General features: G+C 59.9%; 26 protein-coding genes across 32 annotated transcripts in view; 13 read left to right on the top strand and 13 right to left on the bottom strand.

Annotated features, from left to right (window-relative positions):
* ABCA2 (ATP binding cassette subfamily A member 2) overlaps nucleotides 1-8,637 on the bottom strand; it is a gene marked incomplete at both ends in the record, with an annotated part of 17,581 nt that extends 8,944 nt beyond the window's left edge. Inside the window, 15 exons of the mRNA XM_080709275.1 lie at nucleotides 520-634; nucleotides 705-807; nucleotides 886-1,059; nucleotides 1,317-1,413; nucleotides 1,489-1,656; nucleotides 1,745-1,873; nucleotides 2,523-2,682; nucleotides 2,822-3,189; nucleotides 3,488-3,706; nucleotides 3,944-4,054; nucleotides 4,219-4,346; nucleotides 4,478-4,641; nucleotides 4,715-4,826; nucleotides 5,713-5,806; nucleotides 8,572-8,637. Of these exons, the coding sequence (XP_080565401.1) occupies nucleotides 520-634; nucleotides 705-807; nucleotides 886-1,059; nucleotides 1,317-1,413; nucleotides 1,489-1,656; nucleotides 1,745-1,873; nucleotides 2,523-2,682; nucleotides 2,822-3,189; nucleotides 3,488-3,706; nucleotides 3,944-4,054; nucleotides 4,219-4,346; nucleotides 4,478-4,641; nucleotides 4,715-4,826; nucleotides 5,713-5,806; nucleotides 8,572-8,637 (2,208 nt within the window). The remainder of the gene's footprint in view (nucleotides 1-519; nucleotides 635-704; nucleotides 808-885; nucleotides 1,060-1,316; nucleotides 1,414-1,488; nucleotides 1,657-1,744; nucleotides 1,874-2,522; nucleotides 2,683-2,821; nucleotides 3,190-3,487; nucleotides 3,707-3,943; nucleotides 4,055-4,218; nucleotides 4,347-4,477; nucleotides 4,642-4,714; nucleotides 4,827-5,712; nucleotides 5,807-8,571) is intronic.
* A 3,796-nt stretch (nucleotides 8,638-12,433) lies between these two features.
* Nucleotides 12,434-15,346, bottom strand: FUT7 (fucosyltransferase 7; the record flags this gene model as incomplete). The annotated part of the gene is made up of 5 exons (XM_080709462.1): nucleotides 12,434-13,449; nucleotides 13,550-13,572; nucleotides 13,889-13,940; nucleotides 14,112-14,300; nucleotides 15,292-15,346. 5 exons carry the CDS (start codon nucleotides 15,344-15,346, stop codon nucleotides 12,434-12,436), a joined length of 1,335 nt encoding a protein of 444 aa, XP_080565588.1.
* Nucleotides 15,347-21,492: 6,146 nt separating this feature from the next.
* Nucleotides 21,493-26,520, bottom strand: NPDC1 (neural proliferation, differentiation and control 1; the record flags this gene model as incomplete). The annotated part of the gene is made up of 9 exons (XM_080709613.1): nucleotides 21,493-21,585; nucleotides 21,704-21,800; nucleotides 21,984-22,063; nucleotides 22,191-22,275; nucleotides 22,353-22,419; nucleotides 22,491-22,661; nucleotides 22,732-22,866; nucleotides 23,844-23,990; nucleotides 26,409-26,520. 9 exons carry the CDS (start codon nucleotides 26,518-26,520, stop codon nucleotides 21,493-21,495), a joined length of 987 nt encoding a protein of 328 aa, XP_080565739.1.
* A 2,194-nt stretch (nucleotides 26,521-28,714) lies between these two features.
* ENTPD2 (ectonucleoside triphosphate diphosphohydrolase 2) lies at nucleotides 28,715-32,971 on the bottom strand (the record flags this gene model as incomplete). The annotated part of the gene is made up of 9 exons (XM_080709530.1): nucleotides 28,715-28,918; nucleotides 29,009-29,143; nucleotides 29,428-29,547; nucleotides 29,621-29,875; nucleotides 30,268-30,495; nucleotides 30,573-30,732; nucleotides 30,859-31,009; nucleotides 31,493-31,610; nucleotides 32,855-32,971. The coding sequence occupies 9 exons, from the start codon at nucleotides 32,969-32,971 to the stop codon at nucleotides 28,715-28,717; spliced, it is 1,488 nt and encodes a 495-aa protein (XP_080565656.1).
* A 16,383-nt stretch (nucleotides 32,972-49,354) lies between these two features.
* On the bottom strand, nucleotides 49,355-52,644 carry SAPCD2 (suppressor APC domain containing 2; the record flags this gene model as incomplete). Its single annotated transcript, XM_080708419.1, has 6 exons — nucleotides 49,355-49,483; nucleotides 49,553-49,669; nucleotides 49,751-49,858; nucleotides 49,974-50,120; nucleotides 50,464-50,576; nucleotides 52,113-52,644. 6 exons carry the CDS (start codon nucleotides 52,642-52,644, stop codon nucleotides 49,355-49,357), a joined length of 1,146 nt encoding a protein of 381 aa, XP_080564545.1.
* Nucleotides 52,645-60,654: 8,010 nt separating this feature from the next.
* On the top strand, nucleotides 60,655-65,310 carry UAP1L1 (UDP-N-acetylglucosamine pyrophosphorylase 1 like 1; the record flags this gene model as incomplete). The annotated part of the gene is made up of 9 exons (XM_080709040.1): nucleotides 60,655-60,943; nucleotides 61,100-61,304; nucleotides 61,519-61,694; nucleotides 61,911-62,083; nucleotides 62,158-62,351; nucleotides 63,002-63,142; nucleotides 63,477-63,662; nucleotides 64,143-64,209; nucleotides 65,218-65,310. 9 exons carry the CDS (start codon nucleotides 60,655-60,657, stop codon nucleotides 65,308-65,310), a joined length of 1,524 nt encoding a protein of 507 aa, XP_080565166.1.
* A 391-nt stretch (nucleotides 65,311-65,701) lies between these two features.
* On the top strand, nucleotides 65,702-74,943 carry DPP7 (dipeptidyl peptidase 7; the record flags this gene model as incomplete). Its single annotated transcript, XM_080709461.1, has 18 exons — nucleotides 65,702-65,707; nucleotides 65,793-65,936; nucleotides 65,990-66,177; nucleotides 66,861-66,960; nucleotides 67,044-67,094; nucleotides 71,375-71,492; nucleotides 71,581-71,694; nucleotides 71,768-71,907; nucleotides 71,998-72,161; nucleotides 72,804-72,939; nucleotides 73,010-73,091; nucleotides 73,173-73,339; nucleotides 73,529-73,589; nucleotides 73,679-73,797; nucleotides 73,870-74,026; nucleotides 74,139-74,203; nucleotides 74,568-74,638; nucleotides 74,754-74,943. The coding sequence occupies 18 exons, from the start codon at nucleotides 65,702-65,704 to the stop codon at nucleotides 74,941-74,943; spliced, it is 2,073 nt and encodes a 690-aa protein (XP_080565587.1).
* Nucleotides 74,944-77,116: 2,173 nt separating this feature from the next.
* On the bottom strand, nucleotides 77,117-92,685 carry MAN1B1 (mannosidase alpha class 1B member 1; the record flags this gene model as incomplete). The annotated part of the gene is made up of 13 exons (XM_080709460.1): nucleotides 77,117-77,320; nucleotides 77,817-77,948; nucleotides 78,019-78,216; nucleotides 79,078-79,198; nucleotides 79,405-79,595; nucleotides 83,557-83,745; nucleotides 84,059-84,207; nucleotides 84,650-84,835; nucleotides 85,748-85,848; nucleotides 86,334-86,470; nucleotides 89,976-90,097; nucleotides 92,081-92,189; nucleotides 92,575-92,685. The coding sequence occupies 13 exons, from the start codon at nucleotides 92,683-92,685 to the stop codon at nucleotides 77,117-77,119; spliced, it is 1,950 nt and encodes a 649-aa protein (XP_080565586.1).
* Nucleotides 92,686-109,832: 17,147 nt separating this feature from the next.
* Nucleotides 109,833-137,071, top strand: GRIN1 (glutamate ionotropic receptor NMDA type subunit 1; the record flags this gene model as incomplete). The annotated part of the gene is made up of 21 exons (XM_080709459.1): nucleotides 109,833-110,090; nucleotides 111,797-111,931; nucleotides 115,533-115,709; nucleotides 118,076-118,138; nucleotides 118,854-118,954; nucleotides 123,908-124,029; nucleotides 124,093-124,267; nucleotides 125,385-125,529; nucleotides 125,627-125,710; nucleotides 130,990-131,131; nucleotides 131,213-131,340; nucleotides 131,584-131,748; nucleotides 131,822-131,940; nucleotides 132,067-132,179; nucleotides 132,257-132,405; nucleotides 132,491-132,648; nucleotides 132,719-132,880; nucleotides 133,068-133,177; nucleotides 133,296-133,441; nucleotides 134,593-134,703; nucleotides 137,003-137,071. 21 exons carry the CDS (start codon nucleotides 109,833-109,835, stop codon nucleotides 137,069-137,071), a joined length of 2,832 nt encoding a protein of 943 aa, XP_080565585.1.
* A 2,734-nt stretch (nucleotides 137,072-139,805) lies between these two features.
* TMEM210 (transmembrane protein 210) lies at nucleotides 139,806-140,636 on the bottom strand (the record flags this gene model as incomplete). Its single annotated transcript, XM_080709458.1, has 4 exons — nucleotides 139,806-139,989; nucleotides 140,121-140,150; nucleotides 140,279-140,414; nucleotides 140,549-140,636. The coding sequence occupies 4 exons, from the start codon at nucleotides 140,634-140,636 to the stop codon at nucleotides 139,806-139,808; spliced, it is 438 nt and encodes a 145-aa protein (XP_080565584.1).
* A 2,204-nt stretch (nucleotides 140,637-142,840) lies between these two features.
* On the bottom strand, nucleotides 142,841-160,823 carry ANAPC2 (anaphase promoting complex subunit 2; the record flags this gene model as incomplete). The annotated part of the gene is made up of 14 exons (XM_080709457.1): nucleotides 142,841-143,053; nucleotides 143,124-143,359; nucleotides 143,603-143,732; nucleotides 150,321-150,524; nucleotides 150,599-150,674; nucleotides 150,843-150,984; nucleotides 151,819-152,000; nucleotides 152,395-152,512; nucleotides 152,858-152,977; nucleotides 153,362-153,536; nucleotides 155,800-155,932; nucleotides 159,636-160,258; nucleotides 160,510-160,738; nucleotides 160,780-160,823. 14 exons carry the CDS (start codon nucleotides 160,821-160,823, stop codon nucleotides 142,841-142,843), a joined length of 2,625 nt encoding a protein of 874 aa, XP_080565583.1.
* Nucleotides 160,822-161,469, top strand: SSNA1 (SS nuclear autoantigen 1; the record flags this gene model as incomplete). Its single annotated transcript, XM_080708430.1, has 3 exons — nucleotides 160,822-160,873; nucleotides 160,996-161,195; nucleotides 161,362-161,469. The coding sequence occupies 3 exons, from the start codon at nucleotides 160,822-160,824 to the stop codon at nucleotides 161,467-161,469; spliced, it is 360 nt and encodes a 119-aa protein (XP_080564556.1).
* Nucleotides 161,470-163,509: 2,040 nt separating this feature from the next.
* On the bottom strand, nucleotides 163,510-172,035 carry TPRN (taperin; the record flags this gene model as incomplete). Its single annotated transcript, XM_080708391.1, has 4 exons — nucleotides 170,239-172,035; nucleotides 164,026-164,257; nucleotides 163,668-163,774; nucleotides 163,510-163,572 (listed from the first exon to the last, which is right to left on the bottom strand). Exons 1-4 carry the CDS (start codon nucleotides 172,021-172,023, stop codon nucleotides 163,510-163,512), a joined length of 2,187 nt encoding a protein of 728 aa, XP_080564517.1. The 5' UTR covers nucleotides 172,024-172,035.
* A 5,702-nt stretch (nucleotides 172,036-177,737) lies between these two features.
* On the bottom strand, nucleotides 177,738-178,148 carry TMEM203 (transmembrane protein 203; the record flags this gene model as incomplete). Its single annotated transcript, XM_080708426.1, has 1 exon — nucleotides 177,738-178,148. One exon carries the CDS (start codon nucleotides 178,146-178,148, stop codon nucleotides 177,738-177,740), a length of 411 nt encoding a protein of 136 aa, XP_080564552.1.
* Nucleotides 178,149-178,371: 223 nt separating this feature from the next.
* NDOR1 (NADPH dependent diflavin oxidoreductase 1) lies at nucleotides 178,372-187,868 on the top strand (the record flags this gene model as incomplete). Of its 3 annotated transcripts, none has more annotated exons than XM_080708393.1 (14): nucleotides 178,372-178,506; nucleotides 178,743-178,820; nucleotides 184,026-184,123; nucleotides 185,234-185,332; nucleotides 185,398-185,499; nucleotides 185,599-185,808; nucleotides 186,044-186,165; nucleotides 186,264-186,484; nucleotides 186,607-186,714; nucleotides 186,906-186,999; nucleotides 187,135-187,281; nucleotides 187,362-187,480; nucleotides 187,546-187,640; nucleotides 187,724-187,868. In XM_080708393.1, 14 exons carry the CDS (start codon nucleotides 178,372-178,374, stop codon nucleotides 187,866-187,868), a joined length of 1,773 nt encoding a protein of 590 aa, XP_080564519.1. The 3 variants fall into 3 exon arrangements, with proteins under 3 accessions (XP_080564519.1, XP_080564518.1, XP_080564520.1); XM_080708392.1 differs by having other exon boundaries at nucleotides 186,885-186,999; XM_080708394.1 differs by lacking the exons at nucleotides 185,234-185,332; nucleotides 185,398-185,499 and having other exon boundaries at nucleotides 186,885-186,999.
* Nucleotides 187,869-188,405: 537 nt separating this feature from the next.
* On the top strand, nucleotides 188,406-189,573 carry LOC308272593 (ring finger protein-like; the record flags this gene model as incomplete). Its single annotated transcript, XM_080709456.1, has 3 exons — nucleotides 188,406-188,421; nucleotides 188,550-188,681; nucleotides 188,789-189,573. The coding sequence occupies 3 exons, from the start codon at nucleotides 188,406-188,408 to the stop codon at nucleotides 189,571-189,573; spliced, it is 933 nt and encodes a 310-aa protein (XP_080565582.1).
* Nucleotides 189,574-190,873: 1,300 nt separating this feature from the next.
* On the bottom strand, nucleotides 190,874-191,671 carry RNF208 (ring finger protein 208; the record flags this gene model as incomplete). The annotated part of the gene is made up of 1 exon (XM_080708424.1): nucleotides 190,874-191,671. One exon carries the CDS (start codon nucleotides 191,669-191,671, stop codon nucleotides 190,874-190,876), a length of 798 nt encoding a protein of 265 aa, XP_080564550.1.
* A 4,410-nt stretch (nucleotides 191,672-196,081) lies between these two features.
* CYSRT1 (cysteine rich tail 1) lies at nucleotides 196,082-196,516 on the top strand (the record flags this gene model as incomplete). Its single annotated transcript, XM_080708431.1, has 1 exon — nucleotides 196,082-196,516. The coding sequence occupies exon 1, from the start codon at nucleotides 196,088-196,090 to the stop codon at nucleotides 196,514-196,516; it is 429 nt and encodes a 142-aa protein (XP_080564557.1). The 5' UTR covers nucleotides 196,082-196,087.
* Nucleotides 196,517-201,402: 4,886 nt separating this feature from the next.
* RNF224 (ring finger protein 224) lies at nucleotides 201,403-201,879 on the top strand (the record flags this gene model as incomplete). Its single annotated transcript, XM_080709455.1, has 1 exon — nucleotides 201,403-201,879. One exon carries the CDS (start codon nucleotides 201,403-201,405, stop codon nucleotides 201,877-201,879), a length of 477 nt encoding a protein of 158 aa, XP_080565581.1.
* Nucleotides 201,880-204,132: 2,253 nt separating this feature from the next.
* On the top strand, nucleotides 204,133-208,097 carry SLC34A3 (solute carrier family 34 member 3; the record flags this gene model as incomplete). The annotated part of the gene is made up of 12 exons (XM_080708390.1): nucleotides 204,133-204,217; nucleotides 204,430-204,516; nucleotides 204,926-205,054; nucleotides 205,131-205,274; nucleotides 205,344-205,455; nucleotides 205,541-205,736; nucleotides 205,943-206,032; nucleotides 206,130-206,220; nucleotides 206,295-206,462; nucleotides 206,534-206,650; nucleotides 206,718-206,842; nucleotides 207,633-208,097. 12 exons carry the CDS (start codon nucleotides 204,133-204,135, stop codon nucleotides 208,095-208,097), a joined length of 1,809 nt encoding a protein of 602 aa, XP_080564516.1.
* A 5,417-nt stretch (nucleotides 208,098-213,514) lies between these two features.
* Nucleotides 213,515-215,673, top strand: TUBB4B (tubulin beta 4B class IVb; the record flags this gene model as incomplete). 4 transcript variants are annotated; one of them, XM_080708411.1, is made up of 4 exons in its annotated part: nucleotides 213,515-213,571; nucleotides 213,877-213,919; nucleotides 214,059-214,169; nucleotides 214,613-215,673. In XM_080708411.1, the coding sequence occupies 4 exons, from the start codon at nucleotides 213,515-213,517 to the stop codon at nucleotides 215,671-215,673; spliced, it is 1,272 nt and encodes a 423-aa protein (XP_080564537.1). The 4 variants fall into 4 exon arrangements, with proteins under 4 accessions (XP_080564537.1, XP_080564536.1, XP_080564539.1 ...); XM_080708410.1 differs by having other exon boundaries at nucleotides 213,877-213,985; XM_080708413.1 differs by lacking the exon at nucleotides 213,877-213,919 and having other exon boundaries at nucleotides 214,067-214,169.
* Nucleotides 215,674-215,809: 136 nt separating this feature from the next.
* On the bottom strand, nucleotides 215,810-220,189 carry CIMIP2A (ciliary microtubule inner protein 2A; the record flags this gene model as incomplete). Of its 2 annotated transcripts, none has more annotated exons than XM_080708421.1 (7): nucleotides 215,810-215,898; nucleotides 216,212-216,329; nucleotides 217,487-217,581; nucleotides 217,829-217,955; nucleotides 218,035-218,294; nucleotides 218,383-218,597; nucleotides 220,134-220,189. In XM_080708421.1, 7 exons carry the CDS (start codon nucleotides 220,187-220,189, stop codon nucleotides 215,810-215,812), a joined length of 960 nt encoding a protein of 319 aa, XP_080564547.1. The 2 variants fall into 2 exon arrangements, with proteins under 2 accessions (XP_080564547.1, XP_080564548.1); XM_080708422.1 differs by having other exon boundaries at nucleotides 217,829-217,910.
* A 3,690-nt stretch (nucleotides 220,190-223,879) lies between these two features.
* Nucleotides 223,880-225,300, top strand: STPG3 (sperm-tail PG-rich repeat containing 3; the record flags this gene model as incomplete). Its single annotated transcript, XM_080708423.1, has 6 exons — nucleotides 223,880-223,986; nucleotides 224,074-224,231; nucleotides 224,331-224,465; nucleotides 224,551-224,639; nucleotides 224,767-225,061; nucleotides 225,167-225,300. The coding sequence occupies 6 exons, from the start codon at nucleotides 223,880-223,882 to the stop codon at nucleotides 225,298-225,300; spliced, it is 918 nt and encodes a 305-aa protein (XP_080564549.1).
* A 2,341-nt stretch (nucleotides 225,301-227,641) lies between these two features.
* NELFB (negative elongation factor complex member B) lies at nucleotides 227,642-237,574 on the top strand (the record flags this gene model as incomplete). The annotated part of the gene is made up of 13 exons (XM_080708395.1): nucleotides 227,642-227,743; nucleotides 227,921-228,084; nucleotides 228,280-228,379; nucleotides 228,779-229,009; nucleotides 231,567-231,752; nucleotides 232,767-232,879; nucleotides 234,867-234,969; nucleotides 235,161-235,256; nucleotides 235,538-235,680; nucleotides 235,755-235,861; nucleotides 236,849-236,990; nucleotides 237,151-237,259; nucleotides 237,428-237,574. 13 exons carry the CDS (start codon nucleotides 227,642-227,644, stop codon nucleotides 237,572-237,574), a joined length of 1,743 nt encoding a protein of 580 aa, XP_080564521.1.
* A 3,742-nt stretch (nucleotides 237,575-241,316) lies between these two features.
* TOR4A (torsin family 4 member A) lies at nucleotides 241,317-242,468 on the top strand (the record flags this gene model as incomplete). Its single annotated transcript, XM_080709454.1, has 1 exon — nucleotides 241,317-242,468. The coding sequence occupies one exon, from the start codon at nucleotides 241,317-241,319 to the stop codon at nucleotides 242,466-242,468; it is 1,152 nt and encodes a 383-aa protein (XP_080565580.1).
* Nucleotides 242,469-257,145: 14,677 nt separating this feature from the next.
* Nucleotides 257,146-257,490, bottom strand: NRARP (NOTCH regulated ankyrin repeat protein; the record flags this gene model as incomplete). The annotated part of the gene is made up of 1 exon (XM_080708429.1): nucleotides 257,146-257,490. One exon carries the CDS (start codon nucleotides 257,488-257,490, stop codon nucleotides 257,146-257,148), a length of 345 nt encoding a protein of 114 aa, XP_080564555.1.
* Between the last annotated feature and the right edge of the window lie 13,640 nt (nucleotides 257,491-271,130).

Genomic DNA, 271,130 nt, shown 5'->3' with positions numbered 1-271,130 from the left:
CACCCGGCCAGCCCAATGGGGAGGATCACCCGGCCAGCCCACAGTGGAGGAGGATCACCCGGCCAGCCCAGAGGGGAGGAGGATCACTCGGCCAGCCCAATGGGGAGGACCGCCTGGCCAGCCCAGAGGGGGGCGGAGGGGGAGAGGACCACCCGGCCACCTCAGAGGGGAGGACCACCCAGCCAGCCCAGAGGGGGAGGACCACCCAGCCAGCCCAGAGGGGGAGGACCACCCGGCCAGCCCAGAGGGGAGGACTACCCGGCCAGCCCAGAGGGGGAGGATCACCCGGCCAGCCCAGAGGGGAGGAGGATCACCCGGCCAGCCCAGAGGGGAGGACTACCCGGCCAGCCCAGAGGGGGAGGATCACCTGGCCAGCCCAGCGGAGGACCACCCGGCCAGCCCAGCAGGGGGAGGGAGGGGAGAGGACCACCTGGCCAGCCCAGAGGGGAGGACCACTCGGCCAGCCCAGCAGGGGGTGGGGGGTAGAGGACCACCTGGCCAGCCCAGGGGCAGGCCCACCTCCTTGAGCCTGTGCTCTTTCTCCGCCACGATGTGCTGGATGGTCATGGCCACAGAGTAGACCCAGGAGATAACCATGCAGAGCGGCATCATGTGCTCGATGACGAAGAGGAAGCTGGGGGCAGGCAGGCGTGAGGCGCGCTCCGTGCGGCCCGCCCCGCCCAGGCCCGCAGGCCGGCACTCACTCGTCCCGGGTGTAGCACGGGTACGGGAACATCTGCACGTAGTTGCCAGGCTCCACCACGTCGTGGCCCACGAAGGTGTTGATGATGGCGCGCTCCATCATGTCTGCAGACGGGCGGGGCCGTCAGGGGCCGCGGATCCCTGTGTCCACGGCCTCCGCCCCGCCCAGGCAGCTCCCCTCACCCTGGATCCAGACGAAGCCGTAGAGGAAGTAGAAGCGGCCGCCCGTGTTGGGCCCCGGGCGCCAGTAGGCCCGGCGGATCTCGTTGGTCTTCTCGGTGAAGCTGGAATTCTGGCGGATCTTATAGTGCACGTGGGGCGGGAGTGAGCCATCCTTGCGCGTCTGGAAGATCACACCTGGAGGAGCAGCGGGGGGCGCTGTGCACCGGGGATGATGAGGTGCCGGGCACACAGGCCGGCAGGAGGCCAGCTGGGGAGAAGGCTGGGCCCCGTGGCCAGGGAAGGGGCAGCCCAAGCCTGTTACGGTTTGGGTGGGAGCGTGAAGGGGGCCGGTGGGGCGAGCTGGCGAGGAAGCAGGCCTGCGGGGCACGTGCGGCAGCGTAGGGGTGAGGCAGGTGGCAGGGACCGAGAACGCGCGATGGGCGGCCGCTCACTGGCGAACACCGTGACGTTGTCCTGGTAGGCCTGGTTGAGTGTGTAGTTGACTATGCTCTCCTCGTCTGGAAAGCCCTTGAAGATGTCCACGCTCACCTGGTGGGAGGGAGCCCACGCCGTTGGGGCCTGCTGCGCACAGGCGCGGGGGGGGGGGCACGGCACGCCACCCACCTTTGACATGAACTGGATCCAGCCGCAGGCCGCGTTGTCAATGGTGTCCAGCTGCTGCAGGAGGGCTGTGCCGTTGGGCAGCGAGAAGTTGTCCTGGCGCAGGGTGGGCGGCAGTTCCTCCAGCGACAGGTTCAGAGCCTCGGGGTGAAGCCGCAGCTCTGCCACGTACTGGGGGTGGAGGGCCGGCTCAGAGGGCGGCCCAGAGCGGGCGCTCCCGCGCCACCATGCGGGGCCGGCCCCCAGGACCCCAGGGCACCTGCTGTAGCCAGTGCAGGTGCTGCTGCAGCGCGCCCTGCTCCAGGAAGCTGCGGATCTCTGCAGAGATGTTGAGCCAGACCTGTGCGTAGCGAGTCACGTTGCCCACAAAGGCGAAGGTTTCATTGGCCTGCAAGACCATGAAAGGCAGGCATGGGGTCCCGGGAGGGAGCCAAGGCGGGGTCCTCTGTTCCTTCATCTCTCAAAGGGACTGGCTCATGGCCAACCACCAACCCTGCTCTGGCCAAACTTCCAGATGGAGGCCCCCACTCTCCCTTTCCGCAGCCCCCAGCTGAACCCCGTGCCTCGTGTCCGGGAGCAGGGTGGACTACCAGGTCCCCACGGTGCTCTCCAGCTGTGTGCTCCCAGCTCCCTCCTGGGAGCCCTTCTCACTCTGGCCCCTCGGGCGCCTGTGCTCATCTCTTCCCCTTTACCTGGGGCCCCTCCTGGCCTAGGCCCTGCCAGCCGATTCCCCAGCCCTGGCTGGCGCAAGCCGGCGGAGCCGGTCTCCACACACGCTCGTCTTCTACCAGCACCACTCTGCCCTGGCCAGGCGGCTGGAGGACCCTGGCCAGCCCAGCTCCCCCAGTGCGTTCCCCGAGTCCCAGAGGGAGCACAGCCGAGTGTCTCGGCACCTTAAACCCAGGGCCCCTCACCCGGAAAGTCATGAGGTCGCACCCTTCCCAAGGCGATCGCACCGCCCGGCACTGACTGGCCTCTGCACAGGGGCTCTCCACCCAGGCCTCGGGTCCCTCACCATGAAGAGGCAGGGCACGCACCTTGAGGATGACGCGGTCGGCCTCGGAGCCCGCGGGCGCGTACAGGATTTTGGGGTTGCTGGTCATGAGATGGACGAGAAGACCCAGGTTCCGCTGTTCCTTGCTTGTGAAGCCCAGCGAGCTCATGTTACCCCTGCGCAGTGCCTCGGGCTCGATGGTGCTGGCAAGGGACAGGGCATGGGGCAGGTGCTGGCATCAGGGTGGGGCTCAGACATGGGTGGGGGCCAGGAGAGGGGCTAGCCGTGGGCTCAGGCCCGCTCTGGTGTTCTCCTGACCCTGTCTCCCTGCCACGGACCTACCGATTGTTGCCGCACAGGATGGGCTGTAGGCCAGCCCAGAGCTGCACGAAGGCTGAGCACTGGCCCTGTAGTGCCTCTGGGGAGGCTGGGGCTGCCGCTGCCGGGGCGCCGTCCTCAGCTGTCACATTGGAGCCTGCGCCTGACCCTGTCCCTGAGCCATTGACCGCACCACCAGGGCCACTGGCCGGAGCCACCGGAGCCCGGCCAGTGCAGGCACCCTGGGGCAGCAGGAGGGCCAGGGCCGACAGGACGTCCACATCCTGCAGAACCTTCTGGGCGTCCAGCAGGTCCCCTAACAGTGTCTGCAGCCTCCGTGGGGACGGCGCCTGCTGCTGGGAGTCCGAGCTGTTGCGTGCTTCCAGGCCCAGCTGGGGGGAGGCAGGCATTGGAGTGAGGCAGGCCGGGGGGAAGCAAGCTTGGTGGGGAGAGATTGCAGGCAGGTGACAGAGGTCAGGGGTGGGATGGGGGTCCCAGCAGAGCAGAGCTGGGAGAGGCAGGCCGAGGGAGGGTCTGCAGCCTGGGGCAAGGAAGCCTGGGCCAGGGGCTGGAAATGCAGACACCCCCAAGTGCATCCTAGGACCAGGTGCCCTTCTCCCCTGGGTCCGAGAAGCCCCAGAACCTCCTGCAGCCTGGCCAGGGTAGGCCAGCTGGCACGCAGGGCCTCACCTGCTGGGAAATCTTGGCCAGGTCCAGCTGGTTCCGGAGCTCAGCAGCCAGCCCACTGAAGCGCTGGGCACGAGCTGCCGCCTGCCCACTGCAGACGGCGTCCCTGTAGCCCTGCAGGGCCGTCGGCTGCCCCTCAGGCATGGTGAGGATCTGGCCCAGCTCCTTGGAGTCCGGAGAACAGGTGAGCCGCTCCAGGAAGGCCGGGGCCAGCAGCAGCTCCTGCAGGCGAGGCACAGGGATACCACCCTCAACCAGGATGACCAGGCCCACCCCCACTGTGCCAGCTCTGAGGAGGCCTAGGCGCCGCAGCAAGGGAAACGCACCTCACTGTCCATGTCCCCATGCTGGCCACAACCCCCCAAAGGGGGCCCATGTGCTAAGAAGGCCCTGTCCTCACCCACTGGGCAGGGTCCCCAACCAGCACAGGGAGACGCCTCCCAGGGACGGGATCCTTACCTCCATCCGGATTAGGGGATTGCTCCCCAGGCGGCTCCAGGGCTCCTGACCCCTCGGCAAGCCCGACTCCCGGTCCAGGGCAGGCAAAGGGCCAAAGAGCAGGCGGTAGACCTGGGTTGTGAGGACAGGCCTCAGGTGGGGCTCCAGAGACCCGGGTGGCCCAGCTGCCCCTGCATCCGCTTCCTCGCAGGGATGCGAGGAGGGCAGAGGGCATGGCTGGGCTGGATGCTGGCCGTGGACGGCCATGCTCACGGCTAACGCGCGCCCCACCTCACCTCGGGCAGGTTCACCCGGGCAGCCAGGAGGGCCTGGGCTGTGCTGTTGGGCAGCGACAGGTTCTGCCTCAGGTAACGCCAGAGCTCCCGCGGGTCCTTGGCCACCGAGTCGAGGGAGAAGGAGGGCACTGGACAGGCAGGAGGGCAGGCTGAAGGGCCGGCTCTCACCCAGGCCCAGCAACTGTGGCGGGCCATGCCGAGCACACGCACGCGGACTCAGCACCATGCGGCTGGAGAGCTGAGCCCCCCCAGGGCACACCTGCAGGTCTGTCCAAGTGGCTCTCCCAGCTGCCCGGGCCTGCGCTGAGGGCCTCCAGGTCCTGGCGCAGGGCCTCGAGCTCCGAGCCCAGGCTGGGCCGTGCCGGGTCGAACAGGTTGCTCTCCTCCACCACGCGGTTGAGGCGCTCCAGCAGCTGGGTGACCCTGCACCACCTTGGCGTCAGCCGTGGGGAGGGGGAGGTGCGGGCCCGCTCCCGGGGACGGGGAGGGCACTCACGTGGAGTTGGCATACTGCAGGAAGCCGAACTCATCCCGCTGGCCATCGGGGCACAGCGACTGCATGACGGGCAGGATGCCGGCAGAGGTGAGCGGTGCGGCCGTGTAGAAGGCTGCGGAGATGGCGTGGGGTCAAGAAAGCGGAGGCACGGAGGGCAGGCGGCAAAGTCAGGGAGGAGGAACGGCTTCAGGTGGCAGGCCGGGGGTGGGGGGGCACAGAGCGCTTGGCCCCAGTGTGCAAAGGCCAAGAGCTCAGATGCAAAGGACTCTAGCAGGTCAGAGGTCAAAGAGCACCTGCCCCTCCCGTCCTTCCCAGAGCATCATGTCCCCTCAGCCAGCGCAGGGACAAAACCCTGGCACGTGCCCGGCTTGGCACTGCTCACAGAGCCCAGGGGAGCACGTGGGCGCCACTGGGCAGTGACCTCTGTCCTCTCAGGCCAGCTGGTTAGCAGAGTGAGTGCAGGAGCCCGCAAGAGCTTGGAAGAGAGTAGCCAGGCTCACCATCCCAGCCCAGGCTAGCCCAGACTCAGCCCAGGCTAGCCCAGGCACCCCACCCCTGCATGGCCAGGTGACCCCAGTGGCTTGGCCATTACTCCAGCTATGGCCCAGGTGGCCTGGCCTTTCAGTACCCACCACCCCAGGTGTGAGCCAGCTGTTCCTGACCAGGGCAGGACCCGGCCTGCTGGGGAGAGGGTTAATTCAAGCGGGAGGGTGCCGAAGCCGCACCAGGAGGCCCTGCCAGGCCGTCCCTGGCTGCTGCTCGGGCCAGGGAGGAGGAAGCAGCCCCTCACTTACAGACTGCATGCGGGCCGCCGAGGACAGAGACCATGCGGGGTGGGGCGGGGCAAAACAGAACAGAGGAGACAGTGAGTGCCCGGCCGCAACCTCCACAGCACAGAGGGAGACATGGGAGTCACGGAGGGGCACATGCGTGCCAACACGGTGCGTGCCGAGGGGCTGCCCGCCCTGCCCCCCAGGCTCAGCCTGCCTGTGCCTCACCTTCCTTCACAGAGATGGTGGGCTTCTTCTGCCGCAGCCCCAGGAGGATGAAGAACAGGACGAGCGGGATGAAGATCTCGAAGGCCAGGACCCACTGGAAGGGGCGGCCGAGTGAGGCCACCATGCGGGCAGCCGGCCTCCCACAACCACCTGCCCAGGCTGGCGCCATGCGTTCCAGGACCCATGCAGGTCAGCCCAGGCTCTCTAGGCCCAGCTGGGGCACCAAGAGAGGAAGCATTGCCTGGCACGCCCAATCAGGCCTCCTGCCCCCAGCCTAAGCTCTGCTGCCTACACCAGGGACCACCTGCTTTCTGTGGAGACAGCGGGGAGAGCTGTCAGCGCTCTGTCGGTCAGCCTGTGGTCCACTCTGCCCAGGCCATCTTCTCCCTCCCCGCCTGCTGTGCAGGACCTTGAAGGCCACTGGGAACACTCAGCATCTTCCTTCCATGTGCCCAGGACCCCGCTCCTGCCCGCTGCAGAAGGACCCCTGAGTGCCTGGCAAGACCAGGCCTGGAACAAGGGAGGCCCAGCCTAATTCCAGGGTCCTGAGTCTCAAGGAAGACAGGTTCATCCTCGGCCTCTTGCCTTGACAGCTTGGGCTGGGCTACAGAGTGAGCCCCGTGGTACCTGCCCCGGGGCCCCCAGGGCCCAGGCTTCTCTCTTTCCCAATTGAGAGCGGGGGAGGAGGACCCAGAGCTGGGGGTCAGGGGCCCCTGAGACAGCCCTGTTTCAGACCCACAAGATAGACGGCTCTAGGCCTCCCCACGACAGATCCTCCTTTATCCCCACGCCTGCCCTGAAACAGACCCGGGGCCCCAGCGACGCCATGTGGCCAGGCCCAAGCCCCCTCTCTGATGCTGTCTCTGGGCTCTGACAATAGCGCTCTGTCATCCAGAACACCATGCTGTGTGTCCACACCCCACGCCCGCCCCAGCCCGTGCCAGTCTCCGCCCTCTCTCCCAGCCAGGAGGGAGTCCAGGATGGCAGAGGAGGTGCTGTGGGCACCCTTGGGGCTGTGTGAAAGGCGCGAGGGGGGCTGGATGCAGAGGTCAGGGCCCCGGTGCCAGCCCTGCCCACACCCGCCCTGCCACCGAGCACCTCTGCCACTGTAGCTGCAGCAACAGGCCACCGCTGCCTCCCCCGTTGCTATGGCAACGGCCGCGCAGGAGCTGCTGGGAGGGAGAGCCCTGGCTGCTGGGCGGCGGGCAGCCACAGGGGCGTCTGGTTACAGGCAGGCAGCTCAGGTGTGGTCCCACCTGGTGCCCTACCTGGGCGTGTGGGGGCAGCCAAATCTCTGTCCCTCAAGGCCAGCCCGGATATGCAGCCCAGGCAGCCTGACTCCCTCCACGCCCTTCCTGAGCAGGTGACACCAAGGCGGTGGTGTGACCTTCCGCCCATACCCGGTGACACTGGTCCCCTCCCACCAGGGGCAGCCTGTGGCCCCAGGGCTACATCCAGCTAACTAAAAGGGGACTGTCTACCCACACGGATGGAGAAACTGAAGAATTGTGCCTGGGAGGAGGAAGCAGGCAAAGTAGAAGTCCTGGGTGCCTGCCCCCGGCCCCGAGCTTTGCACAGGTGCACCCCCGCCCCCAGCACAGCACCCAGCACGCAGGGCAAAGCCTCTACCCAGCCGGCCGGCCGGCCCAGCCCCTCTGCCAGGCCAGAAGTACTCAGCCCTCCTGGAGGAGACTGACGGGCCGCAGCAGCAGGCTGAGGAGCTGGAAGTGGCCTCTAGGTGCGCAGTGAGGGGCTGGAGAGGTGGTGGGGTCACCCCCAGGGAGAGGACAGTGCACCTCCCGTCTGCTTGCCAGGCAACCCACAAGCCTCGGTGCCCTTTGAGCCTCGGGGTCCCTGCTTTTGCAGGGCCACTTTGGGGGGTCCTTCCTGACCAGGTCCCCAGCCCTTCCTCCTCCCCTAACCCAACCTGCAGGCCCCATCCCCAGACCCAGGCTGGCCCGCCCAGGGCTCTGGGCAGGGAGTGTACCCAACCTGGGCCAGGTGCCCAGGGAACCCTGCCAGGTCCCGGTGATGCCAGCCACCCGCCTGCAGTCCCTGCCGTGCACCTGGAAGCCTTCTCCGGAGGAGCAGGGGCAGGGGGCGGAGGGCCCCGGGACCCCTCGGATTACACCGTGCCTTCTCCTTGGGGCGCCACTCTGGGCCCGCCACGGAAACCCCAAGGGCCTCCAGAAAGCCAAGCTGCCTGGGCCCCTGGCATGTACCGTCCCTGCCTGGGGCCAGAACAGGGAGGACCAGCAGGGGCCAACAGGGCAGCCATGCCCAGCCCTGTCCCCAACCAGGACTCCTGCTCTCAGCTCGTGTGTCCTGGCTGCCCTGGGCAGTGCTGAGGACTCTGATGGTCGCAGCTCCACGCAGCAGGACCCACCCTAGAGAGGCCGGAGGCCAGGACCAGAGAGGAGATGCCCAGAGGACAAGGGTGCCGGGGTGCGGGCTGAGGCTGGCACAAGGACATTCCTGGTGGTGAGCAGGCAGGAGGAGAGCTGGATGTGCCAGGAGGGGTGCGGAGGGAGGCCAGGGCGAGATGGGAGGGGAGGAGGGCACTGCCCGGGACCAGCCTGGGCCTCAGGCGCCTGCCAAGGGCAGAGAGGCGCTGGAGGGAGGGGAGGGACGGGTCCTGCGGGCTGCGGGGGCTGGGCGCAGGGCCTGGAGCCCGAGCCGCCGGCGGCGCTCTGCCCTGGGGCCGGGGTCCCGCGGGCCGAGCCGGGGCACCTGCCCGGCCCCGCAGCCCGCCGGCCGGTGACTCAGCCGGCGCCCGCGGGCGGGGCGCGCCGCTGGGACCCCAGGCCGAGGCCGGCCTCGCAGGGCCAGGGCCAGGGCCAGGGCCGGCGCGGGGCTCACCGGGCTCCGGCGCTTCAGCGTCACGTTCTTCCAGAGCAGCAGCTGCAGCTGGTGCAGGAAGCCCATGGCGGGGCCGGTGGCCGCTCCGCGCCGCGGCCCGCTCCTCCGCCGCCGCCGCGCCGCTCGGCATCGCCCGGGGGCGGGGCTCGGCGTCGGACGCGGCTGGCCCCGCCCCGCCCCGCGCCCGCCGCCCCGCCCTCCCCGCGCCCCTCCCCGCGCCCTCCCGGGCCGGCCACGGCGCGGGTCCCGCGGGGAGGCCACGGCCCAGCTCGCAGGTGGCCCGCGGGAAGCCTTTGGAATTGAGGGCTGGTCCCCAGGAGCCCCGTGGGGAGCGCGTTCGGCCGCCGACAGGGGGGCCAGGCGCCCTCTGCCCGAGGCCCCATGCGCACAGGCAGGCGCGACCCTCAAGGGCTCAAAAGCCAGGCCCCTCGACCAGCATGTCTGGACCTGAGCCCCCACCCCCGCTTTTTGCGGGCCTGGGGATGGAACCCAGGGGCACTCAACCTCCGAGCTACACCCCCTGTCCTGTTTTTTATCCTTTATTTTGAAGCAGGGTCTCCCTGAGTTGCAAAGGGCCTCACTAAGTAGCTGAGTCTGGCCGCGAACGGCGACCTCTGGTCCCGGCCCCCCCGGAATTCCGGGATTACAAACTGCGCCACGTGCCTGGCTTTGACCCGCGCCCTTTAACACAGGCCGAGCTGGCAGGCGTGGTGATGCGCGCCAGTAGCCCCAGTCCTTGGAAGGATGAGCCCCGGGGATCGCAGGTCCGAGGACACCCAGCAGGTCAACGGACCTTCAAGCAACCTAGCTAGGCTGTTTCGAATCAAAAGATAAAAGAGGCCGTTTGTGGTGGAGCACACCCGTAACCCCAGTGCTCAGGGGAGGGTGGCAGGTTTGAGGACAGCCTCAGCAAGTAGTGAGACTCCGCAGCCTAGTGAGACCCTGCTTCAGCATAAAAATTAAAACATAGGGCTGGGGATATAGCTCAGAGGGAGAAGGCCCCTGGGTTCCATCCCAGTACCAAAAGGTGGGGTCTGGTGAGAGGATGCAGTGGGCAGACACCCCGTGAGGGATCCGTGCCCCCCGTAAGTGGAAGTGACGGCCCTCGGGGGTTAGGAGCCGCACAGTAGACCGCGTCCCTTGAGGCGCACGCACACGGGTCAGGAGAACAGCGGGCAGGGCAGGGAGGGCCAGGGCATTGTGCAAGCAGGCTTCCCGCAGGCTTTGGTTTTTATTGTTTTTATTTATTTATTTAATTTTTTTGTGGGTCTGGGGATGGAACCGAGGGGGATTTGACCTCTGAGCTCCACCTCCTGCCCTGTGTTTTATTCTTTATTTTGAAGCAGGGTCTCACTAAGTTGCAGAGGGCCTCACTAAGTAGCTGAGGCTATCCGCGAACCGTGATCCTCGGGTCTCAGCCTCCCAAATGCTGGGTTTACAAGCATGCCCCACCACGCCCCACTCTGTTTTTATATTTGAATTTGGGGGTCTCACTCTGCTGTCCAGGATGGTCTCAAATTTCTGGGCTCATCCCATCCTGTCTCAGCCTCCGCTGCGACTGGGGTACGGGTGTGCGCCACTGTGCCCGGCTACCTAAAAGGAGTTTTACTTGGTGGACTCGAAGCACCAAGGCGCGAGTTCTGTGGGGTCAATGTGTCCCAGGGCTGGTCACCGTGGCACAGCTGCGCGGCCCGTGCAGGGTCTGCAAGGCTGCATCCGCCCGCCCTCCCCCGGGACAGTGGTCACCAGGCAGAGTGAACCGGACTGGCCACACGAGGGATGGGGGAGGGTCGAAACAGAAGTTCTCAAGGGTGACGGAGCCCTACTTCTGTCTGAAAAAGCTAAGCGTATTCAAGAGCGTCAGAGCACCATGACTTATGATGGGAATCTACTGTATCCACATGTCGACGGGCCTGGCGGCTGCGCCCACCTGTAACTCTAGGCTTAGAGGACAACACGGAGACCCCAGGAACTGTTCCCGCTGGTGGGGGCAGCAGGGGGCTTGGCAACAGACTCTTCTGCTGGTGGCTGGCGTGGCTCTCCATTGCAAGGCGAGTCTGCCTTCTGCACATGGGGCCTGGGGTGGTGCGCCCATGCAAGGAGGACAATGCTCTGGTGTGTGTTTGGGGTGCAGGGCTGAGTCTCACAAGCGGCCAGCAGAGGGCAGCCTGGGCCCTGTAGCTCTGTCTGGGGGAGAAGGGGACCCTATCTGTGACTGCGCTGGCTTTTTCTTTTTTTTACAGTACTGGGGATGGAGCCCAGGGGGAATTCTACCTCCGAGCTGCACCCCAGCCCTATTTTTTAGTATTTTATTTTATTAAAAAATTTTTTTGTGGGTCTGGGGATGGAACCCAGGGGCATTCGACCTCTGAGCTACACCCCCTGCTCTATTTTTTATTCTTTTTTTTTAATGGTACTGGGCTTCCTGGAAATCCTTCTACCTCCGAGCCACACTCACAGACACACACACACACACACATTTTTTTTTTCTGGTACTGGGGATGGAACACTTCTACCTCCAGGCTACACTCCCGGACCTATTTTATATTTTATTTGGAAACAGAGTCTCTTAAGCTAGCGAGGCTGGCTTCGAACCTGCGTGATCCTCCTGTCTCCGCCTCCCAAGCGCGGGGATTACAAGCATGAGCCACCACGCCCGGCTTATTTACTTTGAAACGGGTCTCACTAAGTTGCCAAGGGCCTCACTAAGTAGCTGAGGCTGTCGGTGCATTGCGATCCTCTGGTCTCCGCCTCCCGAATGCTGGGATGTCAAGCGTGCCCACCGCGCCCGGCCCTCTACTGGCTTCTTACCAGCCTGTTTCTCTACTTCTGCATGAGGGGCTGCGTGGTGTCCAGCCTGGGCTCCACAAAGAGGGTATCCCTAAAATGAGTGAAAGCGATGGGGGCTGAGGCTCCCCCTGCCTGGCACCCTGCAGGAGAGGCGACCCTGGGCAGGCACAAGCCCCACCCAGTCCGGGCCGCGGGACACCTACTTCTCCCAGTTAGCCAGGGGGCTGAGTCAGGACAGGAAGCCTGGCCCACACAGCCGTGGGGGAGGGGGCTTCCTGTGTGCCTCTGCCCAGGCCCCTACTCCGGGGCTTGGCCTGTCTGGGCTCTTGTGGGTACCATGCTCAGGCTCAGCACCCACCTCTCCTCTCCTCCCCACACGCAGCCCGCCACAGGGGCCTCCAGGCTGCAGCAGTGTCCTGGACACCCACCGCCTGGCTGTCCATGCTCCTACCGTAGGCACCGGGATTCCAAGTTCCCAGTCACGTCTGGGGGTTAATGGGCCCCATCTGACGGGCACCATTAACCCCCAGCTGGGTTTCTGACCTCGGCTGCCTGCTCTTCACCCACCTTCACCTTTTGGGGTCATAGAAGGCTCCCCGAGAACATGCCTCTGTGCAGAGGCTCCCAACGGAGGCCCTGAGCCCAGGCCGGCAGGGTCTCCTGGGTGCGGTGCATGTTTGTACAAGGGACTCCAAGAACAAGCAGGCTCGTGCACCTGCATCTTCCCAGGACATCTCGGTTTGCGGGGCCCAAGAAGTAAGGGCCCTGTCTCTTCCCTCTTCCAGCCAAGCCCTCCCCAAGATTTGTCCAAAGTGGGGAGGGGATCCTCAGCTACCTTTCCTTGCCGATCCAGCACTCACTCAGTCCCCCTCCAGTCAGCCTCCCCCTCCCACCAGCCTCCCCAGCCCCCGGCCCCCCAAGCCCATCAGTCTCCCCTCCCACTGGCCTCACTTCCTGGTTTCTGACCCCAGCCTCTAGTTGCCCGATGCAGCCCGGGACTGCCGGATGCCTGGTGGTTTGATTTCAACATCCAGCCTTCCGCCCACATGGGCTCCCCAGAGCCGGTGGCAGCTCAAGCCTGAAACCAGCCCTCGAGGTCCTCGTAGACCTGGCCCCGGGGCAGGTGGGGGTAGCGGGCACAGATGGCACAGAAACGCTCCTGCCAGTCGGCCAGCAGCCGCACTTGGAATCTGCTGCGCCAGGCGAAGAAGCCCCGGTAGCGGCTCTCGTTCATGCTGGTGAGGAAGGCCGCCAGCTCTCGGGCCGAGCCGAAGTCGTCCACGTGCACAAAGGCGTCTGGGGGCACGAAGGCCTCGTACGTAGTCCGAGGGGGCCCCAGCACCACGGGGACAGCCCCGGCCGCCAGCGCGTTGCGCCAGAACTTTTCAGTGATGTAGTCGCGGTGCTGAGAGTTTTCAAAGGACAGGTAGAAGCGGTACCGGGCCACCGTGGGCAGCAGACAGCTGGCACACAGTGGCCGCCCGTTGGCACGGCCGAACACGTCCACCCGCAGGTGGGGCACCAGCCGCCGGTACAGCCAGGCACGCCGCTGCCGCTCCTGGAAGTTGCTGACCACCCAGGCGGCCGTCCTGTCCTTGGCCGGCAGTGGGGGCGCCGGCCCCGAGCGGGGCTCCAGGCGGCCGTAGGGCACGAAAATGTCTGAGTCGCGCCGGTAGCTCAGTACCCAGTTGAAGATGCCACGGAGGCGGCCCAGGCCGTGGGTATTGCTGGGCGACTCCATAGAAGCCCAGACCCAGGGCTGTCCTTGTGGCCGCTGGGCCAGGGGCAGGCGGGACCGCCGGGTCTCCAGCTCGCGGTGGTGGAAGACCACGGCATCGGCGCTGGCCAGCAGGCTTCTGTTGGCACTCAGGTGGCAGTGAGACATGCCGTAGCGGGTGCAGGTATTACCTGGCAGCTCTGGAGGCTGCTTGGTGAAGGGCCAGTGCCAGACGAGGATGGTGACTGTGGGCCGGGGCAACGGCACACCCTCAGGCACTGATCCCAGCAGCCACAGGAGCCACAGGGCCCCGAGCAGGGTCCCCCCTGCCAGCGCCCCCCAGGCCCGCAGCCTCGGGGTAGGGCCCCACCCTGCAGGAGGACAAGGAAAGAGGACTGTCACCTGGACTAAGGACACCCACGGCTCCCCACTGCTCCCTTCCAGCCCGGCTCCCCAAGAGCAGGCACTCACCGGCATTGTTCATCCCCTGCCTCCTGGAATCAGTCACAGAGAAACCCGAGGTTCTCAAATCACAGCGCTGCTCCCGGAGGTACTCTCAAATCACTGCTGGCCCGCGTGCTCCCTGCCTGGAAGGGCCCTCCTTTGTTCATCTGCCCACCGTGGGGGTCGGGGGCCTTTCCACTCCTGCCCCACCTCTCCGCTGTGGCCTTTGGGGCCAGCCACACCCCCCCCCGCCCACCCCTCTACCCCTCCGCTAGGAGTAGGGTTGGCTCCAGGAAGAGGGACAGGCCAGTCACCGACTGCCCAGAGGGAGAGGAGGGGGACCGCCTGGCACCCTCACCCTCTCACCCTCCTGAGCCCCCCTCTGGGGAGAGAGCCAGCAGCACCCGCAGCGTGGGCTCTGCAGGGAGCAGGTGCAGTGCCCTAGAGGCCGCGGCCCCTCCCTGTGGTGGCACCCACTTCCCCCGCTCGCTGGCCGTGGTCTCCAGACCCTCCGTCAGCACAGACCTGCCCTGCTCAGCTCTTGACGGGAGGCTGAGGTTTCTAAGCCGGCCGCCCCTCCCCACCCCACTTCTGCCGCCTCTGGGAACTGCCTCGTTGCCAGAATCCGGGTGCCCAGAGAAGGGGTCCATCCTGGGCTCCTCGGGGGGCCTGCAGGGGCAGACCCCAGGCCGAGTGGCCCGGGAGGGTCCTGGGCCGGCTGCGGGGTGCTGCAGGTCACGCACTTCCTCCTCGCTGGCCCGGGAGGGGGCTTTCCAGGCTGGAAAAGGAAGGAGTCCTTGTGTCCCTGACGCTGACGGGCAGGGGCTGGCGCCCACTGCAAGAAAAAAAAAAGAGCTGGCTCCATCCTGAGGTTCAGGCACCCTCCTCCAGCTAGCCTTGGGGTGAGCCTGGAGTCTTGAAGCCGTCCTCACCCGCCCTGCCCCGACCCGGCTGGAGAAGCAGCAGGCCCAGCACAGGCCAGCCTTCACTCCGTGCTAGACCTCCCGCCCTGCTGTCTGCGCCGGGCCCCTGTCACCCCAGACGTGGTCTACAAGCCAGGCCTGGGCTCCAGGTCCTGGAGGTCCCAGACAGTCAGGTGCTTATAGGCCCAGGCTGGGAGTCGTAGAAAGAAAAGCAAGGAAGCCGGGCGTGGTGGCGCATGCTTGTAATCCCAGCATTCGGGAGGCTGAGACAGGAGGATCACGGTTCCTGGAGAGCCTCAGCTACTTAGTCAGGCCCTTTGAAACTCCGTGAGACCCTGTTTCAAAATAAAGAATAAGAAAAACAGGGCTGGGGTGTACCTCAGAGGTAGAATGCCCCTGGGTTCCATCCCCAGTACTGCAAAAAAAAAAAAAAAAAAAAAAAAAAGCAAGGAAGAACTGGTACGCGGCCTGCTGCCCCAGCGCCATCCTGGGCCCCACCTCCCACACCCAGCCCCATCCTGCACCATCGCTCCTGGGCCCCAGCTATGAAGACAAGGCTGCTGTTGGAACAGGAACCCAGCCCAGGAGACTGGCAGTTTGGCCCTCAGAGCTCCCCGTCCCCCGGCTGGGCTGCGGTGGGACTTGTGCAATGCCCGCAGAGGGAGGGGCGGGGGTGGGAACGTCAGGAGCCATCGGCCAGCCTGCCGTGCTGTGCTCCCAGCCGCTGGCCACGGCAGGTCGGCCAAGCGGCCTCCTCCCTTCCAAACCCCAGGGCTTGGGTATGGCCGTGTTGCCCCCTGGGCCACACGGGAGCCACACCCTGGCTTCAGGCTTCGGTTCACCCACTTCTCCTTGCGGTGGGCACCTGGCAGGCAGCGGGGGCCTGCAGGAAGGAGGCCATCCTGCCAACCTGGGGCCACCCGCTCTGCCCGCCAGAGCCTGCTACCCTTCCTGTTTGCACTGCCAGGGTGGTTGGGGCCCTGGCCACGGCCTCACCCATACCCGTGGCCCACTCCCTTCCTGGGTAGATTTGGAGGAGCCTCCCCCACCCCCACCCGGTTCTGCCAGGCTGCCCCCAACACCTGTGAGCACAGGTTGGCAGCTGTGGGGGCCCCATTGTAGGAACCTGCTGCCTGGCAGATAGGCTCCAAGTTTTGGCCCAGAAATGGGTCAGAACGAAAGAGGAAAAGGGGGGTGAGAGAGTATGAGTCAAAGGGAAAGTTGGGGGCCCCAGCCTGTCATTTCACCCCATCAGGCCGCCTGACTCACTGGGCCGCAGGGGCAGGGGGACGTGAACCATAGTGGCAGCCTGGAGCACGGAGATCAGGACCACGCGTGGAGCCCGGCGCCCTCCTGCCCATACATCCAGCCTCCCAGAGGGGAGGGTACCAGCTTAAGCCGCAGAAGCCGGGAGGACCTGGGAGGCACCTCAGTACCTGGGAGGCTGAGGCAGGAGGATCGCAGGTTCACGGCCAGCCTCAGCTACTTAGTGAACCCTCCACAACTTAGTGGACCCTGTTTCAATATAAAAAATAAAATAAGGCTGGGGGAGCCAGGTGTGGGAGCACCTGCTGTAATCCCAGTACTTGGGAGGCTGAGACAGGAGGATTGCACAGAGTCAAAGCCAGCCTCAACAACTTACTGAGGCCCTCAGCAACTTTGCGGAGCACTATTTCCAAATAAAAAATAAAATAGGTCTAGGGGTGTAGCCTGGAGGTAGAAGGCCTCTGGGATCCATCCCAGCCTCACCAAAGCAAGAAAAAGGTTGGGGTTGTAGCTCAGAGATAGAATGCCCCTGGGTTCAATTCCCGGTACCACAAAAAAATAAAAATAAAAAAATAAAATATAAAGAGGCCTTAACTTCAGTGCAGAGGACGAGGTACACACAGCCCCAGCCTGGGGGCACTTTGGGAGCAGGGCAGAGCTTGGCTGTTGTCCTGGTCACCGCCTTGGCCTGCGTAAAGAAGCAGGTCATGAGCGCCCCCTGGCGGCCATGCTCCAGAGCCACCCGTGCCAGCCACAGGGAGCCCTACACTCCACTCTCAGGAGAGGGCAGGGTCCAGGACTCCCCGACCGCTCTGGGCATGCCTTTGAGAAGGTGGGTGCTCGGGGAGACCTGCCCTTGGAAGCTGGCAGGTGGCTGAGGGGCCCCCAGGTGGAGGGGTCCCCAGGGCTGTGCTGGGAGTCGGGGTCCGGGGCGGCAGAACAGGCCTTGGGGACACCGGAGGGTATGGGAGTGGTGAGGTGCTTAGCCGACCCAACCCTCCCCTCTCTTTTCCCATCAAGCCCAGGGGTGCGGGCACCTCCTCTTCCTTGGCCAGGTGCAGCCTGTGCCGGCTCCAGGACCTGCGAGGAGCTAGTCCTCCGGGGACCCGTTCAGCACACCCCAAGCTTGCATGCTCTTTTCCATTCTGCAACAGATGCACTGCAACTGGGGTGCTCAGAATCGGGACCAGCCCCCCGGTGGGCAGGGGCGTGGGTCTCGAGTGCGAGGGGCCGAGGCTGAGGGGTCCTGTTTGCGAGGGTCTTGACGTAGCGACTGTCGCACCCCGACTCTGTGCCACGCATGGTCTTGCCCAGTCTTGCCCAGTTGGGCATCTCTGAGTGGGTGGGTGTTACCCCCAGGCCTATGCTGGGGGTGGGGTGCCACGCGGTGGCCTCTGTGCTCAGGAGGCCCCAGACAGGATGCGCTGAAGCTCTAAAGCAAGCGTAACGCGGGCTGGGGAGGAGGCGAGGCTCCTGGGGCCAGGTGTGCAGAGGGCCAGGGGCTTGGGGCCAGGCAGGGGTGGGGGCTGGAGCTGCTGAGACTGGCCTCTTGGTGCTGCTGGTTAAAACGCTCCTCAGCAGGGACCTGGGGCCAGGGTAGCCCAGTGGTCAGGGCTCCCAGACTGCTGGTGGCCAGGAAGAGGGTAGTGGGGTTCTGGGCAGGGCTGGGCCAGGCCCCTCGCCCAGGATTGGGACCTCCAGAGCCCTTGCAGACCCCAGTATACCCCATCTGCACCCTAGGGCCCATGGGAGGAAGGGTGACTAGTGAAAGCTGCGTGGCAGGAGTTCGGATTAGCTGTCTGGTTGGCCTGGACTGGTGGGGCTGGTGGGTGGGGTGCTGGGCTGCATGAGGGTCTGCCAGGTAAGGGGGCAGAGGGGCCCGTATGCGCCCCTCCTCAGCCCAGGCCTGCAGGCTTCGGTCCCATGTAGCTGCCCCCAGGAGGGGCCTCCCCCTTGCCAAGGCCACCAAGAGCGAGCGCAGGGACCCCGGGACCCTGACTGAAGGCCCTCAGAAGGTCAAGAATGAGACACAGAAAGCTGGGCGTGGTGGCGCACACTTGTAATCCCAGCATTTGGGAGCCTGAGACAGGAAGATCGTCCTTCGAGGACAGCCTCAGCTACTTAGTGAGGCCCTCTGTAACTCAGTGAGAGCCTGTATTATTATTAATATTATTATTATCATTATTATTTTTTTATTATTATTATTTGGTGGTACTGGGGTTCCTGGAAACCCTTCTACCTCCTCGCCAGGCGTGGTGGCGCACGCTTGTAATCCCCACGCTTGGGAGGCGGAGACAGGAGGATTGCACAGGTTCGAAGCCAGCCGTGCGCTGGCTTAGGAGACCCTGTTTCCAAAATGAAAATGTAAAAATAGGTCTGGGAGTGTAGCCCTGAGGTAGAAGGGCTTCCAGGAACCCCAGTACCACCAAAAAAAAAAAAAAAAAAAAAGAAACCCTTCTACCTCCAGGCTACACTCCCAGACCTATTTTATATATTTTTTAAAATTTGGAAACGGTCTTTTTTTTTTTTTTTTGGTGGTACTGGGGGTAGAACCCAGAGGCTTTCTACCTCCGGGCTATACTCCCAGACCTATTTTCTATTTTATTTGGAAACAGGGTCTCACTAAGTTGCTGAGAGCCTCACTAAGTAGCTAAGGCTGGCTTCGAACCTGTGCGATCCTCCTGTCTCAGCCTCCCAAGTGCGGGGATTACAAGCGTGCGCCACCACACCCGGCGGAAACAGGGTCTCTTAAGCCAGTGAGGCTGACTTCAAACCTGTGTGATCCTCCTGTCTCCGCTTCCCAAGCGTGGGGATTACAAGCGTGCGCCACCACGCCTGGCGAGAGCCTGTTTTAAAATAAAGAATAATAGCCAGCATTCGGGAGGCTGAGACCTGGAGGATCGCGGTTCGCGGACAGCCTCAGCTACTTAGTGAGGCCCTCTGCAACTCAGTGAGACCCGGTTTCAAAATAAAGAATAAAAAATAGGGCAGGGGGTGTAGCTCAGAGGTCAAATGCCCCTGAGTTCCATCCCCAGACCCGCAAAAAAAAAAAAAAAAAAAAAAAAAAAAGAATAATAGCCGAGCGTGGTGGTGCATGCTTGTAATCCCCGCGCTTGGGAGGCAGAGACAGGAGGATCGGCGCAGGTTCGAAGCCAGCCGCGCTGGCATAAGAAACCCTGTTTCCAAAAATAAAATAGGTCTGGGAGTGTAGCCCGGAGATAGAAGGGTTTCCAGGAACCCCAGTACCACCAACCACCAAATAATAATAATAATAATAATAATAATAATAATTAATAATGAAAGAAAGGAAGAAAGAAGGAATAAATCATAGGGAGCTGGGGGTGTAGCCAGGAGGTAGAATGCCCCTGGGTTCCATCCCCAGTACTGCAAAAAAAAAAAAAAAAAGAATGAGACACAACAAGTAGCTGCTTTTGCACCCCAGGCCAGCAGGGGAGGGAGTACGACCCCTAAGACTGACCCCGGAGCACCCCCAGCCCAGGGTCCGTGAGCCCCACCAGTGAGGCACTGGCTGAGCAGGGGCAGCCCTGCCTAGGTGAGGCCCTTGCCTCTGCCCCGGGCGCTCTGGCCGCCTCCCCTAAGGGCTCAGACAAACCACAGTGGACAAGTATGTCCCCGGCTCCCCCACCCCATACCACTGGCAGAAGACAACTGGGGCTTCCAGCTGAGGACCAGCCCTCACGGCAGAGTGCGGATGAGTCTGGAGGCTCTGGCCCCCAAAACATACTACTTTTATTTATTATTATTATTATTATTATTATTATTATTAATTATTACGGTACTTACTGGGGATGGGACCCAGGGCATTCTACCTCCAATTTACCCTAGCCCTAGTTTTTATTCTTTATTTTGAAACAGGTCTCACTGAGTTGCAAAGGGCCTCATTAAGTAGCTGAGGCTGTCCATGAACTGTAATCCTCGTCTCAGCCTCCGAAATGCTGGGATTGCAAGCCTACACCACCACACCTAGCTCTTTATTTATTTTTATTTATTGATTGATTGATTTTTGTGGTACTGGATATGGAACCCAGGGACAGTCTACCTTTGAACTACACCCCCAGCCCTACTTTTTATTCTTTTTTTTTTTTTTTGGTGGTACTGGGGGTGGAACCCAGGGGCTTTTCTACCTCTGGGCTATACTCCCAGACATATTTTATACTTTATTTGGAAACAGGGTCTCACTAAGTTGCTGAGAGCCTCACTAAGTAGTTGAGGCTGGCTTTGAACCTATGTGATTCTCCTGTCTCAGCCTCCCAAGCGCAGGGATTACAAGTGTGCGCCACCACGCCCGGCTTTATTCTTTGTTTTTTTGTTTTGTTTTGTTTTTTGGTGGTGCTGGGGACGAAACCCAGGGGCTTTCTACCTCCAGGCTATACTCCCAGACCTATTTTATATTTTTATTTGGAAACAGGGTCTCACTAGGTTGCTGAGAGCCTAAGTAGCTGAGGCTGGCTTCGAACCTGCGCCATCCTCCTGTCTCAGCCTCCCAAGCGCAGGGATTACAAACTTGCGCCACCACACCTGGCTTTATTCTTTATTTTGAAACAAGGTCTCACTGAGTTGCAAAGGGCCTCACTAAGTAATTGCGGCTGTCCAAACCACAATCCTCCTGTCTCAGCTTCCTGAATGCTGGGATTACAAGTGTGCATGCCACCATGCCCAGCTCAAAACATACTAAACAAACCAGGAGCTGGGGTATCGCTCCGTGGCAGGGCATTTGCCTCCTATGCACAAGGCTCTGGGTTCAATTTTTGGCATCATACAAACAAAAACAAAACAAAACCCCACAGCCCAAAGCAGAGGTGACCTCATCTCCTAGCTGCCCTCCCCCTCTTCAGGGCCCTGTTGGTCCCAAGCTCGCCTGGCCTTTCTCACGTCCGGGCAGCCTAGGAGCCTGGACGCCTGGCCCGCCGCCGCCAGGGGCCTGTGAACACAGTCCTCTTCAGCCTCAGCGCCGGCACCGCATGGCCTCACTCCTGCAGCTCTGTGCACGGTGCCCTCCACCCCACATCCCAGCTCTGGCGCTGAGGCCACTGCCGTAGACTCCGCACACAGCAGCCTTGGTCTACCTGGGGCTTGTCACCTGCGTCCCTCTGGCCCCTGTGGCCAGCACGCTCACACGCCGCACCCCCTATGTGCTGTGGGCCCCCCACCTGCCCGGCTAGGAATGGAGCGGGGGTCCCCACGCACAGGCGCCTGAACCACCTTGCTCCAGCCCTTTCGTCACACAGAATGGGGTTTCCAGGGAGACAGAGCCTATAGCCACACCGGGCCCTCTCTCCCACTGGGAAGAGGAGGGTGGGTAGGGCAGGGGTCCTGTGTCTGCCACACTCCTCCAGCCTCCACAGGAGGGTCTTCCCAAGCACCCACATCCTGCCCCCCCCATGTGTGCAGGAGGAGGCACCAGTCCCCCCACTCAGGGTCCACTCCAAGCCCACCAAGAGTCCAGTGCCTGAGGACTAACCGCGGTGCCCAACACACCCAGAGCCGCAGGTTCCAAATGTACTTTAATTGTTTTTGTCTCCAGAATCCCCCGTCCGTGCCTGGGTGCTCCCCGCTCCCTCCAGTTTGGGGTTCAGACTGAATGAGAGAGCAAAGGGGCCTCGAGGTCTCCAGCTGGGATCTCCCGGCTGGGGCCAGGAGGCCAGTGCCTGCCTGGCCAAGCAGGAGGAGGGTCAGAACGCATTCTCTTTAACAGGAAGCTCTGGGCCTGCCCTCCCCACTCGTGGGCCCGGGAGGGCCAGCAGCAGCTTGGCCTCCAGGTCACTGCAGCGGGGACGGAGAGCCGGAGTCCGCCGGGGGTGCTGACAGCGAGGAGTGGTCGAACAGCGGGTTGCGTACCTCCATCTCCCCGGTCTGCGAAGGCCATTCTGGGTCAGGCCCAGGAGGTGCAGGCAGCCTCCAAGCCTTGGAGAGGCCCCGCTGTGGAGGACCCCTGCAGCTGGCGAGCCCCCACTCAGCCCCAGGTACTCACTGGGGCCAGGCCGGGGCACTCGTACACGGTAAAGTCCCCATCTTCATTCTCCCCGTCTGAAGAGGCTGAGTCCAGCTCCTTAGTAGGCTCCTTATGCCTGGAGGGGGGAAGGCTGGGTCCTCTGCCACCCTCCAAGGTGCCACCCCACCTGGAGGGGCGCCGGACACATGGCTATCTGGGTTTGGGGTGGGGTGCCGGGTGCCGGCTGGGGCCAGCCAGGTGGAGCAGCAGGGCGCAGGGTGGGGCAGGGCGCTGGCTGGGTCCCGGGTGGGGCGCTCACCGCTCCAGGCACAGCATTTGCTGTCTCTGATGCTGGTAGTGGTACATCTCCGCACTGTGCGCCAGCCGCTGGTCCCCGGGCTGCGGGGGTTGGGGGAGAATCAAGCTGCGAGGGCGGGGTGGCAGGAGGCCGAGGCTCACCAGGCGGAGGCTGGAGTGGGTGTGGTGAGGTTGGAGGCCTGGGAGAGGCTGGAGTCTGGCCACTCACCGAGACACGGGGCGTTGCTGGCGAGCTGGGTGCCTTCGCCACTGCATAGTCGGCCTTCTGGGTCAGGCGGATCTCTCTCTGCAGCCTGCGGGGGGTGGAGCTGAGGCCTGGCTGGGTGCTGGCCCTGCCACCGCCCCCCACCTGTCCTGGGTACCCCCTCACCTGCACCAGCACAGGGCTGCCACGGCGAGGGCTGCGGCGCCAGCCACGCAGAACCCGGCGATCAGCACTGTGGGAGGGGTGCGGTGAGGGCTGGCCTCCAGCCGGACCCTGCCTCCCAGCCCCCACCAAGAGGCCTACCGAGGGCGAGACCGTCCCCGCGCTGGCCCCGGTGCTCCAGGGGCGACATGTGTACCGGGCCGGAGGACACAGGGGAAGCCAGAGAGGTGTGGGGCGTGGGCGAGGGGGCTCCTGGGCTGGAGGGGACGCCCACCTGGGCTCCCTGGCCCCTCGCTGACAACCCCAGGGGAGCTGCTAAGAGAAAGAGCAGGTCAGGTCAGCTGGAGCAGGCTGGGGCCGTGGGGAGGGGCAGGTGTCTCACCAGGCACCAGGAGCCGCTGTCCAGCCTCCGTCGGGGGCCAGGCTGTGAGCCTGGCCTGCCCAGCCTCCTTCAGGGCCAGCTCCTGGGCCAGGAAATCGATCTCATCTTCCAGTCTGGGATGGGGTGGGCCCTCTCCTGGGGGGGAAGGGGCCATCAGGTGGTGGGCCCCCAGCCTCTCGGCCAATACCAGCCACAGGTGGCCTCAGGAAATGGAGGGCCCATCCTGGCTGGCTCCAAGGAAAACTGGGTACCAACCCATCTTCTCCATCCCAGGTTGCATGGCGACAGCTGAGTCCACTTCCTGTGAACAGGGGAGGTTCCCAGGGAGAGTAGGGGCAGGGGCGGGGAGCAGAGGCGCTACAGGAATGTGCAGAGAGACCAGGCAGGAGGAGAAAGGAGCAGGGTCCCTTACCCTGGCTGCTGTCCACAAAGGGATGGGCAGAGCCAGTTCTTCCCCAAATACCTGCTCTGGCCGAGAGGGGACAGTGACTCCCCAAGGCGTGGGGAAAGGTCAAGGTCTCCACACCTCTGGGCTCACTTCCCCAGGTCCTCAGGAGAAGGAGGAGGGGCTGTGGGGGCAGGTGGGTGGCTGGACCCCCACTGGGTACTCACTATGGGCCCCACAGTCCAGACAGAACTCCCAGGCAGGTGCCACACACAGCCCCAAGAGAGCGGAGACAGAGGCACCCTCCGCAGCGGCCTGCTTGCCACACGCAGTGTGCCCTGGTGGCCCCCTCGGGAGGGCCCTGCTGGCCGCCTTTGTGAAGCCCCTCTTGGCTGTAGGCATTCAATGCAACTTTCCATGGGACAGGCTCAGGGTGATGGCTACCAGCCACGCAGGCTGTACAGGGAGAAGGGCAGGGGTGCCGGAGGAGGGGAGTGGGCACCGGAGGGGCTTTGGGCAGCCCGAGGGGCTGATACATTCTTAGCCCTCCTCTCCTGAGGTCACCCTCGTCCTAGGAGAGCCTAAAGCCCCAGGCCTCACACAGGGATACCCACGAAGTTCAGGGGGCCTGGTGGCCACTGTCACAGGGTTAGGGGGCTCTTCAGGGCTACAGGTAAACGTCTTAAGGAGGGAAGGGTCCATCTCTCCAGCCACCCCTCTTGTGTACCCGGAGGCCGGCGTATCCGGGGCACGCAGAGACCACGCTGGTCCTCCTGGAAGGGCTGCAAGCAGGGCCCACAGGCGTGTGCGCCCGGGGGGCATCTGGCCCTCCTCTTCAAGGCACAGTCCAGGCTCCCGGGGCAGGAGGGTGCATCTGGAAGGAAGCAGAGGCAAGGCTGGGCCCAGCCCCTCAGCCAGCCCCTGCGCCGCAGCTGCCCTGCCCAGCTGGCCTCCCCAGAGGCGCCAGGTCAAGCTCCGGCCATTGTTCTGGACAGGCCCTTCCTCCCTGCTGCCAGGACTCAGAACCAGGAAGCAAACAGTCCCAAGATTATGGGAACTATCCTGCTCCACCCGCTCCCCAGAGTCCGTTCTCCAGGCCTGAGCCAGCCCTCCGCTCAGAAACCCCCCCAGTCCAGCCAGCACTGAGCTCTCCCGGGTGGTCATGTGGCCCTCCAAGGCAGGCCTCTGAACCCTGCCCCAGCACTTCACCAGAGTGGGAGCTGCAGAGCGTGGGGCCCGGGCCTCTCTGGCCCAGCAGCAGCAAAAGATACTGGGCAGCACCTGCAAACACAGCAGGGCCCCAAAGCCCATCGCACCATCCATCCTGCAGCCTCCGAGAGTCAAGTCTGGAAGGCCACAGAACAAGCGCGGGGCTGCTACACACCGCTCTCCCCACGCGTGCACACGCCTAGCCTCTGCCTGTGCCACAGCACAGAAGCCGCTTGGCTGGGGAGACCCAAGATGGAGCTGGCCCTCGGGAGGCCTGGGTGGGCGGCGCCAGGGACCCCAGCCACGATTTCATCTCCCTGACTTAGGGCCAGACCAGGGAGCTGTTTATACATGGCCAATCAGTCCCAGCCTGATGCTGGAGGATGGGGCCAGTTTCCCCCGTGGGATGCAGTTGTTTCCAAGCTAAAGACTGTCCCAGTCCCAGCAAGCCAGGGAGAGCCCAGCAGGGCTGTCAACCCTGCTCCGTGGGTGTCTTTGGCGAGCTGGGTCCTTGCTGCCAGCTCAATCCCCCGAGCTGTACACACAGGGCCACAAGGATGTGGGAGACGCCCTTTCCCAGACCTCCACTGCCTGGCTGGGTCTCCTTGGTAACCTGACACTCCATGCCTCCAGGCTGTAAGCATCCTTGGGAGGAGGTTCTAGAAGCCTCAGTGGCAGGTAGGCCCAAACTCCCATGCCAAGCACCCCCAGCCCGCCCTCTGCAGGCTGGATCCACGGCTTCCAGGACTGGGCCTAGGCCTACACTAGTTAAACATTAAACTCACGCCAGGAGGTTCACCAGGACCCCACCCACCAGCTGGGCACCAAGGAGCCAGGCAGCCCCTGCCCCTGGTGCTGATAGCCCAGAGCCCCCCATGCCTGCCCACAACTGAGGCCAGTGGCACAAGGCCAGCTCTGGGCTCCAGGGGCCTCCCTGGCCCTCCAGCCCAGGAGGATGCGGCCGCCCCCTTTAGTCCTGGGCAGGGGTGGGGGAGGGGTCCCAGGAGCAAGGGCAGCTGGAGTGTCTGGAGCTCTGCCACATCTGGGCTACTGAAGCTCCGTCCCAAGCACAGGGCACTAGGCAGGGGAGGGGCGTGGGCAAGGAGGCCCCCCCTGGAGGGGAGAGCGGCCTCTGGTCCCCTGCCAGGCTCCCAGTGCAGCAGTCTGAAGCATCAGGGGCTGATGACCAGGCAGCCCTGCCCACACTCAGCACAGGCCGCGCAGCGCCAGTTGACCCTGGAGCATGGCTCTCAGCAATCGGCCTGCAGCACTCTGCCCAAACCTGCTTGGCCCCCTGGTCCCCTCCAGGTCACCCCAACCTCCCATGTGGGGCCGCCCGCCCTGCCCTGATCTCTTGGAGCCACGCAAGCAGAACATGCCTCGGGGCACAGCCCAGTTGTGCCCCTACTTCTCTGTGAGCCGGCCAAGGGCTTCCAGAGCTGAGTGAACGCAGGGCCGTGCTCCAGGCCAGCCCTGGGGTAAGGTGTGCTGTGGGTCCTGGGTTCCCACAGGCCTTTGCTACTGGAGCCTCAGGGCCCAGCTGTGTGTGGGTTCTCCCTGGGCGCCCCTCTCCTCCAGAGTCCACGCAGACCTCGGTCCACAACAGAACGCCAGGTGCTCTCCAGAGCAGGTGGACGCCTGCCTGCCTGTCCCCTCCCAGGGACACAGCGAGACCCCAGGCCCGGCAGCCAAAGCAGGCTGCGTGTCACACACCACCGGAGAGGCGCGGAGCCGGCACTGCCTCCAGACCCAGGCCAGGCAGGGCAGCAGGGCCGCAGGCACCGACGGGGCCAACCCCGGGCCTTGGGGCCCAGGACACAGCTGCTTGCACAGGCGGCCCGCAGCGGGCCACGGAGCCACGAGCTCCAGGGAGACCCCTGAGACGCAGACCGGACTAACTCACAGACCGACACAAAGACCAGGTGCGTGAACTTCAGGCGCGCCTGGAGACCCGGGAGGAGCGCAGCCCGCGGCGCCGCCGCCAGCCCTCCAGCCCGGCCGGCGAGCCCCTCGGGGAGGCGGGGGCTGGCCTGCGCGGCGAGGGCCCCGGCCAGGCCGCACAGCCCGACTCCAGCTCGCTCACCGGGGCGGCTGGCCACCGCACCGCTCAGCGCCGCGCCGAGGACCAGGCCGGAGAGCAGCAGCCGTAACAGCCGCAGGTGCCGCGGGGCAGGAGGAGGGACGGGCGTCGCCATCCTTCAGCGCCGCCGCCCCGGCAGCATGGCACCGCGGCCCCGGCTCGGGCTCGGTGCAGGCTCTGGGCGCCGCAACGGGAGAAGCCGGGAACGAGAGGGGCGGAGAAGGAAGAGCAGGAGGAGGAGGTGGTGGAGGAGGTGGAGGTGGAGGAGGAGGAGGAGGAGGAGGAGGAGGAGGAGGAGGAGGTGGTGGTGGAGGAGGAAGAGCAGGAGGAGGAGGTGGTGGAGGAGGAGGAGGAAGCGGCGGCGGCGGAGGAGGAGGCGGAGGCGGAGGCGGAGGAAGGGAAAAGAACTGGCGGCGGCGCTGACGCTGCGGCACAGGATCCGGGATGCAGGGGCGGCGGCGGGAGGCGCGCGGTAGAGGAGTGCGCCTGCGCGCTCCACCTGGGGGCGGGACGCCGCCTTCCGGCCGCGCCCCTCCCCCCAGTCTTGGTCCCCTCCCTCCAGGCCCCGGCGTGCCTCTGCCACTCCAGCCTGGCCTCTGCGAACTCCCCCGAATTCTAGCGTGGGGTTGACTGGGGTGGGCTTCCTCAGGGTGGGCTCCCTCCTCTTCCCTTCCCAGTCAGACTACCTAATGCTCACCCCCCCACACCCCACCCGGCTAGAACAGAGGACCTCCCTGGACGGGGGCGCAAGCACCCCGTCAGAGGGACGGCGGGCGCACGCAGATACACAGGTGCACAGGGATGCTCAGGTGTGCCCAAAGACGCCCTGAGGCGTCCTGGACGCGCAGAACTAGACCTGCCCAGGCCGCGCGGGCCAGCTCCCGAGAGAGGCCACCAGGGGGCAAGAGTGACCCAGAGCTGCCGCTGAAAGCCAGCTGGGAGCTGTCCAAGGTGGTCATGCCCCCGGGTGACCACCGTCAGCTCCCTAGGGCCCAGGACCTCAGTGCCAAGATGCCCTCCCCGACACCTCATCTGCTGTCTCCCGAGAGGGCTCCCCGGCCCACCTGGACCCCCCCGCCCCCCCCCCACTCAGTCAAGAGGACATGTTGAGCTTACCGCCCCATGGGTCCTCTCAATCCAATGGTCTGAGAAGCCAAAGCCTGGGCTTTGCCAAATAGCTCAAGAAACAGCTGAAGGGTATTCTTGGTGGGGGGGATAAATGGAACAAGGACCGCCCCCTCGCTCACAGGGTGCTGACCAGTTTCTGAGCTCACACACCTCCCTTCCCATTGGAGAGAAGAGTGATTGGGGTCAGGCTGTGGGCCTGCCAGGGCTGGAGGGGCTGCTGGATGTGGCCAAGGAGCTCCAGTGCCGGTCCACTGCGGGCTTGCTCCAGGGCCAAGGTCCGGGAGGGGCCCTCTGGCCTGGGCCCACCCATCTTCTCTGGACCCCATATCCGCCTGCACCAGCTCCCTAAGGCCAGTCTGCCCTATGGCCTACCCACACTGCGGCACCCCACTGCCTGCCCTCCCCACCTCCCTGCACCACACCCCCCCAGCCTGCTCCAGGAACCTCGGCCACCCACGTGGATGGGGGTTGTGGCAGCTCTGCAGACCAGAGAAGGCCCAGGGACACCGCTAGGAGCCAGAACCAAGGGCATTTCGTGCTGCTGCCCACGACCAGGCCGGAGAGGAAGGAAGCAGGCAGAGCCAGTGTCCACTCTTGGGACCTGGCCTGTGTGGCCAGCACAGCTGGAAGGAGAGAAGACACAACAAGAAGGAGGCCCCACCCCATGGACACTTCACTACTAGAAAAACCTTTTATTATAAAAATGTGTACAAGGAGCCTCTGGGCCGGCCCCTCGTCTGTGGTCTCTGGCCCTCCCCAAATGCTGCCCCAGACTCCACAGGGCAAGGGGGGGTCTGAGGGACGTGATGGTCAGGAATAAAGGCCTCGCCCCCGGACACGCGGTCGACTCTCGCACCCAGGAAGAGGAGAAGCAGGAGCACTGAGGGGAGCCTGGCTGGAGGGTCTGTAGGGCTCGGAGGGGGCCGGAGGGTCTTGGGACAGCTGTGGGCTTGGAAGGGGCTACAGAGGGGCTGGGGGTCTGGAGAGGGGTATAGGGCCTGAATGGAGCTGTGGGATTTGGAGGGGGCTGCTGGGGCCGCGAGAGGGGTTTGCAGAGGCTGGAGGGGCCCCCTCTGTGCACCCAGGCCCCGTGAGTGCGCGTGCCCGGTCTCTGTTCCTGGGCTGCGTCCGGGGCAGCACGGTTCCCGCGGGCTGGGGCGAGGGGCAGCGGCCGCCAGCCCCTAGATGGCGCCCAGTGACTTGGCGGAGCGCACCTGGCGCCCCAGCAGGACGAGCGCGGCCAGGAGAATGGCGGCGAAGAGCAGGAGGAGCACGACCCAGGAGCTGAAGTGAGTGCCCTTGCGCAGCCCCGGCGGGTCGGCGGGGATCAGGTTGGTGAGGTTCAGCATGTAGCCCAGCGCCCAGCCGACCGAGGTGTCCGCGGCCTGCGGGGGCGGGGCCTCAGCACCGGCCGGCCCCGCCCACCGCCAGGCCCCGCCCGCCCCGCCACTCACGCGGGCCCCGCCCGTCCCCACCTTCTTCTGGAAGGCCACGCTGCGAAAGGCGCGCTCGTCGAAGCCGTAGCCGCGGCTCAGCAGCTGCTGCACGAACGTGGCCCCCGCGCAGTAGTCGGCCAGGCGGGCCCGCTGTGTGGGCGCGCGGGCCTGCAGCTGGACGGAGGCGGGCGAGAGAGGGCTCGTGTGTCCAGCCAGGGCCACCGCTCTCTCCCGCCGTCTCGCACAGGAGGCCAGGGCCCAGACGGGCCCTGCATGCGCGCTGCGAGGCCGGTCCGAGGGGGCACCCAGGCAGGGCCAGCCGTGAGGGCAGGCCTCAAGCAAGCTGCGGAAACCCCGCTAGGCGCAGCCATGCCTTGGGCCGGGCAGTCGCCCCAGCCACGCAGCCTTCCGGGAGGCCTGGGCACTCTCGAGCCCAGGAGGCGTGCGGCAGGGCTCACCTCGGCCCACGTCTGGTTACAGAGCGTCTCCACGGCAGTGTCCAGCTGCTGCAGGGTCGTCACCGGCAGCCTCATCTCCGTCCTCAGGAAGTCCACGATGTAGTAGAAGGCAGAGAAGGCCTGCAGCGGCATGCAGTCACGCCAGGGCCCGCCGGCCGCAGGGCGCCTTCCCCCTCCCATCTGCCCCACTCACGATGAAGTGTGCAGGCACAGGAGGCTGGAAGACCCCGTTGAAGGAGCATCGGGAGAAGGGGCAGGAGGAGAAGTTGAAGAGCCCCAGGACGAGCGCCCGGCAGAGGGCGGGGTTGCTGGTCCCCCGCAGGGTGACGCTGCTGCTGCTGTTGACCGTCCGGGGCCGCTGCGCCTCCGTGCAGGGTGACTGGTACACATCTCGGAGCAGCACTTGGGTGGAGTAGTTCCTTGGCCAGCAGGGGTGGAAGTTGTGAGTCTGGGAATAACCGGAATGTGGGTGGCACCCCCACTCCACGTACCATCTGTCATCCCCACCCCAGAGGACCAGCCTGCAGAATGCCCACAAACCCCACCTGGCAACATCATTGGCTCCACACTGCCTGCTGGGCGAAACCCAGATCCCTTGACCAGGCAACCAGGGCCTTCTGAGATCTGTCCCTGGTACTCTGTCCTCCAGGTCCCAGCCCCTCCCCGGGACTTTGCTCATGCTGAGTGTTCCCCCCACCCCTAGCTGAGGAAGCCTAGCTAGAGACCCTCCTCCTCAGTGTGGCCACTGCCCACGCTCTGCTCCGGGGTCCTCGGCCCTACCCATGGTCACTGCCCCCTCCAGAAGCTGGTGTGGTGGGGTGGGCCGAGGTGGAGAGGCACCTGGAGGGCACTGGCCAGCAGCCTTTGGAGGACCTGGTCTCGGCCGTAGCAGAGGAAGCTATGCGTATAGACTCGGTAGCGCTGGCCGTAGAGCCGGAGCTGGACCTCGTTGGCTGGATCCTCAACTGGACTGGCTGTCTCAAAGGTGATCTGTGTGGAGGCACCCCCCAGGTCCAGGGCGCCCAGCGTCCCCTTCCTGGGCCGGAACCACCGGCCCACCCAGCCGTACTGTGGAGAGTGGGGACTGTCAGCCCCCGAGCAGGCTGGCGCCCGTGGCCCCTGCTCCCCAGGCCAGCCGCCGGCACCTTGATGAAGTTCTCCAGCAGGTAGTTGGCAGTCACCCAGCCAAACACTCCCTCATCCTGGCCAGAGAGGATGCGCGCTCCCCGGAAGTCAAAGGGGTACTTGGTCAGCGTCTGCGTCACGGCCTCCAGCACGCTGGCTGTGACCTCTGGGCTGGTCAGGCTGCAGAGCGGGAAGGACTCAGGGCTGGGTCCCACCGCAGCGCACCCAAGGCCTGCCCCCCGGGGAGTTGCCAGCCCACAGCTGCTCCGTGGGGGTGGGCCCGGCCAAGGTCGGGCAGACACTCACTTGAGCAAGCGCATGCCCGCTGTAGCTCCCAGGTACAGGGGCGTGCCCGCGTGGCTCTCTTTGGGCACATCCTGAAGCGCTTGTTCAAGGCATTCAACCAGACTCCGGCCAGCCCCGGGAGGATCGTCTGCGTAGCTGGAGATGCCCCCACCTGCAGGGGCAGAGAGAGGGGCCGGGCCTTGGGACTGTCCCCAGGTGGCTGTAGGCCAGTGCAGCTGGGTGTCGTGGGCTCCCAACCAGAGGGCAGCTTGGACACATCTTCCCAGCTCAAGCGCCCAAAGACACCCAGTCCAGAGACAAAGGGGCCTGGGTGCCACCCAGAGTCTCTGAGGCTGCCGCCCCTAGGCGGGTGTGGGCACAGGTGCCAGATCAAAGCCCTGGGCATTGTCAGCCCAGCCCAGCCTCCCGGGGAGCTGCCAGGATGTGTCCCGCCTGCCCACCTGGGGCATGGAGACCAGGTGAGGCCCAAGCTGTCCACCTGCAGCTCGGAGCTTCCCTTCTAGAACACAAACAGCCCCCAGCCCCTCCCAAGCCCGAAGGACCCAGCCCCCGTGGGGCTCTGGCCTGGAGTGAGCCCCACCCAGCATCAGCAGCACCCCCAGGGAGGGCCTCGGGGTGGGGCGCTCTGGCTCACCTTTGACATCACAGGAGCTGTGCTGGCCCACGATGCCCGTGTCATTCTCCTTGTCCGCTGGCCACTTGTACACAAACATGGACGTGTGTGACGAGCCGGCGTCCAGGACGATGCCGTACTGGGTGGCAGGGAGTCAGCCTGAGGGTCTGGGCAGCCTTGAGACCATGCCCTCTAGCGCCCCCTGCTGGCCACCCTGCCATGGAGCCAGCTTCACGCTGAAGCTCAGAGAAGACCATAGGCAGCTCAGTGCTGGGGCTGTGACTGAGGGATGTGGGACAGATGACCAGGCGCCCCAAGGTGGTCACTTTCCCTCTCACTGCCCGGGCCAGCAGGCCAGGCATCAGAAAGTAGCTTTCCTGGTAAGGGCGTCTGAGGGGTTGTGCCGGGGACAGAGGGTCCTTGGCAACATCTGGAATTGTGCTCTGGGGACACAGGACCTCAGGCCCAGGGAGAGGAAACCCAGCAGCAGGAGGAACCCTTAGGGGCCACTCTTCCTTCCTCCCGGCTCTGACCTCAGCCCAACCCGAGGACCCCAGAGGAAGAAGGCTGCCTGAGGCTGGGTGTGGGCCTCCCATCCCCAGCCCCTCCCTGGGCCTCCCTGAGCAAGGCCTGAGAGACTGACCCTGCAGGCCTGCGGACCGCAAGGCAGACCCAGTACCCAGCTTCTAAGTGCCCCCCTTTTAGCACCTGCCCCAAGGGCCTGGCTGGAGACCAGCACACAGCTGCCTGTCAACTCCAGCCAGAACGGGGCTGCTGCCGTCTCTCCCTCCAACTCCCCAGAGCCCGCGGAGGTCAGCAGGCCCAGCGTGCCCTCCCACTCACCCGCAGCCCTGCAGGGCGGGAGCTCCCCCTTCCACCCTGGGCTCTACTCCCTAGCCCAGCACAAGCCCAGCAAAGGGTTAAAGAAGCAGACAGTTGGATCTAGTGGTGGGAGTCGGTGGGGATCTGGCCAGGCTCAGCTCCTACAGACCAGCCGAGTGCTCCAGGGCCGGCACTTTCCGGGCACCGGGGTGGCGGGGAGGGTCCCGGGTCCCCAGCGCCTGTTGCTCCCCACCGGGGCGGAGCCCAGAGCCGGCGCGCGCCGGGGCGCAGAGCAGAGGGCGCCTGGGGGCCCGAGGGTCGCGCGGGCTGGGGGGGAAGGTCTGCCCACGCCCGGGTCAGGGGCGTCGGGGACCGCACCCGGAGAGGGGCAGCCACCTGGCCGCGCTGGCCGGCTCGCGGCGGCCAGGAGCTCCCGCGGCCCCCGGAAGCGCCGCCGCTGCCCCGGCGCAGGGACCCGCGCGCGCTGGGCCGCCCTGGCCGGCCACCGGGGCCAGCGCGGCCGGGCAGTGGGGCTGCCACCGCCCCGCCCGAGCCCCGCACCTTCAGGGAGGGTGGCTCCTGGACGTCGCGGGTGGGGACGCACAGCAGCAGGAGGCCGGCCAGGCCGGCCGCAGCCAGCAGCAGCGGCGGCAGCAGCGACAGCACCTTCCCGGCCATGAGCAGGCGCGCGGGAGACGCTGCGGGGACCCGGGGACCGCGAGCGACTGGGAGGCCTCGGCGGCGGCCGCGGACGGGATCGGGGCGGGGCGGGGCGAGCCAGGCCACGCCCGCTCGCACGGCCACGCCCACGGCCACGCCCAGCCGCCTGCCAGCCTGAGCGCAGGTGAGGGGTGAGGCTGGGCTGAGTCACCCTTCCGCCCCTTCCCGCGCCTAGGTCGCTGCCCGGTGCCCTGCGGCTATTGCCTACCTTCCTCCTTCCTGCCTGCTTATCTCGGAATCCTCGCCTGGCCGTGGGGGTGGACTGGGCTGGCTTATCTCAGGAATACTCAGCCTTGTCCTGGGGAGTAGTAGGGACAGGGTACCTGGCGTCCTGGGGTTGGGCTAGGCTGGCTAGTCGCTTGGAGGGTCCTGCGCCCAAGAGCCGCACTTTTCCCTGGCCTAGGGAAATGCCAGCTACAGGAACCACGTGGGTTCCAGGCTGGGCCCCAGCCAGGTGGACACCGCCCGGTACCGCTGGCTCCTGGAATACCCCTGTGGTGGGCCCAGCTGCCCCGCACAGGTCAGCTCCAAGGTCGCTGAGCCACCTGGTGGACCTGCTCCTGCATTCCTGGACACTGAGCTGAGCTAGGGCCGAAAGGCTTCAGAGCCTCGCAAAGAGGCCACCAGGCACATGCAATCACAGGAGCTTTATTTTGGGGAACCCAGCATGCTGGGGTCCATCAGTGCACGGAGCGGAGATGAGACCCCAGAATGGTGGCTCGCAGGCCTTTTAGCAGGGGCTAGGGGATTTCCTAAGTCCTGGGGCTGGGGTGCCTGAGCTTTTCGTTGATTGGGAAGTTTGGGGTCTGAGCATTAACCTACGGCTCTTCGTTCATTCACATGCCCTCCTGAGCCAGGCCACCTCTAGGCCTAGTCCTCCTCAAGTGAAATCTGAAGCCTGTCATGGGTCGGCGTGGATGGCATCCCCCTGGCTCTTCCTCCTTTGTTCTTTGTACCATCTCAGTTTCTTGAGATGCATCATAAGGCATCAGGGGGTCATAGAAATCAGTGGTCTGGTTAGGGCTGAGATGCAAGGAAGTCACACGTGGGGGTTAGATCAGCGACGTTTGAGGTGCCCATGGTGGTCCAAGGGCTCCCGCGGGTGTACATCTGGGATATTATCAGGAGCATCCTCTGGAGCTTGACAGCTTTAAGTCTGTGAGAAACAAGACTTACAATACGGTTTACCAGACATGGCCCAAAAAGTAGGAGCATGCCACCTGTAAGGAACCACATGGATTTTTAGGCAGCTGAGAGGAACTGGGATAGCCAAACTGACTGGTGTTGTGTCTCAGGACTGATTTATACATTCTGGAAGCACACATACAGCACTACAGTTACACATAGTAAGCTTTAAAAGTGAAATTTAGATAAACCATACAAAACAGAAACAGTAGAAAACACAGGGAATTATCTTACTAGAACCTCACTGTAAACCTTTGAATGATTTTAAACATAACCACCTTCAACACATATGCAAATATGTTTGACAACTTGCTTTAACCCTCTGATTTTTATCCTGGTCCTTTCTTTCCCATTGGGGACGATCTTAGGATAAACCTTACAAAATGCTTTCTTATTCCTACAAAATTTTCTTCCTTTGTATTTACCAAAAACTTTACACTCTTTTTACATCTGTCTCTTGTTCTTACATACAAGCTAAATGAAAAACAATACCATTTTACAATGTGGTTCTTATACCAACACTGTAAAAACCCATTTAAAAGACTCAAGTGTAAATGCATTAACTTCATAAGGACTAGAGACACTGACCGGGGGAGAATCCCATTTTAGGTTTTCAGAAAGGCAATCACTTGGTCACCCTTTTGCCACATAGGTTACTGGGGAGTGCACTTAACCAGGTCCCAAGGTATTTGGAGGAGGTAGTCTGTCTGTCTGTCTGTCTCTCTCTCTCTTTACCTCCTGAAGGCTCACTACTGCATAGCCTGATTTTTTTGAGCTTCCTCACTCATGGAGCTGTTTTTATTAGCAACCTATTTCACATTAGTGTTAGTTAGAGGCTGATCATCAGGATCAGGCCTGCTAGCATACAAGAGCAGACTGAACTACCTTTTTACAGGTTTAAGACGTTACAAATTTACTTGGCCTTGGGGTGCTGTCAACCCCAGATACAAAATAGGTCTCTTTAGAAAAGAACAGTAGGAGAGACAAAGCGAGCAGAGAACTAAGCCCTGTATCTGAAAAAAAAAAAATCAGTATTTTGCCTGTCACCTCAAGAGTCACCCAAGCTTCATTATTGCAATATCCAGCTGGTTAGAGGGCTGATCAGAGGGGGCCTTGCCGAGTCGCGGGCATCCTCAGTCTTCAGTCTTTGAGGGCAGTCACGATGGGAGCAGACACCCCATTTCCCTTCAGAGGTGAGGGCAACATGCTTTTTAATGTTTACTCTTTGCAGAGGTGACACAGCCCAGATGCAGGTGGACTCCACTCAGGACAGTCCTTGACACAACGCCCAGGCACTTTGCAATCATGGCGGGCACCAGGCCTCCAGCTCCTTCCCTCTCTCTAGAAGAAGCCTTTGGTACCTCTAAGGGGCAGGGACTTAGTGCCCAATGCAGGGCTGTTAAGTGGGCTTGTCCCTGTGTCTGCATCTGTCTCCTCTGGTGCTTAATTTTGTCTACCTCATCTCTGTTGTTGAGAAACCCCAAAGGCCAAACTTAAAAGCTGATTAATGGGAGCCTGAGTCCCAGAAACACAACAGGATATACGTCACATTTTTGTTAGATTAAACATAATAGCCAGGTTTTGAAATCCATTAATATATCCATCAGGGTTTTCTGCACACTGACCCATTTTTACACTGGCCTAGCTCTGGTGGTCCATTGACCCATTCTTACACTGGACTACACTGGTAACTATAACTGTCACTCTATGTAAGTTAGCAGTATTGACAAAAATCAGGTAGCTCTATGTTTTATAATTTTAGAGATCAGCATTAATAATTAAAAAATAAACTTGTTACTTGACAGACGATTGTATATTTTTTTTTTTGCAAAATAATAAGAAATTTACTCAGTCAGGAAAAACAGATGTTAACCAGGTCTTAACACTGACTTTTTGACTCTCAAACCCTCCTTCACAAAGTCCCATCTCCTGTGTTAGAAAGTTGAATCTATAACCTCGTACATGTAAAAACATGCGGGCAAACAACTTAAGAAGCAGAATGAATAATTTATATAATTTGAAAAGTTCTTTTTTTATAACTTTAAGGACATTTTCTAGTTGAAACTATTTAAAGTACTTTTTTTTTTTTTTTTTTTTGGTAGTACTGGAGGTGGAACCCAAAGGCTTTTCTACATCTGGGCTACACGCCCAGACCCATTTTTATATTTTCTTTGGAAACAGGGTCTCACTAAGTTGCTGAGAGCCTCACTAAGTAGCTGAGGCTGGCTTCGAACCTGTGCGATCCTCCTGCCTCAGCCTCCCAAGCGAGGGGGATTACAAGCGTGCGCCACCACATCGGCTTGGGAGTCCCTTTCTAAAGAGCGTCAGCCTGATAAGAGAGATTTTACAACACAGGCCTGATAGGTTTAATTTTCCTTTTACTCCTCTGAGTTATTTGGCCGAATGGTATAAGGTTAAAATGTCTCGAGAGACTCTCTCTCCTGTTTATCAACCTCTGGAGTTTTCTCTGTCTCTGAGATCTGGCTGGGAAGCATTCTCCTAGTAAGTGGAAATTTCGACCTCCCCAATCGAGTCAACTCACCAGACGAATCCCTCTGGAGAGTACCAGACCTTCTGCCAGCGTTGGACGGGCGAGGGAGGCAGGATGCCAAACGTTGAGGATGCCTCAAGTCCAGCACACTTCTTTTATTATGGGGATTTCTGGCCTGGCAAAAATCTTTCCTAACACTGGTACAGCCCACACATACACAAAGCAACACAAAAGCACGCACCGGAACTGATTCTGTCCATGCTTAAAAAACACAAAAACAAGAAGACACACGGATATAACACAGAGACCCACAACAGGGCGCTGACTGGCACAGCACATGAAAACAACTGAAAACGAGCTGACGGCAGGGCCTGAACCGGCCACCCGGGAGCTTCTGCCGGCGGAGAGACCTCCTAGGCGAGGTGTCCGTCAAAACACCATCCACTGGCGGCCTGTCCCTCAAGGGCTCCTGAGAAGCTGCAGTCTCACCCCGTGAGCTCCGCCTTCCGGCCGGCCTATCCCTCACATCGAGGGCTGGGACAGGTGAGAGTCTCCCAACTCCTCCCGGCAAGCACGACCGCCTGGTTCCCCCGGGCTTCTAGTTTGACAACACAAAATAAGGCAGAGCCAAAAGACAGGGGGCGCTCACTCGCCAATCCCATCAGTCCCCAGAGCTCAACACCAGGGGCGGCTCCATGCCGGGGACCTCGGTGGGAGCTCCAGATGAAAGGCTTCAGAGCCTCGCAAAGAGGCCACCAGGCACATGCAATCACAGGAGCTTTATTTTGGGGAACCCGGCATGCTGGGGTCCATCAGTGCACGGAGCGGAGATGAGACCCCAGAATGGTGGCTCGCCGGCCTTTTAGCAGGGGCTAGGGGATTTCCTAAGTCCTGGGGCTGGGGTGCCTGAGCTTTTCGTTGATTGGGAAGTTTGGGGTCTGAGCATTAACCTACGGCCCTTCGTTCATTCACATGCCCTCCTGAGCCAGGCCACCTCTAGGCCTAGTCCTCCTCAAGTGAAATCTGAAGTCTGTCATGGGTCGGCGTGGATGGCGTCCCCCTGGCTCTCCAAGGTGACAGGTAAGGACACACAGTCAGAGACGGGCAGGATGGCCCACAGTCACACCATGCCCAGGGGCAGAAGAGAAGCTGGGGCTCCCTTTAGATTAGGCTTTGGCCGTCCCTCCCATCCCCTTGCCTGGGCGGGGAGCCAGAGAAAGCTTCCCGAGGAGGGTCTGCTTTCCAGGGCCCTCTCTTGGAGGATAAGGAAGAGGGTCCCCCAGGCAGGCCTGGGTGCTAGTTGGCAGCAAGTTCCGAGTGCTGGCTGGGTGCAGAGTCCTCTGCTGGATGGAGACCCAAGCCCACCCCTCCACGCGGAGGAATGTCTGTCGTCTCTGCTGGACACCACATGGCTGGCAAGCAGCGGTTCCTTGGCCAGGAGCCACCCCCCTCTGTGCCTGTTCAGAATAGGAATTCCAGGACAAAGAATCCCATCCACACAGCAGCCCGAGCCCGCGGGGGACCACCAGGGAGTCAGGCCATCCCCCACCAGGGAGTCAGGCCACGCTAAAGGGCTGCCTTTGATGGGGGAAGGGCCTGGCAGTGCCCTGGTCCCAGAATGGGTGGGGCTGCTTGGGAGACTACAGCCCGGCTGAGGGTCTGGTATCTGGGGCTCAGCAAAGGCCTCTTTCTTCCAGCTCAGGACCCGGAGGGAGGGGTGGGAACCGGGAGGTCAGTGGCCTCGGAGCCCAGCCTGAAGGGCCCGCACAAGAGCTGCTCTGGGTGTGGCCAGCACTGAGCTGCAGGCCCCAGTTTCCCGCCAGCAGCTGGCCCACATCCCCCAGGCCCTCTCTTTCACCCTTGAAAGCAGGGAGCCTGGGAAGGGAGAAACGGGCATCTGGAGAGCCCCGTGCAGCAGGGCAGGCGCAGCAGCGCTGGGCCCAGGGCCCGCCCGCAGGCCGGGGGCTTCCTGAGTTCTGTGCAGTCCTCCGTAGTCCTGGGAGGGCTGTGGGCTTAAGGCCAGGCAGCAGCATGGCTGCCAAGAAGGGTGAGGGAGGGCTGCGGCAGCCAGGACCAAGGGCTCTTCTGAGATGGAACTAGGGCAGGGAGCGGCCCTCCTGGCGCCGAGGCAGCCTCTGGTGCTGACCCCGGAAGGCGGGCTTGGGTGCGGGCGGCGGGCCAGCAGGGGCGAGGGCAGCTCGGCAGGGTGGGCTCCAGATGAGCCCGCGTGTGGCTCTCAGGGGCCTCCCTCTCCCAGCGGGCCAGGCCTGGGGGGCGCTCACGGAGGCCCTGGCTGCCCTGCCTCGCCGTCCCTTCAGAAGCCGCGGCGCCGGTGGCTAGGCATCTGAATTGGGACATTCCTTTCTTTTCTTTTCTTCACCCACTCAGTCACTCGACAATTGCTGGCTGAGCACCTGCTGACCAGGCTCTGTGCAAACGCGGTGAGCAGGGGAAGCTCTTGACCTCTGGGGTGGGCGAGAAGAAGGGCACCCACCTGTCCTGGGCAGACGGCCCCAGCCCCAGGGAAAGGGGAAGCGGCTACCTCGCAATGTGCCGCACGCGCAGGGTGTCACTGATAAGAACAGCGGAAGCGGCCCCTGAGCGCAGCACGAGGCTTCCTGCCGGCCTCCGCAGGTGTGCAGAGCAGCCTCCCCCCACCAGAGGAGCCCTCTAGGCGATCCTCTAGGTCTACCGTCTACCTGTCCATCTCTAAGTGACATGTCATGAACCAGGTGTGGTGGTCACATCTGCAATCCCAGTACTGGGAGGCTGAGACAGGAGGATTGAGGATTCCAGGCCAGCCTCAGCTACTTAGCAAGACTCTCACGGTCTCCCTCCCTCCCTCCCTTCTCCCGTGTGTAGAACCCAGGAGCAATCGACCTCTGAGCTTTATCTTCAGCCCTGTTTTTAATTCTCTCTCTCTCTCTCTCTCTCTCTCTCTCTCTCTCTCTCTCTCTGTGTGTGTGTGTGTGTGTGTGTTGCTGAGGATGGAACCCAGAGGCATTCTACCTCTGAGCTATACTCCAGCCCCATTTTATTCTTTTATTTTGTCCTGAGTTGTTTGTTTGTTTTTTTTGTGTGTGGGTCTGGGGGTGGAACCCAGGGGCATTCGACCTCCGAGCTACACCCCCTGCCCTATTTTTTATTCTTTATTTTGAAACCGGGTCTCACTGAGTTGCAGAGGGCCTCACTAAGTAGCTGAGGCTGTCCGCAAACCGCTATCCTCCGGTCTCAGCCTCCCAAATGCCGGGATTACAAGCGTGCGCCACCACGCCCGGCTTTATTCTTTTATTTTGAAACAAGGTCTCACTAAGTAGCCGAGGCTGGCCTTGAACCCGTGATCCTCTTGTCTCAGCCTCCTAAGTGTTGGGATTACCAGTGTGCACCACCAAGCCTGGCTCTTTTTTTGAATTTCAAATCAGGGTCTAAGTTGCTGAGGCCTTGCTAAATTGCCGAGGCCGACTCTAACCCTGTGATCCTCCTGTCTCGGCCTCCTTTGTACTGAGATTACAGACATGTACCACCATGCTCAGCCAAGGTCCTGTTTCAACACAAAAATAAATAAGAGACTGGGATGTAGCTTGGAGGTCGGGTGCCACTGTGTTCAATCCCCAGTGAAAGAAGAGAAGGAAAATGGCCGCCACATTGTTTTCTTGGTTTTCAGTGTTACATCGCACATATGGCGCCGGCGCTGATTCCTGGCACCGGGCTGCACTTTTGAGAGCCGGCCTGCGGATGTGGAGGAGCGGCCCCACCCTCGTTGCTGGACCGTCCCGCCCTGTGAGCACATGTGCACAGAGGCTCTGGTGCCTGCTGCCAGGCGTGTGTGCACGCTCGCCCTCGTGTCTCGGGGGCACCGGGAGCAGAACTTCTGTTTGAAATGTGTATGTCAGCACAGTGGTGCCACCGGTGCTCGCGGGCACCCAACGGCCGCACCGCGTCCACATCCGGCAGCCTGCAGTTTCGAGATTCTGGAGACACTGCTCACACCACTCTGAGGGTGGAGTGGTCCTGCTCTGAGGCCTCCGTCCGCATTTCCTCTGTTGCTAAGGAGATAGACATCTCTCTCTTCTGAGGAGCACCTGCTCAGGGGCCTCCTCTTTGCAGGGACTGCTCATCTTATTACTCATTGGTACTTTTTTTCCCTTTGTGGCACTGGGGTGAACCCAGGGGCATTCCACCTCTGAGCTATGCCCCCAGACCTATTTTTTATTATTTATTTTGGAACAGGGTCTCACTGAGTTGCAAAGGGCCTCACTAAGTAGCTGAGGCTGTCTGCAAACTGCGATCCTCCTGTCTCAGCCTCCCAAATGCTGGGATTACAGGCATGTGCCACCACGCCCAGCTCTTATTATTATTACTTTTATTTTGAAACTGGATCTCACTAATTCGCGGAGGCTGACCTCAAGCCTGTGATCTTCTTGTCTCAGCCTCCCAACTACTGGGAATACAAGCGTGCACCATCACGCCTGGCTCCAGAGACATTTTTAACCCAGCTCAACAGATTCCTTGAAAACCCTGGCTGGAGGCCGGGCGTGGTGGCGCACGCTTGTAATCCCCGCGCTTGGGAGGCGGAGACAGGAGGATCGCGCTGGTTCAAAGCCAGCCACGCTGGCTTAAGAGACCCTGTTTCCAAATTTTAAAAAGTATAAAAATAGGTCTGGGAGTGTAGCCCAGAGGTAGAAGGGTTTCCAGTAACCCCAGTACCACCAAAAAAAAAAAAAAAAAAAAAAAAAGAAAGAAAGAAAAAAAAAAGAAAAGAAAAAGAAAAAGAAAACCCTGACTGGGGACCCGGAAATACACACCTGCAATTCTAGTACTTGGGAAGCTGAGACAGGATGGCAGGTTCAAAGCTAGCCTTAGCAACTTAGTAAGGCCCTGTTTCCAAATAGATAATAAGCTCTCACCCCTGGCCTCCATGATGGGAGAAGCTAGCTCATGTCCTCTCCCCCCACCCCCGGCTTCCTGCCACCAGCCAGGTTCCAGGCGCCGGCCTCACGTGCACTGAACCCCAGTATCTCCAAGGGATAGCGTAGGGTCAGTCCATCAGAATCATCAGAAGGCCAGGGGTGACCACAGCTAGTTTTCTCAAGTGTTGGGGCGCGGCTTCGGACGCTGGCTGATGGAGCCTCCGAAGTCCCGCCAGGCTGGGAAGGCACCTGCCTCGTGTCGGCAGCCTCGGGCCGAGCCGGAGCCATGCGTGTTTCCAAACGAATGTCTGTGTCTTTGAACAGCGTGATGCCGCGGAAGACAGAGCAAAGCAAAACCATCTCTGGGCTGGAGCAGGGAGGTGTAAGACAGCGAATGGCCAGACAGGCTCCTGAGCCGGCCCTGGACTGGACGAGGACGTCCCGGGGGCGTCGGTAGGACCCTGGGGAAGTCGAACTGTGGACTATTGGTTGGCTAAAAATATTGAGTCCAAGTGAATTTTTCTGAATTTGACAACTAAAAAAAAAAAAAGAATAATAAAAATGGGTTCCATCCCCAGTGCCACAGAAACAAAAGACCCTGGCTGAAGCCAGGCGTGCTGGCGCACACCTATAATCCCAATACTTGGAAGCTGAGACAGGAGGACTACAGGTTCGAGGACAGCCTCAGCAAGTAGTGAGACTCATCAACCTAGTGAGACCCTGTTTTCAAACAAGAAATAAAATCAGGCTGGGGTTGCAGCTCAAAGGTAGAATGCCTCTGGGTTCAATTTGCAGTAACCCAAAGAAAAAAATAAAATAGGGCTGGGGGTGTAGCTGGATCATGGAATGTCCCCGAGTTCCACCCCCAATAGCACACCCACAAAATAAATAAATACATTTGGAAGCTGTGGTGGCACACACTTGTAATCCCAACATTCGGGAGGCTGGGGCAGGAGAATCGCGGTTCACGGGCAGCCTCAGCTACTTAGTGAGGCCCTTTGCAACTCAGTGAGAGTCTGTTTCAAAATAAAGAAAAAAAAAATAGGACTGGGGCTGCAGCTTGGGGGCAGAACCCCCCTGGGTTTCACCCCCAGTACAGCTAAAGATAAATAAATAAATAAATAATAGGGCTGGAGACGTAGCTTGGAGGTAGAATGCTCCTGGGTTCCATCCCCAGTATCAAAAAAAATTACATATATGTATGAACATAAAATATATATTTATATATAAATCTAAATATATAAATATTAAATATTTATATATAAATTTAAAATATATTAAATATATTAAAATATACATATGTTAAATATATAAATATTAAAATATATACATATATATTCACAGCAGTGTCTAAACTGGGGCTTGGCCAAGTGATGGGGCACCTGAGCATACGTTATCACAGTTGCCAACCACAGACGGGACATCGATTCTAGTCTTGAAAGCAGTTATGAGACCGTCTCCCCCATGCCTTCAGCTGTCTTAGAGCCCAAGGGCGGCCCCGATGGCATTCCAAACGCCAAGGATGGGAAGTCCTCCAGACGGTCAGCTGCGCCTTTCCCTCGGCTGCGGGTACCTGGCAGTTTCCTAAGTGTCACGGGTGACTGCCCAGTTGGCCCGGCCCCTCGTGGGCCCGCCCCGCCCCAGTGCAGGCCCTGCCCGTCTCGCCGCTGCTGAAGCACTTCTGGGCATTGACCCCTAGTGCGTGGCAGGCTGTGTGGTCCGGGTCTGTCTGCCCCCTCCTGCAGCTGGTCCAGCGTGTCCGCAGAGCGGGCGTTCTCCCTGCAGTGCGTGAGCCCCGGGCCTCTGCGGCCGCGCAGCACGGTGCTCAGTGCCTCTCGTTTTGACGTTGTGAGTGGGGTGTGGGTATCTCCTCGAAGGCTGCGTGTGTGTGGTGCTGGGGATTGACACCAGAGGCACTCTACCTCTGAGCTACACCTAAAACCTATTTTTTTTTAAACAGGGTCTCACTAGGCTGCTGAGCGTCCCCCTGGGACTCAGCTGTAATCCCAGAACCTGGGAGGCGGAGACAGGAGGGTCGCAGGTTCACGGCCAGCCTCAAGGCTGTGAGGGTTTTGCTAAATTGCTGAGGTTAGACTTAAATCTGTGATCCTCCTGTCTCTGCCTCCCAAGTACTGGGATTACCGGTGTGCGCCACCGCGCCCAGCCAAGTCTTTATGATTAGGTCCCCTCTTTATGCATAGGGACGTCTCTTGCCTTAAAATCTATTTTGATTTACGTTAAGAGAACTACTCAGACCTCTCTTTTTATGTTTTTATATCTTGAGTGTCTCTTCAATCAGCTTAATCTGATTTCTAAAAATCCAATCTGACAGCTTTTTTTTTTTTTTTTTTTTTTTTTTTTGGTGGTACTGGGGATGGAACCCTTCTACCTCCGGGCTGCACTCCCAGACCTATTTTATACTTTTATTTGGAAACAGGATCTCTTAAGCCAGTGAGGTTGGCTTCGAACCTGCGCGATCCTCCTGTCTCCGCCTCCCAAGCGCGGGGATCACAAGCGTGCCCCACGCCCGGCGACAGTTTTGTCTTTTAACAGTGACTTTAAGTCATTTACGTCCATTGTAAATATTAGAGGATTCCCAACATTACGTCTCCTCCTCCTCCTCTCCCTTCTATTCTGGACTGAATCCCAGGGGCATTCCGTCACGCTATACCCCCAGTCCTATTTATTTTTTTTGAAACAGGATCTCGCTAAGTTTCTGAGGGCCTCTCTATGTTGCTGAGGCTGGCCTTGAACCTGTGATCCTCCTGTCTCTACTTGGTCCTTCTGGTTAGTACCCACACTTAAAATCTAAAGTTGATGGAAAGCCGGGCGTGGGGACACACAACTGTAATCCCAGAACCTGGGAGGCTGAGACAGGAGGAGCGCAGGTTCACAGCCAGCCTCTCTACTTGGTGAGGCTCTCCGCAACATAGTGAGACCCTGTCTCAAAATAAAGAATGAAAAAAAAAAAAAAAGAATAGGGCTGAGGGTGTAGCTCAGAGGTAGAGTGCTCCTGGGTTCAATCCCCAGTATTGAAAAATATAACTTGATGGCTACCTTGCTCCCCAACTGAACCTCAGCGCCCGGCTCCCTCGCCTCCCTACTCCCAGCCTTCATTAATGCTGTTTAAATTCTATCCCGTTTCTCCCTTCAGACTGGTACCACTACTGATAGTAGATACGATTTGCTTAGATTTTCATAGAGATGATATTATTATTATTATTATTATTATTATTATTATTATTATTATTATTATTTGCAGTGCTGGGAATTGAACCCAGGGGCATTCTCATTCTTCCTCCGAGCTACACCCCCAGCCCTATTTTTCATTCTTTATTTTGAAACAGGGTCACACTTAGTTGAAAAGGGCCTAAGTATTAGCGGAGGCTGGCCATGATCTTCCTGTCTCAGCCTCCCAAATGCTGGGGTTACAAGCATGCGCCACCACGCCCAGCTTAGAGTTAACTAATTTTTGTGCAGGTTTTAAGCGGTTCACAGTCCTGACACCTCTCCCTTGGGAGGGTGGAGCTTACCTCCAGTAAGGCGGGGCGCTTCCAGTGACTCCTGATGTGTGTGGGGGGAGGTCCCACCAGGCAGGTGGCTGCCTTTGGGCTTCTCAGGGGTCGCTTGCTCCAGGGAAGCCGGCTGCCCTGCTGTGGGAACACTCCAGAGCCCATGAGCCAAGGAACAGACTGTGCCAAGAGCCACGTGTGTGCCATCACAGCGGGTCCTCGGGCACCCGTGGGTGGGGTGGCTGTGGCCCGCCGGTGCCTCAGCTCCCAATTCCTAGCCTGCTAGAGCCGCAGCGGGGCACCCCTGCTTTAAGCTACCAAGATAAAGTAATTTGTTATGCAGCAATACATAACCAAGGTTTGGGTGTTTTTTGGTTTTGGTACTGAGGATGGAACCCGGGGCAATCTATCTACGAGCTACACCCCCAGCCCTATTTGTGTGTGTGTGTGTGTGTGTGTGTGTGTGTGTGTGTGTGTGTGTGTGTGTGTTACTGGGGATGGAACCCAGGGGCCTTCTACCTCTGGGCTACACTCCCAGACCTATTTTTTATATTTTATTTGAAAACAGGGTCTCTTAAGCCAGCGGAGGCTGGCTTCGAACCTGTGCAATCCTCCTGTCTCAGCCTCCCAAGCGCGGGGATTACAAGCGTGTGCCACCACACCTGGCCCCAGCCCTGTTTTTATTTTGAAACAGGGTCTCACTGAGTTGCAAAGGGCCTCACTAAGTAGCTGGGGCTGGCCGGGAACCACAATCCTCCTGTCTCAGCCTCCCAAATGCTGGGATTACAAGTGTGCGCCACCACGCCTAGCTCCTATTTTTTATTTGCAAACAGGGTCTCCCTAGGTTGCTAAGGACCTTGCTAAGCACTAGGATTATAGCCGTACGACCCCACACCTGACAGCCCTTTTTATTTCTTATTTTGCAACAGGATCTCACTAAGTTGCTGAGGCTGGCCTCAGCCTGTAATTCTCCTGTATCAGCCTCCCAAGTACTAGAATTACAGGCCTATGTCATTGTGCCTGGTAATAGCCAACATGTGTGTGTATTGCTGGGGACTGATCCCGGGGACATTCTACCTCTGACCTACACAAGCCCTATTTCACTTTTTTGGGGAGCATACTGGGGACTGAACCCAGGGGAATTTATACTAGGGCTTGAACCCAGGGACATTCTACCTCTGATCTGCACCACCAGCCCTATTTTACTTTTTTGGGAGGGCACACTGGGGATTTAACCCAGGGAAGGCATGCTTATCTCCTATTTTACTTTTTATTTTATTTTACTTGCAGGTCTGGGGATAGAACCCAGGGACATTCGACCTCTGAGCTATACCCCATGCCCTATCTATTTTTTATTTTGAAACAGGCGCTCACTGAGTTGCAAAGGGCCTCACTAAGAAGCTGAGACTGTCTGCGAACCGCGATCCTCCTGTCCCAGCCTCCTGAATGTTGGGATGACCAGTGTGCCCACCACGCCCGGCTTTTACTTTTTCTTTGGAAGTAGGGCCTGGTTAGGTTGCTGAGAGCCTTGCTAAATGCTCAGGCTGGAGTCCTATGGACCTGCGATTCTCCTGTCTCAGCTTTCCGAGTGCTGGGATCACAGGCCTGTGCCAGCGCCCCTGGCTCCAGCACTGGGCGCATACCTACAATTGTACCTGCTTCAACTTGTCTTTAGTTATGATTCTTTCTTGAGTTTTAACTTCTTCCTTGCATGCTTTCTCTTCTGTTCCCTTTAGGAAAGGTTCCTTTGGGGGTGAACTGCCAATTTTTTTCTTAAATGTTTTATTTTGACTCATTCTTTACAGATAGTTTCTCTGCACCGGGCGTGGTGGTACATGCCTGTAATCCTGGTACTCTAAAGGCTGAGACAGGAGGGTTGCTGGTTTGAGGCTAGCCTCAACAGCTTAGAGAAAGCCTGTTTCAAGATCAAAATAAAAGGGCTGAGGGTGTAGCTCAGAGATAGAATGCCCCTGGGCTCAATCCCCAGCACTACACACACACACACACACACACACACACACACACACACACACACACACCTATTTACTTAAATATGCAGAACGCTGTTACCCTTCACAGTGTGACCGCTCTGATATCCTTGCATCTGTGAATTCAGTCTTTTTTGCCCACTTCTGTGATCTGTGAACTTTCTAACTTGGAGATGCTGGTGTCCGTGGAATTTGCTCTATGACACGCTTATGATCTGGTGAGGTGGGGTTGCTGGGGCGCAGTTTCCCCCCAGGGCACATGGAGCAACCATCTTTGCTGGTCACACCTGGCAGCATGTGTGTGCACCCTGGCATCAGCAGGCAGGGGCCAGGGCCGCTGCCCATCCTGTGGGAGGGATGCCCGCCCTCCCTCCCAGGTACCACCAGGGCCCAGGCCACAGAACTGCACTGGCCACGGTCCTCCCCGGCCCTGCCAGCCGGGCCGCTGGAAGTCCTCCATGGAGGTCTCATTCCACCAGTGAGGCAGAGAGCCCACCTTGGGTCGCCTTCTTCAAGGGCCTGGAGGTCTGTGTGTCTTCTGACAAACGTCGCCCTGGAAGACCCTGTGTTCTGTCTCTTGCGTCTAGCCCCAAGGCTGAGGCTGTGGCCGGCCACGGGGTTGTCTCTGCTGGGCCTGCCCCCGCCCCGCCCGAGCAGTGGGTTCTGGGAATCAGCAGGAGCAGGAGAGGGCCCAGCCAGCCCTAAGTCCTGGAAACGTCACAGGCGTCATTTGCAGGACCCACTAGACTGGCGAGGGCAGTCTCCAGGCCTGGCAAGTGCAGGGTGCAGTCTTGGTCTCCCCAGGACGGGCTGGGGAGGGCCTCCCCAAGGACCATGAAAGAGGCATGGTCAGAAAGTCCAGGAAGGTCCTGGGGCAGGCTGCATCCTGCAGGCAGGAGACTTCTCCCTGGTCGGCACAGGCAAGTCTGCCCGGGTGCTTGGGCTCCTGGGGCATGGCTTGGCCTGGGTGCCCTTGCAGGTACAGAGGGCCGGGGCTCGGCCGGGGGCTGCCAGCTGCTGCCTGTGTGCCCGCCCCTCCCTGAGGCCCTGGGCTGCAGTGATCTTGGTTTTGGCAGCACCGGGCCCACCAGGCCAGCCTCAGCAGGCATTTCTCACCCCACCAGTGCTCGGCTGAGCTGCCAGCGGGACAGCCTGGGCAGGCACGCTGCCACCCCAGCCTCTTTCTGTACCACAGCCCCTCCCTGTGGATCAGGGGATGTGTCCTACCTGCTTTCCTGGGGAGAGCTGGGTGGGAGGACAAAGGTGTGTGTGAGCAGGTGGCAAACCTTGGGGACCGGGAGTCCTTCCAATGGGCTGCTCTGCTCCGCCTATGCCACACCATGGGGCCTCCTGGGAGGCCCAGATTGACACCTCCCTGGGGACAGGGTCCTCCCCAGGCACGGGGCACACCTGAGCCACTGTGGTGACCATCAGGCCCCGACCACACCAAGGAGGCCAGGTCACAGGATGCTACGTAGGACCCAGTCTAGGGTGGAGGTCCTGGCCTGGAGGATGAAGCCCAATGACTTCAGGGTCTGTGGGCATGGGGAGCAAGCTCTTGGCCCCACCTCAGGAGCCTGCCAGGCCTGTTCTGGCTGCAGCCTGATTCCTTGCAGTCTTACCTGCGACTCAGTGCCTGTGGGCCTCCCCCAAGCCCCTCAACAGCCCCTTTCAAAGGACACCCCACCCCTCCATCTGCTCTCATCCGGGCCACCTTGTTCTGCCCCCCCCCACCGGGAGGGGACCTCATCCTGCGCCTGCTCCTGCCCCCCCTCAGGTCTGCAGACCACCCCTGGCCAGAGCCACAGAGCAGGGACCAGCGCTCCCTTGGCGCCCTCTGCTGGCCATTATTGGAAGTGCAGCCCAGTTTAACCAGTATTTTACTGGATTCCAGGGATGCCAGGGTCAGTAGCAGGAGGGGACAGGCCAGCTGTAAACGTGCCCCTTCCTGTTCAGGGCTGCCTCAGAGCTGGGGAACATGAGGAGAAGTCCCTCACCATCCAGTAACAGTGGCAGTAGCAGCTTCAGGTTGTGGGGAGCACAGAGCACCCCCACAGCTCAGCACTCAAGGCCCAAACTGAGTCTGTGCCAGGCAGGGCCAGTCTGCGTGGAACTCCGGCGAGCCCAGACAGCCAGGTGGCTGGAGGCTTCCACTCCAGGGCTCTATCCAGGCCGCCTGAGGGGTCTGGTCCTGGGCCAGAATATAGTGGGTTCACGGGCTGAAGGCTGTCCAGGTGTGGCCAGATGCACGTCCACTAGATGAAGGTGGAGTCCAGAGGCCCCGTGTCCTGCTGGCTGAGCGCTCGGGCCTCAAACAGCTGCTTGATGAGGGCGGACTTCTCCTGCTCCAGCTGGGTGATGCGCTCGCTCTTGTCAGTCACCTCCTGGGCGGGCGGGCGGGGGTGGTTAGGGCCTGCCGGGCGCCCCGGCCCGCCCCCCGGCCCGCGCCTCACCTGGGTGAGGAGCCGGTTCTGCTCTTTCAGCATGAGGATTGTTTGCTGCTGCCAGCCTGGGGCCGAGAGCGAGGTGGGGACGGGGGCGGGCGGGGGCCCGGGGGCCGAGGGCGCAGCCTGTGGGGGGACACGGTCAGGCAGGTGTCTTCCGGGCTGTCCCCAGGTCAAGGTGAGGAGGGCAGGTTTAGGGCCACTCACCCTGCCGGCGCAGGCTGCAGCCAGCAGCTCCCCCAGGCACCGGGCCACCTCCTGCACCTTGGGCAGCAGTCGCCCCAACGGGCGGGGGCTCCCTGCAGCCCCAAAGTCCTGGGAGAAAAGCAGGGTCAGAGCGGGCAGTGAGGGGGTCCCGCGCCGGCGGCCCTGCCCCCAGCTGCTGCTCGGAGCCTAGCGGGATCCCAGGCACTGGTGGGGCGGCACTCACGGTACTGGCTCTGCTCTGGCCCAGGTGGCGCTGGCGCTCCTGCACGCGCTGCAGCTGCTGCTGGTACCAGTCGCGGCCCCGCGCCATCATCTCCAGACCCTGCAGCAGCACCTCCTGCTCCCGCTCCAGCTCCTTCATCTGCGTCAGCTGCAACATGCGCATGCAGGAACCAGCACACCGGTGAGCACAGCTGTGCACCCGGTGCCTACACAAACCTGCCAGAAGCTGCAGGCGTGCAAGCTGAGACCTGTGCACATGCATCTGGCTCTCACACACACACACACACCCTGGCTCAACAGCCCTCACCAGGGGCTGCCTGTGACAAGCATGACGGCCCAAGCTCACTGTCAGCATATGTGCCTGAGGGACCTCACGGCCTCTCCCTGCCTGGCCCTGGCCATCCCTGCGTGGACTCAAGCCCAGATACGGGGGCTGTTTAGAGCTGACCGATGCTCCCTTCAGGCTCCCCCGGAATCCCAGCCCCTCTCACCAGGCCACAGTCGATGCCATTGGTGATCGTGTGCCTCCGACGTTCCCCTCGGGTGCGTGGGGCCCTCCGGGCATCACCTGTGCCCACATCCAGCACCCTGCAGGCCACGGCACCTGTGGGGAAGAGGCAGGAACCAGACTTACCCCTGGGCCTGCCCAGCGGGGCTCACTCCCCAGAGTATCCTGGACCCCAGCTAGCCCTGTCTGCACAGCCTGGCACCATCTGCCAGGCCAGGCTATGGGCCACCTATGCCTCTGCCTCCTCACCTACCCCAGACCCCTCCCGCCTGCCCTGGGGGTGGGGCTACATCCAGTTCTTTGTAGGTAGTCTTGGCGGTTCCAGGCTATGGGGTAAAGGTGAGAAAGGAGACAGGCAAGCAGAAGCTCTCAGCTCTCACTTGCACAGGCCCTGCTGGGCAGAAGTTGGTGTAAGGGACCCGTAGGGAGAAAGAAAGTTCCAGCGAGGTGGGCTGGGGAGGAGCCCAGGACACCTGGGCCCAGTCTGTTTAAGGAAGGAGGCCTGAACCTCTGAGCTGGGGACTTGGGGGGCTGTATGGATATTGGAGGCCAGCTCTGTCAGTCAAGCATGCCACGCCCCTGCTCAGGGCTTTGCTTGGCCTGTAATGGTGATAGCTAAAGCCTGGCCCGAGACCTGCAGAGCAGAGTGTGAACGCTGCCCAGTGGTGGGCACTGGCCACGTGGCCTCCAGGGAGGTGTGTTCGGCGGCCCAGGGCCCCGCAGGGTAGCAGTGCCGGGCCACTGTAGATCCTGAGCTGTCTGCTGCACACATCCATGGTTGACTTCAAACTGCAGGGCCCCGTGGATGACATCTATCCCACACCTAGAAGCCTCTCCCGCCACAGGGACGGGGAGGCTGAGCCATGAGGTGTAGGAATGACAAACGTGGCTGAGGCAGAGGGGGGTCCAGGGGGCTGGCAGAGCAATGGGCAGCAACGACAGAGACTGGCAGCTGCCGTCAGTGGTCAGGCTTGCACCTGGCGGGCATGTGCACAGGCTGAATGGGCCCAGGCGCCTGGGCTGCTCTGAGCCCGCCCCCCACCAGTCAATGCAGATCCTGTTCCCAGAGGGGGGGCAGACAGGGGGCCATTCAACGGTCTCCCGCCCCTGCCAACTGGACCGGAAGCCAGGAGAGGAGCCTGCTGAGGTCCCCAGAGGCTGGTCTGTGTCCTGCCTTGGTCTGCAGCCCCGCCCCCTCAACCTGGTTGTCCGGGCACCACCGCCAGGTGTTCCAGGGCTTCCTCCAGCCGCTCCTGCCTGCCTTGGCCTGCGTGGGGGCAGTGAGTCCAGCTGGCCCCAGGGCCCAGGGAATCCTCTGTCCTGGAGGAAAGCCCCTCCGCCTGAGCAGCCACACACAGGGGCTGAGGGGCGGTCTCCCCAGGTGTGGGGCATCACTGGAGGCCCCTTGCGCTCCGCACACTGAGCAGGTGTTCCAGCGCCCATCTGGGTGGGTTCCTGGTGGGCATCTTGTCACCCTCGGCTCTGGTGGCTGTGCGAGGGGCGGGGCTGGCCTCCTGGTGCCTGTGTGCCCCTCGGGCCCACAGGGGCTCGGGCAGCTGCCCCGACCCATCCCTCGTGGGGGACGCCGCCGGGCTCCGGCCTGGGCACAGCGGGCAGGGCGCCCGCACTCACCCGCGCCGGCGCTCGGGCTGCGCTCCAGCGCTGCGCTCTGGGGCCGCTCGGGTTCCGCGGGGCCGGGCGCCGCCTCGGCCGGGCTGCAGAGCCGCTCGGGGCTCCGGGCCGCCGGGGGCAGGGGCTTCCTCTCCAGCACAGTCCTCGGCTCGTCTGCCGGGGCGAACAGCAGGCGCGGCGGCGGCGGCGGGCCCCCGGGCCGGGCCGGGGCGCGCACCGGGGCCCGCGGGCCGCCGTCGGCGCTCAGCAGCGAGGTGCGCAGGCCGGCCACGAAGCGCTCGAAGGTCAGGTAGCCGCTGGCCGGGGCCACCCGGCGCAGCCCGTCCAGCACGCCGCGGGGCAGCTCGCGCGCGTCGGCGCCCTGCCAGCGGGACTCGATCTCGCGCAGGTGCACCGAGCCGCGCCGCTGGTCGTCCAGGATGTCGAAGAGCGTGCGCAGGCTCTGCAGGAAGGCGCGCGGCAGCCCCTCCGTGCCGGGCGCGGGCTGGGCCGGCGGCACGCAGCCTCGCTCGGCCATCGCCGCCGCGGCCATGGGCGCCCGGGCCCGTCCCGCGTCCACTCGCGCCGGCCCGCCGCGGCCCGACGGAGGGACAGGCCGCGCGGCCCGCCGCGACAATAGCTGCTAGTTTTGAATGGGGCCCTCCTCGCCACGTCAGCCCTCGTTAGCATACGTGGCAGCCATTGGCTGAAGACGGCCCGTCTGACACCCGATTGGCTGGGCGGCCGCAGGATCCGGGTTTGATTTTTCCTGCCGAGGGGCTGCCCCTCGTGCGGCACGCTCCCCGCCCGCCGTTGCCGCCGCCGTGCCTGGGAGGTGCGGCCCGGTGCGCCCCGGCCACAACCGCGGCTCCGGCTCGCTGGGGGACCTCCCCTCTGCTTCCGCGCCCACCGGCCTTAGCGCAGCCTTTTCTCTGACCCCGCCAGGCTGGTCTCAGAGAGGTGGAGCCTACAAAAAACTGTCCCCAGGTAGCCTCGCGGGGCAAGGAGGGAAGAGCTCAGCCCCTCCGGGATCCCACCTTTCCCCGGCAGCACCCTTGGGTCCTCTTCGGTGAGGGTCTTCTAGCCACAAACACGAGCGGACTCTGAGGTCCCGGGAGGATCAGAGGCTCCAGACGGCTGGGCTCCCCTGCACAGAGGCCTCTCTGTCCACACGCTGCTAGCTCCTCCTCTGGCTCCCCCTCCCGGCACCCCTGGCTGCAAGACAAAGCCACTTCTCCTGTGTCCTCAGGTGCCCATCTAGTGACCAGCTCCCTTGGGCTCCTGCCCCTTGCTCCATTGCTTCCTCTGTGCACACCTCATCCAGCTGTTTCTGGGTCCCACCGCCTGGCCCAGGACCTCTGCTGCATTAACAGTGGGGTCCAGTTACTCTGTCCTCCCCTGGTCAGTCCAGAGAGGGGAGTCCAGGCCCCGACTGCATCCTGGCTCCGGGAGCCCATCTCAGGGGAGCACCTTCTAGAAGCTGGGGAGGCGGTCTAGGCGCTGTCTGCTGGACCCTGCTCCCGCCTCGCCTGTCCCCCAGGTCTTGCCTTGGTCACCCCTAGCCCCAGCCACCTTCCCAGAGCTGCTTGTCCACAGGTGATATTTTCTACATATCACCTGCCGCCTCTGCTTGCTTTTTTTTTTTTTTTTTTCAGCACTAGGGATGGAACCCAGGGCCATTCTACCTCCGAGCTATACCCCCAGCCCTAATTTTTATTCTTTATTTTGAAACAGAGCCTCACTGAGTTCCAAAGGGCCTCACTAAGTAGTAGCTGAGGCTGTCTTAGAACCGCTATCCTCCCATCTCAGCCTCCCAAATGCTGGGATTACAAGCCTGCACCACCACACCCGGCTGCCTCTGCTTTCTAAGCACTAGGCCGTCACCCTCATGCTGGACACCTCCTCTGAACTGACCTCTGACCCAGAGGCCTCCCTCCAGCCCCTCTTGGGCAGGCTTTAATCAGCCTGCCTCCTGGGCCTCTGTCCTTAAGTCAAGGCACACAGTAGGGGCAGCTTCCCTGGCCAGTGGCCTGGAACCGCTTCCCTGGTCTCCCTTTCTCCCTCTCGCTCCCACCCCCCAGTGCCCCTGGAACCACTTCTCTGACCCCCCACTCCATTGTCCCTGGAACCGCTTCCCTGGTGTCTGTCTGTCTGTCTGTCTGTCTCTCTCTCTCTCCAGTGCCCCTGGAACCACTTCCCTGGTCTGTCTGTCTCTCTCCAGTGCCCCTGGAACCGCTCCCCACCCCCTCTCCCCTGCTTCCTAAGTGGCGTGAGCGGAGCAGCTCTCCTCCCCACTCCCTGCCTCTATGCGCCTCAGCCTTGGAGCTGGCTGAGCATGGACTGAACCTCTGAGCCCTGAGCCAGAGGAAACCTCTCCTCTTACGTTGTTCTTGTCAGGTACCCTGGTGACAGGATGAGAAGCTGACTGACCCAGCCAGGAGGCCGGGCCACCACGTGGACGGAGCGGGGCCAGCGTGGATGTGCAGGTTAGCCACCAGCAGTGGGCACCACCAAGCACCACTGCTAAGGCGGCATGACCAGCAGGGCCCAGACCCGGCCAGGGCCCTGGTGATTCCCAGAATACCATGCAGAGAAACAAGGCTTCTCCAGTCCAAAGCCTAGGACTTGGGGGGCTGAGACAGGAGAGTCATGGTTAGTCGCCGGCCTCGGCTACTTAGAACCTTTGCAACTCAATAAAACCGTTTCAAAATAAAGAATAAAAACTAGGGCTGGGGGTGTAGCTTGGAGGTAGAATGCCCCTGGGTTCAATCCCCAGTGCTGCAAAATAAATAAATATACAAATAAATAGCTAAAAATTAAGAAGGGCTAGTGGTATAGCTCAGAGGTATGTTGCCCCTGGGTTCAAGCCCCAGTACCACAAAAATGAAACAAATTTCTGGGAGAGGTGGCTTCAGCTGGCTCTGCACCCGCACTTCCCATGACCCTGGAGGGAGGCAGAGAAGAGACCAGAATCAGTGCCTGGCTCTGGGCCTGGGACTCGCCATGGCCTCTGTGTCCTTCCTGGCCTGGCTCTGACCACTTCCTTCCCCTCTGATTCCCGTCTTGGCTACACTGCACGTCCTCTCTCTCCCTCTCTCCCCCTCCCCCCCCCCCTCTCTCTCTCTCTCTCTCTCTCTCTCTCTCTCTGTGTCTCTCTCTCTGTTCTCTCTTTGTGTCTGTCTGTCTGTCGTCTGTCTGTCTCTCTCTCGTCCTGGGAATTGAACTCCGGGGCATTCACCTCTGAGCTACACCCCCAGCCCTTATTTTATTTTTTAATTTTGAAACAGGGTCTGCAGAGGGCCTCACTAAGTAGCTGAGGCTGTCGGCGAACCGCCATCCTCCGGTCTCAGCCTCCCGAGTGCTGGGATGACAAGTGTGGGCCACCACGCCCGGCGGGTTGTCTTGTTTTAAACAGAGTCAAGCTAGATTGCTCAGGTCTTGCTTTGGCGCTGAGGTGGTCCTTGAACCTGTGACCCTCCTGTCTCAGATTATAGGTGTGCACAGCACACTCAGCTCTGGCTGACATCTTTCTGACCTGCAACTTTGGCTTTGCTGCCACCCCTGGGGCTTTCCAGAGCCCAGACCAGACCTGGGGCCCATGCCACCCTGGATTGTTTTTAAGGTACTAGGGGTGGAGCCCGGGGCATTCTACCTCCAGCTCCACCTCCGGCCCTATTTTTTATTCTTTGTTTTGAAACAGGATCTCAGTGAGTTGCAGAGGCCTCACTAAGAAGCTGAGGCTGTCCGCGAACCGCGATCCTCCTGAGCCTCTCGAATGCTGGGATCACAGGCGTGAGCCACCACGCCCGGCTCGCCACCCTGGATTTTTAAGGCATCCATCCTGGCTGTCATTTTCTCTCACTGTGCCAGTCCAGGGCTCCGTGGGGAGAGGGGGGGGCTGGGCCCCTGTGCCCCTTGACGTAGCACAAGGTAGAGGGAACCCAGGGGTGCCTTCCAGTCTCCACGCCTTCTGCAGGGCTCTGGAGTCCTACTCAGGACTGAACGAGGGAGGGCATGTGCCCTTAGAGGCAGATATCAGAATGTGAGCTCTGAGCTGGGCGTGATGGCGCACGCTTGTCATCCCAGCATTCGGGAGGCTGAGACGGGAGGATCGCGGTTCACCAACAGCCTCAGCTACTTAGAGAGACCCTTTGCAACTCAGTGAGACCCTGTTTCAAAATAAAGACTAAAAAAATAGGGCTGGGGGTGTGGCTTGGGGGTAGAATGCCCCTGGGTTCCATCCCTGGTACCCCCAAAATAAATAAAAAAAATAAAAAGAACGTGAGCCTTCTAGATCAGAACTAGACGTATAGGCAGTCACAGGCCCCTGCAGGACCAGAAGACTGAACCTTTTGCAGGGCTCTGGCCTCTGGACCCTGCTCCCTCAAGCCCTTGGGCGGGCCCCAAGGAAAAGGGGTGCCTGCTGGCCACAGGCCTTTCCTGGCAGGAGGTCGAGGTTGCAGCCCACCTGACTCTGCGGGCTCTGGCCCGTCTGCCCAGGTAGGCCCGTCTTCTGAGCTGCACAGCTGGCCTTCCCAAGCCCTCTGATACCCGCTGCCTCTGCCCGCGGCAGGATGTGGGTCGTCCTGCCCTTGGGGCTCGGAACCCACTTTCTGACACCAGCCTTCCAGCAGCATGTACCACCTGGGGTGCCTGTGGACTCTGGCCTGGGTGTGGCGCCACTCAGCACCAACGCCCTGCCTCCAGCCCTCCCGGCCTCCTGTGACTGTCCTCCCCGCAGACAGCAGGGGCAGAAGCACCTTCATCCGGCCGGCACCTGCTGAACACGCCGTGCCCAGTCGCAGCGATGCCGCAGGCATCCTTTCGCTCAGCCAGCAAACACTTACTGGGTGTCTGCTGTGTGCTAGGCGTTGACCTGAGGCGGCGGGGACTGCATGGTGAGCCTTCGTGAGACTGCCTTTCCCAGGAGAGCCAGGTGGCAGAGAATGCAAAAAGGCAAAGGGTCATGAGGCTTTCTGGGGAGCGCAGGGGCAAAGATCCTGGGGCACATCTGTGGCAATTCCTGGAAAGGCAGCTCCTTCTAGTCCAGGAGCATTTATTGTGGCCTGACCCCTATGACTCATCCTGGGCTTCGTGTGTGTGTGTGTGTGTGTGTGTGTGTGTGTGTGTGTGTGACCTGCTTGTCAGGAGACACACTGGCTTAACAGGGGGTAGCTGAGCCAGCCCTCAGGGAGATGTTACGTATTACTTTAAGACTTAAATCCCTATTTCAATTTATTTATTTATGTGTGTGAGGGGATACTGAGGATTGGACCCAGGGGCATTCTACCTCCAAGCTCCACCCCAGCCCTATTTTATTTTTTAGTTTGAAGCAGGGTCTTGCTAAGTAGCTGAGGCTGTCCTCCAACGACGGACCCTCCTGTCTCAGCCTCCCAGTGACTGTGATTACAGGTGTGCACCACCATCCTGTCTGTCATTTTATTTTTTATTTAAACAATATTTTTGAGCCAGGTGTGATGGTGCACGCTTGTAATCCCAGCATTTGGGAGGCTGAGACAGGAGGATCCAGCTTCATGGCCAGCCTCAGCTACTACTTAGTGAGGCCCTTTGCAACTCAGTGAGACCCTGTTTCAAAATAAAAAATAGGGCCGGGCATGGTGGCGCACGCTTGTAATCCCCGTGTTTGGGAGGCGGAGACAGGAGGATCGCGCAGGTTTGAAGCTAGCCCCGCGTGCTGGCTTAGGAGACCCTGTTTCCAAAAATAAAAAATAGGTCTGGGAGTGTAGCCCGGAGGTAGAAGGGCTTCCAGGAACCCCAGTACCTCCAAAAAAAATTAATTAATTAATTAATTAAAAAATAGATCTGGGGGTGTAGCTCGGAGGTAATAATGACCCTGGGTTCCATGTTTGGTACCACAAAAAACAAGCAAAATAATAATAAAAAAAAGCTGGGCATGGTGGCGCACACTTGTAATCCCAGCATTTGGGAGGCTGAGACCGGAGGATCACGGTTCGCGGACAGCCTCAACTACTTAGTGAGGCCCTCTGCAACTCAGTGAGAACCGGTTTCAAAATAAAGAATAAAAAATAGGGCAGGGGGTGTAGCTCGGAGGTCAAATGCCCCTGGGTTCCTTCACCAGTACCACACACACAAAATAAATAAATAAATAAAAACATAAAAATTATTTTTGGTACTAGGTACTGGGGATTGAACTGAGGGGTAGTCTACCTCCAAGCGACACCCCTACCCCCCTTTTCTGCAGTATTGCAGATGAAACCCAGGGACATTCTACCTCTGAGCTACACCCCCTGCCCTATTTGTTTTATTCTTTATTTTGAAGCAGGGTCTCACTGAGTTGCAGAGGGCCTCACTAAGTAGCAGAGGCTGTCCATGAACCATGATCCTCCGGTCTCAGCCTCCCGATTGCTGGGAACACAAGCGTGCTCCTAGCCCTTTTTAAATATTTTTGTTTTGTAACAGAGTCTCACTAATTTGTGGAGAGTCTAAAAACCGCTAGGTTTGCTGCAAACCTGCGATTCTTCTGTCACAGCCTTCCGAGTGCTGGCTCTACACACGATAGCTTCCTTTTTTTTTTTTTTTTTTTTCTGGTGGTGCTGGGGATTGAACCAAGGAGGGAGCCTTCTACCTCTGAGCCTTTTATTTTGTATTTTGAAACTGGGTCTTGCTAAGATGCTGAGGCTGTCAGGGAACCTGCCATTGTCCTGTCTCAGCTTCCCAAGTATTGGGATTACAGGCATGCACCACCACAGGAGGCATGATTTGAATTTTTAAAAAGACATGTTCATATATTACGGTTTCTTTGTGTGCATGTGTGTGTGTGGTACTGGGGTTCCTGGAAACCCTTCTACCTCTGGACCCTTATTTATTTATTTATTTATTTATTTATTTATTTATTTATTTTGGTGGTACTGGGGTTCTTGGAAGCCCTTCTACCTCTGGGCTACACTCCCAGACCTACTTTTTTACATTATTATTTGGAAACAGGGTCTCCTAAACCAGTGCGCGTGGCTGGCTTCGAACCTGCGCGATCCTCCTGTTTCTGCCTCCCAAGTGCGGGGATTACAAGCGTGCGCCACCACGCCCGGCTCTGGACCCATTTTTATATTTTTATTGGAAACAGGGTCTCTTAAGCCAGCGAGGCTGGCTTTGAACCTGCGCTATCCTCCTGTCTCCGCCTCCCAAGAGCAGGGATTACAAGCGTGCACCACCACGCCCGGCGCCATATATTACGTTTTGACTAAATAAAACTAGTTTCTAAAAGAAAGTTCTGTTTCCAAATGACAAAAATTATGCTTTCCTTTTTTCCTTTTTTTTTCCTTTTTTTTTTTTTTTTTTTTTTTGGTACAGGGATGGAACCCAGGGACATTCTACCTCCGAGTTATACCCCAGCCCTATTTTTTTTTTTTTTTTTTTTTTTTTTTGCAGGTTTGGGGATAGAACCCAGGGGCATTCGACCTCTGAGCCACACCCCCTGCCCTATTTTTTATTCTTTATTTTGAAACAGGGTCTCACTAAGTTGCAGAGGGCCTCACTAAGTAGCTGAGGCTGTCTGTGAACTGTGATCCTCCTGTCTCAGCCTCTCAAGTGCTGGAATTACAAGGGTGTGTCACCATGACAGGCTATGCTTTCCTATTTTTCACAAGAAACTTTGTAAAAAACCAAAATGTCTTAAATTATGTAGCACAAATACCCAGGGGTGCAGGCAGGGCTGCAGAGGGCTCGGGCACCGGCAGTGTGAGGGCCGACAGGTGTGCAGGGCGGGGCTGGGGCCTTCTCAGGACCGCGCGGACACCGGGCCCAGGCGGGGTCTGGGTGGATTTCCTTCTCCAGGCACCGCCAGCCACCGCTCGGCTGCTCCTCCGCCCTGCCTTGGTGCGGTCTGGGGCCCTGCCCCTCAGCCACCCTTCCTCCCTGCACCGGTCTAGTTCCTCGGCCCACGGGGCAGGCGCCCCCAGAAGTGGCCCGCTTCCTCCGGGCGGGGCGGGGCGGAAGGGGGCAGGGGCCCAGACCGTGGCTGGCCCAGGAGCGGACGGGAGGGAGGTCCGGAGAGGCCGCCCGTGGGGACCCGGGGGTGTGGGGGCGAGGACGCGGTGCGCTGGGCGTGTGCGCAGTCTGAAGGCGGAGGCCTGGGGCCGGCGTCAGGCGCCGGGGAGGACGGGGCGGTCCGGGGGGACGGGGAGGGCCGGGAGGACGGGGCGGGCCAGTGGGCACGGGGAGGACGGGGAGGACGGGGCGGTCCGGGGGGACGGGGCGGTCCGGGGAGGACGGGGCGGTCCGGGGGGGACGGGGCGGTCCGGGGGGACGGGGCGGTCCGGGGGGGACGGGGCAGTCCGGGAGGACGGGGCGGGCCAGTGGGCTCCGGGGGGACGGGGCGGTCCGGGGAGGACGGGGCGGTCCGGGGGGACGGGGCGGTCCGGGGGGACGGGGCGGTCCGGGGGGGACGGGGCGGTCCGGGGAGGACGGGGCGGTCCGGGGGGACGGGGCGGTCCGGGGGGACGGGGCGGGGCGCCCTGGGCCAGCCCGCCGGTCCCGTGACGCCGGGTGGCCGGAGCGGCAGGGTCACGAGGGCCGGCTCGCCGACATGGCCTCGGAGCCGGAGGTGCGCGCCGGGCTGCGGCGAGCGGGCCAGGAGCACCTCCTGCGCTTCTGGGCCGAGCTGGCGCCGGGGCGGCGGGCCGCGCTGCTGGCCCAGCTGGCCCAGCTGGAGCCCGACGCGCTCGGGGCGCACTGCGAGCGAGCGGCCGCGGCCTGCGCTCGCCCCCCCGGGCCCCCGCCAGGCCTGGGCGCGCGCCTGCAGCCCCTGCCCCCCGAGCGCCTGGGCAGCGCCCGCCGCGCCCACCCCGACGCCCGCCGGCGCTGGGAGGAGGAAGGTAGGCGGCGCCGGCACTGGGCTAGGGAAGAGACCTGGAGAGCCCTTTGTCTCCGCCCACCTAGGTCCAGCCTGCCGTCCTGGCCGCAGGGTCAGGCTGGGCCCCGCCACAGAGCCGGCAGGACCCAAAGGTGCACTCGCGGCCCCCTCGCCCTAGGTTTCCGCCAGATTGCCCAGAACAAGGTGGCTGTCCTGCTCCTGGCCGGCGGGCAGGGCACTCGCCTGGGTGTTGCCTACCCCAAGGGCATGTATCGCGTGGGGCTGCCCAGCCACAAGACCCTGTACCAGCTGCAGGCGGAACGAATCCGGCGGGTGGAGCAGTTGGCCGGCCAGCGCCACGGGACTCGCTGCACCGTACCCTGGTGCGTCCCCCAGCCCCAGACGGACCCTCCCCAGGTGAACCCAGCCCCGCCCCACCCCAAGGCATGAGTCCTAAGCCCAGCACAGCCCCGGACGGCCGGTACCTGCCCAGACCCAGGCCTGACCAGCTCCGCCCGGGCACCCACGCTGACCCATCCCCGGCCTCACCCGAGAGGGCCAGGCCCCTGGGGGCTGCTCACCGCTGCCAACCTGCAGGTACATCATGACCAGTGAGTTCACCCTGGACCCCACAGCCAAGTTCTTTGAGGAGCACGACTTCTTCCAGCTGGACCCGGCCAACGTGGTCCTCTTCGAGCAGCGCATGGTACCCGCAGTGACCTTCGAGGGCAAGGCCATCTTGGAGCAGAAACACAAGGTGGCCATGGCCCCAGGTACTGCCCACCGCGAGGCGGGGGCCAGCTCGCCCGGATCTTGGGGTGTAGCTGGGAGCGTCCCAGGCTGGATGTGCCGCGGGGAGCGCGTGTGGGGCCAGCGGCCTCCCCGGGGTTTGGGTCAGGGCAGCACTGCAGGGCTGATTGAGTGGTGAGCGTAGGTGCCTGGCGAGCGCGGGCGAGGCCTGACTGGAGCCATTTCTTTCCCCTCCGCAGATGGCAACGGAGGCCTGTACCGCGCGATGGCCGACCATCAGATCCTCGAGGACCTGGAGCGCCGGGGAGTGGAGTTTGTGCACGTGTACTGCGTGGACAACATCCTGGCGCAGCTGGCGGACCCCATCTTCATCGGCTTCTGTGTGTGGCGGGGCGCTGACTGCGGCGCCAAGGTGAGCTTGGAGCCCACCCTCGCGGAGTCCACCCTGCGCGGCCCGTGCTCTGAGCCCGTCCCTGGTGGCTGCAGGTGGTGGAAAAGGCAGACCCCGAGGAGCCCGTGGGCGTGGTGTGCCAGCTGGACGGGGTCCCCCAGGTGGTGGAGTACAGCGAGCTGAGCCCCGAGACTGCCCGGCTGCGCGGGGCAGACGGGAGCTTGGTCTACGGCGCAGGCAACATCTGCAGCCACTTCTTCACCCGCGCCTTCCTCCAGACAGTCACCAGGTGTGCGGCAGCAGGCTGCAGGGCCCAGCGGTGCTAGGCGGGCGGCTCCATGCTGGGCGGAGGCCGAGTGGCTGTCAGGTTAGGGGGAGAGCATCTCTGGAGCGGGCTGGTGGCGCACACTTGGAATCCCCGTGCTTGGGAGGCTGAGACAGGAGGATAGTGCATTTTCGAAGCCAGCCTCAGCTACTTAGTGAGGCTCTCAGCAACTTGGACCGTTTCCAAATAAAATAAAAAATAGGCCTGGGAGTGTAGCTCGGAGGTAGAAGACCCCTGGGTTCCGTCTCTAGTACCCCCCCCCCCACACAAAAGCATCTTAGGCTTAAACAAGCTGGAGGCACTGGAGAGCCATACTGCCACTGCGTGGGGCAGCTGGTGTGAAGCTCTGGCTCCGTCTGCCCTCTGTGGAGGGGGCTCTGCCCTCGGGCGCCACCTCTGCCCTGTGCTTCCCTGTCCTGGGCGGGGTGTGGCCAGTGGTGCCTGGCTCTCAGCACTAGGGGGGTGTGGAGACCCGTGCCCTCCCCAGAGGTCCGGCCAGCCTCTGTGCCCATGGTGTCCAGCTGCCAGCCTGCCCTCCTGGCCCTGGGCGTCCAGCGGTGGGGACAGGCATCCCAGGGTGTCCTGCTGAACCTACTTTTTCCTCCCGCCTCCAGGGAATTTGAGCCCTTGCTGAGGCCACACGTGGCTGTGAAGAAGGTCCCGTACGTGGACGAGGAGGGCAACTTGGTAAAGCCGCTAGAACCGAATGGGATAAAGATGGAGAAGTTTGTGTTTGATGTGTTCCAGTTTGCTAAGTTAGTGGTAGAAGTCGTTTGTTTCTCTCCTCCTTCCCTCAGTTCTGGTGGTGGGTTCTGAGCCCCGGCTGGGCAGGGCAGTGGAGGCCTGGTGAGGGTCTGGGGCCTCCAAGCAGGAGGGCGCCCCACCCCAGTGGGAGGTGGCCGGGGCTCCTGGACCCTCCACCGCCCTGGCCCAGGGTCAAGAGGCGTCTCCAGGCTGCTGGCTCTGGGTCTGGGCCAGTGGATGGAAGTGGAGGGCTTGGAGCTTCCTGGATCTGGGGGAGAGACCCGCTCTGCTCCGCTGGGGACAGAGCCCCTCAGGCTGTGAACCAGCCTGGCCTTTCCATGCCAGGAACTTCGTGGCCTTTGAGGTGTGTCGGGAGGAGGAGTTCTCCCCGCTGAAGAATGCGGAGGGGGCTGGCAGGGACGACCCCGCCACGGCCAGGCGGGCCCTGCTGGCTCAGCACTACCGGTGGGCCCTGCAGGCTGGGGCCCACTTCCTGGACGCGCACGGGGCCCCACTTCCTGAGCTGCCCAGGTGAGTGGGCCTGGGCTGTGACCCCAGGGCAGGGTGCCAGGGCCCAATCCCTGTTCCCAGGGCTCTGACTGCCAGCTGGGCTTTTCAGCCTGAGCCCTCAAGTTCCGCTAGGTACAGGCTCAGCCTGAACCTGCCGATAAACTTTGGAACCTAGACCCAGACGGGACCTTCAGAAGCCATCGGTGGTCCGGCTTTAGGACTGGGAGGGAGACGGGGCTTTGGTTCCCGCGGCCCCCAGTCTGTGGCTTCAGCTGGACCTGGCTGCCCTGGCTCTGGTGCCTATGGGGTGCCTTCTGGCGCTCTGGACCCTGGGCTTGGTGCAGTTGTCTGCACATGGCTGGGTATGCAGAGGGAGGGTGTGCTGGGAAGGGGGCCTCAGGGGGCTGGGCAGGCACTGGACCACCTACTGCCAGGGGCGGCTGGGGAGGGTCCAGGGCTTGTACCCAAGAGGCAGGTGCTGACCAGTGGACTCCCCCCCAGCCTGCCCCCAGATGGAGACCCTCCAGCCACCTGTGAGATTTCACCCCTGGTATCTTACTCTGGAGAGGTAAGAGCTGCCCAGCCCTGCCTGGGGCTTTTCTGGGGTCTGGCTTGTGTGAACAGACTGTCTGGGGAGAGGTGGGTGTTGGAGTGGACAGGTCCATAGTCCTGCCTCAGTTTACCGGTGGGTAAATGGTGCTTTAGAGTTTTAGTGGAGCTGGGTCTGGTGGCGCACGCTTGTAGTCTAAGTGCTTGGGAGGCTGAGATGGGAGGATCGCAGGTCGCAGCTAGCTTTAGTTACTCAGTGAGGCCCTCTGCAACTTAGACTGTTTCAAAATAAAGAATAAGCCGGGCGTGGTGGCGTACGCTTGTAATCCCCGCCCTTGGGAGGCGGAGACAGGAAGATAGCGCAGGTTTGAAACCAGCCGCGCACGCTGGCTTAGGAGACCCTGTTTCCAAATTTAAAAATGTAAAAATAGGTCTGGGAGTGTACCCTGGAGGTAGAAGGGCTTCCAGGAACCCCAGTACCACCAAAAAATGAAAAAAAAGAAAAGACTAGAGCTGGGTGTGGTGCATTATTGTGATCCCAGTACGTGGGAGGCTGAGACAGGAGGATCACAGATTTGTGGCCAGCCTTAGCTACTTAGTGAGGCCCTCCACACTTTAGACCCTGTTTCAAAATAAAGAATAAAAAATAGGGCTGGGGTTGTAGCTCAGAGGTAGAATGCCCCTGGGTTCTATCCCTAGTATCACAAATAAAGAAAGAATAAAAAAGGGGCTGGAGATGTCGCTTGGAGGTAGAATGCCCTTGTTTTCAATTCCTGGTACCACCAAAAAAAAAAAAAAAAGGTTGCAGTGAGATTTTGTTCCACACGTGGGGGGAGTGTCCAGAGGTGGCCTGTGGGTCCTGGAGGATGGCTGGTCTGAGTTCCCGCCAGGCCAGGCTGGCTTCCAGGGAGCCTGCTGAGGGAGGACACCGGCCTTCTGCTGACCTTGACTCTAGGCAGACTGGAGTCCTGCTGGGCTGTGAGCAGTGAGAGGTGGGGCTTGGCCTTCACGACCTGTGTGTTTCCAGGGGCTGGAAGTATACCTGCAAGGCCGGGAGCTCCAATCCCCGTTTGTGCTGGATAAGGACCAGGCCAGGGTTCTGCGGCCGCAGGACACCTGACTGCTCCAGACTTGCAGCCCGGGCCCTCAGCAGTGGAGGGACGCAGCCCAGGCCCGGGTAGGAACGCAGGCCGCTGTGTGTCCCCAGCCTGCAGAACTCGAAGAGAATGTGCTGGTTTACGTTGTCCCGCCAACCTGGACACAAGTGACCGCGGCCTGCTCTGGGCTTTCTGGCTTCATTGGGACCTGAGCAGATGATCTCATGGGAGGCTTCAGGTGGGGGCGAGGGGTGTGCGGAGGGGAGCCCCTCTGGAAGCCAGCTTCGCCAACACGCAGGGCCGTGGTCCTCAACAGAGACGGAGCAGGCACCAAGCAGGACAAGGACACTGAGCTAGGCAGACATGTTCCTGCCTCCCAGGGGGCTGTGGCCACCCTCGGCAGCTGCACCGGTGATGCGGGTGAGGCTGGGAGTGGACCCACAGCAGGGCGGGCTCTGAGGGGTTCAGCCAGAGGCTGGACCAGCCCCTCACATCACACCTGCAGGGACGTTGGCTGCTTCCCCCGAGAACCCGTGACACCAGCCCTGGGGACCTCCTGGTCAGCCTGCGTTTAACCAGTGGGGCGCTCAGGCCTCGCCACGTCTGCCTGCAGCTTGGGCAGATCCTGGGGCTCCTCCCTGCCCCTGGGGTGCAGACACCGCCTCCCTTTGCAGCCCCGGCCTCTCCCTGTCCTCTGGACAGGCTCTGCTCCCCTGGGGTGCAGCACCTCCTTCCACTCCTCCCCGTGGGACCCACCTCCCCACTGACGCGAGAGCAGCTCTGAACCAGGGCTTGCTGCTAAGTCGTCCTCCTGGGCCAGATGGCAGGTCAGGCCTGTGCCTGGCCATGGCTGGGACCGAAACCCACGAGACAGCTGCTGCCCCCACCAGGTGTCACTGCAGACATCGGAGGCAAACTGTGCACCTGAGTGCCCTCCCCTTAGCGACCCCCAGGCACGCAGAGGGCCTGGGCAGGCTAGGGTCCTCTGCCCCGAGACAAGCGGCCGTCCTGCATCTTGCCCCCCAGCAACCCTCACGGCCCTACCTGGAACATTTAGGAAACCTCTTTCTAGATGGGGATGGTTAGCTGGTGTTCTTGAAAGGACTCAGACATGGGAGGCCGAGACAAGAGGGTAGCAGGTTCACAGCCAGCCTCAGCAGCCTAGACCTTCTGCAACTTAAAAAGGCCCTGTTTCAGAATAAAAAATAAAATAGAGTTAGGGGTATAGCTCAGGTAGAATGCCCCTGGGTTTATCCCCCAGGGATTAAATACAAACTCCAGTAGCTGGGCGTGGTGACACACACTTATAATCCTAGCATTTGGGAGGCTGAAACAGGAGGATTCTGGTTCGAGGCCAGCCTCATCTACTTAGGCCCTGTTTCAAAATAAAGAATAAAAAAAAATAGGGCTGGGGGTGTGCCTGGAGGTAGAATGCCCCTGGGTTCCATCCCTAGTACTGCAAAGGAAAAAAACAACTCCAATAGTTGTATCTTCACATAGGATCGGGCAGACATTAAAGTCTCCTGTGCCTTTCACCGCCTATTGCTGATGGCTGCATTTTACGTGGTTATAGGATTGTCAAACCGGGACGTGGCGTGGGCACGGCTCTGCTGGTCTGCTGGTGCGCCCACAGCTGCATTCGAGGGGCCCAGAGCTCCCCTCGGGTCCCCTTCGTATCCACCCCACCACCCTGGGCCCAGCCAACCCTGGAGAGGAGGCTCGCCCTTGAAGACAGCCACCGTCCCCATTCCCACAGTGGGACGCAGGCAGCGAGCCCGGGCGGGCGCACGTGCTGAGGAGCACACAGGTGCCGGGCACAGGAACCTGCGAGCAGAGCTGTGTCCCAGGGCTGGAGCGCGGGCACCTTGGGAACAGGAGCCCACACGGGGAGGGGCCAGACCACTCGAGTCCTGGGGCGTTCCTCACGTGCCCCTCCGGTTCCTCTCTGGGTTCTCGGGCCGGATGTGACCTAGAGGTGAAGTGCCATGGATGGCTTCTGCACCTCGGCCCCCGGCTGCCATGATGCCACCACTTCGCCGGTGACATTTGAGTCGCTGCTGGGACTGCCAGCAGAGCTGTACCTGGGAGAGACCCTCTGAAGGGAAGGGGGTGCTGGACCAGAAGGGTCTTCCACAGCAGACGTGGGCCAGGCAAGGGCTGAGCAGGAGGCGCTGAGCGGGCAGCTCTGCCCACACCTGGCAAGGCCATGCCAGGGCCTCAGTGGGCACGGTCACTGCTAGGCTGGAGAATGAGCAGGCTTTGCTGTTTTGTTTCTGTTCCAAAGAAGAACGTGAAGGGGGCCAGCCGGAAGGGGCGAGGTGGCACACAGGCACGCCGAGGGAGCTGGCTCGCGCTCGGGAACCATGTTTCGCCACCGCGGCAGGTGGGATGCAAGCTGGGCAGGGCGGCCTTCCTGTGACCCAGAGGTTCTCAGCCCACCTCAGGGGCTGGCCGGCTCCCCGGTGACCTATGGTGGCCTTGGTCTTGCTGGCAAGGCGGGTACCACAGAGTTCAGATGCCCTGGGTCAGCGAGGCTGCTGGTCACCTCCCAGGTAGCTCATGTTTAGAGAGAAGAGCTGAGGGCAGCTCCGTGGAGTCTGAATGTCCCGACCCAGGGTCTGGAGGGGCCGCTATGAGCGGGCTGGACGGCTCTGGGCCTGGCTCCAGGGTTCACCCGCTGGCCTTGGGGGTCTTTCTGGCTGCCCGGCAGAGTCTCTCCAGCGCTTGCCAGCACGTTCCCCTGGCACCCAGAATGGGACCTTTCCACAGAGATAAAAGTGAATGCTCCCACTGCAATGACTCCTGCGTGTGCGCGGCGGGGACGGGGAGGCCCAGCGTGGGGATGGCGGTGGTAGTTGTGCTGTACTCTAAAGTCAGTCCCCTGAGATGTGAGGTCCACCCAGGATGACCTCCTGCTGCTGGGGACTGCCCCCCAGGCTGTTCTACCTGGGAGCCACGTCCCAGCCCTTTTTATTTTTAATTTTGGAGCAGAGGCTCCGAATCACTGAGGGCCGAAATTGCTGCGCCGAGCCTTCAGCCTGCCATCCTCCTCTCAGCCTCCCTTTCAGCTGCAGTCCCCATGCTCAGTCTTACCACATCTGTGTCCCTGTTGTCAAGAAAGGTGTCACGGGATGCAGGCAGACAGCAGATGTTCCCTCCACCAGAACAGACGGTGAGGAGGAGGGATAAGCGTGAAGGCCACCCGCGGTGGTTCACATCTGCAGTCCCAGTGCCGGGGAGGCGGAGACAGGAGGTTCAAGACCAGCCTCAGCATCTTAGCAAGACCCACAGCAACTCAGGGAGACCCTGCTTCAAAATAAAAAGCAAGCTGGGCGTGGTGGCACACACTTGTAATCCCCGCACCTGGGAGGCTAAAATGGGAAGATCACGGTTCACGGACAGCCTCATCTAATTTTTTTTTTTCCTGGTTCAGGGATGGAGCCCAGAGGCATATGACCTCCAAGCTACACACTCTGCCCAATTTTTTATTCTTTATTTTGAAACAGGGTCTCACTGAGTTGCAGAGGGCCTCACTAAGTAGCTGAGGCCGTCCGCAAACCACAATCCCCCAGTCTCAGCCTCCCGAATGCTGGGATTACAAGCGTGCGCCACCACACCTGGCTGATCCTCAGCTACTTAGTGAGGCCTCTGCAACTCAGTGAGACCCTGTTTCAAAATAAAGAATAAAAAGTAGGGCAGGGGGTGTATCTTGGAGGTCAAATACCCCTGGGTTCCATCCCAAAAATCTGCAAAAAAAAAAAAAAAAAATAGGGCTGGGCATGGTACCACATGCTTGTAATCCCAGCATTTGGGAGGCTGAGACAGGAGGATCCAGGTTCGCAGCCAGCCTCACCTACTTAGTGAGGCCCTTTGCAACTCAGTGAGACCCTGTCTCAAAGTAAAGAATAAAAATATAGGGCTGGGGGTGTAGCCCAGAGGTAGAATGCCCCTGGGTTCCAACCCCAATACCGCAACAAAAACTTATATATGGCTGGGGGTTTAGCTTGAAGGTAGAATGCTCCCTTGATTCCACCTCCAGTACCACACAAAATAAAAAATAAAGTAAGCCAGGCAGGCATTGTGGTGCACATATGTAATTCCAGTACTTGGGAGGCCGAGACAGGAGGATCACAGGTTTGTGGCCAGCCTCAGCTGCTTAGTGAGGCCTCCACAACTTAGTGAGACCCTGTTCAAAATAAAAAATAAAAAATTAGGACTGGGAGTGTAGGTAGAATGTCTCTGGGTTCAACTCCCAGTACTGCAAAAAAAAAGAGAAAGAAATGTTGGCTGGGAATCTCCCAGGTATGGTGGTGCTTGCTTGTAATTCCAGTACTTGGGAGGCTGAGATAGGAAAACCACAGGTTCAAGGCTAGCCTCAGCAACTTAGGGAGGCCCTGTTTCAAAATAAAAAAAGAAAATAAGGCTGAGGTGTATCTCAGAGGTGGAATGCCCCGATATGGCCCCCAGTAACACACATACACACTTTTTTGTTTTTTGTTTTTTCTTTTGTACTGGAGATTGAACCCAGCGGCATTCTACCACTAAGCTGCGCCCTTACTTATTTTATTTTGAGACAGGGTCTCACTAAGTCCCCAGCTGGCCTCGCACTTGTGGTCCTCCTGCCTCGCCTCCCGTGCTGCTGGCCATCAGGTCCCCTCTGGGGTATGCGCAGAGGATGAGCGCCGGGACTCACCGGGCATTTGCACACCTGTCAGCAGTGTTCACAAGAGCAAAATGTAGACACAACTCCAGTGTCCACTGACAGATGAGTGAGTAAGACGCAGTGTGCAGACCCGCGGCTCCCTGAGCTGGTGGAAGGGCAGCCTGCGGGTCCCCACCATGCAGCGACAGGGCTGCCTGGGCTTGTCCTCCCACCACGGGGGTGGGGACCAAGACAGGGACAGGGATGCCATGGTGCCCTGGTGCAGCGCACTGTGACGTGCAGGGTGGCCGCTGTGCCTTTGGGAAGCCCTGTCTGTAGCGGTGTGAGGGGCTGAGGCTAACTGGCGGACAGTTCCCCACGCAGCCCAGCTGCAGCCTGGGCAGCCCGCACCACACAGCCCGGGCCTGGGCTGGGCCAGGCTTGGCCCCTTTCCTTTGCAGGTCCCAGAGAGCCTCTCTCCTCTTCCCCTCCAGTGCCCCCCAGGGCTGCATGGGCAGCGGGCAGCAAAGCAGAGCAGCCAGGTCCCGCCTGCTGGCCCCAGGGCCCGGCTCTCAGCTGGAGGAGCCCGGAGACTTCCTCAGGGATGCTCCCCTCGGCAGGGCCCTGCCCCCCCCCCCAGGCCCTCCCTGGCCCCACCTCTGACTCAGGGATGCTCCCCTCCGCAGGGCCCTGCCCCCCCAGGCCCTCCCTGGCCCCACCTCTGAGGCAGGGATGCTCCCCTCCGCAGGGCCCTGCCCACCCAGGCCCTCCCTGGCCCCACCTCTGACTCAGGGATGCTCCCCTCCGCAGGGCCCTGCCCCCCCAGGCCCTCCCTGGCCCCACCTCTGACTCAGGGATGCTCCCCTCCGCAGGGCCCTGCCCCCCCAGGCCCTCCCTGGCCCCACCTCTGACTCAGGGATGCTCCCCTCCGCAGGGCCCTGCCCACCCAGGCCCTCCCTGGCCCCACCTCTGAGGCAGCTGCCTGGCCAGGAGGTTCCTCCACCATGTGCTGGAAGAACATCTGGACACAGCGTGCTGCTTCTCAGCTAGGTGCGTGCTGGTGATCCGACCCAGTGCGGGCCCACATGGTGCTGGGGAGTCACGTTCCCGCTGTGGGGGAAGGGGGTGCTGAGCAGTTGTTGGGGGGGGTGGGCCCCGGGAGCCTCAGGGACCCTGGCCTCCTGGCAGTGTCCCTCCAGAGACCCTCCGCCATCCTATGACCCTCAGCGGCTGGGCACATGCCCTGCCTACTGTGCCCACATGGCTCCTGTTCCTTGGGTCCTGTGGTGACCGTTTCCATGGAAACCTAGTGGGTGCCCAGGAACCCTCCGTATCTGAGCAGAAGGAGCCGGAAGCTGAGGCCCTCAGGCACGGGGTGGGGGTGGGGCAGGCTGTCACGTGAGCCTGCCGCATCTGTCACGTGATGTCGCTCACGTGACTGCTAGTGCAGGTCCGCAGAGCCAGCCATGAGCCCCCAGCACCAGGCTCCCGCTGGCCATAGGGCCCCTCCCTGGGCCCTGGTCCTGCTGCTGGCGCTGGGGCTGTGTGGCCTCCAGGCTGGGGGTAAGTGTGGCCCCAGAGCTCCCCTTCCCGGCACCACGGGCCCCTGGGCATCCCGCTCCCTGCAGTTCCTGAGCGCCCGTGTCCCCAGCCCACAGAGCCCTGGACCCCAGCTTCCGGGAGAGCTATTTTGAGCAGTTTTTGGACCATTTTAACTTCGAGAGGTTTGGGAATAAGACCTTTCGTCAGCGGCTGCTGGTGTCAGGTGAGCGTCCCCCCCACCCGTCCCCAGCCCTGGCCTCCCGCCCTGGCCTCACCTGCCTCCTGCCTCCCTACAGACAAGTTCTGGAGGAGGGGCGAGGGGCCCATCTTCTTCTACACGGGGAATGAGGGAGACGTGTGGGCTTTCGCCAACAACTCGGGCTTCATGGTGGAGCTGGCGGCACAGCAGAAGGCCCTGCTGGTCTTTGCGGAGCACGTGGGTATCCGGCCCGTCCCTGGCAGTCCCCTGTGGGTGGCTGGGTCCTGGGAGGCCCAGGTCAGCTGTGCCCTGCCCTGCTGCCCACAGAGATACTATGGAAAGTCGCTCCCGTTTGGCACGCAGTCCACGCAGCGCGGGTACACGGAGCTGCTGACCATGGACCAGGCGCTGGCCGACTTTGCTGTGCTGCTCCAGGCGCTGAGGCGGAACCTGGGGGCCGAGGACAGCCCTGCCGTCGCCTTCGGAGGGAGGTGGGCCCTCGGGATCTCCCCAGGGATGAAGTGTGTTTAGCCAAAGGGCCCCACCCTTAGTCCTCCAGGGCAGCTATCACCATCCAAACTGCTGTCCTTGGACTCCCTGCACTCCACCCCTTCCACCTTTCCTTCCCTAAGCCCTCCAGGCCTGGTCACTTCCTCAGAGCCAGGCCCAAGGCAGCCCCCACCCACCTCCACCTCAGCTGGGTCCCTGGCTTGGGGCAGCAGCAGGCACAGGGCCTGTGTCGGGATTTGTGGGCCCCAGAAGGTTCAGGCTTTTCTGCCAGCACCTGTGGCCCCTCAAGAGGAAAAAGAAAGTGGGTAAGCCGGGTGTGGGGACGCACCCTTGTAATCCCCACGCTTGGGAGGCTGAGACAGGAGGATCGCACAGGTTCGAAACCAGCCTCAGCTACTTAGTGAGGCTCTCAGTAACTTAGTGAGATCTTGTTTCCAAATAAAAAAATAAAAAATAGGTCTGGCAGTATAGCCTAGAGATAGAAAAGCCCCTGAGTTCCACCCCTAAATAACACACACACACACACACACACACACACACACACACACACAAGTGGGGGGGGCGAGGGGGCAACTGTGCTGGAGCCTGGGCCCTGAGCTGAGCACAGCCCTGTGCCCACCCAGTTACGGGGGGATGCTCAGTGCCTACATGCGGATGAAGTACCCCCACCTGGTGGCAGGGGCGCTGGCGGCCAGCGCGCCCGTCCTGGCAGTCGCCGGCATCGGCAAGTCCTACCAGTTCTTCCAGGATGTCACGGCGGTGAGTGGGGTGCGGGGTACCCCGGGCCGGCCTGGGGCTGTGGCTACGGCAGCTGTGGTCTCTTCTCCAGGACTTCTACGACCAGAGCCCCAAGTGTGCCCAGGGCGTGAGGGAGGCCTTTCAGCAGATCAAGGACTTGTTCCTGCAGGGAGGTGAGGGCCGGAGTCGTCTGCCACCCTCACTCTCCGCCTCCCAGCAGCACTGTGGCCTCTAGCTCTGTCCCTTCCCCGCAGCCCACGACAGGGTCAGCAGGGAGTTTGGCACCTGCCAGCCACTCTCAGGCCCAGAGGACCTGACTCAGCTCTTTGGGTTTGCCCGGAATGCCTTCACTGTGCTGGCCATGATGGACTACCCCTACCCCACCGACTTCTTGGGGCCCCTCCCTGCCAAGCCTGTCAAGGTGAGGCCTGGTGCAGGGAGCAGCCCGGCCCCAGGGTGGTCTGTTCCAGCCCAGCCAGAGGCCTTGCACTGCCCTGCAGCCACCCAGTTGGTCGGCAGGCCTGCGGCCCTGCCCCGCATCCTGGAGCAGGGGAGGCCAGGCTGGGCGGGACCTCAGCCCTTGCTGAGGTGCTCTGCCGCTCCGCCCCAGGTCGGCTGTGATCTGCTGCTGAGCGAGGCCCAGAGGATCTCGGGGCTGCGTGCGCTGGCAGGTGGGTCTGCCCCCAGCCCTTTCTGGCCCGTGTGGGTGGTGACCCCAGTGCCAGCGTGGCCAGCAGCTGACCCCAACGCCCCTCCCCAGGGCTGGTCTACAACTCCTCGGGCACGGAGCACTGCTATGACATCTACGGTCTGTACCACAGCTGTGCCGACCCTACTGGCTGTGGCATGGGCTCGGATGCCAAGGCCTGGGACTACCAGGTGAGGGGCATGGGGTGTGAGACGGGGCGGGCATGGCCCTGCCTGCCTGGCTTCACTGTGGGGCACCCCTAGGCCTGCACCGAGATCAACCTGACGTTCGACAGCAACAATGTGACCGACATGTTCCCCGCCCTCCCGTTCACCGAGGCCCTCCGCCAGCAGTACTGCTTGGACACATGGGGCGTGAGGCCCCGGCCCGACTGGCTGCAGACCAGCTTCTGGGGCGGCGGTAAAGGCCGGGCAGGACCTTCCCCTGCCCTGAGCTGGCTGACCACCCCGCCCCTGCTCACAGCTTTGTGGCCACCTGGGTCCCTGACCACCACCTGTGGTGCCCCTTTCAGACCTCAGAGCGGCCAGCAACATCATCTTCTCCAACGGTGACCTGGACCCCTGGGCAGGGGGCGGGGTGAGTCCTGGCCTCATGGGTGCTGTCTGCAGCCGGGCTCGTTAGCTTTTGTGGCACTGTGCAGGGTTTCCCTGTGGACTCCCCGGGCTTCTCCTTCACAGATCCATGCCTGGTTCTCTCACGCGCTTCTGCCCTGGTCCTCATGAGCTCTTCCTCCCTCATTCCGAGTCCCTTTTCTGACGGTTTAGTATGTGCCAACATCGACCTCGTTGCTTGTTGCCTCTCTCCCCCAATGGCACCGTCTGTGGCTATGTAACCCCTCGAGTTCCTGCTTTATCTGCATCCCACAAATTGGGAGGGCCGGTGGGGCGCTTTAAGCAAAGCGCAAGCCACATGCCTGACAGGAGGTGCCTCCACTGACCAGATCCGGAAGAACGTGAGCACATCGGTCGTTGCCGTCACCATCAAGGGGGGCGCGCACCACCTGGACCTCAGGTGCGTTGGAGGCGGCCCGGCCCTCCCCGAGCCTGGGCATGAGCTGGTGGGCACTGCGGCGCGCCCTGCAGAACGGCCTGCCTGGCTGAGTGCCCGCCCCTTGCTTGTTCCTCAGAGCGTCTCATCCAGACGACCCTGCGTCTGTTGTGGAGGCACGAAAGCTGGAAGCTACCCTCATCCACGCGTGGGTAGAGGCGGCCAGACGAGAGCAGTCGCCAGCACTGCAGGGAGGACATGGCGCAGCTGCCACCCAGCTGAGACCAGACAGGACTCAGAGGGCGCAGCTCAGATTCCCTGCGAACTGAGGAGCGGAGGCCCGGCCATCTGTCCCACATCTGGACAGACCAGCTGGGGCCTTGGGGCGGGCACAGTGGGGCCCTCCGGTGAGGAAGGGGCTGGGGCAGAAGGGAGGGGCCGAATGTCTGGTTGCTGGACCAGGTGTGTCCTCTGTCCAATCTGTGGGAGAGGGAGCAGGACACAGTCAGGTGCCCCAGGTAAGAGAACACAGCAGTCAACTGAGCCAAGCTAAACATTTAATAAAGCAGTCCTCAACTCTCAGGCTTGACTCGCGGGAGAGCTGCCTTCCCACCCTACACAGGACACTGCAGTCACATCCCGTCCAGTGACACCTGCTGCTTGGCGGATAGGCACTTCAGACACAGCCCCCGCCTGCAACAACCCCTCAGGGGCACGGGATGTCGTCCCTGGGTCCCAGGACCTGGCCTCTGCCTCCAGAACATGTTGTGGGGAGGTCAGGCCTGATAGCATGTACTTTTTTTTTGGTGGTGGTGGTACTGGGGTTCCTGGAAGCCCATCTACCTCCGGGCTACACTCCCAGACCTATTTTTTAGTTTTTTATTTGGAAACAGGGTCTCTTAAGCCAGCGAGGCTGGTTCCGAACCAGTGCGATCCTCCTGTCTCCGCCTCCCAAGCGCGGGGATTACAAGCATGCGCCACCATACCCGGCGATAGCACGCACTTTTAAGGCTGCTCAGGCCCACACAGCCCAACCTCCGAGGTGGGATCAGTCCCCTGCTCACTGACCACAGGGCTTCTGGTGGGGCCACACAGCAGGGAGATAGCTACTCCCTCCAGGCTGTCCTCAGTGGACATGTGGACAGGGTTGAGGTCTGAAACACATCGCAGCTAGGCCCTTCCTTAAAAACCCTTGGTGGAGAAGCCCAAGGGCACCGGCTGTCCCTGGGACAGGGCACCTGCCACCGTGCAGTCTGAGCTGCAGAGGCAGCGAGGACCAAGAGGGCATGTGGCACACAGGCCCGTGGCCAGGCTCTGCCTTTCCTGGGAAGGGGGCCTTCCGGAACAGACAACACAAGTCACTCCAGTGCTTGACCCCGAGGCAGGCTGGGTTATCTCCAAGGACCTCCGGGGTGAAGGACCCCAGGACTGCAGCTGGCAGGGTGAGGACTGCCGTGCCCTGGATCTTGGGTACCAAGGTACAAAGACCCTGTTCTAAGAAGGGGGCAGGGCAGGTGCCAAGATTCCCGAGCCACACGGACCTCCCCAGCAGGCATGAGGGGGGACTCGTGCAAGGCAGGAACAAACCTCCCCAAGGTCCACAGGCAACAGTACAGGCCAGGATGCCAGCCCTCTCTGCCCCAAGCTCGCCCACCTGCAGGGGCTCAGGACTCCGGACAGCTCTGAGGGCTGCTGCCCAGCACGGGTCCAGTCCAGTGACCCCGCGCACACACCGGAGGCGTCACAGTGGGGGAACTGACTTTTATCTCGATGGGAAAGTCCCACTGTTGGGGCAGCCTGGGTGCCAGAGGAAATTGCATCCCTGCAGCCCGATGACCCTGCTGGGCAGCCGGGAAGATCCCCGAGTCCGCCATCTAAACCCACAGTCAGGCCCGAGCGGCCCAGTCAGACCCTGAGTCGGGACATTCACTGGCCCTGGCGACTGCTCAGAGCTCTGTTTATTTGTGGATTCTGTGTGGGGCGCTTGGTTGAGCCCAAGGGCGTGTTACTTCTTGAGCTACACCTCCAGCCCCACTTCATTCTTTCCATCTTGAAATAGTGTCTAAGTTGCTGAGGGTCTAAATTGCTGAGGCTGTCCTTGAATCTGTGACTCTTCCATCTCAGCCTCCCAAGTACGTGGCCAGGCGAGCACCAGCACGCCGGGTCAGCTCTTCTCTTTAGACACTGTGGGTGCTGGGGTCCTCGGTGGCCTGAGGAGGTGACCAGCTAGAAGCTCCCTGCGGTCAGCCGACAGGGACGTTTGGGTTTTGGAACGGGAGTCATTTGATTTTCTTGAGGAATAGGCTGAAGGTTCTTGGTGGACAGGCCACCCTGAGCCCCACACCTCCCGGTGTGACTTCTTACCCCTCCATAGCACCCTGGCCGGAAGCAGAGACAGGAGCCCAGAGCCAGTGTGCCCGGCACCACACTGTGCTGTGGACACACCCCAGACCCGAAAAGGCCACTGCTGCCGTTCCGCAGCCCTGGGCAAGAGCGGCTGCCCTAGGCAGGGGTCCAGATGGGCAGGGGGTGGGCCTCTGTGTTGAACACATAGGTGTCCAGGCTGAGCAGGTTCCGGTCACTGGAGAACAGCAGGTAGAGGTACTTCAGAGTCTCCCCCAAGAAGAAGCTCTCCATCTTGTCCCGGGGCTCGGGCTTGAGGGGGTTCTGGACGTTGTTGATAGAAGAATAGCCACCGGAGGGGACCTGCGCGGGAGCCAAGGCCTGGGTGACACAGACCAGGTGCCACGGGCCCCTGGTGCAGGGCCAGCCTCAGGAGCCACACCCAGGCCCTGCCAGGCACCGGGCTGCCACGGTGCGCTCGGCCCCCGCGCAGGTTTCAGGGGAAAGCACCCCAGCGACCGCCACCCAAGGCAGCTGCAGCCCCTCCAGATACCCCAGAAAGTGCCTGTGTGCTGGGAAAGACAGCTGGGGGCTGCATGTGGCCGCTCAAGGGCCAGCAGCCGGCTCCAGTGCCCACGCCGCAGCCAGCTGGCTGCCCCGGAGCAGCAGGCCACCGCAGCCAGGATTTGCTGGGCAGCTCACCCCAGCAGCCGGCCCCAGCGCCCACGCCGCAGCCAGCTGGCTGCCCCGGAGCATCAGGCCACCACAGCCGGGGTTTGCTGGCAGCTCACCCCACCGCAGCCGGGGTCTGCGGGCAGCTCACCCCCCACCACCACCACAGGGGTCTGCTGCCACTCACCCGCGCATGCTTGTTGAAGCTCTGCAGGATCTCCCAGCCCCAGTCCTGGTACTTGGGGTCCTCGGTGATGCGGTACAGGTAGAAAAGGCTCTCCACGGTCTCGGGCCGCAGCAGGTTGTGCCTGTCAGCCGGCTGGGGACAGGGCAGAGGCTCAGGGCAGCCCCCGCCAAGCACCACCCCTTGCGAGCGCAGCCTGGCTCACCTTGACCTTCACATCCCGGTGGTTCTCTGTAGCGTGCAGGTTGAAGTGTGCGATCTCAGGGCTCAGACCCGTCTCCATCTGCCGGTTCATCTGGTAGCAGGTCTCCATGAGCTCCCGGGCCAGCTGCATGTGGTCGGCAGGCAGGCCGTGGTGGACGCCCAGAGCCAGCGTCCCTGGCAGGAAGCACACCAGGTGGTCCTGGAATCAGAGGTCTCCTCACAGCTGGCCCCAGGCCCACCCCGAGGCCATTGCTCTGCCTCCACTCTCCCCAGGAGAAAAGGAACCCCACAGTCCTGGAAAAAGGCCTGCACCTGTCCCGCAAGGGGTCGCAGGAGCCACAGGGCGGCAGGGTCAGGCTGAGCACTTTTTTTTTTGGTGGAATGGGGACTGGACCCAGGGGCATTCATTCTACCTCTGAGCTATACCTGCAGCCCTTTATTTGGAACGGGCTTACCAGGTTGATGGAGTCTCAGGACTTGCTAAGGCTATGTTCAAACCTGCAGTCCTCCTGCCTCAGCCCCAAGTGCTGGGGTTACAGGTGCACAGCCCACGCCTGGCCAGGCCAGGCGCTTCTGCCTAGGACCTGGGAGAACCTCAAGCACAGACTCCTGCCAGGAGCCAGGCTGACTCAGACCTCACGGCTCGTCAACATGGCCACAAGCACCACTGAAGACCTGCGCGCATCGGTATCCAAGGAAGGCCTACAGGGCGCTGCTTGGGGATGGGCCGGCCACAGCAAAGGGCTGCCTGTGACGTGGCTCACTTCGCTGTGCCAGGACTCCCTTGTTTTTTTGGGGGGTGACAATGAGGACTGAACCCAGGAGCATTCTACCTCTGAGCTATATCCCCAGTCCTACTTTATTATTTTATTTGAAACAGAGATAAGTTGCAGAGGACCTCACTAGGTTGCTGACGCTGGCCTCAAACCTGCGATCCTCCCCTCTCGGGCCCAAGTCCTGAGTTACAAGCATGCACCACCACACCTGGCTCCTTGTTCCCTCAGACGGGAGCCTCAAGGAGCTGCTTCCCAAAGGACCTGCCAGCCCCCCTGCGACTCACCATCTTGGCATTGAAGCGGCCGTGGGTGAGTTCCCCGATGAAGGTGAGCTTGTTGGGCTCTGAGCGCCGCAGCAGGTGTGTTTTCACTCCGTTTATGGCTTCAAGGTAGTCGTTCAGCAACCTGTGAACCAGCACATGTGCTTACTCTGCGCAGCCGGAGCGCTGGCCTCCTCCTGGGTGCAGGACCAGGCACAACGCTGAGCTCAACCAGCGCTGCACATCAGGACTGCAGGCCTGGCCCTGCCGGGGGACAAGATGCACATACAGTCCAAGCCTGAGCTCCTGCCCGGCGGGCACCCATGTCAAAGGCGGCAGAAACAGGCTTACTGTGTCTCCTTCTTCCCGCCCTGGATCCACTGCTTCAGCAGGTACTCGTAGTAGCTGTCTGCCCTGGCGCCCAAGGTGAACATGCCCAGGTGGGTGAAGTGGCCGCTCTGCGTGTTGATGAACATGGGCACCAAGCCATCCTTCTTCCCGGACAGAGAGTGGACGTGCCTCATCACCTCCTCCACGGCCTTCTGCAGCACCAAGGAGAGCGGGTGCGCTGCAGGCGGCCCTCGCGAGCTCCCTCAAGCTGGAGGAGAGCGCGCACTTTCTAACATCCCAGGAGCTGGCCTTAGCCAAGACAGCACAGGGAAGAGAACTGAAAACCAACTGGTGAGCACTGACGCACGGCTCCTCAGCGGCGAGCCCTCGGCCTTAAGCCGGGAACTGTCAACCAGAGGACGCGCCACAACCGGGCGTCTGTTCTAGACCGTGAGGACGGGGCGCCGCACACACCCGCTGATAGGACACGCCAAGCCAGCCAAGTGCAGAGCCACGCCACCACCGGCTGGTCAGAACCTGACACCGCTGCGGCTCATGCCTGGGATCCCAGTACTAGGGAGGCTAAGACAGGAGGATCACAGGATCCGGCCAGCCCCAGCTACTCAGTGAGACCCTGTGTCAAAATAAAGAATGATATATAGGGCTGGGGTGTAGCTCAGAGGTAGAAAGCCTCTGGGTTCCATCTCCAGTACCGCAAAATAAATAAATAGATAAATAAATAAATAAAAAAGTAGGGCTGGGAGTGTAGCTTGAAGGTAGAATCCATCTGGATCAAACTTCAGTATCAAAAGCCAATTAATAAATAAAGCCGGGTGTGGTGATGCACGCTTGTAATCACAGCATTTGGGAGGCTGAGACAGGAGGACTGCAGTTTGAGGACAGACTCAGCTACTTAGTGAGGCCCTTTGCAAATCAGTGAGACCCAGTTTCAAAATAGAGAATAAAAAATAGGGCTGGGAGTAAGCTCGGAGGTAGAATGCCCCTGGGTTCCATACCCAGACCTGCAAAAATAATTAATAAGCCAAAAAAAAAAAAAAAAGGCAATCAGCAAATGGGAGGGAACAAATGTGTGTGCACACATCATCAAGCCTAGCTGAAAATATTTTAAGATCGTGTATCTGACAAAGAATTAACATCCAGAATGTGTATGGAAATCTTTAAGTAATAAGCAAATAACCAGCCACGCATGGTGGGTGCACGCTTGTAATTCCAGTACTTGGGAGACAGGAGGGTCACAGGTTTGCGGCTAGTTTCAGCAACTTGGTGGGGACCCCCCGCAATTTAGTAGGAACTTGCTTCAAAATAAAAAATAAAATAGGGTTGGGTGTAGTCCAGAGATAGAAGGCCTCTGGGTTCTATTCCCAGCACAAAAAATGAAGGAGATGTGCCAAGAACTCAGACACACATTTCTCTGGAGAAGAAATATAAATGGCCAATAAGCACAAGAAAAGATGCTCGACGTTGCCTGGTGTGGTGGTGCACGCCTGCAATCCCAGCACTTGGGAGGCTGACACAGGAGGATGGCAGATTCCAGAGCAGCCTCAGAATATAGTGAGACTCTTCAACTTAGCGAGACCCTGTTTCAAAATAAAAAATAATGCCAGGCGTGGTGGCGCACGCTTGCAATCCCAGCACTTGGGAGGCGGAGACAGGAGGATCCAAGTTCACAGACAGCCTCAGGTACTGAGTGAGGCCCTCTGCAACTCAGTGAGACCCTGTTTCAGAATAAAGGGTGTAACTTGGAGGTAGAATGGCCCTGGATTCCATCCCCAGTATTGCAAAAAAAAAAAAAAAAAAAAAAAAGATTAAAAAAATTAAAAATAAAGCCATGTGTGGTGACAAATGTCTGGAATCCCAGTACTTGAGAGGCTGAGATAGGAGGATCGCAGGTTCACAGCGAGCCTCTGCAACTTGTGAGGTCCTCCACAACTTAGTGAGATCTCTTTTCAAATAAAAAATGAAATAGGAGCCAGGCATGGTGGTGCATGCTTGTCATCCCAGTACTTGGGAGGCTGAGACAGGACGATCACAGGTTCACAGCCAGCCTCAGCTACTTAGTAAGGCTTTCCACAATTTAGTGAGACCCTGTTTAAAAATAAAGAATAAAAAATAGGGCTGGGGATGTAGCTCAGAGGTGGAATATCCCTGGGTTCAATCCCTAGTACCTAAAACAAAACAAAAAAGGTGTGAGCCAGGTGTGGTGGTGCACACTTGTAATCCCAGTACTTGGGAGGCTGAGACAGGAGGATTGCACGGGTTTGAAGCCAGCCTCAGCCATTTAGTGTGGCTCTCAGTAACTTAGTAAGACCCTATTTCCAAATAAAATATAAAATAGAGAGGGAGCCGGGCGTGGTGGCACACGCTTGTAATTCCAGCATTTGGGAGGCTGAGACCGGAGGATTGCGATTTGCGGACAGCCTCAGCTACTTAGTGAGGCCCTCTGCAACTCAGTGAGACCCAGTTTCAAAATAAAGAATTAAAAAATAGGGCAGGGGCTGTAGCTTGGAGTTCAAATGCCCCTGGGTTTCATCCCCAGTCCCGCAAAATAAATAAATAAATAAATAAATAAATAAATAAATAAATAAATAGAGAGGGGCTAGCTGGGTGTGGTGGCACATGCGTGTAATCCCAGCATTCGGGAGGCTGAGACCAGGGGATTGCAGTTCGTGGACAGCCTCAGCTACTCAGCTACTTAGTGAGGCCCTCTGCAACTTAGTGAGACCCTGTTTCAAAATAAAGAGTAAAAAATAGGGCAGAGGGTGTAGTTCAGAGGTCAAATGCCCCTGGGTTCCATCCCCAAACCTGCAAAAAAAAAAAGAGGAGGGCTGTAGCCCGGGGGTAGAAAAGCCCCTGGGTTCCATCTCCAGTACCACAAAAAAAAAAAAAAAAAAAAAAAAAAAAGTGCTGGTGTGTAGCTCAGAGGTAAGCAGAAATGTCCCTGGGTTCTATCCCATATTTTTTTTGTGTGTAGGGGAAGGTACTGGGGATGGAATCCAGGGGCATTCAACCTCTGAGCTATACCCCCTGCCCTATTTTTTATTCTTTATTTTGAAACCGGGTTTCACTGAGTTGCAAAGGGTCTCACCAAGTAGCTGAGGCTGTCCACGAACTGCGATCCTCCGGTCTCAGCCTCCCAAAATGCTGAGATTACAAGCATGTGCCACCACGCCCGGCTCTGGAAACAGGGTCTTGCTAAGTTGCTGAGGGCCTAAATTGCTGAAGCTGTCCTCAAACCTGCGATCCTCCTGTTTCAGCCTCCCAAGTGCTGGGCTCTCAGGCGTGCGCCACCGTGCCCAGAGAGAGCGATGTGCTGGTGAGGACGCAGAGCAGGTGCTGGTACAGAGGCAGAGCCGCGCAGCGCAGGGGACTCTCCAAAAACACCACAACTACTACCTAACCCAGCAACCCAGTTCCAGGCAAAGCTCAAAGAACTGAAAGTGAGCGAGGAGAGCCACCTGCACATCCTGCTCCCAGCAGCACTAACAGAGCTGGACCTGCAAGCAACCCACGTGTGCAGCGACAGAAGAGGGGACCAGGGAAACGAGGCCCCTGAGCACAAGGGCAGCATGGGGCAGCGTGCCACGGAGGAAGGAGATCCTGCATGACGCTGCAGGAGATGCCGGTTACCGAGGGCACGGCACACCTGCACAGCCGCACCACCTGGTGCCAGCTCACGCTCCCAGGGGCCCTCACACAGGCAGCCCGGGCCGCCCAGGCTGCATGCCAGCACCTTCTTCACAAGATGAAGACAGCTACGGAGGAGACGGATGACAGCGACGGTCACACAGCATTAAGATGTACTGACAAACAACACGCTTAGAAATGGTTAAGACTGAGCCATGGTGGGCACACTTGTCATCCCAGTACTTGGGAGGCTGAGACAGGAGGACTGCAGGTTTGTAGCCAGCCTCAGCTACTTAGGCTCTCAGAAACCTAGTGAGATCGTTTCCAAATAAAAGATAAAACAGGTCTGGGAGTGTAGCCCAGAGGTAGAAGGCCCTGGGTTCCATCCCCAGGACCACAGGGAAAAAAAGTTACGACTGCAAAGTTCACGTACTCTGAGATGCAAGTGCGCACGCACGCACACACCCCACAGTGAGAGCAATCAACCCCCACACTGCTCTTGCGGCTCCAGCAGAAACCACCCTTCACCTGGAATTCCTTAATTCCTGTGAGACGAGACAGCTCGCGGAACTCCAGCTGAATGCTTGTCACCTCGGACACTGTGCTATCTGAGGTCCACCGGGGAGGGCGGGCCACTCCAGTGCCGATGTTGACATCAGAGTACGGAATCTTGGAGGGTGACGTGAAGGCAGGCATTAGGCGGCTTCCAAAATCTTTCTAGCGTAAGAGCAGAGAATCAAGGTTCCAGGTCAGAGAGCCTTTCACGTTTCAGACTGACTGTCACCCCCTTCCACCCACGTGGAGAGAGACGGCTTGCTGGCTTCCCAATGCCAACACAGCAGCAGAAATAAGGCCCAGGAGGGGGCGCTGAGGCTTCTGTGAGGCACTGCGGGGACAGAGGCCCCACACCAGCTCACCCCAAGGAGACAGGCGCAGGAGCGAGCAGCTTTCATGAGCCCTGACCCAGGCAACGAGGGCTCAGAGCTGTCCCCGGTCCACGGCAGTGCAGCTTGTGCTGAGAGGTACTCACAGCTTTGTCCAGGAAGAGGCTGTCCCCTGACAGGTGGTAGGCGCTCAGAAGACCCCCCAGGATGCGGATGGTACTCTCAAACAGGTTGACTTCCACATCTTTCTCAAAGTCTAACTTCTCTGACACCCACTTCCTGGCTTCTTTAAATTCTGTGACATAAAAGAGTAAAGGTTATGGGTTGCAGATGTGCAGTCCTCCCTGACAGAGGCATCAGATGCCTTCTGGAGCAGACCCGGAGCGGCCAGGCGCAGAGGCAGCCCTGAAGAGCACAAACGTTCCACCGGGGCTGAGACGCAGCACCCTGTGAGCAAGGAGCTCAAGAGTCAGAGCAGCTGGCAGTGCTTCAGACCATCAACTGAGACACCTGCGGAGCCGGGTCCACGAGGCAGGAGGAGGATCCGGGGCGAGCAGGGCTGCAGACCTCAAGTCCCTCCCCAGCGTCAGCCCGCCACTGCCAGGCAGCAAGGGGACAGATGTTGCAAGTGGGCCTGCACTCGCCAGGCAATGCCACTCCCCAGGAACAGGGAGGTTGAGGACGGCCGGGCGGGAGCGTTCACCCCCGGGCGACAGGCTCCAGGAGCGAGCCCTTACCGTTCTTCAGGCCCAAGATCCACATGGTGTCCAAGGCATCGATCAGGGTGAGGCCCAGGCCAAACCACTCGCCGAAGGACTTGGACACGGGCTTCAGCTCGTCGTGGCCCCAAGCAAACTTGCGGTACCCCTTCCAGGCATGGAGGAAGGCCTCAATCACCCCCTCCTGGCGCTCGTTCGGGGGCACTGGAAGAGGAGTGGATGTGGGCCGTGGGGGCGCCGTACTGCTGTCAGGGTGATGGGACCCATCCAGGCAGAGCCCGTCAGGAACCCGCGTGAGGGAGGCGGAGAGACCCGGGCCAGGAGCAGGAGCAAGGGCCAAGACTCGAGGCCTCACTGGACAGCACAGGCGTCCAGCCCACTGCAGGCTGGCACACACGTCTCTTTGGGGCACAGGGTCCCTTCAAGGCCAGGGCAGCACCCACACCACCCCCCGGACAGACACAGGACAGCATCCTTGACGCAGTTGAAGCAGCAGACAAGCAGGGTCTGGGCTCCGAAGCCTGCAGCACAGAGGCGGAGATGAGACCGGACAGGGCAGACAGTGACAGGCAGGTCCTGAGCCAGGGGCCCGGACCCCCAGGGCCTTCCCTGGCAGCCTCTCCTCCCAACTGGGCGGTGTGCACAGCCGCCTCCCTCCCAGTAGTGCCAAGGCCCCTGCTGAGGCCAGAGCATGGCTGCCCCGCCTGGCCCTCAACATGCAGAATAAAAGTACGAAGGCGCCCTATGCCAGGAAGAGCATGGTGAGGACGGGAGGGGACAGGCCTGCGGAGAGCCGAGTGGAGTGCAGCCAGCACCAGCAGGCCACAGCGGGCAGGCCAAGACTCCAGGGCCCACCAAGGACAGCCGTGTCCCCAGGTGCAAGCTGGCCCACCCAGAGCCGCAAACTCAAACTCCTCAAACAGAGCTCCCCTCCTGCCGCAGAGCGCTCAGAAGGGAGCCAGGCCATCGAGAAGCCACGGGCTGTCCCCAGAGCTGGAAGAAGCACAGACCCGAGGAGCTGGGGCTGGGTGTTGAGGGTGTGGGGTGGCAGGGCCAGAGCCTGGAGGCAGAGCACCCAACCAGCCTCTGGGTAGGCGGGGCGGGGCGGGGCCTCACCTGGCTCTTTCTGCATCAATGAGGATGGCCTGGTGGGGGATTCTGCTCTTCTCGAAGACAGCTCAGTGCCCTGCTCAGGCTCAATCACTGCTCCGCGCCAACTTCAGGGAGAAGGGAGAGCGGTCGGCCTGAGCAGCAGCTCCGGGTCCACCACCCTCCACACCCCACAACCGCATGGGGGCCTCTGTGGCCTGCAGTGGACACTGGGCCAGCAGGCAGGTGTCTGCCCTGGGGCCTGGGAGCCAGGAAGAGGGCATCTGCTGAGCAGCTCCCCGCACCCTCAGCGCCCTGCCACAGGAGGAAAGGCCAAGTCTCACTCGCGTCTTTACCTGTCCCCTCCTGCGCCCTCCTACCTGCTCCTGAAAACAGCCTTGTTCCCCGACAGTACTGCGTACCATGAGCAGGGTCACAGACCTCTGTAGCTCTGACCAGACTGCAGTCTTGAGAACTGGACTGTGTAACCAGAGCTTATGAAGACACTCGCACGACATACACTGCCTGTCTGAGGTGGGAAGGGCACCAAACACACCAAAGCAGGCCAGCATCACACCAGTCCGCGGCAGGCGCACCCCTGGCTGGCCCTCACCTGATGACCGTCCGCTGTGCACTTTCTTCCTGGCGAGTGCCCCCCATGGCCACCTCCTGCTTCCCCTCCTTGGAGTCTATGTTGGGGGCCCTGATCTGCAGGAAAGGTGGTCCCCGCCGGAAATACTTTCGAGACTTCTGAACAAAAACAAAAGTCCACATGAGAACACGTCGCCTGCCTGTCGGCCGTCTTCTCCACGGATCCAGGACAACCCCTCACGCAGCCACCCCTGGGGCACAGCGGACTGGCGTGTTCCACCCAACCATGGGAAGGCTTTCATTCTCTCCTTTCTTTTCTTTTCTTGGTACTGGGGATTGAAATCAGGAGCATTCTACCTCCAAGCTACAAACCCAGGACTTTTTATTTTGAAAGAGTCTCACTAAGTTGCAGAGAGTCTTGATAAATTGCTGAGGCTGACCTCGAACCTGAGATCCTCCTATTTCAACCTCCCAGGTACTGTGATTATAGGCATGTGCCACTCTGCTGGTAATTATTTTCATTTTCAAACAGTCTAGATTCAGGAGACATGCCCCTCAGCAGCTTGGGCACACACCGGACTGACTAGGACAGGCCTGAACAGAGAGGTGAAAGCCCTGGTGGAGAGTTAAAATCGTCACAGCTCCTAAAGGGTAGGAAGGGTGAGGACCCCGTGGGTGGGAGACAGGGAAGCAGCAGCTGCTGAGACATGCAGAAGAGCACGAGGTCATCATAAGGGGCATATCTGGGGGACGCAGAGGCCTGGCCCTGCCCCACGCACAGGCAGCCCATCGACAGGCTCAAGTGGGCCTTCCAACACTGGTCTGTGTACCCATAGCAACAGGCAGAATCCCATCCTTGGCTTTATTCACAAGTGATGAAAGGATTCTCGACAGACAAAGAGCTTAGTAAACTATGACATATCTCTGCCAAGAGAAATTCAGCTATAACAGTTACACAATGGAGTCAGCGTGGTGGCACCCGCCTGGAATCCCAGAACTTGGGAGGCTGAAACAGGAGGGTGGTAGGTTCGCAGCCAGACCCAGAAACCTCACAATGCCCTCTGCAACTTAATGAGAACCTGCTTCAAAATAAAAAATAAAATAGGGCTGGGGTACAGCTCAGAGGTAGAATGTCCCTGGGTTCAAACCCCAGCGCCCCCCAACACACTCAAATCCATGATGGATGTTCTCATAATGTACACCAAACATCCAGGATATAAACCCACACAGACACCAAACCCTTAATTACTGTACACGCAAATGTATATCCAAGTAAAACTATTAAGACAATACACTGAATGCATTATTATTATTATTTTGGTGGTACTGAGGGTGGAACTCAGGGGTTTTCTACCTCTGGGCTATACTCCCAGACCTATTTTATATTTTTATTTGGAAACAGGGTCTCACTAAGTTGCTGAGAGCCTCACTAAGTAGCGGAGGCTGGCTTTGAACTTGTGCGATCCTCCTGTCTCAGCCTTCCAAGCACGGGGATTACAAGCATGCACCACCACGCCCAGCAACACTGAATGTTTTAAAAGTTTCCCTGGGTAGGGTGAAGTGAGTGGGTTTTTTCCCTTTGTACCCCCCACAAACACTGGGATTGAGCCCAGGGGCATTCTACCTCCAAAGTACAGCCCCAGATCTACTTTATTTTTATTTGGAAACAGGGTCTCACTAGGTTGATAAGAGTCTCATTACTTGCTGAGACTGTCCTCAAACCTGCCATCCTCCTATGAGCCTCCCCAGTCAAGGGATTACAAGCACACTGCCACTACACCCAGTCTCCCTTTATACATTTTTCAATGTTCCAGTTTTCTCTCCTAAGCACTTGTAACATCGTAAATGTTAGGAGAAAAGGGTTATGTGGTGAACACCTTGCCCCTCTCTGCCAGGCCTTCGAGAGAGGCTGGGCAGGTGATGAGTCCACAAGGCTTCTAAGAGCCTGTCCCCGAGTGCATGCGAGGCTCCCAGATGGCCATCATGAGCTGCCCCGGCCCCTGCTGGCCACTAGACACAGGCTTAGGGAACACTTGAGCTGCATAATACATGTGTATTTGGCGGAGCCACTCTGGCTATGAGATTCAAGATACAAATAAGAAATCAAGGGAGGGGAGGACACCGGGCTTCACACCATGAACATAAGCCTTGTCTGAGACGAAGCTCGCCCGTCCAAAGCTGTGTAGAGGGGCCCCAAACACAAGCACAGCCATCCTACTGGCCTGTCCCTGGCCACTGCCCCTCCCAGCCTGACCAGACACTCCGCGGCCCCACCAATGCCACTTTTCAGAGGCGGCCATGGGCCTGCCAACTGGTAGTGGCTTCCTCCTGCTCTGCCGCACTTCCGGTCACCTCTCTATCGAGCATCTAGCAGTTGTAACATACTTTAGGCAGAAAAACTCGACCGACCCAATCTAGGTGAACGCACCCCAGCCCCAAGGCCAACACCCACCACGCCTGCGTCCTGGTGAGGAGCTCCACCTCCCACCCATGTGCAGGTCTTGGCAGGGAGCGCCTCAGGCAGCCATCAGGAAGGGCTTCCTGCCTGTGCAACTGCCACCTGCTCTGCCTAGGGAAGCCCCTGAGACCCTGCACAGCTGCTGGGCACACTGTGGCTGTGGACAGCAGTGATGGCACCCAAGGCCTAAGCGGGCGCCGCTCCAGCCTCAACTGTCTCTTACTGCCGGTCACCTTGCAGTTCTCTTCCTCTTCTGACCATCACTGCACTCCACCTCCCCACTCCAACTTCTCAGCGCTGGCCAAGACCTGGCCCTTCCCATGCCCCTTGGAGACGGCACACAGCTGAGGGCTCCCCAGACCTGCCTCTCCTGGCGCAACCTACCTATGATGGCTCCAACCCTGCCTCCTGGCACCAACAGAACAGCCAAACAGAGAGCGGCAGCCCAGACCAGTTCCTGCGCAGCCCACACCATCCCTCTGCTGGACACCCCTGCTCCCCACCCCATGCCCAGCCCTGAGGAGCCTTCCTCTAGCTGGGCTTCCTCGGGCAAAGCATGGCTCTGCCTTCCCCCGCCTCTTGCCCCCTCTCCTGGGGGGCCAGCACCGCATCTTCTGGGGCCTACAGTATTCACAGCCAGCCTAGGGGACACAGCCCCAGCTGAGCTGTCCCTGGCCTGCGGAGAGAAACCCCCAGGCTTGCACATACCCCTTGGGTCCCGGAACACACCAAGTTCCTCCTTGCTTGGATAGCCTCACTCGCTCACCGGCCTGCCCAGCTCACCATGGCCGAGACCGCCCAGGACCTGTCCGCTCTGTCCCTACACCACTGCTCCTTCCCACGCAGGGTGCGCGAGACGCGCCACCTACCTGGTGTGTTTGTGGCCATCTGTCCACCGGCCTCGCCTATCAGCCTGTGGCTCATCAAGGAAAAGGACAGGTCTCCTTTCCTCACTGCTGTACAGTCAACAACTAACGCAGGGGCCGACCCAGTGGGCTAGGGACTGAAGGAAGAGGACGCTTCTTCCTTTCCCCACCTAACATGAAACCAGCCTGGAATGGGTGAGCACAGGAGAAAACGGAAAAGCGGGGTAGGAAGAGCAATTCTCGGCCTGCTTGACACGGTTCTTAACTAGCTTAGAATGCTCTGGAACAGACCCCACTGACAATTCCAGGTGATGTTTACTGGAAGTACCTGAGGCAGTACCTTGGGGAAGTCTGGCTTGCCGTCCGCCTTCTCAGGAGCTGGTAAGACAGGCGGCTTTGCTGGCTCCAACCCAGGGGCTTCCAGCCTCGCCTTCTCCTCTTCTGTGAACCTGCCACTTGGAGCTGCAGGAGGGAATCCTTTACTTCAACTATACCACAAGCCGAAGAGACTTAAACCGCTCTATTAGAAACATCTAGACAGGTGTGACAGAACAGGGAGATCTCTGAGAAATCACTGAATGTGAGAACCAAAGGGAATTGAAGCTTTTTTTTCCCTCCGGTACTGGGCTGGAACCCAGGGAAATTCTACCTCCAAGCTACACCTCCAGCCATATTTTATTTTATTTTAGGTACTGGAGATTGAATCCAGGGGCATTTTACCTCCAAGCTAAACTCCCAGTCCTGTTTGTTTTTTTTTTTTTTTTTTTTTTGGTATGGTACTGGGGTTGGAACCCAAAGGCTTTCTACCTCTGGGCTATGCTCCCAGACCTATTTTATATTTTATTTGGAAACAGGGTCTCACTAAGTTGCTGAGAGCCTCACAAAGTAGCTGAGGCTGGCTTCGAACCTGTGCGATCCTCCTGTCTCAGCCTCCCAAGCGCGGGGATTACAAGCGTGCGCCACCACGCCCGGCTCCAGTCCTATGTTTTTAAAATTCTTTAGTTCAAAACAGGGTCTCAGGCAGGCATGGTGGCACACACTTATAATACCAACACTTTGGAGGCTGAGACAAAAGGATCGCAGGTTTGCGGCCAGCCTCAGTTACTTAGTAAGGCCCTTCACAACTTAGTGAGACCCTGTTTCAAACAACTTAGTGAGACCTGCACACTTGTAACTCCCGCGCTTGGGAGGCTGAGACAGGAGGATCGCTTCAGCTACTTAGTGAGGCTCTTAGCAACTTAGTGAGACACTGTTTCCAAATAAAATATGAAATAGGTCTGGGAGTATAGCCCGTAGGAGAAAAGCCCCTGGGTCCCACCCCAATAAAAAAAAAAAATAAATAAAAAATAGGGCTGGGGATGTAGCTCAGAGGTAGAATGCCCTTGGATTTAAAAAAACAAAACAAAAATGGGTCTCACTAAGTTGCGGAGGGCTTAAGTAGGTGAGGCCGGCTGCGATCCTCCTATCTCAGACTCCCGAGTACCAGAATTATAAGTGTGCGCCACACTTGGCTGAATCAAACCTTTTTCAAAGCACAGGGTAGTGTGTCCTTATACACAGCACAAACCCCTTTTAATAGTGCTCATTCCAGAAAGCACAGCATGGTGGCAAGCAGGCAATGTGTTTGCATGATCTACGCCTTCCCGAGAGCTGTAGTCTTAGAGAAGCTCTAAGAGAGTCTCTAGATTCTCAAGCTTTTTTCCTTTTTTTTTTGTAGCACCAGGGATTGGACCCATGGACATTATACCTCTGAGCTACACCCCTACCCCTATTTTATTCTTTGAAACAAGGTCTCACTAAGTTCGGAAGGGCCTAAGTAACAGGCTGGCCGGGTACCTTTGGTCTTCCCACCTCAACCTCCCAAGTACTGGGATCACAAGTGTGCACACAACACCCAGCTTTTTATTTTTTAATTTGAACCGGGGTCTCACTAGGTTGCTGAGGGGGTTGCTAAGATGCCGAGGCTGGTCTAAAACCTGCAGTCCGCCTGCTTTGGCCTCCCAAGTACTGGGATTGCAGGTGTCCACCACCACACCCAGCTTCTTTCTTTTAAGTGTATTTTTATGGGTCACTGTAGTCACACATCATAGTGAAGCTCTTAAAGCTTCTGGATTCTCTACCTCTTCACCAAAAGTCTGCTGGCCTTTTCCAAACCCTCAGGAACGAGTACTAGGAAACTAACGGAATTACAACTGTTGAAGCTCAAAACTGATGTTCCCGAGAAAGGCCAGAGGGAGCAGTGTTAACACCGAACACCTGGAGCGCAGACGGCCAGGCCGGCATCAACGGGGCGCGGCTCCGCAGCTGGTCACACCCAGCACCCCTGAGCTCCTCCTCTGCATCCCTGGCCAGTCTGTAACCATATACACTTCCCGGAGCCGTGGAAAGTAGGCTGCACCTGCCTCCTGCCGACGTATGCCCTGGTCCCAGTGGTGTTTCTAGTACCTTTCCATTGACTGGCCATGTAGAGGTAGGACAGGAATCCACAGAGAATCAGAAAGGCCAAGAGAAAGAGAACCATGTATCGCTGTAACCTCGACAGCTGCTTCCATTTCTAAGGAAAGGAGAGAACATTTCTCAGTGAAAACGTGGCAGCCGCGCAGCTCCTCCGCTGTCAGCACAGGCTCCTGAGGGCAGGGAGCGACGGAGCGCCCCGCGGCCGGGCGCAGTGGTGTGGGTGCGGAGAAGCTCCCTGCGGGCAGGGTCTGCCCGGCTGGGGTGACGCCGCGGGTGACCTAACGCGGCGCGCGCTGAACTAGAGCGGCGCGGGGACGCTTCGGGGCCCCGCCGTGCCCACCTGCCCCTCGGCCCGCGGCCGCCTGGACTCGCCGCAGGCGCCCCGGAGGGCCCCGGAGCCTCCCGCGGAGGCCGGCAGAGCCGAGGCTCGCCCCGCGGCGAGCGCCTCCCTCCCGGCTGCGCCGCCGCGACCCGCGCCTCACCCTCCACCACGAGCGCCGCCGCCGGCTCTTGCTGTTGTCGTAGCTCTCGCCCAGGCTCAGCGTCACCGAGATGAAGTCCCGGTGAGGCGCCGGCGGCGGCGGCGGGTACATGGTGACGGCGGCGGCCGGCGAGGCGCGGTCGGCTGGCGGTGTCAGGAAGCCCGAGTCCGGAGCGCACGACGCGCAGCCATGGCAGAGCGGCCCACGCCCCGCCCATGGCCGCGCACTCCAGTGCGCACGCGCCCCGCCAAACGGCGACTCGCCCCGCCGGCGCGCCGCGCGCCGCCCCGCGCGCGCATGCGTACTACGCCCGGGACGCGCCGCGCCCTCTAAAGTCGCTCACGCCGGAAACGCGCCGAACACGTCACTGCGCCTGCGTCCTCCCGCGCCTGCGCAGTTGTGTCTCTGCGCCGCCCGATGGGGCCAGGTTAAGAGGCTGGCACCTGCGCCCGGAGGGAAACCAGGTCCTGCCTCGAGTCGCTGGCCCAGTCCGGGGAGAGGCGGGCCCCGGGCAGCTCCCCCAAGTTCGCCGCTGGGGGGAGCCGGGCCGGGAGAACCGCTAGTTCCTGGAAGGCAGCCCCGCGGCGGAGCGTGCGCCCGCGGAGCGTGGGCCCCCAGGCCGGAGCCGCACGCCCGGCGCACCTTCTGCGGGCACGCGCCCGGTCCCTTCTGCAGTGGAAGACCTGTGGTCCTGCGCCCTTCCCGAGTTCATCTTTGAGGTTTCTTCTAGTCTTTTCCTGAGGTAGAAGGAATAAAGGCAGTGGATAGAAAGGACACGTGGAGAAGGACAAATTTTAAAGTTCTGCATATTTGGGGGGTCCTGTCACTTCCACATCTCTGGGAAACCCATAGCTGTGTGTGTTACTGGGGATTAAACCCAGGGGAATCCTACCTCTGAGTTACACCCCAGACCTGTTTTATTTAATTTGTTGTTGTCGTTATTATTTGGTGGTATTGGGGATGGAACCTAGAGGCATTCTACCTCTTGGCTATACCCCAGCCATTTATTTAGTGCTTTATTTATTTATTTATTTATTTATTTATGGCACTGGGGTTGAACACGGCCATTCTACCTCTCCAAGCTAAACCTCCAGACGTATTTTTTATTCTTTATTTTCTTGCGGGTCTGGGGATAGAACCCAGGGGCATTCGACCTCCGAGCTACACCCCTGCCCTATGTTCTGTTCTTTATTTTGAAACAGGGTCTCACTAATTACGGAGGGCCTCACTAAGTAGTAGAGGCTGTCCGCGAACCGCGAGCCTCCAGTTTCAGCCCTATGCTGAGATTACAAGCGTGTGCCACCACGCCTAGCTTTATTCTTTATTTTTGAAACAAGGTCTCACTAAGTAACTTAGGCTGACCTCGAACCTGTAATCCTCCTGTCTCAGTCTCCCACATTCTAGGATTACAAGCATTCACCACCATGCCCAACTATTTTATCTTTTAGAAATAGGGTCCCACTAGGTTGCTGAGAGCCTCATAAAGTTGCTGAGGCAGGCTTTGAACCTGTGATCCTCCTGTCTCAGCCTCCCAAGTACTGGTATTACACGCATGCGCCACCATGCCCGGCTTTTATTTTGATTTAGAAGTAGGATCTCAGAGGCCGGGCGTGGTGGCGCACGCTTGTAATCCCCGTGCTTGGGAGGCAGAGACAGGAGGATCACGCAGGTTCGAAGCCAGCCGTGCTGGCGTAAGAGACCCTGTTTCAAAAATATAAAATAGGTTTGGGAGTGTAGCCCGGAGGTAGAAGGGCTTCCAGGAATCCCAGTACCACCAAAAAGAAAAAAAAAAAAAAAAGAAAGAAAGAAAGAAATAGGATCTCAGTAAATTGTGGAGGGCCTCATTAGGTTGCAGGACCCTGGGATCCTTTGTCTCAGCCTCCCATGAACTGGGATTACAAGCATGAACCACCATGTCCAGCTGCTCATAAAGCTTAACAGTAAATTCACTCACAGATACTTTGTGCATTGTTAATTAGTCTACCAATAAGTAGATTAAGCAAAGATGGATACCATATTTTAATAATCTAGCCAGGCATGGTGATACATGCTTGTAATTCCAGTACTTGGGAAGGTGGAACAGGAAGATCACAGGTTCAAAGTCTGCGTCAGCAACTTAGACCCTGTTTCAAAATAAAAAAAATAAAAAGGGCTGCTAGTATAGCTCAGAGGTAGAATGCCCCTGGGTTCAATTCGTAGTGCCACAAAAAAAATAATAACAATAATAATCCTAAAAACCAGGTATTGTGGTACAGGCCTGTAATCCCAGTACGCTGGGAAGCTGAGACAGGATTGCAGGTTCAAAGCCAGCCACAGCAACTTAGACCCTGTTTCAAAATACAAGCCAGGCGTGGTGGTGCACATTTGTAATCCCAGCATTTGTGAGACTGAGACAGGAGGATCGCAGTTCACAGAACAACCTCAGCTACTTAGTGAGGCCCTCTGCAACTTAGAGAGACCCTGTTTCAAAATAAAGAATAAAAAATAGGCCAAGGGTGTAGCTCAGAGGTAGAAATCTCCCGGGTTCAATCCCCAATTCTGAAAAATATATATGTGTGTGTGTGTGTGTATGAATAGATCACATTCAACACACTTGCAGTCTAGCTACTGAGGAGGCTGATCACAAGTTCAATGTCAGCCTGGGCAATTTTAATGAGGCCTTGTCTCAAAGAGTAAAAAGGGAGACAGGTCGGAAGCTGGGCGTGGTGGCGCACGTTTGTAATCCCAGCATTCTGGAGGCTGAGACCAGAGGATCGAGGTTCGTGGACAGCCCCAGCTACTTAGTGAGGCCCTCTGCAACTCAGTGAAACCCGGTTTCAAAATAAAGAATAAAAAATAGGGCAGGAGGTGTAGCTCGGAGGTCGAATGCCCCTGGGTTCCACCCCCAGACCTGTGCAAAAAAAAAAAAAAAAGGGAGACAGGTGTGGTGGCACATGCATGTAATCCCAGTACCTGGGAGGCTGAGACAGGAGTATCATCACAGGTTTGAAGACAGCCTCAGCAAATAGTGAGACTCTCATCAACCTAGTGACACCCTACTTCAAAATAAAAATTAAAAAGAGGGTTGGGGAAGCCGGGCGTGGTGGCTCACACTTGTGATACCTGCGTTTGGGAGGCGGAGACAGGAGGATCGTGCAGGTTCGAAGCCAGCCTTGCTGGTTTAAGAGACCCTGTTTCCAAATTTAAAAAAATATATAAAATAGCCAGGCGTGGTGATGCACACTTGTAATCCCCGCACTTGGGAGGCTGAGACAGGAGGATCACACAGGTTCGAAGCCAGCCTCAGCTACTGAGTGAGGCTCTCAAGCAACTTAGTGAGACCCTGTTTCCAAATAAAATATAAAATAGGTCTGGGAGCATAGCCCGGAGGTAGAAAGCCTCTGGGTTCCACCCCCAGTACCACCCCAAAAAAAAGAAAAAAAAAAAATATATATATATATATATATATATATGTCTGAGAGTGTAGCCCTGAGGTAGAAGGATTACATCCCCAGTACCACCAAAAAAAAAAAAAAAAAAAAAAAAAGAGTTGGGGAGCCGGCGTGGTGGTGCACACTTGTAATCCCAGCATTTGGGAGGCCGAGACTGGAGGATCGTGGCTCGAGGACAGCCTCAGCTACTTAGTGAGGCCCTCTACAACTCAGCTAGACCCTGTTTCAAAATAAAGAATAAATGCCAGGCGTGGTGGCGCACGCTTGTAATCCCCGCGCTTGGGAGGCGGAGACAGGAGAATCGCACAGGTTCGAAGGCTGGCTTAAGAGACCCTGTTTCCAAATAAAATATAAAATAGGTCTGGGAGTGTAGCCCGGTCCGGAGGTAGAAGGGTTTCCAGGAACCCCAGTACCACCAAAAAAAAAAAAAAAAAGAATAGGGTTGGAGGTATAGCACAGAGGTAAAATGTCCTTGAATTCAATCCCTAATACCACACACACACACACACACACACACACACACACACACACACACACAAGTAAAAAGGGCTGTGGATGTAGCCCAATGGCAAAGCACTTGCCTAGCAAAGCAGGAGGCTCTGGTTCGATCCCCAGTACTACAAAAGCAAAAGCAGAGCAAATAGCACACTCAGTCATGTATACAACCAACAGAATATCACCAGACGGGAAAGCTCGCCGTGCTAGCAACCAGTTGCCCTCTGGCGTCTGCAGAACACTACCAACAGCCCGCTCCACGCTGCCCCACACAGGAGCATTCCACACACAGGCCTGGGCTGGGCCCCGGACAAGACTGACCACACGTAGAGCACACAAATCGTGTCGCGTATGTATCTGTGTGTACGTGAGTGGTACTGGGGATCCAGCCGAGGGGCGTTATACTCCCAAGCTACACCTCCAGCCCAATTTTATTCTTTTATTTTGAAACGGTCTCACTAAGTTGCAGAGGGCCTCGCCACGCTGTGGAGGCTGCTCGCAAAGTTGCAACCCTCCTGTCTCGGCCTCCCCAGTACTGGTGTTACAAGCAGGCGCCACCACACCTGACTCGTGCAATATATCTTTAACCACACGGAGTTAAAATAGGCGTAAAAAGAAGAAAGATTTGAGAAATTAAAATTTGGGAAATTTAAACAACACAGTCTAAATCAGAGGTCAACGATGAAATTGCAAAAGAATCCAGACACTATTTTGAGCTGAATAAAAATGAAAATAAATATATAAAAATTTTTCGTAGCTGGGGAAGGTGGCACATTCCTGTAATTCCAATACTTGGGAGGTTGAAACAGGAAAATCAGTTGTAGGTTCTAGAACAATCCCAACAATTTATGTTACAGTTTGTAATGGTGCTGGGGGCTCTTTTCCTCAATTCAACTGGAATATCTTGAGTAGGGAAATTAAAACTAACAGGCAAGCCAGGCCCGGTGCACACACTTGTGATCCCAGCACTTGGGAGGCTGAGTCAGGAGGATCCGTGTTCATGGCCAGCCTCAGCCACTTAGTGAGACGCTGTTCAAAATAAAGAATAAAAACTGGGCTGGGAGTGTAGCTCCGAGGTAAAATGCTTTGGGGTTTAATCCTCAGCACCACACACACACAAACTAATAGGCAGCTCGGTTGCGACATCAACAATTTTAATTGCAAAGTCAGTAGGAGGGGCCGGGATGGAGCTCAGTGGCAACGCGTTTTCTTTGCGGGTGTGGCACTCTGGGCTCCATCCCTGGTTCCAAAAAGACAGAAAAAAAACCCTTTACAAAGTCAGTAGGAAAGAGAAAGGGAAGAGAAGAAAAGCAGCGTGCCGGCAGCCGCGCTGGAGGGCCTGGAGTGGACTCTGCCCGCCTCGGACCCTGGCTGTTAAGTATACCTTTTTTTTTTACCTCTGCCATAACAGTTGCCCATTGATTGGTGTTTTCAGCAACATACTGAGCTTGCATCTTGCATATCAAGGCCGGGTCACAGCAAAAAGCAGAGAAGCAGAGGAACGGTTACAGATCACAGGCCCTGCACTGGCGTGCGATCGCAGAGCAGAGCGCAAGGCTCTTGCTGTCTACAGCTTTTATGATGTGCCAGGCAGAGCTGCTTGAGATCTCAGGGGTTTAATTTTATATATATATTGAAGGCTAGAAGCTCCTATTTCCTTTACATTCTTCTTTTTTTTTTTTTTTCTGTACTAGGGATGGAACCCAGGGGCATCCTACCTCTGAGGGACACCTCCAACCCTATTTGTGTGTGTGTGTGTGTGTGTGTGTGTGTGTGTGTGTGTGTGTGTGGTACTGGGGGTGGAAGCCAAGGGCTTTCTACCTCTGGGCTACACCCCTAGCCCTATTTTATAATTTATTTGGAAACAGGGTCTCACTAAGTTGCAGAGAGCTTCACTCAGTAGCTGAGGCTGGCTTCGAACCTGTGCGGTCCTCCTGTCTCAGCCTCCCGAGTGCGGGGATTACAAGTGCGCCCCACGCCCGGCTCAAGGCAGTAGTTTTGAAGTATGCAGGCAAAGCCGTTGCTTTTTCTCTTTTCTTTTTCTCTCTCCCTTGCACAGCACCCAGGCGCTGGCCACATTTTCCCTTTTTATTGGAAACCAAAACCAAGGCAGTCTCCCAATACTGGCACAATTTAGACAGACTTTGCAACTTAGACTCTGTTTCAAAAAACAAAAAGGGGCCGTGGCAGAGCTGGGAAGCAGAGTGCTCCTGAGTCCAGCCCCAGCGTCACAGACAACAGCAACAGCAGCGGCAGCAAGATTTTTCTTGCGGTCTTGGGGTTGAGCTCAGGGCGTCCCTCCTCTGAGCTACATATGTTGAAAGAAGGTCTCACTATGTGAACTGTGCTCTCCTGACTATGTGAACTGTGCTCTCCTGGAACCTATGCTCCTCTCATCTCCACCTCCCAAGTACTGGGGTCACAGGTGTGACTACCACTCCTGGCCAATACATCAGAATGTATAGGGAGCCGGCGCAGTACTTGGAGATACGACTATAAACTTTTGTGTGTGAGTGGCACTCGGGTGTGAGTCCAGGGGAGCTCTACCTCTGAGCTACTCCCCCAACACTTTATTTTATTTTGAAGCATGGTCTCACAAAGTTGCCGAGTCCGGCATCAAACCTGCAATCCTCCTGTCTTAGCCTCCCAAGTGCTAGCTTACAAGTGTGTGCCACTGTGTCCCGCTACATGGCTATAAACTGATGGTTTAGATGAGATAAAAGGTCTCAAATGTTTCTATATTAAAACTATGGCCGAAGCCGGGCGTGGTGGCGCAAGTTTGTAATCCCCGCGCTTGGGAGGCAGAGACAGGAGGATCGTGCAGGTTCGAAGCCAGCCTCACTGGCTTAAGAGACCCTGTTTCCAAATAAAAATATAAAAAATAGGTGTCTGGGAGTGTAGCCTGGAGGCAGAGGGTTTCCAGGAACCCCAGTACTACCAAAAAAAAAAAAAAAAAAAAAACTATGGCCAAGTACGGGAGTATGGTGGCGCACACTTGTAATCCCAGTGCTTAGGAAGCTGCGACAGGGAAATCCCAAGTTCAAAGTCAGGCTCAGCAACTGAAGGAGACCCTGTTTCAACATAAAAAATTAAAGAAGCAAGCCGGGCATGGTGGTGCCTGCTTGTGATCCCAGCATTTGGGAAGCTGAGACAGGAGGATCACGGTTCATGGACAGCCTCAGCTACTTAGTGAGGCCCTTTGCAACTCAGTGAGACCCGGTTTCAAAATAAAAAGAATCAAAAAGTAGGGCTGGAGGAAGTTCCTGGTTTGTTGAGAATATTCATTGCGATAAGTATTGCATTCTGTCAAATGTTTTTTTCTGAGACGGTTGTGGTGGCGCAAGCTTGTCATCTCAGCACTTGGGAGGCTGAAACAGGAGGGTCTCAAGCTCGTGGCCAGCCTCAGCTACTTCTCAACACAATCCTGTAGAAAGCGCTACTGCTGGAACTAGCAGGGAACGTCCAGAAAGGTCAAGGGGCCAAGGCCGATGTCCAGAAATCAATTTTACTCCATATATTAGCAATAAGAAATCCAAAGTAACATTAGAAGCCAGATAGCACATGCCTGTAATCCTAGGACTTGGGAGGCTGAGACAGGAGCATTGCAGATTTGAGGACAGCCTCAGCAATTTAGTGAGACCTTCAGCAATCTAGTGAGACTCTGTTTCAAAACAAAAAAATAAAATAGGGATAGCAGTGTATCTCAAAGGTAAAATACCCCTGGGTTCGATCCCCAGTACCAAAAACAATAACATTAAGAACACAATTTCTTTTTTTTCTTTTTTTTTTTTTTTGTGTGTGGTACTGGGGGTGGAACCCAGAGGCTTTCTACCTCCAGGCTATACTCCCAGACCCATTTTATATTTTATTTGGAAACAGGGTCTCACTGAGTTGCTGAGAGCCTCACTCAGTAGCTGAGGCTGGCTTCGGACCTGTGTGATCCTCCTGTCTCAGCCTCCCAAGCGCGGGGATTACAAGCGTGCGCCACCACGCCCGGCCAAGAACACAATTTCTGCCCAGCATGGTGGTGCACACCTATAATCCGGGTTCTTTGGAGGCTGAGACAGAAGTATCACAGGTTCACTACCAGTCTTAGCAAATTAGGGAGGCCCTCCTGTAGGTTGCAACTCAGGGAATGAGGCCAGCAGGCCAAGAGAAGCAAGGGGCGCTTTATCCTGCACTCCCGGGCAAGGCTCACTGGTCCAGAGGGGCCAGTGAACAGCACACCTGGGGTCCGCAGGTTGAAACGTTTTATGGGTGTTTCTTGAGGGAGGGGGAGAGCAGGGACTTGGGGGCTTTCCGGGCAGGGAGGTTGTTGTTTCTTAAGCCGTGGTCCGTATCAGAGTCCTTGGAACTCGGCGACCCCTGCGTCAGGAATTGGGTGCCCTGTGTGTTTGCGGCTGTGCTCGGCAGGACACAGGCCATCGTTGTTTAACTGCAGTTGCGTGCATCAGCCGGCTGGAACTTCCAGGGGTGGGGCTGCCAGCGTCCCTGCTCCGACCTAACACCTCCGCAACTTAGACCCGTTTTCAGAGTAAAAACTAAAATAGGGCTGGGGCTTAGAGGTGGAATGCCCCTAGATTCAACCCCCAGTTACACACACACACACACTTTCACAATTGCATAAAAAGGCTAAAATACTTCAGGATAAAATGAAACAGGATAAGTGTAAGACTTGTATCATCAGCTGTTGGCACACACTTGTCATCCCAGCATTCGGGAAGCTGAGACAGGAGGATTGCAGTTTGTGAGGCCAGCCTCAGCTACTACTTAGAGAGGCTCTTTGCAACTCAGTAAGACCCTGTTTCAAAATAAAAAATAGGGCTGGAGGTGTAGCTTGAAGGTAAAATGCCCCTGGCTCATCCCCAGTACCACACACACACACACACACACACACACACACACACACACACAGACTTGTGCCATCAAATCTCCAAGCCATTGCCAGGAGAACAAGATGACCTGGGCAAATGGACAATTCATCTCCACTCAGTGATCAAAACAGTCTGGGTGAGAAACGAAGTTCAAGGGCTAACACTTGCTGATTTCTAGGCTTAGAAGGAGGCAGCAGGCAGTGGTCTCGCAGGAGAGCAGCAGCAGGGCGAACGCAGACTTGATACTGCAGACACTCCTGATGCTTAAGGCCATTGACCTGGGCAGGGGCACTGGGGCTGGAAGCCAGGGCCTCCCTCTGAGCTACTGCACCCCCTGCTCCCAGCCCTTCTTCTGCAGTGTGGGATTGAACCCGGGGGACTCCACCTCCAGCTACGTCATCAGCCCTCTCCCTCTCTCTCTCTCTCTCTCTCTCTCTCTCTCTCTCTCTCTCTCTCTTTCTTCTTTCGCAGTACTGGGGATGAAACTCAGGGGCACTGTACCTCTGAGCTAAACCCCAGCCCCTTTTATTTTTTGTTTTGAAGCAGGGTCTTGGTTACCGGCAATCTTCCTGCCTCAGCCTACCAATTGCTGGGATTACCAACCTTTGGCCGGGCGTGGTGGTGCACGCTTGTAATCCCGACGCTTGGGAGGTAGAGACAGGAGGATTGTGCAGGTTTGAAGCCAGCCACACTTGCTTAAGAGAACCTGTTTCCAAATAAAAATATAAAATAGGTCTGGGAGTCTAGCCCGGAGAAGGGTTTCCAGGAACCCCAGTACCACCAAAAAAAAAAAAAAAAGAAAGAAAGAAAGAAAGAAAACCTTTGTGGTCTTGGGTCAGACAAAAATGTTTAGATAATTTACCAAAAGCCAATCAATTAAAAAATTGCAGGCACAAGAAAAATTGCAGGTTCAATGCTAACCTCAGCAACCTAGTGAGACCCTGTTTCAAAACAAAAAATTAAAAATAGAGCTGGGGGTGTAGCTCAGAGGTAGAATGACCTTGGGTTCAACACTCAGTATCACACACACACACACACACACACACACACACACACACAATTATAATAGGAAAAATAAAACTGAACTTTCATCAAAATTTAAAACATTTTTAGCTGGGCGTGGTGGCACACGCTTGTAATCCCCACCCTTGGGAGACAACAGGAGGACTGCGCAGGTTCGAAGCCAGCCTCAGCTACTGAGTGAGGTTCTCAGCAACTTAGACTAAGTTGTTGAGGCTGGCTACGAACCTGTGATCCTCTTGTTTTAGACTCCCAAGTACTGGGATTACAATCATGTACCACTATGCCTGCCCTATTTATTTTTGTAGTACTGGGACTTGAACCGAGGGACGTTCTACCTTTGGGCTCTGTATCCCAGATTTTTTATATTTTATTATTATTCTCTATTTGTATTCTTTATTTTTATTTTTATTTTTTAGATTGAAATGAGGTCTGGCAAAATCACTGAGGCTGGCTTTAAACCATAATCCTCCTGCCTTAGCCTCCCAAGTACTGAGATTACAGGTATGCACCACCACGCCTAGTTCTCAGTGTGTTTAAAGTCATGCAAAGTAGGACTTTACGATCATATTAAAATTAAAGTACAAGCCGGGCGTGGTGGCAAATGCTTATAATCCCAGCGCTTGGGAGGCTGAGACAGGAGGATCGTGGTTTGTAGCCAGTCTCAGCTACTTAGTGAGGTCCTTTGCAACTCAATGAGACCTTGTTTCAAAATAAAGAATAAAAGCCTGGCGTGGTGGTGCACGCTTGTAATCCCTGCGCTTGGGAAGCTGAGACAGGAGGATCACATGGGTTCGAAGCCAGCCTCAGCTACTTAGTGAGGCTCTCAGCAACTTAGTGAGACCCTGTTTCCAAATAGAATATAAAAAAGGTCTGGGAGTATACCCCGGAGGTAGAAAGCCTCTGGGTTCTACCCCCAGTACCACCAAATAAATAAATAAATAAATTAATTAATTAATAATAAAAAATAGGACTGGGGGTGTAGCTTGACGGTAGAAGGCCTCTAGGTTCCATCCCCGGTATCATAAATAAATAAATAAATTTCGAATAGTCGAAATCAAGATTTTCATTTTATCACTGTGGTTTGAGGACAGTCTCAGCAAGTAGTGAGACTCTCATCAACGTAGTGAGACCCTATTCCAAAATAAAAATAGGGCTGGAGGTGTAGCTCAGAGGTGGAGTGCCCTGGGTTTCATCCTCAGCACCACAAACAAAGAGACCACCAAGCGAATGAAGTGGACACAGAGTATAACCTGCGAGCCCCACGCCAGCCACAGGGGCGCTCTCTAGCCCCAGTACAGGGGAGCTGCATCAGGAGGAGCAGAGTCAGCCAGCCTGGCAGCTTGGCAAGGCCGCCAGCCACGCCGTCCTGGGAATTCAGCGTGACTCCCTCGCCCCGTGTCCGCGTGCGGCCACCTCTCACCACAGCCCTCCCTCGCCCTCTGCCTAGCACGCGGCTCTCGGCTCAGCCACGGCGCCCTTCCCTGTATCACTGAACCCCCATCCACACAGCGCCAAGGTGACCCTGTGAAAACACCCGTCAGTCAGGTCCCTCCCGGGCTCCCCATCTCCCTCAGAGGAAAGAGAAGCTCTGACTGGCTCCCAGGAGCCCACAGGAACCCGTCCCAGGCCGCTCTGGTCTCATCCCCGTCTTCCTGCCCCTCATCTCTCTCACCCCTCCCCAGGGCCTTTGCACTGCCTGTTTCTCCCCCCGGGATTCTTCCCCAGTATCTCATGGCCTTCTCCCTTCATCCAGGTTTCTCCTCCAGCATCTCCTGGGGGCATTCCCTACAGTGCACCTGTGTTGATGAGTTATCTCTTGCTACATAACAAATTACCCCCAAACCTACTGTCGCAAACAATAAACATTTGAGCTGGGCGTGGTGGTGCACACTTGAAATCCCAGTACTTGGGAGGCTGAGACAGGAGGATCACAGGTTCACGGCCAGCCTCTGCTACTTAGTGAGGCTCTCAGCAAATTAGTGACACTCTGTTTCAAGATAAAGAGAAAGAGCCTCAGATACTTAGTGAGGCCCTCCACAACTTAATGAGACCCTGTTTCTTTTGGGGGTGTGGGTCTGGGGATGGAACCCAGAGGCATTTGACCTCCGAGCTACACCCCCTGCCCAATTTTTTATTCTTTATTTTGAAACAGGGTCTCACTGAGTTTAGGAGGGCCTCACTAACTAGCTGAAGCTGTTCACGAACTGCGATCCTCCTGTCTCAGTTTCCCAAATGCTGGGATTACAAGCGTGCGCCACCACGCCCGGTGAGACCCTGATTCAAAATAAAGAATAAAATAGGGCCGAAGGTGTAGCTCAAAGGTACAATTCCCTGGGTTCAATTCCCAGTAGGGCAGGGAAAAAAAAAGAAGAGAAAAAAGAAAAAGAAAGGAGGAGAGAGAGAAAGAAAAGAAAATTGGGCGTGGTGGCGCACACTTGTAATCTCAGTATTTGGGAGGCTGAGACAGGAGGATCGCAGTTCACAGCCAGCCTCAGCTACTTAGAGAGGCCCTTTGCAACTCAGTGAGACCCTGTTCCAAAATAAAGAGTAAAAACAGCCAGGCGTGGTGGTGCACGCTGGTAATCCCAGCATTCAGGAGGCTGAGACAGGAGGATCGTGGTTCGTGGACAGCCTCAGCTACTTAGTGAGACCCTCCGCAACTCAGTGAGACCTTGTTTTAAAATAAAGAATAAAAAATAGGGCAGGGAGTGTAGCTCGGAGGGTGAACGGCTAGGTTCCATCCCCAGAGCCCCCCCAAAAAAGAAGGAAAAAAAAAAGAAAGAAAAATAGTTGCTCAGAGGTAGAATGCCCCTGGGCTCCATCCCCACTACCGCAAAAAGCAACAAGAAGACCCCTCATGTCCCTAGGGCCGAGAGTTGGGGTACTTGCCCGTGGGCCAGGCTCGGTGTCTCAAGGCTGCACCAGCAGGGCCCGGCCACCTAGGCTGCTCCAGGCGGGGGTCTGGCCGGCGTGCCACTGGCATCGTGTGCAGTCAGTCCTTTCCCACTCTGGCTGCTCACTCAGGACAGCTGGCCAGCATCCCCAGCCAGAGACCCAGAGGGGAAGCCACAGATGGGAGGCGTCCCTGCTGCCCTGGAAGCCACGCAGCAGGAATTCTGTCAGTTTTGATTGTCATGAATCACTGAAGCCCGGCTGGTGGCGCACGCTTGTCATCCCAGCACTGGGGAGGCTGAGACAGGAGGATCGCAGTTTGCGGACAGCTCAGCTACTTAGTGAGGCCAATTGCAATTTAGTGAGACCCTGTTTCAAAATAAAAAATGAAAAATAGGTCTGGGGGTGTAGCTTGGAGGTAGAATGCCCTGGGGTCCATCCCCAGTACTGAAAGAAAAAAACAAAAAAAGGATAATTGAGCTGGGCATGGTGGGGCAGGCTTGAAATCCCAGATATGGGAGGACTGAGACAAGAGGAGCTCAGGTTCACAGCCAGCCTCAGCAACATTAGCATGGACCCTGGCAACTTAGTAAGACCCTGATTCAAAATAAAATATAAAATAGGGCTGAGGGGTGTAGCTCATGGGTGCAATACCCCTGGGTCCCATCCCTAGTAGCTCCTGCGTGCACGCCCAGGAGAGAATCATTAGCCTGCGCTGATGTGGTATGCCTGCAGTACCAGATCCTCTGGAGCCTGAGGCAGGAGCACCTCAAGTGCAGGCCCTTGAGGCCATCCTGGGCAGCAGAAGAGCAAGAACACGAGGGGGCAGCCCGCATTCAAGAAGGAGGGACGGGCCCCCCTTGCAAGGGGGTCTGCCAAGGACATGAGCTGTGTGTTAGTCACCCACCCCCAACGCTCTGCACCAGTGCTTATTCTTCTTCTCTTGTACTGGGGATTGAGCCCAGGGGTGCTCTGCCTCTGAGCTATACCCAGGCCTTTTTTTTTTTTTTTTAATTTTGAAAGAAGTTGAAGTTACGGCCGGGTGTGGTGGCGCACGCTTGTAATCCCCGCGCTTGGGAGGCTGAGACAGGAGGATCGCATGGGTTCGAAGCCAGCCTCGGCTACTTGGTGAGGCTTTCGGCAACTTAGCGAGACCCTGTCTCCAAATAAAATTTAAAAAAAATGTCTGGGAGTATAGCCCAGAGGTAGAAAGCCTCTGGGTTCCACCCCTAGTACCACCGGAAAAAAAAAAAAGTCTAAGTTATCACATTGGCCTTGAACCTGTGATGCTGCTGTCTCAGCCTCCCAAGTACTGGGGTTACAGGTGTGCACCACCACACCTGACACCAGTGGCCACAGAAGAGCTGTCGTTAGTGGGGAGGCTGAGGCCCAGAGGGCAGAGCCCAGGGAGAGCATGGACAGGGCCAGGCCGGAGGCCCAGACTCCTCTCTGTCCTCCACCACTGGGGACCCATGCAGGGGCCTGAAATAAAAGTGTGAAAACAACCGGGCACGGTGGTGCACGCTTGTAACCCCAGTACTTGGGAGGCTGAGACAGGAGAATGGCAGATTTGAGGACAGCCTCAGCAAGTAGTGGGACCACTTAAGTAGTCAACCTAGCAAGACTTCTTCAAAATAAATTTTTAAAAAATAGGGCAGGGGGCAGGCATGGTGGCGCACACTTGTAATCCCCGTGCTTGGGAGGCTGAGACAGGAGGATCTCACAGGTTCGAAGCCAGCCTCAGCTACTTACCGAGGCTCTCAGCAACTTAGTGAGACCCCGTTTCCAAATAAAATATAAAATACGTCTGGGAGTATAGCCTAGATGTAGAAAAGCCCCTGGGTTCCACCCTCAGTACCACACACACACACAAAAAATAGGTCTGGGAGCATAGCTCGGAGGTACAATGCCCGTGGGTTCAAAACCCAGCACCACTAAACAAAACAAAACAAAACCTTGACGACCCATAGCTGGGGGAGGCCATCATGAGTTGGCAAACTGGCCCTCAAGGGAAAAAAAGAAGGAAAGGAAGGAAGGAAGGAAGGCCGGCCAGCCAGGTGTGCTGGCACAGGCCTCTAATCTGAGGACTTGGGAGGAGGAGTCAGGAGGATTGCAGGTTTAAAGCCAGTCTTAGCAATATATATGTATATTCTTGGAAACAGGGTATCACTAAGTTACTGAGAGCCGCACTAAATACTTGAGGCTGGCTTTGAACCTGAGGATCCTCCTGTCTCAGCCTCCCAAGTACTGGGATTACAAGTGTGCACCCCCACGTCCAGCTGAGATCCTGTTTTCAATTAAGAAATAAAATCGGGCTGAGGGAGTAGCTTGGAGGTAAAATGCCTCTGGGTTTAATCCCCAGTACCACTAAAGGAAGAGCGGAGCATGGTGGCGCACGCTTGTCATCCCAGCATTCGGGAGGCAGAGACTGGAGGATCACGGTTCACGGACAGCCTCAGCTACTTAGTGAGGCCCTCTGCAACTCAGTGAGACCCCCGCTTCAAAAAAATTTTAAAAAAGACTAAAATAGGACTGGGTGTGTAGCTTGGAGGTAGAATGCCCCTGGGCTCCATCCCCAGGACAGAAGAAGAAGAAGAAGAAGAAGAAGAAGAAGAAGGAGGAGGAGGAGGAGGAGGAGGAGGAGGAGGAGGAGGAGGAGGAGGAGGACGAGGACGGCGAGGAGGATGACGATGATGAGGACAAGGAGGAGGAGGAGGACGAGGAGGAGGAGGAGGAGGAGGACGACGACGAGGAGGAGGAGGAGGAGGACGAGGAGGAGGAGGACGAGAAGGAGGAGGGCGAGGAGGAGGAGGAGGAGGAGGAGGAGGAGAAGGAGGAGGACGAGGAGGACGATGAGGAGGATGACGAGGACGAGGGCAAGGAGGAGGACGAGGAGGAGAAGGAGGAGGACGAGGAGGACGATGAGGAGGAGGAGGAGGATGACGAGGACGAGGGCAAGGAGGAGGAGGAGGACTAGGAGGAGGAGGAGGACGAGGAGGAGGATGACGACGAGGACGACGAGGAGGAGGGAGCGAGCCCTGGTTCATAGGGCTGCATGACTACAACAGTATAAACGATCCCACCACACCATGGCCAGCACCGTGTTCCCAGCTGTCTATCAACTGCTCCCAGGGCTCTGAGTGCTCAGCAGCGGGCTCTGAAGGTGGGAGCTGACTCCAGCCCTGCGTAGGCACGGCGGGTGCACAGGCGGCCCCTGCCGAATCCCTTTCTCCCTGCACTGCCCTGGCTGTCTGAGCCCTCCACCTGCCAGCGGGCACAGCAGTCCCTCTGCTGACAGGGCTGGCAGGCCGCTCTGGGGCCCTGGTGGCCCCACATGAGGGCCCGAGGCACGGGTTCCTCTCGGTCCTCAACCCCAGATCAGAGGGCAGGAGCCCGCAGCGGATGCAAGCCCAAGAGCCCTGGCAACAACTGCCCTGGTTTGAGAGAGAAGGAGGATGCTGCCGGCTGCCCCTCCTCTCTGTTCCAGGGGGTGACCCTGGGGACAGGAAGCGTGGTGGGGGTCCAGACCCCACCCATGTGGCTTGGGACTGCTGAGGTGAAGAGACCATCCTTGCAGTTGAGTCTGCAGAAGCCTTGGTTGCCATTGGAAATGGTGATGTCACCGCAGGGGGCGGAGCTTCTTCTGTCCTTTGAGTTCGGGAGGGGAAAGCACACTCCCCGGGATGGAGGGGGACAAAGAATTAGGATGGCGAGGACCAAAGACAGACGGGGAGACCTTGGGAAGGAGCAGGCAGGAAAGGCCTGGGGAGATATTCAAAGGGGGCTGGAGAAGGGGTGAGGAGGGGCTGGGGCGGTGAGCTTCTGACTGAGAGGCCGGGTGCCAGAACTCCCTGTCATGCCTGAAGTCTAACCTTAGTCGCGGCTGCTGCGGACAGCCCGCTCTGGCCCCGGTCTCTCCATAGCTCGCTGGCGCAGGTCCCTGACTCCCCTGGGAGGGTGGGCTCCACTTGGGGTGCGGGCAGACATTCACCCCATCTATTTTCTTAGCCCCCTGGAGGGGGTTTATGTCTCAGGGTCAAGCGGGTGGGGTCTCTCCCACATTTTTGAGCCTTGGTGTAGGGGAACCCAGTGTCCCTGACCCAGAGGCAGCTCCTGGGGCCTCTCCACACCCCCGGGTCTCCTCCCTAGAAGACTCAGATCTCAAAACATCGCGGCCCGTGGGTGAGGATCCGTGCGCGCGCGCACACGCACAGCAGGCCCGGCACGCGCGTGGGCACGTTGAAAGACACCCCAGGGTGCAGGCGCAGGCCGGGACACGCGCTCCTCCGTCCTCCCCCGACTCGCTCCCTTCCGCGGTCACCGTCGCAGGCCCCGGCCCGCGCACGCGCACGCGCGCCCGCGCCCGCGCCTGGGCTCCGCGCGCTCCCGGCTCCGCGGGGCGGGGGAAGCGCGGCCCCGCAGTCGGCGCTTCAGCACCGCGGACAGCGCCCGCCGCGCAGGGCGGCCGGCCGGGCGGGCAGCACCGCAGGCGCCCGCGGGCATCCCGGAGCCGAGCCCGCAGCCAGGCCGCCGGCCGGAGCCCATGAGCACCATGCACCTGCTGACCCTCGCCCTGCTCTTCTCCTGCTCCTTCGCCCGCGCCGCCTGCGACCCCAAGATCGTCAACATCGGCGCCGTGCTGAGCACCCGCAAGCACGAGCAGATGTTCCGCGAGGCGGTGAACCAGGCCAACAAGCGGCACGGCTCCTGGAAGATCCAGCTCAACGCCACCTCCGTCACCCACAAGCCCAACGCCATCCAAATGGCCCTGTCGGTGTGCGAGGACCTCATCTCCAGCCAGGTGCCCGCCCCCACCCCCGTCCCCGGAATGCCAGCCCCCCCGGGAGGCCGGTCCCCGTCTTCCCCCAGGGGCTCCGCGCGCAGGCGGGGCGGGCGCGGGCGCGGGCGCAGGGGCAGGGGCGCCGCCAGGGCTCCCCGCAGGACGGGGTCTGGGGCCATCTTTGTTTCTGCCCCTGCGTTCTCCCCTACTCCCTCCCTCCCCTTCCCCCCTTCCCAGGCCTGAGATGGAAGTGGCCCAGGTGTGGGTGCCTCCTGGGGTGGGGTGGGATCTGCGCATGTGAGAGGCCGGGAGCCCGAGCTGTCGGCGCCCGCCGGGTGCTCGCGCGGGGGCGGACGGCCTCCCAGATCCTGCCTGCGGAGCTGTCCGCCCCTGGGCGAGCTGCCTGCCCAATTCCCCTGCAGCCTGAGAAGACTGCAGTGCAGCCCTGTGGTGCGAGGCGGGCGCACCACGCCCAGGCACACGCACGTCACACGCACACGGGTGCACCTCCGCGTTGCCAGGGAGTCGCACGGCTCACACGCACGCCCCCGCACATCTGTGGACATGCGTTTGGCATGCCCAGGCACCCATAAGTACGTGTGCTTCTACATGGGCAAGCAGAGACGTGGGCATATGATACATACATGTGTGCTCACATGCATATCCACAGATGCTCCTGAATGCCTGCAGGGCTGCACACGTATGCACACGCACATGCAGGCTCATGCAAACACCGACCTGCCTCTATTCGCCAGACACCTCCAGGGGAGGGAGGACTGGTCCAAAGGCCCCCAATGCAGAGGCTCTGCGGAGTTCTGCTCAGATCTCCCCCTCACCTCGGAAGCCACCCCCAGCGCAGGTCCCCATGGGTTGGGACTGGGGAGGCAGACCCGTGGCCGGTGGCTTCCGTCACCTGGTCTGCGAGGGACCGTGCTGTGGAGGTGCAGCCTTGGGGCCTGCGGGTGGGCGCGGCTCCTCAGAGCCGCTGTGGCAGGAGCAGAGGTGACAGTGGCTGTCAGTCACGGTGTGTGCCCTCCGCGCCAGGCACCGTTAGCACAGCAGCCCTCACCCGACCGCGTGGGCTGGCACGGCAGCCTGCCCTGCGCCTGGAGCCTGGTGGGACCTGTCTCCAGAGCCCACCACAGAAACAATGGACACGTGCCCCTCAGAGTGAGGGAGGCACCGGGCTGCGGCGTCCTGCCTGCACCCGGGCAGGGGCTGCGAGACGGGACGTCCACTTCACAGAGCTCAGCCAATGGCCTCAGACTGGCCCGAGGACGAGGGCAGCCTCGAAGCCAGGACTGGGCCTCATTTTGTGTTGTCTTCTGTCCAACCCCTGGGGATGCTAGAAAAGGGCCAGGACCCCCGTGACAGCCCCCGGCTGGCCTCCCCCACGGCTCCATGAGGACCCCCGGGGCTGCCTGCCTGGGCCCCGGCTCCCACCCACCTCTGACTCAGGGAAGGTTCAGTGGGTGAACCAGGTGTCAACATCAGCTCGCCAGCCTCCGCGGTGCACCCCTATTGGGGAAGGGGGGGCATGCAGACCCAGGGGAACCACAGGACAGGCCTCGGCAGCCCTGGGGCCCCAGCCAGCAGTGCACAGGCGAGGGGCAAGCTGAGCGGGTCCAAGTGTACCCCCCGCACGGCCCAGCCCTGCTGCCTCCAGGGGCTCCCCGTCACCGGGCCCAGCCAGTCCACCGAGCTGACCCTGTCTCCTGTGTCCACAGGTCTACGCTATCCTGGTTAGCCACCCACCTACTCCCAATGACCACTTTACTCCCACTCCCGTCTCCTACACGGCTGGCTTCTACCGCATCCCTGTCCTGGGGCTGACCACCCGCATGTCCATCTACTCAGACAAGGTAAGCCTGGCCACAGGCTGGCCCCAGCCCGCTTCTTTACCTGGGTCAGCCTGGGTCCCAGGAGGCTGACCCGGACACTGGGTCAGGACAGGGCAAGGCACCCAGACCCTAAAGGAGCATCTAAAGGAGCATCCAGCCCTCCACGCTCACACGTACTCACATGCACCACACGTGCCTCAGGCCCTGCGCGCCACCCACACGCAGGCCCAGTGCACCGCAGAACTCATGCGCAGCCCTGCACTCCGCGTCTGGCTCATGCACTCGCACGCACCCCTTACACATACCCACTTCCACATGCAACCTGAACCCATGTACACAGAGCACAATCATGTGCACTCTCGAAGGACCCTTGCACAATAGGCACACACACACACACACACACACACAGCTGCCCACAGGTCACACACACACACACACACACACACACACACACACATACACACGACCTGCTGCCGGGAACAGGTACCAACAACATCGCCTCTGGGGTAGGAGAGGGCATGGCAGGGGGCGTTGGGCCTGGGTGGGAGAGGGGCCGGAGGTAGCAAGAGGCTGCAGCCCCAGTCCTGTGCACCGCAGGGTGTGCTGGGAGGCGGCTGCCAGGCGGTGGCCCAGGCAGCTCACAGCGGCTCTGTGCCTGGGGAGGGGCTGGAGAGGCCTCTGCCAGTGCTGGTGCAGTGGCTGGAGGAGCAGAGGGCCGCCAGCTGGTTTTGCAGAGAACTGCAGCCCAGAGAGGCACATGTAGCCCTCAGTCGGCCACATTCTGGGAGCACCCACAGAGGAACAGTCGGCGATACCCCAAGAGGTATCGCATCGCCCCACAGGCCCGGAGTCAAAGTGAGGCCCGCCTGCCAGGGGACATCGGCTGGTCCTGCACTGAGTCAGAGTGCCGAGACCGGCTATGGGCCGGATTCTGGGGCGCCCTGTCCTCTCCCAGTTCTTCCTGCTGGAGCCTACAGTTCTGGACAAAGTTGCTTTCAGTGCTGGGCCTGGTGATGCACTCTCAGTACTTGGGAGGCTAAGACAGGAGGATCCCAGGTTCAAGGCCAGCCTCCCCAAATGAGCAGGACCCTCAGCAACTCAGCCAGACTGTTTCTTTTTTATTACAGTACTGGGGATTAAACCCAGGAACATTTTACCTCTGAGATATACCCCCAGCCCTATTTTTATTATTGATTTTAAAATAATAATAATAATTTGTGGTACTGGGGATGGAACCCAGGGGCATTCTACATCTGAGCTACACCCCCAGCCCTGTTTTTTATTCTTTATTTTGAAACAAGGTCTCACCAACTTGCGGAGGGCCTAAGTACCTGAGGCTGGCCTCGAACCTGCGATCCTCCTGTCTCAGCCTCCCAAGTACTGGGATTACAAGCGTGCGCCACCATGCTCAGCTCAGACTCCGCTTCAACATTTAAAATAATAAGTAAAAAGGGCTGAGGGTATATCTCAGAGGTAAAATTTCCCTGGATTTACTGTCCAGTGCCAAATACTAAATTAAAAAAAAATTATTATTATTTTTTTTTTTTGCGGATCTAGGGATGGAACCCAGGGGCACTTGACCTCCGAGCTACACCCCCCTGCCCTACTTTTTATTCTTTATTTTGAAACCGTATCTCACTGAGTTGCAGAGGGCCTAAGTAGCTGAGGCTGTCCGCGAACCACGATCCTCCAGGTCTCGGCCTCCCGAATGCTGGGATGACAAGCGTGCGCCACCGCGCCCGGCTTCTAAATTAAAAATTTAAAAAAATCGCCAGGCGTGGTGGCGCACGCTTGTAATCCCTGCGCTTGTGAGGCAGAGACAAGAGGATCACGCTGGTTTGAAGCCAGCCTCACTGACTTAAGAGACCTTGTTTCCAAATAAAAATATAAAAAATAGGTCTGGGAGTGTAGCCCGGAGAAGGGTTTCCAGGAACCCCAGTACCACCAAAAAAAAAAAAAAAAAGGCTGGAGGAGCTGGACATGGTGATGCATGCCTGTAACCCTAGTACTTGGAAGTCTGAGAGGAGAATTGCAGGTTTGAGGCCAGCCTCAGCAACCTAGTGGGATACTGTATCAAAAGAAGGAAAGAAAATAAGACAGGGTGTAGCTCCGAGGCAGAACTCACCTGCTTCAATTCCCAGGACAAAAAGGGGGTGCTGTGGCCGAAGCTCGGAGGTGGAGACCCCTGGGTTTTAATCCCTAGACCCCCCCAAAAAAGGAAAGAAAACAAACTGCCTTTAGGTGGAGAGAGCCCAGCCAGCCCAGATCAGGAGAAAGGAAAGGGTCTCCGTGGGCCAGAGTGGGGGTCCTGCAGGAGGGCCCAGAGGGGAACGGCCAGCAGAGGGCCGACGGCTGCCCCTGAGGCGCAGGAGGCTACGGGCTGAGGCACCGGTACCGCTGCGCCCAGGCCGCCTCACTGGGCGCGGGAAGGGACTCTCGCCGGCTCCCTCCCTGCACCACTCCTTCAGCGGTCCTGAGGACAGGGAAATGGGTCCCCGGGTCAGGTCGGGTCCCCACAGGCCTGCGGGCAGGTGGGACCGTGTCCCGGGGTCAGGTCGGGTCCCCACAGGCCTGCGGGCAGGTGGGACCGTGTCCCGGGGTCAGGTCGGGTCCCCACAGGCCTGCGGGCAGGTGGGACCGTGTCCCGGGGTCAGGTCGGGTCCCCACAGGCCTGCGGGCAGGTGGAGACGGTGTCCCGGGGTCAGGTCGGGTCCCCACAGGCCTGCGGGCAGGTGGGACCGTGTCCCGGGGTCAGGTCGGGTCCCCACAGGCCTGCGGGCAGGTGGGACCGTGTCCCGGGGTCAGGTCGGGTCCCCACAGGCCTGCGGGCAGGTGGAGACGGTGTCCCGGGGTCAGGTCGGGTCCCCACAGGCCTGCGGGCAGGTGGAGACGGTGTCCCGGGGTCAGGTCGGGTCCCCACAGGCCTGCGGGTAGGTGGAGACGGTGTCCCGGGGTCAGGTCGGGTCCCCACAGGCCTGCGGGCAGGTGGGACCGTGTCCCGGGGTCAGGTCGGGTCCCCACAGGCCTGCGGGCAGGTGGAGACGGTGTCCCGGGGTCAGGTCAGGTCCCCACAGGCCTGCGGGCAGGTGGAGACGGTGTCCCGGGGTCAGGTCGGGTCCCCACAGGCCTGCGGGCAGGTGGGACCGTGTCCCGGGGTCAGGTCGGGTCCCCACAGGCCTGCAGGCAGGTGGGACCGTGTCCCGGGGTCAGGTCGGGTCCCCACAGGCCTGCGGGCAGGTGGAGACGGTGTCCCGGGGTCAGGTCAGGTCCCCACAGGCCTGCGGGCAGGTGGGACCGTGTCCCGGGGTCAGGTCGGGTCCCCACAGGCCTGCGGGCAGGTGGAGACGGTGTCCCGGGGTCAGGTCGGGTCCCCACAGGCCTGCGGGCAGGTGGAGACGGTGTCCCGGGGTCAGGTCGGGTCCCCACAGGCCTGCGGGCAGGTGGAGACGGTGTCCCGGGGTCAGGTCGGGTCCCCACAGGCCTGCGGGCAGGTGGGACCGTGTCCCGGGGTCAGGACGCAGCCCTGTGGCGTGAGGACAGCTGGGGCAGTGTTGGGGTGGGGGTGTCCCCCGCCGTGCGGGGCAGGTGCGGCGGGGTCCGCTCAGCCCCCTTTCCCCCGCAGAGCATCCACCTGAGCTTCCTGCGCACCGTGCCGCCCTACTCCCACCAGTCGAGCGTGTGGTTCGAGATGATGCGCGTGTACAGCTGGAACCACGTCATCCTGCTGGTCAGCGACGACCACGAGGGCCGCGCGGCGCAGAAGCGGCTGGAGACGCTGCTGGAGGAGCGCGAGTCCAAGGTGAGCGGCCGCGGCGCAGGAGCAGGCGGCCGCCTGTCTGTGGCTCTGTGGACACTCTCTCTCCATCCTGCATGCTCAGCACCACGCGTCTGGCGGCGCCCGCCCGGCCTGTCCTCGGCTCATTTCACGTGCTTTTGCCATTAGTCGAAATCTCCTTCGCGTCAGTCCCTGCGGGGCGAGGGCTGGACCACCTGGAGCTCCGCAAACACCCCGCCCGCCCGGCCGGGGCTGCCCAGTGGGCGCCCGCCACGCCCTGCCCAGAGCACCTGGTGCCCTTCCTTCCTAGCAGAGGCCCGCCTCCCGGCTCGCCTGGGTCCTCGGCAAGGCCCTGTCCACTACTGACCTCTGCGCCCAGCCCGGGCCGCCCCCCACGGGACCCCTCCTCCCTCCCTCCACCACGGGCGGGCTCCACATGCCTCCAGAACCAATTAGATGCCCCTCTTCTGTGAGGCTGCCAAAGATCAGAGCCAGGATTTCCGGGGGTCCAAGCGACCTCCGCTCCCTCCTTGCCCACGCCAAGGCCAGCCTGAGGAGTTACTGGTCAGGGCCGCCCTCAGCCAGTCCCAGAGCCCGGGCACTCGGAGCCAGCCGGCGCCTCCCGCGGCAGGCAGGAGGGAGGAGCCAGGTGGGGAGGGGCCACCCGCCAGAGGGAGGGGTCAGCGGCCGGGGGAGAGGCTAGCGTCCCGGGGGAGGGGCTAGCGTCCAGGGGAGAGGCTAGCGTCCAGGGGAAGGGGTCAGTGGCCAGCAGGGGTGGGGAGCACGTTCACTCTGCGAAGTCGAGGTCCAAGGTGGCTTCGCCACACTTAGCACCCGCCCTGGGCCCCGCAGGGCAGCCAGGCCCCGGGAGGAGGCGGAGGCTCAGGTCGGCGAGAGCAGAGGCAGGACCCCAGTGTGGGGCGTGAGGGCGGGAGGCTGGCTGTGAGCGCGGAGACAGAGTCCCCTCCAGCGCCCACCTCCTCTCCTAGCACGCCCACCCTCCGCCACACTCCTGCACGCGTATCCTGCTGGTGCGCTCACAAGCCCCGTCTCTCCCCAGACATGGCCGAGGCACACCACACCTCCTGGAGACTCAGATCTCACCTGCACTCAGACACACACGCGTGCATCCTCCACGTGCCCGCTCATCCTGCACACACACACGAGTGCATTCTCCGTGTGCCCTCATCCTGCACATACAGGCACACACACACAAGCACATCCTCCACGTGCCCGCTCATCCTGCACACACACACGAGTGCATTCTCTGTGTGCCCGCTCATCTTTGCACACACACACGAGTGCATCTCCATGTGCCCGCTCATCTTTGCACACACACACACACACGAGTGCATTCTCTGTGTGCCCGCTCATCTGCACACACAGGCACATGAGTGCATCCTCCACCTCCACATGCCTGTTCATCCTTGCACACACAGGTACACACAGGCACATGAGTGCATACTCCATGTGCCCGCTCATCCTGCACACACACGGGCACACACACATAAGCACATCCTCCACGTGCCCGCTCATCTGCACACACACGCACACACACGCGTGCATCCTCCACGTGCCCGCTCATCCTGCACACACACACGAGTGCATTCTCCATGTGCCTGCTCATCCTGCACACACAGGCACACACACGTGTGCATCCTCCATGTGCCCGCTCATCTGCACACACACACACAAGTGCATTCTCTGTGTGCCCTCATCCTGGCGCACACACACACACACACGTGTGCATCCTCCACGTGCCCGCTCATCTGCACACACAGGCACATGAGTGCATCATCCACCTCCACATGCCTGTTCATCCTTGCACACACAGGTACACACAGGCACACAATCCTCCATGTGCCCGCTCATCCTGCACACACATCCTCCATGTGCCTGCTTGTCCTGGTACACACACACACACACACACACACACACACACACACGCTCTCTGCTGCCAAAGGCTCTTCTACACTAATACTCCCCTGAGGGTACCCATGGACACATGTCGCCTGTGAGCACACACGCGTGCACACACCCTGTCACTCAGGTGCAATCATGGGCCGGCAGGTGGACACACCAGTTAGTGAGAGGACAGCGAGACGGAGGGAGGACAGCGGGGCGCGGGAGGGACGTGGGGCAGGCCCGGGCCCCACGGCAGGCGCGAGGGGAGGGTGGCAGGTGGGCCCGAGGGTGGCCGCGGACAGGGCCTCCCTCCTCAGAGTGACAGTCCCGAGAGCCCGCCCGCCCGGCCTCAGTGTTTGCGAGCTCCAGGCCCGTGCCCTCTGCAGACGCCGAGGAGGTGGTGTGATTGCTCTGGCGCCGTCATTTCAACCGTTTATAATCTTCTTCTGTGTCTGCATATTTTCTCTGTGCACATTATTCATCAGAGTAAAAAAAGGAACTATGAAAACCTCGACCAACTGTCCTATGACAACAAGCGCGGACCCAAGGTATATATGCATGGACGTGCACGCCACCCACCGACTAGCCGCCGTCCGGCCTGCGCGGCCAGGACAGCCAGGTCGTGAGGCTGCAGCAGGCAGGCAGGAGAGGGCAGGTGTGGGCGTGGGTGCCCACGGCAGCGCTGTGACCCCGCCCGGTGCTCGAGGCAGGCATGGCGCAGGAGGAGCTGCTCTCTGGGAAGTGCATGCGATCTCCGGGACACCCAGGTTTCCTCGAGGAACCCTGGGAGAGAGCCTGGCCACCTGGCCGCGAGGGGTCGGCAGGTCCTGCAGAGGCCTGAGGAAGCAGGCGCGAGCTGAGGGGCTCTGTGCTTTGGACAAGCCGGCCCGTCTCCGCCCCTTGCATTCCAAAACTATTTTTCATTTCCCGTCCGCTGCACGTCTCTTTCGGAGTCTCGGCCACTTCAGTCTGCATGCTCAGTGCAAAGATGAGGACGAGAAAGAGAGAGAGAGAGCGAGAGAGAGAGAGCGAGAGAGAGCAGGCAGAGCAGGCAGCGCAGGAGAGCAAGCGGCTGAAGAAGGACCCGCGAGGCAGGCCCGCAGAGGACAGGACAGGAGCAAGGCAGGCGGTGGCGGTGCAGGCCAGGTGCAGGCCACCGCGGCCAGCCGAGCCGCCGGGGTTCCTAGCGCTGCGGCCCGACTTGCCCCTGAGGCGCTCTGTCCCCGCCCCCGCTGCCGGCTAACACTCCTGCTCACACCGCAGGCCGAGAAGGTGCTCCAGTTCGACCCTGGGACCAAGAATGTGACGGCCCTGCTGATGGAGGCGCGGGAACTGGAGGCCAGGGTCATCATCCTCTCTGCCAGGTGAGACCGGCTGCGCCGCTCCCCACATTGCGAACCCCGCCACCTGGCCGGCCCGCACCCCCCATCCGCCCAGCCTCCTGCCCCCTTCCAGTTCTGCAGGGCCCTGAGCTGGGCTGGGGGGGAGATGGAGGACCCTGCCCTCAGGACAGCGCCCCTGGGGCCTCGCTGTGAAAGCCAGGGCCTGGCCACACCCAGCCTCGGGGCAGGCCCACGGGCAATCTACTTGCACTGTCTCCTGGGAAGGGAGTCTGGGTCACAGGAGCAGGGAAGGGCCGCGCAGCCCTGGTCCACCCACCCCTCTGCCTGCCCCAACCTGCAAGCTCTGCAGGGCCCATGGAGTGAACAGAAAACTCACCCCACGCCTGTGTCCTACGGGCTGGAAAGGCCACCTGCACAGTCACAGGATAGGTGTCTGTGAGATTCGGTTGGCAAACCCTCTGGCACAGGCAGGGGCTCCCTGTCCAGAGACTGCAGGGCGGAGTCAGCCCGGCTCCAGGGCGGGTGCGACCCAGAGGGCAGTCTGGGGGCCGCACCAGGCCTCACCTGCCCCTGCGGTGGTGCGCCCCACCGCACCTCGGGGGCAAACCCACACCCTGGAGTCCCGAGTCCGTCAGAGTGAGCATTTCAGGGCGGCCTGGGGCTTCCAGGGCGAGGAGGAAAGGCGTGCCAAGGCCAGGTGGAAGTGCTGCGGAAGCCCGCTGGGGGCAAGGCTGGCCGGATAGACCCTCTGGAGCCAGCCCAGTGGAAGCCCTGCCCAGGTGCACAGCCCCACCCAGACTAAGCCCTCCCAGCCCAAGGCCCCTTCCAAAGAAAGCCCAGAAAGACTGCCTGGCCTAGGAAGGCCCTGCCCAGGGATATAGCCCCCCACCCCACGCACACAGCAAGCCCCACCCAAGGCAAGCTGAGACCAGGGAAAGCCTCTCTCAGCAAGGCCCGCCCAGGGAAAGCCCAGGCCCAGGCCCAGGAAAAACTCTGTCCAGCCCAGGAGAAGCCCCATCCAAAGTAAGCCCTAAACCAGCTGCTGGTGCACATTTGTAATCCCGGTACTTGGGAGGCTAAGACAGGAGGACGGAAGTTCAAAACCAGCCTCAGCAATTTAGCGGGACCCTCGTTCCAAATAAAAAATAAAATAGGACTAGGTGTGTAGCTCAGGTAGAATGCCCCTGTGTTCAATCCCCAGTACCAAACAAGAATAAGCCCTGCCCAACCTAGGCTAAGCACCTCCCAGTCTGGGAAAAAAGCCCAGCCCAGAGCAAGCCCCGCCCAGCCCAGGGAAGCCCCGCCCAGGGAAGCCCCGCCCAGCCCAGGGAAGCCCCGCCCAGGGAAGCTCCGCCCTGTCCAGGGAAGCCCCGCCCAGGGAAGCTCCGCCCTGTCCAGGGAAGCCCCGCCCAGGGAAGCTCCGCCCTGTCCAGGGAAGCCCCGCCCAGGGAAGCTCCGCCGAACCCTCCTATGCGCGGTTGGGTTACACTTCCCTCGCTCATCCTAGGGCTGGAGGCACATCTTGTGGATGCGGTGGGATTAAAGAATGGTTGGAGCCAGGGTGGTACACGCTTGTAGCCCTTGTTTGGGAGGTTGAGACAGAAGGGTCGCAGGTTCAAGGCCAGCCTCTGAAACTTAGTGAGACCCTGTTTCAAAGAAAAAATTAAATAGGGCTGGGGGTGTAGCTCAGAGATAGAATGCCCCTGGGTTCAATCACCAGTACCTGCACCCCCATATGCACGAGAGGGGGGGAGAATATATGAATGAAAGGTTGGGTGTTTGGGCAGATGGCAGCTATCAAGCAGGTTTGTTCATCCTGGGCAGGTCAACTCAAGGAACCCATTACCCCAAAATACACCCATTCACCCTTTAGGCACCTTTGCAATGGACAAGATTACACCAAGATAGACATCTTGATGACACATTGTAACTGGGGTAATCAAACAGATCAGTGAACCATATGTAAAACTGACCCACAGGCTGGGCATGGTGGTATACACCTGGAATCCCAGTACCAGGGAGGCTGAGATAAGAGGATTGCAGTTTTGAGGCCAATCTCAACAATTTTGTGAGACGCTCATCAACTTAGTAAGACCCTGTTTCAAAATAAATAAATAAATAAGTAATGCACCACTGAGCCAGGCGTGGTGCACACGCTTGTAATCCCAAAATTAGGGAGGCTAAGACAGGAGGATCCAGGTTTGTGGACAGCCTCAGCTACTTAGTGAGGCCCTTTGCAACTCAGTGAGACCTTGTTTCAAAATAAAGAATAAAAAAATAGGGCTGGGGTATAGCTCAGAGGTAGAATGCCCCCAAGTTCAATCCCTAGTACCACACACACAAAAAAACCACCCACCTCTGAGTACTACAATAAAAGGGGGGGGGTGGGATGTAGCTCAGAGATGGAATGCTCTTGGTTCAATTCCCAGTACCAAACAAAAACAAAACCAATCCGCAGGACCCCACCCAGCCAAGGTCCCGGCAGTGGGGCGGACACCCCACTGTCTTCCCTATGGCTCGGGTCCCTGGGCCGCCCGCTGCAATCGTAGGGACCCAGCTGGACACAGGCTGAGAGGCCCACTCGGCACTGCTAGGCCCCAGGGTAAGAACAGCTCCCCAGGAGTGGCTCTGAGAGAAAGGCCCGCCTGGGAAACGGGGCCTCCTCAGGTACACACAGGCACACACACACGAACCGTGCCACGTCACACCCATGCACATGTGCACAGGCACACACATGCACGTACCACATCACACCACTCATATGATGCACACACATCCACATATCCACATACATGCTCACAAAGTATCACACACAGGCACGGGCACACAGGCAACATGCACATACAGGTGTGCCACTGTTGACACCACACACATTTATACAAGGCACCCACAGAATTCACACCTACATACACAGCACACACATGAACATGCATGCACACATGTAATCGTGCATTTGCACGCATGCCACTACTGCGTGCGTGCCATACTCCATACATGTGCATACCCTGCACACAAACACCCAGCATCTTGGCTTCACACCACGTACCCCTCTCTGGGTGTATTCACATCTTTCTGGCTGTCAGGACTGGGCAGGACCCCTCTTCTCAGTCTGGGCTCCGTGGGACAGGAAGGTCAAAGCCCCACTGGACGGGGGGCTGGGCAGCCCGGCACTCCCAGCCCCTGGGGCACAAGGAGGCGAGCCCACGCAGCAGGAGACACAGACCTCCGTGGCCCTTGCACCTGCTCCCCCGTGTTTGGCGGTCTGGTGCAGAGTACTGATCCCCAGACCTTGGCCGGGCTCGCTAAGTGCTCGACCACTGAGCGACATCCCAATTCCCAGCTCCTTTATTTATTTTTGTGGTACTGGGAATTAAACCCAGGGCCATTCTATCTCCAGGATACCCTTCCGGCCCTTTTTTAGTTTGGTTTGGTTTTGAAACAAGGTCTCAGCTGGGCATGGTAGCACATGCTTGTGATCCCAGTACTTGGGAGGCTGAGACAGGAGGATCGCAGGTTTGAAGCCAGCCTCAGCTACGTAGGTCCTCTGCAACTTAGTGAGACCCTGCTTCATCCCCAGAACCACCAAAAAAAAAAGAAAAAAAGAAAAAGAAGAAGAGTCTCCTACTTGCTGAGACCGTCCTCAAGTCTGTGACACTTCTGTCTCAGCCTCCCAATCCCTGTGAGCAGAGGTCACCACACCCAGCTTGTATTTCTATTTTTGAAACAAGGTCTCCGTTGCTGGAGTCTCACTTAAGTTGCTGAGGCTGGCCTCAAACCTGCGAGCCTCCTGCTTTAACCTTCCAAGTCCCGATGTGACAGGCATTCGCCACAACGCCCGATTCAGCTCATGAAGGCTGTTGAGACCAGTTTGCAGAGAGAGCCCTTTAAGCCAATCTTAGTTTTTGACTGATCTTCTATCTAATTTTTCCATTTCTATTTCCCCTAACTGCCTTTATTGCTATCAGTGGTCTCCATAAGATGGTCTGATGAGGTCTGAGGGCTGGTCAGGCTTTTGTCTAAACTGTTTGACTGATCTCAATCAGCCCATCAAACGACATGTCTGAGTTTGTGCAGAAGGCAGGCTCTGTCGCTGCCGGGCACAGCTGACCTGAGGCGTGCCGCAGCCCGGCCCGCGTGCTGCCGGGCACGCTGCGGAGCTTGGCGCGCTGGGCCAGGTGTTCACGCCAGGGTGTGTGGGCACTGCCCAGAACGCAGCGCTGTGCGGCTGCTGCCCACCAACACCTCTGCCTAGAGCACCCTGGGGCCCAGGGTCTCCTGGCTCATCCTTGATTGACTGCAGGCAGCCCCTCAGAGGGCTGAGGGTCACAGAGTGAGCACTGGGTCTGCGACCTGGCTGCGCTGGGGAAGGGCCTGCCGGGAGCAGGGGAAGGCACTGCGGCCGGCCCTGGGCTCGGTGCTGCCAAGGACAGGGAGGCCCCGCCCTGGGAGGGTCTCTAGCGCCTTGTGCCCGCCAGGCCTGCAAGGTGGGGCTCGCCTGTGCTCTGCCCCGCACCCTGGGCGGCGGGGGACACAGACCCAGCAGAGCAGCCCTCCTCCACCAGCAGCAGCCTCGCAGGATGCTCAGGACCGCCTCGGGGTGCTGGTCCCCAGGGCGCACCAACCGGGAAGACTCCCCAGCCCTCCTCCCACACGTTTGAACCTGCAGGGCCCATTTCGCGGGCTTGTCCAGGAAGGCGCAGGATCACAGGCTCTCGGTGGGACAGCTCAGGGCCACCACTTGGGTGCCGAGGCTTCCCTCCAGGTGCAGGGGGGGTACGACTGTGTCCCATGGGGAGGTTAGGAGCAGTTAGATACCCATTCGCAGCACTTAGACCAGTGCCCAGCGCTCGGGCCTCCCGACCGGCCAGCCAGCAGGTGGCCTTCCCCAAGGACAGAGGGAGCGGCAGGCCTGGGTCGTCCATGGCCCGCGCGGGCGGGAGGCGGGTCCTGGCGTCAGCCCCGTCTGCCCCACAGCGAGGACGACGCCGCCACCGTGTACCGCGCGGCCGCGATGCTCAACATGACCGGCTCGGGGTACGTGTGGCTGGTGGGGGAGCGCGAGATCTCGGGGAACGCGCTGCGCTACGCGCCCGACGGTGAGTGCGGGGCCCGGGGGGCGGGCGCGGGCCGGGGCGCGCTCGAGCCTGCTCCCCCCGCAGGCGTCATCGGGCTGCAGCTCATCAACGGCAAGAACGAGTCGGCGCACATCAGCGACGCCGTGGGCGTGGTGGCGCAGGCCGTGCACGAGCTGCTGGAGAAAGAGAATATCACCGACCCGCCGCGGGGCTGCGTGGGCAACACCAACATCTGGAAGACCGGGCCGCTCTTCAAGAGGTGGGCGGCCCTGGCTGCACCTGCTAGGAGGCCGAGGAAGGCCGCAGGGCCAGCACCAGCACCCTGGACACCGGGCCAGGGCCTGGGGTGCCCAGGCTGAGCAATGCCCGGGTGTGCACCCCACGTCGGCTCAAAGAGTAAGACGCAGGTGTGCCCGCAGGGCCAGGCCGCTGTGGTGCGTAGGGTCCCCTGCCAGCTCCCCACTCGCTGCCAGTGGGGCCTGGCATCCTCCTGGGTTTATGTCTCCTTCTGTACAAAACCAGGATGGTGCCAGGCATAGTGGCGCATGCTTGTAATCCCGGCATTCGGGAGGCTGAGACAGGAGGATCACAGACAGCCTCGGTACTTAGTGAGACCCTGTTTCAAAATTAAAGAATAAAAAATAGGGTTGGGGGTATAGTTCGAAGGTAGAATGCCCCTGGGTTCCATCCCCAGTACTGCAAAAATAAATTTAAAAAATATATATTTTTTGGTGGTACTGGGGTTCCTGGAAGCCCTTCTACCTCCGGTATACACTCCCACGGGCTACACTCCCAGACCTATTTTTTAACCTTTTTATGTGGAAACAGTCTCTTAAGCCAGCGAGGCTGGCTCCGAACCAGCGCGATCCTCCTGTCTCCGCCTCCCAAGCGCGGGGATTACAAGTGTGTACCACCACGTCCGGCGTTAAAATAATTTAAAAATTAAAAAAAAAGAGCCAGGCGTGGTGGTGCACGCTTGTAATCCCAGCATTTGGGAGGCTGAGACCAGAGGATTGGGGATAGCCTCAGCTACTTAATTAAAGGATAAAAAATAGGGTTGGGGTGCAGTTCGAAGGTAGAATGCCCCTGCGTTTCATCCCCAGACCCACAAAATAAATAAATAAAAATAAATCAACCGGGATGGCCACTGTGGGGATGAAACGTCCTGGCCCTCGACACAGAGGGCCTGGCACCCAGCAGCCACTCCCCGGCCCCTAGCCGTGCCTCCATCTGCTACGGACAGACACGCGCACTGGCCCGTCGCTGGCATGAGGGCCTGCTGTCTGCTCGGGATTGCGGCAGAAGGAGGGGCCTGGGCTGCTCGAGGCCAGGGAGAAGGACCCTCCCTGATAGGCCCAAACCCTGCCCCCTCCCAGGGTGCTCATGTCTTCCAAGTACGCAGACGGAGTGACGGGCCGCGTGGAGTTCAACGAGGATGGGGACCGGAAATTCGCCAACTATAGCATCATGAATCTGCAAAACCGCAAGCTGGTGCAAGTGGGCGTCTACAACGGCACCCACGTAGGTGGGGGTCATGAGGGGGTGGGGGCTGGGGCCTTAGGGTCCTGGGGCCGAGACCCCTGCGTGGCCACCCTCCATCTCATACTCCCACCCCCAGGTCATCCCTAACGACAGGAAGATCATTTGGCCAGGAGGAGAGACGGAGAAGCCCCGAGGGTACCAGATGTCCACCAGGCTAAAGGTGGGGGGCCCCACCCTGGCTGTCCTCCCATCAGCTCAGGCCGGCGGGGGCGAGATGGCGCCTGCCGCAGGGGGCCGCCGTCCGCCTGTCTGGCGCATGGCGGGATCCCCCATCCAACAGTTGCTCTCCAGCACCCTGGCCCGACCCAGTCCCGGCTAAGTCTGGGGGAGAGCTGGCGGGGCAGGGCACAGCGGGGTGGCTCCGTGCCCGGTGCAGACCGGGGCCCGAGCATTTGCTGTCCTGCGTCCCGGCTCTCCACACCTCTGTCGATTCCTCAGGTGGACCACCTCCCCGGGGCTTCCAGGAGCCCCTCCTCCGGCTGGCCCCTTCCTGGTAGCATCCCCTCTTTGCTCTGGCTGCATTGCCCTTTGGGCTTCTCCATGGCCCCGTGTCCCCCCGGTGCTGCTCTGAGAGTCCCCACGCTGACCCATACCACACCCACACCAGTGCCACAGGCCTCAAAGATGCCCAAAGGCAGGATCCGAAGCGCCGTGCCCGCCCGCCCTTCTCCTGTGCTGACGTTGACAAGTACCTCTTAGTAAGGTCTGCCTTCTGAGCCCAGCACAAGCCTGGAGGCAGCCCCCGTGGCCAGGCCCCACCGTCACACCGGCCCTCTGCTCTCCGGGTGCCACCCATTCCAGCAGCAGTGTGGCCTCCCCCGCGGCCCAGGCACTCCACTTTGAAAGTCTGAAAGTAGCAGTGAAAACACTGAGGACCAGAGGGCCGTCTAGGCTGCGAGGTGCAGAAAGTGACTCGCCACTCTGCTTCTGCTCCACCCGAGATACTGCAGATGGAAGCCAGGGCATTCTGTCTCCAAGAACACCCTCAGCCCTTTTTCTTTTTGTGGTAGTAGGGATTAAACCCAGGGGTGTTTTTGTTTTTTGTTTGTTTGTTTGTTTTGCTGAGCTACACCCCCAACCCTATTTTATTTTTTATTATTTATTTTTTGTTTTGAAACAAGGTCTCACTAAGTTGCTAAGGCTGGCCTGGAACCTGTGATCCTCCTGTTTCAGCCTCCCAGGTACTGGGATGACAGGTGTGCACTACTGCGCCCAGCTCCTTTTTATTTTTTCACTTTTTTTTGTTTGTTTTGGTACCGGGGAGTGAACTCAAAGGTATTCTACCTCTAAACTATACTGACAGCCTTATTATATTATTTATTTATTATTTTTTGTGGTACTGCGGATGGAACCCAGGGGCATTCTACCTTCGAGCTACACCCCAAGCCCTATTTTTTATTCTTCATTTTGAAATAGAGTCTCACTGAGTTGCAAAGGGCCTCACTAAAGAGCTGAGGCTGTCCACGAACCCCAATCCTCCTGGCTCCGCCTCCCAAATGCGGGGATTACAGCGTGCGCCCCCACGCCCGGCTTATTTGTTATTTTGATATCTTAACTTGCTGAGAGCCTCACCAAGTTGCTGAAGCTGGCCTCGAACTAGGGATCCTTCTGTCTCAGCCTCCTGAGTACTCGGATTACATGCCGGGCTTGGCCTCACTAGTGTGAGTGTGCGTGTGCGTGCGTGTGTGTGTAGAATGCTGAGGGTGGTATCAAGGGACATTCTACCTTTGAGCTACAACCCCAGCCCTATTTTATTTTTCTTTGGAAACAAGGGCTCACAAAGTTTTCCTGAGAGCCTTACCAAGTTTCAAACCTACGCTCCACTGTCTCAGCCTCCCAAGTACTGGGATTACAGGTGTGAACTACCAAGCCTAGCTTTATTTGGGGGGTCGGGATAGAACATAGGGACATTCTACTTCTGAGCGACACCCCCTCGCTCTCTTTTATTCTTTTATTTTGAGACAGGGTCTCTCTAAGTTTCTGAGGGTCTTGAAGAGCTGCTGAGGCTGGCCTCCAACCTTTGATCTTCCTGTCTCAGCCTCCCAAGTACTGGCATTACACCACTAGGCCTGGCTTTTTTTTTTTTTTTTAAATATGCTCTTGCCGGGCGTGGCGGCGCACGCTTGTCATCCCCGCGCTTGGGAGGCGGAGACAGGAGGATCGCGCAGGTTCGAAGCCAGCCGTGCTGGCTTACGAGACCCTGTTTCCAAAATAAAAAAGTATAAAAATAGGTCTGGGAGTGTAGCCTGGGGGTTCTCCAGGAACCCCAGTACCACCAAAAAATAATAATAATAAAAAATAAAATAAACATGGTCTCACTAAGTTGTGGAGGACCTGGCTGTGAGGCTGAGGCTGGCCATGAACCTGCAGTCCTCCTGTCTCAGCCTCCCAAGTACTGGGATTATAATTGTTTGTGTGCTGCTGTGGATTGAGTCCAGGGCCTCATACATGTGAGGTAAACCTCTACCACTGACCTATACCCCGCTTTTTTTTTTTTTTTTTTTTTTTTTTTTTTGCGGGTCTGGGGATAGAACCCAGGGGCATTTGACCTCCGAGCTACACCCCCTGCCCTATTTTTTATTCATTATTTTGAAACCGGGTCTCACTGAGTTGCAGAGGGCCTCACTGAGTAGCTGAGGCTGTCCGCGAACCGCGATCCTCCGGTCTCAGCCTCCTGAATGCTGGGATTACAACGTGCGCCACCATGCCCTGCAGCCCTTTTTATTTTGAAACAGGGTCTCACTGAGTTGCGGAGGGCCTCACTAAGTAGCTGAGGCTGTTCGCGAACCGCGATCCTCCTGTCTCAACCTCCCAGATGCTGGGATTACAAGCGTGCGCCACCACCCCTGGCTTCTATTTTTCATTCTTTATTTTGAAACAGAGTCTCACTGAGTTGCAAAGGGCCTCACTAAGTAGATGAGGCTGGCCGCGAACCTGCAATCCTCCTGTCTCAGCCTCCCAAGTACCAGGATTCTAAATGTATGCCATCACACCTGGCTTCTTTTTTATTTTGAAACAGGGTCTAAGTTTCTGAAGGTCTTGCAAAGTTGCTGAGGCTGGCCTCCAACCTGCAATCCTCCTGTCTCGGTCTCCTAAGTAGTGGGATTACAAGCATGTGCCACTGTGCCTTTGCCTCACTAATTATTATTATTATTATTATTATTAGTAGTAGTAGTAGTAGTAGTATTAGTAGTAGTAGTAGTAGTTCTGGGGTTTGAACCCAGAGGCATTCTACCTCTGTACTACATTCCCAGCCCCTTTTTATTTTATCATTATTATTAATTTTTGTACTGAATATTGAACCGGGGGCATTCTACCTCTAAGCTGCACCCCCAGCCTTTTAATTTTGAAAGAAGGTCTTGCTAAGTAGCTGAGGCTGTCCTTGAGCTTGTGATCTTCCTGTCTCAGCCTCCCAAGTGCTTGGATTACAGGTGTGTGCCACCATGCCTGGCTTGTTTTTTTTTTTTTTTTTTTTTTTTTTTTTGGTGGTAATGGGGTTCCTGGAAGCCCTTCTACCTCCGGGCTACACTCCCAGACCTCTTTTTACATTTTTATTTGGAAACAGGGTCTCCTAAGCCAGCGCGCGCGGCTGGCTTCGAACCTGTGCGATCCTCCTGTCTCTGCCTCCCAAGCGCGGGGATTACAAGCGTGCGCCACCACGTCCGGCCTGGCTTGTTTTTTTTATTTTGAAACAGGGTCTTCCTAAATTGCTGAATCTGGCCCCTCCGTCTCAGCCTCACAAGTACCGGGATGACAGGTGTGCACAATTGCAGCAGGCCGCTCCAGTGTCTTGAGTGTGTACCGGGATGACAGGTGTGCACAATTGCAGCAGTGTCCAGTGTCTGGAGTGTGCTAACGTCAGCTGCCCATCTGCTCTTCTGCAGCTCACTCTACAGGCTCACCCCCAGGCTGTCTATGCCTCCCTCCCCAGGACCGTGGGCTCTGACGGACAGGCGGGGAGAGAGCTGAAGCTGAAGCCTGTGCCGAAGAGGTAGCTTCAAAAAGAGACCAGAGGCCGGGCGTGGTGGCGCAGGCCTGTAATCCCAGTGCTTGGGAGGCTGAGACAGGAGGATCGCAGTTTCGCATCCAGCCTTAGCAACTTAGTGAGGCCCTCTGCAACTTAATGAGACCTTGTTTCCAAATAAAAGAATAAAATAGGGCTGGGGGTGTAGGTCAGAGGTAGAATGCCTGAGGGTTCGATCCCCAGTACCCCCCACACAAAAGGAACCAGGCATGGTGGCACACGCTTGTATTCCCAGCATTTGGGAGGCTGAAACAGGAGGACTGCAGCTCGTGGACAGCCTCAACTACTTAGAGAGGCCTTTTGCAACTCAATGAGACCCGGTTTCAAAATAAAGAATAAAAAATAGGGCTGGGGCTGTAGCTCAGAGGTACAATGCCCCTGGGTTCCATCAGAGGTACAGTGCCCGTACGTTCCATCCCCAGTACCGCAAAAAAAAAAAAAAAAAAAAAAAAAAAGAACTGGGCATAATGGTGCACATCTATAATCCCAGTATTTGGGAGGCTGAGCCAGGAGGATCACAGGTTTAAGGTCAGTCTCAGAATTTAACTAGACCCATGGCAGGAACTGGGGTTCCTGGACGCCCTTCTCCCTCCGGGCTACACTCCCAGACCTATTTTTATTTGGAAACAGGGTCTCTTAAGCCAGTGAGGCTGACTTCGAACCACCGCCATCCTCCTGTCTCCGCCTCCCAAGCGCGGGGATTACAAGAGTGTGCCACGCCCGGCGACCCTTGGCAATTTAGTGAAACCCTGTTTCAAAACAAAAATGGCTGAGGAATACCAGGTATGGTGGCACACACCTATAATCCCAGTACCTGGAAGACTGAGACGGGAGGATTACAGGTTTGAGGCCAGCCTCAGCAATTTAGTGAAACCCTATTTCAAAACAAAAAATTAAAAAAGGGCTGGGGGTGTAGCCTGAAGTAGAACACCCCTGGGCCCAATTTCTAGTACATGCACACGTGTGTGCGCACACATGCCCCCCCACAAGCACCAACAAGGGAGAAGGGAAGAGACAGGAGGGGAAGACTGATGGCTTGGTACCAGCGCCTGTGCGCCTGGGCAGACAGGGCCAGGAAGGGACAGCCGAAAGAGAGACAGATGGCCCCTGTGGGTCTCCAGGAACATACCTGTCCTCTCACTTCAGGGAGGTGGGTGGGCTCTGGCTGGGATGTGGAGCTTGTCCTTCCCCAGCGGCCAGCGCAGGTGCCCAGCACACACTGGACGTCCCCACGGCTGCCCTGTGGGAGGGAGCCATGTGTAACAGTGGCCAGGCGTCGGGACGCCTGTGCTGGGTCTGTTGGAGGGCGGCAGGCCGATGGTGCTGGCGCTGGCGGGCAGGGGCGCTGCGCACGGAGAAGAGGCCAGTGCCTGGGCGCAGCAGGGTCAGTGACCCAGGCCCGGCCCCTCCCCCAGATCGTGACGATCCACCAGGAGCCCTTCGTGTACGTCAAGCCCACGCTGAGCGATGGCACGTGCAAGGAGGAGTTCACGGTCAACGGCGACCCGGTCAAGAAGGTCATCTGCACCGGGCCCAACGACACGTCGCCGGGCAGCCGTGAGTGCCGGGCGGGCGGGAGGGCCGGGGCGGCGGGGCCAGCGGGAGCCCGCGGCGACCCCTCCACCCCTCGCCCCGCAGCGCGCCACACGGTGCCCCAGTGCTGCTATGGCTTCTGCATCGACCTGCTCATCAAACTGGCGCGGACCATGAACTTCACCTACGAGGTGCACCTGGTGGCGGACGGCAAATTCGGCACGCAGGAGCGGGTACGAGGGCGGGGCCTGCGGGGCTGTGTGGGCGGGGCCGCGTGTGCCCGGGTGGGCGGGGCCGCGCGTGCCCGGGTGGGCGGGGCCGCGTGTGCCCGGGTGGGCGGGGCCGCGTGTGCCCGGGTGGGCGGGGCCCGTGGCCGTAGACCCCCTTTCCTGTGCAGTGCTGGGTTCGCTGGGCCGGTCCTGCCGCAGAGGCTGCGTCGACCCTGCCCACGGAAACACGGGCTCTGTCGCCCGCAGGTGAACAACAGCAACAAGAAGGAGTGGAACGGGATGATGGGCGAGCTGCTCAGCGGGCAGGCGGACATGATTGTGGCGCCGCTGACCATCAACAACGAGCGCGCGCAGTACATCGAATTCTCCAAGCCCTTCAAGTACCAGGGCCTGACCATCCTGGTCAAGAAGGTGGGCCGGAGCCCGACGGGGCGGGCCGGGCGGGCGGGCCGGGCCCGGCGGCGCTGACCCCTGGCCCCTGCAGGAGATCCCGCGGAGCACGCTGGACTCGTTCATGCAGCCCTTCCAGAGCACACTGTGGCTGCTGGTGGGGCTGTCGGTGCACGTGGTGGCCGTGATGCTGTACCTGCTGGACCGCTTCAGGTGAGCGCCGCGCCCTGGGGCCCGGACGCCCCCCCACCCCCGCCGGCGGGGTGGACAGGCCGGGCGGCGGGGCGGCGCCGCCTCTCCCGCCCTCTCTCCCGTCCGCCCGCCCTTTGCACCCTGCAGCCCCTTCGGCCGGTTCAAGGTGAATAGCGAAGAGGAGGAGGAGGATGCGCTGACCCTGTCCTCGGCCATGTGGTTCTCCTGGGGCGTCCTGCTCAACTCCGGCATCGGGGAAGGTGAGGCCGTGCCCGGGCCCTGCGGGCTCCTCCCTCCCTCCCTCCCTCCCGGAGCTGACGCGGGCCTTCACCCACAGGCGCCCCCCGAAGCTTCTCGGCGCGCATCCTGGGCATGGTGTGGGCCGGCTTCGCCATGATCATCGTCGCCTCCTACACCGCCAACCTGGCGGCCTTCCTGGTGCTGGACCGGCCGGAGGAGCGCATCACAGGCATCAATGACCCGCGGGTGAGGACCAGCGGTCGGCCGGGCTGGGGGCCTGGCGCGGGTGGGGCCGGGGAGCAGCCGTGAGCCCCGCCCTCCGCCCCTGCAGCTAAGGAACCCCTCGGACAAGTTCATCTACGCCACCGTGAAGCAGAGCTCGGTGGACATCTACTTCCGGCGCCAGGTGGAGCTGAGCACCATGTACCGGCACATGGAGAAACACAACTACGAGAGTGCCGCCGAGGCCATCCAGGCCGTGCGCGACAAGTGGGTGCCGGCGGCCGGCGGGCGGGAGGGCCAGGCCCCGCGCCCGGTGACCGCGCCCTGCCGCCCGCAGCAAGCTGCACGCCTTCATCTGGGACTCGGCGGTGCTGGAGTTCGAGGCGTCGCAGAAGTGCGACCTGGTGACCACGGGCGAGCTGTTTTTCCGCTCGGGCTTCGGCATCGGCATGCGCAAGGACAGCCCCTGGAAGCAGAACGTCTCCCTGTCCATCCTCAAGTGAGTCGGCCCACGCCCTGCGACCCCACACCTGCTGCGCTCCCGAGGGGCGCCCTCCCCGTGCCCGCGCCCGGGCACCGCCCACTCCACTCCCGTGCCCAATCAGAGCGCCGCCCCGGCCCCGCCCCCGGCCCCGCCCCACCCCGCCCCTCCACCACGGCTCACTAGCGGGCTGCTGGCATCCAAGGTCCCATGAGAATGGCTTCATGGAAGACCTGGACAAGACGTGGGTTCGATACCAGGAATGCGACTCGCGCAGCAACGCCCCTGCGACCCTCACTTTCGAGAACATGGCAGGTGGGCACCCCACCCCCCTCCTGCTCGGCTGCGCCGCTGCTGGGGAGCGGTCTCCAAGGGGGCGTTCTTCGTGGGCGCGGCCTCCCAGCCCGCAGCTGAGGCTCTGGGGTCGGCGCAGGCGTCTTCATGCTGGTGGCTGGCGGCATCGTGGCCGGGATCTTCCTGATTTTCATTGAGATCGCCTACAAGCGGCACAAGGATGCCAGGCGGAAGCAGATGCAGCTGGCCTTTGCCGCAGTGAACGTGTGGAGGAAGAACCTGCAGGTAGGGCAGGCCACCCTCCGAGGCCTGGCGCCCAGGGCCCTCCTCCATTCCTGAAGGCTACGGCGCTGGCTCTGGCTCCAGTGGGCAGGACTGGAGCTGGGAGCCATGGCCAGGGGCAGCACTGGCAGGGGCCACCGCAGGAGGCCGCCTGCTGCCACGCTGGCCAAGGGAGGCCACACACCCTGCTCCAAGCCTCCGCCTGGCCCCTCTGTCTCCAGAGTCACCTGCCAGCACCCATCCCATAGGAAGGCAAGCAGGCAGGGTAAGACAGGGCCCACCTGCGTGTAGCATGTGAGTCCAAGATGCACTTGGCCCTCCGTCGCCCGAGCCCCGGCACCCTTCGGGAACCCCTTTTCCCGCTGTGTCCTTCTGCTCCGTGACTCCCATCCGAATGGGGCCGGCCCACCCCTCCTGGCGCCCCAGGCTGAATCCCTGGGGATGTGTGTCGGCAGGGGCAGGCTGCATGCAGGAATGCCGCAGGCCTCTGGAGTCGGACAGGTGGGCCGCGGGCCCGCCCCGCGGTTACATTCTGGTTCTCTCATCTCTTCTCTTTCTCTGGGTTTCTTCCTGGAGCAGCGTCCCCAGGTGAGGCTGGCGGGCGGTGGGGGTGGGGCGGCTGGAGCCCCCACCTCTCATCTGCCTGCTCCTGCTCTTGGCCCCACAGGTCCCCTGGGGACCTGGACACTGCTCTTGCTGGTGGGCACAGGGACACACTGGCCTTCAGGCATCCTGGGAGCGGCCTCTGTCTACCACTCCAATTCCATCTCGACACCTGCCGCGGGCCCCTCGGCTCCTTCCTCAGTCTTGACACGTGCCCCTGGGGTCGGCAGCCTCGGCACAGAAGGCCTGGCATGGCCGAGGGGCGCCTCCTCCAGTCCTCAGAGGGCTCCCTCCTCAGGAGGCCTGTAACCAGGGCCATCCAGGAGCCGTGGACCTCCCAGGAAGAGAGCCAGCCCCAGACGAGCCAAGTCAGGCCCGGGGCAGGAGAAGAGGCCGCCCTGAGAGACCGCTGTCCTCTGTCTGTCCAGCACAGGAGGCAGGCAGGAGCGAGGGCCACGCGGCCGGCCAGGCCGGGCAGCGCCCTGAGAGGCAGGCGAGGCAGGTGTGGCCGCCTCCCTAGTCGTCTAATCACTTATACATATTCATTTTAGGATAGAAAGAGTGGTAGAGCAGAGCCCGACCCTAAAAAGAAAGCCACATTTAGGGCTATCACCTCCACCCTGGCCTCCAGCTTCAAGAGACGTAGGTCCTCCAAAGACACGGTAAGGGGGAGAGCACCCCAGTCCCGCGTCTCCGACTCCTCCTCGCCCCATGTCTGTCTCCCTCTCCCTCACCATCCCACCTCTGCCCACCTCTGACCCCGGCCATCTGTGCCTCTGCCCCAGCCAGCCCACCGCGTCGGCCTCTGCCCACACACCGGCCAGTCCTGGGGCGCTGCAGGCCTCTCCCAGCGCCCGCCGGCCCGGGCTTCCCCCGTGTGTCTCCACGTTAGTCTCCCCGCCCTCCCCCATGCCGTGGCCGCACACCATCCGGAAACCGTCTCATGCCATCGGTCAGTCAGGCAGCCTCACCGCCTCTGCGGGGCACCCAGCCCCAGAGCCAGAGCGGCCTGTGCCAGGTGGCCCGCCAGGAGGCCGCACCACTTCTGTGATGTCCTGCTTTTCTTGCCCCCATCCGAGGGGCCTGCTGGCCGCACTCCTGCCCCGCAGTGCCCTGGGGGGTGGCTTCGCTGTCCCGTCCCGTCCGTCTGTCTGGCCACGGGCCCCGCCCCCCAGACACCTGTGTCACCTGTCACCAGAGCCATGCGTCTCGCATCCTCCATGTGGTCTCTGTGTGGGCCGGGCTGGGGGCCGGGCCTGGGTCCATCTGGGTGGATGGCTGGGGCCTGGCGCTGGAACTGGCCCCGGCTACAGGGGACTGTTAGGTGGGGAGGGGGGTAGGAACAGAGGGTAGTTCCACCTGGGCTGAGCAGAGCAGTGCTGGCACAGCGGCAGCCCCCACAGGGTCTGAGAGCAGGTAGCGGGCGCCCTGGCCTGCGGGGCCCGGGCGACGCTGAGGTTCCCCATGGACGCTCGGGAAGTGGAGGCTGACGGGGGTCTCTGCTCTGACTGCCGGGCACTCCACGGGGCCGCGGTCAGAGCCAGAACCCCGGTGTCCCCGCTGGGCAGAGTGACACCACACTGCAAACGCACACTCAGAACAGATGCCCCCCAAGGGAGCCAGCCTTGCTGGAGGCAGCCCAGAATGCCAGCATAGACCTCAGCCCGCAGCCACCTCACGCTCCAGGAGTTAATCTGACCCCAGCCACAGGAAGGCCCCCACTGTGGGGCACCAGGACCCCATAGCGGCTTTGCCTCAGAGAGGAACCGAAATGTGCGACCACCACCCTTCCTCGATGCACAGGAAGAGGGGTAGACCTCCAGGGCACAGACAGGACTCGGCACAGAGCACCCAAGTCCCCGGGTGAAGCCATCAGGGCGTCTCAGGAGGGCTGCCCAGCTCCCAGAGGGCAGGGCTAGGCACACGGAGGAGGAGGGCACAGCGAGGGTCCGAGGGCTGGAGCAGCTGAAGCTCCGGGAGGGCTGCAGGCCCGGCAAGCAGGCAGGCCCTGTACTGGAGGGCAGGGCCAGACTCACCAGGGGCACGGGGAAGTGGGGGAGAGCAGGCCCCCGGAGGACCTCTGGTTGGGGCAGCCCGGGGATGAGGGGGAGAGCACCTCCTGGCAGACAGGACAGTGCTTTGGGGGCAAAGGGGCAGGGAGGGGGCGGAGGGAGCAGAACAGTCGTGCAAGCGGTGGGTTGCTTTCAGGGCCCCCGAGCTGATGCAGGTGCAGCTCAGAGACCTGCCTGCAGGTGCCCTTGTGGGGACGTGCCCCGTGGAATCCTGGGCACCAGGGACACCTCCTCCGGGGCCAGGTGGCCTCTGGGGCTGGCCCGCCCTGCAGTGTTGACCAAGGGCGCTGCCACTGGGGTCTGGGCGGGGGTGGGCAGCCCAGCTCCCCTATCTCTGGGGCTGGGCACCTGTCCAGAGGGAGGTGTGGGCGGGGGCTCCTGTGGGCGGGGTGGGGTCGGTCCCCGCTGCTGAGATCCTCTGCCCCTGTCCTGTGGCCGTCCGGGCCAGGGCGGCACTGGGCGCTCAGGGCTGGGATCCCTGGCGGCCGCGGGCCAGCGGGTATTGATTCTTGGTTCTTATTTATAGAGCACCGGGGGTGGACGCGGCGCTTTGCAAAACCAAAAAGACACAGTGCTGCCGCGACGCGCTATTGAAAGGGAGGAGGGCCAGCTGCAGCTGTGTTCCCGTCATAGGGAGAGCTGAGACGCCCCGCCCGCCCTCCTCTGCCCCTCCCCCGCAGACAGACAGACAGACGCCCGGGACAGCGGCCCGGCCCACGCAGAGCCCCGGAGCACGACGGGGTCGGGGAGGAGCACCCCCAGCCTCCCCCAGGCCGCGCCTGCCCGCCCGCCGGTCGGCCGGCTGGCCGGTCCACCCTGTCCCGGCCCCGCGCGTGTCCCCGGCATCAGGGCTAACGGGCCGCCTTGTCTGTGTATTTCTATTTTGCAGCAGTACCATCCCACTGATATCACGGGCCCGCTCAACCTCTCAGATCCCTCGGTCAGCACCGTGGTGTGAGGCCCCCGGAGGCGCCCACCTGCCCAGTTAGCCCGGCCAAGGACACTGATGCGTCCTGCTGCTCGGGAAGGCCTGAGGGACCCACCCGCCCCAGAGACTGCCCATCCTGGGCCTCCCGTCCGTCCGCCCGCCCTGCTGCCTGGCGGGCAGCCCCTGCTGGACCAAGGTGCGGACCGGAGCGGCTGAGGACAGGCCGAGCTGAGCCGGCTGGGCAGGGCCACAGGGCGCCCCGGCAGAGGCAGGGATCTGCCCTGGGGTCCCCGAGCATTGGGGCGAGGGGCCTAGGCGGCCCCGGGCAGAGGGCTTTGGAGCAGAGATGGCAGCCACGTCCTTTCCCGAGCCGCAGTGGGGGCCCACGGCCCCAGCTGGCTGGGTCACCCCTCCAGCACCTGCTCTCTGCAGCGAGAGCCCACTCGCCTCTTCTTGCTGCACCCCCGCGCCCCTTCCCCCACCCACCCATCCGCCGGGCTGGCCCTGCCCTTCTCCACCGTCGTCCCCGACCCCCTCCCCGCCAGTGCCAAGCGCCTCCCAGGGGCTCCCGCCGCCTCCCGGCCTCCTGCCGACTGGGAGGCTGAGCCTTCTCTCTGCCTGCAGCCCTCGGTGGGCTTCCCCGGACACTGGCTCAGACTGTCTTCCACCCTGCCCCGCACCTCGGGCTCGCAGGGGCCGCCGCCCACCCTCCGCCGGCTCCGGGGTGTCGCCGCCGACACCTGGTACCGGCCCCTCGCGTCCGAGCGTGCCTTCCCGCGTGCCCTCCTGCCCGGGCGGCGCACCTCCCCCGCCTGCGCCGCGGTCCTGTTAAAGCAAGTCACACGAGTCTCAGTCCGCGTTGCCTGTTGACGCCAGCGGGAGCTGGGGGGCGGGGGCGCGGGCGGGGGGCGCGGGCGCGGCCGGGGCGGGGTCCGCGGGGGGCTGCGGGGCGGGCGGCCTCCGCGGCGGGCGGCGGGCGGCGGCCAGGCGGCGGCGGCGCGCGCGGCAGGCGGTGAGCGCGGAGCCCAGCGCCAGGCAGGCGGCCAGGCTGGCGAGGAAGGAGCCGGGCCCCAGCGCGTAGACGACGGCCAGGTCCCGCGCGGCGAGCGGCCGGCCGCAGTGGCGGAAGGCGGCCTCGGGCAGGGCGGTCAGCGGGCGGAGCGTCTGGCGGCCGGGCTGCACGCACAGCAGGGCCTCGGCGTCTGCGGACAGAGCGCGGTCAGGCGGCGGCCGGCCCCCGGCCCCCGGCCCGCGGCCCGCGCTCACCTGCCGGCGCGGGGTGGCGGCGCAGCCAGGCGCAGAGCGGGCGCAGCGCGCAGCCGCACGCCCAGGGGTTGCCCCGCAGGCGCAGCGCGTCCAGGGCGGGCAGGCCGGCCAGCAGGCCGGGCGCGAGGGCGGCCAGCGCGTTGTCCTGCAGGCTGAGCGCGCGCAGCAGGGGCAGCGCGCCCAGCGCCGCGGGCTCCAGGCGCGCCAGGCGGTTGCCGGCCAGCGAGAGGGCGCGCAGCGCGCGCAGCGGCGCGAAGGTGCCGGGCGCCAGCGCCTCCAGCTCGTTGGCGCTCAGGTCCAGCCGCTGCAGCGCGCCCAGGCCCCAGAAGGCGCGCGCGTGCACCCGGCGCAGCCCGTTGCCCCGCAGGTCCAGGCGCAGCAGCGCGGCGGCGGCCGCGAAGGCGCCGGGCGGCAGCGCGCGCACGCGGTTGTGGTCCAGCAGCAGCGCGCGCACGCGCCCGCCCAGGCCCGCGGGCACGGCGGCCAGCGCCAGGCCCGAGCAGTTGGCCTGGCCGCCCGGCGCGCACGCGCACGCCTCGGGGCAGTGCGGGGCGCCGGGGGACCCCGAGGCGGCGGCCCCGGCGGGGGTCTGGGCCCAGACCGGCCGCCGCGGCGGCAGCAGCAGCAGCAGCAGCAGCAGCAGCAGGAGCATCTGATGCTGCCGCGGCGGAGGCCGCGGGAAAGAGGAGGGTCTCGGCATGGGGCAGCTCCGTGACCCCAGCTGGGGACCCTGCGGCGAGTGCGCCTTCCCAGCCCCGGCCTCCTGGTCCCGGAGCTCTACCCGTGGCGCTCGCTCAGATGTTAACTGTCCGGTAGGGCGCAGGCAGTTCCTGTCCGACGGCTGGTCCCACGCCTGGGGCGGGGGCCAGGCACGCAGCCAGCGCCCAGCACCGCCAGCCACCTGTCCCTGAGCTCCGGGCCCTTGGCTCTGCGCCTGCTTGGACGCTGATGAGACCACCAGACGGCCCGTGGGGCTGAGCAGCAGGACCACGCCCACCTGCACCCACCAACCCCTGTGAACCCACCCGGAATGCTGCCCGGCCTGCCCTTTCACACACGGTCTCGCCCCGCTCTTGACTCGCATGGAGGCGGCTCCTCCCCGTGGGGGTGAGTGGGCCGGAGTAGGGGCCCACCTGGGCTTGAGCTCTGGGTAGGGTTCCTGAGGCAGGGAGCTACACGGGAAGCAGGGGAGGGGGAAAGTGGGTGCCCTGCTCCCAGGAGCTTCCGAGGACAGTGTGAGTGGAGGGGGCATCTCCCTTTGGTGCAATTTAGGCACCAAGGTGGGGGGGGGCACGACTTGGAGACTTCAGGAAGGAAGCTGCAGGGAGGAGCTGGGTTGGCAACTGTGGGCAGGTGAAACCACCTGGGGTAGGTTCCCTGCTCTGGGACAAGGAAACGCGCGCACGCACACACGCGCACCCTAGGGGGCTGTGGAGCAAGCAGGACATCACGGGATTAACTAAATACTGTTTAATTTCCCTGGCCAGCTGCCCCCGCCCTACTCGGGGGGTGGTGGCGGGGGCGGCTCCTCTAGAGGAGTCTCCATGGAGATGGTCATGAGACTGTGGCCCTCCAGGGAGGGCATCATGGAGCCCTCCAGCTCGGGGTCCACGAGGCGGGACTCTACTTGCACCTCGCGCAGGTCCATTCTGTCTTCCTGGACCCCGAAGTGCTCCACCAACCTGTGCAAGGTGGGCTGGGTCAGCAGGCTGGGGAGCCGTGGCCACCCGGGTAGACCAGCCCCTGGGGCAGTGCGCCGGGTGCCGCTGTGACCCGCGCTTCCAGTGGGGGCAGGGAGGGGACACGCACTCACCTGCTGTCTCCCTGTTCAGGGCACGGGTCCCTGCAGGGATGAAGGTGGGCGTGAGCCTGGAGCAGCACTGCCTCCGCCCTCCCCACACACACCCTCGTGACAGCCCACCCCGGGGCCAGCGCCCTCCGGGCATGACGGGGCCCAGCCCGCTCACGCACCCCTTAGCTCGCAAGACGCCGATGGCCACGATGACAAGGGCGCAGAAGCAGCTGGCACTGACGCCCGCCAGCACCACGATGAGCGCGATGAGGGCTTCTCGGCTGAGGCCCAGGCTGCACTCGCAGTAGGTTCCTGCTGCAGAGACATGGCCGCAAGGCCAGGCGGTCACCTGCCTGCAGAGGCCTCCAGGCCCTAACCCCGGGCCCCGGAGGGCACAGGGGGCCCTGCCTGCAGGAGGGAGGGGGCTGGGAGCCGGGCAGAGGAGGCACCTGCAGCAGGGGTGAACAACAGGGACAAACACAGCAGGCTCAGGGGGCTGCCGGCCAGGCAGGAGCCAGGCTGGGGACAGGGGGCCATGTCCAGCCCCCAGCCCCACCGCACACCTGTGGACGGAACTCGTCAGAAGGCGCTGACCTCACAGTGGGGCTCTGAGGCAGGGAGGGTGGGGGCAGGGCCTTGGAGCAGCCGGGCCACTGAGCTCCACTCACCCTCGGGAGCCAGGATTCGCGGCGCTCTGGGTTGGCAGCGCTGGGATGGGGTAGGTGGGCTGGCCGGGGCCTGGGAGCCTTGGCTGGGCCCCGGGGGTATGGACAGCTTCAGAATGAAGGGGGCAGGGCCTGCACCCGGGCCTGTGGTGGGGACAGGGTCCTGGGCTCCAGGGCTTAGAGGACATGACTCCGAGGGCAGGGGTGAGGGGCCATGTGTCACCTGCCCTCTGGCTGCTTCAGAGGGTTAGGCCCACCACTGCCAGGAATTCCAGGTCCAGAGGGCTGCCGGCACTCCCAGGGGATCCCAGTCCCCCAGCAGAGGCAGGGAGGGGTTTGGCCACATCTGCCTGAGCAGGACCCCAGGCCGTGCCCCAGACGTCCCTTCTGGGAGAGCAGGTGGCTGAGAATTGACGGCTCTGGCCTGTCACCAAAGGTCGAGCCTGCCGCCCAGGTCTGTGCCCTCTGCAGACCAGGCAGCCAGCTGCCCGCGGGCCTGCACAGCCAGGGTTAACGTCCCCTCCCCCGGCCCCGCTGCTCCTGGGTGGGATGCCGCAGCCTCGCCCTGCTGCCTCCTCTCCTTCCCCAAGGACCTGCCAAGCAAACCACAGGCAGCAAGAGGAAATGCCGGCACAACCGGCTGGGCCTCCTGCCAGCCTGGGCTATGCAGGGCCAGGGGAAGGGTGCAGCCTGACCCACCCTGTCGCTCTGGCCACCAGGGACCTTTGTGACCGCGGACACAGGCATCCTCTGGGGTCTCAGGGGACAGCAGCTACTAGCACAGCTTTGTGCTTGTTGACTGACGCCGTGACCTGACACTCCCAGGCTGTAGGACACATCAAGAAACGGAGTCCAAAGGCACACGGGGCAGGTGTACCTAAGACCGGTGCTGGCACCGCCACCCTGCCAAGCCAGCCTGGCAGGTTTTCTCCTGGTAAGGCTGAGGGCACACCGCCCAGGCCTGGTGGTGGTCACGGACAGCGGGATCCGGGCAGGGCTGCCTGTGGGGAATGAGGCGCTGGAGCCTGTCAGGGCTGGGGGCCCTGAGCACAGTGGTGGAGCCTGAGGCACGGCCCCAGCGCGCAGTGAAGCCCAGGCACGTGGGGATCCTGTCGCCGGGGCTGCGTGCCTGTTCCTTCAACCCGTGGCGAGCAGGCGCTAGAGTGAGGTTTAGAAGGCTAGAGGGGCCAGCCATCGAGGCCCCAGCTGGAGGAGAGGGGTGGAGGACCCAAGGGACCAGGAGGCCTGTGGGGCTGTGGCAGCCGCCAAGGCTGGGTGCGGCTGCTGGGCTGGGAATCCACCTGGCAGACGCAGCTCAGGGAGGAAGGGTTTCAAAGGGCCTTTGTCCCCTGCGAGGGCAGCACCTCGGGCCAGAGAACTTCCTGCCTAGGAATGGCAGCTCTGGGGCAGGGGCCAGGCCGCTCAGCTGGGCCTTTGCCCACCTAGCCTGGACAAAGCCTGCCAGCGTGGCTGCACCCTGTGGCAGAACAAGGGGAGGGCTGTTTACAGGCCTGCCCTCATGACGCCATGCACCCTGGCTGCCCCACCTGGCAAGGGACAGGCAGACGAATAGCCAGTCCCTGGCCACCAGGGCATGTCCTGAGCAGCCCTTCAACTGCCGGTGTGCGGAGTTCTGGCTCAGGTCCTGATCAGCTCCCACTTTCCAGCGACACCCTAGCCTGGCACGGGCAACACGGGCTGCAGAGAGGGAGGCCTGAGAGCGCCTTCAAAAAGCCAGGCAGCGGGGAGGCTGGCGGTGTGGCAGGGGCCAGCCCAGGGCCCAGGCAGCCATGGCCGCCGCCGCCTGGCTTTCCCAGAGCTGCAGGCCCGAGGCGAGCCCCCAGGCTGGCTGCTCAGGACACCTGGGGTGGTCTAGAGCCCAAACACAGACCTGCAGGCCTGGGCGTGCCCAGCTGCTTCCTACATGCCGAGGAGGAATCGGTGAGGGGGAAATGGGACATGTCCACAAAACCAGCAGGACACAGGCCAGAGAACTGACTTTAATGTGCACGGAGGGTGGGCGGGCCAGGGGCGGGGGCTGCGGGCCGCGGGCCGCGGGGCAGGGCGGGCAGGCGGTCAGCTGCAGCTCTTGGGCAGGCGGTAGACGCCGGCCGAGTAGACGAGCTGCTGGTCCCGCACCTTCTTCTGCAGGTAGCCCTGGAGCTCCTGCAGGTCGATCTCGGCCAGCGCGGGGCCGGTCATGACGAACATGCGCAGCATGCTGTAGATGCGCTCCAGCGACAGGCTTTCCAGGTTGGTCAGCATGGCCTGGATGTAAGTCCAGAAGAGCTGCGGAGACCAGGCAGTCAGCCCCGAGGCCCGTGGGCCGCCCCCCGCCCCCCGCCGCCCGCCCGCGCACCAGCAGCTCCTCCTCCTTCTGGTCGGCCTGCGAGGCCATGCCCGAGTCGCTCTCATCGTCGCTGTCGATGAGCACCATGTTGTCGCGGTCCTGGGGCCGCTCCTCCTCGATGACGGAGAAGGTGCCGGGGGGCTCCTCCCGCAGCACACCCTGCTGCAGCCACACGGACATGCGGCGCCGCAGCAGGGCCACGGGCATCTTCACCACCTTGCTCAGCTCCTCCAGGCTCCAGCTAGCTGTGTGCAGAGTCAGGGTCAGAGGCTGTGCCTCCCTGCACCTGCCGGCCCGGCCCGGCCTCCCCGAGGCCGCGGGACCCGCTCTCCTGCCTGAGCCCTTGGAGGGCCAGGGGCGCCCCACATCCCACCTCCCTGGACAGCAGAACCACGGCCGGCCAGCTGGGGCCAGAACTGTGCCGGCCTCTTCCTGCTGCTCACAGCACAGCAGTCACAAGGACCAGGAGGGCTTGGGCCCTGGCTCACGTTGGTCCTGGAAGTACAGCAAGATCACCGCCTGCACAGGGGTCACTGCCACAGACAGGGTGCGGTCGGCCAGCTCCACGTCCATGGTCACCAGGCCCAGGGTGTGCTTCCAGCTGAGGGTCCGCATCGCCTGCGGGCAGGGAAGCAGACGTCCCCGTGGGTCCCGAGCAAGCCCCAGGCGAGCCTCAGGCCTGTGGGCCATGCGCCCACCACCTTGGCAGGCAGGTGATCGGCAAGCAGGGCAGAGGACCGCGCCCCGTATGCAAGGTCCTCAGCCACCGAGGCAGAACAGGACCCGCGGGTCCAGGTCTAACTGCTCCAGAGACATCAGGGACGTGCAGGAGGCAGGGCTGTGCAGTGCAGGCACACCAGGTGGCATCCGCAGCAGTGCAGATGCCAGGTGGGGGAGGTGAGGAAGGGCACTGCCAAGGGGGCACAGCCCTGCCAGTGCCCAGCACTGGCCCTCAGGTCTCCAGGAGCTGGGCAACTTGCTCCTGTGTAAAGCGCCCAGGCGGTGACACTACAACTGAACAGGTGCTGGTACCACGAAGGGGGCGCTGCTGTGGCAAATGCCTAAAAGCTGGGCAATGGTGGAGGCAGAAGGTGAGGTGCAGGAAGGCAAAGCCCTGCTGCCCTGCAGGCAGCTGGGAGAAATACACGGAGACTGGAAGGCTCAGGGGGAGGAGCCGGGCGTGGCGGCGCACGCTTGGAATCCCAGGACTTGGGAGATGAGATACAGGATCGAGGTTAGGTTCTCGGCCAGTCTCAGCTACTCAGTGAGACTGTTTCAAAATAAAATAGGGCTGGGGTGCAGCTCGGAGGTAGAATGTCCCTGGATTCCATCCCAGTTCCACACACATACACACAAAGTTTAAAAATGTGTTTCTGGTGAGGTTTTTAGCTGGAGCTCAGAAGAATACTTTTTGTTTTTAAGGCGGTACTGGGGATGGAACCCAGGGGCATTCTACCTCCGAGCTGCACCCCCAGCCCTATTTTTTATTCTTTATTTTGAAACAGGGTCTCACTGAGTTGCAGAGGGCATAAGCTGGGGCTGGCCACAAACTGTGATCCTCCTGTCTCAGCCTCCCAGATGCTGGGATTACAAGCGTGCACCCCCACGCCCGGCTTAGGAGAATGCTATTGGACGGTGGAGCCAAGATGGCAGAAAACCTGGCTCCACCTGTCCTGCTGTGGGATGGAAGCCGGGCTTACAGTGCTGCACCTGGACATACACCTGTGACCTCCAAGCTGTGTATAAAGCAGTCTGGTTGCTCCTTGCTGCTTGTAGTAAGATGCATGAACAAAGAAAGAAATTGAGGAAGAAACTGTTCCGCAAAGTGGAACGAGGTCTCAATTTGGAAAGCGCTCGGCCTACCCAGCAAGCTCTGCAGACGTGGTCAGGAATGGCTGGACCAACATTTGCTAAAGCGGGGAGGAATGTGACTGGTGGTCGGTCCCGACACCTCAGCTGGAACCTAAGAACAAGCTGGGCCTATTGGCACAGGTCTGTAATCCCAGTACTTGGGAGGCTGAGACAGGAGGATCGCAGACTTTTGAAACTAGCCTTGGCAATTTAGCAAGACCCTCTGCAACTCAGTGAGACCCTGTTTCAAAAATTTTAAAAATATGCGGGTGTGGTGGGCACGCTTGTCATCCCCGTGCTTGGGAAGCAGAGACAGGAGGATTGTGCAGGTTCAAAGCCAGCAGTGGGCGCTGGCTTAGGAGACTGTTTCCAAATAAAAATGTAAAAATAGGTCTGAGAGTGTAGCCTGGAGGTAGAAGGGCTTCCAGGAACCCCAGTACCACCAAAAATAAAAAATAAAAAATATGCCAGGCGTAGTGGCACAGGCTTGTAATCCCAGCATTCGGGTTCAAGGACAACCTCAGTTACTTAGTGCAGCCCTCTGCAACTTAATGAGACCCTGTTTCAAAATAAAGACTAAAAAGTAGGGCTGGGTGTGTAGCTCAGAGGTTGAATGCCCCTGGGTTCCATCCCCAAAACCAAAAAAAAAAAAAAAATTTTAAAAACAGGGTTGAGGTGTAGCTCAGTGGTAGAACATCCCTGGCTTCAGTGGAAGGAAAGGAGGGAGGATACGTACGACCTGGAGCAGATGAAGAGGTAACCAGAGGGGATCTATGGAAGAGCCGCTTGTCTCAGCCTCTCAGTACTGGGATTACAGGAATGTGTCAATGTGTCACCATGCCTGTCTGGTTTTTCTTTGGGGTGGTGGTACTGAGGTTCCTGGAAGCCCTTCCACCTCTGGGCTACACTCCCGGACCTATTTTATATTTTTATTTGGAAACAGAATGTCTTAAACTAGCGCGCTGGCTTCAAACCTGCGCGATCCTCCTGTCTGTCTCCCAAGCGCGGGGATTACAAGTGTGCGCCACCACGCCCAACTGCCTGTCTGGTTTTTGAGAATTTTATACCAGCAGAAATGCTTACCACCTGACTGAAAGGGACAGAGACAGCACAGAAGCAAAAAAAATGTCAAAGGGCACAGCCACAGGGCCACACTGCCAGGCAGGGCCACCTGGCAACCAAGATGACAGAGCTCTGGCCAAAGGGGACTGGCGCCAGGCCTTGAAATGTCATGAATTACGCCACGCATCCCAGCATTTGGGAGGCTGAGACTGGAGGATTGCGGTTCGCGGACAGCCTCAGCTACTTAGGCCCTCTGCAACTTAGCGAGACCCTGTTTCAAAATAATAAAAAATAGGGCTGTGGGTGTAGCTTGGAGTTCAAATGCCCCTGGGTTCCATCCCCAGTACCGTAAAAAAAAAAAAAAAAAAAAAAAAAAAAAAAAGTCACGAAACTCCCTTTGCTGGGTTTCAGACTCGTCTGGGACTCATGACCTTTCTTCTTTCCAATGTCTCCCTTTGGAATGGGATGTCTGAGGCTTGTCTCACCACTTATTTTGGAAGCAGATAAGCTGTCTGATTTCACAGCTTCACGTGGACAGATGGATCGGACCTCCAGGTCTCGTTTCTACCTGGTTTAGATGATGAAAACCAGGATTTTCTGTTAATATTCAATAGAGATTACCCGGGCGTGGTAGTGCACGTTTGTAATCCCTGCGCTTGGGAGGCTGAGACAGGATCCCGTAGGTTCAAAGCTAGCCTCAGCTACTTAGTGAGGCTCTCAGCAACTTAGTGAGACCCTGTTTCCAAATAAAATATAAAATAGGTCTGGGAGTGTAGCCCGGAGGTAGAAAGCCCCTGGGTTCCACCCCCAGGACCACACACACACAAAAGAACAAGAAAAGAGACTGTGAAGGGCTGACCCCCCCAATACGGGATGGAACCCAGGGGCATTCTACCTTCGAGCTCCAACCCCAGCCCTATTTTTTCTTTATTCTGAAACAGGGTCTCTGAGTTGCAAAGGGCCTCACTAAGTAGCTGAGGCTGGCCGTGAACCATGATCCTTCTGTCTCAGTCTCCCAAATGCTGGGATTATAAATGTGTGCCACTACTCCCAGGTGAAGGGTTGATTTTTAAAGATGCTGGGATCAAATGTACTTTGCACGTGGGAAGAATAGGAATTTCGGAGAACATAGAGCAGATTGTCATGGGGTGAATTGTGACCCCCAAAAACACAAATGTAAAATTCTAAGTCCCAGGACCTCCAAATGTGATCTGACTTGGAAAAGGGTCATTAACATGTAATTAGTAAGATGAGGTCATACTGGAATACAGTGGGTTCTCAATCTGATATGACTAGTGCCTTTATTTTGGGGTATTGGATTGAACCTAAGGACACTCTACCTCTGAGCTACAACTCTAGACCTGTTTTATTTTTTTGTGAAACAGGGCCTCCCTAAGTTACCAAAGGCTGAAGCTGCTGGGGCTCTCTGTGAACTCGGGAGTCCTCCTGTCTCCGCCTCCCCAGGACTAGGACTACTGGCGCATTCTACCAGGCCCTGCTCTCTAACTAGTGCTTTGGTAAATCCAGACAGGTGTGATGGTACAAGCCCATAGTCCCAGAGACTTAGGAGGCCAGGCCAAGAGATCGCAAGTTTGAGGCTAGCCTGGGCAACTTGGCAAGACCCCCATCTCAAAATAAAAACTTCTTTTTTTTTTTTTGTGGTACTGGGGTTCCTGGAAGCCCTTCTACCTCTGGGCTACACTCCCAGACCTATTTTATTTTATTTATTTATTTATTTATTTGGTGGTACTGGGAGTGGAACCCAGGGGCTTTCTACTTCTGGGCTATACTCCTAGACCTATTTTCTATTTTATTTGGAAACTGGGTCTCACTAAGTTACTGAGAGCCTCACTAAGTAGCTGAGGCTGGCTTCGAACCTATGCGATCCTCCTGTCTCTGCCTCCCAAGCGCGGGGATTACAAGCATGTGCCAGCACGCCCGGCCCCAGACCTATTTTATATTTTAATTTGGAAACAAGGTTTCTTAAACCATCAAGGCTGGCTTCGAACTTGAGCGATCCTCCTGTCTCCGCCTCCCAAGCGCGGGGATTACAAGCATGCGCCACCACGCCTGGCAAAATAAAAACTTTTAGGGCTGGAGATGTAGCTCAGTGTTACAGCACTTGCCTAACATGGCAAGGCCTTAGGTTCAATCCCCAGTAGCCCTCCACAAAAAAAAAAAAGGAAGTTTGGATGGAGAGACATGGAAGAAACGCATCCAGACAGCACGTCCTGGGGCCACCTCAGGCTGGAAGGAACAGGAAAGGTCCTCTCCAGTGCCCCAGTGCCTCAGGAGGGAGCACGGCCTTGCCCTCCCTGATCATGGACACGGGGCCTCTGTGTACCCATGTTTCTGTTCTCAAAGCCCCCTGGTTTGTGACAGACATAGCCAACAGCACAGGTCCAGACACTGGGCTGCACAGCTCCCACGAGTCCAACAAGCTTGTCAGCCAGCGACTCTGCTGGTGGCTGCCAGAGGCAAGATGACCTCCCAGCCTGGGGTCCTCCTGATCTCCCTTGTTCAGCTGGACTTGAGACAAAGGGCACTGGAGAGTTGGCTCAGCATGAACCCAAGGTAGGACCCAGTGGGGAACCAATGGCGCCTCACATCAATGGAGAAGGCAGGACAGGAAAGAGGACCCTGGGCACTTGGGACTGGTGACCCAGGTGTCCTCAGCCCAGAACTGGGGGCTGCGGTGTCTGCAGACTGTGCCAACACACTCCCCTGTACGGGCCAGATGCAGGACGCCTGGGACAGCCGGCGGCCGTTTTCTATCTCAGACCACACAGATGCAGCTCGGGAGGCAGCCGCTGCTGACGGCCAGCGTATCCCTCCCTACTTCCCCGCCCGGGCCTCCTGCCCGTCCCTGCCTGCGATTGGCCCTCAAGGGGACTTGAAGTCCACCCCAGGGGCGAGGCTCCTCAGCCTGGGAGGAGGCCAAGGCCTTCTTTTGTGTGTGTGTGTGTGTGTGTGTGTTACTAGGAATTGAACTCAGGGGTTTTCTATCTTTGAGCTAGACCCCCAGCCCCGTTTTACTCTTTCTTTCTTTCTTTCTTTCTTCTTTCTTCCTTTCGCAGTACTGGGGATGGAACCCAGGGGCATTGTACCTCGGAGCTACACCCCCAGCTATTTTTTTTTTTTTTTTTTTTTTGTGGTAGTGGGAATGGAACCCGGGGGCCTTCTACCTCTGGGCTATGATCCCAGACCTATTTTATATTTTATTTGGAGAAAGGGTCTCTCAAACCAGCTGAGGCTGGCTTTGAATCTGCACGATCCTCCTGTCTCCACCTCCCAAGCGTGGTGATTACAAGCGTGCGCCACCACGCCCCGCTTCCCCAGCTCAATTTTTTAGTCTTGTTTTTGAAACAGGGCCTCACTGAGCTGCGAAGGGCCTTGCTAAGTAGCTGTGGCTGCCCGTGAGCTGCGGTCCTCCCGTCTCAGCCTCCCAAGTACTAGCATCAGCAGTGTCACCACCATGCCCAGCTAGGACGAGGCCTTTCACTTGCAGGTCGAAAACACACTAGCCCAGCAGTCCTCACAGCCAAGGAGAAACTGCCTGTGTCTCAGGTGCTGCCTGTGCTGGTGGCCTGCCTCCTGGAGTCCGGCTTGCTGCCTCAACACCTGTGTCCCAGGACCCTCTCCTCTCGAAGCCTCTGTCCACTCTGCTGGGGGCCTGCTCCCCTGCCTGAGCCTCCCTGGGCCCAGACCGGCCTCTCTCACGTGGCTGGCCTCGAGAGCTGGAGGCAGTGCCTCCTTGCTGACTCCAGCTCCGGGGCAGTGCTGGGGTCACGGCCATGCGCGACAGCTCCACCACTCAGGCACTGTTCCCACCAGCTGGCGGCTGCCAGCGTCCACTCCTCCTGCTCGGGCTGCCTGTCCTCCCTCCTCCTCCTCCACCACACCCTGTGCCTCCTAGGGACCTGGGTACCAACACACAGCCCTAGCCCTGGAGCATCCCCGGACCCAAAGCACAGCTTTCGAGGAACACACAACGGAGATGGTCATGGTCAGGACGGCATAAGTAAAGCCTGCCGAGGGGCAGCCTGCGGCGGGGACGCGGCCTTGTCTGGCCTGCAGGGTCTCCCTGGCTCTCCTGGGAGCCACGCGCAGCGTCCGGCTGAGCGGCAAGGGGCCGGAGGCAGAAGAGTGGGAGCTCAGAGTGGGGGCTTCCTCAGGCTGTGGAGCCCAGGATGTAGCTCAGCACACTCCCCCGAGCATGGGGCCGCCACGCCCTCCTGCCACAGGGTGAGAGCAGAGACAAGAGCAGGGGACGGGGCTGCGAGCCTGGCCTACCTTCAGCTTCTCGTACTTCTTGCAGTACACCTCCAGGGCGGCCCTGATGTCCTCCGGGACTTCCAGCTTCTCGTCCTTGAAGGGGGGCCAAAACTCACTGGACAAGATGACGGCGTAGACCCCAAAGGGCGGCTGCTCCTCCACGGGCCGCTTCTCGTCCTCCTCGCGGATGTTGGCATTGATGCGGCGGGAATCTGCCATGTCCTAGGGAGGAGAGAGCACCTCACTGTGGCCTGGGTGGGGTGGGGCGCAGGACGGGGTGGCGAGCTGACACCTACCTTCAGCATGACCTCACAGAAGTGCATGGGGGCCTCGCCAAAGCGCAGCTTCAGCAGCTCCACGTTGCGGATCTCCCTGGAAGGAGGGGCTTCTGGGAAGGCTGTGGTGTATACTGGGAGACCCCCCGGGGAGGGGAGGAGGGAGGGGAGGGGAGGCCAGGGAGCCCAGGCTAGGGGAAAGGGAAAGGGAAAGGGAAAGGGGGGGGCGCCCCCTGGAGGCAGGCCGGCGCCTCGCAGGCCTCACCGCTCAGGGCTGAAGCTGAACTGGTGCAGGAGGCGGTCAGCCAGCAGCGAGCGGTACTCGTTAATGAAGAGGTCCTTGCTGCCGTAGATGCTGACCAGGAGGCTGATGATGTCTGAGGAGCGGCGCTTGGAACTGGACTTCCCTGGCAGAGCACAGGGCACGGCACTGGCACCTCCGCAAGCACAGTGACACCTCCGAGCCCCTGCTGGACGCTGCTGTCCAGAAGCCCAGGCCTCCTGGCAGACCGAGGCCTGGGTCCTGAGACAGCTGCTCTGGCCCTAGCTTCCAGTGTGGTCCTGCTTCACAGTGACAACCCTGGTCCCCCACCCAGGCTTAGGGAGAGACCAAGGGCCCTGGGTTTTTTTGTTGCTGTTGTTTGTTTTTTGCAGGTCTGGGGATGGAACCCAGGGGCATTCTACCTCCGAGCTACACCCCCTGCCCTACTTTTTATTCTTTATTTTGAAACCGGGTATCACTAAGTTGCAGAGGGCCTCACTAAGTAGCTGAGGCTGTCCGCGAACCGCGATCCTCCTGTCTCAGCCTCCCGAGTGCTGGGATCACAAGCGTGCCCACCGTGCCTGGCTGGGCCCTGGGTTTTCCTTCTGAGACTAATGACGTGCTGAGCACCAGGACAAGAGCACGGTGGGAATCCACAGCTGCCGGAGACGAGAGCACTGGGGCCCGGCATCAGGCCGGGACTGCCACCTGACAAGCCCTCAAGACCCAGGATAAACTGCAGCTGGGAGCAGGTATACAGGCCTCCGCGAGCCAACGGCCAGCAAGAGCCGGCAGAGCACCCTCACAGCTGGAGCAACCAGACAGTGTAGGGCACGTGTCAAGCCACCAGCTGAGCAGGGCCAACCTCAGCCTCAAGCCCGAGGCACTGGCTACTCTACAATGGCCAAGCACTGACAGTAACCCATGCAGAACCAGAGCCCAACAGGGCCCCAGACAGGCCCAGGAGGGGCCAGCTGACCTGGGTCGGCATCCACAGGGTCAGGGACCCAGTCCTCGGGCTCGCCAGAGTCATCCTCACTGTCCTGGCCAGTCTCCAGACTAGCTGGGTCAGTTTTGGACAGCTCAACAGCCAGGTCTCCAGTCCCATCCGAGTCCCCCGTCAGCCCAGCCACAATCTGCCGGACAGTGTCCTCCCGTGTCCTGCAGAGAGAGCACTGCTGTCCTGGGGTATGCACAGCCTTCACTAGCCCCTGCCCCTGCCGCCCAGCCCTGTGCAGGCAACCCGGCACCTGTGTGCCTGTGCCAACTAGTGTGTGCCGAAGACGGGCCCATCAGCCTGTCTTGTCTTTTTTTTATGAAACTGGGATTGAACCCAGGGCATTCTACCTCTGAGCTACACCCCCGATCCTGTTTTATCTTTAACTCTGGAACAGGAGCTCACTGAGTTGCTGAAGTGCTTTCTAAGTCACTGAGGCTGGCTGCAAATCCGGATCCTCCTGCCTCAGCCTCCCCTGTATGGGGGTTACAGGGGCGCACCGGCACGCCTGGCTTGGCCAATGGCTTTCTAATGGGCCCCAAGCAGTGCAGCCCTCACCTCAGGTAGCGGCGGACAGGCTCGCAGGCCACCTCCAGGATGACCATGGAGGGGTCCAGCACCCGCAGCGCCTTGATGGCAGAGATGTAAAGGGTGATGATGTCACATGTGTTGACGCCTACAGACAAGAAGAGCAGAAATCACACGGTGCCCTGGACACTGAGCAGGCAGCCAGCCGCACGTCAGGTGGTCCACAGGTCCCCGCCACAAGCTCGGTCCCCAGAGAGCCAGGACTCTCCAGCACCTCTCCTCTGCCAGGCAGTCTGTGCTGAGACCACGTACACCTCCAGGTTAACCAGGCATGTCATGAACTCCTCCAAAGAGGGGTGAAGCAGAGCGTGACTCTAGCTCCCCCAGAAATTCAAAGCACCTGCTCCTTAACCCAGGACCTTAACCCAGACCTAGGATCCAGGGCGGACTGTGTCTGGGCCTGGGGGCCGAATGGTGGCAGCCACACGAGCACCTGGGTGGAGGAGGCGAGTCTCCAGGGCAGCTCTGAGGGACACAAGCAGCTGCTGCCTCTGGTCAGTCCTCTCCAGGCAGTACTTGAGGTCCTCAATGGCCGGCCGGGAGTCTGGGAAATCTGCAAGAAGGGAGACACCTCAAGGACAGGCAGACACGCGGCATGCGCACACATGGCCGGGCCGGTGAAGGGTGCACGTGGCATGAAGACATGCAGCCCGCGGAGCCCAGGGCAAGAGCCACCGCCAGGCCCTGCGCACCACCCGACACGCTCAGCAGCAGCCCACGGCAGCAGGCCAAGGCAGCGAGGGGCACCTGTCCACACTACACTGCCGCGACTGTGCCGAGCCAGATCCTGGCCACGGTGAGGGGACCTGCCCTTGACCACCACCCTGCGAGCGCTAAGCAGCAGCCTGGGGAGCCTGAGCTGGATGTGGGGGGCATGGCACATCTGCTGGAAGACCCCAGACTGCAGGTGGGCCTCCAGGAGCGAGGCAGGGCTGACCTCGGATGATGCTGAAGAGCTCCTCGATGCGCAGGCCAGCGTAGATGCGGTAGAAGAACCTCTGCACGTGGCAGCGCCAACGGCGCAGCGTGCTGCCGGCCTCTGGGGACGCGGGCCTGGGGGGGCCGTCCTGCAGGAACACCTTGCCGAGCCAGCCAACCACCCTCTCGATCCACTGTGGGGAACACTGGTGTGAGCTGCGGGAGGCCTAGCAGCCGCCCAGCCCAGACGCTGCCCACCCTCTGGCTGCGTCCAAGGAAGCCCAAAGACCACCCAAGGGTCTGTGGAGGGTGTCAGTGCATCCAAACTACTGGGCAGCCGGGCGCGGTGGCGCACGCCCATGATCCCAGCACTTGGGGCTGAGGCGGGAGGAGCGCAGGTTCCAGCGAGGCCCTGCCACTTAGTGAGACCCCATTTCAAAATGAAGAACAGGGCTGGGGATACAGCTCAGAGATAAAATGCCCCTGGGTTCAATCCCCAGTGCCATGGAAAACAAAAACAAAGCGGGGGAAGGTTGTTCACAAATAGAATGCCCTGGATTCAATTCCTAGTACCAAGAAACAAGCAGAAATAACCTATGGGACGATGAGCCCCAAACAAGCATCCCTGCCAGCCTGTCAGAAGTCCCACCACCGTGTACCAGTGCCACACTCGTCCCCGGTAAAGCCCAGTGTGAGGAGGTGGCAAGGCAGGCGCTGTGCCTGGCAGGCAAGCAGATGTGCCACTCCTAGGACCACAGACCTGACCGCCACGCCACACCAGGCAAACCGCGCAGCTCCGAATGGGATCATCTGTGTCCGTATAAACCCACAGAAGACCACACTGCCACATGGACCCATGGACACACAGACCCACAGACCAGCCAGCTAACCAAGAGTGAGACCACTGGCAGGTCACCCTCCCCCTCCCCACTGGGGTGCAGCAGCTACCCCCACTGGGCCTCCAGGGCTCAGGGCAGCACAGGCTGGGCACGGTGCAGCACTCCTGCAGTCCCAGCACTTGGGAGGCTGAGACAGGAGGACTGCAGGTTTGAAACCAGCCTTAACAACTTAGTGAGACTCTCGGCAATCTAGTGAGACCCTGTCTCAAAACAAAAACTAAAAAAAGAGTTGGGAGCTGAGCGTGGTGGTACACCCTTGTAATCCCTGCATTTGAGAGGCTGAGACAGGAGAATCACAGTTCGTGATTCTTTCTTTTTTTTTTGGTGGTACTGGGGTTCCTGGAAACCCTTCTACGTCCAGGCTACATTCCCAGACACCTATTTTTTATATTTTTATTTGGAAAAGGTCTCCTAAGCCAGCGCAGCTGGTTTCGAACCTGCACGATCCTCCTGTCTCCGCCTCCCAAGCACAGGGATTACAGGCGTGCGCCACCACGCCCAGCTCAGTCCATGATTCTTAGTGAGGCCCTCTGCAACTCAGTGAGACCCTGTTTTAAAATAAAGAATATGCCAGGCGTGGTGGCGCACGCTTGTAATCCCAGCATTCAGGAGGCTGAGACTGGAGGATTGCAGTTTGTGGACAGCCTCAGCTACTTAGCGAGGCCCTCTGCAACTCAGTGAGACCCGGTTTCAAAATAAAGAATAAAAAATAGGGCAGGGGGTGTAGCCCAGAACCCCCTGGGTTCCATCCCCAGCCCTGCAAAAAATAAAAATAAAAAATAAAATAAAAATAAAAAATAGGGCTGGAGGTATAGCGTGGAGGTAGAATGCCCCTGGGTTCCACCCCCAGTACCACACACGCGCGCACGCACACACACACACACACAAATAATAAATAAAAAATAGCTGGGTGTTGTGGCGCACACTTGTAATCCCAGCAATTGGGAGGCTGAGACAGGAGGATCGCGGTTTGCAGGCAGCCTCAGCTACGACTTAGTGAGGCCCTTTGCAATTCAGTGAGACCATTTCAAAAGAATAAAAACCAGGGCTGGGGGTATAGTTTGGAGGCAGAATACCGCTGGGGTTCCATTCCCAGCACCGCAAAAAAAAAAAAAAAAAAAAAAAAAAAAAAAAAAAAGAAAGAAAGAAAAAATAAAGAAATAAAAAAGAGCTGGGGGCACAGCTCAAGTAGAATGCCCCTAGGTACAATCTCCAGTAACACCACCAAAAAATAAATAAATAAAAGAGGGGAGCACAGGTGAGGTCCGTCCACTGACTCCGCAGGGTCTGGCTCTCCATGCCTGCCTGGAGGCTACCCCAACTGGACTTGGACTCTGGCCCCTGCACTGACTCGGGCCTGGGTTCTGTGCAGATCTGCCAAGCATAGCCCAGACTTGTCTTTACTGTCACTGTGGCCAGAAGGACCATGAAAGCTTCAGCCACCTCCTGGTCCTCCCCTGGCCCACCAAGGCCCTTCTGGTGGCTTCTAGAAGCAGAGCATCAGGTTTGTTGAAAATGCATTCACACCCTAACAGAGCGCGGCCCAAGAGGCCCTCACCTTGTGGAACTCCCGCAGAAAGGAACGCTCGTACTCGCCCCGGCAGCGGTCCTCCATCCTCTCCCGGGTCACCTGGTGCAGGGTGGTGGTCACTGCCTCGGCACTGACCCGCTCCAGCAGACTGAGCCTGTGCCTGCAGGAGAGTCCTGACCATGGAACACCCACAGCACACACCTGCCCACAGACACGTGCAGTGCACGCACCCCACACCAGCCCCAGAGCAAACCTCCCACTCGCCTCCTGGTGCGCAACGGTGCCAGTGGCCTTGACAGAAGCTGCCCAGCACTGCGCTCCCTGGCCAGTTGCCTCTGCTCAGGCTGGGACGCTGGCCTTCCCTGGCTGACCAGTGGCAGCTGAGTGGCTGCCAGGGGCCATGCCTTGTCTAGAGAGGCCTCAGATATACTACCACCATGGCTGTACGAGGACAGCCACTGTTGTCTGTGTGTCCAGGGCAGACCCCAGCCTACAGGTTGGATAGGGCTCAGGATGAGAAGGGAGGCGCCAGTGGGCTGGGAGGAGCTCACTGGTAAGACACTTGCATAGCTTGAGAGGCCTGCGATGGATCCTAGCATCCACCCTCAAAAGAGTACATAGCCAGGCATGGCGGCGCACGCTTGTAATCCCAGCATTTGGAGGCAGAGACAGGAGGATCAAGGTTTGCAGACATCCTCAGCTACTTAGTGAGGCCTCTACAACTCAGTGAGACCCTATTTCAAAACAAAGAATAAAACCAGGCGTGGTGGCACACGCCTGTAATCCCAGCATTCGGGAGGCTGAGACTGGAGGATCACGGTTCGCGGACAGTCTCAACTACTTAGGCCCTCTGCAATGAGACCCTGTTTTAAAATAAAGAATAAAAAACAGGGCAGGGATGTAGCTCGGAGTTCAAATGCCTCTGGGTTCCATCTCCAGACCCACAAAAAAAAATAAAAATAAAAATAAAAAAATAAAAAATAGGGCTGGGTGTGTAGCTCAGAGGTAGAATGCCCCTGGGTTCCCTCCCCAGTACTGCAAGAAAAAAAAGGACATGCATGTTTACACAAATGTGTATATAAGTTGCCACATTACCTTCAACTATAAACCCAGGAGTAACCTTTAAGGGCCACCCTGACCTAGCAGCAACAAGAGCGGTCCCTGAGTCCACCTAAAAGACTCTCCCAAAGAGCTGTATCACAGTATTTTGCTCAATGATAACAGACAACATAATATTCACTAAAAAATTGGACAAAAGCCGGGCATGGTGGCGCAGGCTTGTAATCCCAGCATTTGAGAGGCTGAGACTGGAGGACCAGGGTTTGCGGACAGCCTCAGCTACTTCGTGAGGCCCTCTGCAACTCAGTGAGACCCGTTTTCAAAATAAAGAATAAAAAATAGGGCAGGGAGTGTAGCTTGGAGGTCAAATGCCTCTGGCTTCCATCCCCAAACCTGTAAAAAAGAAAAAAAAGAAGAAAAAATAGGGCTGGGAGGCAGAGACAGGAGGAGTGCGCAGGTTCGAAGCCAGCCTTGCTGGCTTAAGAGACTCTGTTTCGAAATAAAAGTATAAAATAGGTCTGGGAGTGTAGCCTGGAGGTAGAAGGGTTTCCAGGCACCCCAGTACCACCAAAAAAAAAAAAAAAAAAAAATAGGGCTGGGGGTGTACCTTGGAGTAGAATGCCTCTTGGTTCACTCCCAGTACCACACACAAAAAAAAAAAAAGAAGAAAGAAAGAAAGAAAAAAAGAATAAGGACGGGCGTGGTGGCGCATGCTTGTAATCTCAGCATTAGGGAGGCTGAGACCGGAAGCTCGAGGTTCGCGGACAGCTTCAGCTACTTAGTGATGCCCTCTATAACTTAGTGAGACCCTATTTCAAAAATTAAAAGAATAAAAAAATAGGGCAGGGGGTGTAGCTCAGAGGTCGAATGCTCCTGGGTTCCATCCCCAGACCCCCATAAAAAAAAAAAATTGGACAAGGCCTGACTCTAATAAAATATTTATCTCCCTGCAGGACTGGAAAGGAAATCCTCTTGTCCACACATCAATCTAATCTTCGATGTATTCTAGAAAAAACAACTAACCAGCACACTGTAATTACAGAGCAGGGACTGCCATAAGGATGAACTCCATTTCTCTGCCAGAGCCAGAGTTTATGAAAAGCACAGTATGATTCTCCAGAGCACAGAAAATTGGGAACAAAAGAAGCCTGCTAGCCAGGCATGGTGGCACGCGCTAGTAATCCCAGCTTGTAATCCCCTGGGGTTCACAGCCAGCCTCAGCTACTTAGGGAGACCCTTTGTAACTCAATGAGACCCTGTTTCAAAATAAAGAATGAAAAACAGGGCTGGGGATGTAGTTCAAAAGTAGAATGCCCCTGGGTTTCATCCCTGGTACTGAAGGAAAAAAAAAAAAATAGAAGCATGCTAGCCAAGTGTGGTGGTGCACATTTATAATCACAGTACTTGGGAGGCTGAGACAGGATGATCCCAAGTTAGAAGCCAGCCTTGACAACTTAGCAAAGTGTTCCACAACTTAGTGAGACCTTGTTTCCAAATAAAAATTTTTTTAAAAAGCAGGGCTAGGTGCAGGTTCAAAGCCAGCCGCACTGGCTTAAGAGACCCTGTTTCCAAATAAAAAGTATAAAGTAGGTCTGGGAGTGTAACCCGGAGGGGCTTCCAGGAACCCCAGTACCACCACCAAAAAAAAAAAAAAAAAAAAAAAAAAGCCGGGTTGGGGGTTTAGTCAGAGATAAACGCCTCTGAAGTCAATACAAGCGTCACCAAAAATGGAAAAAAGATAGCATGCATGCCAGTGCACACCTGTAATCTCAGTGCTCGGGAGGTTGGGACAGGAGGATATGCCTCAGTGAGCAGTGAGACTCACCAACCTAGTGAGACTCTGTTTTAGAATAAACAACAGAGCCGGGCGTGGTGCCGCACGCACGCTTGTAATCCCCGTACTTTAGAGGCTTGAGACAGGAGGATCGCACAGGTTCTCAGCCAGCCTCAGCTACTTAGTGAGACTCTGTTTCCAAATAAAATATAAAATAGGTCTGGGAGTATAGCCTGGAGGTAGAAAGCCTCTGGGTTCCACCCCCCTACCCCGTACCACCAAAAAAAAAAAAAAAAAAAAAAAAAATCACAATGGAACCGGGCGTGGTGGCACACGCTTGGAATCCCAGCTTTTGGGGGGGCTGAGACAGGAGAATCACAGTTCGAGGAGCCTCAGTTACTTAGTGAGACCCTTGGCAACTCAATGAGACCTTGTTTCAAAGTAAAAAATAATAAATAGGGACCGAGCATGGTGGTGCATGCTTTTTGAAGCCAGCCTCCTTAGTGAGGCTCCCAGCAACTTAGTGAGACCCTTTTTCCAAATAAAATATGAATAGGTCTGGGAGTTTAGCCCGGAGGTAGAAAAGCTCTGGGTTCAACCCCAGTACCACAAAATAAATAAATAAATAAATAAGTAAATAAAAGAATAAATAGGACTGGGGGTGTAGATGGGAGGTTGAATGCCCCTTGGCTCAATTCCCAGTAAAACACACACACACACACACGCACGCACGCACGCACGCACGCACGCAGCATGCTACTGAAGACACACCTATGGGAGGGGGGGCTAACAAGGGCAAAGCTGAAATCCTGGGTTAGGCATGAGTGACTGAGGAGACCTGTGTCCAGAACAAAGCATAAACTTGCTACCCAGCAATCCCTCTGTGATGTCTCTAGCTATCAGCAGAGGTGGAAGAGACCCCCCACACGTACACATACTGGCTCCTCAGCTCTCTGCAGAGGTCAACTGGACCCAGGGGAGCAAGGGTATCAAAAGGAACCAGGCATGGCTCCCAAGAAAGAGTACTTACAGGACCTGGCTGAGCTGGTGGAACTGCTCCAGCGCCTGCCAGCACCAGCACTGCTGCTTGTCACTGCCGCAGCCTGCACACAGAGGGCTCTGCAGGAGTCGATAGTACCGGCGGCGGGCATACCGGCTGTCCAATTCTCCCTCCAATTCCGGATCTGTACCTCCTTCCCCTTTCCTCTTACTCTGCATATAGACTCTCAGGAAGCGCCCATACAGGCGCTGGACCATCTCCTGGAAGGTCCTGGGGGTGGAAAAAAACAGGACTCCCCGCAGCATGGTATGGACCTTTTCCCGCAGCCCCTGGGCACCAGTGCCCATCAGCAAGCCCAGGCGGGTCCATTTCTCCAGGAGCTCTAGGCTACGCAGGTAGGGGTCCAGGCGGCTCTCCAGCAGGCCGAAAGCGTCAAGCAGCAGCACAAGGCACTGGGGCTCATCGGCAGCGTTCTCGCGCTGAGAGATGGTATTCCAGAACTCGGGGGAAATGTTGGCCTGCAGGTCGTTCTGCAGCACCTCCACGAACCACTCCTCCAGGACAGAGTGCAGACCGTGGGCCCTCAGCACCTCCACCGCCGCACGGAGCTCCTCCTCCTTCGGCGGGACCGCACCGCTGGTCCGGGAGGATGCCTGGAGCACGGGGAGCCGTGGGGAGAGGGGATGCAGCGTAGGGGCGGGGGGAGGCAGGGGCGGGAGGGAGCCAGGGAAGGCCACGCAACCCCGAGCCCCGCCGCGGCCGACCCTCGGGGAGAGCTGCCGGGGAGCCAAGTGAGGGGGACAGCTGGACGGAAGAGGCAGCACCGCGAAAGGCAGGGAACGGGGTGCAGACGAATGTGGACGCCCCAGGGCGCGCGGGCCCGCCCCCTCCTCTCGAGCCTCACCAGCCCCAGCGCAGCCGGCGGCACCAGCCCGGCGCTCACAGTATTCCACGCTACCAGCAGCTCGGGTCCAGGCCCGGAGCCGCCATCACTCGCCGCGACCGCCGCCTCCATCTGCGCTCCACGGTTCCCAGGCCCTCCCGGTGCGTCGCGCGGCGATGACGCAAAGCCGAGAGCGGCGACGACGCCAGCCCCGGCGCGGGCGCGCGGCGATGACGTCTGCCCGGCGCGCCTGCGCGACGCACGCGGGGCGCGTGGTGATGACGTCGGGACGCCAGCGGCGCAGCGCGGGCGGCGGTTAGCGCGGCGCTGAACATGACCCAGCAGGGCGCGGCGCTGCAGAACTACAACAACGAGCTGGTCAAGTGTGAGCGGCGGGGCGGCCGCGGCGGGGGGCGGGCGGGCGGGCGCCGCCGTCCTGGGGTCGCGCGGCGGCCTGCGCGAGCGGGCCCCTGCGTGCGGGCAGCCACATTGCCGCGGCCTCCGCAGGCATCGAAGAGCTGTGCCAGAAGCGGGAGGAGCTGTGCCGGCAGATCCAGCAGGAGGAGGACGAGAAGCAGCGGCTGCAGAACGAGATGGGACAGCTGACCGAGAAGCTGACCCGCGTCAACGAGAACCTGGCGCGCAAGACCGCCTCTCGCAACGAGTTCGACCGCACCATCGCGGAGACGGAGGCCGCCTATCTCAAGGTGGGCTGGGCGCGGCGAGTGCGGGGCCGCTGGGCGGGCGCGCCCCGGATTGCAGGGGGCGCTGGGCGGGCGCGCCCCGCGGCTCCCTGCCGCAGAGCACGCGAGGGGCCGGGCTGGGGACCTGCCCCTGCAGCACCAGCAGCGGCTCCCCCCTCTGTGGCCCTAGATCCTGGAGAGCTCACAGACTCTGCTCAGCGTTCTGAAGCGGGAAGCCGGGAACCTGACCAAGGCTACAGCCTCAGACCAGAAGAACAGCGGAGGCAAGGACAGCTGACCAGGCCGGGGCAGGCGCCTCTCAGCTGCACCCGGGAGGACTCAGCCCCAGCACTGGGTCTGCCTTGAGTGTCTTTGTTCCTCATGGCAACAGCTGCCTTCTCACTGTCTCAGGTGCTCGGAGAGGCAGTTGCTGGCCAGCCTTGCGTCGACAAGGACAGTTCTGGCACAGCCCGCTGGGGTGGACAAGTATATTACCAAGGGCTATGGAGACAGTGGCTCCAGGTCAGTTCCACTAGAGGCCCCGTAGGTTGCCACAGGCCCTAGTTCTAATCTCAGCCATGTGGCAGCCCTTCATTCCCACCTCTTCTCAGCCAGCGGGGCCCCAGGCCAGAAAGTGAGGGAATGGGCCTTCAATCTAGAACCCAAACCTCAGGGCCCACCCCCATGGCACGTAACTGTCAATAAAGGTTTTCTTGGTAAAGATCTGTACCAGCCTGCTCTGTAAAGCATGGGCTGCCAGCCCCTGCAGAACCAGAGTACCTTCCCCAGATACCATGCCCCTTCTTGGGGGAGAGTGGTCTTCCCGTGACTGCCACCCTGGTCTCAGGCACGCAGAGCTGAGAGCACTACCTGCGCAGGCCAGCCCCGGCCTCTGCTCTCCCAGCAGGGCCCCTGGTCCTCTGCCCCCAGGTCCATGTCCTGTGGGGGCTCTGCCACTGTGCTGCTCAATAAAGGGCCTGGCCTAGAGACAGCTGGTGGCCACAGAGCGTGCGCACTGGTCGCTTGGGGCCTGGATCCTGCTCAAGGACCGACTGGCCTTCACACCTGATGTCTACTCCTCACACCAAGGCTCTTCGCCCAATGCACTGCTGCCCTCCAGGGCCTGCTATGCTCCTTCCCCACCACACACCACTCATCAGCTCCTCCCTCCTGTGTCCTGTGCCCAGCTCTGCCAGTCTCCACGGGACCTAGCTGCACAAAGGCTGGGTTAGGTTGGACGTCTGTGCTGCTCAAGAGGGTCCAGAGGAAGCTCAGCAGCCACACCAAACGCTCCCCTCCCTCCCGAGCCTGGTCAGCAGGGTCTCTGTTCCTGGGTTCCACACTCCACGGTGAAACAGGTGGACTTGGTGCCAGGGTACGCTTGGCCTATGGGCTGCAGATGGCCCCAGGTCTGCACTGCAACTGCCCAGGCAGCTGAGAGCATGTTTCCGAGGTGGCGTGGCCAGCCCAGCCTGAGCTCCTCCAAAGTGGGCAGCTGTGTATCTCCCCGGCCTGTCCAGCTGCCATGACGCGCTACAGGCTCTCACGAGTCAGGGAACGCCAGCGGAACAGGATCAGGGCTCCTCCCACCCCTCCTGCACTGCCTGTATTCTGCCCTGTCCTCGGCCCCTCTCAGCTCTGGGCCTTCCGGGAAACCTCTTCAGACCTGACAGCTGCAATCTCTCCTTGTGCAGCCAAGGACCCCGGGTTGCCGAGCTCCAGACCCCAGAGAGCAGGCTGCTTCCATCTCCTGCCGTGGCGGGTTGGGGGGCATAGTGGCTGCGGGTGGGCAGCTCGAACAGCAGGCCCTCAACTGAGCCACCCTCGCAGGCCCAGGTGCCCACACTGCCTTGTCCCCAGGACCACTCAGAAAGCAAAGGCAGGCTCATCCGGTGCTATTTATTGAGTCCAACATCAGGCAAGAAAAACCTGCCATCTGTCACAAAGGGTGGGCTGAGGGCACCAAAGGAGGAATGGGGATGGAGGCCTGCAAGGACTGGGCAGCAGGGACAGCCCCCACCCCGGGCATGCCCAAGAGCCACCAGGCACAGCAGGCGGCTGGAGGGCAGCCTTGGCAGGACAGGACAGTGCTCAGGCCCCGACCTAGTCACAGATGGCTGCCCTCCACACAGGCAGTTCCCAGTTTTCCCTTCCTTGGAGCCCAGAGAAATGAGGCCCAGACAGACCTGGCCCCAACAGCGGGAAGAGCCCAGCCACTTCTGGGGCCACAGGAAAGAAGGGGTTACGGAGCAGGGCCCAGCGCGGGGGTCAGGAAGAGGGCAAGGCTCCTAGGGACCCTGGTGTAGGGCTCGGCCTTGGCCATCCTGGCAGCACAGGGTCAGAAGTAGAGGGCTGGCTCGCTGCGGAAGTCGGAAAGATCATTCTGACTGGCAGGCGTGAGCTGGAGAGGAGAGTGTGGCCACTGGGGCTCACCCAGGCACTGGCACTGGCCCTCCCCCGCCCCACTGACAGCCCTGCCCTGCCCGGCTGGCTCACCGTGATCTCCCTTGGCGGGGGCTCGGGCTCACTTGGAGCCTGCACCAGGGTCTGCTCCTGCCACTTGCTGAAGGCCAGCGAGTGCTTTGGAGTGTAGCTGGACAGGCCTAGGGGCCAAGAAGCACATGCATGGGCACATGGATGCCAAGATATCAAGCCGCCCTGCCCTTCCAAGAGGGGGCACTCACCTGAGCTGCCATCTGGATGCCCAGATGAGGGCCCAGGCCCCAGCCCCCCTCAAGCCGCCCTGCCCTTCCAAGAGGGGGCACTCACCTGAGCTGCCGTCTGGATGCCCAGATGAGGGCCCAGGCCCCAGCCCCCCTCAAGCTGCCCTGCCCTTCCAAGAGGGGGCACTCACCTGAGCTGCCGTCTGGCAGCCGGGGGCTCTCAGGCCCCACACTGCGCACAACCGTGGCACGAGGCAGGAAGAGGGCAAAAGGGTTCTCTGAACCAGCTTCCTCTTCCTCTTCTTCCTCTCCGTCCTCCTCCTCCTCCTCTTCAGCCCCAACTTCTTCCTCTTGTACCAGGGAGCTCTCCGAGGGGTACTCGAAGGTGGTCTGCAGGCTCTTGTCATTAAAGGAGATCTTCATCTGGGAGTGAGAGACAAGTCTGGCAAGGGCCCCGCCACGCACAGAGCGCCCACAGGAATGCCAAGGGGCCACGGGCAGGTGGGACCTCCAACTGGAGCTTACAGCCCCTCGACCTCCACCCAAAGCCCGCAGCAGCTCCTACAGCCAAGGTCAAATCCTGGCGTGCTGGGCACTGCAACACTCTGGGACGTTCCCGCTGAACACAGCCGTCACATTACCGAGGCCCGTGAGGGGCTGGGACGTGGGACGGCAGCACCAGGCCTGTCACCCGTCTACAGGCAGAGCGGTGGATCCTGTTTCCACAAAGCCTGGGTGCCCGGGACCTTATCAGTGCCCCCGACTCACTCAGGCCCCAGAATTTCACATCTGAGCAAATTCTCCCCTCTCCTAGCAGCCTCAACCAACCTGGGCTACTAGGGTTGTCTCATCTTTGATTTTGGTACTGGGGGTGGAACCCAGGGACATTCATCCTCCGGGCCACACCCCCTGCCCTATTTTTTATTCTTTATTTTGAAACAGGGTCTCACTAAGTTGCAGAGAGCCTCACTAAGTAGCTGAGGCTGTCCCACGGACTGGTTCCTCCTTTCTCAGTCTCCTGAATGCTGGGATTATAAGTGTGCGCCCGGCTTCAGCTCTATTTTTTATTCTTTTTTTTTTTTTTTTTTGTGGTACTGGAGATGGACCCAGGAGCATTCTGCCTCTGACCTACACCCCCAGCCTGATTTTTTATTCTTTATTTTGAAAGAGGGTGGGTCTCACTGAGTTGTGAAGGGCCTCACTAAGTAGCTAAGGCTGTCTGGGAACTGCAATCCTCCTGCCTCAGCCTCCCAAAATGACAGGAATAGAAGCATGCACCACCACGCCTGGCTAGTCTTTATTTTAAAACAGGGTCTCACTGAGTTGCAGAGGGCCTAAGTAGTTGAGGTTAACCATGAACTTGTGATCCTCCTATCTTAGCCTCCCAAGTAGTGGGATTGCGAGCTTGCACCGCCACACCCGGCTCTTTTTATTTTTTATTTTGAAAGGGTCTCACTAAGTTGCTGAGGTTGGCCTTGAACCTGTGATCCTCTTATCTCCCTCCAAGTACTAACTAGCTTTGTTTTGTCACACTGAGAAGTGAACCCAGGGGTATTCTACCTCTGAGCTACTCCCCAGCCCTATTTATCTATTCATCTATCTATTTATTTATTTGTGATATTGGGGATGGTACCCAAGGGTATTCTACTTCCAACCTATACCACCAGCCTTATTATTATTATTTTTTTTTGTAGCACCAGGGATTGAACCCAGAGCCATTTTACTTCTCACCTAAACCCCCAGCCCAATTTTATTTCTTATTTGGAAACAGGTTCTCACTAAGTTGCAGAGGGCCTCGCTAAGTTGTCAAGGCTGGCTTCGAACCTGTGATCTTCCTGTTTCAGCCTCTCAAATACTGGGATTACAAATGTGTGCCACTATGCCCAGCTACCAGCCCTATTTTTTATTCTTTTTTTTTTTTTTTGCGGGTCTGGATATGGAACCCAGGGGCATTCTACCTCTGAGCTACACCCTCTGACCTATCTTTTTATTCTTTATTTTGAAACCGGGTCTCACTGAGTTGCGGAGGGCCTCACTAAGTAGCTGAGGCTGTCTGCGAACCGCGATCCTCTGGTCTCAGCCTCCCGAATGCTGGGATTACAAGCGTGTGCCACCACGCCCGGCTCTATTTTTTATTCTTTAATTTGAAACTAAATCTCACTAAGTTGCTGAGGCTGACCACAGACCTGTGATCCTCCTGTCTCAGCCTCCCAAGTATTGGGATTAAAAGCATGTGCCACCATGCCTGGCTGGGCTTCGGGTTCTGAGGGCACCAGGGGATCAGAGGGCTTTGGCCAACCTCGGTCAGCATCCTTCCCTTTCCCTGCCTGGCTGGGAGAGGAGCGACCCCAGGCAGGGCCATGCTGGGGGCAGGAGACTCGGCTCTGCATGAGAGCCAGGCGCTCCCGGGCCTGCTCAGCTGTGCTTCGCCTGGGCCTGGCCAGGCGGTAATGAATATGCGCAGCCACCGGACTGACTGCAGCAGATGGGAGCAGACCTGCTGGGGCTCGAAATATTAAACTTCTGGGCACAGGACACCGGCGGCCAGCTCAGGTTCCCTCCTCCCTGGGAGGAGGAGGCAGGATGGGAGGGGGCCCGGCAGAGCCAGGGACAGGAGGCCAGGCCAGTGCAGCCGTACGCAGAACTGGGACCCACGCTCTGGTCTCCTGCCATCTCCAGGAGCTGTGTCGCCCACATGGCCACGGTCATCTCTGGACCCTTCCCACAATGAACGCTCCATTCTCCAGGCCCCGGGAGGGGCTGCTCTCACGCCTGCGCCCCCGACTCCCATCTTCCATGCTCACACACAGAGACCTGCAGGACACCTCGGCCCTCGCTCCTGTCCCCTGCACTACACAGGAGAGACCGCTGGAGTCAGGCCAAACAAGGGGAAGACGCTCCATCATGTAAACGCGTGTCACGCCTTCCGCTGCCCTCTGGCAGCCCCCCCCCCCCGGCCCTCCAGCTGGGACCCATGGGAGGCCAGGCGGGGCAGAGGCCAGGACATGGGGTAGCTACCAGAGCCCACCCACTGGCAGCCACTGGCAGCCAGCTTAGGGTTGGTGCTCCCTGGTTGCACTGGGTCAGCTATCTAGGACAGATACTACAGACGAGGTCCAAGAAAGGAGGGAACCAGCAGGCCTCCTCCTGCCAAGGACCCTGCTGACCCTGGCCCAACCCCACCACTGAGAACACAGGAAAGACCAGCTGCCAGGGCCCAGTGGGATTAGCGCACCCTCATCAGTCCGCATGACTGCTCCTAGCAGGGAGGCCCGGGGGCTGGCCGCACGTGGCCACCGAGCCTGGCACAGCCTGGCCGGCCGAGGGGGAAGGGCTCACCGCCCGGCAGCCCCAGCTGGGACCGGGGTCCTCCTCCCTTGATCCCTCGCAGGCCAGGGCTGTGCAGGCCTCGCAGGCCTCCCTCCCCCTTAGAACACAGGTCAGTGGATGATGGGACAGCCATGACTCATGCTCTGGGGAGGAAGCACAACCTCTGGACCCTGGGCTGCCGGGATGGGTGGAGGGTGTGGCCAGTGACTGGCACACAGGCACCTGGTCACTGGCCCCTGGAGGACTTTGCCCATCGCGCCCAGCATGGCAGGCAGGTGGCAGAGCCTCCAGGCTTTCACAGGGCCCTTTTGTTCTCCTCCACCCACCCTGCCTGCGCACGCCCAGCTTGAGTTACCGAAGGGCGTCCACCAGGGACGGAGGGCCAGCAAGCTGGGCTCAACCTGCCCGGCTGGAGGTGTACACTCAGCTCGGCCCTGCCTCCCCACTGCCTGCTCCCATCCCCTACACCCCCCAGTCCCCAGGACCAGGACTGCCTAGCTGGGGTGTCCACAGCTGCTGATTCCTTGAGGCAAATCCAGCCCCCAGCTAAGGGGGGTCCTAGGATGCAGAAAACCCACTCAGGGGGTGCCCAGGGGAAGGGTTGGGAGAGAGAGGCTGGGAGAAAAGGAGACAGGGAGGGAGCAGGGGCTTCCGGCAGGTTCAGGAAGAGCAGGCGGTGGCCACACCCTCAGGTCTACACAGGGGTGATGAGGCTGAGGGCCACAGCCAGCCAGGAACTTAGGGTGGAGGCAGGGCTGGCAAGGACTGGGCCCTGGGGACACTGACAAGCCTGGGTGGGACCGAGGACCAGGGGGTGGGGGAGCAGCAGACAGGAAGGAGCCAGGCCAGGTGCTGCTCCACAAAGAGGAGAGGCCAACAGCAGCCAGTCCCCGGGGAAGCAGGTGTGAGGATGGGGGGAGAACACTCCACCTGCCAGGAAGCAGCCCGGGCGGGGAGGGGGCCGCAAGGCTCCAAGCAGCAGCCAAAGCTTCCCCGCGAAGGGAGGGGGACAGCACCAACACACACCTACATGGGATAGGGGAGGGGAGGCAGCCCCGCCCTGGCCATCCAGAGCCAAGCAAGAGTAGAACACCCTGCTGAGCTGCCAGCCCCTACTGAGCCCGCTGCCCAGGTGGCCCCTGGAGAGCTGCCCCCACCTGCACCCCAGGAAAGCCAACAGCGCCTCCCCATAGCCCCCTAGCCACGGGAGGCACCAAAGAGAGCAGTCTGCCCAAGGGCCTCTAGACCTGCACCCCAGCCCACCCACTTTTCCAAGAGGGGAGCAGGAAAGTGGCCTGCCAAAGGCTGGCTGGAGCCCTGGGCCCCCCACCCAAGGGTCTCACAGCCCAGGGGACATGAGCCAAGAAGGATGCCAAGGAATGGGCACAGTGCATGGGCCTTGCACTGCACGCTGCTCTGAGGCTGGGCAGCGCCCCCACCCCACCCCCGGTTCCTTCCCAGAGACATCCTGGCTCTTGCTGGGCAGGGCAGCTGGTGCATGAGCCAGCAGGACCAGCAGGCCGTACTGCTCCAGCAGGGCCCTGCCCAGGCCGCTTGGCTATACCAGGCACTGTCCATCTGGGCCCCCGACCCTCAGGCTGGCACCGAGACCAGGGCCAGGCTGCTGGCCAGGGCCTGCTCCTCAGTCTGCCTACCTCCCACAATTCCTTCTGGCCCAGCTCACTCCCGTCCAGTTTTGAGTGACCCCCACAGCTCTGTCCCCAGTGAGGGGAAGAATGGCCAAGCTCTTGACAGCACCCCTCAAGTCCCAGAAAGAAGCCAGGCTCACAGTGGACAAGCAGCCCAGGTTAGGCGCAGGGCTGTGGAAACAGCAAAACCTGTACTCAGTCTCTGCCCCACAGCTGCATGGCCCATACACCTCCTGAGCCGTCTCCTGGTCTCTGTGACAGTGCTCCACGCTGCGTCTACTTCTGGAGCAGACATGGGGGCTGCCCACCCTGTGGAGTGGCCAAGGGCAGGATCAGGAAGCAGGTGGGGGAAGACTGGAGTGGCTGCTACGGGGTTGGCCTCGCCTCCAAGGGCCAGGGTAGAACATGGGCAAGGAAGGGAGAGCCGGCCTCCATGGCACTGACAGGGTGTCCCCGAGTCCTCACAGGAACCCCCAGGAAGAGCATCAGGGCTCTGACAGCCAGAGGCAGCAGGAGGGAGGACGCTAAGCCAAGAGGGCAGAAAGGAAGAAGAGGAGACAGATCAAAGAGGGAGAACCCGGTGCCTGAAGTCTGTGCCTACGGTTACGGGGAGCCACGGGGCACGATCACCACCCAAGGAAATAGGCAAGGGACAGGTGGGCTCGGGGCCTGGACACCGCCGGGTGCCTGGCGCGGGGCGGGTGCCCCGGGTCATCCCCGCACCAGTGAAAGGTACACCTGCCTCTTACCACTGACAGGCAGTCATGCGGCCAGCCTTGGAATTCGCCCTAGGGCACAAACACAGGCCCAGGAACGACCAGGAAGAATCTAAGGAACGCTTTCCTTGTGCCCAGAGCTCCAGGCCGCTGGCCAGGAAGCGAGGCTCACCTGCCGGCCCTCTGAGCCTCCAGCAGGGCTGCACCTGCTCTCTCTGACCACAGCCCCTCCTGACAAGCCTGCCGTGTATCCTCCGCGCCAGCCCCAAGCTGAGGCCTGCCGAGCTCGGCTCATGGGCTGTGCCCCCAGGCTGGCCTCAAGCTAGGAATCACTGACCCCCTCCTCCCTCGCCCTTACAGAGTGGCCCTGGCCACCTGTGCATGGCTCCACAGGGCCACCCAGGCAGAGGCAACAGGCCCCAGCTCTTCTTGCAGCTGGACTCACACAGGACAGGCCTGGGCAGCTAACTCCAGATTGAACCACAGAGCCAGCAGGAGGCTCCACACACCTGGCAGCCCTCTCCTCAGGGTAGCTGTCCCCAGCCCTGGTCATCAGGGATGCATGGAGGCCCTGGGCCCGGCGCAGGCACCTAGCCAGTTCCCAGCTAGTCCACACAGGCCAGCCAGGTGTCCTGGGAAAGAGCTCACAGGACAGTCCCAGCCCTCCTCTCACTCTCCCTCAGCTGGCCACCCTGCCCCCACCACTGACCTTCTTTCTCGAGGACCCAGCCTTGGTGAGGCAGGACTTCTGCAGAGCCAGATAGCCACCGATCACCTCAATTTCGTGCACTGTGGGGTAGCGCTTCTTCATCATGGTCTCCGGGGTAGCTCGGGACCCCAAGGGGCTCCCAGACTCCTCTTCCTCAGCCTCCGGTGTCTGAGGCTCCCCGTTGGCGGGACCCAAGTGGGGCTCCTGCAGGGCCCCTGTCTTCCTCTTGGGCACCACTGTGAAGGTGTTACTGCCTTGGTACTGGAGCTCCGAGGTGTGCCGGGGACCGGCGGGGTGCAGGTGGTACTGAGGAGGCACACCAGCCCCCGAGCGGGGCAGTTTGGCTTCTTGGGGGGCCTCCTCCTCTGAGTCCACCTCATCAATGAAGGTGATGGGAAGTCCTGGACTGGCAGGCTCAGGGCCAATTTTGGCCAAGCTGGGGACCCCCAAGCCCTCAGCAGGCTCAGCTTCAGTTGTGGCCGGTAGGAATGGGGGGGGCGAGGATGGTCTCTGCCACCTAGTGGCCCGGTCTGAGAGGGTGGGGGCCAGCCTGGGACAGGCCCCCTCCTTGACGGCCCAGGGCCCCTCAGCCCCCACGGGGCTCCTCGGCAGGGCAGGCACACCATCCCCTCCGGACACCAGCTGGGACGCGAGCTTCTGACTCTGAGAGGCCCGGCCCACCTCTCCCTCCGGCAGTTCCCCCAACTGCCTCCCCTCGGGAGGAGGGGTCCCGGAGGCCTTGCGCTTGGGGACGAACACGAAGGAGTTGCGGGAGTTCACACGGAGACTAGCCAGGGCTCTCGCCTGGAGGTCCCCAGAGGGAATGGCCTCCATGTCTGGCTTAGGGGCTGGCCTCATCTCGAAGGAGTCGTTGGCGCTGGTGGCCGCGGAGACCCGCTGGCGCTGGCTGGGCGTGGGAGTGGCACTGGCAGGGCGGCAGGCAGGGGGGGCGACGGGAGTGGCACTGGGGGTCCCGGGGCTCCGGGGCGGGCGGAGGGGGGGCTGGCCCGACTCCACCTTTGGCTTGCACTCGCCGGACGCAGGCGAGCCCGCGAGCCCGTTGGCAGGCCCGGCCGGCGGCTCGGACGCCGCGGGCCCGTTGCAGAGCGGGCGGGAGCCCGCGCCACGGGGCAGGCCCCGGGGGTGGACGGTGAAGGAGTTGCTGCCGGTCTTCTGCAGGAAGTCGCTGCGCCGGGCCCCGACGCCGCTGCCCAGGCGCCCGGCCTCGCGGGGGGCGGCGGGCGGGCCGGGGGGCGCGGCGGGCCGGGCGGGGGGCGCGGCGAGCCGGGCGGGGGGCGCGGCGGGCCGGGCGGGGGGCGGCGGGCCGGCGCGGGCGCGCTCGGGGCTCGCGCGGGGGCGCGGCGCGGCCGGGCCGTCGAACTTCTCCAGCAGGCGGCTGACGCGGCCGGGCGGCGGCGCCTCGAGCACCAGCACCTCGGCGGCGCGGAGGCCGGCGGCGGGCGGCGCGGCGGGCGGGAAGCCGGGCGCCGACTCGATGATGACGATGTTGTCGGCGCGGATGGTGCGCACGCCGGGCACGCGGCAGTACAGCTCCAGCAGCGGCGGCGCCGGCCGCGCCCCGCGCCGCCGCTCCGACTCCAGGCGCATGAACGGGTTCTCGCGCAGCGGGCCCAGGCTGTCGGCCAGCACGAGCGGCTCCGCGGGGCCCGCGCCCGCGCCCGCGCCCAGGGCGGCCAGCTTGGCCCGCCGCCGCTCCAGGATCTCCCGCTTCCAGGCGGGCATCGCGGCGCGCGGCCCCGGGCCCGGCCGCCCCAGGCCCGCCATGCTGCGGACGCGGCCGCCGCGGGTGCACCAGTGCCGGGCACTGGCCGCGCCGGCCTTCGCGCCGCGCCACGCCCACGCCGGCCGCGCCCCATTGGGCGAGCGCGCTCGGACCCGCCCCGCTCCTCGCCGCCCACCTATGGCAGGGGAGGAGCCCGGCGGCCCTGGGGATTGGAGGACGCGCACCTGACCCGCCCTCCAGCGGCCTCATTGGGCCGTGCGGCGCCCGACAGTCCCCATTGGGGAGCGGCCGCGGCCGCGCCCCCGGCCTCGCGCCACTCCCTGGCTGTCCCCATTTCCGCCTCTGCGCTCTGGGCTCCCGGGGCCCCGGGCCGGCCAGCCGGGGCGGGGGGGGGCCTGGCACGCTGCCCGGCGGACCCTTGGGCCCCGGCCGCGGGTGACCTTGGCCGAGCTGGAACTTCCTGGTTGCTCCGACACCCAGCCGGCCTGCTCCCTAGGCCGAGAGCGCGGCGAGGGAGCGGTCCCTGCCCCTGCGGATGGGGTGCGGGCCACTCTGGACTCCCACCTCCATGCCTAGGCCCTGCTCCCGGCTGAGGGGGCTCGCAGGCGGGCAAGAGCCCGTGTGTGGACGTTAAGATGCAGTTTCTGGGGCCTTCGTTTCTCGGAGTCCCTGGTTTTTGCAGGTTCTAAAAACCCGACTAGATCACGCAGGGGCACACACCTTGCTATCGGTGTCCCCACCCAACACCCATCGAAGTAGGACCAATTTGCGAGGAAGGAGTCCCGTTCCCGCAGACAAGCAGGCCGGCTGAGCCCTGCACTGGTGGACAGCTCTTCGATGCAGAAAAGCCCAAAAGCCAGCATAAAGGTGGGTCCTAGCCAGCGAGGCTAGCGGCCATCCCACCCTCCTCAAAGCTGGGGAGGGAGTGCCCCTGACGCCGAGGCGCGACTGCAGAAGAAATGTCTGGGGCAAGCCCAAGATCTCTTCTCAGGGGAGGGCTGCCCAGCCCAGGGATGATAGGGAAATTGGAGCCAAGGGGAGAAGGGAAATTGGTCTTTCCTTCATAGACCCCTGCAGTCAGCATCTCGCTCACTACCACCTCCCACACCACTTGCCATCCACAGGCACCGGAGTCTCTGGATACAGAAAGGGTCTCAGCCTGGGGGGGGTCTCATCTTCTGGGTCCCCTGGAGTCTGCGGCTGCCACCTCCTTAATTCTGCCTCACCCTCCTGCCCACTCCACTGAGCTGGAGAAACAAGTTCAGCCTGCCTTCCAGAGCCCTTTCCAGTCACGTTTCCAACTTCACCAACACAATGCCCAATTCTAAACTACCAGAATAAAACAGGACAACACACAACACAGACTCTAAAAATAATCTTACAAGGAAAACCACTCCAAAGCTCACCGTGTATCAGACTTTAACAAGAGCCCTACCAATCCCAGGTAGGAGACAATAGCTAGGAGAAGCCAGAGTCAGCTCCAACACAGTATCTCAAAGATGGACCACAAAGCACTGGCCCTGGACAAAGCGCCACTAAGCTAACTCTGTTGGCCAAGCTGCCGTGCTGGAGCAGAAGGCAACGCACCTGTTCTGTAAAGGGCCAGACAGTAAGTGTGTTAGCCCCGTGTGTCTCAACAGGGACATTTGTGCTCCCCAGAGAATTTGGTGATGTCCCATATCCTCAGAATAGTCCCTTCTATACTCACAATAAAAGTTATTTGGCATAGCTGGGCGTGGTGGGCACGCTTGTAATCCCAGCATTTGGGAGGCTGAGACCAGAGGATTGTGGTTCACAGCCTCAACTACTTAGTGAGGCCCTTTGCAACTCAGTGATACCATTTCAAAATAAAAAATAAAAAATTGGGCTGGGGGTGTAACTTGGAGGTAGAATGCTCCTGGGTTCCATCCCCACACTGCAATAAAATAAAATAAAATAAATTTAATTTAAAAAATAGCCAGGCGTGGTGGCACATGCTTGTAATCCCCACGCTTTGGAGGCAGAGACAGGAGGATTGCGCAGGTTTGAAGCCAGTCGCGCTGGTTTAAGAGACCCGGTTTTCAAAAAAAATATATAATTTAAAAAAATATAGGTTTGGGAGTGTAGCCTGGAGGTAGAAGGGCTTCCAGGAAGCCCAGTACCACCAATAAATTAATTAATGATGATGATGATGATAATAATAATAATAATAACAATAAATAACCCGGGCATCGTGATGCATGCTTGTAATCCCAGCACTTGGGAGGCTAAGACAGGAGGATTGCCAGGTTCGAAGCCAGCCTCAGCTACTTAGCGAGGCTCTCAGCAACTTAGTGAGACCCTGTTTCCAAATAAAATATCAAATAGGTCTGGGAGTGTAGCCTGGGAGTAGAAAGCCCATGGGTTCCATCCCCAGTACCACAATAAATAAATAAATAAATAAATAAAGAATAGAGCCAGGCATGATAGTGCACGCTTATAATCCCAGCATTTGGGAGGCTGAGACAGGAGGATCACGGTTTGCAGCGGGCCTCAACTACTTAGTGAGGCCCTTTGCAACTCAGTGAGACCCTGTTTCAAAATAGTCAAAAATAGGGCAGGGGTGTAGCTCGGAGGTAGAATGCCCTTGGGTTCCATCCCCAGTACTGCAAAAATAAAAATAAAATAAAGAATAAAAAATCAGGTTGGGAATATAGCTCAAAGGTAGAATGCACCCCCAAGAAATCTGTCCCAAAAGGTTGAAATGCTAAGAGACCCTGTACTCTACGAGTGACATTTGCTCTGTCATACATTCATTTTGTTATTGTTTGTTTTTTTTTTTTTTTTTTTTTTTTTTTGCAGGTCTGGGGATGGAACCCAGGGGCATTCGACCTCTGAGCTACACCCCCTGCCCTGATTTTTTATTTTGAAACAGGGTCTCACTGAGTTGCAGAGGGCCTCACTTAGTAGCTGAGGCTGTCTGTGAACCGCGATCCTCCGGTCTCAGCCTCCTGAATGCTGGGATGATAAGCATGCCCACCGCGCCTGGCTTGTTAATTGTTTTGAAGGTGGGTTTTTTGCTTGTTTTGCCACCACCTGGGAACAATCTGGCATCACTTTTTTTTTTTTTTTTTTGGTAGTACTGGGGTTCCTGGAAACCCTTCTTACCTCCGGGCTACATTCCCAGACCTATTTTTTTATATTTTTATTTGGAAACAGGGTCTCTTAAGCCAGCAAGCCTATTTTTTTATATTTTTATTTGGAAACAGGGTCTCTTAAGCCAGCAAGGCTGGCTTCCCAAGCGCGGGGATTACAAGCCTGTGCACGCCCAACCTGGCATCACTTTTTAAAAAAATTTCTTTGTGGTACTAGGGATTGGACCCAGGGGCATTGTGCCCCTGAGTTACAATCCCAGCCCTATTTTTTATTCCTTATTTTGAAACAGGGTCTTACTAAGTTGCGAAGGGCCTCACTAGGTAGCTAAGGCTGGCCGAGAACCTGAGATCCTCCCATCTCAGCTTCCCAAGTACTGGGATTACAAACATGCACCACCTAGCCCAGCTCCCAGCTGATTTTATTTATTTATTTTTATTTTACTTTTTTTGCGGTACTGAGAATGGAACCCAGGGGCATTCTACCTCTAGGCTACACCCCCAACCCTATTTTTTATTCTTTATTTTGAAGCAGGGTTTTATTAGGTTGATGAGAGTCTCAATACTTGCTGAGGCAGTCCTCAAACCTATAATCCTTCTGTCTCAGCCTCCTAAGTACTGGGATTACAAGCATGCACCACCATGCCTGGCTTCATATTTATTTATTTACTTATTTATTTATGGTGCTGGGGATGAAATCCAGGGGTCTTCTACCTCTGGGCTACACTCCCAGACCTAATTTATATTTTATTTAGAAATAGGGTCTCACTGGTCGGGCGTGATGGCGCATGCTTGTAATCCCAGCATTCGGGAGGCTGAGACTGGAGGATCGTGGCTCGCAGACAGCCTCAGCTACTTAGTGAGGGCCTCCATAACTCAAAATAAAGAATAAAAAATAGGGCAGGGGGTGTAGCTCAGAGGTCGAATGCCCCTGGGTTCCATCCCCAGACCCACAAAAAAAAAAAAAGAAAAAGAAACGAAAAGAAAAGAAAAAGAAATAGGTAGGGTCTCACTGTCAGGATGATCGCACAGGTTCGAAGCCAGCCATGCTGGCTTAAAAAAAAAAAGAAAGAAAAAGAAAAGAAATAGGGTCTCATTAAGTAGCTGAGGCTGGCTTTGAACTTGCGCGATCCTCCTGTCTCAGTCTCCCAAGTACTGGGATTACAAGCGGCTGCCACCACACCCGGCTTCATCTTTATTTTTAACCCTTTAAATTTTTAAAGAATCATCCTTAGTTCATGGGCTACACAGGAAACAAGCCTCACACAAAAACAGGCCATTATTTGCTCTCTCTGCTCTGCGGGGCCTCAACAAAGCCTACCAATGGTCACACACTGGCAAGAGGCCCAAGGCTCTTGAGTCACACAAACTATCCAGCAAGCCCTCATCTCTGGCCTCGACTGCGGCCTTTACCCTGTGGGCCTGAGTTACCCACTTCCTAATGCAGGAAGCAGGGTCCTCCAGGAGTCCTCCTCCATCCTCTGGCCATGCTTTCTGGGCTACTTACAACCTCAACTCTGTGACCATTACTCCACATAACAGGGACATCTTAGCATTCATATTTTCAAATCCTGAAAGGTATAAGCAGCACTACTCATTTCAGAAAGACATTCTCTTATTTTATTTTCATCTCAGCAATTGTTTTTACAGTACTGTAGAATAAACCCAGGGGCATTCTACCTCTGAGCTACACTCCCAGCCCTATTTTATTCTTTATTTTGAAAGAGTCTCACTAAGTTGCAGAGGGCCTCACTAAGTAGCTGAGACTGGCCGTGAACCTGGGATCCTCCTGTCTCAGCCTCCCAAGTACTAAGGTTACAAGCCTGCGTTACCATGCCCAGCTCAGCAAATGTTCTCATTTGGCACCTGACTGACCAAATCAAAGACCCCAGGCCAACAAACCTGGGCTGCTCCCAACCTCCCATTTGTAGGTCTCCATGCCCACCAGCGTCAGAGCACCTGTTTCTGTCTCTGGTCCCTTAGGGAGGCCTAAATCTGTCTCAGATGCACTAATGGTGCCGGCCACAAGGTGGCGGAAAAGTCCATGGAACGGCAATCCACTGGGACGGGAAGCCAAACAAAGCCGTGCAAGCCGAGTTCTTTTCTCGAGTGGCAGATATCCAAATAGGCCCCATTCTCCCCCATGGTCCAGGAAAGGCGAGACAAGCTTTGTTACATTTCCAGAGCTCAATCAGGTCATTCAGCCTGACCTGGATGGACGGAGTGGTGAGCTCTTAGGTCAGTCCTACAGGCTGAACAAAATCCCAGTCCCTCTTTGCCACCTTCGTAAAGAGGACATCCTCAGGATCCATGAAAAATACGCAGAGCACGTTGGGCCATTTTACTGACAGTTGTTTCCAACTGTCAGAGAAGTTCAGAGCTGTCTGGGTGGGGCCCTTTCTCGGGATCTTGACTCAAGATGAACTACTCTAAGCAGGAATAACAGAAAACGCATTTCACGGACCAGGGCTGTTCTTTTTAGCCTTGCCTGCAGAGGAAACCATGCTAGACATGACTGGCGTGGAGAAAACTGCACGCTCGGCCTGGCACAAGCAGGAGCTGCCTTCAGGTCAAGACCGGTCCTTCACTGCGGTGCAAGCCGGGCCTCCAGCTGTGCAGGGCGCCCTCTCCGGCCCCGGGCAAGGCTAGTTCACGCGACAGGCGCGTATCATGAGCAGCTGCAGGAGGATGAAGACCGGAGACGTGATGAGGCCGAACCAGAGCTCGCGAGTCTGCTCCACCAGCTTCTGGCACAGCAGCATCTCAAAGACGAACTTGAGGCTGAGGACCGTGAGGACCCAGAAGAGGCGCAGCACCGCCAGCCGCTTCTCCCCGTCTTGGAAGAGGCGCACGGACACGATGGTGGTGAAGTAGGTGCTGAGCCCGTCGGCGGCGAAGAAGGGCACGAACACGGTCCACCAGGAGAGGCCCGGGGCCACGCCGTCCACTCGCAGCGCCAGCAGCACGGAGAACACCAGCAGGGCGAGCAGGTGCACGAAGATCTCGAAGGTGGCGAAGCCCAGCCACTGCACCAGCTCCCGCAGCGAGAAGAGCATCGCGCCGGCGGGGCTCGGGCTGGCCCGGGCGCGCCGCCGAGCTCGGGCTCCCGGCCACCCGCGGACGCCCGCCGCGCCCGGACGCCATGCCGCGCCGGCGCGCGGAGCCTCACTTCCGGCGCGCGGAGCCTCGCTTCCGGCGCGTGGAGCCTCGCTTCCGGCGCGCGGAGCCTCGCTTCCGGCGGCAGGCGGCCGGCGGCAGGCGGCGGCTGGGCGTCCCGCGATGCCCGCCCCGCAGCTCCTGGTGCTCTTCGGCAGCCAGACGGGCACGGCCCAGGATGCGGCGGAGAGGCTGGGCCGCGAAGGCCGGCGCCGGCGGCTGGGCTGCCGCGTGCAGGCGCTGGACTCGTACGCGGTGGTGAGGCCCGGCCCGGGAGGGTCCCCGCGCCAGGGCCGCCCTGCGCGCCCGCCTCGGCCCCGACGGACCCCGGGGAAGGGGAGGCCTGCGCGAGGGTGGGGCCCGCGGGAGAGGGAGAGAGGGGCGCCGGCCGCACGCCCAGCCCCTCCGCCCTCGCCCGGAGTGGGGCGGGCCCGGGTGTCCCGAGGGTACCTGCCGGCGACCGCCGAGCCTCACCCCCGTGTCTTTCTGTTGAGGCCCATCTGATCAGGGAGCCCCTGGTGGTATTTGTTTGTGCCACCACAGGCCAAGGAGACCCCCCTGACAACATGAAGGTAAGACCCGCTTGGCGCGTGGCCTCCCCGTGCCCGTGCCTGCAGAGTCCAAGAAGCACAATAAACGGGACGTTGCCCTTGGCTCTCCGTGCTCGGTGTGGTGGACTTGAGAGGGTGTCCTGCTGGGGGCTCTGGGTGTCCTCTGAATAAAAACACTCTTCACGGCCTCTGGGTACCCTTTACCCCCACTGGAACCAGATGTGTTTTTCCAGTTCTAAAATAGGAATCTGATTAGGGTCTTGTTCTAGCCTAACCTGTGCTTTTCAGGAGTGTGTGTGTGTGTGAGAGAGAGAGAGAGACAGACAGACAGACAGACAGACAGACGGACAGACACACAGAGGATTGAACCCAGGGACATTCTGTACCACACCCCCAGCCCTTTCATTATTGTTTTGAAACAGGGTCTCATTAAGTTGCTTAGGGCCTCAGTTGTTTCTGAGGCTGGGAGCAAATATGAGATCCTCCTGCCTCCACCTTCCCAATACCAGGATTACAGTGTGCACTTATCATGCACAACTACAAATATCCTCTGGTTTTTCTTTCTTTTTTTGTGTGTGGACTGGGGATTGAACCCAGGGGATTCTACACTCAAGCTACACCTCAGCAATTTGTGCGTGCGTGAGTGTGTGTGAGTGTGTGTGTGTGTGTGTGTGTGTGTGTGTGTGTATTGCTATGGATTGAACTCAGGGGCATCTACCTCCGAGCTACACTCCCAGTCCTATTTTATTTTTAGTTTGAAACAGGGTCTCACTAATTGTGGAGGGCCTAAGTTGTTGAATCTGGCTGTGAACCTGTGATCCTCTTGTTTCAGGCTTCCAGGTACTGGGATTACAAACATGTGCCACAGGACCAGCTCACTGACTTTGGCTTCTTTTTTTTTTTTTTTTTTTTTTTTATCTTTTATTGCGGTACTGGGGGTGGAACCCAGGGGCTTTCTACCTCCAAGCTACACTCCCAGACCTCTTTTATATTTTATTTGGAAACAGGTTCTCACTAAGCTGCTGAGAGCCTCACTAAGTAGCTGTGTGATCCTCCTGTCTCAGCCTCCCAAGTACTGGGATGACAAGCATGCGCCACCACGCCCGGCTTGTTTTTTGGAGAGTCTTGCTAAGTTCCTTAGGCTGCCCTTGAACCTGTGCTCTTCCTGTCTCAGCCATCCAAGAACTGGGATTACAGGTGTGGGCTACCACGCCTGGTCTTGTGATCATCTTTCAAGCACATATAGTGCTAGGAATCCAGCTTTGAACCCAGTAACCACATATCTACCCTCACAGAGTCACATTAGCAGAGGAACAAGTTTAATTGGCAACAACAATGCCAGCTACTAGGACAAGTGCCAGATGTTTTGGGTGCCTAGGGGCGCAGGAAGAGCCTTCTAGAAGGAGTGTAGGCAGAGTGCTAAGGGTGGAATGTGGCTGGGTAGAGAAGAGGAGGAGCTTGTGCAGAGAAGGACGGCCTGGCCCATGTGGAGAATGAGAAGCAGTTCAGGGTGGCTGAGCTTGGCGTGCACCCAGGGAACAGAAGCCAGGTAGGTCCATAAAGCCTGGGTAAAGCTAGGCGTGGTGGCACAAGCTTGTCATCCCAGGTCTAGGGAGGCTGAGACAGGAGAAATGCAGGTTCATGGGCAGCCTCTGCAGGTAGTGAGATTCTCATCAACCTAGCAAGATTTTATTTCAAAACAAAAATAAGGGAGGGCTGGGGGTGTAGTTCAGAGGTGGGATGCCCCAGGTTCAACCCCGAGCACAGCTGGGGTGCCTCAGATGGAGAGGTACAGCAGAAAAGGGAGGTCAGAGCAGATAGGCAGGAGGCGGGAGTGAGATAGGCCTGGGAGAGGGAGGCCAGGAGGCGCGGAGAACCCCCTCGGGGCAGAGGTGCGCTGGGCTGTCAGGTGCTCACGGCCACACCTGGGTCCACACGTACCAAGAGGGAAGCGTGCCGGATCAGAGAAGAATGGGAGTGGGCAGATGTCCACGGCCGTCCTCCACAGCAGGAACGGGGACTCGAGGATGCAGGCCAGGCCCCAGGGAGTGGGGCAGAGGCGGCTCCTCCGCACCTGCCTGCTGGACACACAGGCCCTGCCCTCCTTGAGACCCCGGGGTCACAGTAAGCGGCTCAGCGGCAGGGCCTCACTCATCCCTGGTGGCAGAACGCCCTAGCATGGAGTGTTCCTAAGGCTTCCCATCAGCTTCTTACCCACAGAAGTGCCCCACACACACTGGAGCAAAGACTTCCACGAAAGATAGGCAGGAGAGAAAACAGGACCCAGAGGGCAGGAAGGAGCAGCAAACACGGGGCGAGGCCAGGCCGTGGGCAGGGCTGAGCGGAGACACAGAGGCCTGTCGAGAGACTGAAGGTACAGCTGCGCAGCTCTCCCAGGAGGGAGACAGAATAACGGAGAACACAGAGCAAAGAAGATAGCACAGCTGGAGAGTCAGCGGGCGTGGCGGCGCCTCTGGCCCAACACTAGTGAGACTCGGCACCCTAGCAAGATTCCATTTCTTTTCTTTTTTTTTTTCTTTTCTTTCTTTTTTTTCTTTTTTTTGGTGGTGGTACTGGGGGTGGAACCCCAGGGGCTTTCTACCTCCTGGCTACACTCCCAGACCCATTTTATATTTTATTTGGAAACAGGGTCTCAGTAAGTTGCTGAGAGCCTCACTAAGTAGCTGAGGCTGGCTTCGAACCTGTGCGATCCTCCTGTCTCAGCCTCCCAAGTGCTGGGATTACAAGCGTGCGCCACCACGCCCAGCTCAAGAACCCGTTTCTAAACAAAACAAGAGCCTGGAGGTGCAGCCCCTGAGTTCAACCTCAGTAGCAAAAAAGAAAAAAGCTATCAAAACTGGAAGGTCAGCCAGGCCCGGTGGTGCACACCTGTAATTCCAGCACTTGTGAGGCTGAACCCGGAGGATTGCAGCTCCGAGGGCAGCCTCAGCAAGTTGGTGAGACTCAGCCACTTAGACCCGTTTCACAGTGAAAATAAAGCAGAGCCGGGGCTTATATTGGAGGCAGAGTGCCCCGGGTCCAATCCCCAGTACCACCGCAACAGCAAAATCCCGGAAGGTCGCGCCGGGAACCTCAGAATGCAAAAGATGATAGCAGAGAGATTTGTCAGAATGTCCTGGGGCTGGAGGAGGCCCAGGGTGCAGAGGCTCCCAAGGCTGTCTGTGGCGTCTGCCATGGGGAGAGGGCTTGCCCTGGTGGCTGGGGAGACAGAGGACAGCAGACAGTGGTGCTGGCCACCCAGCAAAGCTGGAGAGGGCCCGAGGAACCTCAGCCCCCATCTTCCTCAGCCCTTCCTCCAGGAGGCTTTCCTGCAGGAAAAGCATCAAGGCTTCAGAGGTCTCAGGAGGCAGAACCCGCCGCCGCTGGTCAGGTGCCAGCGAGGCCCTGGAAGACAGAGCTGCGCATGATGGCCAGTCCCTGGCCCACGGCCACCACCAGCCTTGTCTGCAGGCAGGGAGATGGCATAAGGCAAAGGCTGGGCACACGGGCTGACCGGCGGAAGAGGCCAAGTGGCAGGCGAGGTCCTTGAAGGTCTCTGGTGCTGTGAGGTGGGAGGCCACTGGGTCCAGCTGGCTCCTGTCCTCTGCTCCGGCACAGACAAGGAATGTCCCAGAGACCTCAGCTTCAGCCTGGGAATCTAGGAGTAGGCTTGGGAGGGAGGCGAGGCGCCAGCTCCTGTGTCCCTGTAGGGAGGGAGCCGTTGGGATGAGTGCGGAGCAGGGGTCAGTGGACTCAGCAGCATCCTGAGGGGCCCCAGCCCAGAGCCACTCCTGTGGCGAACCAGCCTCAGGCCTGATCTGGCTGGGGAATCCTGGGTGAAAAGAGCGGAAGCAGGGGCTGAGGAGCCAGGAGAGGAGGATGGAGTAGCACCTTTCTCTCTCGCTATCTCTGCAGCTTCCCTGGTAGCTGGGCATAATGGGGCATGCCTGTCAATTCTAGAACTTGGGGGCTGAGACAGAAGGATCGCAGGCTGGAGTCTGGCCTCTGCAGCTTAGTGAGACTCAGCAATTTAGCAAGACCCTGTGTAGCCGGGCGTAATGGCGCACGCTGGAATCCCCGCGCTTGGGAGGCAGAGACAGGGGGATCACACAGGCTCGAAGACGGCCTCAGCTACTTAATAAGGCTCTCAACAACTTAGACCCTGCTTCAAATAAAATAGAAAATACGTCTGGGAGTGTAGCCTGTGGGTTCCACCCCCCAGTCCCACACAAAAAAAGACCCTGTGTCAAAACAAAAAAGGGGGTAAGCTGGGCATGGTGTTGCCCATGGTGTAATCCCAGTATTTGGGAGGCTGAGACAGGAGGATCACATGTTTGTGGCCAGCCTTATACTTAATGAGGCTCTCTGCAACTTAATGACACCCCATTGCAAAAATAGAGCCCGGCGTGGTGGCGCATGTTTGTAATCCCAGCATTCGGGAGGTTGAAACCCAAGGATTGCGGTTTGCAGACAGTCTCAGCTACTTAGCAAGGCCCTCCATAACTTAGTGAAACCCTGTTTCAAAATAAGAATAAAAACTAGGGCAGGAGGTGTAGCTCGGAGGTAGAATGCCCCTGGGTTCCATCCCCAGACCTGCAAATTAAATGAATAAATAAAAATAAAGAATAAAAAATGGGGCTGGGAAGCTGGGTATGGTAGCACATACTTGTAATTTCAGCATTTGGGGGCTGAGACAGGATCGTGGTTCATGGCCAGCCTCAGCTACTTAGTGAAGCCCTTTGCAACTCAGTGAGACCCTGTTTATAAATAAATAAATAAATAAATAAATAAATAAATAAAAGGGCTGGGGGACTTAGCTTGGAGGTAGAATGCCCTGAGTTCGATCCCCAGTACTACAAAACAAAGGGGGAGCTGAGCCAGGCATGGTGCCCATGGTGTGATCCCAGTACTTGGACTCGTAGGTTCGAGGCCAGACGCAGCAACATAGTGAGACCCGGCTTCCAAGTAAAGAGTAAAATAGGCCTGGGGTATAGCTCAGAGGTAGAATGCCCTGGGTTCAGTGCCTCCCCCCCACACACACAGGGCTTTATGTGGTGCCCTGGGAGACCCAGGAGCCTCCCCACACAGCCACCTCGCTCCAGTCAGAGTGTTCTGCCCTACCCCATCCTCTCCCTTTACCCTGAGACCCTCCCTCTGTCCCCACCACAGCCAGCCCTGGGGCCAGCCTAGAGCCAGGGCCCTGATGCAGGTTTCCTGTGGCTGCAGGGCTTCTGGAGGTTCATATTCCGGAAGAACCTGCCGTCCGCCGCCCTCTGTCAGATGGACTTCGCCGTCCTGGGCCTCGGGGACTCCTCCTATGCCAAGTGAGTGGGGCAGGTGGGCGTGCTGGCCTGCACTCCTCCCCCAGGACAGCTCCATGCCAAGTGAGAGGTGCCCTGGTGGAGGGACAGATTCCCAGCCTGGTCTCTAGGCCAGCAGCCTGCAGTGGCACTGGCCCGTTGTCCATACCTGCTCCCTGGTGGGCTCCTCCAGCCCCCTGGGGGGTGGGGCATGCTCAGACCAGCCAGTGTCGCCTGGCGCGTGTTGGGTGCAGGAGTGTTGGACGGCTAGCTCCTGCTCCCCAGGCTGCGGGCCTGGCCTGGAGGGGCATGCTGGGTTTCCTCTGAGGTTTCAGGACAGCCTCGGTCACTCCGCAGGAAGTGCTGTTACCTCGCCTGGTACCCCAGGAGATAATGAGAATTTGTGTTCAAGGGTGCTTGAGTCATATAACATCAAAATTTGAAAACCCATCTGGGGCCACGGCTGTCCAGCACTGCATGCCGTCCCCACACCCTGAAAGCTTGCCTGGTGGGTCTCGGTCACTAGATTGAAAGGACAGAAGGGATGCGGGTGGCAGTGGGTCACGTGTCCCGTGGGAGGTTTTGTTTCTTGATGGCACACACACACACCAAGGCAGGTGGGGGAGGTGCTCGACTGCTGCTGCACTTCTGGGGGTCCCGGCTGTGCCTTTTGAAACCAAAGAGAAGCCGGCCGTGGTGGTGCACACTTGTAATCCCACTACTTGAGAGTCTGGGACAAGAGGATCACAGGTCACAGCCAGCCTCAGCAACTTAGTGAGGCCCTCCACAACTTAGTGAGACTCTGTTTCAAAATAAAGAATAAAATAGGGCTGGGGTGTAGCCCAGAGTAGAATGCCCATGGTTCCATCCCCAGCAACGCGAACAAACAAATAGAGCAAAGAGAAACAAAGCCAACCCTGGAGGACGTTTCACCCCTCCACCCAAAGCCACCTGTCCAAGGAGTGCCCCAAGCTGGGTCTAGGGGTCCTTGGTCAGTTCGGTCCCCCTCCAGGGGCGAGTGAGCCGGCTGTAGGGGGCTGTCCCTGCGTGGCTTTCCTGGTTCTCTGAGGGTCTGCCTGGCCTGCAGTGCTGCCAGCCTAAAGGCCCACCTGAGAGGCCACCGCCCCTCCACAGGTTCAACTTCGTGGCTAAGAAGCTGCACCGCCGGCTGCTGCAGCTTGGGGGCAACGCCCTCCTGCCCGCCTGTCTGGGCGATGACCAGCACGAGTTGGGGTGAGTGTGGGGCACCCCGGGCTCTGCCCACAGATGCCTGTGTGCCAATACCAACGTCTCTCTAGACCAGACGCTGCCATCGACCCCTGGCTAGAAGCCCTGTGGGAGAAGGTGCTGCGGCTGTACCCTGTGCCGCTCGACCTCCCTGCGATTCCCCCTGGAGTCCCGTGAGTGTGGGCCTGGGGTCAGCACCAGAGACTCTGCGAGGTGCGGGCAAATGGCCCCTGGTGAGACACCACGGCTGATGCCTGTACCTCCCCACGCAGCTTGCCCTCCAGGTTCATCCTCCACTTCCTCCAGGAGGCCCCCAGCGCAGGCTGCGAGGAGCCTCATGAGGCCAGCCCACATCCTCCGGGACCCCCATCAGAGGCCCAGCCCTTCCTGGCACCCATGGTGGCCAACCAGAGGGTCACCGGCCCTTCACACTTCCAGGATGTTCGGCTGATTGAGTTTGACATCACAGGTTCCAGCATCAGGTGGGGTCTGAGCACAGTCCACAACCCCGAGCTGGGGCATGGGGTCCTGGGCAGCCTGGCTGGGCAGAGTGAGGTACAGGAGTGGGTCTGAGGAGGAGGAGACCCGCAGACCCCGAGACATCCCTGGATGCTGGCGTTCCTCTACAGTTTCCCGAGCCCCTGCATCCTGCCCCCAAGCACACATCTGGGCCCTTTGCCCCTGCCCATCTCGCCGCCCTGGTGGCTTTCCTCACAGCTTTGCTGCTGGGGACGTGGTGCTGATTCAGCCCTCAAACACAGCCGCCCACGTCCAGCGCTTCTGCCAGGTGCTGGGCCTGGACCCCAAGCAGTACTTTGTGCTGCGTGCCAGAGAAGCAGGTGAGCGTGGGACCGGGCCAGCCTGGGGTGGGCTCTTTGCCCCCGCCCACACATCAGGCCCCCGAGATCCTAGTCCGCATGGTCTCACCCTGCTGCAGGTGTCCCCGTGGCTCCAGGGCTGCCCCAGCCTTGCTCTGTGTTGCACCTTGTGTCCCAGTACCTGGACATTGCCAGCGTGCCACGCCGCTCCTTCTTTGAGCTCCTGGCCTGTCTCTCGCCACACGAGTTGGAGCGGGAGAAGCTGCTAGAGCTCAGCTCTGCCCGAGGCCAGGAGGAGCTCTGCGAGTACTGCAGCCGGCCCCGCAGGACCGTGCTGGAGGTGGGCGAGCAGGGGCCCCGGGCCCGAGCCCTGGCTGCGCTGTGGCCTGGAGGTGGGCGAGCGGGGGCCCCGGGCCCGAGCCCTGGCTGCGCTGTGGCCAGGCTGAGCCTGCCTCTGTCTAGGTGCTGTGTGACTTCCCACACACAGCGGGTGCCATTCCTGCGGACTACCTGCTGGACCTCATCCCGCGCATCCGGCCCCGGGCCTTCTCCATCGCCTCCTCCCTGCTGGTGAGGGCCCATAGGCAGAGCCAGAGCCCCTCCCTGGGAGAGCGGGACCTGGGTGGGGGCTGGCATCGGGGTACTCTCAGATCGAGGGCAGTCTGCCCACCCGGATCATTGCTGGTGAAGCGGAGGCAGGCAGGAGCAGCCTTGGGGACAGGGGCTCTGCTGTCCCACAGGCTCGTCCCATGAAGCTACAGATCCTCGTGGCCGTGGTGCAGTACCAGACGCGCCTCAAGGAGCCCCGCCGGGGCCTCTGCTCCTCCTGGCTGGCATCCTTGGACCCTGGGCAAGGTGACCCCTGCCTCCAGGAGGATGGGTGGGCACTGCAGCCCAGAACCCCCACCCCCACCATGCCACAGCGGTGCTGGGCTCGAGTCCAGCAGGCTGCTCCCCTGCACCCCTTCACACCACCTTCTTCTGTGGCAGGACCTGTGCGGGTTCCCCTGTGGGTGCGGCCAGGAGGCCTGTCCTTCCCAGAGACGCCAGACACTCCTGTGATCATGGTGGGTCCTGGCACAGGTGTGGCCCCCTTCCGAGCGGCTGTCCAGGAACGAGTAGCCCAGGGCCGGACTGGTGAGTGCAGGGTGGCCACGGGGTGGCCTGGCTGACTCTCACGGGCCGGTGTCCGGACTAGAGGCCGCCTGCGTCCCCAGGGAATGTCTTGTTCTTTGGCTGCCGCTGGCGGGACCAGGACTTCTTCTGGGAAGCTGAGTGGCAGGAGCTGGAGAGGAAGGGCTGTCTGACCCTCGTCACAGCCTTCTCCCGGGAGCAGGTGTGTGCTCGGGTTGCCGGCGGGCAGGAGAGGGGAGGCCTGGGACTCAGCCTTGCCACTTGCAGGAGCGGAAGGTGTATGTGCAGCACCGGCTGCGGGAGCTCGGACCGCTTGTCTGGGAGCTGCTGGACCTCCGAGGCGCCTGTTTCTACCTGGCAGGGTGAGCACAGTTGCGGTGTGCTGGTGTGGGCAGGCCTCTGGGGGTCTCAGCCACACTGAGCCCTCTGCGGCCCGCCCTTCCAGCAATGCTAAGTACGTGCCAACCGAGGTCACCGAGGCCCTGATGTCCGTCTTCCAGGAGGTTGGTGGGCTCTCCCACTCTGATGCGGCAGCCTACCTTGCGAGGCTCCAGCGGACCCTGCGCTTCCAGACTGAGACCTGGGCCTGAGGAGCCGCAGGCCCACATGCTGGGGGCCCACAGGAAAGCCAGCGTCAGAGGAAGATGCCTAGCAGGGGGCCAGCCTCAACCCTGGCCCATCATACCCCAGAGCCCTCATCAGACTAGCTAGGAGGGTGCTCCCCGCACACAGCCAGAGTCTTTAGGACCTGCCTGCAGCCTGCACCGCTCTGCCTTGCATCTGGGTCCTCAGGAAAGACCAGGAGTCTCTGGGGGGCACGGGTGTGTGGGGGCCACTCTGCACCCCTCTACCTGGGACTTACCAGCCCCTCCCACCGTGGCCTGCAGGGACCTTGCAGCACCATACACTGTGGTACCTACGGGGGTTAGGCTCCAGCTAACCCCAGGACCCCACCTCCTGAGCAGCCCCTTCCTCCTGGTCCTGCAAGCCTTGGTGGCGGACCTCCCCGTGCCTTGGGTGGGCGCACTGCCTCAGCTGTCGGGTGGCTCAGTTCCAGCCGGATTTTGGAGGCAGAGCCCTGCCGCTCCTCTCCTGGCCAGCAGGGGAGCAGCCCAGAGCTGTTGGCCATGAAGGAGGGGTGTGGTGCAAGTCCTGCCCCTGGGTGGGGCTCCAGCTGGGCTGGGCAGCAGAGCCCTGTCCTCCCAGTTGAGTTTTCCCCGGAGCTTGGAGCTGAGGAGCGGCTGTCTGGTCAGTGTCAGTCTCTGACACAGGGATTGAGCTCCGGCAAGGCGGGCTTAGGCTGGATGTGACTGGAGACGAGCCTCTGCTTCTGGACTGCCCAGAGCTGGTGTACTGCGAGACTCCAGAGAAGTTTCTTTCCAGCGGGGCCAGGAAGCCCAGAGGTATCGCTGGAGGTCAGTGCTCAGCAACTGGGTGGGCCACAGACTCTGCCTGGCTCCTGAGGGCCACGCTGGCCTTGCCCAGGCACCCCCACCCCCACTGGCTGCAGCCCTGGAGTCCCCACCCATCCACCCTGACTCCTGCCCTGGGGCTCCCAGCCTGGACCCCACTGACCCCAGCTCTGGGCCCACTAAGCCACCATGGGCTTCACTGGGCCCAAAGTGCCCGAACCCACTGCACCAGCTGCCAGCAGATGAAGAGAGTGGCATTGGGGCCCCCGAGGGTGCCAGGACACCGGCCAGTGAGCCCCTGCTGGGGGCCCTGCCAGCCTGGGGACAGCAGGAGGGCGAAGCGCAAGGGGAGGAGTGCCCCATCTGCACTGAGCCGTACGGGCTCCAGGAGCGCCGCCTGGTCCTGCTGAACTGTGGCCATGGCCTGTGCGCCGGCTGCCTGCACCAGCTGCTGGGTGCGGCCCCGGGCTCTGAGCTGGGCCGCGTGTGCTGCCCATTGTGTCGCCAGAAGACCCCCATGGTTGAGTGGGAGATCTGCCGCCTGCAGGAGGAGCTGCTTCAGGCCGACGGGCCCCAGCGTCCACGGCCCCCAACACCCCTGCCGCCCCCGCGCCGCCGCCCCGGACCCTGGGGTTCCCTAGAGCACCGCTACCAACTGCGCTTCCTGGCGGGGCCCGTGGGCAGCAGAGGCTGCCTGCCCTTCCTGCCCTGCCCGCCCTGCCTGGGTGCCCGGCTGTGGGCACTGCGGGAGCGTGGGCCCTGCGCCCGCCGCCTGGCACTGCTGAGCCTACTCACGCTCGAGCTGCTGGGGCTGCTGCTCATCTTCACGCCACTCATACTGCTGGGGCTGCTCTTGACGCTTCTGGACCGCTCTGGCCACTGAGCGAGCCCAGCGCCGCCCGGGCGTCTGGCGACCAGACTGGAAAACCCAAGCCTGACCAGCTAAGGCACCCACCATCCTGCAGCCAGGGCACTGGACAAGCCTGGGAACAGTGCTGGGAGGCTGGCCGGTGGGACATCTGGACAGGCACCATACTGACCACAGGCAAACGCCGAGCCACACTTCCCCAGCCCAAGGCCGTGGATGTACCAGAGAGGTCTGCTAGTGTGGAGAGGGCAGGGGCCACAGAGGCCCGCCCACCTTACCCTCCAGATAAGGGCCTGTGTGTCCCTGAAGGTCAGGGCAGCTGGTGGGAGGAGCTGCATTGCACACTGCAGCCGGCAAAGGCTCCTCACCCAGCCAGGTCCACAACCGAGGGGTAACACAGCATACAGGAGCCAGTGCCAGCTCTGCTGTGGGATCAAGGGAAGCTGGGTGCCAGGCCCAAGCCCCCCTTCCTGCACACCTCCTGCTGCCAACCTGGGCCCCACCTGCTGGATGGAGATGCCGGAGCCTGCCTCGGCTGGTTGACAAGGCGCTGTGAGGTTAGCTGCCTGCCAAGTGCTGTGCCCTGCCCGGCGCGAGTGGCTCTCAATAAACTGTTACAGCTAATACCATGTCGCTAGTCTCGTAACCACCCCTGCCGCACCTAGGCTGCCTTCCCGTTGTCCCCCAACCCAAGGTCTCAGCACCAGACAGGAGGCCCCTGGTCCTGGTACCCTCACACGGTCCTCACCAGCCTCAGCCGCCTGCTCAGATTGGCCCAAAGGCTGTTCCCACACAACCCTGGGAGACACGCTCAGGGCCAGGGAGCACCGGGGGAAGCCCGAGTTACCCTGTGCAGCCACCTCCACGCCATTGGCCGGTGCTGGGGAAGGCCCTAGCCAGCCCTGTGGGCCAGTTCTGCACACCTGCCACACAGCTAGCCCCTGTGTGCAACTAGCGGGCCACTCTGCTCCAGTGCAAGGATCTGCATGTGCTTAGAGCCAGACCCAGACCTGGCATGCCAAGCCCAGCTTGCCCGCTCTGCAGGGCTGGCCCTCCCTCTGGCAGCTCCAGGCTGGGATCTATCAGGGCAACGCCCACCCTCGGCCCAGGCCTGGCGCAGCCCACAGGGACGAAGCTTCAGTCCAAGGGACAGGTGCAAACTTTGGCAGAGTTTTAATGGCAGAGTTGGCTGCAGCGGCAATGCCACGCAGTACGGGGCCAGAAGCCGTGGTGGGCAAAGAAGGGGCAGCGGGCAGCAGGGCAGGCCCTGAAGAAGCAACGAGCAGGACCGGCGGGCAGTAGCTGGCAGGTGGGCCTACATGATGGAGCAGGCGGACAGCGGGTTCCGCACGTGGCAGGTGCAGGCAGCCCCACAGTACTGCCGGAAGGTCTGGTAGCAGCTGCCCTCAGGCTCGCCCCCCCACTGGCCGCCCGATGGGGCGGTCAGTGCCTCTGGCGGCAGGCGGCTCAAGATGGACGTGTTGACAGCCAGCGCGGCCAGGCCATAGTCAGTGAAGAGCACAGTCTCGCGGTGGCAGGTGGGACAGGAGATGAACTTGTACTTGGGGCACGACTCGTAGAGAATCTGCAGACACTGCTCACACACGGAGTGCAGGCAAGACAGCACGCGGGGCCGCCGCTGGGTGACGTTGTAGGTGTGCCCACAGGTGGGGCACTCCAGGGGCTCCCCTGCCGCCAGGCTCCCCGATGAAGAAGCCACGGAGGCCGCAGGGCCAGGCCGGATCACATACTGATTCACAATGACCTCGTCCGCTGGTGCCACTCGGGGAAAGCCCAGTTCGGAGCTGCCCTTGCGGGGCCGGCGAGGCAAGGGTGGGGTGCGGGGCGCCCCTTCCAGGGAAGGCACGTCCCCCCCACAGGCCTGGTTGACAATTATCTCTGCGTCTGAGGGCCAGGCACGCTTGGGTGCTAGAGTGGGGGTGGGCCGGGGTGCAGGTGGGAAGCAGGGGGTGGCTGCCGGGAGCTCGGGGAATTTCTCAGGGTGGACCATCTTCACGGCCTCCATCTTGAGGATGACATGGGGGCCCTTGAGGCAGGACATGAGGAGGCCCGGCCAGCCACTGCCCACCTCTGGGCCAGGATCAGCCGGCATCCGGCTGTCTCCGGTCAGACTGGAGGTTGAGGTGGGTGAGGGCGTGGGGGCGGGGCGGGGAGGGAGGGAGGGAGCAGCATCCTGGGCCTGCCAGGCCTGGAGAGGACCCCGGGCGCCCCGAGGACTGGCAGGGCCGGCCGGCGAGAGCTGGGAGGGCAGGGCCCCCCGCAGCGGCCACAGAGGCCTCTCTGGTCCAATCCTGGGAGGGGGAGGGAGGGGCGGGGGCGGGGGCGGCAAACGGGGGCAGGGGGGTGTGGGAGGCTGCCCCGGGCTGGAGGCCGGACCCAGGGGTTCACCCAGGGTCTCCGGCTGCTGCGGCTGGCAAGGGGGTGTGGAGGAAACCCCCCCTGCAGCCGAGGTCAGCAGCGCCCCGCCCGGGACAGCGGGGCAGGCAGGGGCTAGGTGGGCCCCATGGTTCCAGGACAGGGCGCCCAGGGAAGGCAGCTAGGCTGAGCTCCGGCTGCAGAAGGACCTGGGCTGCAGGCTCCGCGGCTGCTGCAGAGGAGAGGCCTGCCGCAGGCCGGAGCTGCAGGTGAGGGCCGGAGTGAGCGCCGCCCGCCGCCCGCCGCGGCCGGACCCCCGCCGCACCGCACGCAGGCCGGCCCCGACCTCTGACCCGCCCGCCGCGCTCCGGGCCGCGCTCACCTGCCCCAGCCTGGCGTCCGCGCCGCGGAGGTGGTCTCCAAGGCGGCCGCCGGGCCCGCGCCTGGCCCCGCGGCCGCAGCTGCTCCGCCGACCTCGGGCGATGGCGGCGCGGGGCTCGGCGGCAGGTGCGTGCGGAGCGTGGCGCGCTGCGGCGGAGGCGCGGGACCGCAGTGCGCCCGCCCGCAGCGCCACCCCCGCCGGGCCGCGCGGGGTCCGGGGCGGGGCCCGCCGCGCAGCCCCTCCGCGGGGTCGCTGCCCGGCTGCGTCACGGCCGCCCCCCGCCGCGGCCTGGAAGGGAGCCCTCCCCGCCTTCACGTTCGGGTCCACGCCGCCGGGGCTCCCAGGGACGCGGGCCCCGGCCCGCCTCGCCGCCCGCGCTCCCGGCGAGGGGCGCGGCCCGGGCGCTCGCGTCCTGCCCACCGTGCGCCCAGCACTGCCGCCCCGGGCGCTCGCGTCCTGCCCACCGTGCGCCCAGCACTGCCGCCCCGGGCGCTCGCGTCCTGCCCACCGTGCGCCCAGCACTGCCGGCCGGGGAGGGCTGCGACCTCGCGAGCGACGAGCCGGGGAGGCCAATCAGATGCCGGCGCGGCGACGGAGGCCGGGGCCAGCGGAGGGCGAGGGCGCGCGGGGGTCCCGGGCCGCCCCGAGCCGGGGGCCAGCCCCCGGGACACTCACCTGCCCAGGCGGGGCGGCCCTCCCGGCATCCCGTCGGGTCAGCTCGACTGTCGTCACTAGGTGTGTGCTAACCCACCCCACCCGGCAGAGCCCCATTCCTTTCTGCTTCCTCCGGGGTGGACTTCCCTGCCCTCGGGGCCACACGCCCGGCTGGTGGAGCCCCGGTGGGGGGCGGGCCGGGGCGTGCAGGGCTGGGGTCGGGGCGTCGGGGGCTCCAGAATGCCATCCCTGCGCTCCGGACCACCGTGTGGCGCGCCGCCACTTCTATGGCCAGCGCTGGGCGCTGCGCCTGGCCCTGGACGGCCCCGGCCCTCCAGTGTGCAGGCCAGACCCAGGGCACGGTGCCCCGGGGGGCAAGCGGGGCTGGCGTGTGGCTCTACGGGGCCCGGCCGTGTCCGGGCTGATCTGGGAGAGCAGGTGTGGGAGGTGTGCGGGTGAGCAGGAGCCCGGCGGGAGGGGCGGCCAGGGCCTTCGGGGGCCCTGGCATCATCAGGGCAACTGAGGCAGCCGTAGCCAGAGGAGGGCCCGGGCCCAGCCTCCAACTCTGGCTCTGCTCGCCCACCTGCGGGCTCCGCCCCCAAGCCTGGTGAGGCGCCCGGCCGGCGGTCCACCCCTGGGTCGAAGCTCCGCCCCTCGGGCGAGGCCCCGCCCCGTGAGGAATGTGGCCCGCCCCGCCGTTCCGAGCCCGGCCTCCCAAGCCGAGGATACAGATATCCTAACCGGGTCTTTGGGGGAACCCTGAAGCGCAGGGGCTTCTGGGGAATCGTTTCTACCGGGCGCCCCGGTACGGTTTGCGCATGCACCAGGCTCCGCCTACAGCGAGGGGTGGAGCCTGCATGGGAGACGGGCGGGGCCTCCCGCGCCTGCGCAGTGGAACCGTGTCGTCTTCCTCCGCTGTCGGAGTCCCCAGGCTCGATTCGCTCCACTTGCTGGCTCGTCAGAACTCGTATCCAGACTTGCCTAGCTGACCTCAGGCGGCCATCCCGTTCACCCTGACCTGCTTCCCAGACGTGAGGCGTGCAGGTGCGGGGTCCAGGCCGCACCCCGGGGCTAGGTTGTCAGCCCCGACACCGAATGCTAGCACGATTTAGCATCCCCATCCCGTGGGGACCGAGTGTGCCCCTACAGGACCAGGGAGCCGAACTGCGGAGTGGAAAGGATGAGGTGCGGTCGCAGAGGTTGAGGCGCTTGTGTGGGAAAGCCATCGACTCCATCCCACCAGTCGTGGGAACTGCAGTTACAGAACTGAGCCAAAGAAGCCGGGCGCGGTGGCGCCGTTTGTAATCCCAGTATTTGGAAGGCTGAGACAGGAGGCTTGCAGGTTCTCAGCCAGCCTTAGCTACTTAGTGAGACCCTCTGCAACTTAGACCCTGCTTACAAATAAATAAAAAAAAAATAGGGCCAAGGGTGTAGCTTGGAGGTAGAATGTCCTTGGGTTCAATCCCCAGTTCCAGGGGGGAAAAAAGTAAGCTAACAGCCAGGCACGGTGGCACACACCTGTAGTTCCAGTACTTGGGAGGCTGAGACAAGGACAGCCCCAGCAACTTAGCAAGACCCAGTTTCAAAACAAACAAACAGGATAGGCTGGGCGTGGTGGCGCATGCTTGTAATCCCAATACTTGGGAGGCTGAGACAGGAGGATGGAACTCAGTGAGACCCTGTTTCAAAATAAAGAATAAAAAATAGGGCTGGCGGTGTAGCTCGGAAATAGATTACCCTTGGGTTCCATCCCCGGTACCGCCTAAATAAATAGATAAATAAAATACTAAAAAATAGGGCTGGAGTGTAGCTCGGACCCTGGGTTCCATCCCCAGTACCGAAAAAAAGAAAAAAGAAAAAGAAAGAAAAGAAAAGATATAGGGCTGGCGGTGTAGCTCAGAGGTACAATGCCCCTGGGTTCCATCTCTAGTACCAGAAATAATAAGTGAGCTAAAAACACCAGAAGTCATAGTGTACTCCTAATCCCAGTACTTGAGAGTCTGAGACAGGAGGATGGCAGGTTCAAGGCCAGACTCAGTAACTGGTGAGACCCTGTTTCAAAAAAAAAAAAAAAGTGCCTGGGAGTGTAGCTCAGAGGCAAAATGCTCCTGTGTCCAAGGCCAGTACCAAAAATTAAAAATAAAATAGGGCTGGGGCTATAGCTCAGAGGTAGAATGCCTCTGGGCCCAATCCCTAGTAACAAAAGAAAAGTCACTGTGTCTGAAGCTCGTGCAGCCAATTGTAAGATAAATAAGGCTTATCTACAAAGGCGTGTCAACCAAACACTTTTTATTAGTTAGAAAAGTGGAAAACCCCCAAGTGGTCAGTAGAGTCTGTGCGCCTAAACGTCCTGGTCCCTACCAGTTAGAGGCTGCTGTGGCAGGGAGGAATTCTTCCAGCGGGGTTCTTCAGGGAGAACCATGGCTGAGTGCCCCACACCACCCGCCGGCCCCAGATCTGAGGTTCTGACCCCACTTCCTTGCTGGGGCCATGACCCCTGCTCCCAGGGGAGCCACAGATAGCCTGGATGCACGGTGGCTGAGTCACCCCGGGTTGGCGGTGCCCCTCGGAGCCAAACAACGGCCGCGCCCGCCTGAGTACGAAGCCCGCTGGCTGCTGTGCTCCAGTTGCTGGGGCCTCTCGGGAACCCCATCTTGGAGCTCCACCCCAGGGCCCCGCCCCTCCCTAGGAGGGAAAAGGCGGCTGCCTGGCTCCGCTCACAAGCAGTGAGGACTTTAGGACTGCCGCGCTGCCCCTGCAGGTGAGTCTTGGCTGTGGGGACTGGCTGCACTGAGGGGTGCCCAGGACACCCCTGCTCTCCCCGGGGCTAGCTCAGCTGCGTCTCGCAGCCTTCCCAGCTCCATTGCCCGCTCCATCCCAGGTCAGTGCCGGGACACTTGGGGGTGGGCAGCCAGAGACACCGCCTTTGGCTTGTGACACCCAGCTCACCTCCAGGACACATGGGCCTCGCATACACAGCAAGGTCTCCGCACCATGGGCCACGATGCCTCGGGGCCGTCAGCCTCTGACAAGTCAGGCAGCTCCCGGGTGGGTGCTCTCGGCTGGGCTGCAGACTCAAGTCAACATCTGTGTCTCTGACCACCCGCAGCCTGGGTCATGGACCCCCACGAGATGGTCGTCAAGAACCCATACGCCCACATCAGCATCCCCCGGGCTCACCTGAGGCCTGACCTGGGTCAGCAATTAGAGGAGGTCCCCTCGGCGGCCACATCCTCAGAGACGCAGCCTCTGCCCAAAGGGACCTGCGCCCCAGAGCCAGCCCACCTCCCGGAGCCCACCGAGGCCTTGGAGCCTAAGGGCGCCAAGGGCGCCAAGGGGGCTGCCCCCAGCCAGGGCCAGCAGGCCTGGCAGCAGCCCTGCAACCCCTACGGCAGCGGGCAGCGCCCGGCGGGACTGACCTATGCTGGGCGGCCCCCTGTGGGCCGGGGTGACGACATTGCCCACCACTGCTGCTGCTGCCCCTGCTGCTCCTGCTGCCACTGCCCACGGTTCTGCCGCTGCCACAGCTGCTGTGTCGTCTCCTAGCCCGCCGGCACTGGACCTTACGGTGGCTCTCATCGCGGGCACCAGCCACTGCCCACCGGAGGCTGCTGGCTCACCTGGGCCCTCTGGAAGCCAGTCCCTGGCCCCGGCCGTGTTGACAAGACAGGGACACCCTGGACCGTGTCCTGCCAGGCCCAGTTAATAAAGCTGTGAGCTTGGTGCCGGCGACTCCTTCGCAGCTCCTTTGCAGCTGGCCCCTCGGTGGGGTCTGGGCTTGACAGCAGCGTCTGGCCCTTCACACACACAGCCTCCCATGGCTCCCAGTCCTGGTGGGACCATCCAGGGGCCGGCGAGCCACCACCTCATGACAGTCACATTTTAACCTGCCCTGCAGGCCTCAGGTCGGCCTAAGCTGTGCAGGGGTGGGAGTATGTCCACTGGCCTGGCCAGGCTCCCTGCACGCCCGGGCTGGGGCTGAGACCCTGAACAGGGTCAGTGCTTGCAAAGCGCAGCAGGAGCGTGCCATGCGTGGTTCTAGGGGATGCCCAAGAAAGGCAGAAGGGGCAGGCGGGGCTGGTGCCCGCAGGTTTCAGGGAGCAGGGAGCTCGGCAGCAGGGCTCAGGAGCCAGGGCTGAACCCTGCCCGCCGTGACTCACGTCTCAATCTGAGCCGGGTTGTTCTGGTTTCCTACGAAACACCTGAATTCCTATAGATCCAGAGCTGTGCAGCCTGCCGCTGTCCTACCCAAGGCCAGGCTTCCTGGAGGAGGGGGCTTGGGCAGGCCTGGAAGGGGCTGGGAGGAGGAAGGGCTGTGGTGCTGTCTCCCCACGTCCACGCAGTAGGGTGCTTGTCTGGGGACAAATGAGGAGCATGCCAGGGTGGGGAGTGTACAGGAGGCCCCTCAGCACTCTGCCATTTCCGGGGCAGGGCAGAGCCAGCACCACTCGGAGGCAGAAACTGAGCTGGCTTCTCAGGATAGACAGGTCCTGATGTGGCCAGCCCTCCCTGGCACGTCCGGAGCAGCCGCATGGCACAGCAGGGCGGACATGAGGTGTGCGGCGGTACCCGGGTGTGGGGTGGACAGGTCATTGCTCAAACTCTGCTGGGCTCCCTGTCCCAGCTCCATGGCCAGCCCCCACCCCGGCCAGCAGAGGAACCCGTCTGACCAGTCCTGCAAGCCGACTGCAGGCCCAGGAGGTGGGCAGGAAGGAGGTCGGTCTGCTCATCGGCTTCCTCCCAGCTGGGCTTTGAGTGGTCCTGCTGGTCGGCTGGCCTGTCCCCCCAAAGTCCTCTGCGCCTGAGGTCCTCATTTCTGGGCACACTGGCCACACCTCCAGGAGCCATACTTCCCTGGGCTGGCTGGGATGGGCAGACAGGGAGGTGTGTCTGCAGAGGGCATCTGGGTGGTCCCTGTGCGCAAGGGGATTGCTACTCACGGTACGTGAGCACCGCCTCGGGGCCAGACGGGCCAGCTGCTGCCCGGGCTGAGAACATCCCAGACCCACCGAGGCAGGCACAGGGGGAGAGGTCTCCCGCAAAGTCAAGAACACACACCTGTCAGGGAGCAGGGACCCTGTGCTTAGAGCCAGTGGGTGGCACAGCAGGCTTCCTGGAGGAGGTGACATTTGAGCTGGGATCAGTAGGGAGGACCCCAAGGCCAGGCCTGGGTGGGTTATAATAGCAGGGGGCGCAGGGGGCAGTGTCACATGCCTGTTATCCCAGCACCTGGGAGGCTGAGACAGGAGAGGGGAAGGTTCAAGGCCTGTCTCAACCACTTAGCTAGACCCTCAGCAACTTAGCGAGACCCCATTTCTTTTTCTTCTTCTTTTTCTTTTTTGTGGTACAGGGGATTGAACTCAGAGGCATCCTACCTTCTAGCTACAGCCCCAGTCCTATTTTTTTATTTCTAATTTGTAAACAGGGTCTCGCTAGGTTGCTGAGTCTCACTACTTGCTGAGGTTGTCTTTGAACCTGCGATCCTCCTGTCTCAGCCTCCCAAGAACTGGGATTTCAAAGTAAACAATAAGCCAGGCATGATGGTACATGCCTGTAATCCCAGTGGGAAGCTAAGACAGGGAGATTCAGGTTCGAGGACAGCTTCAGCAAGTAATGACACTCTCAACCCAGAGAGACTGTTTCAAAATTAACGTCGCCTGCCGGGCGTGGTGGCGCACGCTTGTAATCCCTGCGTTTGGGAGGTGGAGACAGAAGGATCTCGCAGGTTCAAAGCCAGCCGCACTGGCTTAAGAGACCCTGTTTCCAAATAAAAAAAAGTATATAAGAGGTCTGGGAGTGTAGTTCGGAGGTAGAAGGGTTTCCAGGAACCCCAGTACCACCAAAAAAAAAAAAAAAGTAGCCAGGAACGGTGGTGCACGCTTGTAATCCCAGTACTTGGGAAGCTGAGATAGAAGATCACAGGTTTGCAGTCAGTCTCAGCTACTTCGTGAGGCTCTCCGCAATTTGGTGAGACCCTGTTTCAAAATAAAGAATAAGCAGGGCGTGGTGGCGCACACTTGTAATCCCAGTATTCGGGAGGCTGAGACCGGAGGATCACAGTTCTCGGACAACCTCAGCTAATTTAGTGAGGCCCTTTGCAACTCAATGAGACTCTGTTTCAAAATAAAGAATAAAAATAGGGCAGGGGGTGTATCTCAGAGGTCAAATGCCCCTGAGTTCTATCCCCAGACCCATAAATAAATAAATAAATAAATAAATAAATAAATAAATAAAAAAATAAAAACAGCCAGGCATGGTGGCGCACGCTTGTAATCCCCGCACTTGGGAGGCGGAGACAGGAGGATCGCGCTGGTTCGGAGCCAGCCTCGCTGGCTTAAGAGACCCTGTTTCCAAATAAAAAAATATAAAAATAGGTCTGGGAGTGTAGCCCGGGTATATAAGGGCTTCCAGGAACCCCAGTACCACCAAAAAAATAATAAATAAATACATACATACATACATACATACATACATACATACAGAATAAAAAATAGGGGTGGGAAGCCAGGCATGGTGGCACATGCTTGTAATCCCAACATTTGGGAGGCGGAACCAGAAGTGTTACGGTGAAATATATTCGGTGTGTGAGAGGAGAAATAATTCCCCCAACACAACCACACAAACAGAAAAACAGAAAAACTGCGGGTTCTTGTCCTGAGCTAAGTATAAATATGCATAGCTTGGACAGTTGCTGAAGATTTAAAGAAGTTTGTTAAAAAGCTAGAAATACAGAAGATAGTTACAGCCCTATGCCATCGGAGAATGGCACAGGGGGCAATTCGAGTGAATTTACCAAAAAACCCCTGCACGCTGAGTGTTCTTATCCTGACCAAGTCTGCGGCAGGTCCTGTGATCTGTAGATATGTTGCCCTCTCTCTAGCCCAGTTTTCTGCTGTCTCCATCCCAGTGTAAAGAGACCCTTTCCCTGGCTCCCAGGATTTCTTTTCTTCTCTTTAGAAATGTAAAAATGTCCTTCTTCCTGACAATCCTGGCTTTCTTTAGTACAAACGATATATTTTCAAAATTGTCAATCTTTCCCAATATTGGTACATGAATACATTTTTGAAAGCTCTTCCCAATATGAGTACAAGGAGGTCTGTGGTTCACAGATAGCCTCAACTACTACTTAGTGAGGTCCTTTGCAACTAAGCGAGACCCTGTTTCAAAATAAAAAATAAAAAGTACGGCTGGGGGTGTATCTTGAAGGTAGAATGCCCCTGGGTTCAATCCTCAGTACCACAAAAATAAATAAATAAATAAATAAATAAATATTAAAAATAGCTCTGGGTGGGTAGGGGTTAAATCAGTGATGTGTACATGTATCTACACACAAGTTTTTTACCCCAATATGATGTATGACTATAATGCACCAATAAAAAATTAAAAAAAAAATAGGGCTGGGAAGCCGGGCGTGGTGGTGCACGCTTGTAATCCCAGCATTTGGGAGGCTGAGACCTGAGGATCACAGTTCTCGGACAGCCTCAGCTATTTAGTGAGGGCCTCCACAACTCAGTGAGACCCTGTTTCAAAATAAAGAATAAGCCGGGCGTGGTGGCGCACGCTTGTAATCCCCGCTCTTGGGAGGCAGAGACAGGAGGATCACGCAGGTTCGAAGCCAGCCATGGGCGCTGGCTTAGGAGACCCTGTTTCCAAAATAAAAATGTAAAAATAGGTCTGGGAGTGTAGCCCGGAGGTAGAAGGGCTTCCAGGAACCCCAGTACCACCAAAAAAAAAAAAAAAAAAAAAAAGATAAAAAAAAGAATAAAAAATTGGGCAGGGGGTGTAGCTTGGAGGTCAAATGCCCCTGAGTTTCATCCCCAGACCTGCAAAAAAATAATAATAAATAAAATAAAATAAAATAAAAATAGGGCTGGGAGTGTAGTTTGGAGGTGGAATAAAAAAGAAAAAAAAAAGGGCAGAGGTTTTCTCAGCAGTAAAATGCTCCTGGGTTCAATCCCCACTACATACATACATATGTGTATATACATTATGCACGCATGTGCACGTATACTTGTGTGCGTGTGTTACGAGGGATGGGAGGGGTCACCTTATCCCCTGCTGAGTGGGTGAAGCAGCATCCAGTTACAGCCCTTTGGGCTGAAAGAGGAGCCCACTCCCGCCACAGCCACCGCCTGCCTCCTGCTGCCCGGCCCGCGCTGGAGCCAGTAACGCGAGCCGCCAGGGAGCCCCAGGGTGCCCTTCCCACCCTCTTCTCCGGCCACCCTCTGGCTGGGCCCAGTGGAGCAGATACAGGTAAGAGCAGCAAGGGGCTCGGGCTGGTGGGGTGGGGCGGGGGTGAGCGGGCAGAGGGGCACTGGGGCGGGCCGGGATGCTGCCCTGCCCTGCAGCCCAGCCATCTTCTGGGTGAACTCAGATGGTCACAGAGGCCTGTGCCGCTGCCCCCTGCTGGCACCCTGCACACCTGCCCTAGGATGCTGCCCGCTGAAGGCCCCCGAGCCTTGGAGGAGGGGGCCGCCCCGGGGACGGGCAACCGGAGGAGCGACTGCATCATCTGCTACTCAGCCTACGACCTTGCCGGGCACCTGCCCCGCCGACTCTACTGCGGCCACACCTTCTGCCAGGCGTGCATGCGGCAGCTAGACACCCAGGCCCACGAGCAGCGCTGGATCCCCTGCCCGCAGTGCCGCCAGAGCACGCCCACGCCCCGCGGAGGGGTGGCCATGCTGGACCTGGACCTGGCTGCCTTCCTGGCGGTCAGGGCCGAGCGGGAGCCATCAAGAGCGGAGCCCCAGCCCCCTGCACCCCTCAAAGGCAACACCACCATCACCCAGCAGCCAGCTGGACTTTGCTCCCCCCTGGGCCCCCAGCCCCACTTCCCACAGCCCCGACACTGCTGCTGGGGCTGTGGCGCCCTGTGCTGCTGTGCTCAGAGCAGCCCTGAGGGCTGAGCTCGGCTCCCCCACCCCGCTGGGGGAACTGCTGGCTGCGCAGTCACCCAGGTGGCCCTGCATGGTGGAGCCACCCCAACCGTGGACACCCTGAGCCTGCAGCTCCCGGGGGAGGCTGGTGACCTCCCACCATCCCGGGAGGCCAGGATTCCCACTCCCCAAACAACCTGACTGTGTGCCCAGCTGTCAGAGCCATCTACAAGCCAGCTCAGGCCTGGACTCAGCACAGGGGTGTCTCCCAGGAGGCTCTGAGCCTCGGCGTGCTCCAGAACAGATCCTGCCAGCTTCCCCCTGCTCCATAGACGGTCCCAGAGGCGTGAGCCAGGGGCTGGGCAGGCCACTGCCCACATCTGTGAATGCCAGCCACTCAACAATGGCCCCAGAGCCCTGCTCTACCGTGTGTCCTGCACTTTCTAGGAGGGTCCAGCAGCTCAGGGCCACTGCTGTGACCGGCATCAGAGGAAGTCCCAGGGAGGGTGGGGACGCGCCGCAGGTCTCGCGGCTCCTAGGGCCATCCCAAGCTCTGCTTCCTTGCTTTTCAGTAGCCAGGATACACACGGAGGGTGGGTCCCAAGTCAGGGCTTTAACACGCTCACCCCACAGGAGGGAGCTGTTACTCAGGAGCCACTGGGGCCAGGATGGGGCGGGGAGAGAATTTGCTGAGCAGACATTCAGAGACTTCCTCCCTCCTGGGGCAAAAGTCCCCCGTGACGGGCTGGGCAGGAGCAGAACGGATGCTAGGCCAGCAGGCCCGCTTTGGGAAGGAGCAGGAAAGGGCATCTCAGAGCGTGGGCAGGTCAGGGCTCAGCCGGGGAGAGATGTTCAAATGGGGGTCAGGCTGGGGGCGGGCAGTGCCCCGTCCTCTCTGCAGATGGGAGACACCATGCTCTGGACCCTGTGGCTAGCCAGCACTGGAGTTGAGCCTGCTGAGAGCCCAGCCAGCTCTGCCCCACACTGAACCAATGGGATCCGAACCCACTGTCCTCAGAGGGCTCCCAGGCAGGCCACCTGAGCAAAACCACCGTCCCAGCACACCCGGCACACAGAGCTTCTGTTTGCCTTTCCTTCAGGACAGGGATGACCACCAGGGCTGCAGCACACTGGGCAACAGGGCAAGGAGCCTTCTGCCCAGCTGGAGCCCCAGTGCTCAGTCCTGAGAGCTGTGGTGCACAGTGCCCGTGAGGTCACACAGAAGCCGGTGGCAGATGTCCAGTGTCCAGGCCTACAGCACCCCTGGCCTGAAATGGGGGCCATCCCTGGGAGACACCCAACTCCAAGAGGGTCAGGCCGGGGGCTTGGAGCTCCCAGCGCCAAGGTGACAGGGCCTGGACAAGGCCCAGGGACTTCGGGGCCAGGCGGGGTCTCCCCTCGGGGGCCTCAGCTCCTGGGTAAACATTAATGGGCTCAGTACACAGCAGGTCATGCGCGCACCCAGCGGATCTTTGACCTGCAGCTGCTCCTGCCGTCTCCTCCCCGCAGGTGCCCCTCACCACCCACACAGGTAGGAGCCCCTAGGACCAGGCCGGGCCCAGGGCGCCAAGGCCAAGGCGAGGCTCCCACCTGGCCCAGGGCGTGAGCTCTGTCCTGAGCCCCAGGGCCGAGCACAGCAAGGCCAGCTTGAGGAGGAGCTGCACAAAGGACCCCAGACCTGAGTCCAGGGCCGGGGACGCAGTCAGGGTAGTGGGCTCAGATGGGCAGCTCCAAGCTCAGCGAGCTGTGGGGCGGCAGCCACAAGCGGACGAGCCCTGAGGTGGGCCCGAGGTGTCCGAGCCCCTTGCCCGACTCCTCATCCCAGAGGTGGGGCCCTTATCAAGTGGAGACGTCACCGTCACCATTTGGTATCAAGTGCCAAAGTCTAAGCCGGGACCATCCCAGTGTCACCAATCACATCTGATAGGAGAGGTTCTGGGCCTCCCCAACCCCTGGCCACTTTCATCCTGTGCCCCGGCCCTGTGCCCTCGGCCAGCCACCTGCCAGCCGGGACCCGTGAGGGAGCCGAGGAGCCAGGGTGCCTCAACGCTGACCCCCAAACTGGACCGGGCTCACCAGACAGCTGCCAGAGGTCAATGCCGCAGCTTCCTAGGGACAGGGAGGGGGCCACGGAGGGGGCCACGGAGGCTGCGGGGACGGGAGGGCAGGGCTGGGGCCGCAGGTCAGCGCAGCTGGATTGGGCCTGCTTGGCGGGGTGGGGGTGGCGGGGAAGGAGACATCTTTCGTTCGCTCTCCGGCAGATCCTCTCCCTGCTCCAGATCCATGCCGAGCTCCCTCGCTGGTGGCCAGGTGCCCCACCCCACTTTGGACACAGTTGACCTGGTGGACCGGAGTCTGAGAAATGCAGGTACCAGGAGCCCCAGGGCCCCGCCAGGTCCCAACAGACGGCGCTGGGCAAGGGGGCTCCAGGGACTGCCCAGAGAGCCTTGGGGGCTCCTGACAGCTCTGGTCCCCAATTCTGCTGCCCCTCACCTCAAGCCCCCATGCCCCAGCCTTCCCCTCAGGCCCCCTTCCCCCTCTCCTGTGGAGTTCTAGAAACAGCCACACTTGACCTTGCAGAGGCCTCCAGTTCCATTCCAGTCACAGGGCAGGGGAGCATGGACCCCTGGGCCCTCCCTCAGCTGAAGGACACTGGCCAGCTGAAAGGTAGGCCCGTGGGTCCCCGGGGTGGCAGGCAGGCAGGCTCCTGACTCCTAAGGTCTGTCTGTGTGCGGGAGGAGAGTCCAGGCAGGGCTTGGCTGGACGGGGTCCATGGAGATGTACCTGACAGGTCACTCCCAGGGAGACCCCTGCCCTTCAGCCCAGCTTCCTGCCCTGTCCTGAGGTGGGGGCCACCCTGCCATCGGCCCGGCTCCTCTCTGCTGGTGGGCACACACCTGGGAGCCTTGGGGGCTGTGGCTCAGCCATACTACAAAGGGATGGGTGGGGACAGAGGAGGGGGCCTGGGTCCTGCCCTGGGAAGCCTATGAAGGAGGAAGTGGACCCTGCCCACGGACAGAGGGGGCTACAGAGGAGACCTGGGCTGGCTGAGAACAGCCCTGCCCTGCGTGCTTAGAGTCCAGCAGGACCGGCAGGCTGCGCCGCGTGGGCATCAGCCTCCTCAAGGCCTGCGGGCTCCTGGGCAGCCTCTACTTCTTCATCTGCTCCCTGGACGTCCTCAGCTCTGCCTTCCAGCTGCTGGGCAGTGAGTAACCAGCTGGGTGCTGGGGGGGGCGGAGGCAGCCCCCGCCAGCCTCAACACAGCTCGCTCCTGGGTGCAGGCAAAATGGCTGGAGACATCTTCCAGGAGAGCGCGGTGCTGTCCAACCCCGTGGCTGGGCTGGTCATTGGCGTGCTGGTCACGGTGCTCGTGCAGAGCTCCAGCACGTCTTCCTCCATCGTGGTCAGCATGGTGTCATCCAAACGTGAGTGCACCCCCTCTGCGGAGCGCGCGGGCGGGCGGGCGGAGCAGCGCTAAGCAGTGAATCCCGCAGTGCTGACCGTCCGGGCGTCGGTGCCCATCATCATGGGGGTCAACGTGGGCACGTCCATCACCAGCACCCTGGTCTCAATGGCACAGTCGGGAGACCGCGACGAGTTTCGGAGGTGAGTGGGCCGGAGGGCGGGGCCGGGGGCCGCGGCGGCCAGGGCCCAGGCTGCCCCGACAGCCTGCCGGTGCTCGCCACTGCAGGGCCTTCAGCGGTTCCGCCGTCCATGGCATCTTCAACTGGCTCACTGTGCTGGTCCTGCTGCCACTGGAGAGTGCCACCGCCATGCTGGAGAGGCTGAGTGAGCTGGCCCTGGGCACAGCCAGCCTGCAGCCTGGGGGGCAGGCCCCCAACATCCTCAAGGCACTGACGCAGCCACTCACACACCTCATAGTACAGGTAGGAGGCCACACCCAGGCGCACAGGCTGCCCTGGGGAGCAGGTGAAGGTGCGCCCTGGACTGGGGTCAGGGGAGGGTTCCGGCCTGCAGCAGCGGAGCCTCTTCTGCGGGAGCAGAGTGCATGCGTGGGTGGGTAGGGCTGACCCTCAGGCTGCTGAGTGCCTAGGGAGGGTCCATCGCAGGATCACCACCCCTTGTCCTCCAGCTGGACAACGATGTGATCACGGGCGGGGCCGTCGGCAACGGCACCAACAGCAGCCTCATCAAGCAGTGGTGTGGGTTCCGAGAGAACACGGTGCGGCCTCTGCCTCCTCCTCTGACCTTGACCTGCTCCATCACCCCACCCACTCCCACCCTGCAGTCCCTGAGCCATCCGTCTGCTCTTCCCCCAGACCCAGGGGAATTGCGACCCAGGGGAAAGTGGCGCCTTCAGCCCCTGCGGCCAGAGGAACGGCACCGCCCCCGAGGAGGACAGGCTGCCCTGTGAGGTCCCGCCCTGCCCCGCCCCGCCCCCCTGCTGGGGACCCATCCGCTCACCCCTCCCTGCCTGCCGCCAGGCCACCACCTGTTTGTGGGCTCCCCGCTCACCGACCTGGCCGTGGGCTGCATCCTGCTGGCCGGCTCCCTGCTGGTGCTGTGCGCCTGCCTGGTCCTCATCGTGAAGCTGCTCAACTCCGTGCTGCAGGGCAGCGTCGCCCAGACCGTGAGGACGGTCGTCAACGCAGGTAGGGGGGGCGGCCCTGGGCCCTGGGCCCCAGTGGCGGGAAGGCCCTCATGACCCGGCTCCGTCCCGCAGACTTCCCCTTCCCCTTCGGCTGGCTCAGCGGCTACCTGGCCATCCTCGTGGGCGCCGGCCTGACCTTCCTACTGCAGAGCAGCAGCGTCTTCACGGCAGCCATTGTGCCACTCATGGGTGAGCCCAGGTGGACGGGGCTCCCGGGACCCGGGCTGGCACCCGGTGGTGACTCCCACTTCCCCAGGGGTCGGAGTGATCAGCCTGGACAGAGCGTACCCCCTCTTCCTGGGCTCCAACATCGGCACCACCACCACGGCGCTGCTGGCCGCCCTGGCCAGCCCCGCGGACATGCTTCTCTCTGCTGTCCAGGTACCGCTCTCACCCCAGGCCTGTCCCTGCGCCCCCTCTGAGCTCCTTTCTCTATGGCGCCTCCCCCCACGCACCCCTGTTCCCACCCTCGACCCTGTGCTGTGTATTGCACCCTGCTTTCTGTTCCACACTCTCAAGATGTCTCTCCTCTGAGCCCCAAACCCAACAGGTGGCCACCTGGGTAATGCCCTTCCTCCCAGCCCCATCCTGAGAATCCTGGTCTGACCTAAGCCGGGTTTGCCTTCTGCCAACCAAACTCCCCAGCTGTGCCCTCCCCCAGCCCCACAGAGCTGCAGACTCTCTCTACAGCACCCAGTCTTTGGCCCACTGCCCTGGTGGAACATCCCTCTGCCTGGACACCTGGACGGGTCCAGCCCCTGAGACCCCAGGTTGCACTGGGCTGCCCCTCCCAGGAGGAGATGAGCCCGGCCCTGCCTGATGCTTGCCTCCACCCGGTGCTGTCCCAGTGCAGGGCCTTGGCCCACCCCTGCCCGGAGCCCTCCAGACCAGGCTCAGCCCTGCAGCGGCTGCCTCCCCAGGCCGCACCTTGCTGGCCGCAGAGCACAGTTGCAAGGATGGATGGCGGGGTCCAGGCCCCTGCCTCCCAGCGTGCGGCATGTGAGAGGGTGGTGTGGCAGGAGTGTGTGCCGGCTCCCAGGGGACCCTCTCAGCCCCTGAGCAGGACGTGCCAAAAAGCGGCGGCCTTGAGCCCTCTCTGCCCAGTGAGGAGGGCAGAGTTCCTCCTGTTGTGTGGCCAGCTCCTGACTGCCCCCTGCTCTCCTGTCCCCAGGTCGCTCTCATCCACTTCTTCTTCAACCTGGCCGGTATCGTCCTGTGGTACATAGTGCCTGTCCTGCGGCTGCCCATCCCGCTGGCCAGGCGCTTTGGTGACCTGACCGCCCGCTACCGCTGGGTGGCCATTGTCTACCTGCTACTAACCTTCCTGCTGCTGCCCCTGGCGGCCTTCGGGCTCTCCCTGGCAGGGGGCACAGTGCTGGCTGGGGTCGGGGGTCCCCTGCTGGGGCTGGGGCTCCTGGTCGTCCTGGTCAACGTCCTGCAGCGGCGGCGGCCATCCTGGCTGCCCCCGTTCCTGCGGTCCTGGGCCTGGCTGCCCCTCTGGCTGCACTCTCTGGAGCCGTGGGACAGCCTGATGAGCCACTGTTGCCCCTGCAGCGCTTGCAGCCCCCCTCAGGCCAGCACCAAAGAGGCTCACTGCTACGAGAACCCTGAGGTCCTGGCTTCCCAGCAGTTGTGAGGGGTGGGCACCCAGCAGGCCTCCCGAGCCGGGCTCTGGAGCGCCGGCTGGCCAGGAGCCCCGCCCGGGGCAGGGGTGGTGGTGCAGGAACTTGAATCTCCTGCGTCCCCGCCTTTGCGAATAAATAAGGCTGTTACCCAGAAATAGTGGTTTCCTCCTTCAGCCTGGGTGCCAGGGGAGGGTCGCAGCCTTGCGTGAAGGGGAAGGGGAGGAGCAGCGTCCTGCTGCCCCTAGGGGACACTACTGCTTAGGGGCCCTGGTGATCGGCCTGGCCCAGGCTGCGGCCGCAGGGATTGCAGGTCTCCGGCAGGCTTCCTGGCACGGGAGCTGGCCCGAGGCCCTGGGCTGGGCGGCGCCGTACCCCGGCCCGAGGAGCGGGTGCTTGGAGGGCCTCGCGTCCCGCTGGGGAGCGGGTGCGAGGGGCGAGCACAGGGCGGTGTTCGAGGCCCGGTCCCCACCCAGCGCCGAGCCAGGGTCTCCCCCGGCCGCCAGGAGGCGCGCCCGGGCCCGCGAGCTCCTCTGCCCCAGCCCGCCGGGCAGGGGCCTGGCCGGCACCTGCGCTGGTCCCGGGCCAGGCCAGGTGTCCGCGGGGGCGCGGGCGTCGGCGGGCTCCCCCAGCCGGGGGCGAGGCCCGGTTCCCACACAGGAAGGCTTGCTTGCGGGCAGCACTGGACACCAGGGAAGCTTGCAGCTCTCAGCCGCCTACACCCCCAATCCCACCCCTAGGGGTTCTACTTCAGCTACACCCCCGGCCCAATTTGTTAATCTTTTTTTTTTTTCGGTACTGGGGATGGAGTCCAGGGGCATTCTACCTCTGAGCTGAACCCCCAGCCCTATTTTATTCTTTATTTTGAAACAAGGTCTCACTAAGCAGAGGCCTCACTAAGTTGCTGGGGCTGATGTGAATCTATAATCCTCCTGTCTCAGCTTCCCAAGTACTGGGATTGCAAGAATGTGCCACCACAGCCAGCTTATTTTTTTTTAACGTTCTTTTATTTTTATTTTTTATTTTGTGTGTGGTGCTAGGGATTGAACCCCAGGCGTATTCTACCTCTGAGCTCCATTCCCAGGCCCTTTTTTTTATTCTTTTTTTTTTTCTGAAGATTTACATAAGTTTATTAGAAAGATAGAAATACAGAAAATAGAAATACAGCCCCATGCCAAAATGGCATGGGGGGGGTGACTCGTAATGAATACACCTTTATTCTTTATTTTGAAACAGGGTCTCATGAAGTTGCAGAGGGCCTCAACAAGTTGCTGTGGCTGGCCAGGAACCTGTGATCCTCTTGTTTTAGCCTCCCATGTACTGAGATTACAAGCGTGCGCCACCACGACTAGCTCCTGTTATTTATTTATTTATTTATTTTTGGTGGTACTGGGGGTGGAACCCAGAGGCTTTCTACTTCCAGGCTATATACTCCCAGACCTATTTTTTTATATTTTATTTGGAAACAGGGTCTCACTAAGTTGCTGAGAGCCTCACTAAGTAGCTGAGGCTGGCTTCGAACCTGTGCGATCCTCCTGTCTCAGCCTCCCAAGCGCAGGGATTACAAGTGTGCCACCACGCCCGACTTCCCTGTTTTATTTTTAACACAGAGTGTCATTAGGTTGATGTGAGTCTCACTACTTGCTGAGACTGTCCTCAAACCTGCAATCCTCCTCTCTCAGCCTCCCAAGTACTGGGATTACAAGTGTGCACCACTACGCCTGGCTCTTTTTATTTTATTTATTTATTTATTTATTTATTTATTGTGGGATTACAAGTGTGCACCACTACGCCTGGCTCTATTTATTTATTTATTTATTTATTTATTTATTTATTTATTTATATTTTGGTGGTACTGGGGTTCCTGGAAACCTTTCTACCTCCGGGCTACACTCCCAGACCTATTTTTACATTTTTATTTGGAAACAGGGTCTCCTAAGCCAGAGCGCGAGGCTGGCTTCGAACCTGCGTGATCCTCCTGTCTCCGCCTCCCAAGCGCGGGGATTACAAGCGTGTGTCACCACGCCCGGCTCTTGTTATTTTTTTAAACAAGATCTCACTAAATTGCAGAGGGCCTAAATTGCTAAGGCTCTCCACGAACCTGCAACCCTCCCAGCACAGTCTCCCACTACAGGCATGTGTGCCAGCTCCTATTTTTATTTTGAAGCAGAGGTCTCGTTGCCATGTGTGGTGACACATGCTTGTAATCCCAATACTTGGGAAGCCGAGACAGGAGAATTGCAGGTTTGAAGACAGCCTCAGCAAATAGCGAGACTTCCATCAACTTAACGCGACCCTGTTTCAAAATGAAAATAAAAGAGGGCTGGGGATGTGGCTCAGAGGCAGAGTGCTCCTGGGTTCAACCCCCAGCGCCCCCACACACAGAAGAAACAAAGTCTTGCTGCAGAGAACCTCCTTATCAGTTGCTGTGGGTGGCTGCAAACCCCTGATCCTACTGTCTCAGCCTCCCAAGTGTTACCGTACCTGGTTCCAAGGCACTTCTGGCCAGTGGCCGCATCCTTTTACTCTTTTGTTCCCTTAGCCCCTCCCATGACCCCCCAGGCCCTCTGTCCTCTTGTGCCCAGTGTCCTCCAGGGCGTAGGACCACCCGCTCTGGGAGCCAAGGAGATACAGCGGTGATGCCCCTTGCCCAGTGTAGGCACCCTGGCCTTGGCTCCCTCAGCCCTGCGACTGCAGGATGCTCCTGTGGACACAGCTTCAGCCTCAGGGTGCCCTGATGTCCGAGGAGGGGCTGGGCTTGGCTCTCTCTCTAGGGAGACACTTTGCGGGAGTTAGTGAGGCTTCGGGGGGGAGGGGGAGGAAGCACCTGGGTGGCTCTCCTTCCGGGCAGGGGAGGTCTCTCACAAAGGCTGGCCACAGGGTCCTTTGAGGCCATAACCACTGTCTGCCTGCTGCCCCTGCTTGGAGGTAATGCACCCTCCCACTGGGACCATGGCCACCAGTAAACAGAGCCTTCCTTGTGGAGGCCTCCAACAGCTGCAGGCTGGAGAGGGAGGGCAGGTGCCCAGCACACCCATGCCCCTCCTGCCCCGCTTCCTTGCTCTCCTGGCCCTCTCCGGTGTGCATCCTGTTGGCCACAGGCAGAGGCCTAGACCCTCTGCCCCTACTGTCCTCTTCCCCACGGGGGCACCAGCACCCTTGGTCCGGCGTGCAGACTTGCAGGATGCCCACCAGTTCTGTGCAGCCCCTGTCCTTGTTGAGCTCAGGCCCAAGGGCTGCAGGGAGTCTTGCTGTCTTGTCCCCAGCCAGGGTCCACTCCACAAGGGCAACACACCGGGCAAGGCCGGCAGCCTGGTGCGCCGGAGAGCCAGGACGTACCTGTGCAGGGGACACAGGCTGCATGCAGTAACCTTTGCTTTTTATGTCATCACCTTAGTCTTTTGATATTTTAATAAAAACTGTATACACAGCTTACAGAACTTTTATGTAAACAGCATAAGCTCACCACCTCACGTCAGTCAGTTTGTAACCTTTAAAATGGGGTGCCATGCTGACCTTCCAGCCCTCTGGGCACTGGGCCAAGAAGCTTTCCAGTGGAGGTGGGCCCTCAGGCTATGCAGATGGGGGTGGGGGCTTGGATGGGCAGAAGACCCAAGTGTCTCACAAAGCGTCCCTGCAGGGCTTTCTTCCTCACTGGGGAAAAAACTAGAGCGTCTCCTCCTTGACCACTGGTGACAACCTGTTGCCAGGGAGCATAATGGCTGCCTGTTGATTACATGGGCAGCTGGTCTATCTGCAGAGGGCTCGGGGTGCTCTGGGCGCCATGCTGGACTCCAGCCCTTTGGAGGGATAGGTGTTCCGTCAGAGCCGTCCATAGGAACTGGGCCCCTCTTCCTGGACTCATCTATGATGGAAGAGGCAGGACCCCAGGCCCCTCTGGGGCTGTGCCACAGGCACGCGGCAGGGTGGCAAACGCAGGCAACAGACCTTCCCCACACACAGCTGCAGGTACAGCGCTGCAGAGGGGCTAGGGGGAGAAGCGCTCCTCCACTTGTCCTGACAATTTTCAGTCTTCAGACACTGTTAGCAGTGTGATATTGCACACTTTGTGGTGAGGAAGGGGGTGCACTTCCTCTGTGAGGGGAAACCTATAAGCAGATGCTGCCCCACCACCCTGCTAGGCAGAGGAATTGAGTTCTCCCAGAAGGCAGCTACTTAGTGAGGCCTTTGCAATTCAGTGAGACCCTGTTTCAAATTTGGGCTGGAGGAGCCGGGCGTGGTGGCCACACTAATACCCGCGCTTGGGAGGCTCAGACAGGAGGATCCCATAAGCTCGAAGCCAGCCTCAGCTATTGACTGAAGCTCTCAGCAACTCAGTGAGACCCTGTTTCCAAGAAAGTATAAAATAGGTCTGGGAGGATAGCCCTAGGTAGAAAAGGCCCTGGCTTCCACCTCCAGTACCACCAAAAAAAAAAAAAAAAAAGGGCTGGGGATGTAGTTGGGAGGTAGAATGCCCCTGGGTCCCGTCCCAGGACCACACACAAAAAAAAATTACAAAGAAAATGATGCAAATATGCTTGTTTTCAAAGTGACTGATTCAGGGGCAAGCAGATGTAATTTAACTGTTTTCTGGATACGTTTGTTTTCCTTCTCATGAGCAAGCGGAGTCAAGGCCAGGCATGCCAGGCCCTGCAGTCTCCAGCAGCCCCGCTCTCCTGGGCCGGGGCTCCACGGCGACGGGCGCCGCGCCAGCGCCGTCTCCACAACAAGGCGGGCGGGGGGCGGCGCGAGCTCGGGCGGAGGCGCCCGCGCTCCTGCCCTGGCCCGTGCCCGCCGCGACTCGCAGGTCCCGGGCGCCCGCCGCGCCCAGCCCCGAGGGGCCGGGTGGGTACGGGCCGCCGCCGGGCCCTCGTGCCGAGTCCGCCCCAAAAAGGCGCACAGCCAGCCCTAACAGGGACGTGGGCCCGGGCGGCCCGGTCCCCGACCCCCGCCCGCGCCGCACGCCCCCGCGGCCGGGATCGGGCCCGAGGCCCGGAGCCCGCCCGCGCGCGACTCCCGCGGCACTGCGGCGGTTACCAGGACGCCGAGCCATCGGCCAATAGCGCGAGCCAGCCGGCGTGCTCCCTAGAGGCAGCCAATCGGAGAGCAAATCAATCATTTGAAACACCCAATGGACAGAGCACCGCAGCGCCAGGAGGGGGATTGTGATAGGGAAGCTCGCCGCTGCGGTTGACCAATAACAGCCGAACACTGTCGGAAAGGCGGACCTTAGGCGGCTCGATTGATGGTGAGGCAGCCAATAAAACTGGGATGTTTACCAGCCTCGTTCTAGAAGGCCAATCCTAGGCCGGTGGAGGCGGGACCGGTGGGTATATAAGCACCGGCGGAGCGTCGGTTGTAGCATTCTGCGCGCCTGCTCCTCTGCGCTTACTTCGTTCTCGCTGCCCGCGCCGCCTCCGCCGTCGCCGCCATGAGAGAGATCGTGCACCTACAGGCCGGGCAGTGCGGCAACCAGATCGGCGCCAAGGTGGGTAGTGGGGTGGTGCGCGCTTGGCCGGCTGGTCAGGCGGGTCGGATGGCCGAGGAAGATGGCGGCAGCGGTTGAGCGGGCGGCGCCCCGCATTGCGGCTCGGGCACTCACCCGGCTCGGCCGGCCCCGGCCGTGGGCCGGAGTGGGGCAGGCGTTGGGGCGGACGACGCGAGGCTCCCGGGCCGGGCGCGGGCGGGCGGGCGGGCGGGCGGGGGAGCGGGCTCGCCGCGCCCATCCGGGGCGGGGCCGCCTCCGGGCGCACCGGCCGCCGTGACTCAGCCCTCCGCCCGCGGCCCTCGCAGTTCTGGGAGGTGATCAGCGACGAGCATGGCATCGACCCTACCGGCACCTACCACGGGGACAGCGACCTGCAGCTGGAGCGCATCAATGTCTACTACAACGAGGCCACCGGTGAGACGCCCCGCCCGGCCCCGCCCACGGCCCGCAGGCCTTTCCCCGCCGACTGACGCGCTTGCCCCCGCAGGTGGCAAGTACGTGCCCCGCGCCGTGCTGGTGGACTTGGAGCCCGGCACCATGGACTCGGTGCGCTCGGGGCCCTTCGGGCAAATCTTCCGGCCGGACAACTTCGTTTTTGGTGAGCTTGGGCGGGGACTGGGCACTGGCTAGCCACAGCGGCTCAAAGGTCAAGGGGCTGCCCCAAGGTCATGGCCGCGGCCGGAACCACAGAGCGGGGCCCCCCTGGACACCTCCTGTCCTCAGAGTCACTCAATCTCTCTCCAAAGCGGCTTTGGAGGAAGGCCCAGCCGGCGGCGGAGGGCGGATGTAATCGCCTGCAGTGTGGCGGGAGCTGCGCCGCTGTCCCAGGGAATGGGCTGGGGTTGCCTGAGGGATTTTACTAAGCTGTCTGGGTTTGGGTACCCGACTTAACATTTAATAGGGCAGTGGGGTCTGTTTACCCAACTTGCAGGATATCGCCTTACAGCGTGTCGGTCACTTGGGCTTTCTGCCATAGGTGGTGACCACACACCTAGCACAAAAGTGTTTACTTAGCATGAGTGGTCATTTATTCTCTTACAGGACAGAGTGGCGCTGGGAACAACTGGGCCAAGGGGCACTACACAGAAGGTGCAGAGCTGGTCGACTCGGTGCTGGACGTTGTGAGGAAGGAGGCTGAGAGCTGTGACTGCCTGCAGGGCTTCCAGCTGACCCACTCCCTGGGTGGGGGGACTGGGTCTGGGATGGGTACCCTCCTCATCAGCAAGATCCGGGAGGAGTACCCAGACAGGATCATGAACACGTTCAGTGTGGTGCCCTCACCCAAGGTGTCGGACACTGTGGTCGAGCCCTACAATGCCACTCTCTCAGTCCACCAGCTTGTAGAAAACACAGATGAGACCTATTGCATTGATAACGAAGCCCTCTATGACATTTGCTTCAGAACCCTAAAGCTGACCACACCCACCTATGGCGACCTGAACCACCTGGTGTCAGCCACCATGAGTGGGGTCACCACCTGCCTGCGTTTCCCTGGCCAGCTCAATGCTGACCTGCGCAAGCTGGCCGTGAACATGGTGCCCTTCCCCCGCCTGCACTTTTTCATGCCGGGCTTCGCCCCCCTGACCAGCAGGGGCAGCCAGCAGTACCGGGCCCTAACTGTGCCCGAGCTCACCCAGCAGATGTTTGACGCCAAGAACATGATGGCTGCCTGCGACCCCCGCCACGGCCGCTACCTGACGGTGGCTGCTGTGTTCAGGGGCCGGATGTCCATGAAGGAGGTGGACGAACAGATGCTTAATGTCCAAAACAAGAACAGCAGCTATTTTGTCGAGTGGATCCCCAACAACGTGAAAACGGCTGTCTGTGACATTCCACCCCGGGGGCTAAAAATGTCCGCCACCTTCATCGGCAACAGCACAGCCATCCAGGAGCTGTTCAAGCGCATCTCAGAGCAGTTCACAGCCATGTTCCGGCGCAAGGCCTTCCTGCACTGGTACACGGGCGAGGGCATGGACGAGATGGAGTTCACCGAGGCCGAGAGCAACATGAACGACCTGGTGTCCGAGTACCAGCAGTACCAGGACGCCACGGCCGAGGAGGAGGGCGAGTTTGAGGAGGAGGCCGAGGAGGAGGTGGCCTAGACCTGTCTGTCAGCGGGTAAAGTGGAAGCGGTGTGAACTCTTTATTCATTCACAGCCCATCCTGACGGCCATGCCTCACTGCACTTGCTGTCCTGTCACATCACAAGCTGTACAGATGCCACCCATTAAAGTGTTTTCATAGCGTCTGGTTCCGCCTCTCCAGTTCCTTGCGATAGGCCTTGCGGGTGCTGTTACCGAACGTCAGTGCGTAATTGTCTTGCATGGCTAAGGGGGAGCAAGGCTTCAGTGGGCTTAACCCCAGCCCGGGGGCATGCGGCCCTTGGTTCCTGGAGGGGTCTGGGCCTGAGGTCACAGCAGCTGAGGGGCCTGGGGTTGCTGGGGTCCTTGGCCTCTGACCCCAGCCCACTTGCCAGCTTGGCTTTACTGTTGGCTGACCTCTGCCTAAAAGCTTAGGAGGGGACTATGAGCCCCTTCCAGGGCAGTGGGGAAATGGTTGGGTAGGGAGGGCCCAGCCTCCAACACCCCCACCCCAGCAGGATCTAGCTGGGTGCTGGCCTCTTGAAGGGAGGGTACTCACATGGGATGAAGCCCATGTAGAAAGGGATCAGGCCCTGGTTGTTGTAGATGGCGGTGTTTGGCCAGTGGGTCCTGGGCAGCCTCTCACCCAGGGCACAGACTGGGTTTCTGAACAGGAACTAGGGAGACAGACAGGTGCTGACAAGTGCTGCCTCCTGGTGACCGGGAGCAGGAGGCCTAGGGGCTAGCCTCTGGGAAGGCCTGAAGCCCCTGGGTCTCCCAACCCCATGTCAACACTTTAGTTTTCTGTTACTGGGGATTGAAGCCAGGGAGGGACACTATAACAACTACATTCCCAATCTTTTTCTTTTTTTATACTAGGGGATGAACCCAGGGGTATTCTACCTCCAAGCTCTACCCCCCAGTCTATTCACTTGCTCGTTTACTATGGTATTAGCGATTGGACCTAGGGGCATTCTACCTTTGAACTACACCCCAACCCATTTTATTTTTTTTTATTTTTACTTTTCTGGTGGTACTGGGGTGCCTGGAAACCTCCGGGCTATAATCCCAGACTCATTTTTATAATTTTAATTGGAAGCAGGGTCTCTGAAGCCAGCAAGGCCGGCTTCGAACCTGCGCGATCCTCCTGTCTCTGCCTCCCAAGCGCGGGGATTACAAGTGTGCGCCACCATGCCCGGCCCATTTTATTATTTACTTTGAAATATGGTCTTGCTAAGTTGCTTAGGCTGGCCTCAAACCTGAGATACTTCTGTCTCAGCATCTCAAGTATTGTAATTACCAGCACAAGCCACCACTCCCTAGCCTTTTGTTACTTTGAAATAGTCTTGCAAAGTTTTGAGTCTGGTCCTCCTAGATGATGGACCCAGGGGCATTCTACCCAGGGCACTGAACCTGGAGCATTCTGCATCTGAGCTACACCCAGACCCATTTTTTATTCTTTACTTTGAAATGGGGTCTGCAACTTGTAGCTAAGGCTGGTTACGAACCTGCAGAACCTGCAATCCTAAGCTTCCATATACTGGGATTACAAGCATGTACCACCACACCTGGCCTTTTTTTTTTTTTTTTTTAATTTGAGACAAACGTCTCAAACTTGGAATCTTCCTTTCTTAGGTTAATTTGTTTTGCCTAACCCAAAACACTAGAGCGGAGAGCAAGACCTTATTAAATATCCCCCTCAAAGCAAGGCAAAAGTCCCTTCCCCAGGCTTCTTAGGAATCCCCCCCCCCCGCCCCAAGGAGACTGCCAGGCATGATGGAGACTGTGCAGGCCTGGCTGGGCCCCTGCTGAGGCTAGGATGGCACCTTCCTACCTGGTTCTTGTCGAACTCATCCATGGCCTGTGTAACTCCATCACGGTAATTCATCCCCATCACCCAGGCGAAGCGAGGGATGAAGCCAGCATAGCCTGGGGGTGGACCGCATCAGTGCCACCCCAGGTCCCCCTGGCCGCCCCCGGGCATCCCCACACAGTCCCAGGGGTGTTGGGAGCCAGCCAACTGTAAAGGTTGGTGACTACCTCTGGGGCCTGAGGGAGCAGGCCTTCCCAACCCTACGTGTTGATGGCTCCCCTTCCCAGAGCAGGCGTGGTGCGAGGTGCTTAGTGTTTACCTCGTGTCTCCTGGCCCTGCGGCTTGCGGGGAGCCGGCACCCACCTGAAATGGCCTTGCGTTGGATCAGGTTGGGATGATCCAGCTGGGGCAGCCGCTGGAATCTGCCCACATCCAGGGTCTCCTGCTTGTGGGGTGGGGGTGGGTACTCATCCCTCCTGCAGTGATACAGCTGGAATGGGGAGAGGTGGGTCACAGTGGCTCCCACCGATCTGGAGGGGGGAGATGGATGCCAGTGCGTCTCCAGTTACCTGGTACTGCCCTGGGCACTCGTGGGCTGGAGTGGCACTCTTCCAGGCCTCTTCCCCATACGCCAACAGCAGGCCCGGGTGCCCCAGGTCTCTGGAGTAGCCCTTCTTGCCCGGTGGGCATGGCGGGTAGGGGGGGTAAGGCATGCAGTCTGCAGGCAGCAGGACCTGTCTGGATATGTTCTCTACTGGTGGCTCCTGTGCATCCACTTCCGGGGGTGGGAGCTGGCCCAGGATCCCGAAGTTCTTGTAGGGCTTCAGACCTGTGCAGACAGGGTGACTGGTGGGCCGCTTGGCAGGAAGCTGGCTCAGGAGGGGTGCGGGCGGGGCAGGGGCGGGCTGGCAGCTCACCAGTGTAGTGGGGGATGTAGGGTTCCTTCAGGTCCCGGCAGGGAATAAAGGGGGGCTTGGACTTGCTGAAGTCCTCGATGAACTTGGGCTTGGACAGAGGGGACAAAACGGAGCAGGGGCTCTTCTGCACACCGGGGTCCGTGAGCAGCTGCGCCGTGGTGCGCCCATAGGTGTTGCCCACCTGGTATCGCAGCTGGGGATAGAAGCCGGCATAGCTGCAGGGGGAGGAGGGTGGAGGGCACGGCAGGTGAGCGAGCACAGTCCTGGCAGGGCCCGTGAGCAGCTTGCTGCTCAGCCTGCCTGCCAGGGGGCTGCATAACCTGACCCCACTCGCATGAGGGGAGTTTGCAAAAGCTCCTGCCTCAGGGCTCTGGGGGCCGAGGGGGCGGCTGCAGCGCCGTGGCGCACAGGCGAGATGCAGGCCGTCGTGTCGTCTTCTACCCTGCGCCCAGCCATCCTCATCCCCTTTCCGCCCATCATTCCAACACCAAAGGCAGTAGGGATGTGTCCAGGGAGGGTCTAGGGACTGCACAGGGCACAGGCAGAGGGGAGCCCAGTGTACACAAAGTGGGCCCAGCAGGAAGGTGGCAGGCATTGGCCTGGGCTTCGAGGGGGAAGTCCTTTAGCCACATGGGGGAGGTCTAGGCTTCATCCCTGCTACCGGCAGGGGTGGGGTCCTGTAAGGTCATCCAAAGAGTGTAGGTGGGAACTTTTTATGGTACTGGGCAGGGGCATTCTACCCCCTACCTATGCCTCCAACCCTTTCTATTTTTATTATTTCATTTAGTACTGGAGATTGAACCCAGGAGCATTCTATATCTGAGCTGTACCTCCAGCCATATTTTATTTTTTATTTAGAAACAGGGTCTCCCTAAGTTGCTAAGAGCTAGCTGCAAATCTGCGAGCTTCGATCCTCCTGTCTCAGCCTCCCAAGAGCTGGAATTACAAGCATGCACCACCATGCCTGGCCCTTTACTTTATTTACTTAGTACTCAGGTGAATACACATAAATACTCTATTTTTTTTTTTTTTTTTTTTTTTGGTGGTGGTAGTGGGGTTCCTGGAAGCCCTTCTACCTCCGGGCTACACTCCCAGACCTACTGGCTGGCTTTGAACCTGCGTGATCCTCCTGTCTCCGCCTCCCAATTGCAGGGATTACAAGCCTGCGCCACCATGCCCGGCTATGAATATTAATACACATTCATAGAGGGTTTTTTGTTTGTGGTTCTGGGGATGGAACCCAGAACTTTGTGCATGCTAGACAAATGCTCTACCGCCCAGTATGCCCCTAGCCCTTTTTATTTTATTTTGAGGCAGAGTCTAAGTTGCCCAGGCTGGTCTCAAACTTGGAATCCTCCTGCCTCAGCCTCCCAAGTTGCTGGGATTGCAGGCATGTGCCACCATGTCCAACCCAAGGGGTTTTATTTTTTACTTGACAGGACACCGGGCGAGACAGACTGGCCCGGGCTCATCTCATCCCTCAATCAGGGAGCTCTGCAGGAGTGTATGACATTCACTGAGTGTCTGGCTGCCCCGGCTTCTGCTCCTGATGGACGTGCTGGCCAGCTGTATGGCATCAGGACCAAGGCGGCTCGGAGGTGAGGCCCGGACCCTCCTCTGCAGCCCCACACTGGGCCTCCGTTCCAGTGCCCTGGCCTCCTTGACCCCGGTCCCCTCAGCTCCCGGGTTAGGCCCCAGTCCCACGCTGTCCCTCGGCCCTGCCCAGCCTCCCTGCAGGACCACACTCTTACCCAGGGATGTAGTGAGGTTCCGGTGTCAAGAGGTTGTGTTTCTGAGTAGCTGTCATTTTGCCTCAACTCCGCCCTTGCTGGCTCAGCCCCTTCCCTGGGTCTGGCTCACTTTCTGGAGAGGAGCCACGTTGCCTGGTTACCATTGTGAAGGGGCTAGGCCACCTGTTAACCCTGTGGCCCTCCTCAGTGCTAGCTAGCCTGGGAAGGCACATTGGCTGGAGGTAGCCTCAGGTTAGGACAGTACAGGACAGGAGGTGGGATAAAAGAAATAAGTAGGGAGACAGGGGGCATAAAGGGAGAATAAGGAAGATATAACAATATGGAAGCCTGTAGCCGGGCGTGGTGGGCACACTTGTCATCCCAGCATTGGGGAGGCTGGGACAGGATGATCACGGTTCACAGACAGCCTCAGCTACGTAGTGAGGCCCTTTGCAACTCTGTGAGACCCTATTTCAAAATAAAGAATAAAAATCAACTGGGAGTGTAGCTTGGAGGTAGAATGCCCCAGGTTCTATCTCCAGTATCTCAAATAAATAAATAAAAATATGGAAATCTGTGACAAGGCCTGTTACCTCCAAAAGTTAACTGTCTTGGGGAGTTATCTTTTTTTGTGTGTGTGGTACTGGGGATGGAACACAGGCAGGGGCATTCTACCTCTCAGCTATACCCCAGCCCAATTTTTTATTTTTTATTTATTTATTTTTTCTTGCAGTACTGGAGATGGAACCCCGGGGCTTTGTACCTCTGAGCTACACCCCCAGCCCTAGTTTTCAGTCTCTTTATTTTTTTGAAACAGGGGGCCAGGCACGGTGGCGCACGCTTGTAATCCCCGCGCTTGGGAGGCTGAGACAGGAGGATCGCACAGGTTCCAAGCCAGCCTCAGCTACTTAGTGAGGCTCTCAGCAACTTAGTGGGACTCTGTTTCCAAATAAAATAGAAAATAGGTCTGGGAGTATAGCCCGGAGGTAGAAAGCCTCTGGGTTCCACCCCCAGTACCACCAAAAAAAAAAAAAAAAAAAAAAAATCATTGAAACAGGGTCTCACCCCCAGCCCTATTTTTTATTCTTCATTTAAAATTTTTTATTTTATTTTATTTTTATAATTCTTATTTATATTTATTTTGCTGTACTGGGGATGGGACCCAAGGGCATTCTACCTCCAAGCAACACCCCCAGCCCTATTTTTTATTCTTGTTTTGTTTTGTTTTTGTTTTTTGTGGTACTGGGGATGGAATTCAGGGGCAATCTACCTCCAAGCTATATCCCTAGCCCTATTTTTTATTCTTAATTTTGAAACAGGGTCTTACTGAGTTGTAAAGGACCTCACTAAGTAGCTGAGGCTGTCTGTGTACCATGATCCTCTGGTTTCAGCCTCCCAAATGCTGGGATTACAAGTGTGCGCCACCACGCCCGGCTTTTATTCTTTATTTTGAAACAGGGCCTCATTAAGTATTCGAGCTGTCTACTGGGATTACAAATATGCTCCACCATGCCCTTTTTTGTTTTGTTTTGTTTTTGTGGTGCTGGGGACTGAACCCAGGGGGATTCTACCTCTGAGCTACACACCCAGACCGATTTTTTATTCTTTATTTTGAAAGAGGGTCTAAGTTGCAGAGGACCTCACTTAGCTGAGGCTGGCCACAAACCCAGATCTTCCTGTCTCAGCCTCCCAAGTACTGGAATTACAAGGGTGTACTACCACACTCGGCCTGTGTGTGTGTGTGTGTGTGTGTGTGTGTGTGTGTGTGTGTTACTAGGGATAGAACCCAGGGGCATTCTACCCCCAAGAGATATCCCCACCACTATTTTTTATTCTTTATTTTGAAACAGGGTCTCACTCATTGCAAAGGGCCTCACTAAGTAGCTGAAGCTGGCTTTGAACCTGTGCAATCCTCCTATCTCAGCGTCCCAAATGCTGGGATTACAAGCGTGCGCCACCACATTCAGCCTCTTTTTAAATTTTTTTTAATTTTTATTTTTTAAAATTTTTTGTGGGGCTGGGGCTAGAACCCAGAGGCATTTGACCTCCGAGCTACACCCCCCTACCCAACTTTTTATTCGTTCTTTCTTTCTTTATTTTGGTGGTACTGGGGTTCCTGGAAACCCTTCTACTTCCGGGCTACACTCCCAGACCTATTTTTTTATATTTTTATGTGGAAACAGGGTCTCTTAAGCCAGCGTGGCTGGCTTCGAACCTGCATGATCCTCCTGTCTCCGCCTCCCAAGCGTGAGGATTACAGGCATGCGCCACCATGCCCGGCTTATTCTTTATTTTGAAATAGGGTCTCACTGAGTTGCAAAGGGCCTAAGTAGCTGAGGCTGTCTGTTAACTACGGTCCTCCGGTCTCAGCCTCCCGAATGCTGGGATTACTAGCGTGCCCACCACGGCTCACTCTCTCTCTTTTTTAAATACAGAAAAAAAAAAAAAATGAATACTATGTCAAATAGCATAAACAATGCTGACAGGCAAACTATAAACTGGATAACAAGTTTGCAACAAGTGTTACAGATATGATACCACCATAAAAGGTTCTCATGAAACAAAAACATGAAAAATTACCCCCGAACATCAGAGGGCAAAAATAACGTGAACGTTTTAAGAAAAGCCAACAGTCCAGGAAGACCGGGAACTAAGGTAGAACCTGAATGGAATGGACACTGATCGAACGCTGATTATGGCAGCGTTGCTGGGAAAGGCCTCTGGAGCACTGTTTGCTAATACTGAGCAAGTCGGACAAGCTCCCCGCCCAGGAGCCTTCCCAGGAAGCACCCGCATATTTAGCCGGAGACCTTGTGTCCTGCCACTGTGCACAGCCATATTTATCAGAGGAAGGACTGGAGTTAACCCAGACAGCAATGCCAGGACTTCCTCGGCACACCACGCAGCCGCTGCTGTCAATCAGGCTGTCAAAGGATCAGCACAGTATGGGCGGCCCCCACCGGCGTGGGGAACCTTCCCCAGCTCAAAAGTGTGTGCCTGTCCACCCGTCCTGAGGGCCTCCGCAGTGCCAGGCAGGCCAGTGTGGGGTGGCAGGGCTCCAGAGAGGCAGTGTCAGCCGCGCTGAGCAGGGCAGGGCTGGGGCAGGCCCTGTGGGGGAGGAGACCGCCCTGGGCCTGCCTGAGAGGGCCTGGGGCCAAGGTCAAGGCCTGGGCTGGCAAGCCAGTCAAAGCTTTGATGTCCACAGGGCCCTGGCTTGGCTTAGGAGGACGTTCAGTTCATCTGTGAGGACTCAGGCGGAAGACAGGCTGTATCACCCAGCCCAATCCGGGCCAGGTGGCTCCCAAGCGGAGTCTGTGCTGTCTGCTTCCCCAGACTAGTTTTCAGATGGGTCAACAATTCCTCCTCCTCTTCCTGGCAGCCTTTCCTGGGTCCCTCCCTTCACTCTACCCCCAACACCTGGTGGCATCCCGCAGGACTTGGTAAATACAGGTCCTGCTGCCCTGCACTACACCTCAGCTTCAGGCCTCCCAGAAGCCCCAGAGTGGAGACAAAGGGGGTGTGTGTAGGCAGTTGAGCCACAAGTCCCTGGGCAGGTTAGGAATCCCCTCGGCTAAGGCAGACCAGTGACCCATCCAGCTGGCTGGGGAGGGGCATCTGGGGTGGAGGCCCCTGAGGCAGCTCTTCCTTGGGCTGGGCAATGAGTGCTCTTTCTCTAGGGTGCTCCCGGCAACGGGAAAGGGGCCCCAAGATCGGCCAGTGAGGTCACAAAGCCACACTGTGCCCTTGGGAAGAGACTACTACTGAGGATGAATTTTGACCAAAAGGCTGTGAAATTCCTGGCAAATTTTTACATCAATGGAGGCAGACACTGGACCCACGGCCCCCTGAGGCAGGAGCCACTAGGTCCCACCCAGTACGCTGCGAGGGCGGCGGCGGGGCGGGGCAGTGTGGTGGGGCAGCCGGTGGGCTGGGTGGCCAGTGGCCGTGGGTCTCCTCGCAGGACCGAGGCTGCTGTGCTGTCATGGGGCCCTGAACTGGAGGTAGCCTGGGATGAGATGTGGGCTCCCAAGACAAAGGGGCCCCTGACCGGCCTCAGGTTAGGGGCGAGGACTCCCCGGGAGTGCCTTCCTACCTGCACCAGGACCCTGAGGGAGCTGCGTGAGTGAGGGTCTGGGCCACCCCAGTGCTGGTCTGGGGAGGGCCGGTGGTGCACGGGCCTGCTGGAACCCAGGCCCAGAGCTTGCTTCCTGGGGCCAGTGCTGCAGGAACGCCCCCCGATCCTGACCGACCTGGACGTCCCCGGCCCCACCAAGTACGAGGTGCCCAACGCCTCCCTCCGAGAATCGTCTCCACACCCCCAGTACAGCATGGGCCGCCAGTTCCCAGGCCGAGGTCTGTCCCCTCCCAGCCTCGTCCTTGCCCTGGTAAGGGTGCCCTAGGCCCAAAGCCCTCCCACCTACGATCTGCCCCTCCGCAGAGGGCGGCGGCCGCAGGGCGTGGCAGACCGCCTGGTTCCAGAGCGAAAGTCCTTTCACACAGAAAGCCGACTTTAACAGAGAGCAAAAGGTGGGGGCAGGCTGGGCGGAGCCTGGGGGGGGGAGGTAGGAAGGTGCTGTCTGGTAGGAAGGAGTCAGGGGTGACTCAGCGGCGCTGCGGGGAGGAGGCCCCAAGCCTTGCTTCCTGTCTCCCGCAGTGGCCCTCGCCTGCCGACTACAGGCCGCAGAACCCGTGCGCCATCCCCATGTTCAATGCGGGAGGCCGCGATGGCCCCGCCTCCAGGACACCTGCAGGCCGCCCCCGCCGTGGGCAGCTCCTGGCCTCAGGCCTCTGTGCCCATGCCCTCGTCCCGGTTTCTCCACGGGCGCCGGTCGAGAAGCGCCCCAGCCCCAACACCTACAACATCTTACCTGGCTACCGCCTGAGGAGCCCGCGCTCCCCTGCCTTCTCCATGAGCCGCTCGCTGGGGTTGGCTTCCTGGGTCAGCTCCTGTAAGGAGGCCGAGGTCCAGGCAGGGCGGGATGGGCTGGGGGCAGACTAGGGCCCCAGGGCTCGGGGCTGTTCCCGAGTGCGCTGCTAGCCCCCTCTCTCCGCAGCCACAACCCCAGGACCAGCCACCTACCACGTGGAGGACTGCTACAACTCCCGTTTCCCCTCTGCACCCGGAGTGGTCATCCAGGGCATGCGCAGACCCAAGCGCCACGACACAGGCCCCTTTTGCACTCTCTAGGGCCTGCCGGGCCCAGCCTAGCCCCAGCGCTAATGAGTGGAACTCTGGCCTCCTTTGGGGCTCTCCCAGGCCTGCCTCTGGAACTCCCAGCCCCCTGCTTGGCCTTCTGACTCTGAGCACCCCTGACCCACTCTGCTGGCTGGTGGGCCCTCCCGTGGGCTGTGGGAAAGAAGGGCTCACCCCCAGCCCCTGCTGCCCGTCCCCTTGCTGCAGAGATGCAGTTGGCTCTTCTGAATTGTGTGTTGTGCATGGCTGCCCGCCGCTCGCCCAGCGGGCTATTGTGAAGATGTGGCCCTCTGCTTCCCTGCCCCTCATGGATCTTCCTGTTGAGAGGCTTCCATCTGGCTGCCCCTGCAGAGAGTTCTCTTCCCTAGGGTGGTCTGGATGGCAGCCTTGGGCTAACTCTGAGCCTCCTGGTCTGGGACAGGATGGGAGAGGTCCCTGTGGGCAGTAGGGGACACCCCTACCAGTCATGCCACGCAGGGCAATGTCTATCCTATCTACGCAAGGGTCAGAGGACAAAGATCTGGCTGTTGAGATGGAGCCAGACTCTAGGAGCTGCCCTGAGGTGGGTCAGCCTGTCCAGTCACCAAGGAGTGTCCAGAGGACCACACAGTTTAACATTGCCTGGCCTCACTTCCCCAGGGCCTTGCCTGAAGATCCAGCTGGGCTCAGCCACCTGCACCCTGGGCATCCTTGCCCACGACCACGCAGGCGGACGGACTCCCTGAGCCTTCCCTCGGTAGATCCCTGCATCTGCCCAAGCAGCAGCCTGGTCACCGTCCTGCTCCTCAGCACTGGCCGCGCTCTGCCCTGCAGCGGGCGGTTGCATCCATTCCTCCAGTGACCTCCCTGCAGCTACTGCTCCCCACCCAGGGCCACAGCTTGGCCCAGCAGAGGCCACACCTCTGTGGTTCCTAGCAGCAGCACTGCTTCCTCTCCTGCAGGGCAGACAGGAAGCCCTGGCCTCAGCAGGTGCACCTGTTTCTTCCTCCAGGCCTGCTCCAGCTGGAGGTCCAGCCCCAGTTCATTGTGAGCTTGGCCCCAGGTGGGAACAGGAGTCCTGCTTTGGGCTGCACCACCACAGCCCAGGGGTCCCAAATGGGGGTGGGTAGAAGCAGCTGGGATCATGGAGCAATCCCCTCCAGCTGGGCTGAGGAGGGGGCGCTTCCTGGAGAAGGCAGGCTTTCAAGGATGAGCAAATGTTTGCTGAGCAGCAGGAAAGGAATTCCTAGCAGAGCAAACTCAGCAGCGAAGTCACAGGAGAGAGTGGTGTTGGTGGGGGAGAACACTGGGGAGAGCGGAGTGCGGGCACGCAGCAGCAGGGAGCCAGCAGCCCAGGATAGGCTTCCCGCCCTGCCGCGGACAAGGGCAGTGCAGACTCTGGACTCACAGCTCGGAGAGTGTGCACCGCGCTAGCCAGGGGTTAAATCCCAGTGCCGAGATGACGGTGATGGCTTGTGTCCCACTGTGTGCACAGGTCTCACCCTGGTGCCGCTGCAGCCTCATTTAGGTTTTATTTATTGGTACTGGGGATTGAACCCAGAGGCATTCAGCCTCCGGGTTTTACCCCCAGCCCGATTGTATTTATTTGGAAACAGGCTCTTGCTAAATTGCCAAGGCTTCCTGTCTCAGCCTCCCAAGTACTGGGATTACAAGCCCGCGCGGGCGCTCGTTCAGGTTTTAGTCTGCGACCAGCCTTCGGCGTGAGCTGCGTCCCCGTTTTACCTGGAGGAGGGCAAGTTTAAAGGTCATTCTGTTCTAAGCCTAGGGGCCTCCTAGGGCGGCGACGTGACTCTTCCTCAAAGCAAAAGCACTCTAAACCTCAGGAGGCTGCTGTGAGATCAGGAACAGGGCTGTTCGTCCTAAGCAAACAACTTTTCTTGGAATAAGAAGTCAGTTTGCAGTCCGTGAGGCAGGAGCCTGGTCAGCAGAGCCCGCGGCCTCCCGCCCCCGCCCGCTTCCTTTAGCTTCGGAGCTCCCGAGGCCCGGGCAGGGGCGGGGGGCGGGGCTGCGTCGGGGGCGGGGCCAGGGCGGCCGTCACTCCGCCGCGCTCCCCGCTGAGTCACCGCCCGGAACCCGCGAGCCGCCGCGCCAGCGTTTCCCCGGGGCCGGTTGGCGGGCGGACCGGGCTGTGCGGGGCGGAAGTGGGCGGGGCGGGCCGGTGCGGAGCTGCGCCGAGGCGCGACCTGCAGAGCTGGAGGCGGCGGGGGAGCGGGCCTCGGGCGGCCCCCGGGGCCCGGCGGAGCGGGCTTCGGGGGCTCCTGCGGCGCCCGCGGCTGCGCCGGGCGAGCGGGGCGGGGATGGGGCTCCGAGCCGGGCGGCCGCGGGGGCCTCGGCCATGTTCGCGGGACTGCAGGACCTGGGCGTGGCCAACGGCGAGGACCTGAAGGAGACCCTGACCAACTGCACGGAGCCGCTGAAGGCCATCGAGCAGTTCCAGGTGGGTGGGCCGCCTGTGCGGGACGCCCCGAGCCGGGAGCACGCTCAGAGCCTGCGGGTGCCGGGGAGCCGCTGGGGACGTCGGGGGAGATGCCTGAGTACCCCAGCCACCGGGGTTACGCGGCAGAGTTGGCTGTGCCCGAAACTCACCCGAGCTGACAGACAGCTGCTTCTGCAGACAGAGAATGGCGTGCTGCTGCCCTCCCTGCAGTCGGCCCTGCCTTTCCTGGACCTGCACGGGACGCCCCGGCTGGAGTTCCACCAGTCAGTGTTTGACGAGCTGCGGGACAAACTTCTGGAGCGAGTGTCAGCCATCGCTTCAGAGGGGAAGGCAGAGGAAAGGTAGGTCCCCACCTGCGACCGTGAGAAAGTGGCCGTGCCACCCCTCGGCCTGGGAATGGGCCGGGCAGCTTTGATGGTCCTCTGGGCCGCACATCCCGGCTTGTAGAGGTGGCCTGGGACTGTGTTCGCGGAACCTCCTCCACCGAGTACCCTGCATGTGGAGACCCACTCCCTCAGTCCTGCAAGTCTTCCCAGGTACAAGAAGCTGGAGGATCTTCTGGAGAAGAGCTTCTCTCTGGTTAAGATGCCATCCCTGCAGCCTGTGGTGATGTGCGTCATGAAACACCTGCCCAAGGTGAGACTGCGGGGCCGGCCTTCGCCAGGGAGCCGGTGTGCCCGGAAGGAAGTGCTGCCTGGCCAGCTTGCTTGCACGCCCTTGGTTGGCGGCAGTCTGACTGCACTTGGTCCAGGCAGCCAGCTGGCTGTCCAGGAAGGTTTCACCGATTGCATGGTGAAATGTTCTCTGCTAGCTTCTCCCAGATGAGCACAGGGAGACCAAAGCTGGGCTTTCCAGTTGGGCTGTGGGATTTACCTGCACCGGCTGGGGTCTGAGGCCAGTCAGTTTCCCTCGTGGGGTGCGGCTGGCTACAGTTGTTGTCTGTGGACAGCTAAGGCCTCTTGGCCAAGCCTGAGGGTCACCCAAGACACCGGCGCCATTCCCAGGGAGCTGCAATGTTTTGTGTTTGCCCTGTAGGTTCCTGAGAAGAAGCTGAAGCTGGTGATGGCTGACAAGGAGCTGTACCGAGCCTGTGCTGTGGAGGTGAAACGGCAGATCTGGCAGGACAACCAGGCGCTGTTTGGGGATGAAGTCTCACCACTGCTCAAACAGTACATCCTGGAGAAGGAGAGCGCGCTCTTCAGCACAGAGCTGTCTGTCCTGCACAACTTCTTCAGTCCTTCCCCTAAGACCAGGCGCCAGGGAGAGGTGAGGGGAGGTGGGGGAGCGAGGTCTTGTGTGGGACAGCTTCTGGGTGGCCAGCAGCTCCCCTGTTGTCTCTGAGTGCATGGGTTGTTCTTCTGAAAGCATGGTGTATACACGTGGCTGAAAAAGAAGGTTGGTTAAGCCGGGCGTGGTGGCGCATGTCTGTGGTCCCAGTACTTAGGAGGCTGCGACAGGCAGATTCGAGGACAGTCTCATCAAGTAGTGAGACTCTGTCTCAAAATAAAAATAGGCCTGGGGGTGTAGCTTAGAAGAATGCCCCTGAGTTCAATCCCTAGTACCACAAAAAAAAAAAAAAAAAAAAAAAGGAAGAAAATAAAAAGGTTGAGCCGGGTATGGTGGTGCATGCTTGTAATCTCAGCATTTGGGAGGCTGGGACTGGAGGATGCGGTTCAAGGACAGCCTCAGCTACTATTTAGTGAGGCCCTTTGCAACTCGGTGAGACGCTTTTTCAAAATCAAGAATAAAAAATAGGGCCGGGAGTGATGCTCGGAGGTAGAATGCCCCTGGGTTCCATCCTCAGTACCACAAAAAGAAAACAAAGAAATGGTTGGTTAGTTCTGTTTGCTTTTCAGTGAGGTGGTATGGGAACAGAGTTAAAATGTACAGATAACAGCCGGGCGTGGTCGCGCACGCTTGTAATCCCCACGCTTGGGAGGCTGAGACAGGAGGATCGCACGGGTTCAAAGCCAGCCTCAGCTACTTAGTGAGGCTCTCAGCAACTTAGTGAGACCCTGTTTCCAAATAAAATATAAAAAAGGTCTGGGAGTATAGCCCGGAGGTAGAAAGCCTCTGGGTTCCACCCCCAGTACCACCAAAAAGAAAAAAAAAAAAAAAAAAAATCTACAGATAGGCCAGGTGTGAAGGCGCATGCTTGTGATCCCAGTACTTGAGAGGCTGAGACAGGAGGATCTGGGTTCTGGGTTCTCAGCTGGGTTCTTTTTTTTTTTTTTTTTTTTTTTTTTTGCGGGTCTGGGGATGGAACCCAGGGGCATTTGACCTCTGAGCTACACCCCCTGCCCTATTTTTATTCTTTTTTTTTGTGTGTGTGGTACTGGGGTTCCTGGAAGCCCTTCTACCTCCGGGCTACACTCCCAGACCTATTTTAACATTTTTATTTGGAAACAGGGTCTCCTAAGCCAGCGCCCGCGGCTGGCTTCGAACCTGCGCGATCCTCCTGTCTCTGCCTCCCAAGCACGGGGATTACAAGCGTGCGCCACCACGCCCGGCTTATTCTTTATTTTGAAACCAGGTCTCACTGAGTTGCAGAGAGCCTCACTAAGTAGCTGAGGCTGTCCGTGAACCGCGATCCTCCTGTCTCAGCCTCCCAATGCTGGGATGACAAGTGTGCGCCACCACCACGCCCGGCTCGTCCTTGTTTTGTTGGGGCATATCCTCAAAAAACCTTGGCCTAAGCTTTTAGAGTCTGGATACCCCTGACATTTGTTTGGACTTCAGTGCTTCCAGGCTGGATATAGAATGGTAGTTCCCCATGCCTGAGGCCCTGCTTGTCCTCTGGCATCCGCTTCTGCACACCTCTGAAAGGCTCTGGGTCCTGGTACTTTGTCGGTGGCCTGCTCTTCCCTCTGGAAGCTTTGCATCCTGGCATCAGGCTAACATCACCCTGCGGGCTGGGGTGAGGGACAGCTGTTTGTGCTGCGGGTTCTGTGCGCAGCCGGCTTGAGCAGGCAGCCCTGCTTTGCTTTGCCCCTTCTTGTGTCTGACGCGGCAGGGTCGGTGGTCAGAGTTGGCGTGTCAGCCATCCTTGTTAGCAGTGCCAGTTTCTGTGTGCCAGTGTCTGAGGGCACTGTGTGGGGATGATTTGGGTGCTATCTGCAGCGAGGACCATGTGCCTGAGACAGGCGCCTGTAGCCTGAGTGGGGTCCTGAGATACCGTCCCTCGCCACCCTGTGGTGGGTGCAGTCAAGTGCCTTCGGCCATTCTGCTATCTACTTCCTGGGCTCGGCTTGAGTGTCCCTTCACACCGTGGGCTGACGTCTATGAATCACGTCCAGTTAGCGTGGAGTGGAGCCTTGTGTTGCCATCAGCACCACATTGGCTGTTTGGAAGAAGAGTGAGGAGGGTGACCCCCACCAAGGGAGTGGGCACCCGCTTACCGCACAGGCCTCCCGCAGGGGGTAGAGGAGAACTGGTTGGTGTTTGCATTCCGCACTCCAGGGGTCTTGGCCTGGGCTCTGGCCTGGGTGCTGGTGGTGGGATGAGGGATAACCATGGAGCAGGCTGCCTCAGTAGAGGGCAGCAATGCCTCGCAGCCAGGCCCTGAGTGGGGTCGGCACAGCTGGGGCCTTCCTTGGGATGGCCACTCAGCACAGCCTCCTGTCCTGGCCGCTGACTTGGCAGGCGAGTGCTCGAGGTCATGGTGGGTCACGGAGAACCCTGGGGATGGATGTGGAGTTCCGGCCCTGAGTGAGAGCCTGCCATCATCCCCAGGGTGCACCTCCCTGCGAAAGGGCGGGCCTCCTGCCAGGAGAAGCCCATCCCCAGGACCCGGGTGGGCCCGAGCACCGTGTTCGCCCTGCAGGTGGTGCAGAAGCTCACGCAGATGGTGGGGAAGAGCGTGAAGCTGTACGACATGGTGCTGCAGTTCCTGCGCACGCTCTTCCTGCGCACCCGGAACGTGCACTACTGCACGCTGCGGGCCGAGCTGCTCATGTCCCTGCACGACCTGGATGTCGGCGACATCTGCACCGTGGACCCCTGCCACAAGGTAGGGCGTGCACCGCGTCCTCCCTGGCCCTGCTCCGCCCAGGGCAGCCCGCTCACGAGCTCTGCTCGTACATGCAGCGAGTGTGTGCCAGCCCCTCCGTGCCCTGCCCTGCAGACCCCTCTGGGCCTCTTGTGTGTGGTACTGGGATTGCTTCTCTGACACCCCCAATCCTGTTTTATTTTTTGTTCTGAAACAAGATATTGCTAAGTTGCTGAGGCTGGCCCTAAGCCTGCAGTCCTCCTGCCTCAGCCTCCAGGCCTGGGATTTCAGGCATGTGCCACCTGCTTGGCTGCGTCTGGACCTCAGAGCCCCCTTAGCTGGTTTAACCTTCTCTGCTCCCAGTGGACGCAGCCCCACAGCTGCCCTGGAACCTCTGTCTTTCCAGCTGGCAGCCCTCCACTGCCCCAGAGCCCTTGGGCCTACTGACTGGCAGCAACTGGGGTGTTCTAGAAATGGGCTTTTCTGCGCTTCTCCCCTATAATATGGTAGGGCAGTCTTGAGACTGTCTCCTGGGAACTGTGTGGTGTTCACCTCCATGGGGTGGGCAGGAGGAGTCCCTTTTAGAGAAGCCAGGCTCCTGTCTCCCTCCAGGGAGGACACCCCTGCTTCCTGCGAGTCCCGGGTCCCCAGAAGGGCTCTCGCACCTCGGTCCACACCATGTTCTCTCTGGACGCTAAGGGCGGGTACCAGGGTCACTTCTCTTTGTCCATGTGTGTTGGGTGAGTGACAAGACCCTCAGCTTGTCCAGCAGTCTGCGGCGCGGCCTTCCTGGCCTAGCACGGCGCCTGGTGCGTTGCCGTCCTCCCTGTCTGGTGACCCGGGGGTCCTGGGTGGGGCTTTGGGCCCTGTCTGTTTGTGTCTGCCTCTGCCCTGTACTCAGCCCTGCAGTGCTCGCAGCCTGGCAGACAGTGGCCGACCCTGAACGCAGGGCCGGGGACCGAGGCTGTCTGTAGGGCCTTGTCTTTGGCCATCTTGGGTCCTGTCCCTCCCTGATTGTGCACCTCCTCCCTCCAGTTCACCTGGTGCCTGGACGCCTGTATTCGAGAGCGATTCGTGGACAGCAAGAGAGCCCGGGAGCTCCAGGGATTTCTTGACGGAGTGAAGAAGGGGCAGGAGCAGGTCCTGGGGTGAGGGTCAGCTCTGGAGGGCTCCGCCCTCGGACCCGCTTACAGGTGTCCAGTGGGGCGTGCTGTCCTGCCCTTGCCAGGGGGGCTTCTTCCAGTGTGTTGGGAGGGTGGTAGAGGCTGGGTAACCAAGTGCCACATCTACACAGATGTGGGCCAGGGGCTGGTGTCCGCAGCAGCGTGGGCTGCTTTAGGCTGAAGGATGGCTCCCGGTGCTCTCCGATGGCATGGAGGCACGGTGCTGGCATGGAGGCACAGTGCTGGCATGGAGGCACGGTGCTGGCATGGAGGCACGGTGCTGGCATGGAGGCACAGTGCTGTGTGCTGTACAGCCCCCCCACCCCTTCCTGTTGAATCTGTCTGGGGCTGGCTGGCTGAATTCAATCTGGGCCAGGTTTTCAGAAACAAAGCATGTCCTTTTTTTATTTCGAATTTTCTTTTTGTGGTACTGGGGACTGATCCTAGGGACTTTCTACCTCTGAACTACACTGCAGCCCTATTTTATTTTTATTTTGGGACAGGTGTCACTTGCTATGTTGCTGAAGCTGGCCTTGAACCTGCGATCCTCCTGTCCCAGCCTCTCGAGTACGTGGATTAGAGCATGTGCCAACACACCTGGCCTTATTATTTTTTTGTGTGTGTGGTAGTTGATAAGGAACCCAGGGGCATTCTACCTCCGAGCTAAACCCCCCCAGCCCTATTTTTTATTCTTCATCTTGAAATAGGGTCTTACTGAGTTGCAAAGGGCCTCACTAGGTAGCTGAGGCTGTTCATGAACTGCGATCTTCCTATCTCAGCCTCCCAAATGCTGGGATTACAAGCATGCACCACCCTATCTGGCTTTTTTTTTTTTTTTTTTTTTTTGTGGGTCTGGGGATGAAATTGAGGGGTATTCAACCTCCAAGCTACACCCCCTCAGCAAATAGCTGAGGCTGTCTGAGAACTGCTATCCTCCTATCTCAGCCTTCCGAATGCTGGGCTTTTTGAATGCTGGGATTTTATTTATTTATTTATTTATTTATTTGTGGTACTGGGGTTCCTGGAAACCCTTCTACCTTCAGGCTACACTCCAAGACCTATTTTATATATTTTTAAAATTTGGAAACAGGGTCTCTTAAGCCAGTGCAGCTGGCTTCGAACCTGCACTATCCTCCTGTCTTCGCCTCCCAAGCGCGGGGATTACAAGCGTGCCCACCACGCCCGGCAATGCTGGGATTTGAAAGCTGGGATTACAAGCATGTGCCACTATACCTGGCTCAGCTAAATTTTTTTAAACATCCTAATTGTTTAAAAGATCTTTGAGGCCAGGCGTGGTGGCGCACACTTGTAATCCCCGCACTTGGGAGGCTGAGACAGGAGGATCGCATAGGTTCGAAGCCAGCCTCAGCTACTTAGTGAGGCTCTCAGCAACTTAGACCCTGTTTCCAAATAAAATATAAAATAGGTCTGGGAGGATAGCCCGGAGGTAGAAAACCTCTGGGTTCCACCCCAGTACCACAAGAAAAAAAAAAAAAATTAAAAGATCTTTGAGGCCTGGCATGGTGGCGCATGCTTATAATCCCCACACTTGGGAGGTGGAGACAGGAGGATTGTTCAGGTTCGAAGCCAGCCACACTGACTTAAGAGACCCTGTTTCCAAAAATAAAAAAGTATAAAATAGGTCTGGGAGTGTAGCCTGGAAGTAGAAGGGCTTCCAGGAACCCCAGTACCACCAAAAAAAGAAAGAAAATGTGACTAGGGCTGTTAACTCAGAAGTAGAATGCCCCTGGGTTCAATCCCCAGTGTCAGAAATCAATAAATAAATAGATAAATAAGGTCTTTGAGTAAGTTAAGGATGAATTATGAACTTTTACGGTATGGAGAAATCCAGAACAGGATCTGTTTGCCCATGTGGAACAGGAGCCATTCGTGGGACCAGCACCCGGGCTCGCAGCCCGCCGGGGTGGGAGGGCGGGCTCCCCGGGTAGCACTGACGGCTGCTTCCCTCCAGGGACTTGTCCATGATCCTCTGTGACCCTTTCGCCATTAATACGCTTTCGCTGAGCACCATCCGGCACCTGCAGGAGCTGGTCAGCCAGGAGACGCTGCCCAGGGTGAGCACACGCTGGCCTGGGCACGCGGTCCCTACGTGTGAGGTTGGGTTTCTCTCTGGTTGGTGGCACCTGGGAGCTGCGGTCATGGGCCTGGGTTCTGGGCCATGGACAGCAGAGACCGGCTGCTCATTGAGTGGGGTCCGAGACCGGCACAGCCCTGGCGAGCTCCACCGAGGCCCGTTTCCCTGCAGGACAGCCCTGACCTCCTCCTGCTGCTCAGGTTGCTGGCCCTGGGCCAGGGGGCATGGGACTTGATTGACAGCCAGGTCTTCAAGGAGCCTAAGATGGTACGGAACCCCCGGGACGTGCGAGGCTGGCCCCTGGGTCCTGGAGCCGTGCTCCTGGGTCTTCCTATTGGAGACACGCAGCAAGGAGGTGTTTGGGTGGACGGGCTGGCCACAGTGTGTGGCTGCTCCCTGAACACGGGCCCAGAGGTGTCTGTGTGGTCATGACGTCGCAGTGGGCAAGGCTCTCAGGAAGCGTTAAGAAAGGCGGGCCCGGGGGAGTTGCGGGGCAGGGCTCGGGCAGGGCAGCGCCGTGGCTGCGGGCTCAGGGCCTCTCCCCGCAGGAGCCAGAGCTCATCACCAAGTTCTTGCCGACGCTCATGTCCCTCGTGGTGGAGGACTACACGTTCACCGTGGATCAGAAGCTTCCAGCCGAGGAGAAGGCCCCAGTGCAGTATCCCAGTTCCCTTCCTGAGAGTTTCACCAAGTAGGAGAGGGGCCGGGGAGGGCCGGGAGGGGCCGGGCTGGGCAGGGCTGACCGGGGCCGCGCCCCCCGCCCAGGTTCCTGCAGGAGCAGCGCACGGCCTGCGAGGTCGGGCTCTACTACGTCCTGCACATCACCAAGCAGCGGAACAAGAACGCGCTCCTGCGCCTGCTGCCGGGGCTCGGTGAGTCCCTGCGCCGCCGGGCTCCAGAGCGCGGCCCGATTTGTTCTGTGTGTTTATGGTACTGGGGTTGAACCCAGAGGCATTCTACCTCCAAGTTATACTCCCAGCCCAATTTTATTTCTTATTTGGAAACAGTCTCGCAAAGTTGCTGAGGCTGGCTTCAAACCTGTGATCCTCCTGTCTCCGCTTCCCAAGTACTGGGATTACAAGTGTGCCCACCACACCTGGCCTGCTTTTATTTGGAAACAGGGTCTTCCTAAGTCCCTGAGACTGCTTTTGAACCAACTATCCTCCTGTCTCAGCCTCCCAAGTACTAGGATTACAGGCAAACCTGGTTCTGTTTTTTATTTTATTTTTTTGTGGTGCTGGGAATTAAACCCAGGGTGTTCTACTTCCAAGCTACATCTACAACCCTTTTATTTTTTTGCTTTGAAACAGGGTCTTGCTCGGTTACTGAGAGTCTCACTGAGTTGGTAAGACTGATCTTGAACCTGTGATCCTTCTGGCTCAGCCTTCCAAGTACTGGAACTACAGGCATGTGCCACCACACCTGGCCCTATTTTTTAATTTTTATGTTGAAACTTGGTCTTACTGAATTACTGAGGCTCTCGATAAGTTGCTGAAGCTAGCCTTGAACCTTTGGTCCTCCTGGCTCAACCTCCCAAATACTGGGATTTCAAGGCATGCGCCACTGCATCCAGCTAGCCACTCCTGGGTCCAGTGTCCCTGGGTGGCACCCTGCCTCCGCCGTGGAGTGGCTGGCACCCGCACCCTATGGGCTGTGGTCTGGCTTTCGGTTGTTGCTTTGTGGGTTTTCTGGGCTGGGGTCAGTTCAGACCAGGCCCCTCGCTGTTGGGCAGAGCCGTCAGCTGTCCCGCCTGGGGAACTCTCCCGCATCTGGGCCCTGTTCAGGGTCCAGGAGGAGCCTCTTGGCCTTGGCCAGGGCCATGGGACAGGCTGGGTGGGCCAACCTGCTGTTGCTTGCAGTGGAGACCTTTGGCGACCTGGCCTTCAGCGACATCTTCCTTCACCTGCTCACCGGGAGCCTGGCGCTGCTGGCTGACGAGTTTGCCCTGGAGGATTTCTGCAGCAGCCTCTTCGATGGCTTCTTCCTCACTGCCTCGCCCAGGTAAGCTGCTCAGCAGGGGCCGCAGGTGGGTCTGGGACGCCTGGGCTGCAACACCCAGGCGTTGGCCGGACTGAGTCCGTGTGGAAGAGCTTGAGCGGGGCCTGGAAGGCAGCAGAGCCTACAGGCCCAGTCCCAGCTCAACAGGCCCTAGCCCTTCCAGGAAGGAGAACGTCCATCGGCACGTGCTGCGGCTCCTCCTTCACCTGCACCCCAGGGTGGCACCATCCAAGCTGGAGGCTTTGCAGAAGGTGCTGGAGCCCACAGGCCAGGTGGGTGGCTACCCCCACCTGTGGCGCTGCCTGCGCCGGGGTCTGGGCCGTTCCGGCCACAGGTGTTTTTGCCTTGGCCGCGTCTGCCTCGTGTACGGGCGCCCTGCCTCGTGTGCCCCTGGGCTGCCCCTGCGCGTGGCCAGCCCCCTATTTTGCCTCTGCCTGCAGAGCTGCGAGGCGGTGAAGGAGCTTTACTCCCAGCTCGGGGAGAAACTGGAGCAGCTGGACCAGCGGAAGCCCAGCCCAGCCCAGGCCGCGGAGCCACAGGCCCTGGAGCTGCCCCTCCCCAGTGTGTCCACCCCAGCTGGGCTCTGAGGGACTGAGGGCAGGGGCACCCTGGACCACCAGCGGGGAGCTAGGGCCCTGGCCTGCCCTTTTGGTGCAGGCTCTGGCTTCCAGGCGCGGAGCTGGCCTGGGGGCACCTGCCCGCCTCCCCTAGGCCACGGTGGAAAGCTTGTTCCTGCCGCGGGCAGTGTGGCTTTCCTAGCCCTAGCAGAGAGGGCAGTGGTTGGGTTTAGGAAAAACCAGTTTTTCAAGGGGAGAGAGTGAGGGTGAGGGCAGGCCTAGGGAGGAGCCGCAGCTGCGTGGGCCCAAACAGGTTTGCCCACAGCCGCGCGTCTGCTCCTGTCTCCACCTCCACGGCTCTCGTGGGGGACGTTGTGCAGGGGCACTGTTCTCGTTGACGAGGCCCTGCGGGTGGCCCCGCCTGCCCGCAGCATCCCACCTCAGTGCAACCCCAGTACAGAGAGCTGCTTGCCCAACTGCCCCGGGGACCCTCAAGTGGAGGACAGTGGGTACACACAGGGAAGTCTCCACTTTTGTAAATAAAAGACATTTTGGTAAATCCGGTAGATGAGATGTTTCTGTGCTTGCACTTGGGGTTGGTTGGAGCTCAGGGTGGAAACAAGTATTCTCATGGGGCCCTGAGTCTTGCTGCCCCCTCTGTGGGCCCCGGTCTGAACTGCCAGGCAGCCCCAGCCCTAGGTAAAGTAAAGCGCTGGCCCAAGTCACAAGAGGCGTCAGGGCCCAGGTAGACCAGCTGGTCAGGTAAGTCATGCCCCACACGGGAGGGAGCCGAGGCCCAGGCGCAGTGCTGGAGTGCTTCTGAGCAGGTGAGACTGCAGCTGGGGGCAGCTCGGTCAGTGCCAGAGGACTCGGGACAGCTGGCCACTGTGTGTCCTTGGTGACACCAGTCGGGATGGACAGGGTGGCTGGTCTGGGTTGGGGATGCCTAGCCTGTGCCGCCTTTCCCATTCAGGAGCAAGCTAGGCTGGCACACACTTATAATCCCAGCACTTGGGAACCTGAGGCAAGAGGATTGTAGGTTTGCAGCCAGCCTCAGCTACCCACTGGGGCTCTGCAACCTAGTGAGACCCCATTTCAAAATAAAGAATAAGGAATTGGGCTGGGAGTGCAGCTCAGAGATAGAATGCCCCTGCATTCAGTCATCAGTACTGAAAAAAAAAGTAAGAGTGAAAAACAGTGTACCTGGGCCGATGGGCCATCACCAGGCGGGGTGGGGAGTGGGCAGGGGTGCCCAGCTGCCCAGGGAGGACTGGGTGCAAAGGGCCTGTGTCATTTTGTCTTCTGTTGGCAGTAATGCACTTACATAGTGAAGGGGGTGTTACACAGAAATCGGCTCTGCTTCAGCTCATCCCAGGCCTGGGGCACAGTGAGTGCATGCGGGCCCTTTGTTTCCTCTTTCCCAGGGTGCTCTACCACTGACTTACACTCCCCCGACCCCCGTGTGGTGCTGGGGATGGAACCCAGGGGTCTTCTACCTCTGGACTATACCCCAAGACCTGTTTTATTATTTGCTTATTAATTTCTTTATTGATTGATACCGGGGATTGAACCCAGGGTCATTCTACCTTCAAGCTACACCCCCAGCCAAATTTTATTTTTATTTTTATTTTGAAACGGTCTCACTAGGATGATGAGAGCCTCACTACTTGCTGAGGCTGTCCTTGAACTCCTGGTCCTCCTGTCAGTTTCCCAAGTACTGGGATTACAAGTGTATACCACTGCCTGTTTTTGTTTTTTTTTTCATCTGCCACTTGAAGCCTGCCTCAGCCCCCCCCCCCCCCCGCATCCTCATACTGAAGGCAGGAGGAAGCCAGGCCAGTTCCAGGGCTCAGGTTTACCTTTGACCCTGTGGAGCGAGCCCTCTGGATAGGTTACTCAAGTCCCGTCTCTCTTCAGCACTCCTCACCCCAGGATGGAGCTCTGCACCACAGGGCTGGCAGGTCAGCCTCTGACAGAAGCATCTGGCTGGCCCTGGGCCCCCGTGGAGGCTGGCCCGTCACAGGGTCTGCTCCGCTGCATCTGACCCTCTGGGCCCAGGGGGCCTGGGGACCAGGAGCCTGTGGCTCCTAAAAGACCCTGTGTGGGGCTCCTGCTGGGCATTCTGTATGTTGAGTCAGTGCAGGTGGATGGAGGGGTCTCTAGAGCCAGAGGGCTTAGGAGTGCCTGGCCTGGATGCTGTAGCAGCCCCAGTTGGTTAAATGACCAGAGACAGACATTTGGCCTTGGCCAGTCCCCAGAAGGTGGTGAGGCTGCAGCTGGGTCTGAGAGAAAGCAGCTCCCTTCCACGAGGGGAGTCACCAGGGCCAACCAGGCAGGCCCCTTTGGCAGAGAGGGATGGGGTAGGGACTGGCCATGGGCAAGCAGGTGGCAGCAGGGTCTGGACCAGTTGTGTTCTGTTTTCCTGTCCCCCGCCCATAGCCTGAGCCACAGGTGGGTTCTATCTCCAGCCCTAGGACTTGTGACCCAGGGTGTCCTGTCTTGGGGGAGGGGGTCCAGGCAAAGGAAGGAAGACCTGGTAGAGGAGGGGGTGAGAAAGGGGCAGAGAGAGGAAAGGGAAGGGTTTGGGTGGACAGAAGACCCTCCCCTCTTATTCATAGGCAGCCTGAGCTCAGTGGGCCCTGGGGGTCAGGTGGAGAGGACATGTCCTGGGGCGGCAGGGGTCCTTGGAGGAGAGGCTAGGTGCAAGGTGGGCAGGGGTGCAGAGGAGGGGCCTCGACCTGCCAGGGCTGCCAAGGGGGCTGTGCTACTAGAGAGGGAGCTGGACAGGCGGGGGCCTCTCAGCGCCTCTGTCCAGCCTTAGTCCCGCCCGGCCGCACCCCTGACTCACTTCCTTTGCATGGAGCGGAAACCTCCCCGGAGCTTCCTCTGCCTGGGAGGGTAGGAGGCTCCTGGGACCCGCAGGTGTCTGCCGCTGTCCCTCCAGGCCTGAGCTGGTCCAGGAGGCCCCTGACTCATCTCAGAGGGAGACTGCGTTTCCTGCTTCCCCAGCTGAGCCGCAGGGTGCGCGGGTGCAGCTGGGGAGCTGAGGCGGCTTCAGGTAGGGGTGGGCTGGAGGCCAGGGGCTCTGGCCAGCGGCTTGGGCCAGCCTCTCCATCGGGTCGGCCTTCCCTCCTGGGCTTTTCTTTCTGTTATGCCCCACCCCTGCCGGCATCTGGGGCTCCCTGCTGCTGCTTCACCGGGTGTGTGCACTGGGGGCATGTAGGGAAGCCCCCCATTTGGGGAGTGGGGTGCTGGGAGGCCTGAGCTTAGCACCCCGCAGTGCTGGGCCCATCTCTAAAAGCACAAATGTCTGCGGCCCATTGCCCCTGGGTGTGTGGGAGGTCTCTGACCTGGGGTACTGGGGCCTCTGCTCCCCAGAGGGCCCCGCATGGGAGGGGCCCTGCCGCCTGGCAGTCCCGTAGCAGCTGTGGCCGGGCCGGCTCAGCTTGACCCTTCTTTACCCCTAATCCGTGTGGGTCGGCCAACTCCTCCTCCAGGAAGCCGGGCTGGCCACCCGATAAGCTTCGTGGCCCTCCCCCACGCCACTTCCTCAAGTGGAGGGCGAGGCCGCTAGGGGCGGGCCGGGCCGGAGGGATTTGCCTGGGGCCTCTGGTGCTGGGGGGGGGGGGCCCTCAGGGGTGCTCGGTCGCTGGAGGCCTGGGTTCCAGGGGCCCGGGTGGCGGCCCTCGGGGACGGCGTGGCCGGAGTTCGGAGACCCTGCCGTCCTTCTGTTGCAGGGAGGCGCCCCGCATGCCCGGCGTGCCCCTGGGCCATGGACCGCAGCCCGCACGGCCCGGCCGCAGCGCCCCGCGCCGCGGGCCCGTCGGTGATGGCGCCGGTGCGCGCCGTGCTCCGCCTGCGGCGCCGCGTGGTCCTGCGCCGGCGGCGCCTCCTGCCGCCCGACGCGGGGGCCCCGGGCCAGCCCCGCTTCTTCACCTTCGACGGCCCGGGCGCGCCGTCCTCCCGCACCCCGCGCCGCCCGCGCCGGCGCAGCCGCGTGGTGCTGTACCCGCCGGCCGCGCGCAGGCCCCGGCCGTGCCCGGAGCCGCGGAGCCGCGCGCGGCGCTGCCTGCTGCTGCTCGCCGCCATCGTGGGCTTCCAGGTGCTCAACGCCATCGAGAACCTGGACGACAACGCGCAGCGCTACGACCTGGACGGGCTGGAGGCGGCGCTGCGGCGCGCCGTGCACGGCCAGCCGGCCGCCGTGGGCCGCCTCGTGGCGCTGCTGCGGGACTACCTGGCCACGCACGTGCACGGCCGGCCGCTGCTGCTGGCGCTGCTCGGGCCCAGCGGCGTGGGCAAGAGCCTGGCCGGCCGCCTGCTGGCCGCGCACTTCGGGCCCGCGCTCGCGCTGCAGTACCACGCGCGCCACCACTGCCCGCGGCCGGGCGCCGCGCGGGCCTGCCGCCGGGACCTGGCGCGCCGCGTGGCGGCCGTGGTGGCGCGGGCCGAGCGCGCGGGCGCCACGCCGCTGCTGGTGCTGGACGACGCCGAGCTGCTGCCGCGCGCGCTGCTGGACGAGCTGCACGGCCTGCTGCAGCCCCGGCGCGCGCGGCCCTTCCACGGCGCCATCTGCGTGCTCCTGAGCGGCGCGGGCGGCGCCGAGATCACGCGCTTCGTGCTGCACAACGCCTCGCGCCCCGACGGCGCCCGCCGCGCCCCGGAGGAGCTGCTGGCCGGCCTCCGCGCGCGGCTGGCCCGCGAGCACCCGCTGTGGCAGGCCGCGGCCATCGTGCCCTTCCTGCTGCTGGACAGGCGGGATGTGGTCAGCTGCTTCCGGGACGAGATGGCCGGGGAGGGCTTCTTCCCTGAGCAGGCCCGGGCGGAGCGCCTGGCCGCGCAGCTCCGCTACTACCACGTGGCGGGCCGGGAGTTCGCGGTCACCGGCTGCAAGCAGGTGGTGGCCACCGTGAACCTCTTGTAGCCCGGGGTGGACGCCGTTGGCGGCGCTGGGAGGAAGTCCGGGTGTGGGCCTGGGGGCCGGGGAGGCCGGTGGGGTGGTGGCTCCGCTCTGCGCCGCCCCACTTCTTGTCTGGGGTCAACAGAGGCCAGCCTCCTTCCTGCCCTGAGTCCCCTGGACCCGTGTGCCCAGCATGGCCCACACCTGTATGAGGGCCGTGCCAGCAGCCCCAGGAAGTGGGCATTCGGCTCCCGTGGTACAGATGACCCCAGAGGGCAAGCAACCCCAAGGTCACACAGCTGAGTCCCTAGGGACACTGCTGAACTGTGCACCCAGCTCAGGGGGCGCTCGCAGCAGCCTCCACCCCACACACCCAGTGGCCTCCTGCACACCCCAAGGTCCAGGAGGCCTTCCCAGAGGCCCGGGGCGCCCCTCCCTTCTCACGGGCATGGGAGTTTCCCGTGGAAGGTCAGTGGAATTCTCCAGATGCTCGAGGGGGACCCGGGCCTACGTGGGGAGGCCTGGCCTCTTAGGTCCCCCTCCCCTGGCCGCCAGTCTGCTCCAGAGCCATGAATGGGGTAGGGGAGCCCTGCAGGGACACCCTGGACCCATCACAGGCAGAGCAGGCCGGACTCCTACCCAGTGCTGGGCGGCCTCACCCCCGCCACCCTGGCCCCTTCCTGGCCAGGCTCTACCCCACTGACAGCAGGCAGTGGATGGGATCCCTGCTGCCCGCCCACCTCTGGCGGTGTTTCCAGGAGCCGGACGCTGGCAGCGTTGCCAGGCGGGTGCAGGGCGGACCCCTGCCGGCTGGCCCTTGCCGGCTCAGAGGACGAGGGCAGGGCAGGTCGAGCCGGCTTGGGCACGCCCTTCCAGCACCCAGTGGGCTGTGGAAGGGCCTCGTCCCTGGCGGTGTAGACTGCGGCCTCCGCTCGCGCGTCTGTCTCTGGCGGCCCAGCCCTTCCCTTCCCGCCGGTCCTGGAGAGTCCTGGAGAACCTCCAGACCCCAGCTGCAGGCACTTTCTGCTTCCGGAAGGCCCCGGAGGCCTGCTCCCTGGTGGGCTCCTTGGGCGGCCGCAGTGCCGCCACCTGGTGGCCGCGCCGGGCTCTGCCCTGACCTGGAGAGGGGGCGGCCCAGGGGGCTTGAGAGGGTGCAGAGAGGGGATGTCGCTGCGCGGGGGTCGTGGGAGGCGTCGCTGTGTTAGACAAGCTCAGGCCGCTCCTGGCTCAGCTGGACGCATCTGGCCCAGTGCACACCTGGGAGACTCCCGCCCGCGCCTGTGTGATGCGACGGGGTGGGGGATCTGGGGCGGAGAATGGCCACATCCTGCCCGCACAGCCTCCCTGGGGCTTCCTGGGGCCTGGGGAGCCGAGGGCTGTGGTTTGCAACCCAGGGGTTGGGAGGGGGTGTTGGGGTCCTCCGCACCCCCAGGAGCCCCGGCACCAGCACACAGCACCCACCATGAATGGCAGTGCCCAGCCCAGCTGGTGCGCCTGCAGCACACACCCACAGAGAGCCTGCTTAGGTCTCAAGTCTCAGCCCACCGCCATCTTGTTTTCTTTTTATTTATTTAAAAGAATCTTTCGACGAGGCCAGTTTGTGTGCCTGAGGGGAGTGGGCACTGAGTGCTGTGGGCTCTGTCACGCTTGGGAATAAATTGTGCAGTTCAGACCTGACCACCGACTATTCGGGTTTTTGTCCACTGGACTGTGAATAGTAGGGAAAATCACGTGAAGCCTCTGGATAATGCACAGTTGCCATTTTTTTATTTGTGAGGCCATACCAGATAGATTTTTTTTATTAACCTTTGAGAGGGCAACGGTGCAGGCCCAGCATGCTGGCCAGCAGAGTGTCCAGGAAGCCCATAAACCAAGGAAATAGCTTCTTCAGCTGCCTGGATGGCGCTGAGGGCAGACCGTGGGAAGCGGAGTCGGGGTCTCAAAGGCACGGCTGTCTCCCGTGAGCTGCGTGCAAGGGAATGGCTTGTGTGCGGCGTCCTGGAATCATTCTCTGAAGTGCTCATGGATCATTATGTAGTGACCCCCTTTTTCTTTTTCCTTTTGTGGTGCTAGAGATTTTACCCAGGGGCATTCTAGCTCCGAGTTACATGCCCAACCATATTTTATTGCAGAGGGGTTTACTAAGAAGCTGAGGCTGAAGCCGGAGGTGGTGGCGCACGCTTGTAATCCCAGCATCCGGGAGGCTGAGACCGGAGGATCGCGGTTTGCGGACAGCCTCAGCTACTTAGTGAGGCACCCTGTAACTTATTGAGACCCTGTTTCAAAATAAAGAATAAAAAATAGGGCAGGGGGTGTAGCTCGGAAGTCAAATGCTCCTGAGTTTCATCCCCAGACCCGCAAAAAAAAAAAAAAAAAAGAAGCTGAGGCTGGCCTCCAACTCACAATCCTCCTGCCTTGGCCTTCCAAGCCAAGCGTGGGACTACAAGCGTGCACCACCACCACACCTGGCTGAATCGGTAGCGTTTTTGTTTTTGTGGTAGTGGAGATGGAACCCAGGGGCATTCTACCTCTGAGCTACACCCCCAGTCCTATTTTTTATTCTTTATTTTTGAAACAGGGTCTCACTGAGTTGCAGAGGGCCTCACTAAGTCGATGAGGCTGGCTTCCAATTCACGATCCTCCTGTCTCAGCCTCTCAAGTACTGGGATTACAAGCGTGCGCCACCGCACGTGGCTTGGCTTTTTCTTTAAGTCTATTTTGTCTGATAGTAATGTAGCTAGTCCAATTGTTTATAATTTTATTTATTTTATTTTTGCAGTACTGGGGATGGAACCCAAGGGCATTCTACCTCTGAGCTACACCCCCAGTGCTATTTTTTATTCTTTATTTTGAAACAGGGTTTCACTGAGTTGGAGAGGGCCTCGCTAAGTAGTAGCTGAGGCTGTCCATGAACCCGCATCCTCCTGTCTCAGCTTCCTGAATGCTGGGATTTCAAGCCTTGCCATCATGCTTGGCTTATTTATTTATTTATTTATTATTTAGTGATACTAGGGATTGAATCCAGGGGCATTTTACCTCTGAGCTACATCCCTAGCCCTTTTTTTTTTTTTTTTTTTTTTTTTTTTTTTTTTTTTGCGGGTCTGGGGATGGAACCCAGGGGCGTCCTACCTCCAAGCTACACCCCCTGCCCTATTTTTAATTCTTTATTTTGAAATAGAGTCTCACTGAGTTGTGGAGGGCCTCACTAAGTAGCTGAGGCTGTCCGCGAACCACGATCCTCCGGTCTCAGCCTCCCGAATGCTGGGATTACAAGCTGCGCTGCTATGCCCGGCTTATTTATTTATTTATTTATTTGGTGAACTAGGGATGGAACCCAGGGGCATTCTACCTCTGAGCTATATCCTTAGCCCTATTTTTTATTCTTTATGTTGAAACAGGGCCTCACTAAGTAGCTGAGGCTGCCGCCAACCTGCGATCCGCCTGTCTCAGCCTCTCAAGTACCTGGGATTACAAGTGTACACCACCATGTCTGCTTTGTTGTTTATTTGAAACAGCCTCACTAAGTTGTAAGGGCCTCGTGTTGATGACCCCCCCAAGCCCCACCTCATCTCTGCCGCCCAGTTACTGAGATGCGACACACACCTCAAAGTGCACAAAGCTGAAATATATACATTCTTTTTTTTTTTTTTCACAAAGCAACTGCCCAGACTCACTGCCCAGGTCTGGAATGGCCAGGCCAGTCTCCCAGGATCCCCTGGAGTGCCATCCCTTCAGGAACCTCCTCCCTCTACCCGCCGGGCAATGGCTACCCAGCATTCAAGGGTACATTCATACATTTGCTACTCAAGTTTACAACACTGGTAATGCTCTGGCTTAAGTGGTGTCTTTTTCTAGCCTTCTTGCTTGTTTATTTAAGAAAACAGCTTTAGCTGGACATAATGGCACATGCCTGTAATTCCAGTACTTGGGAGGCTAGGACAGAAGGATCACAAGTTTGAGGCCAGCTCAGCAAGTAATGAGATTCTAATCAACTTAGTGAGACCCTGTTTCAAAATAAATAAAATAGGGCTGGGGGTTTAGCTCAGAGGTAGAATGCCTCTGTGTTCGATCCCTTACCAAAAAGAAAAAAAAAAAAAAAAAAAAAAAGACATGGTGGTAAGCACTTGTGATCCCCGTACTTGGGAGGCTGAGACAGGAGGACCACAGGTTCGCAGCCAGCCTCAGCTACTTAGTGAAGCCCTCCCTGGCTTACTGATACCCTGTTTCAAAATAAAGAATAAAAAAATTGGGCTGGGGTAGCTGGGCCTGGTGACACACACTTGTAATCCCAGCATTTGGGAGGCTGAGACAGGAGGATCACAGTTTGACAGCCTCAGCTACTTAGTGAGGCCCTTTGCAACTCAGTGAGACCCTGTTTCAAAATAAAGAATAAAAAATAGGGCAGGGGCTATAGCCGGAGGTAGAATGCCCCTGGGTTCAATCCCTAGTGCTGAAAAAAAAAAAAATCAGGCTGGGGGTGTAGCTCAGAGTTAGAATGCTCTTGTGTTCAATCTCCAGTACCACACACACACACACACACACACACACACACACACACCACCAACAACAAGAAAAACCCCAGCATTATTGAGCTATTATTTGTATACCATATAATTGATTTTTTTTTTTCTCTTGGTGGTACTGGGGTTCCTGGAAGCCCTTCTACCTCCGGAGGTTCGTGGAGGTTCATGGACAGCCTCAGACCTATTTTTATACTTTTTATTTGGAAACAGGGTCTCTTAAGCCAGCGCAGCTGGCTTCGAACCTGTGCGATCCTCCTGTCTCTGCCTCCCAAGCGCGGGGAGTGTGCCCACCACGCCCGGCTTATAATTGATTTTGTGTGTGTGTGTGTGTGTGTGTGTGTGTGTGTGTGTGTGTGTGTTCCTGGGGATTGAAGCCAGAGGTATTCTACCTCTGAGCTACACCCCCAGGCTAATTTTAATTTTATTTGGAAACAGGGTCTAGTTGCTGAAGCTGGCCTCAAACCTGTGATCCTCCTGTCTCAGCCTCCGGTGTACTGGGCCACTACGCCTGGCACAATGGCCTCATTCTCTGGAGACAGAGACGACTCTGTGGTTTTCCTGTTCCCAGAGTTGTCAACATTTCCGGAAGCGCCGGGGCCCAGCCTCATCATGCCCTGCTCTACCCTCTCCTGCAGCCTCTCCCCCTCCTCTAACCCCAGAGGCTTGCTTGTTTAAAAAAGAAATATGTCATTCACAGTGATTTGCTATATATACATTTTTAAAGATTTGCCATATATATACATATATACATATACATATATACATACACATATATATATATACACATACATACATACATATATATATATTTTTTTTTTGAAACCGGGTCTCACTGAGTTGCGGAGGGCCTCACTAAGTAGCTGAGGCTGTCCACAAACTGCGATCCTCCAGTCTCAGCCTCCCAAATGCTGGGATTACAAGCGTGCCCACCACGCCCGGCAGTTGCTTTATGTTTCATAAGGAACTAGAAGAGCCCAGCAAGGCAGTGCCTGCCGGCAATCCCAGTGACTTGTAGGCTGGGGCAGGAGGGTCACAGATTCAAGGCCAGCCTCAGCAACTTAATGAGCCCCATCTCAAAATGGAAAATAAAAGCCGGGCGTGGTGGTGCACACTTGTAATCCCTGCATTCGGGAGGCTGAGACTGGAGGTTCATGGACAGCCTCAGCTACTTAGTGAGGCCCTTGGAACTCAGTGAGACCCTGTTTCAAAATAAAGAATAAAAAATAGGGCTGGGGGTGTAGCCCCTGGGTTCCATCCCCAGACCTGCACAAAAAAAAAAAAAAAAAAAGAAAGAAAGAAAAGAAAAGAAATAGTAAATGTTTACCAGGCTGGAGCTGCTGACTACCCTGCACGTTGCATCCACGAATCAAATCTGTACCTCAAAAAATGTCTAATGAAATGAGCATGTGTCCATTTTCGAAAGCGCTCCATAGGCCTGGCCGCTCGTGGCATTGCGCGGGCTCCTTTCTGCGGCTCGCCTGCCCGCGGTCCCGCAGCCCCGGCTTTGCGTTGCTAAACGGCTTTGCCTCAAGATGACCAAGGCTGCCTGTCTGTTCCTTCACCACTTAATGCGTTTTGGACTGTTTCCTTTTTTTTTTTTTTTGGTGGTACTGGGGTTCCTGGAAGCCCTTCTACCTCCGGGCTACACTCCCAGACCTATTTTTACATTTTTATTTGGAAACAGGGTCTCCTAAGCCAGCGCGCGGCTGGCTTCGAACCTGCGCGGTCCTCCTGTCTCTGCCTCCCAAGCGCGGGGATGACAAGCGTGCGCCACCACGCCCGGCTGATTGTTTCCATTTTTTAGCAAGAAACATTTGCCAAACATTTCTTTGTTCGGACATATGTTTTCATTTCTCTTGAATAATACCAAGGAATGGAATTGATGGGTCATAAAAACGGAATTTATCTATTTATTTTGCAATCCTGGGAATTGAACCCTGGGCCTTGTGCACGCTTGGCACGTGCTCTACTGCTGACCTTTGTCCCCAGCTACCGGATCTGTTTTCTTTGGGTTGGGTGGTTTCTGCTGATCCATCTTTTTATGGTGTGTGTGTGTGGTACTGGGGATTGAACTGGGAGTATTCTACCTCCGAGCTATTCCCCTAGCCCGATTTTATGTTTTTATTTTGAAACAGGGCCTCACTAAGTTTCTGAGGCTGGTCTTGAACCCGGGATCTTTCTGCCTCGGCCTCCCAAGTACTGGGATTACAAATGTACACCACCACGCCCGGCCTGCCGATCCATCTATAAGTTTGCTAATTTTATTTTATTTCTGGTTCTGGGGATTGGGCCCAGAAGCATTCTACCTCTGGGCTACACCCTCAGCCCTTTTATTTTGCTTTGTCTTAAAACAGGGTCTTGCTAGGTTGCCGAGAGTCTCACTGTGTTGCTGACGCTGTCATTGAACCCGCGATCTTCCTGCCTCCGCCTCCCAATGCTGGGATCATAGGTGTGCACCACTATTCCTGGCTGCTTGCTGATTTTATCTTCTGACTTTTCTAATCTGCTGTTGAGGTTTGCTAGTGGGTTTCTGTTTTCATGAGTGTGCTTTTCTGCTTTTAACGCCATACTTTTCCACCTTCTAGGAGTTGCTATTGTTTTTCTTGTCTTTTATTTTATTTATTTTTTTTGTGGTGCTGGGGATTAAACCCAGGGGCATTATTTTTATTTGGAAACAGGTCTCACTAAATTGCTGAGGGCCTCACTAAGTAGCTGAGGCTGGCTTAGAAAAAATGCGGTCCTCCTGTCACAGCTGCCCAAGTACTGGGATTACAAGCATGCGCCACCATGCCTGTTTCCTAGTCCTATTTTATTTTATTTTGAAATAAGGTCTCACTAAGTTGGAGAGGACTTCGCTAAGTTGCTGAGGCTGGCTGCAAAAGTCCAATCCTCCTGTCTCACCTGGATCTCTTTTTTTTTTTTTTTTTTTCGGGTCTGGGGATGGAACCCAGGGACATTTGACCTCCAAGCTACATCCCTTGCCTTATTTATTTATTTACTTATTTATTTATTTAGTGGTACTGGGGGTGGAACCCAGGGGCTTTCTATCTTCATGCTATACTCCCAGACCTACTTTATATTTTATTTGGAAACAGGGTCTCACTAAGTTGCTGAGAGCCTCACTAAGTAGCTGAGGCTGGCTTGGAACCTGTGCGATCCTCCTGTCTCAGCCTCCCAAGTGCTGGGATTACAAGCGTGCGCCACCACGCCCGGCTCATCTGGCTTTTATTTATTTATTTATTTTTGGTACTGGGGATTGAACCTAGGGACATTCTACCTTGGCGCTCCACTCCAAGTCTTTTTGTATTTTCATCTTGAAACAGGGTCTCACCAGGCTGCTCTGGGTCTCACTACAATGCACAATCAGTCCTCGAACCTGCATCCTCCTGTCCCAGCCTCCCAAGTACTGAGATTACAGGCGTGTGCCACTGCACGCCATTTTTCTAACTTTTTTTTTTCCAGTACTGGGGATGGAACCCAGGGGCATTCTACCTCTGAGATGCACCCCCAGTTCTATTTTTTATTCTTTATTTTGAAACAGGGTCTCGCTGAGTTGCGAAGGGCCTCACTAAGTAGCTGAGGCTGTCCACCAACTGTGATCTTCATGTCTCAGTCCCCCAAATGCTGGGATTACAAGCGTGCGCCACCATGCCCCGCCTTATTCTTTATTTTTCTTTGCGGGTCTGGGGATGGAACCCAGGGGCATTCGACCTCCCAGCTACACCCCCTGCCCTATTTTTTATTCTTTTTGTGTGTGTGTGTGTATGATACTGGGGGTAGAACCCAGGGGCTTTCTACCTCTGGGCTATACTCCCAGACCTATTTTATACTTTATTTGGAAACAGGGTCTCACTAAGTTTCTGAAAGTCACTAAGCAGCTGAGGCTGGCTTCAAACCTGTGTGATCCTCCTGTCTCAGCCTCCCAATGGGGGGATTACAAGCATGTGCCACCATGCCCGGATATTTTTTATTCTTTAATTTGAAATAGGGTCTCAATACGTTGTGAAGGGCCTCACTAAGTAGTTGAAGATGGCTCTGAACCTGGATCCTCTTGTCTCAGCCTCCCAAGTACTGAGATTACAAGGGTGCAGTACCACGCCCCAGACCCGCAAACAAACAAACAAAACTGGGAACAAAACACGAAATAGACTTTGGGTCCCAGCCTCCCTTGCAGTGAGGTTGGTCAACTGTAGCCAATGGGATGTAAGCAGATGTGCAAGAACTTCTGTGACATGTCCTTAAAGGTTGACCTTGAAGCCCCCTTTCTGCTGCCTGTAACTTAGACTGACTTTTTTTTTTTTTCTTGGTGGTACTGGGGATGGAACCCAGGGGCCTTCTACCTCCGGGCTACACTCCCAGACCTATTATTTTATTTTATTTTATTTTATATGGTAACAGGGTCTCTTAAGCCAGCTGAGGCTGGCTTCGAACCTGTGCGATCCTCCTGTCTCAGCCTCCCAAGCGCGGGGGTTTACAAGCGTGCGCCACCACGCCCGGCTTCTTTCTTTCTTCCTTTCTTTTTTTCTTTTCTTTTCTCTTCTCTTCTTTTCTTCTTTTTTCTTTTCTTTCCAGTCCTGGGGATTGAACCCAGGGACACTGAGCAACACTCCCAGCCCTTTCTAGCTTTTGAGACAGGGCCTTGCTAGGATGCTGAGGCTGGCCTTGAACCTGGAATGCTCCTGTCTCAGCGTCCCAAGCACTGGGATCGCAGGTGTGTGCCACCCTGCCTGGCTTGCCATGTAGACTTGATGGCTGGCTCGGGCGGCCGTCCTCGGCCACGGGCTTGATGGCTGGGTCTGGGCCGTGGTCCTGAGCCATGAAGCACCAGAGGTGCCCCTGGGAAGGGTGTGGGCTGGTGCTGAATGCCCGCCCCGCTCCCTCCCCTGACGTCACTTCCGAGCCTTGTCTCATCTTTTTGGAAAATTCATGGATGTTTTCGGCTCGGTTCTCTTGGAGGTTCACAGGTGGCACCGGGTGCCGAGGGCGGACGCTCACAGACCTGCAGGGATGGCTCATTGCTCAGGGGAGCCCACAGTGTGTACTTGCACACCTGGCATGGCTTCTTCCACTGATGGAGAGGGGTGGGGCCTCTGCGATCCAGCATCAGCCTCCATTGGACCACTGGCCCCCAGACTCCAGGCTCCGTGGGAGTCTATGACCCATCCTGACTGTCCTGAGGGATGTGGTCCATGCCCCGCTCCCCTCTGAAGGGTGACAGGTGTTGGCACAGACACTACCCTCCTCACCCTCCATCTCTGGGACCCCAGCGCCCTGAAACAGCCTCCTTTCCCCAGTCCATCTAGTAAGGAACACACACTTAGCCAGGCGCCAGGGTGCACTCCTGTAATCCCAGTACTTGTGAGGCTGAGACAGGAGGATCCCAGATTTGCTGCTGGCCTCAGCAACTTAGTGAGGCCCTCTGCAACTTAGTGAGATCCTGTTTTAAAATAAAAGAATAAGCCGGGTGTGGTGGCCCACGCTTGTAATCCCAGAATTTTGGAGGCTGAGACAGGAGGATGGAGGTTTGTGGACAGCCTCAGCTACTAAGTAAGTGAGGCCCTTTTCAACTTAGTGAGACCCTGTTTCAAAATAAAGAATACAAAATAGGGCTGGGGGTGTACATTGGAGATAGACTGCCCCTGGGTTCCATCCTTAGTAGGACACACACACACACACACACACACACACACACACACACACAGAATGCACACCTGGCCAGCTGCCTGGAGGGTGTGAACGGGCCATCTTGTGGCTGGCTTGGGTGTCCTGGGCCCACCCGCCCAGCTGCTGCCTCCTCTAAGGCCTGCAGGGCACCCCTGCTGGGCAGCTGTCCTGACCCCTGGGCCCCGGCCTGGGCTGTGAAGACCTCTAGCTATCTTATCTGTCCGTAGTTCTGGCCATTTGCCCACCTGCACCTCACAGGGGGCAGTGCAGACCTGCTGGGCAGTCCTGAGGCCACCGGCTAGCGGGCAGACCCTTCACACAGGGCAGGCCAACCCCCAGGCTGGGCCCAGCTGCGGGCTCAGGGCCGGCCGCGCTGGTCCCGGCTGCCCTCGTCCTGGTGAACCCCACTGCCGTCGGGTCCCCAGCACGGACGCGGCCCTCCCGGTGGCCCCGCGGCCCGGAGAGTCGCTGGCCTGCGGGCGCCGGGCACCAGCCGGGCCGGGGCGGTGGCCCGCCGGCAGGTGCGGGGCGGCGGGCGCAGTGCGGGCCACGGCCACAGGGCGGCAGCCTCGGCCGACCCGCCGTGCCCACCCCAGCCCGCCCGCCAGGGCACGGGAGGGCGCCCGGCCGCGCCGTCCTCGCCGCCCGCGGCCTCCCCACGCGGCGGCCCTGGCCGTGACCCGCAGACGACAGCTGGGCGCTGCCCTCCGGCCGGCGGAGGGTCCGGCCCGGCCGCGCTGCCCGCGGCGCCCAGACGGCCTTTGTGGGCCCCGCCGCATTAGCATAGCAGCTGCTCGCCGGCCGCCAGGGCAGAGGCCGCCGATGAATGGGCCCGCTCGGGAGGGCGCGGGGAGAAAGACCGACAGACGGCCGCGGACGGCCCAGGCTCGGCGCGGGCGGGGCCCGGGCCTCAAGGAGCAGTTGTGCGGGCTCCCAGACCTCCTCGGCCTGCGCCCTGCCCCGCCGCCGCCTCGGGCTTTGTTCCCAGCTGTCCGGGCTCCGGCCTCCTAGCCTGTCCTTCAAGGCCTCCTCCTGCAGGCCCCACCTTCGGGAGGCCAGAGGCGCCTGCCCGGCCTCCTGCGTGCCGCCCTCACTGTCCCTCCCCGCGCAGTGACAGGCCGCCCCTTCCCGGCTGCCTCCTCTCGGGCCTCCCTGCTCTGGAGGCCGGCTGGCCCCTGCCTGCACGCTTAGGGCACCCGGCCTTCTAGCTGACCACCTTCCTGTGTTTCCAGCAGTAAATATTTTCTGCGTGCAGCCAGGGTCAGATCAGAGAGGGGGAGCTGTGCGCTCGCCCTGCTGACCTGGGAGCTGGGGCAGAGAAAAGCTGGGCTCTTGCCCCCTTCCCCCAGGCTACCCGGGCCAGCATAGGAAGGTGGCGGGCAGTCCCTGCCGACCCATAGTGCCCGCTGCGGTCAGCAGTGTGCGGAGCTAAGAAGCCCTGGAAGGCGAGCCTGTTGGACACACTTGGAAGGGACACAGGCATCAGAGACAGCGTGCTCTCCTGGTCATGGCCAGAGAACTGGACTCCCCCTCTCAGCCCCCACCCACAAGCAGCCTGTCCGGCCCACGAGGCCTGCTCTGGGCCACACTTGCTCAGCGGGCCCCATCCCCAGAGTTGTTACTTCAGCACGTGCTGCCCGGGGTCCCCCTTGCTTCAGACACCTGTGTCTTCCCAGCTGGGACTCTGGCTCTGGCTCTGACCTCAACTGGTGGAGACGACCATGGTTTTAGAGGATGTGTCTGCAAGCCTCCCAAGGCTCTGCCCATGGAGGAGGCACTGTGTCCTTGGCAGCCTAGTCCCTCACCTGCCAGGGAGAAAGACAGGAAGGCCCACAGGGCTCACCCTTGAGCCCGCCCTCTCGCTGCCTGGTGCCCATGCAGGAGGGGAGACTGTCTTCCCAGGGGGCTCCTCAGGCGAGAACTCTCAAGGGAGCTGAGTTAGTCCCTCAGGATGGCAGCTGGGTCCCGGGGAGCCCTCAGCGCCTCTCCTGGGTGGGGAAATTCAGGGCAGGGACTGTTGGGCCCCTATATTCAAGCTCTCCCGCCCCACCTGGTGCCATGTCTCTGTGGGGAAGTGAAGGCTTGGGCCAGCACGCCCCTGGTGGCCGGGTGGGACAATGCCCAGCCCGGCCTCCTCCTCCAGGTGGCCCAGGGGCAGCTTTCCTGTGATGGCCAGGCGCCCCCAGCTGGCCCTGGCAGCCTCCCAAGGCACCCCTCCTCCAGCAGCAGCTCACCCACGTTGCATTACGCGGAGTCTAAGGGGAGTACTAGGCTGGCGGACGCTAGGAGGGGGGGCAGGGAATACCTGCCTAACCAGCCAGAATGCACCTGGAGACCCTCGTGAGGAGCAGGCCCTGGGCCTGCGTGGCGCTGCAGCCTGGGAGGAGCCTGCAGCAGCCTTGGCCATAGAGCGGGGGTCGGAGAGCCTCACCTGTAACCGGCCACTGGCTGGGACTTTCCTGGCCGCCAGTCTCCTTTCAGTAGGCTGTTGGTGCTGGGGGCGGGGCCTCCCTTGCAGGGCCCCCGGGCAGGGGCAAGGGTCTGCTCCTCTTAAAAGCTCTCTCCTTCACACCTGGGTGGGGACACTAAGCCCCAAGTCTGCTCCCTCGGGGCCAACTCTGGTCTGTGCCTTCTGGGGAGTGGCCCCAGGCCAGCCTTCAGGGCCCTCTAGCTCCCCAGGAGTGACCAGCTGCCAAGTTCCCCCAAGCCTAGGAGAGAGCTGGGTAGAGGGGTCCTTGAAAGCCCTGTGGCTCACTGGATCTGGTGGCTGAGTGGTGCTGGGTACCCCTTTCCAGGCTCTGTCTCTAGGTGAACACAAGCCAGGCATTGTGCAGACCTCATTCGCAAACAGCGCGTAGCCTGACCTCATCCCAAAAAGGGTGTCTGCAACTTGTGCCAAGACCAAGAAACAACAAACTCTTTTTTTTTTTAATATAAAAAGATCAATGAAAAATTTATTTATAAATTTTTCACGCTGGGCTACAAGTCTATATCGTACGCTTAGGAATGTGCTGCAGACTCTGTCCAGTTGGAAGTGATCAAACCCGGGCCCACACAGCTTCGACATGAGCCTAGGAAGTCTTAACATTAATTAACATAATTAAAAAGGCATTTGCATGTAGAAAAATATACAGAAGAACTCCTTTTGGAGTAATCTGTGCTCGCTTCAATGTCTGCTCGTTCAACGACATTATCGATATATTCTTCTCACAGGTTCATAAGAGCCGCAGAGGACGCCCAACGTGCCCGGCCAGCACAAAGGCCTCACCCACCTGTGTCCTCAAGTGCTCCCCATTTCTGCACGCGGGTCAGCAGCACTTCTAGAAGGGGAAACCTCATTTAAATGTGAATAATTCAGCCTCCCTTTTATTTCCCAGGATCAAAACAACAAGGGGTGTGGGGTTGCATAGAAAACGGGAACCACAGAAACCGGGGAGGGCTCCTTTCGGGACAAGTGACGAGAGCACCGCGTGGGCCCAGGTCCTCGTGCAGCCCCTCCACCAGGGCAGATCCTGGGGTCCGAACCGGCCAGAGCCGGGGAGGCGGGGGAGGGGCGCAGCCGCCCTCCCACTCAGCAACAGCACAGAGATTCACAGTCTTATAGGCATTTTATAAAAATATAAATATGGGTACTGTTGCCTTCACAACGCTGGATACAACGCCCTTTAAAATTGGGTTTATAACCAAGATTTCAAAACATACACCTAAAACTTGGCTTAAAATATGTTAATATTTTATATTGTCATAAATGTTATGACATTTAATCGTGGCAAATCCATTTACTTTTTTAAAAAAGTGTGCAACCGACTGTTAATATAAGAGGACTCACTAGGAAGGGTCACGTCCCCTCGGCCCCACGCTGCAGCCACGCGAGCACCAGCGACTTCCAGGCCCCGCGGAAACTTGGCAAAACCAGCGGGTGTGGGGGACCGTGGCCACTCAGGAGGGGCGGGGGGGGGCCCTGGGGTTTCCAAAACTCACACGGGAGGACACGGGGCGGCGGACGGGGCGGCGAGGGAGGGGCAGCCACGGGAAAACCGTCGGGCTAGGCGGTATTTTCAGTGCAACCAAGAAATGGTAGACTCAAGTTTTTAGTTTTAAGACTAGGAAAAAGAGACGCATCGTTCAACCCCTCATCTTTCCCTATGGATCACGCACGATAGTCCTCAAACATAAACCAGGCGCACAAACCTCACCCACAAGTATACACACACGTGATAAATAGTTTGGGGGCCAGGCCCGGCGAGCGCTTCCCCGGCCGCTCGGCCGCGCGCCTCCGGCCCCCGGAGAAGGCCTTTCTAGCCGAAGATCCGGCGTCTCGGGATGCCGCGCTCGCCGGTCGGTCGCCACTCAAATTTCAAAAGGGGCCGGCGCGGCCCCCGCCCCCAGCGCCCGGCGCCGCGGGGAGGCGCTGCTGGCGGGGCGGACCCCCGCGCGGCGACCCCGGCGCGGGCGAGGTAGTTGGCGGGAAGGTACAGCAGAGACGGGCGGCCGGCCGGCCGGGCGGGCGGACATCACCGGCCGCTGGCCGCGTACTTGGCCTTGGTGATGAGATAGAGCACGATGTCCTGGTGGCCGCCGAACGCGGCGATGTGCAGGGCGCTCCAGCCGTCGCGGTTGGCCAGGCGGATGTCCGCGCCGAACTTGACCAGCAGCTTCACCAGCTCCAGGTTGCCGTCGATGACCGACTGGTGCAGCGCCGTCTGGCCCTCGGGCCCGAACGAGTTCACGTTGAACTCGCAGCTGGTCATGTTCTGCAGCAGCGACTGCAGCTCCTGCGTGTTGCCCTTGCGCACGGCCTCCTGGAAGATGCGCTGCGTCTGCGGCGCCGAGCAGGTGGACAGCTCGGCCTGGCTCATGCTGCGGCCGGGCCCGGGCTCAGCGCGGGCCCCCGGCGCGCTCGGGGCGGGGGTCGGGGCGCGCCTGGGCGCATGGAGGGCGCGGCGCCCCGGGGCCCCGCACGCCGCCCCTGCGCGCTCCGGGCGTTCGGGGCCGGGGGCCGCGGCCGCGGGGCCCCCGCCGCATCCAGCCGCGCCCGGGCGGGCGGGCGTCGCTGCGCTCGCAGGGGCTGGGCGCCGCGGGGGCCCGCGACGCGCGCGGCCCGGCTCCTCCCAGGTTCGGCTGCCCGCGCGGACCCACGCGCGTCCCCGGCGCCGCGGCTCTCGCTGCCCGCCGCGCCGCGGAGCCTTTTACGGTCCTTATATTTGCATAACAATGGGCCGCGTGACGCGCGCGCCGGCCGGCCGGCGATTGGACCGCGCCCGCGCGGGGCGGGGCGGCGCCGGGGGCGGGGCCGGGGCCGCGCGTTCCGCGGCAGGGGGCGCTGGTCCTGGGCTCCTCCGGGCTGCGAGGCCAGGTGGCCGGCCGCCCGTGCCCCACCGCACCGCTGCCCGGGTCCCGGTCCTCCGCCGCCCTCCGCCATGGTCTCGCCCACCGCCTCTCCATCCACTCAGTGAATTCCGAGCCAGGCTGGGGGCACACGGCTCGGGCTAACCCCACCCGCGGTTCGAGCGCGTGGCCCTCCGGCACGCTGGCCCTTCCTGCCCAAGGGCGGCTTCCCCAGAGGCCTAGTCAGCCTGTGTTTGCCCCCCGCCCCGGCGCGAGGAGCCCTCAAGGCCCGAGTCGACCCGGTGAAAGGGTCCCACTCTGCTCTCCATCTGAAACCAAGACGGGGCGGGTTCACTGTGGGAGAGTCATGGGACCTCAGGGCCAGCGCCTCTAATGCCCGGCCCCTCTGGCAGGAACCGGAGTGGGGTGGGAGGGAAGGGGGCAGCAGGCAGCCCGGGAGGTGCCCAGGGCTACCCTGAAAGGGAATTCTGAAATGGCTTTCCAAATTGTAAAACCAACCCACTTTTTATTGACCGCTCTAACAACTGACCGGGAGGTGCGAGCCAGGGATAAACAGCCACATTTCCTCATTAGATTTTACAGTTTACAGCTCGGCTGCGGTTGATGGAAATTAAGGAGGAATGATTCTCAGACTTGCAGAGCAGGAGGCTGGGGCACGCTGGGGCTTGAATTCCATCTAAGGCCAGGCCTGGAATTCTGAGAAGTCAGCTCTGGGCCTTTCTGGGGAGACCACCCTGCCAGGCCCTGTCTGGGGAACGACACTGCCCACCAGCTGCAGGCCCCTTGGGTGTCTGCTCTGAGTCCCCCCAATAGGCTGCCCTGTGGGTGTGCCCCACCTGCTCTGACCATCTCAAGGGCTGACCCTGTATGACTGAGCAGGGCCACGCTCAAGTGGGACCCTCCGGGTAGCCTGGGAGCCTGAGTCCCTGGGGTGCACCTTTGGAGCCGGCTCTGGTCCTCCTGAGGCCCCCAGTCCCTGTGGCTCCTCTCAGCGGACACTGCCGCCCCCCCCCCCCCTGCCTCCGTTACTGCTTTCCCTAAGAGCTGTTGGGGGCGGCGAGGGTTCTCCCCACTGTGCAGTGCGAGTGTTGGGCTCCGGTGAGACGCTGGCACCCCGGCTTCCTGAGGGTGGGGAGCCTCCTGCTGCTGGAGGAGGGTGCCTAGGGTGGTGTCATGGTGTCTGTGCATCTGCTGAGGGCATGGTAGGATGAGCAGAGCCCGTGCTCTTGCCAAGCCCCTGGAAGGTGGGGCTCCCGACAGGCCCCTGCCCAGGTGGGCTTCAGCCGGGCCTGGAGAAGGGCATCTGAGACTCCAGCAAGCCGAGCCTGGGAGAAAAGTCCCGCTGACATCCGCGGCAGGCGGCAGACAAAGGGGCCTGTGTGAGCTCAGTGTGGGAACTCGAGGCCGCCGCCACGGGGCCGTGAAATCAGCGGCGGCTCTGATGGCCCTGGCAGGGGTGATTGGCTGGTGTGCAGCCCTGCTGTGGCGGGAGCCCACCCGAGGTCACTCTGCCTGCCCTGGGTTAGGAGCGAGGGTCAGGCAGATGTGGTCAGGACGATCCCCCAGTGTGGCTCCTGTATGAGGCCGAGGTGGCCACGCTGTTGTTGGGAGACCCCGCTGGGTGCTTGGTCCACTGCAGCTCCGAAGGGTGATTTTGCTCCCAAGAGCTCTGGCCACACCCCAGGGCCGCCTCCTTGCCACTGCCCCACTAGAGGATGGGATGGGGCGTGTGGGGGAGGGGGCCCTGGCTCCTGCGAGCACTGCCCAAATGTTTGCTGCAGGACACATCCAAAAGGTGGACATTTGTCCCAGCTGTTGTTGGGGAGTGGGAGGGGCACCCACCGTGAGCTGGCCAGGCTCAGAGAAGACCTAGCACTCCCCTACGTCCGTGAGACCCCACCCTGTGAAGCTGGATGCCATCCCTCCCCCCTTGCTGGATCCTGAGGATGCTGGCTGAGGGGTGCCCTGACCACCCCTTCCCACCCCCGCACGACAATAGTGGGGCCCCTTCCCCTCCTGGCACTCCTTCCTTTCCTTCCTGGGGGGGCTCAGAGTAGCAGGCAGCTGTGGGGGCACCTGGGACTCTGTGGGGAAGTCTGGGTGGGGCAGATGGGGCAGCCTGGAAGTGCTAGGGGAGGGCAGCACAGAAGGGGCAGCTGGCCAGAGCTGGGCCAAGGCCCGCAGCCACCTTAAAGGCACTGAGCAGGGGAGGGAGGCCAGCGGGCAGTGGGGCGGGGCTTCTAGCTAATTCATTAAAATGTGTCGGGGAGCGTGGGAAAGAGGAGAGTGTTTCTTCCCAGCGGCCCAGACACCTGGTAGAAGGGCCGAGAGAGGAGAGGCATCAAATAACACTCAGCGCCGGCCAGCGCAGGCCGGCCAGCGGAGGAAGGACGGCCGGGCAGGAACTGCCGCAGACAATTGCTGTGACCCGGGCCCTGCCCGCCAGGCCGGCCTCTCGGCACACTGGCACAGGGGCCGCGGCCGCCCCATCAGCCTGCTGACTGTCCCCAGTCCGGGAGGCAGCCTACTGCTCACTGACCTGCCCCCCGGCTGCGGAAGGAGCCTTGGGGCTCACTCCCACTCCTGGGCCTGCATCCAGCACCTGCACCTGGGCTGGGGCAGGAGCAGAGAGCCTAGGCCCTACCCAGATGTCTGGGATGGGGTGCCTGGCAGCCAGGTGTACCCTGAGGCCGGAGGAGGCAGGGCACGCTGGGCCTGGCCAGGAGGGGCGGCGCGGTCTTTTTCCCGCCTCGGCCTCTCTCTCAGCTCTGCTGGGGCGCTGCAGCTCTCAGGCCTCCGTGAGGAGCAGGGGCCCAGGGTGCAGCTGGCTGGGCAGCCGCTTCCTCTTAATGCTCAGCAGGGAAGGAGTGTGGTTGGGGGAATGGGTCCCCAGGGCAGGATGTGGAACTGGGGTTCCACTCCCAGAAGCTGAATCCCAGCTGGTCCCCCCGGCCCTCAGGCTCAGACCCTGTGACTGTCTCGCCCACGGGTGAGGAGGAAGGGTAAGATCAGAGTGGGCTTTGACCTGACCCTGGCTCTGCCTGCCCTGGCCCTCACTCCCCATCTGTGAAATGGCACCCTGGCTGGGTGGTTGGGGGCTGAATGGCCACGATGTAATCCCCAGGGACTTCTCAGGGCAATGGCTGGCCCCGGTGTGGGAGACCCCAGCTGGGCCGGCCCAGGGTAGAGGTGGGCCTGGCATTGCCCCAGGCTGTTGTTCCTGGGGCCGGCACACCTGGGGCCTGTAGGTGCTCCTTGCACTGGGTGGGGTGGCTGCTCCACCCTGGCCCCCAAGCCCTGTTGCCAGGAGGCATCCGCCTCAGCTGCTCAGCCAAATCAGAGCTGGTTTCCGCTCCGGACAGGAAGTAGAGGAAGAGGATGTGGGGGGGCGCACATTCCTGGGGGGTGAGCAAGGAGGAGGCAGGCCTCTGCAAGACCCAGCCAGGGCCCAGGCTGGCTGCTCACAGGAACCCCTACCCTGGGCCCTCCTCAACCCTGGGACCCTGTGCTGCCCTGGCACCAAGCCCTGAGCCCTGTTGTGACCAGAGGGGCCAGCCACACGTGGGCCCCCCACAGCACAGTCACACAGAGGGCTCAGGACCGGTTCCTGGGAGGAGCATGAAGTAAACCGCATGGAGCCATGACCACTGGTCCCTGCAGCGGCCACTTTCATGTGGACCGTCCAGCTGCCCTGGCCAGCCCAGTCCTTGGAAGCTCTGCTGGTGGGCCAGGGGCCCAGGTCAGCTGGCAGGAGCTGGGGCACCCTCTAGGACCTTGTAGAAATCTGCTGCCCCCAGTCCAGACGTCCGTGTGGTGTCCAGTGTGACCTGGGTGCTGGCCTGCAGGTCTCTGGCTCTCGCCAGCGGCAAGGGAGGTCACAGGTGCACCCCCGGGGCTGCCTCTAGGCTGGACCTGAACAGCTGGAAACTGCCCGATTTCAGCCCCACCGGTCCTCAGGCTCAGGTTCCTCTTCCAGAATTGCCACCTCCCCAACACTGGACCCCTCCTGTACATGGGCTGATGGCTCCCCAGCCACTGACCCCCAGCCCTTTCTGTTCTCAGTTCCCTGGTCCCCTGCCTCCAGCCCCAGCCCTGTGGTCCTCAGGGCCCAGAGACCACCCCTCAGAGCACTGTCTGTCCCCTCGCAGACCCCATCCTGGGGCAGGCCCAGGTGCCAGGGCCCGTGGAGCAGCCCTGTCTGTGGTGGGTGGGCTCAGGGCTCGCCTGCCTGTCCTTGTTCTGGGAAGCATCCTCGTCTGTTAACCGAGGATGACAAAACATGGGACGTGCGTGTCTTAAGGATGGGGCCGTCCTCAGAGCCACCTGTCAGCTGTGAGTGAGTCCGGTCACTGTCACCTCTAGGTGCCCAGCCTCCCCATCCCCCCCAGAGAGGGGCAAAGGGCAGGGACTCAGAAGCTTAGTAGCCATGGGTTTCCTCCCCGGGGACCTCACACCTTGGGCCATTCTTGGGGCTCAAAGGTCCCTGGGAAACATGTTCTGGGCGGGAGATCTGCTGATTAGGGCTGGGGGCCTGAGAACAGGCGGGCAGGGGCGGGGGCGGGGCGGCCCATTTGTAGTGATGAGCAGATAAGCCCACTGCCAAGGAGCATGTCGAAATCAGTGCACCAGGATGGTGGGCGGGGCCGGGGTGGCCAGCGACGTCAGGGTGGCCCCGTGAGCGGCCCCTCAGTCCTGCTGCGATCTCCAGGCTGACTGGCCAGGCTGGCGGCTGCAGTGGGGCCACTGCAGGGTGGAGGGCAGCAGTGGCTGCGGGAACCACCACCAGCAGGTGGGAGAGGCGTCCTCCCCATTCCTGTGGACCCTGGTAATTTGCTTGGCAAACATTCCTGTACAGATGGCCCAAGATTAACTGCAGCCGGGACAGGGTGGATGCAGCCCCCATGGGGAGGCCGAGACCCCCATCTGATCTCCCTGTCTCCTGGCCTGTCTGGCCTGGCTCTTACCAGCCATGTAGGCGGAGGAAGCCGGATCACCTGTGGAGGCAGGGGTAGGGGGACAGGGCTGACAGCCCTCCTGGCGGGGCAGCTCCCCCTGCCCCCAGTGGTCATGCCGAGAGCCCCAGAGCTGCCCAGGATGGCAGAGGCTGTAGAGCCGCCTGCTGCGTGGGTAGAAGCGGCCAGCCTAGGGCAGAGGCTGGATGGAGGCCAGCGGGAGTGGGAAGGCCGGAGAGGCCAGCCTGAGAGGCTGACGGCACAGAGGACAGTGCGAGTGTGTGGCCACTTGCTGGGCTCTAGCCGAGCCGTGTTCGCCTTGTGAGTGGGGGGCGCAGGGGCACCTCCAGCCTCACTTCCTGGCGGCCTCTGGGGCGTGCTCTGCTGGCCACTCCGGGTGACAGTCTCTTCCCCGTCCTGCCCTGGCCTCAGGCTGACCCCATGAGTTCCACGGCCCCCTTGTATCCGCCAGGCCTGGCCCAGCTCTCCTCCTGCACCCTGTGGGCCCCCTGCCTCTGGCAGGCAGGAGGCAGCAGTACTAACGGTGTGGCCAGCATGGGCCCAGAGTGTGTGGGCATGTGTGGCTGAGGTGTGCACATGCATGCATGCCCCTGCATATGTGTGTGTGTGCCTGTGTGTGCATAGACAGGCGACTGTGCAGGGCCTGCCAGAGAGACCCAGAGGCATGGAGATGGAGCGGGCAGAGGCCACCAGGCCCTGACACTGTTGCCAGCCCTGCCTTCCCGCTCTCACTGAGGGTGTGCAGCCGGGGACCCACCCCATACCTGGGGCCTTCTCGCCGGCCACTGAACCAGAGGAACTGCTTCGAGGCCTTGGAGACCTTCAGGTACTGGACAGCCACAGGCCCAGGGGCCTCCAGGGCGTGAGGCCTGGGCCTCCTCCCCATGCTGCCCACCCCAGCCCTGAGGCCCTCCTGGCAGCTGTGTCTGGCCAGGCCCTTTCCTGGAGGCCAAGGAAGGTCTTCAGCCTCGTCTCCATCCCGTGGCCTGTGGGCCGTGTGTGTCCACCTGTGCTTCCTGAGGCCCTGTAGGCTCTGCTAGACCCTGGGCTTCCAGGGCAGAGACAGGCCTGGGTCCCCTCTGCCAGCTCAACTCAGGTCACAGCACGGGCTCGCTGGACAGCCTGTCTACCTCAGCGTCCACATTTCCAGTGAAACTCGGCCACTACCACTGCCCGGAAGCCTGTGTGGCCCTGAAGCCCATGAGGGGTCAGAAACAAAACTCCTTCAGTCTGTGGCATTGAATGGTCTCCAAGCAGGGCCGTCCAGGGAGGGGCTGCGCTCAGGCCTGCAGGCCTGACCCCGCCTTGGAGTGCAGGAGACTTGGCTTGGCTCAGCCTGTGCTCAGGTGGCCTGTGCCCAAGGGGGCCACGTACAGCTCCCTCAGCATCTATCTCCTGGACAAGGAGATGAGTCTGAACCCCACACCAAGTGCAGTGGGGGGGTCAGAGCACCTGAGAATCGGGTCTTGGGCTCCCCCACAGGACCACAGGGAGAAAGCAGCTGAGAGCCACGCTTCTGAGACTGTGCTGGGCTCTCTCCCCACCCAGGGGATGTGGGTGAGCTAGGAGGTGTGGGGGTGACGGGGCTGGAGCCCCAGGGCGCACCCGTGTGGGGTGGGGTGGCGCTGGCCCTGCCCACGCCCCTTTTCCCACGAGTCTTTCGACACCCAGAGGTTGTATTACCCGCGCAGCTGCTCCCAGCACTGCAGCCCAAAGCCAGGGGCCTGGGGGTGATGGGGCAGGAGGCCCCCGGGGAGGAGGACCCTCCTTCCTTCCTTCTGCCCAGCTCCATCCCTCCCTCTAGGAAGCCCCCAACCCAGGGGGCACCTCTTGTGCTCCCACCACCTCGTTCAGCCAGCTCCAGGAGGGGCCTCTGGGTCTGGGGCTCTTGGGGCAGGTGTGGAGTGCAGGGCCACTCCCAGACCCAGTGGAGGATGGCTACCTCAGGGATGGCCCTGGGCTGCCCAGCATCCAGGCCATGCTCTGCTCTGGCCAGGCCCCCACAGCAGGTGCATCCCAGGGGCGGAGTGGGTCCTCTGCAGGGATCCCCCACTCTCCAGGGACCCGGCCCCTCTTGCAGCCTGGGCAGGGCTGTGGTTCAGTGCTGAGTCACCACCACGAAGACAAACGCCTGGTGTCGTCCGAAAGGACCTGGCCCCACCCTCGGGAACCATGGGTGCTGGTTTTCCCACGGCCCGCTGCCGCTCTCGGGCCTTGCAGTCACCCCAGTGGGGCCCCGGGGAGCCCTGCCCCCGCCTGGCTGGAAAATCCGGTTCTGCCCTGCTTGCAGCGCCCGCCCTCTGCCCTGGCTCCCCGTCCGAAGGAAGGCCTGCCACCAAGGGCCTCCCTGTCCATCTCCTGGCCCCCGTTCTGCGCAGGCAGCGGCCCCTGGGCCGGCGCTCATGGTGGGCTCGTGTGCAATTGCCCACGTGAGCGCTGACCACCCACCTGAAGCCTCTGCCCGGCACCAGGCAACCCACGCCCTGCACCTGGGGGCCCGGAGAAGGGGCTTCTGGGGCTTAGCTGCTCGGTCACACGACCCTCGCCGGCCAGGCACACAGGGTCTCCTTATTGCTCTTCCAGCTTCAGTGCCACGGGGTGCGGGCAGAGGTGGGGGCCTGACTGAGGCCAAGGCCTGGAGCCCAGAGCAGCACAGCTGGGCACTGGCCGTGGCCGGGAGACAGCCTGGCTTTCGCACCCCCACTGACCCCTTCTGTGAGTCTGAGGGCCGCTGGGAGGGAGGGAGGGGCTCCGGAGGGTGTGGGAGGGCCCAGGTGAGTGGGGGCAAGAGAGGCTGGGAAGGCTCCCAGCGGCCGGTCCCAGGGGTCCACCCGCTCACCTGGTTCCCACGGCTCGCGCCCGCAAGGTGCCAGTGCCACATGCAGCCCTGCCTGGGGCTGCCACTGTCAGGCAAGGGCCTGCGGACGGTGAGGCTCCATCCTGGGCCTGGCTACCCGCCGAGAGCTGTCCTGCATGTGGTGGGGCCCCTGGACTCCACAGCCTGCCTCATGTGGCCCCTCTCCCTCCAGGCCTACGCAGGACCTCAGAAGAGGCTGGCCCTGCCCCAAGTGGGTCTGACTCTCACCTGGGCCAAAGAGGCAAGCCCTCCTGGGGCTGGGTGGGCACCAGGAGGCTCTGAGGGTCTGTTCTCTGGGTTCTGGGGGGCTGCACCATGAGTGGGCCCGCTCTTAGCATGAAGCCCAGGAATCCCAGCTACACTGCCCAGGGGAAAAACCAGGACCAAAGGAGCTGACGTTAAGCCGGGGTCCCCTTCCTGGCATCCAGTGGGTGCCTGGCCACACGCCACTGACTGGGTCTGTGTGCCTGCAGGTGTGCCAGGCTTATGCACCTCAAATGGTGAACGGCTGGTGCACAGCCACGGTGGGCCCGGCCAGGGATTTAGTCGGTGGTCACAGCTGGAAAGGCAGCCTCCGCTGCGGCCTCGGCCTGCTTTTCCTAGAACCCACCGGGCCCTCTCCTCAGGCTGCAGGCAGTGGAGTCCAATCCAGCCTAGGTCACCAGCCTCTAACAGACACCCTGAGACCCCAGTGGGCCCTGAGGCCTGTGCCTGAGCCGGGGGGTGGGGGGGACGAGAGGGGAGGCTGGGACCGGAGCCCTGGGTCCTGCAGGACTGCATCCTGAGTGCCACATGCCCTGGGGGTGCAGGGCAGCAGTTTGAGGGCCCTCTGCTAACGAGGAACTGGGCCAGCGATCTGCAGAGGCCGGCAGAGGTGACCGAGATCACCTCCCACGGGCTGGCCGCCCCGGGAATTCCCACGGCCCCATCCTCCCAGCCCAGCAGGCACCTAGCACAACTGGGAAGTCCAGCCTCCACCTTCCAGCTGGGGCAAGCCCGGTGCCTGGGGATTTCTGTCCCCACGCCCAGGGACGGACCCCTCAGGAAGGGTGGGTGAGGGTGGCAGAGACTCAAGGGGCCTCTCTGGGCCTCCTGCTCTGAGCAGAGGGCAGTTTTGTTCGACCCCCTCCCCTGCCCTTGCAAGTCTGAGGCCCTCAGCAGGCCTGCCCTCTGCCGCACCCCACCTCCCACCGGCCCAGGGACCATGAGGGCTCATTCTGAGGCTGGGACTCTGGGCCTCGGTGGCATCCCCACCTCCCCAGGTGGGTCCCGGCAGGGTGTTGGCTCAGAGGTCTGCTCTCCCAGCAGCGCTGCCCAAGCTGAGAGGCTGGGAGAACGTTCTAGATTAATGGGCCATTTCTGCTCATCTGGAGCAAACTGGGTAACAGCAAAAGATAAAAGCACAGAGAGAAAGTGAACCGTGAAATCCAGGGGCACGTGGACGCAGGGCGCCTTAGCGCCTGGACACACCCACACCTGGAGCTCAGGCCCTCCTCAGGTGGGGGTCCCTGGGCTGGGGTCACCTCTGTGGCTGACCCAGGGTACTGCTGGCCTTTGGCCCCTGCCTGCCCCCTGGTGGGTCTCAAGGCCCCAGCCTGGCTGTCTGCTCTGTCCTCCCCTGGGAGCTGCTCCAACAGCTGGCCAGGGCTCGGGTGTTGGCTTGACACCTTGCTAGACAGGCCGGAAGGGGCCAGGAGGAAGCAGTCAGGCAGCCTGCTGGCCCTGGGCTGCCCTCACCTGGTTCTCCCACACTGTCCCGGGAGCACCTTGGAGACCCCGGGCGGTACGTCCCAAAGGTGAGGAGCAGAGGGCCACTGCACCCTCAGACCACCCGAGACCCAACAGCCCAGTACTGGGGGCCACCCTTCTATATACAGCCTGGCTCAGATTTTTCTCTGGTGACAGTGCTGGGGGGCAGAAGGGCAGGCGTGGGGGCAGATCCCTGGAGGCTTGCTGGTGTAGAAGGTTTCAGAATCCAGTGGTGGTGGCCTCGACCCCCAGTGCCCTGTGCATCTGGCATCTGAAACCCAGGGTGGCAGCACAGGCAGGGGCTTTGCCCGCATCGCCCCTCCCCCAGGGCAGTCCCAAGGGCCCGGCCCCTCCCCCACCCGGCCACTGCCCCATCCCTTTGTGCAGCCAGGACAATGTCGCCACAGGGGCTGGGGGATGGGCCTGGGGGATGGGCCTGGGGCTATTCTCTGTGGTGCGGGCCCCCTGGGGATGGAGGGGGGCAGCCAGGCCCACAGCCTGTACCCTGGCACCAGCTTTTATCCTGAGCTGGCCAGGGTGCCTCTGAGTGTACTGCTGAGATGGAAACCAGGCCTCACGCACCCACACTGCCCGAGCTACACCCTAGCACCCAGGAAGGGAGAGGGACAGCCCTGGACAGTCACTGAGCCTGCGCCCGGGTGTGTTGGGCATGAACTGAGCATGGAGGAGAAGCTGAGACTGTGTGTGTGTGTGGGGGGGGGCGCGGGCTACCGGCTCTGCCCCAGGCCTGCCCTGGGGGAGAAGGGTCCTGTAGCAGGCCAGGGCCCAGCAGGCGGGCACCCTTTCCTTTGGGCCCTCTGGGCACGAGGCCTGAGCCCTGGCTCTCCCTTGGGTGCCCTGCATCACCTACTGGGAGCTCCGCAGCCTCAGCCACCCTCAGGTTGTGACCCCCACACGCTCCGAGGGACCTCGCTGCCTCTCAGTCGAGTTGTGGGGTGGCCAGGTGGCCACGGGGCCGTCAGGATGTCCTCCAGGCTCCCAGGGTCCTCGCAGGGCACAGTCATACTCCCAAGGGAAGGCAGGGGAACACAATTCCTCTAAACTTGAATCTCAGATGTGGGGCATGTTTTTATATATGTTTTTAATTTTTTTTTTAAGTGGTCCTAGGGGTGGAACCCAGAGGCTTTCTACCTCCGGGCTATACTCCCAGACCTATTTTTTATATTTTATTTGGAAACAGGGTCTCGCTAAGTTGCTGAGAGCCTCACTAAGTAGCTGAGGCTGGCTTCCAACCTGTGCCATCCTCCTGTCTCACCCTCCCAAGCGCGGGGATTACAAGTGTGCGCCACCACGCCCGGCTATATATGTTTTTAATTTTTTTTTTTGGTGGTACTGGGGGTGGGACCCAGAGGCTTTCTACCTCCGGGCTATACTCCCAGACCTATTTTTTATATTTTATTTGGAAACAGGGTCTAAGTTGCTGAGAGCCTCACTAAGTAGCTGAGGCTGGCTTTGAACCTGTGCAATCCTCCTGTCTCAGCCTCTCAAGCGCGGGGATTACAAGCGTGCGCCACCACACCCGGCTTTTATATATTTTTTTTTATATGAAACTTTCCCCCCCCCCCAGAAATTCTCATTTTAGTAGAACTCTATTTGCATTCGTTAGAACGGGCCCTGCGCCTGCCCGGCTGCGGGAGAAGCCTGGAGAGGAAAACCTGGCCAGTGACTGTCCTCCCGCGGACCCCAGGGCCTCAAAGGCCAGGCTCTGCCCCCCCCCCCCCCCGAATGGAATCTGGGCCGCGCAGAATGCGGAGCCGGGCCGGGCTGGGGTTCTGGCCGCCCCCCCTGCCAGCCCAAGTGTCTCAGGGGCACCCCTTTCGGAGGCCCGGGCCCCGCTGGGTGCCTCTCCCCCACCTCCCGCTCCAGGTTTCCTGTGGCTCCATCCTGGAGCCCCTTCGCCCCCCACCCCGTCCTGAGGCCTCTCGCTCCTCCGTCCTCGGGGCCCCCTCCCGTTCCTGAGGCCCCGCCCTCCATTGGCGAGCACTGCCTTCTTGGGGCTCTCACGATCCCCGTCGCAGGCTCCCTCCGCCCGTCCGCGGTGCGCCCGCCCCTTCCCGTGCGGGCCCCCCCCTCGCCGGCTCCCCTCCCCCTTCCTGGGTCCCCGCCCCCCGGGCGCGGCGCGGCCGTTCCCAGACGGGGGAGGGGCGGCGGCGTGAGAACGCGCCGGGCCGGCCGCGTGGGAAAGCGGGAGGAGGGGCGGGCGGGCGGGGCGCGCCTGGGAACGGCCCCCGCCCCCGCCGCCGCTTTGAAAGGGCCACTCAGGGCGCCGGCGGGGATTCAAAAGCAAACGGCTGCCGCCTTCCCGCCCGGGTCGCGGGGTGCGCGCCGCCGCCGCGGGCCCTCCCGGCGCGGGCCGCCCGCCGGGTCGCGGGAGCGGCCCCCCAGGGCAGGTGGCAGGGCCGGACACGCACCGTGGCCGTGCGGGGCCTGGGCTCCGAGGGCTCCCTGGAGGAGGCCACCTTGAGCCGGCACCCGGCAGGCTGGAGCTGGACCTGCGGGGTGTCGTCGGGGCCCTCAGCCGGGCTCGGGCCAGGCGGGGGGGGCCCCGGGGAAGGCAGTGCGACCGCAGGACGGGCCTGCCCAGCGGGGGCCAGAGTGGAGAGGGGCTCCGCGGGGACCCCAGCCTGTTCATGAGGTGCGGGGAGGGGCTCCCTTGCCTGGCCCGAGGGTGGAGAGGCCCTCCCTGCTGGCCGGCTGGAGTCCCTGCGATGCCTGCCCTGGCGCGGGCCATCGCCCTGCAGCCGGCCTCTGCTGCCTCCCGGGCAGGACCACCCCCCGCAGGCGGCTTCCGGTCCCCTCGAGTCCCTCCAGTCCTGTGGTGGAACCCACACCTCCGTTTCTGTGGGGCTGGAACCCAGCCGGGCTGTACCACTGAGCTACACCCCAGCCCCTTTCTGTTTGACTTGAGACAGGGTATTCCTAAATTAGCGAGCACTGGCCTTGAACCTGCCAGCGTCCTGCCTCAAGCCTCCCAAGCACCAGTTGACGGGGCGCACCACTACACTCGGCCTCACGCCCCCTTTATCTGCAGGCCCAGCGGACGCCTGTCTCCATCCACCTGGAGCTGAGTGGACAGCAGGCCAGGGTGCAGCCCGATGAGGGGCTATGGCCTTTGTGCTGTGTGGCTCCCTGACCTCTGTGCCTTCTTCTGTGGTCCCCTCATTCTGTGCTGGGGTGCCCCCCACAGTGCCAGGGAACCTCTGCATCCTCAGAGCTGCAAGGGGCAGGCTGCTGCCCCTCCCCAGGTCCTGGAGGGGCTAGGAATTTCTCTGGCTAGTGGCAGCATGGACAGGGACACTGGACACCGAGGGGCGTCTTGCTTGCTGCCCGCAGTGTCCTCACTCACAGGAGCCTGAGAAGAGCGTGGAGGCCTTGTCAGGCTCAGCCTGGGCTAGCCTCTTACGTGTCTGACCACCAGCTGGCCGTGGAAGAGGCCAGGCTGGCCCAGGTCAGTGGGACCTGCTCAGAAGCCTCCTGCCTCCCGCCCTGTCCAGGGCTCCTCTGCCTCCATCGTGCAGTTTCTGCCCAGGCGCCGACTGTCCACTACACC

The sequence above is a fragment of the Muscardinus avellanarius genome, assembly GCF_963383645.1.
Source record: "Muscardinus avellanarius genome assembly, chromosome: 13".
In the NCBI taxonomy this organism is placed as follows: domain Eukaryota; kingdom Metazoa; phylum Chordata; class Mammalia; order Rodentia; family Gliridae; genus Muscardinus; species Muscardinus avellanarius.
This window is presented reverse-complemented; position numbering and strand designations above follow the sequence as displayed.